General features: G+C 38.4%; 10 protein-coding genes across 20 annotated transcripts; 4 read left to right on the top strand and 6 right to left on the bottom strand.

Moving 5' to 3' along the window:
• Positions 1 to 115,568: 115,568 nt before the first annotated feature.
• Positions 115,569 to 129,231, top strand: lg09h14orf180 (linkage group 09 C14orf180 homolog). 2 transcript variants are annotated; one of them, XM_058399978.1, is made up of 10 exons: positions 115,569 to 115,975; positions 117,711 to 117,741; positions 119,769 to 119,855; positions 120,952 to 121,072; positions 125,070 to 125,100; positions 125,210 to 125,318; positions 126,345 to 126,499; positions 126,600 to 126,717; positions 127,196 to 127,222; positions 128,183 to 129,231. In XM_058399978.1, exons 1-10 carry the CDS (start codon positions 115,823 to 115,825, stop codon positions 128,386 to 128,388), a joined length of 1,038 nt encoding a protein of 345 aa, XP_058255961.1. In that variant the 5' UTR covers positions 115,569 to 115,822; the 3' UTR covers positions 128,389 to 129,231. The 2 variants fall into 2 exon arrangements, with proteins under 2 accessions (XP_058255961.1, XP_058255962.1); XM_058399979.1 differs by lacking the exon at positions 127,196 to 127,222.
• Positions 129,232 to 131,165: 1,934 nt separating this feature from the next.
• Positions 131,166 to 135,356, bottom strand: LOC131359836 (transmembrane protein 179). Its single transcript, XM_058399980.1, has 4 exons — positions 134,974 to 135,356; positions 134,078 to 134,215; positions 133,399 to 133,477; positions 131,166 to 133,311 (listed from the first exon to the last, which is right to left on the bottom strand). The coding sequence occupies exons 1-4, from the start codon at positions 135,273 to 135,275 to the stop codon at positions 133,129 to 133,131; spliced, it is 702 nt and encodes a 233-aa protein (XP_058255963.1). The 5' UTR covers positions 135,276 to 135,356; the 3' UTR covers positions 131,166 to 133,128.
• A 3,447-nt stretch (positions 135,357 to 138,803) lies between these two features.
• Positions 138,804 to 141,322, bottom strand: LOC131358823 (uncharacterized). The gene is made up of 5 exons (XM_058398155.1): positions 141,234 to 141,322; positions 140,973 to 141,139; positions 140,269 to 140,761; positions 140,088 to 140,164; positions 138,804 to 138,952 (listed from the first exon to the last, which is right to left on the bottom strand). Exons 1-5 carry the CDS (start codon positions 141,274 to 141,276, stop codon positions 138,851 to 138,853), a joined length of 882 nt encoding a protein of 293 aa, XP_058254138.1. The 5' UTR covers positions 141,277 to 141,322; the 3' UTR covers positions 138,804 to 138,850.
• Positions 141,323 to 149,640: 8,318 nt separating this feature from the next.
• On the top strand, positions 149,641 to 151,226 carry prph2la (peripherin 2-like a). Its single transcript, XM_058399735.1, has 3 exons — positions 149,641 to 150,221; positions 150,311 to 150,557; positions 150,895 to 151,226. The coding sequence occupies exons 1-3, from the start codon at positions 149,641 to 149,643 to the stop codon at positions 151,156 to 151,158; spliced, it is 1,092 nt and encodes a 363-aa protein (XP_058255718.1). The 3' UTR covers positions 151,159 to 151,226.
• A 1,277-nt stretch (positions 151,227 to 152,503) lies between these two features.
• On the bottom strand, positions 152,504 to 171,058 carry ubr1 (ubiquitin protein ligase E3 component n-recognin 1). Of its 2 annotated transcripts, none has more exons than XM_058399509.1 (47): positions 170,917 to 171,058; positions 168,782 to 169,047; positions 168,410 to 168,488; positions 168,220 to 168,321; positions 165,677 to 165,804; positions 165,385 to 165,523; positions 165,188 to 165,250; positions 164,972 to 165,095; positions 164,558 to 164,665; positions 164,048 to 164,136; positions 163,864 to 163,962; positions 163,533 to 163,690; positions 163,350 to 163,449; positions 163,128 to 163,256; positions 162,871 to 163,051; positions 162,664 to 162,725; positions 162,444 to 162,554; positions 161,643 to 161,708; positions 161,460 to 161,561; positions 160,289 to 160,352; positions 160,027 to 160,151; positions 159,839 to 159,891; positions 159,604 to 159,706; positions 159,481 to 159,529; positions 159,216 to 159,370; positions 158,943 to 159,042; positions 158,746 to 158,849; positions 158,576 to 158,656; positions 158,050 to 158,231; positions 157,517 to 157,716; positions 157,328 to 157,421; positions 157,028 to 157,180; positions 156,804 to 156,901; positions 156,632 to 156,725; positions 156,380 to 156,528; positions 156,227 to 156,282; positions 156,037 to 156,133; positions 155,855 to 155,922; positions 155,550 to 155,697; positions 155,328 to 155,418; positions 155,072 to 155,208; positions 154,874 to 154,982; positions 154,696 to 154,752; positions 154,515 to 154,592; positions 154,124 to 154,294; positions 153,655 to 153,756; positions 152,504 to 153,517 (listed from the first exon to the last, which is right to left on the bottom strand). In XM_058399509.1, the coding sequence occupies exons 1-47, from the start codon at positions 170,959 to 170,961 to the stop codon at positions 153,376 to 153,378; spliced, it is 5,211 nt and encodes a 1,736-aa protein (XP_058255492.1). In that variant the 5' UTR covers positions 170,962 to 171,058; the 3' UTR covers positions 152,504 to 153,375. The 2 variants fall into 2 exon arrangements, with proteins under 2 accessions (XP_058255492.1, XP_058255493.1); XM_058399510.1 differs by having other exon boundaries at positions 158,746 to 158,846.
• A 6,282-nt stretch (positions 171,059 to 177,340) lies between these two features.
• LOC131358955 (enhancer of rudimentary homolog) lies at positions 177,341 to 181,583 on the top strand. The gene is made up of 4 exons (XM_058398405.1): positions 177,341 to 177,475; positions 179,248 to 179,335; positions 179,478 to 179,598; positions 181,075 to 181,583. Exons 1-4 carry the CDS (start codon positions 177,356 to 177,358, stop codon positions 181,175 to 181,177), a joined length of 432 nt encoding a protein of 143 aa, XP_058254388.1. The 5' UTR covers positions 177,341 to 177,355; the 3' UTR covers positions 181,178 to 181,583.
• Positions 181,584 to 183,409: 1,826 nt separating this feature from the next.
• On the top strand, positions 183,410 to 194,761 carry si:ch211-168d23.3 (BRD4-interacting chromatin-remodeling complex-associated protein). Its single transcript, XM_058399822.1, has 14 exons — positions 183,410 to 183,656; positions 184,611 to 184,751; positions 186,102 to 186,147; positions 186,259 to 186,301; positions 186,596 to 186,661; positions 186,908 to 188,389; positions 188,501 to 188,725; positions 188,837 to 189,287; positions 189,361 to 189,473; positions 189,628 to 189,686; positions 189,851 to 189,999; positions 190,168 to 190,262; positions 191,164 to 191,266; positions 192,292 to 194,761. Exons 3-14 carry the CDS (start codon positions 186,107 to 186,109, stop codon positions 192,939 to 192,941), a joined length of 3,477 nt encoding a protein of 1,158 aa, XP_058255805.1. The 5' UTR covers positions 183,410 to 183,656; positions 184,611 to 184,751; positions 186,102 to 186,106; the 3' UTR covers positions 192,942 to 194,761.
• A 33-nt stretch (positions 194,762 to 194,794) lies between these two features.
• On the bottom strand, positions 194,795 to 202,540 carry exd2 (exonuclease 3'-5' domain containing 2). Of its 2 annotated transcripts, none has more exons than XM_058399823.1 (9): positions 202,440 to 202,540; positions 200,886 to 201,296; positions 200,549 to 200,805; positions 199,795 to 199,921; positions 199,410 to 199,702; positions 199,059 to 199,165; positions 197,994 to 198,129; positions 197,492 to 197,863; positions 194,795 to 196,093 (listed from the first exon to the last, which is right to left on the bottom strand). In XM_058399823.1, the coding sequence occupies exons 2-9, from the start codon at positions 201,270 to 201,272 to the stop codon at positions 195,877 to 195,879; spliced, it is 1,896 nt and encodes a 631-aa protein (XP_058255806.1). In that variant the 5' UTR covers positions 201,273 to 201,296; positions 202,440 to 202,540; the 3' UTR covers positions 194,795 to 195,876. The 2 variants fall into 2 exon arrangements, with proteins under 2 accessions (XP_058255806.1, XP_058255807.1); XM_058399824.1 differs by having other exon boundaries at positions 194,799 to 196,093; positions 200,901 to 201,296.
• Positions 202,541 to 204,955: 2,415 nt separating this feature from the next.
• numb (NUMB endocytic adaptor protein) lies at positions 204,956 to 252,216 on the bottom strand. 8 transcript variants are annotated; one of them, XM_058398258.1, is made up of 12 exons: positions 251,988 to 252,216; positions 248,771 to 248,984; positions 223,446 to 223,585; positions 216,132 to 216,206; positions 212,622 to 212,654; positions 211,501 to 211,575; positions 210,842 to 211,006; positions 209,490 to 209,694; positions 208,502 to 208,792; positions 208,144 to 208,287; positions 207,496 to 207,663; positions 204,956 to 207,152 (listed from the first exon to the last, which is right to left on the bottom strand). In XM_058398258.1, the coding sequence occupies exons 3-12, from the start codon at positions 223,569 to 223,571 to the stop codon at positions 206,419 to 206,421; spliced, it is 2,016 nt and encodes a 671-aa protein (XP_058254241.1). In that variant the 5' UTR covers positions 223,572 to 223,585; positions 248,771 to 248,984; positions 251,988 to 252,216; the 3' UTR covers positions 204,956 to 206,418. The 8 variants fall into 8 exon arrangements, with proteins under 8 accessions (XP_058254241.1, XP_058254240.1, XP_058254244.1 ...); XM_058398257.1 differs by lacking the exon at positions 248,771 to 248,984 and having other exon boundaries at positions 251,988 to 252,215; XM_058398261.1 differs by lacking the exon at positions 248,771 to 248,984 and having other exon boundaries at positions 210,866 to 211,006; positions 251,988 to 252,214.
• A 2,235-nt stretch (positions 252,217 to 254,451) lies between these two features.
• galnt16 (UDP-N-acetyl-alpha-D-galactosamine:polypeptide N-acetylgalactosaminyltransferase 16) lies at positions 254,452 to 284,182 on the bottom strand. The gene is made up of 15 exons (XM_058399535.1): positions 283,803 to 284,182; positions 277,739 to 277,920; positions 276,687 to 276,785; positions 276,496 to 276,563; positions 272,791 to 272,856; positions 271,869 to 271,990; positions 264,940 to 265,027; positions 264,599 to 264,683; positions 263,296 to 263,399; positions 259,981 to 260,107; positions 259,811 to 259,903; positions 259,593 to 259,676; positions 259,359 to 259,482; positions 258,819 to 258,935; positions 254,452 to 255,749 (listed from the first exon to the last, which is right to left on the bottom strand). Exons 1-15 carry the CDS (start codon positions 284,010 to 284,012, stop codon positions 255,606 to 255,608), a joined length of 1,713 nt encoding a protein of 570 aa, XP_058255518.1. The 5' UTR covers positions 284,013 to 284,182; the 3' UTR covers positions 254,452 to 255,605.
• Between the last annotated feature and the right edge of the window lie 4,176 nt (positions 284,183 to 288,358).

Genomic DNA, 288,358 nt, shown 5'->3' with positions numbered 1-288,358 from the left:
AGAGCCAATAACATCAATATAATATAGATTCTGTGAAGTCTGCATGCTTAAGCATATATATAATATATGAATAACCAAAGGAAGCCTGCATAAAACACTCACATGTTCTATCAAACATGTTTTTTTCTTCATAGTGCAGGGTAGATTGAGTGGGTCTCTCATGGTCTCTGGTTTTTGTACGGTTTTGGCAGGATGGAAGAGCATTCCAATCAAACATGGGAAATTATCCTTTGCAAGACAGATTGCTGTGCACTGGCATAGAGAAATGAGAGAGAGAGAGAGAGAGAGAGAGAGACTGGCACTGAATTACAGACAAAAGTGAATCCACTTGGGAGCAGTAAAGAAAGAGAGAGAAAAATAGAGTGTAATAGATTAGACAGAGGAAAGGGAAAATGACAGTTGTAGCGAGCACATGGTTTTCTAGGATTCTCACACCACAGACTGTATATTAAATTTATCGCCATTGTTCCAGCCATGCACCACAAAATCATGATTTAGAGTTGATGCAGAGAATTAACAAATCCAGATGGTGCATTATCTTATGGGACAGAAAAAAACAGTTTATTTAAAGGGAAAGCCTGTCATTTTTGTAAACTGTGTAGCAGCCAGGGATGTGGTGGAATATGGAAAAATGTGGTGGAAGCAGTCAGAGGAAGTAGAAGGGTAATTGGTTGATCCTGCACACCTGTTCGTTGTTTCATAATTGCCTATTTACTCACCCCTTTCCCCCAGTTGGTCGTGATGCTAAAGATGCAGTCACTGAAGGTGGCTAAATCACTGCAGGTGCTGGTGCTGGTTGAATCATTGTGGCTACCACCAATCCTGGCAGGTCAGTGATCATTACTACATGTTCTTTGCTGTAACATGTTCATTTATCTCAGCAATTACAAGGTTTACAAGGATGATATGTGTTACGGCACAACCTGTGCTGAGCTCTGGAAATTGTTTCGTTTTCACTTGCTTCTTGGTCTCTCAACAAAAAAATCCATTTTACTTCCATATCCTCATTAACCAAGACTTTTCACATATGAGAAATGAAGTGATACAAAATAACAACAATAAATTCTCACTGACTTCTTCTCACAACTGAAACACCTAGGTCAAACTACTTACCACCAATAAAGAGTAGTTTATAAAGTAGGAACATCCTCAGCCTTGGTATGCTGAAGCTATTTCCTTGTGCATTTTCACACAACACTTCTTTGGAACAGTGGACGGAATTGTACAAATGTTTGTCTTCACCTTAAAAAGAAAAGAAAGGAGTGTTTGACAGGAGAAAAATGAGAGCGATTAGAAGAAAACATTTGCTACACAAAACTAAGCTCAGTAACTAGCTAACAAAGTAAACAGAATAGAGTCAACAGTCATCATGCTAAATCCCAATAAATAAATCCCAGGCTAATGGTAGCAAATCAAATGCTAGGTCTTACAATTTTTCCAAACTAATTTATTGCTGTGGATTACACTTATAAACAGTGTTTATAACAGACTGGATAGCAGACTGAAACTTTCAGAACCAAAAAGGTCACAGAAGTGATCTAACACACTTGTGCTAGAGAGTTACATTTCTCACAGTGAGAAATAGTGAGGGCAAGTCGATGAGAGAATGTTCAAAATGCATTGAAATATAGTCAAGGTCTTACACTTTTAGCTAGACTGTTGGCTGCTAAGGGGAAATGCTCTCTTTGTTACATATCAGCTGTAACTGCTTGATGGTGGTTGTTTTGATGGTGGATGAAGTCTGCCTCTGCATCTTTGTTCTGGCCATAAACCTCACATTGCCTGAATTCCAAAGATAATGCTTACCTTGGTCCTGATAAGCCTGCTATTTATAGGCTACACCACGAAAGTGCAAAAGTACAGTTTAAAAAAAGATCAAATGACAGACTGCATCAGTTTACTCTGATGTTGTGTACTTTTTCACTCTCTCATACCACGACCTTCTCACTTGGAATATATTCGAGTTGGTAATTACTTGCCTTCTGCTGAAACGGAACAGAAATTCTGAAGGGAGGTGTGCAGCTTTCAGGCATTTTCTCACCGAGAACACCATCTGAGCTACTGTGTGTGACTGGCATGTTTTTCCCATTTACATCACTAGATTAGACACTAACACAACTCTAGCACGCACTTGGACATGATGGCTCTGCTAAATTTGTGGGAATTGGCCCATTTACTGCAGGAATGTGACAAGCTACCTGAGCCTGCATTTACTGAACATATGGCATACAGGTCTGCCACGTTCTCTACACAGAGACTTTAGCATCAGTGTGCTTTATGTCTCCAACCTTAACTGCCTTTTTCTGGGAATATAAGATCCACACTACAACACAGCAGCACAAATCACTCACTATTATCCCCTGGCAAGATTTTACACACAGTATTTCTACACTGCATTTAAGCTTGCCTTAAGGCTTGTATAAGAAATGTTTAAGTAATAAAAAATTGGCATCAGTGTTTATTATTTCATCTTGGATTGATGGAAACTTAATTTAGCTTTTAATTCTGTCTTTATGTGCACTATAGTGTAACATATTCTTTGATCAAACCTTTTAATGTGTTTCCATGATGGACATCACTCAGCCCTTGACAAATCTTAAACATCATTTTTAAAAACATTTTTCAAATGAAATCATATATTTAATAATTGCATTTTGCAAAGAATTAGGAAATACACAAAATGTGGTTTCCTAGCATCAATGCTAATAACATGGTGGCATTAAGGACATTCTTTATCAGTAATTTTATGTGATGTATTTTTATTATTAACACTATACTTTCTAGTGGGGAATTAATCGGTAAGAGAGTTGTTCTATCAGAGTGACCTTATCTGTTAATATTATAATTTCAGTTAAAATGAAGACAAAAATAATAAGAGAACTTACTTTTCTTTTTCCCATGATCTTTGGGTGATCAGCTTCCTGCTGAAACTTGCTCAAATATGCATGTAATTAGACTAGATTTGTAAAGCACTTCAATGATTATACACATGCTATCTCATATTTAAAATTTTTTAGGTGTTTTAGTAAATCAGAAAGAAAGATTTTTTCTTTCACTACTTTTCAATGAATTCCAAAATGTCTGAGAATAGTTGTACAGTATGGGATTACTTGATGTTTTATATTTAGTGTGTGGAAGACCGTCTATTCCATAATATCTCATGCTGAGAGAGTAAAAATGTCTGTGTTTTTTGGAGTTGGAAACATTGTGTAGCCTGTAACATGGAGGTGCTCCATATCCCTCAGGGCATAAGGATATTGCGAGAGTTTTGGAGACAGAACTGACAGTCACCTTTTTCTCAGCTTTGCCAAATCTGTCATCAGGGTAAAGATATGTGTCAGTTTTCTGGATAATGCAGATATAATAGATCTCTCTTACAATTTAGTTTGTTTTAGAGTTGAAAGGACTACTTGCATTTCTTTTTTTTAAAAAATAGATTTTTGTTTTCTTTTTACATCTCGATTCATTCAATGTTGGTTTCAAAAGGCACGTCTTTGGTATTGCCTCAAAACCATATTACAGTGAGAATGTAGATTTCAGAATTAAGAAGCCAGTGCTGAAATGAAGAGTATATACTTTCTGACATTTCTTTATTTAGTAGACATTAAGATAAATTAGGTAATATTAGTTTGTTCTGTAGCAAGACTCAAGCAAGTTGTCTGTAGGGAGTTTCTTATAAAGGAGTTTTCAGTACAGCAACTGCCTGTTTCTTAACAAAACACACTTATATAGATTCAGTCCTATGTGCAAAGGGCTGTCGTGGCCACAGGTTTGGTTTTCATCCCAGCCAGACACATTTAATACATGTTTGAAGACCACAATCAGCTATTTGAACAAGTGGAATCAGGCGTGACTCCTGTTTGGTTGGAATGAAAGCCTGCAGCCACACGGGTCTTTGCAGATAAGATTAAGGACCCTTGTTGTAGATTTTCTGACAACTCTAATTTTCCCCTAAGGAGCGAATAACTCTGCTCGGTGATGGAATGGAATTCTGTCTTTGCATCCCTTGTGCCAGTGGATAGACTCTTGATCCATTATGAGCCCAAACCGACTCATGACTGGGTGAAGGACAATGAACTAAATTTCTATTGGTGTGATGGGCTCTTCATCAACTTGGGCTGCTTCCATCCATATTATACTTAAAGCTGATGGTGGAGTCATCTGGAAAAACTACTACTCTATCTAACATTCCAGAACTATTATTAATTTGTCATGCCATGGTAGCGATAGCCCTTCAAAATGTCTAGCATTCACCTTAGCTAGCCTAACGTGCATTTATTAAGCTTACTCATAAAACAGAAATTCATTTTTATTTAATTCACAACTAATAGCAACCACCCATGAAAACTCGGTGTTCAGTTTAGCTGTGTTTCAACAATAATAGATCAATTAACTGGCATATATTAACTGTTGCTTTTAATTATATCAGCCCTACCAGCTAAATAATGAAGGTAAAGCGTGCGGGTTATTTAAACAAGCTGTGTTCTTAGCTTATTCATTATAATTCCATTTTATAGTTGGTTATAATGGTGCTCTTGCTTTTTTTTTTAGAGAGAAAATAAATTACCTGTCAATTGTGCTGTGTTGGCCAGTGTAGATTCATTTAAAATAAATCACTGTCTTATATTAGAGTGCTAAAAGTGAGGTGGTGTGCACAGTTTAAATAAACCTGACTAGGTGTTAGGAGTAATCTTCTTGCTTGTTACTTGTTATACACTGAGCTTGTGGGTGGCCTTTCTTATAACCAATTATGGACTTTCAACGTGTCCAACAATGTTATTCTATCAATAGTCTATAGATGGTTTCATTGTCTAAAGTGGACCATCCAAATAAACACATTACCCAGTGGTCAGCAATGTTACTGAAAATGTGCAGTATAATGACTTAAAAGTCCAGACCACACCTCTAACTCGATGCCCTCTCCTCTCCTGCTGGTGCACATTTGCATCCTGTCTGATCTCATTATGTCTCGGAGCCAGCGTGCATTGGTCAGCCACCATTGGGATGCTGAGTTGGGCAACTGTCCCTGTGCAAGTGACATAGGGACCAGGAGAGTGTGAGACTGTCAGTACATTGCACTGATTAAAAGAGCACCTGCGGCAGAGGAAGGAACAACAAGAGAAAGAAAAAAGGCTCGGGTGAGAGACATCTGCCCTTTGGAGCAGGCAAACAGATGGACGCTTGCGTGAGATCCGACAACTCAATAAAGAGGGCAAAATATAGAAGGAGGAATAAACTGATCTCTAAAAATTTAGACCATGGTTGCTCCTCAGTAAATAACTATAGAAATGCTCTTAAATGAGTGAAACCATCTAAGAATCTATGGGACACAATGTTTAAGCATTTAATTAAAGCTACTTAATCATTTTCAGGCTACAATAATCAAATTTAATTTGTGCAACTTTTCCATAAGGGTTTGTTTTCTCCTATTCATTGTTTTAAGTCTCTTCAGACCAACAGCATCCATGTGAAAAATTACATTTATTTCTGATCCTTAGCCATAAATCTTGTTGTGATCTCCCTGGTGATGCACATACTCCCTGCTGTAGGTGTATACAACTCTCCCTGGTCCAGCTGATCTGCCTACTCGCAGACAGGCTTCCGGACTAGAGCTTGGCCGTGCCGTGGTACTAAACTGAGAGAATTATGGTGATTGTGTTGCTCTGGGATGCAGCAGTTTTCATAGCTCGGCACCTCAGAGCGCCGCTTACGACCACTTGTCAGGGTGTTTTCCGGTGATGAATGGACACTGTCTACATGATGAAGTCTTCCTGGGAGGTTGTTTGCTCGCAAATATATATTCAGTCAGGGTTGTGATACTTTTAATCATAACACAACACAGAATCGAACAGAGGTCTTGAACGCTGTAAAGATTTATGGTTAATTAATCACATGGGAGACAATTAATCAAGCCCTAATATTGCTGTAATGTTTCATATCAAATTATGCTTTGCACTGGCTAAAGTGTAACTACAATCTAACATCTTCATTTCCACAGGCTGGCAGACTTAAACTGTGGATATTAATTAACAGATGAATATATTTGCCACTTGGCTGAAGCATTTGTTAGTAGCAGTGAGGTCCTCATTCAAAGCAGCTCATTTAAAGAAATGAACAAAAATGGCATAATATTTTTTTTTTTTGTAAATGAATGGCCCACAATGTGATCCATGCATATTGTCTGTGTTTTTTGTTTTTAATACAATTACAACTTGAATTCTACATTACCTAGATTTGTTTATTCTTTTTTTTTTAAACTTGGTACTTAAGTATTTTTCCGTACTAATCATTATATACAAAAAAGGAAAAGAACTTGCTAATGACAGCAATATTTTGTTTTTGTTTTTTTTACTCTTTTTGATGTAAAACATATATAGATAGATTATCTCATTTCTAATTCATAAGGTCTTTAGATGAATAATAGATGCTGTCCTTTGAGACTGCTGCCCTTGTGCTTTCTCCTCTTAATATTTGAGAGAATAGCAGATAGGATCAGCCTGTGGTTTCTGCTCTTGGCTATTGTTTGGTGCTATTTCTTCTACTAGAAACACTGAGGGAGAACCTACCATTCATGTGGTTAAGCTATTTGTGGCAGTTGGAGAGTGCTGAGCTGTGTGAAACATGCTGTCTAATGTTGCTTTTCATTTCATTTTTATCTGTTTCTGCCAAATCAAGTCAAACTCAATACACATCTTTTTTCCTCTGCCTTGGATTTGTATAAGCTACCAAAATATGTGCTTGGTCTACAAGAGCAGGCTAAAAACAAAAAAATTCTAACTCATTAACATGCATTTAAGACCGTTATATTCTTCTTCTTCTTCTCTTTCAAAGACATGTCTACATTTTATGTGTTTTAAATAGATAGGAGCTCAAGTGCAGCATATGCACAAATCATTAGAATAGGCTGAATTTAAAATAATAATTAAACATCCGCTCATTACAATTACTTCCACTTGTGGGGAGAATGAAATGCCCTGCAGCCAAAGATGAGAGGAGCTGCAAAATCCCTGCTACATAATCTATCCTGAATAATCAAGATAATTATTTCTGCCATGGTTTTTTTTTCCATTGGAATTACCATAAAAACTAATGATGGGGGAGCAGAAGGTGTGTGTGTGTGTGGGGGGGGGGTGTTGGGGGGGTGACATGCTCATGCATCCTAGCAGATAAAATAAAATGAGGCAAATGGATGAGGAGTTTAAATAAGAGAGCCTTTGTTTCAATAGGAAGTCTCTAATCAATAGTGGAGAGACTATTTTGGCACAAGCAGGAAGACTCCACCTTTGTTCAGTCCCATAACTACATTGATGTTCATTACAGTAAAAATACATTAATATTAATAGAATAACATGGGCCAATCCCCCAACACCTGACGGTAGATGTTCTTTTGGGAATAGTAACAGCTAAGCCTGTCGCTAATTGTTAAAAAATAATTGGTAAAAAATCACTCCATTGACCTTGACTTCCAGATCATTTGTGAATGGTTGGATATTGTTTTGTATATTAATTGCCTGCTAATGTGATTAGACTTGCTATTTCATGAATTTCTGATAAGATCCTTTTGTAATAGCAGGTGGTATGCATAGCAGGGTAGCACAAAAGCTATGAATTCTTCTTTTCTAATGGGAACACACACTGGTTATGCTAATGTGGGCTGGTGGAATCAATAATCAATTCAGTTTTGCCCTTTTGAAGTGGAGACGACTTCTGTTGAAAAAACGAAAAAGATGAGTGGGTGTGGGTTGCACCAACTGCATCCTTGGGTTGAAAACATGCTGATCTGGAGGTAATGCAATGTTCTACACCTCTCAGTCCATGAAGAATCATCTACCTTCACGTTTATGGACCAAGGGGGCCAAGCAATCCTAAAGCCATAAAACGCAGTAAATTGTAGGGCACAGTTACTGTATAATCCATAATGATATTAGTGAGGTCCTGTCAGATAGTAAATACCAAGGCTAGTTGCAGTGCCTTGTGATGCATTACTAGCAGGTCTTGAGCTGATAAATAAACGCTTAGTGTTGCTCCCCTGACAGAGCATGATACTCAAGGTAAACCTTTTATTTTTCTTTACAAGTTTTCATGGCAAGAAATGCAGATGCACATGCACTACGAGAATGTACAGAATTCTGTGAAATTACTTGTCCTCCTGAATGTAAATATCTTCTGTTCTCTGTTCATTTTTAATCAACATATTTGTGATGAATAGCTTTTCATTCTCTTGTTTGTTTTTTACCTATATCACATTGATTTGCATTTAGTGTATGAAATGAAGTTACTTATCACTAAGAATCTGAACTATTTCACTTCCTACACACACTACTGATTACTTCTGAATTGAAATCATACCCTGAATTGTACAGGGTTTGTAAATTCTAACAGTACAGTCCCCTCCACGTAAACACACTCGAGCAGTCTTGTCTCATTAATGTAGGGTTTGACAACACTCCATGCTCCTTTGATGTTCTCTGAGATGTTCACTATTGTGGCTGGAACAAAGCGTCACCCCCACAGAGAACAGGAAGGCAAACTTTTCCTCTGTATCCTCGGGCATTTCAAGAGCTGTTTGTTAGGAAGAATTGTTTCATTGCCTGCGCAATCATCTATCCATTCATTTGCTTATCCTGAGCTGTGTTTTGTGGGAAACTGAATAAAAATGTTGCACTGACCAGGACAGATCATAAACTAAATGCAAATTGACAGTATTAAGTGTGTGCCGTGGGAGAAAACAATGACAAAAATGAAATTCTCCCGAAGCCTGAGAGAATGAAATATGGATTGAGTTTTTTCTTTTCTTGTGATAACTTGATAGCAGACCCAGAGGATTACAGAAGCTGATAAATATCAGGATTTCTGGAGTATGTAATCAATCCCATTTAGAAATATATAGTGTTCTGTGAGAAGCTTTAGGATATTGCTGTGGCAGAATTCTGGAGAACTGCCTACAAAGATGAAAAAGTGGCCAAAACAACACCTCAACCCATGAATATCTTGATCCAAAACAACACTGATGTTTTTATTTCTCTTCAAAAGCACACTTCTTAAACATCCTGTTTAACAGATGTTATGCCTTAATTTTTTTTTAATCTTTCAGGCTTCATCAAAAATTCTGGATAGTTGTTTGCCATAATGCAACAGAACCTAATTATAAACCTAATCAATTCAGCTTGTAGAATCTAGCTGTCAAAATGTCTGTGATTCTCCTGCACCACAGTCTGAATGAAATCTCTAAATTATATAAGGCATAAAAAAGTGAATGTTAAAAAAACAAACAAAAAAACAATGGAGATGTCTGTTGTTTTTAGAAAGTCCATTATCTCTATCTCCTGCGTATATAGTTATTCAGTATATTTGCTTCCCTAAGTAACCAGCACATTTAGTTTTCCTGTGTTGGTACTTTAGATGAGGCTGAGGTTGAGATGGCAGGCGTAGGTACAATTAGGGACTGCTGTTAACGCTTGGTCAGCTAATACTGATCCTGTCCCTTTTCTTCCACACAAGCATGTAGATTCCTAATTAAAGCACAGTGCTTTGGTACTTTCCAGTCAATAAAGCATGGTTGAGGAAACTGTGATTGCTTACAAAGCTTAACAGGGCAGATCAAAAAGGACTGAAATGCAGATAGAAGCTTCTGACTGAAGATTTTAAATAACCATATGTCTCCAAATATATTTTTAATTTATTAAGACTGCTTTAGTTAGATTTTATTTGTGCAATGCAAATGAGTACCATCATTTTACTCTGATTTAATATGAATAATTGTATAAATTATTGCAAAAAAGATGAAACAATGCCAAATAGGTATCAGACCCACAGGTGTACAGGAATATAAATATGTAGGCTTTCCACCACAGAGGAAACTAGCAGCCTTTTGGTATGGAACATGTTGAGCCTAAACCTTCTGGATATCCTCCCTCTATACTATAAAATCAAATGAATTATTCCTTTTCTACAGATAGTGGACCTCACTAGCCACAATTAATGTCACCAGTATAAATTAGGAATCATTAACAAGACTGCAACATTATTTTATATATTTATTTATATATATATATATATATATATATATATATATATATATATATATATATTTATTTATATATATATATATATATATAACAGTAGAAGTTACTGAAAATGAATGCATGAATAAATATATTTTATATATATATAATATAATAATAAATATAATAATATATAATATATGTGTGTATATGTATGTGTATATATATATATATATATATATATATATATATATATATATATATATATATATATATATATATATAATATATTTATTCATGCATTCATTTTCAGTAACTTCTACTGTTCATGGTCGCACAGGATCTGGAGCCTATTCTGGGAACACTGGTTGTAAGTAGAATACGCCTTGGATACATTGCACTAACACACCTTCACAGTCATTCACACCCAGGAGTAATTTAGAGTATATGATTCATCTACTGGCATGTTTTTTGGAGGTGAGAGAAACATGGAGAACTAGGAAGAAACCAAACACTAGAAGCACAAGTGAAACACCAGACACAGTAACTCAAGCCAGACATTAAACCAGAAAACCTATATAGTTATTGGATGGCAATACTGCATGATGCATCATGGTGCCACCATGGACATGATATCCGTCCATTTTCTGTACTGCTTATCTTAAACAGGGTCGTGGTGAGCCTGGAGTCTACCACAGGGGAACTGAAGCACAAGGCAAAGGATTCCCTGGATAGTGTGCCAACCAACAACAGGGCTCATATCATTTACACACTATGGACTATTTAGTGATGCTAATCAGCCTATTATATATATTATACAAGTGAGAAAACCGGAGTACCCAATGGAAAAAGCACAGGGAGAACATGCAAACTGTATGCACACAGACTGGAGGCAAAAATCAAACCCCCAACCCTGGAGCAATGACACAAACATGCTAACCACCCTGCATATGATATGACAAAGTTAATAGTTTTGATGTTACGCCAACATCACCTATAAGAAGTGCTTTAAGCTCCTGAATGTTTTCTTACTCTGCACTCTGAGGCAGCTGATGAGACACTGAAAGAGGCAGTAAGCATTTACATGCACAGCAGAATGCAGAGTTATCGACTGTGAGGAGAGATAGAGAGCCTTGGAATGGGACTCATCTCCAAGTCTTGATTACAGCTGCTTTGTGACACTTCAGAGAGTGATGTGGTGGACAGTTAAAACCACCATAAATATTCAGGACAAGTTTACAGTGTGTGGTGAAGTGCAGGTATAAAAATCACATCTTAATTGCTTCTCACTTGTGGAAGAATTGATTTTTTCTGCCCTGGCTTATTTTGCTGCCTTTGCTTATTCACTTGACTGGAACTACTCAGTGCTCACCATTATTTCCATATTTAAATAGCTTTTTTGAATACTTTTTTCCTTTTTTTTTTTTTTTACTTCGTGATATTTTTGGTATATTTGTCTTGTCATTGTGTGCCAGCCTTGAACTCCCCCACTTCCCCAACTTGCTATTGTGATCACAGCCTCCTACTGTTTTATTGACTGTATCACTAATTGCAGCTTACATACACAAAGCTCTTGGAGTTGGCTAGGAAGATTGGGTGTTGGATGATTGGATTGAGGGAGGAGCTGAAATATTTCTTTTCTTCTCTCTCTCTCTCTCTCTCTCTCTCTGAAGTGATCTGATGTAGGACCTTATAGATAGGGCTTTACGGCAGGTATATCTTTCTCCCTCTGGCAGGTACACATTGCCTTTGATCATAGATCATTGATCCTGACCATCAATATGTCCAGTCCCACCAGCATATCAATGCTCTCTTCTTGTTCTGGATTAGGATAAATGGCTTTCTTTATTCCAAAACTGGCCATGCATTGATTGAAGATGGCAGATTGTGATGTACTGGTAATTAGACCACCAACTTCTTTCAGTATGATTGTTTTGTCTCAGAGACTTGGCACAGCTGATGCACAGACAGTTGGCAAGAGATGAAGCAAATATTTAAAGCAATATTATATTTTTAACTTGGTACTAAGGTGTTGATTTTACCACATGCTGCAATTGTGCTTGTTATAATGATAATGGCTTCTTGTGTCAAACTGGAGCAGTTCACTACTGTATATTAGTTGTCTCTGAGCAGAATGTCTCTCGTTATGCACAACTGCATTAGTACATCCCCAAATAACCCAGGCTTTTTTTTCTTTTTCTTTTTCTTTTTTAAACATTTCCCTGGCTAAAAGGCTGAATTTGTCAATTGTCAGATTCATTCAGTCACTGCGACAAAAGAGTGGTGGTTGAAATGCTTAAAAAGGACTTATAGTAAATCTTGATCTTTCAGGTGTTGCCCATACAACCAAATATTTGTGCACTAGGAAGGTATTTGCCATAGCCGAACCCTACATACATCCCTGACTGTTTCATTATGGATGTTGTTTGCTTAAAATAAAAAAAATTCTATAGAATGACAAATGTGAATAACTGATTCAGTGACAATTACTCAAGGTATATTTAAGGATACTTCATTGGGGAATGAACAATGTAAACTTTTAAATTTTAGAATAAAACTGCTCTGTAAGAATAAAACTGTAAATAAAATATACATTTATACAATGATTTCTTTCTTACTGTATTTAATCATACACTAGGAACTACACTGAAATGCTTTTATTTGATACAGTGCATTCATCAGAAGCAATCATAAATTACCTTTCAACATTGTCTACATTTTATGTGCCTTTACCTTTATTTGATTTAATATTTAATATGTTTTCCTCATTTATATGTGCATGTAATGTGCTAAATGATAAGTGTACCAATAAAACTATTCATCCAACCCCTCTGTAATCAATATAATCTAAACTGTGAGATTACTGAACTATATGAAAATAAAAATGGAATATAAATTTCCATCGACAACCACACAGCTGTGTTGACTATCCCATGGGCAAGCTAAATGAATTTCAGGAGATGAATTTTAAATGGTTGACAATTATTTTAAACACTATTTACAATATTAGACCGATTGCATGATGTAATTTAACTGCTCCAATATGTTTGACCAAATTCATGTAACATAGCCATGTCACTGTGTGGTCTCTAGTGTAATGAGATACTTATCATTTTTGTTAATTCTCCCATTTTAGTTTTCCAGCCTTTTTCCCAAAGGAGAGATGGGTTAAACAGGGTCAGCACCTCCTCATCACCTGGGTGGCATGTGCTGAGGATGTCTCAAAGAAAGCCATGTAAGGAACAATGGGGCCCAGGAGAGAAGAAGAATAAAGGGGTGGGGGATTGACCTTGTACATAGAGGGAGTGGGGAAAGTCATGCAGCCATCTGTCCATGAGGCTGAAGAGATGACCTGTCATTATTGCTGGACCAGCAGGACTCCTCACAAGAACCTTACTGGAGGAGGCATAGCGAAGAAAAGCTTCTATATTCTGAACTTTAGTTCTGCTGAGGCATTATGTAGGTCATTTTTCATTTTAGCAGCAATAATGTATGCTGCAGGGGATAGTTCAGCAATTTGTCTAAATATGCTGTTCCCCTAAAAACCACAGTAAATATCACTCTTGAAAGTGAAAGCCTCCATGAGAGCAACTACAATTCTCTAAACACTTTACGCTGATGTGAGTCAGTTTATCAGTGGGAGACAATGTATGTTTGAAGGCCAAAAATGTTGCTATTTAAAGATTTCTACAAAAGTCTGATTCCATGCTGTTTGTTGCAAGCATTCTGCTGCAGAAATCTCAGTAGTTTCTGCAGATTTTGAAATAGTCTTATCTCTAAAAGGCAAAAATAATGAGACCCTGAAAAACTCATAGCTATTGTTTGGTCATTTTGGCTAAGACTGATTTCTCATTAACATCCGTCTGGTTGCTTCACTGGATGTGTAGCATTGCTATACCTTCTCATATTTAAGAAAGAAATGCACCCCTCAAGACCCATCACTCATTAAAGACTGAGAGGGAGTAGATCTGACCTCTAACCTAAGCCACTTTTGTGTGATTATCACCTGTTAATCATGTCTGCTCATCCTATCATAACATACTCTCCCACCCAGCATGTCTAGACAAACATGCATACACGTGCACATAGTCTTGGAATTTCCTTCGTATTGGTGTAGATATTTAATGGAACATGCCATTTCAGAGGCTTGTACCAATCACTGTAGTTACATAAAGCTCAGTCTTTACAATATGAATAGGTAAAAATCTTCTGTTGTGACCTAAATCTTTATAAACTACTGTGTTGAGACAGTGTGTAGAATTCATGCACTTGTCAGCCATAAGAGTGTTTTATATTCTGACTCACATGTCAAAAGAAACTTGGTTTCTGGTTTATACTGGTTAGTGCTAGCTTATACCGGTTTGTGCTGGTTTATACCAGTTTATTTTGAAGAGCTAGCTTTTTGAAGAGATTTACTCTGTCCTGTATAACAGATGTCTTTGTGTGTTTATACCGGTTTATACCAGTTAGTGCTGGTTTATACTGGTTTATATCAGTTGATACTGGTTAGTACTGGTTTATACCAGTTTGTGCTGGTTTATACCAGTTTATACTGGTTAGTGCTGGTTTATACCAGTTTGTGCTGGTTTATACTGGTTAGTGCTGGTTTATACTGGTTTATACCGGTTTATACCAGCTAGTGCTGGTTTATACTGGTTATATACCAGCTAGTGTTGGTTTATACTAGGGATGCAACAATACAGTTAACCCACAGTTCAATACGTACCGCGGTTTTTAACCACGGTTTTCGGTTCAGATGGCTTGGCAAATTAAAGTTTTTTTTCATTATTCTTTGCTTATGACAGGAACATTAAGTATGTTAAGAAAAAGAAAAACTGGTTTTAGTTGCAATTCTCCTTATTTTACTTAAATGCAAAAATCACCTTGTACACATTCATAGTGTACAGAAAATAGTGAGATATAAAAATTAGCGCTTGTATGACTTTATTACAGGGGACGGGTTTGGAGGACGGCGCTCTTTCCCCAATCCGGTATGTAATGAACAGTCACGGTCAGATAACTCTGTTACCCGCGAGGTCCAACTATCTGTTATTAGATTTTTTTGCGCTTTTTTGCGTTTTTTCGTAGAGCTCGGGAAAAAGGACGTGTCGGTAGTGTGTAACGTGGTTTGAGCACTTTCATAAGTTGCCGAAAGCCCACATCACCGATCACAGAAAACGGCTGCAAATCTTTAGCAATTATTACATTATAATTATTTTTTGTGTCTCTCGGAACCAGTTGGGTATGAATGCCTCACTTCACCGCTGTCCATGGTTAGATTGTGAAATCTGACACCAGCCTCGCTAGGATGGTTAAGTGCCCCTAACTTTGGCACTCACTGATTGGATATTTACTCGCGGGGAGGCGTGTCTGTCTCATCGCGTAGCCATACAGTACAGGCAAACACAAACAGGCGGTTCAGAGAGTAATAAAACACATGGTTATTATTATTTTAAGGAAAAACCGAAAAAAAACGCGGTTCACATACGCATATTGAACCGTGGAGGTCGTACCGAACGGTTCGATATTATATTGAGTTTTGTGGCATCCCTAGTTTATACCACTTAGTGCTGGTTTATACTGGATTACACCGGTTAGTGCTGGTTTTTACTGGTTTATACCAGTTAGTACTAGTTTATACTGGCTTATACCAGTTTATACTGGTTAGTGCTGGTTTATACTGGTTACTGATGGTTTATACTGGTTTATACCAGTTTGTGCTGGTTTATACTGGTTAGTGCTTATTTATACCCGTTTATACCAGTTAGTGCTGGTTTAGGTATTATAAAAAAATGATGGCTGCTTTCTAGACGTGCTAAACAAGTATGTAATTTTCTGCAAACCTGTCCCTGGGTCATAAGCCCAAGAAAAAAACATGATTTTGTACAGTGACCAAAATTAGTGAGAGGCTAATCAACCCACTATAAAATAACTTTTACTGATAGGTGCTGTAAAATATACTCCAGTTGTTTGCAGCTGGTTTTTTATTATGTAGTAATAGTTGCAGTGTTCTGGGAAAATACTGGACTAAAACAGATGGATTTCAAGAGGAAATAATTTATCTGGGTCTGGGATCTTCCAGTGCACAAGTACCTTTATTTGTCTTAAATTATCCTTATCGTATTTTTTATTCCCTGCCCTTGAGCATGAAGTTATTTAATTTCTGACCTAAAATGTCAGCAAAATACAACAGGTTTAAGAAATGTATGCCAAATACAGATTTGAAGAATTCAGACTGCACAAAAGTGAAGCAAACAGATTTTTTTCAGCAGGGGGTATCTGTCTTATAAGCTGTTTAGTGAAGAGTAATTCTGCAGTATGATTAATGCTGTCACACCTGACTAATGGTGTCTGAACTCAAGTGACCCCACACTTGGAATAAATGAGGGACGCTGTGTCCACCTGTGTCCAGGGGGTGATGTTTCACACCAAGGGTCTGAATTCATCTATCTAATAATCCCACTCCTAATCAAACCCAGCCTTAGACATGATTTAAATTATGGTAGAATAACTATGTTACTCATATGGGAAATGTCTCAATCAATAATGCTTTACATTATGGTCCCCATAAATGATATTATTTAACATTAGTTTACATAAACAAACCATGTATGTCAGTATTAATATACACCATGAGCAATGCTAACAAAGACTAGTATTAGTTTGTGTGTTTTCTTTTAATGCACATTGTTAGCAAAATTCAGAACTGAGGTGGAGACCAAAGTTCAGTCATTTATCAACATTTAGCAACATGCTGTATTTAATATATCCTAATTTATGAGGACTTGTTTTAGTCGTTGAATAAAACATTAGTCACTGAAGGTGTATTTCATTAACATTTCAATAAATGTCAGTTAAATCATGTGTTAATGTACTTTGTTAAAAAATCAAGTGCAGTTTAATTATGCTGAAGCTCATGCTTTATTAATGTTAACTAATGCAGTAAATAAAGTAAGTTAACAGAGCCTTAATGTAAAGTGTTATCACAGTATGTTTATATGGTTTATTACTCACATAAATAATTGTACTGTGATAAATGTATTGATTATGTCCACTGAGAAAAAAACAGCTGATGTAGAATAAACCTAAGCTTTTAAAATTCATTTGTAGAAAACATTGTTTTCCTTCTAGGATTAAGCTCTAATTAATGCTCAATATTCTTAAATGGAGGCTTGTGCTCTAGTCATCTCTTAACTTTGGGCAAACAAAATTTGCATTAGTCCATCCTCACAGTTTTTTTTTTTTTTTTTTTATGTAACATTTCACAGGCTGAAAGGCTGAATTTGTCAAATGTCAGATTTATTCAATCACTGCAAAACAAAAGACTTGAAGAAACCAACTCGGGTAAAACAACAAATCTATGCATGGAGTCCAAAATTCTGTGACCACATTAATAATCTGGTATATAAAATAAATAAAATATTTCAACTTCAACTGCATTTTTTCCTATTTAAAATATAGAAAGTAAACAATAGTTAATTTAGGATTCTTTAGTCTATTTAAATGTAATAATGTGATTTTGTTTTCTACAAAAGGTCAGATTTTCCTCATGTCTGATCTTTTTCACTGAAGCATGTGTTCAAGTGACACACTGATGCATTTGATCTAAAATGGCTTGTAAGGTTTTGCATAATCTTGTGGTGTCCATGCAGCTCAAATGCACGCACTCATTTAAAGCAAAAAAGGCAACATGCTAAATGCTAGAAACTCAGACAGGCATCTTGCATAAATTTCAAAGATTTTACTTCAAGTTGTTGTCAAATAATATAATCTGCAAAACATATAAATGTATTAAATTTGAAAAAAAAATGCAAAAAAAAGAAGCATTTTTACTAGTGGTCTCAGACATTTGGACCCCACTATATATTTTATTATGGCCTTAGCAAGGCTATAAAGTGTCCACCTTTTTATATATTTCTTTTCTGTTTTGTACATTCCTTATTTTGAAGGCTAGTGTATTAATTTAAGTGTGTTCATTTATGACAGAAATGGCCTCAATGTGTCTTAAAATGTCCTTGTTTTGTCTGTGCAGGCAACATTTATAACTGATTCCAGGGGTTTTGACCTACTGCTGTGGCTGAAATTGATTTTTAAGAGACTAATGTACATGGAAGTTGCCGGACAAAGCTCTGATGGTGTGGTTTTAGATAATTTGTGGCATATCTTGCTTCTTGTCATAGATAAATGTGATCTGTCTGAAAATGGAAAAATCGTGTTGACAGTAGGACTAAAAGGCAACTGTAAGCAAACATTTTGATCAGTGGAGTTCAAATAAAGCTTCTCTAACAGTTAGAACAGCTGTCCTGTGTTGTACCGGATATTATGAATTAAAAACATCTGTATATGCATTGAAAACATCTGCTTACTATGGAATAGATTATTGTATATTTCTAATTAAATGTTGTACTTTGCAACTGTACTTAATAAACAATGTGTGTCAATGCTTTAGCACTTTCATATCATTTCTCGGTTGCTATATAGCACATAAGCTTATATCCAGTACATTTTCCTGGAGCAGACACTTGCAGACTATTATCAGGCCTCTAGCACTTCACTGTGTACTTGCACCCTGCTGATATAAATGGGAACATTTGTCTGGCATTCACTACCATATTTAATGGAACACATTTGAGTGTGTGCCGAGGATGTCTGTGAATTATTATTTTTTTCTTTTGTTTGGTCTGATTGTGAAGATCTATATCACAATGAAAGTTGTCCCTTTTAATTTGTGAGCTACGCATGAAAGAATTCAATATATCAGCTTTGTTCCTTGCATTATAATGATAATGAGCTTCATGTGGAGAATTGTGGTGGGTGTTATATAATATACATTTTCTGGTAATGTATGCTCTCAAAAAAAAACACATTAAAAATAGCTGCTTAGATCGTTTAGCAGTAAAGTTTCTACTTTTCTTAATGGGAACTGATCTCTGATACTGTTCAGCATACACAAACTGATGGTTATGGTACAGCACTCACTCCATGCTTGCAGGTTTCTGAGACCTGTATCTAGATACTGTACTTGGGTAAATGGCATCCTTGTATCTATGCTGATGATAAGGCTGGAGCAAGTTAAATGAGAAAAGAATTTGTCCTTTGAGTAGCTCTATGTTCCTCTAGGTCATGTATGCTTTGTTTCATTAGGAGTGAAGCTGTGTAGCTAAATGCACTAAATAGCAGATGCTTGTGCAGGTGCAAAATAAAGGAAGTCATACATTTTCATTTTCTACTTAATTCTGGGGAGACTGAAGGCCAACACCTGCCTACGCATCCACTTCACTTTTTTTTTTTTTCAGAAGTGCCAGGTGAGTCAACTTGGTGACTGAAAAAGTCATTTGACTCCGATATGAACTTTGCAGACACTAGAGCAGATATTATACACTGCATAACAAGAGAGAACAGATAGGCATCTTCTCAGAGATACAGACTTACAGCCTTGACCAGCCCAGGATAAAAACCCTGGAGTTTGACCCTAGATCTTATTTTCATAGTACTCTTCTTTGCATCATGTTTGCATATGATAAAACTGAATAAATCAATGTATTCATAGGCTACAAAGGCTTTTTTTCGATAATATAAACATTTTAGAAGTATGCATAAGTACATCAGCCTATTTGACCATGAAGATTTGTATAATTACTTCAAAATATGTTGTTTTCACTGGGCTGCCTGAAACCATGTTCTACATCAGCATATTAAGAGAGTTTTCAGTTCTATTAAATCTGGCATGTTGATTTATTTTTTTCATCAATGTAGCTCTAAGCCCCAGTTTTACTGTAACCCTCACATAATTACATGAACATATTTGATTTAATGTGTTTGTGGATTTAAAATGACTGGAGGTGCCAGCAACTTATAATTACAGCAATCAAGTTCAGTTCAGTTTAGAAAATTTATGAAAAAAGTGGTTTTGTGAAAGATAGGTCTGAAATTGATGTCAAGATATATATATATAAAAAGCTCAAATAAGAAAGCAACAAGTTTCTGCCAGCATACTAAAAGAGAAGTGTGCTATGACTTGTCCTCTCAGTCCTCAGAGTGTAGGAGTGAGTGAGTGCATTCAGTCCTTGCATATGGAGAGTGTATGTGTATTTAGGGCTTACAGATGTGGCGTGTAGGTGTGTGTGGCCCTGAGAGTGCTCATTAGAACTTTGTTGCTCATATATATCAGACTGAAGATGCATCTAGCCATTGGTGTGCTGAATGTGTCAAGGCCAGAAGGCTTGCCATATGGTGGACAATAAGACTCAGACTGCTATTACAGTGAGGATTTGAGTCTCAGTAAAAAGTCTCTGGTGAAGACAAGAGTGCTGTGTAAGCAGCAAATAACGTGTGTGTGTGAGAGAGAGAGAGTGCAAGAGCCTTGCATTCATCTTCGGGAATGTCTGTTGGTTGCAGACTTATGTGCCAGATGTGCCTGTTTCTCCTTGCATGAGAGAGACCTATAATTAAGCTAAACTGCCTCAATAACATCACCAATCGCGAGTTTTTCATCCCTTTGTTTCCGCTGATACCTTCAGAGTGAGCTGATTGGTGTCTAGTAGGCTCTCTCTGCTGAGTTCCTGCTGTGAGGCGGCATACAAATGAAGTGGAAACGGGTGGTGTTGTGGACTTGTTTTATGCTCGTTCCCTCTAGGAGATCTAAGAGAAAGGGCTTAACACCTCTTAGGCACTGCCTCAGGTTGTACCCTGTGCACTTTGCCCCCTGACACCCTTTTACGTTTTGTTACACATACTCGTACTGACAAAATTGCAGGTATAAAAAAAGAACATAAAAGTGCTTCTGTTTGGAAGAATGTTTCAGGCTACAAGTGAACTTGTAAATCTTTATATATCTGCAGTGAACCAGCAAGGTTCAGAAAGCCCCCTTCCCTTAGCCTTGTTTTGCAGAGCTCTGGGCAACAGACATGCCAGAAGCGACAGATATAGTGCCAAGTCGGATAAGCTTGTAAAACCACCAAGGAATCAAGAGCACATTTTTAGCTAAATGTTCAGAAACGCTGTCAGGATGTTTCTGTGAGTCAACCTTAGACCCTGGAACGCTAGCAAAGCCATAAAAATATAAGAGGAAGATGAAAGTGTTTTTGTAATTCAGCTAAGGATCAGGAACGATTCAGTAACGTAATAAAAAAAATGGAAAACCTGTAATTTACATTATAAATTATTTATTATCTTGTATTGGCACAGCAGTCACAATAATTCTATATTTTCATATTTAAAATATGCTTGTTGTCAAAATCACACTCCCTTTGTATTACAGAAGTATGAAAATATGTGTTAATCAAAGTGACCATCACAGTTACCATGTAACGCACCTTCAAAATTGAATCACAAAATATATAATAAATATAATAAAATATCATAAATAAATCCCACACTTTGAACATCCTTTAAAGCTCCGTAAACCCATTAATAAAAATGGAAAAAAATATTGTGCTAACATGAGTCTGCCTACTCTGCCAAGAGTCCACTAAAAGTCTGTGAACAGATAAGAGGAGCATTTCTCACAGAAGCAACTAACAGGCCAAGTGTATCAAGACAACCACTGCCTGGACAGTCCTCAAACATGGGCTTCAAGAGAGGCATGACATAGAAAATCCTGTTTGGGGAATATCCCCATAGTGAAGCACGGTGGTGGTAGCATTATATTGCCAGTTGCCCCTTGGCTGCTTGGTTATTTTTGGTGGGCAGCCTCGTCTAGACAGAGTTGAGCTTCTGTCATATTCTTTCAGTTTTTTAGAAATGGATTTAATGGGGATTTATGGGATGTTCAAGGTTTACACCATTGTTATTTACCTTTTATATAAACCTTATATTTTGCCTGATGTTCTGAATGCTGACATAATTAGTAATGATCTGACCCATTTTATATATCTTAGATTCTTTTTTGACATAGAAAGACCATTTATGATATTTGATAAGTATTATAGTAGTATAACTGATGACTGTGACTTTAGCAAAGCAAATAATTTTTGCTTAGCTTAGTGCTGATGCAAAAGAAAGAGCTAGTCTGTCACCCTGGAAGGCTTTGTAAAGCCAGAAACCTCTGGAAATGTTCTATTCTTTGTAGCCTTCAGTTTGCCAATCTTCCCATGAGAACAGGTATTTGTCATCATCTCCTTATTAACATTCTCTCGCTCTCTCACTCTGTCACCTCTCTGCCTCTGTTCTATTTCTTACTGCCTCTTTTTCATTTTCACCCTGTCTGAAAACAATAGCCAGAGGCTATGTAGTGCCCCAGGGGGTTTGACTAGAGTGGACCAGACAATTATTTGCAGCATGATGGCAGCTGCACGTGGTGACACATTTTTTTGGTAAGACATCACCTTGTCTGTCAGTGCTGGGGAGAGTAAATGAGGTAAAGCATTACCTAAGCCTTGTGTCATAAAACCATGTGTCATAGAGTCGTATGCCTTCACCAGTATGCCAACTCCATCCTGAGATGTGATGTTCAATCCCTGTTGATCAATGTCTTGTAACTGAAGTTCGGATTTATTTGGGACTTATTATTATGGGGACAGTATTGTAGTGTTCATGTAAGACTTAAAAAGGTACAGAGAGTATACTGTCATAGTCTTAAACCAAAATAATTAAACTCAACAAAAATCACATTTATTTAAATGTTTAAGTGCATAGTTTAATCATTTTACCATAGCGCAGGAGAGTGTTGGGTAACACAGGTTTATATGATTTTAGTTGAAAACTCTCCCTATTTTTCAGCCAAAAATGCAGGCAGTGTTCCACAAAACTGCCACAGTTCAGGGTGCAGAGTTGTCCACAATAATAAGATAAGAATCCATGCTTCTTGTCACTGGAACATACAGGAAAAAGTCACTGCACCAGAGACACACCACTATCATAACTTAACGCCTGGAACTGCTCCTCCGTACCAACACAACCACGTTTAGCTTGAGGACAGTTTTTGTGTGTTTTGATAATCTAAAGCTCATGCAGTTAATCTGTCAGGTTTTGATTTCTGAACTAGCATTCTAATGACATTTTGCAAATGAGAAATTTAGGAAATGAATGAAATAAGGAACTTAATCAAAGCATGTCATGTGCTGTCAGAGTGTTGCAGTGTGTAGCATTGCCAGCTCGCTCCTCCAGGCTTCCCAGTTCAATCCTGAGCTCAGGATACTGTCTCTATGTATGTTCTCCCTGTGTTCTTGTGGGTTTCTTACTGGTTCTTCAGTTTCTTAACTTTTAGCAAAACCATGCCAGTGGGTAGGTTGCCCACATTAAACAACCCCTAAGTGTGAATGTAGTATTTCATTCAGGATGTGTCTTCATTTAGCACACTGTTTTAGCACCGTTCCAAGATAGGCTCCAGATCCATTTCACTCTCAACCTTTACCAGGATTAAGCAGTTACTAAAGATGAATGAAATGAATGCATGTCTTTTGCTTCACCGACTAACTTAGTGCCTGACTGACTATCTTTATCATTTTTTCCAGCTACAGTCTTACAAATTGTGTTAAACTGTTCATCTAACGTATGAGTTAGTACGTATTCATCAGCCCTCAGATGATTAGACTGTTGAAAAGCAACATTGTTAAAACTGTAATGGTCAGAAACTTGATTTTCAGCTGTACTCCAATGACAACCTATAATTATACTTCTTTAAAAGTTAAACAGATATATTTCTGTTATAATGCATCATACTCACAAACACACCTACCTACTTTATTAAAGCAGAAAGAATTAAATTTTCATCAATCTGCTAATAGTTGCACGCTACTAATTTAGAAGGCTAATGTGATTTGGGTTTAGGCTAATGTGGATTACTTACAATGTGTACAGAACTATACATAGCCTATAATCTATAACTCTGTAAGCCTACTGTAACACAGTCTATTTCTGTAACACTCCTGATTCACATCTTAAATGGCTCAATTAACATCGATCTGATACAAGAACCAATAAGCCTTGCATTCCATTTTAAAGAACACTATTGCTTTCCTTCCTCTTTCTATCTCTAGGGGGCTTTACACTGACATATTTCATTGAATATGGCATGGTAATGTTTCAACAAGGCAGTCCTTCATGCAAGTGGGTATTATTTTTAATGAAACAGTTATGCAAAGGGAATTAAACACAATAATGACCACACTGCAAAAAATGACATCTTACTAGATATATTTGAATAGATTCTAGATACAACATGTCATAGGATGCAGTAGGATTATTAAACACGTTTGTAGGCATATTTGTTGACTCTTTCTAAGCTTTAACATGTCTTATTCTATTGGCAGATAATTTGACTCTTTTTTAGAAATGAGCTAAATAAACTGCTAATAGAACAAGAAGAATTAAAGCTTAAACATAATAAAATATGCCTAGAAATGGGCTTAATCATCTCTGATTTGATTTGTGTAATCTTTTAATAGGAAATACTAGATCATTTTAATAATGTGTAAGGTATAGTAACTTAATTACACAACTAACAAACAAACATACTTTTATTTAAGGTAGTTGTTATTCATGCATGAATTTATGGATTCTAAGACTCACATCAAAGTTAAGATTTTCTCTTAATAAGATAATTGATAAGTGACAATTACATAACACATCATTGGTTCATATTTAATCAAGTTTTTGTGAAAGATTATTCATGTAAAGTTATTGTAAAGTGTTACCATTTACACTGTTAACACTGTTCATACCTGTAACACCAGAGGCTGTAACTCCAAAATAAAACTGCTGTTAAATAGCTTGTGGGAATATGTTCTATGGTCTTATATACATGTGGTTAAAGTCACTCTCAGGTGACCACAATTTTCTCATATATGATATTCAAAAAATATATGTCACTTCACATTTTGTCTTTATTAGCTCTGACATTTATTTTATTATATGAACCCAATAAATGTTAGGAACAGTGAAGTATTAAAACATGACCCACTCTCGCCTACTTAACAGCACTTTTTGATTCATGCACATGCAGATTTATGTACAGCGGTCATAAAGACTTCAATCATCGCTCTCATTCCCCAAGCATGACCCAAAAACCTACATCTTATGGTTTCAATGAGCCAAAAACATCTTGTTGCTGATTTTTAAACAGAGAACACCATGCTGATGATTGTAGTATTATAATCTTGCATTCTACAAGCTTTACTATCATTTTTACTCATAAGTATATTTCCTTTTTTTCCGATTGGAACAACTTCTTCTCTATTGGAAAACAAACAAATATATGGCCCCATCCAGCCTTCATTACTTCTACCTGGAGAGAAAGTATCTCTTTGTTGGCTACACCATCATAATGATGTTTTGAAATGTTAGTATTTTATTCATGTTTCTCTCTCTACTGGAACAAGAAGTTGTGACACCACACAGCCCCAGAATCCTCCTGTAGAGAGCTATTTCTGTCTGACACAATGTGTTATATTGTCTCATGGTGAGTTTTGGCTTTTTACACCCAAACATAAAAGGATTACTTTCCCCATTGCCTGTGATTAGGTCTCTGTGCCACTGAATTACAAAAAGCAGAACAAGAGCTGAACATGTAGACACACACTTGTACGGATGCACATAAGTTGCTTGCATGGCTGACACATTAACCAATGATTTTTGTCCATACTTTAAGAATATTGTGCTTTGTAATTATTGTATTAAATGCAGAATTTGTACAGGTTAATCTTCTCGTTTTTCTTTTACTACCACCGATCTATAGGCTGTCCCAAAAGTCTCCATACATAGGGGACTTTTTAGCTTACTTAGCTTACTTTTTAGCAAAATGTTTCCAAAATGTTTCATACCTAGTTTATATTGTATATATCTTTTCAGATAGACTTTAACCTTTCCCTTAGCTTCTAGAAAAAGAAGAATGTATTGAAATAATCCTCATGGCTCAATTGGGAAGCTGACACAAGGTTGCTATGAACTAAAACTGGAAAAGAGAGAAACACATCACACTTTATTGGAAACATTCTGTTGCCAAACTTCATTTCAAACAGATGGAATTGTTGAAAGTGTCGTGGACATCCATGAACATCCACAGAAGAAGGTATGTAGTTGGATATATTCTATATACTAAGTACTCTGTATGTAACTGTTTGTTCTTGCAATATATCAACAGATAATATTCACATTGGCGTCATATATAACTTTATGTAATATTTAGCACATTATTCATTTTCATAGCCATACATATTAAAGGTATACTTGATTGCACTTCTTTAGCAAAACATGAGCTCATAATATAGTTATATACTGCTTCCAACAACATGCCTCCTGGGAATTTGAGCTATTTTCCCGAAAGCCAATGAAAATATTTGTAGATAATATAATTGGAGGATGTTGATAGGGAAATATTATAAACATCAATACAGAAATTAGAATTTAGACTTATTCATATTGCATGCCTAATTTTACACATTTGTTCGTGGTATCACTTGGCATCTCGGCAAAAACCCTGACTCCATTTGAGATAGTCTCATTCTCATGTGACGTCTGTCTGGAATCTAATGCATTAAACATGAAACACAGAAATCACAAAATCTCATCGTAATATGTGAAAGAATTTAGTTCTTGTCATTAACTGGCATGGCAAGTCTGGTGATATATCAAACCTAATGAAACATGGGACAATATATTGGATTAATCTGCAGGAAACTTTCTTTTAGACTGCATGAGAAATGGCAGCGCTATCCCCGGAGATGACAGCCTCCTCTGATAACCACCACAGGCAAAATATTGGATTGTCCCACAACACAGCAAGAACTGTTTTCAAAGAGGAAACATCAACAGCTGTTATAAAATAGCTTTTGTACATTTTGTGAGAGAGAAATTTTAGAATTGCATAATTGTTACATTTCAGATCCCCTTTGTAAACATAATTTAAAATGGATTGGTAATAGGCATGTACATTTAATTATAGGTAGATACAGCAATAAATATTGCAACAAGCCCAGTGTTGGAGGTATTTAAAAGTTTTTACATGTTTCTCTATATGTTGCTTTTCTCCATAATGATTTTGCATGTATGAATTGCAGTGTTTCCAAAAAAAATCAATACTCTTTCAAATTTGCAGATTTACAAACAATTTGCACAAGTCAAGCCATCTAAAATATACAAAGGTGGGGTTAGTATTAAAGGGCAGATTAGCGTTCATGCCATTTTTTTTTTTTTTTATTATTAAATTTGACCTTCTACTTTACTATTAAGTTTTGGTGCAAATACAAGGTACTTCATGGAAATACATGTACAGTAAGAGTCCCATCCTATGCTATTACCATTTACTGACATGTGTACGAAACACTGGTACTTAAAAGCAGTATAAAATATATTATTTGGACAATTGCATCAAAGTAAACAACAACATTGTGTTTAGCTTTGTTTAATGGACATGAGCTAGACAAACACCACCTGGAAAATGTCATCATTGTGTCAACTGTCAGATACCCTGTGTTCATACTGAACAAGCAACAATTGACCATAATTGAAGCCATTAGTGGGCATTAACAGAGCACTTGTGTGGCACTCCTACGGTTTATTCTCTTCTATGCCAGCCCATTACTGCTAAACACTTAAGCAAGGCAGCATGCATAGTCCATTATTCTTTTAATTGCTCGTTTATGTTCGTTAATTACAACCCCAGCTAACAACACATCATATTCAAACCATATTCCAAAATCAGACACAAGTCATTAAAGCCTGAGTGCAACAGTCGACACAAGTGTTCCTGTCATCTCGCATTTCCATTCAAGAGCCAGTCAATAAACAATCTGCATATCATTAGTCTATCAATATTTAATACCAACCTACTAAAGGTCTTTCTTCTCACACACTCAGAGTTTTGATGTTTAATGCTTTGAAATGTGCCACAAACAGCAGACAGACAGTCCCCACAGGGTGTGTGTGTGTGTGTGTGTGTGTGTGTGTGCACGTCTGCGTGCTTCTGTGTAACCAGTCTGTTCTTTTGAGCATGTTTTTGTGTATTTGTATGGAGGCTGTGTATGTTAATGTGGTGATGTTGGTTTATTGTGTGTGTGTGTGTGAGTTTATTTTACTCCCCTCCACGTTTTAAAAAAAAGCTTCTCCAAATCCACATAAGGCTAACTACACTGAGTTCCTACTGCCATTTGTGCTTTCATACTGATGCCAGTTAGTGTATCTATTTTGTGTGTCTGTGTATGTGTGAGATTGTGTGTGAGGGAGTGTGTATCTCAGGCTGAATGTTAATGACCAAAACAAATGAGCCAGCTAAGGCACAATTAGAGGAAAGTCATTGCTATATGTCGCCTGTAAATGAGCAACATGATGGCCTCTTTACCCCCTCTGGAGGAAGGCTTTAGGCAGAGAGGGGGCTCATTAGAGTGGCCTCACTTTGGGAGGCAACTGGGTTGTGGAGCCATTAAAGCTCACTAACCTTGGACGGCCCAGGTCGGGAGTTATTTTATACAACAGGGAGTTTCGGTGCCAGTCAATTTTCACCTTTGACACCTTTAAATATTTGGTGCAAAAGTTGGTTAAAATTGGTTAAATCTGATTATTTATTATTAATTTATTATTTTAATAATTAATGGTATTCAATCATATTTAATATATTATTAGGTATTATTAAATGTATTATTAATGATCACATTTATTTATTTATTTTTTAAACACTCTTTGTGTGAAACTAAAAAGTATTAGTAGACTATATTTAGTGATGTGTATAAATAGATTTTTCTATCAAAATTATACAAATTTACAAGTTCGTATGTCATATATGTAGATTGACATTGATATATGTAAATGTAGACTAAAGACTTATCTCTTCAGCCTGGCATACATCTAACACTTCCCATAACCTTGTACTCCAGTACATCTGATTAAATGCACATTCATCTAGTACTGCTAATATTATGAACAGCAGCTACGCTAATGCTGTTCCATTGTTTCCCTTCTTCTACCCATCCCGAGGCATACAGAGACTGTGCCGGCTCCAGTGGCATCTGGAGATGGACCAGCTCCAGCCGGGTTCTGCTAGGATATTCAAGCAGCGCTGTGGACAACAACCTCCTTATTGATTTACATAACACTATACACATGCTGTATCTGCATCACACAATTGTCACCCAAATGAGGATGGGTTCCCTTTTGAGTCTGGTTCCTCTCAAGGTTTCTTCCTCATACCATCTAAGGGAGTTTTTCCTTGCCACAGTCGCCTCAGTCACCTCAGGCTTGCTCATTTGGGATAACATCTAGGACTGTTTGTCTGTTTATATGTTTGTTGTTTTCTTATGTTGTTGAGACAATGCTCTTTGTTAAAAGCGCTATACAAATAAAATAAAATTGAATTGAATATATTATAGTTCGTATGTCATATATTTGTCAATACATAACTGCAGTAATGAGGCATAAGACAAAGACAAAGTCTGTTTTTTTTTTTTTGCTCAAGTCTTTCAGTGCACAAAAAAATCACTTAATATACCAAAATACAGTCCATCAATCATTAAGTAATATACTGTATCTATAACTAAATAATTATGACTGAATATGAAGGAACTTCATTTTCAATTATTATTATAATATTTCTTGCTTGAATTATGAAATATGCGAGTGCAGTTAACAGTGCTATGCGGATAAGCTTGTTGTGGATTTAACCCACGTATGATGGTTTCAGCACTCCCAGGGAGAGATACTGATAACTGTATGGCACAGGAAATCCGTCCATTAACATTTAAATGGTCTTTCTCATTATGAGATAATATTATCAAAGAAAATGAAGAATTACTGTAGCACTCAGATCTTCGCCGGTCCAGATGAGCTCTTACTTTCCTTCAGAAGGTAAGGAAAGCCTCTTAAAATGACTTTTAATGAATTCTAATGCGTTTGTACAGTTGAGAGATTCACGTGTACATATAGACATATAATCTGATGCTCACCTTGGTGTAAAATACTGTGTGAGGAGAATTTTCTAATATTCAAGCTATTACCGATTCTACTTTGATTTTCAAGTAAGCAGAGGATGTTGTGTATTATAGCTAGCTCATTAAACTATTTCAAAATAGATACTGAATGAAAACTAAATATTTTTTTCCAGTTCTTCCTACTTACACTTCTAAACCAAAATAATGATGACAATATTACCAACATTAACAATTTACTTTCAAGTATTTCACCAGTTAATACATGTTAATACACTGGTAATTGGTAATATGTTACACATATATATGGCTGTTTGAAATGGCCCAGGGTGACACTTGCCATATGCCATGTGTGTAGCACTATATCATGATGAATTTGACTGTTACTGGCAGCTGTAATGTGAGTCAGTGTTTCCTTTGTTCATCTGGCCACCAGTTTATAGAGGACTGGTGGGGACTACTGAGCTTTGATTAGACTGAATTGGAACACTGCCACCAGATGGCTGAGCTGCAAACATTGCCTATTATAATAATTTATTGTATAAATTTCTAAAGGGAAATTTATTGAACGAAAAAATAGAATGCACCGTTTTTTTCTCTCTTCAATTTAGTATAACACTAGAGACAACACATATGAAGCTAAGTCACTTTTGAGTACTGAGAGAAAGGATAATGCTGTCCTCTGTCCACACTGTTATAAGCACTTAGAAGGACTGAGAGACAGATCTGATCTAAACATGCATTTTGTTCACACGTGATGGAAAAATACTTGCCAAATTTTAAGAAACTGAATAATGTTCTGTAAAATTGCTTACACTCCAGGATAGGATCTAGTGAATTGTATTTGAAGCAGCCCTAAATAAGCTAAAAGACCTAACTGAAAGCCTTATCCATTACACAATCTCTATGCAATGAATAGCTATTTGTGGAACACTGCCTTTGAATTGTCCTCCACGCTTTACTTCACACTTGATCAAAGCACTTAAAAACACAGACAAATTTGGCTGTTTCTCCATTCTCCTGTTGAGTGAGCTCTTTCCTGATTCAATGCGATATTAGCATACTGACTATTAGCTTTGGAAAGGATCGCACTCCACAGGCATTTAAATAACCTGCTAATGAAGAAGCAAGTAAGCGTTTCTAATCTGATTAACAAAAAAGAAACAGCTTTTTTTCCCCTTACTAATTAATATTCTGTAAGTAATTCATCATCAAAACTGTGAAATATGGCATATTTTTGACCTCTCACACAATTTCATCAGTTGTGATCAGCCTTTAATGCAGAACTCTGAGAAAATATCCTAGTGTGTATACAAGTAAGATTCCATTTAGATTAAGATAAGGTTAAGTTCCTGTACACTGGGTATATATTATTTAGCAAAAAAAAAAGATTTTGTTATTCTGTTCCCAGTAGACCTCACAAATGTGTGTAGTGCATTCTTTTTTCTCTCCTCTTTAAATGGTGTGTTAAATGAGAGAGAACTGTTGCAAACCTTAGGAAGTCTGCACTTCGGAGGGACAAATGCAGTTAATATTTATGTGCTTGATTAAACCGAAGCTTTTGTATGGCTTCTTTTGTTTTATTTAATCTATTACCTAGTTCCTATAAACCTGTGAAATAACTCTCTCAGTTCAAAGCAACCACTCAGTAATGTGAACTGAAAATGTACTTTATATGTGTGTGTGTTCCTTTATGGCTCCCTGGATTGTCAGTCTGACACTGTATTTCTAGAGGTGGCATCATTTTTCAGGTTAATGGTGCATTTTGGGATGATTTGATGTCTTTAACCTGGGGGTGGTGCTGAGGTGGGATCTGTAATCGAGAGGTTGCTTTGCTCTCTCCTCTCACCATGGATGACGGATGTGCTCACTGGTCTGTCACACAAAGAAAATGCTTTCTAATATTCATATTAATTATTGATCAAATAGACTATCCCCCCACACTTTAGCCCCAGAGGCAGGTTTGTTCTGTCACCGGCAGAGACATAAAGGCCACCACATTGTATCAGGTTTCCTTGCCATAATGACAGTCTATGTTCGCTAAAACCCACACCACTTATTGATGTTAGAAAGACTGAGTCTCCAGCTCATCATCCTTCTTTGAGGAATAATGGGGGAATAGGATTTGCTGTTCTGACAGTGTGACCTACTGAACAGCCCCCAGGTGTCCCGTTCTACAGTTGAAAAAAAAAACCCTTACACTTCCTCTATAAACTCATCCATGGGAGCAGCATGTCCCCAGAGAGGATTCAATTAACCAGTCTTCACATTTAGGAGATTTTAATCCCCCAAGCTCTGTTTATCTCCGTAGCCACACTGTGCTTGGACCAGAGTCTGGAACAGTAACGCTTGGATTAGCGCTTTGCTCCTGTCACTTTGTGTACCATACCTCTCTTCTGCAGACAGATTAGGTGAATTCAAACAAATATGTAAATATGGAGCTTTAACCCTTTCATAGTTTCTGAGAGTAAAGCTACACTAATGTCCACAACCCAGAGACCATATAGCTTTGAGATTTTTATATGATGTTTGACTGACTGCATGTGAGTGTGTGTGTGTGTGTGCCGAACATACTGTCCACCTTTAACTTTAGGATTAGGGGAACCTAGTCAACATCTACCAACATTTCCAATCAAAAACATATCTGTTTTCATGCCATTTAAATATTATAAAATGTACCTCTATTAATCTGATGTATTTTATGCTTAGCACAGTTCCTGATTTTGTCTTCACACTTCACATGATAAAGTACTGATTGTGTTGTTTCTGTGTCCATTGGGTGGAACAGATAAATCCTTTCTTTAATATTTGATTTATAATATCAATGTTGAGAAAATAAGGTTTGTTCATTCAAACAGAAAATAGATTTTTGTTTTTGTTCTGGTTTAAAGCATGTTGCTTTTGTGCTGTCACAGTTGGTTGCTCATTTTGTTCACATAGCCCCAAAGACAAGAAAATATTCATTAGACACAAATCATTAAAGCAACTACATTCTTCTGCTTTGTGAATGTCTGTGCAACCTGTGCAGATTTGAAGGGCATATGCACTGAAATGAGCAACACGGGACACTTCAAGTTACCACGACCCTCAACTTACTTTTGATACAAATATAGTGTGTGTGTATATATATATATATATATATATATATATATATATATATATATATATATATATATATATATATATATATACACAGGTATAGTATAGATACATTAATACAAATTGAGTCTTTTAAATTGGTATAAATTTGTATGCAGAAGAACATGTCATTTGGATAACTCTACATGTTTATATTGATTAAATATTGCAACACACTGAACACAAACAGCACAGAATTTTAATGCAATTGGCTTTTCTCTTCATCTCTCATGTCCAATAGGCCGCTTTAAAGATAAGTGGTTTGAAGAACCATAGAATAATCTTCTGTCTCTTCACTGTCTCTCTGAAATTCCTGCCACACAAATCCAGTGTGACGTCCCCTCAGAGCTTTACATGTGAATTAGAGGATTACCAGCTCCTGTCCATCATGTACCTGGATCTATTTTATAATGGACTTATTATTGGATGGGCAGCTGAGAATAAGCAAAGCATAAAAGGAGCCTCGTTCGCTTTCAAGATGATCCTCATCAGTTCTTATGGAGGATGATGGGCTAGACCTGCACTAATGCCTTTTCCATCCTATTGTGCCTTTGTCTGAGAAGAATGGCTTCATAAGTGTGATGTTATTGATGAGACAAATCCACTTACAATCCCTGTGCAAGTGAATGTATTAAACACTGAGCAGTAAGAGGCATTATTGTCAATAATGTCCGATTATGAAATATTTATTAGCTGTTGCATGATATACACAAATCAAAAACAAGAAACAAGCATTTCGTTAGAGAGAGAGAGAGAGAGAGAGAGAAAGAGAGAGAGAGAGAGCTTTAACAAAAAGATTTAAAAAAAAAAAAATAGAAAAGAAGGATTTCCAAGAGAATAAGGGACTATAAATAGTATTCAGAATTTTATTCAGTTGCTCTACAGATGTTAATCCATAAGAAATTGAAGGCTTGAAAGAAACCTTTTTTCTGGTGTTCTTTGGTGTATCTTGAGCTTGAATTTAATGAACTCGAAATTTGTTCATATCCGCTAGGAATTCCACTATACAACCAAAAGTATGTGGATACCTGACATTCACTACCATTTGTAGGCAATCCCCAAACTGTTGCCAAAAAAATGTAAACACACTTGTTTGTATAATGGCTTAGTGATTAGCACCTCTGGGGTTTGGGGTTAGATTTTACTTGTTTTTTCCAATGCGCTAGGGGTTTCCTCTGGGTATTTTGGTTTCTCCCCAGTCCAAAGACATGAGTTTGTAGGCTTAATGTCATTTCTAAATTGTCCATAGTGTGTGTGTGTGCTCTATGATGGGTTGCCACAAGTCCCCTGGGAAAAACTAATGACTTTGTGTAGGTATAGTAAATGGTTGGCTGGAACTTACAGTAATAAAATGAAAGTAGAATTATTTGTTTAGGTTATTATTATTATTTGTAGGTTGTGTTCTCAGCTGCCTTTAGGATTCTCTTCTTTTCTTGATGTTATGCTTGGCCTGCTTGACTGAAGGTTGTACATCATGGATATAAATCCATAGTGTTTATTTGTCACTTCTGTTAATTCAGTTTATTTAGTGGTCAGGTTTTGTAGTTGTCCTCTGATCCTTAATACTGACCATAAATTCACTCTGCCTCACTTTAACTAATGATTCTGAAGATTTGTTTATTAGAAAACAGACAGACAGACAGACACAGAGTTGTGTATGCTGTATTGCAGAAGAGAAACTATAGGAGTAGTCTTAGCATGTTATGCCAATTATTTGAAAGGAAAGATAACATTCTTGGCCGATTCCCAGTATTGTGAATTGCATCCCTTACCTAAATAAGATCATTCCTCTTTAAATCCTCGCACAGCTTTACACCTCAGGCAAATGTGATTATTATCTCAACCACTGACTGCATGTTCAGTCTTATCCCTATACCACACACAGACCTCTTCTTAACCACAGGCTAAAATTATATTATATTCTGAACTTTTGCAAACGTATAATTTTCAGACACCAGTCTTCTAAACTATCACCCATTGTTTAAAAAGAGATGCTCCCATGCATCTTCACAGGAATATGATTTCACTATTCTAAATGCATGCATCTATCTCTGGACAAAGAAAAATGGCTCCTACTGAAAGAAGAACAATGAGTTTCATTTAAACAAATGGCGACAAGGTTGACACGTTCAGGATATTAATACGTCCAATAATAAAACTCCTGCATGCATCTTGTCTGGCACAAGGACTAACTAAGAACTGAAGCCTAAATCACTTTTCATGCATGTTATTACTCAATGCAGATTATTGCCTCAGCATTGTTTAAACTCAGTGTGAAGGGTATGAGGTCAACCTTAATCCTGACTATGTAAGGGTTTAGGTGTATAAAAGAAAATAAATATTTTCTGTTATGGATTATTCAAACCAAACTTGCATCCTATTGCAAAGCACATATACACCTATGACAGAGACGTCCAAAGTCCAGGGCCAGATGCAGCCTGAGGACTGATGTCAACTGGGGCTTGGTTTCTCTATTAGGATATAAGATAAATGACACAGTGGCCAGCATGTTGCAATTTATCCTTTCAATGTTAATTTTCTTTACAACATACATACAATTGACTTCATATATAGAATAATCTTTAGTAATTGCTACAGAAAAGAAGTGCAAACATAACAGTGTAAAAGGTCAATTACAAAAGAACTGGGAGACACTAAGCATAGACAATTCCTTAAAGTGCAATGAAGTATTAAAACACAGTGTATATATGTAAAAAAATATGATGAGGTCTAATCTGGCCTCTTTGGCCTATGAGACATTATTTATGCAGTCCAATAAAACAATTCCCTTATGGTAAACTAAAAAGCTTTATACATTACAACGTGGATCTACTTAAAATCGATACTGTACATTGTTCAATTATTAATGAGAATAAAACTAATTACATTCATTAAAAGGAATCCCCCAGATATCTTTTTTTTTATTATACACCATTGCCATTTAATGTTGTGTTTGGCAGTTTGCCGGGGGAATCTGTTACTATCTTGCATTTCAGTGTTTGTACAGCTTTATTGCATATGGTCCTCTATTCACAAGCTAAAAGTGCTAACCTTATCATATATACCAGTATCAGTGTTGCAGTACTGATTCTGGTAACAGATATCACTTCAACACCGTGCTCATTTACTCACACTCGTAAACAATGCTATGATAACAACACCTGATAACACATGACATTTTGTTGCATAAGCCTAATATATGTTGATGAACGAGATATATCTCATGACAAAGCAAACAAAGGAGACTGCAATCTGTGCTCTCTAAAAGCATCAAGAGAAGAGGAGGTACTAAGGCATCTTATGAATTAACACAAATTCTTAAATAGAGAATATTAGGGCTTTAAACTAGAACATGCACACAGTGAAGTAAGCGTCCGGAGAAATTATCGAACAGGAATTCAGTTCAGTTTAGTGAGCACTGAGCTATCTTCCTTTCACCAGGATCTACACTTGTGACTCTGCATGCTCAAGTTTTTGTCTTTGCACTCTCTGATATAAGCCCATAACATCTTAAACATAAAACTCAGGATGAGGAGTTCATTGTTAGTAGTACAAAGCAAGAATAACAACAAAAAAAGACAACAGCTAAGTAAAACCTTCTGATTCCCCTGATAGCTTTAAGTAAATTATTCCTTTTGGTACCTGTATTGGTTTCAGTGAAAACTAACACACAGATTTGAACTTTAATTTTAAAGTATCATGTTGATTCCAGAATCAGCGTCCATTTAACCTTCACCAGACTTTAGCTGACGTCACCTGACGCTTGTATTTTGTCATCACTTTTTGGATCATGTCTTGTTTGCTACATTAAATAAAATCATTGAGTACATGCACTTGCATCCTCATGTACATCTGACATAAATAACCCAAAGAAACTAGTTCAGTACTACATGTTAGAAACCTGGATTTATAAACAATTCTTTTCCAAAATCATAGGGAATTATAAGTTGAAAATGTTAAGCCGATAGACACATTAAACTACACACCAACCACCCACATTCGTTATTATAAGTGCCTATAAACAAACTTTTCGTATGACCTTGTTTGATGCCGTGAGATCACGTAGGTGTGAAAGTTATTAGCATTGTAATTAGTGCATAATGCATAATTCATAGACAGTGCTGCTGAGAATTATGTTTAGAACTATAAAATCTCATTTGGGTTAACACAGTGCAGGCGTTCATTGTCTTTTTCTTTTTCAAAAACCTTTTGTGCCTTTTTGTTTCAGACTTTTTAGCCTTTCCCTGCTGTGTTCCACTTTCTGCTCCAAATCGTGTTAACAGTGTTGGGATGCTGTTTGTTTAGATGAAATAGGCAATCACAGGCAGAATGTTCAAATAAGTGTCACTGCTGTTATAGGCACAGACGAGGGAAGTGTACAGAACCTCTGAACCTTGACCTTTGTGCTTCGAGTGTCATATTTTTCCCTAGCTACCTCTGACAGAACTGCCCTTATAGAAATTGAAAAGCAGGATGGAGCCCAGACTGTGTAGCCTATATGGAATAGTGGTAACAATCTTAATTTCCTCTCAGCTCATGGGCCTGATAAAATGCACATCCACACAGAGGAGCACCGGAACACTGCGGCAACATCAGTGTTTAACCCGGTACGCCAGAAAACTTTAATTCATTCTCATCCATCTCTTCACATCTTGCACATCAAACTATAATCTTCTGTATTGTAATTTATATGCATCGCTCATCCTATTTTATTCTCTGACCCTGTTATGCAGGATAAGTAAGTGAGACTCAATTTATTCTGTGCTCGGAAGGTTGAACAGTTGCCATGCTGATCTGTGACAGCCATTATCATACCCCTTGTCAGCATTATATCCATAAACGCACCACTGAAACAGCGTGGAGCAGACAGAGTGATATAGCCATCAATAATTTCATTCGGGGGCATCGGGGCCTTTCAGTAGTAGTAGAGGAAATTGGGGGAGTGTTGGGGTTTGGAGGAAAGGGCTGATCATCAGGGGTCAGACTACTATGCAGGAATACTAATGTCACCCTTCTCCCCCTTCCTGTCTGTTATCTGTCACCACACCGGAACACCAACACGTGGACACAGAAACAGACACACCATTGCATATCTCTGAGAAACCTCACAACCTCCACACACGTATACATCCATCTGTAATCGGGGCTATGTTGCATCATGCCTCATATTAGAAATATGCTGCCTTATTATTGACTATCATTTTTTTCCACTAGGATTAAATTGAAAAAGGATGTACTGGTTTAACTGTAAAGGGCCAAACAACAGCATGTTTTCTATCTCTCTTTGTCACTCTCTCATGCTTGTTATTTTTCCATTGGTTTGTATAGCAGGACATAAAGAAGAAATCTGAATAGAAAATACACCATATGTGGGATTTTGTAGATCTTGTAAGATATTAATCATGCTATTGATGCTGCATGTAAAATATACTCTGTTTTATATATTACACAAATAAACAATAAACCCAGATTAGAACGGACCAAACACAAATAAGGAATTCATAAACTCATGGTACAGGCTTTTATAGACTTAAATGAAGATAAACATAATGGTGTAATTAAGTCAATTATATTTTTGTATTCAGCATGCATTTGTTCATTAATAATTATTCTCAAAGTGTAGTTACTCATCTCCACACCCTCCATTTTCTGATCTTTGGCCTTAAATAAATGTGTGGGGAAAAGATTTAGACATGCATGAGCCTACAATGAGCCAGTGATATTAATTCCTTGTTGACCAGGAGTAATCAGAGACTGTTTTTAAGCTCTGTTTTTTATTCACATTCAAATCTGATTTCACTGCATTCACATCTTGGTGTTGGATAATCTGATTCTGTAGTACAACCTTCATATAAATGTACACAATGCCAGCTAACTCTTGCACAGTTTAAGATGCTAACTAGCTAAAACTGTTAGTGATGGTGAGCTGAAAAATCATGAGAGCTCATGCTGTATTTCAATGTAATAGCAAAGAAGAAAAAGAAACCTTTATTATTGTCACATATACATTAAAACACAGTGAGGTTCCTTCTTTGCATATTCCATTTTCGGAAGTTGGGGTCAGAGCACAGGGGCAGATGATGCAGCACCCCTGGAGCAAAGAAGGTTAAGGGCCTTGCTCAAGGGCCCAACACTGGCAGCTTGGCAGTGCTGGGGCTTGAACCCTGATCTTCCAATCAACAACCCAGAGCCCTAACCACTTGAGTGGCACTCCTGAAATCAGTGTGCATTGGTTTATAGTGTTAGACAATAAGTCACTTTGGATAGTTGAAACATAATGGGATGGCAGATAAATAAATGGACACACGCTGAGTTGATGTGTATGCTCTAGCTAGCATTGTGAAAGCAACACAGTCACTCTGAAATAAAACAGTGTACAGCCACACTTTAGTTTTGTTTTAGCTAATAAAAAGGACTACAGATGATAACTCTGCTAATGGGTTGTACATAGACTATATCAGAACTCTGCATTGTGTCACAAGGCAGACACTTGGAGGTTTGATGCAAGTGCAGGAGGTTTTATTTACAAAACATGACAGAAATAGGAATAGTCTAAAAATTAGGGAACTGATAAAAGATACTAGGATCAAACGTGAAATGAAATTAGCAAACAATCCAGTATTGTCAGAGCACACAGGCACAGGTCAATCGGGCTAGAACAGGATCAACATAGGCTACGCAAGAGCACACTGTAAAACATTTCATGATGGTTAAACTTATTATAAAAATTTCCTCTGATGCCTTAGAAATGTGAGTAAACTCATCTTGAAAACAAGCAATGGATAACTAAGTTTCAAAACTTGAGGTATATATCCAAAATTTGTCATGACAATTATATTAAAGAGAAGAAATAAGTTCACATAACTTACTCAGGCTATCATATGCAGAGTCAAGAACAGGGAACATACAAAGTCCAAAACTGGGATATCAAATAGCGATTTGCAGTGCAAGAACAGAACAGATACTTTGCTGAAACAAAGGTGCTTATAAAAAGTGCTAAACCAACCATACATACTGAGACATGGGTAAAAACAATTAAAATGATGGTGACCATGAACACTGGAGTCTGTGGTGGCCATGTTCAGAGGCCTCGATGAGTTCCTGACATATTGTGATGTGACACGACGAGGTAGGTATTTATGTCCATGTGAGGTAATGTTATTGCTGCTAACGCTGTACGAAAATGTAGTTAAGTACTTTTATAATCTAACTTTAATTGAACTCAAGCTGGCCAATGCACCTTAAACACTGTGGTGTCATAATTGTTTCATATTTTACAATAAGAATTCTATACGGTTTAATATGTTGCCTGCATGCTCCACAAAAGAGATTTCAGCTTGGTACCAGTACTGCAGAAATGTCATTAGTGAAGAAGTCTCAAATGGACCCTCAGCAGATAATTACTGCAGGAGTCTTCTTCACATGAAAACATGGATAAGAAATAACCCTAATCCCTTTAGTTCCACTCTAGCATTTCTTCTTATGAAATCCGATGCTTGAAATTCTAGCGCCTGAAATAAAATATGATGCCAAGGGAAAAAAGGGTGCAGTGGTGGGGGAGCGCTATTATGACACCTTCATGTGCCATTCAAGTGATTTTGACCTTCATGTGCATTATCCATTAAAATACACCGCAGGGAAGATAGTGCACCTGTGCCATATGTTAATAGGCTGTAAAGTACACACATTTAAATTCACACCTAAAAGGAACAGAGATAGAAGCTAAACAGTATGCCAGGGTTGATCCCATTTGCCTTCTTGTGCACATTTAGAGGGAGGAAATTTGGCTTGTAGTTTTACTTTTGTGGACCGCTATCCCTTTATGAGTTAAATCACATGTGCTGGGCAATGACCTAGAGTTGAGCTTGATTTTCCATCCATTTTCAATAGCATAGCTCTTCTTTTCTTTTCACTTCTCCTGCATATACTTGCAGAAAGTCCCTTGCAGTCAAATCATTAGATTCAATTTTGGCCTCATAAATGGCAGGCTATTCATAATCATAGATTGCTTTCAATTGTTTAATTGCTGTTAATTATGATTTGCATAAAGATTTCCAGTGAGCCTCTCTTGAAGCCCTGGCCCCATTATTACATATGTAAATGAGTGGTAATCATGATGAGGACACAGGTCTAGCCATGTGCGGGACAGTGAACGATAAAACCTAGAAGATAAAGTGCAGGGCTGACGACTATGGAAAGAAAACACTGTTCTTTTCCGTGTTATCATGGGCCATGTGGTTAATTATGCAGCTTAAATCAGTGTCACTGTATACTGCAGTGATAGTGGAATGATGAATAACTGAATATGGAGTAATTACAGTAAATATAAATGGTTTTAATGAGATATAGCAAGATTTAGAGACTTTCCATAACGAGAAGCTCAGAGGAGCTTGTAAAATGCAATGTAGTGACCATGTAACACAGTACAGACCATATACAGACCACAAATTTTTATTTGCTGTTAGATGATAAGGGTTTTGAGATGCTCTGCTGGACATGGCCTTGAATTAAAATAGGCCTCTTTCCCATAATGACCATGTGTTATTTATTTTATGTTAGGCATCATGTCATATAATATTGCGCATCAGGTTCTACTCTCTCCCTTTTTTCAGCTGAACAGCCAAGGCTGCTTTGAATTCTGTTCTTTATTTTGAGACTTTGTTTTTATATTTTGCTAAAGGCAAAAAAGAATAGGCCCCTTTATCTGCTAATACTTTCGATGTCATAAAAGCATGATTTGACAAATACTTAAATGTTTCTTTTATTGTTAGAAATCTTTTGATTTTGATTTGCTAATGCATTGCTTTGTGAAAATTTCAGATTTCAATATGCATTTTATTAGTGACTGCTTGTCAGATATTTGGATAGTTTGCCAATGCTTCCCAATATTGAACCAATTTCAGTTTATGTAATGCTTCAGTTTGCTTCAGTTCAATCCAGATTATTGATGACCAAAAAAAATGTACAAAAGTGACTGTATATTGATTAAAATAAAAAAAAATTATGTATACAGCCGAGTTCTGCAACTAAATGTATAACTAGTGGATAGGTCCTCTGTGCTTGTTTCCTTGCCAAATATCAATGGCAATATTGTCATTATGTTGGGTTGTTACTGTGGCACCACATAACTAGCTTACTATGTCATTTTCATCATATGGCCATTCTGGTCAACCCAAGTGACTATGGACTAAGGTTCAACAACATTCAGTCTGTACAATTCAATCTCCATGTCAGCGCTTCACAAATATCCAAAGTGACACCCCATCTGCAAAAGCAAATAGCTTATTAGCATGCTGCGGTTCCAAGACCTTTGGCAGGAATGTTGGGTTCAACCACACGTTTGAACTCAGTTTACTACAATAAAAAAACTATGTATTGACTATTAACGCATGCAGGCAAGTTACTACTAATTTAATTTCAATTCATATGATTAAAAACAATTTTTTAAATTAATGCAATGAATAAAAAATAGCTAAATAGCTTTTTTTTTTTAAAGTACTCTTGAATAAAAGTTTAGAGGTGCTGAGAATAAATTGCAGTCCTGAATGTAGAAAAAAGACTAAAAGGCACAGTATGTTGTTATAAGTTATAAATTAAACACAGCTACGAATGGAGCTATAGCATATTTTGCGACCTGGTTCTGCTTGTGGCTACCACAATCAATATCAAAGAATCCTCCACCCCCAATATTTATACCATGATCAACTGAAACATATGTTGAAGCAATTTATTGGTGTACTGAATCGATTGTGAGTTCAGATCAATCCCATCAAAATACTCAAATTTGCCTCACAACACAGAGTGTGATTGCTTTATTTGACTGGGAGAGCAGAGGTAGCTTTGAAGATGAAGAGAAGCACTGCCCAACAGACTATTTTCATTGGAGGTAAGCGAGAGAGTGTAAAAAAATAAATAAAATGTGCATTTTTTTTATTTAATTCATTATTTAGATTTAAGTGATTTAAAGACAAAAAAAATTTGTGTACAGACTATATGGCCTACCTCAAATTCATTCAAATACAGCAATATATTGTTTAATGTTTCTATATTATTCGTCACACAATTTTTTAAATTTACAGCTAAACCACTGAAATATTGCAATATTCAATTAGTTAATATAAACAGTTTCCAGTGGACTGAGTCTGTAAGGACATGTCTACACAGTATCGTGCGTATAGAAAAATATAAATTCTGTAACTTAAATTCGTATAGAAAAATATACTTGATGCTTATCAAACAGTACGTTCTTCATAAATTCGCATCGTCCCGCCCACATACACAGTTTTTCGGCGTGATGACTGGGAGACCACTCAAAGGGGCGGAATCTCATGAAAAATGGTCAATTATTAAAATGGTAATAAACATGACTGACATTTTCAAATTTAAACATATTAGCACCATTCAGACTCACTGAGAGATCGGAGCTGCAGTATGTTCCGCAGCCTAATTCACATTGGTTTTAATCAACTAGCATATATTGCTATTTTTGGCAACTAGTATATTATGGATATCTGTAAACATATTTGTAAACATATTCCTAAGTAAATTAGAAGTGTGCATTTTTTTGTTTATTTATAGGTCTGGAATCCTTTCTCAGTGAACTGCAGCTAAGTAGTTAGCAGCTTGGCCGCTTTTTAGCGTCTTAATGTTGTCGAGCTGATTTTTGTCTTTTGATGTTGTTATTTTATAGTTGTGTTTTCCCTGTTTTAAAAACCACCAGCTGCCTCTGCGAGAGTGATATCCTCATTTTTCTATTAGTTAAGAGCAGAATTCTGAATGAGCTTCAGATGATTTATGGCCATTTCCGATAGGTCAGTGTTTCATTAAAAGTCATGTCAAGACTTTTTTTTTCGTTCCTAGACAGTACACATATATGGCGGCTGATGCCAAGAAAGTATTTCTAACAATGATTTAGCTAAGGTCCTGTGCTTTTCTTCATGGGTTGCTATAAATAATCAAATTTACTGAATTGATTTTGCACATCTACAGTCAAGGCCATAATACTTTTGTTTGTTGACTATAATAGTACGAGTAGGTTTGGGAAGTTGAGGTAAAAAAATTTAATCTTCCAATAATTATTCAGACACAATACAGTACACAATTGCAATTACCTATGTACCACACACACACACATTAATAATATCCTACAATGTACTGTAAATGACTATTAATCATGCTTGATAGCTGACGGAGCAAAACACTGTAATCTGTATATTTAAATGGGAGAGATGTGCTGATCTGACTGGTCTTTTAATCATCACATTTCTTTCCTCACTTTATAATCATGGACAACATTTTCACGTTGATGCAAATGCTTCGCATATGCTTCTTTATCAAAAGGTTGTGAAATGATAATGACCTACTTCTAGACATTCTCAAAATCCATACGTGACATTGGTATTCAATCATTCACTTTCACACACATCCCCTAAACACACACACACACACACACACACACATAAATATGCATGCAGTTGTTTATTTATCTATGTGAGGACTATCCACTGACATTATTACTAATGTAGCCAATTAATTTAATGTCAAACCTAAACCTAACTTTAACCTAATGAGTAATGAGAAGGAATCATTGAATCATTTAGGCTTTTTCTGTTTTTATGTTGTTGATATTTTTTTGTAAATAATATTTTTTTAATCAAAATTGTGTATCAATATTTAGACATTAGAAGTCTAACACATTGCAATAACAGTTCAGTTAAATCTTGCTTCTACTATGTACATATTGTCTAAAAAACTGATATAAATCTGTAAATACTGCTCTCAGGTGACTGGGTAAAAAAATATAAAGCCAATGCAATGTGACACTGAATATATTTGGAGAGATAATGACTGATGTACCTCATTGATGCCAATTATTTCTTTAGGGCTAAACTCACTCAATCATCTTCTTCTCTTGTGGAAAAAAACAGCATCAAAACTACACCTCCATTTTTCCCAGTGTGTAAATTACCCCACCTGACCAATACATCAAGCCCATTGATGGCATCTTAGGCCATTAGTATCCGTGTGGTAAACTGAGGACAGCCTTCTTTGGTTTATATCATTGTTTGATTAGTGTTGTTAATGGAGGACTTGCTTTCTCCTGTGTCTCTTGCTGACAGCAAATAAATTGGCTTCCGCCAACCATTTCAGAAAGCCTGAGTCTAATGCAATGACAGCCATTAGCTTTGGTGGGCCAAATTGATCATGGTGTCTCCACATGACGAGCCAACCCACTTATTAACCAGCGTGAAGCATGTGGTGATTTCAACATTTTCCTTGATGACGCTTCATGATGAGATTATTTTGTGTTTATGGACCCACAAGGTGCTACTACATCAATGTCATAAGGCGTCCTGTTCAATTACATTACAAATATTATCCTTTTTCATTATTATCTTCTGGGACAAATGTGTGAGCATTTAAATAGAAACTAAAATGTAAGCATGCTTGTGAGGAAATGAACCAATGTTCACACAGGAAAAGATTATTTAGTCACTTACCAATACATAAAGTAAAATATTTAATCCTTTGTTCCCCACACTATATTTAGTTAGCCATCTAACTCAATACTAGACTACTACTTTGTTAGATATCTACTTATAGGTAGTGTGTAGTTTTCGGTTTGGAACACAACCTAAATTTCCAGCAGGAGCCACACCTCCTTCCACCTTTTTACTCCGTTGATCTTGGCTTTCAGTAAGCTCAGGTATGGCTTCTGCCTGGTTGGAATAAAAACCAGCATCAACACTGGATCTCTTTGCAGATAAGATTGGAAACCCCTGGGCTAGGCTGAATCACTTCTAGATGTGAATCTGTGAACCCTATGTGGCCAAACGTTTGTGTACACCTGACCATAACACTCATATGTGCCTTTGGAACACCATTACTGATTTAGTCCCTCTTTGTCGCTGTAATAAGCTCCACTCTTCTGGGAAGGCTTTTCATTCAATGTTGGAGTGAAGGCTGTGGGGATCTGTGTTCATTCAGCTATAAGATCATTAGTGAGGTCAGGCACTGACATTGGAGGAGGAGGTCTGGGGAGCACTAAGTGTTCAGTGGGGTTGAAGTCAGGACTCTGTGCAGAAGTTCTTCCACTCGAGTTAGCACACCATGTCTGCATGGACCTTGTTTTAGGCACAAGAACATTGACATTAAACACCTTTGAGCTGCTTAGTTCCAGTGAAGAGGAATTGTAATGCTATGGCATACAAATACATCCTATACAATTGTGTGCTTCAGTTTAGGGAAGGCCCACATGTGGATGTGATAGTCAGATGTCCACATACTTTTGGTAATATAGATGGTGCTCTTTGGCACACTAGCCTTGCACTCTGGTTATATTCCCACCTGTCAGCCAGTGTTCCAGAGATATGCTCCAGTTCTGTCACAGAATAAATCAGTTGGTGGAGATAGCATATGTTTATTCATACATCTATCATCTTCTCTAATCTCTACTATATATAGTACATAAATAACATCAAAATTGTCAAGTACATAAACCTTCATAGTGGAGAAGCTTTTTTTGAAAAAGGTTTGTCATCTAATATCAGTCTTACTTTTAATACCACTTTAAGAATGACTTCAAAATGGGTCATTTTGAACAGAAAGGTTAAGAGTTGAGACGAATTCATTCAACGTAAATGCTTCCTGTTGTGCAGAGAAAGTGCAATGCTCTTGTTTTGTCCATTTCTTTTCAACTCTGAGACCCTACAGTAGGTCGAGGATTCTACAATGGCACCACTTGTTAGAGTACAGCAGATCAGTGTCTTGTGTATTCTCCTGTGGCATTAAGCACCCACTAACAGCATGCTAACACAGCTTGTCTTTTAGTGGCCTTAGTAGGGCTCCTGTCTCCACGTCGCTTTTATCTTGCTGCCTTTGCCCTCTGCATTCAAATTCTGCATGAGGACATGGCTGACTAGCGCAGCTCCCATGAGAGCCTGCAGTCTTTAAGATTATGCTGTCGTTTCACATTGTCATGCAGTCTACCTCTTTCACTCGCTTTCTCCTGTCATTTGTTCTAACACTCTTCGTCTTGGTATCACCTAGCCCTTCACCTCATTCTCCTTTTCTACAATCATATGCATGATTGTCTTCATTTTTTCCTTGCCTCAGGGTTCACCCTGCTTGACTGTTTTAAAATCATTTAAGTTGCATTATTCTCTCTTTTTCTTTTTTTTAGGTCTATTTGCCCTTTACACCATTTTCCTCTAAGTGCCCTTTCTCCTTTTTCGCTTAATTTACTTAAGAGCTTTCACAATACTTGTCCAAATATAATAATACTCTGATTATGATTTGAAGTGTTCTCTCTCTCTCTCTCTCTGCTTCACTCATCCTCACACTCTCTTTCTTTAGCCTCTCCACAGTTTTGTTTCTCTGACGCTCCTATCAGGCTCTGTCGGATTCAGAGGAGGAGCTGGCGACCTTTGCTTAACTAATGGCTCCTTCATCATAGGCTGCTCACCGTCAGCGCAGACTTCCTTTTTATTGCTCTTTATTTCAAATTAAAGCAGCAGTAGCAGCCATCCATCATGGCCAGGCCTGACCTTTATCAGAGGAGATGGCTGGGTGCTTGCACACATAACACATGCAACACACACACACACACACACTGCATACAGACTGACTCCTTAGGTGGTGCGTAGGAACAAAAAAGATATGTGTTTACAAGAGCCACTTATAATTATACAGCTCAGTACTAGAAGACCACAGCGCTGCACAGTTTGATATTTAGCTAATGACTTATGTAATCATGACTTAAGTAATTAGTTAATGCGTCAAATCAAGTGACTGTGCATGCTCTTGATGCAAATCAGGTGACTGTGCAAGAACATGTCCACTCATTTTTTTACATGTTTACATGAGGATTTTGGGGTATTTTGGGGATATAAAGGGTAATTCTGCCTTTCATTGTTCCCTTCACTTTAGAGCCATTAAGTACTCTAAAATATTCTTACATCAAATTTCTTTTTCATTGTAAGCGCTTTTTTTAAGGCTCAGAGACTTTGCTTTAAAAAAGGCACTTTGCTTTAAGTGCTTTGTCCATTATACCTTTTATGCAGATATTTTTTGGTGTGTGTGAGAGAGAGAGAGAGAGAGAGAGAGAGAGAGAGAATTGCACTGCCTATTTGTAAGTAAAATTACAATGTTAAAAGCATAACTGAGTGACTTTGTCTGTCTGGATAATTGCAGATGTGATGATGTACAAAGGCAGAACCACAGAAATACACTTAGCATCGATTGTGTTATAATGACTACTATCATCACACAAATCTGTACAACCTAACACAAGAGAGGATAGAGGAGGTGAATACAACTTCATCGTACAGTTCATATTTGATACAGTATTTCTTCAGTGAATTTCTTAACACTGGTTGTCACAGTTGTCCTTGTGAACCATTTGTCCAGATCCAGCCTTTGCTGGGGGGCTTTGTGGCTAAGAAAGAGGTCGAGAGTCTTCAAGAAGGCTTTTGTCAAGTGTTCACCGATGTAATTCTAGTCAAACAGCAGTGACATGAGCTGAATACATATTCTGTTCAAGGTAAATATTACCCTGTCTACAGCAGGGAATCCAGTGAAGAAAACAAATGTACAAAAAAAAACCCCAACAAAATAAAACTCTTGTATATTAATGACAGTACACCTTAGATGCATCTACAAATCCGCATGTACCCACTGGCCATGTCTAATCCAATTCCCTTTTATTGTTTATTTCCTCTATTATCAAAAATGGCATGTGTTTACAAGCTCAGTGTTCAATGAACTGGTGGCTCCATATTCTAGAGAGTAGATGGCTTGTGAATAATAAAAGGAGGGCTTTTTAAGGAAGCTCAGTATTGAATTCTATCTTTACGATCCCCCAGTGTATCTTTATAATGATGAGGTTAATGAGGTGAATGCACAAATTCATTTTGCAAATTGATGTGAAGGCTTTTTATTTTCTGTTCCTCTGGTTTATTCGATGGTGTTTCTTGAAGTCTTGCATCTCAAACCAGGCTTAGGGAAGACATCATGAGAATTAAAAATTTAATGTTTGAGAAATTAATGAGGGAAATAATCGCATGTGAATAATACCTCGTGTGGGCTAATAGAAGCAAAGTAATTAGGTGGAAAGCCATTTTTCTTATTTAAACAGTATTTGCAGTATTCATAGATAATTGATAGAACTCAGTCACCTGGATTTAATGTTTTCTCACCGTGTCACTCTGCAGGATTAACTTGCAATATGATGCTTTACCAAAATACCAACATTTTGCTAAGGATGAGACAAATGATATACTAGTAAAGAGTGGATTGTTTTAGAATCTTTTAATGATGTTAGCAATTATGCTAAGTTTGCCAAACTTAGCCACTTTACCATTTTTTCAAGCAATGCTTGTTATGTTCCTTCAGTAATACAGCTTGTCTGAGAGAATAACAAATTACAGCAGTGTCATGGTAGATTAGTGGTTAGCTTGTTTGCATCATCCCTCCAGGGTTTGGGTTTGATTCCTGCCTCAACCCTTTGTGAGTGTATGTGAAATTTACATGAACTCCCTATGCTTTGGTAGGTTTTCTTGGGTTTCCCCCCTGTCCAAAGACATGTGCTGTAGACTGATTGGCATCTCTAAATTATCCATAGTGTGTGTGCGATTGTGCGTGTGCCTGTGATTAGATGGCACCCTGTTCAGTGTGTCCTCTGTCTTCTGCCCCTGGGAGACGATATGTAGGAAAAGTGCTACAGAAAATGGATGGATGGAGTAACAAATTACACATGAATCTATCTGGTGTTTCAATTTTCAGTTTCAATTTTCTCTAGTCAACTGTAGAAAAACCAAATGTTTTGGTCAAATGCAAACTTCTGCCATTTATCAATAACTCTGCCTTCATCTAGATTTATTTCCTACTCCATCGGTTCATTTATAACTAACACTTGGTCTGTCATGCATGATCAAGATAATTAGCAGGCACAGGGTCCTCCTCTTTGCAGAAACAGTCTATGATTGTTCCGTATAGCTGGATTACCTTGAAATGTTTAATTTCTGATCATTAATCCGATTGCAGCACCTTGCACAACCGCACCCTGCTGAATGTATGACAGAAACACTAAAACACCAGCTGCCTTCCTATTACTCTACAGCGCAAACAGATAAAGGACACAGGCAGATAACTATCATACTGTATCATCAAGACAGACCTGGTCTATATGGTGTGTGTGTGTGTGTGAGAGAGAGAGAGAGAGAGAGAGAGAGAGATCTTACACATGAGAGATTTCCAAGATATCTCTTCTTCCACCTCATATTTTCATGGAAGAGATATTATGATTAAAATGCATTTGTTGGACATTTAAAAGAAACTTTTATCTCAACTGGGATTTTGCATATATACATTAATTCCTTGCAACTAAACACTCCAGTTTTAAATATTTGTGAGCTCATGTAAAGGTGCAGAATCTTAGTTTTACTATAAATAACTATGCAGTGTGCAAACCGTGATCCATGGGCGCCTCTGTAACCCATCAAATTTCATCGCCTACCTCCATGGAGAAAAGGCAATCTCACATGGTCCATATAGTTTAAATCATATTTCCTCAGTTTTACAAGGGAGAAACTCATTTCTTTTACATCAGGCATCTTTGGCAAAGATTATATTTTGTGGAAGAAAGGGTTTATGCACCAGAAAAGCCCATCTGCATGTCGGATATCCGTGAGATTCACTTGAAAGCAGTCATAAGTGAGTAAGCATGCAGCCAATTAATTATCTTTTACAAACTTCATCCAGAGATTCTGTTTATCTGGACATGAATTCAAATGTCTAATTATATATGATATGCAATATATGAAAAAAATAAAATAAAACATAGCATTACAAAGACTTGTTTTGTAATGTATGGTATTGCAAGTTGCACATTTTACATATGAGAAATGTCTCTACATTGCAGCCAAGTTTATTCTGCAACAATTTTATTTTAATGTTTCAGTGAAATACCAAGGAATGTAAACTATCCTACTCACCTTAACCTTGTGCATTGGCAGTATTTCTATAGGGAAACCATTATGCACAGAAATCTATTCAGCATTATAAATGACTAGAACCAGCATATCATATACTGTATAAACCAATGAAGCATCAATTATTATCTGTGTTCTATCCCCGAGTCTTTAATAGAGACATTAGCCTCTGTCACATTCATTAATTAAGTTTTCTTTTATTTTTGCCAGAATCCTTGTTTACATGGCTGCTTGATGCCAGTCAAATCTGAGCTATTGTTCTCCTGCCCTGTGCACACCACAATGATGCAGTCATCCAAAGCCTTATTACAATTATCTCTTCTACACAGAGCACAGCCATCCAAGTCCTCCTCTATAAGTGTGGCCTTCTTTTCTCTTTGAGGATCCCCATATAATTTGTTGAGAGCATATTTGGGAGGGAACAGAAGAAGCAGAGGAGTTCAGACACACATCTGATCTGGCATGAGGCCTGAAAGCTGAGACGCCCTCAGCCAGAGTGGGAGGAAGACCAACACGGGTTCACTCAGGGTTTTATTATTTAACCCGCCTCAAGTTCCACAGTCAGGCTGTCAGACTAGAATAAAGTGTTTTTTATTCCATCCTATTTTATTACTTCCAGGTTTGTGGTGGACATGACTGCCATTAATGGTGCCTGCCCTGTGCCATAAGCTGGTATATGTTTAAATGTGAGTCTCTGCTGTGTGTGTGTGAGTGACAGCTTTATGATTCCAGTGTAAACTAATTCACTCCACGACTCTCACCCTCACTGTAACCTTGCCACTCAGAGCAGCCCTGTGTGGCACTCTCTGTAGGGGAGGTTTGAAGGAAACTGAGCACTTCCTTAGAGATTGCTTTTCAATCCTATCACATCTCAAGCTTGAACTTGCATACATATGCCAAACGTGCACTCCCACTTACTGTACACTGTAGGTGCTCACATAGAATACAATGGAGTTATAGTCAGAGGGATGAAAGTCCCAAGAATGCTCATTTGGAGACAGGAAAGTATTGAGTCACATCTGAATCTAATGTTAGTACAGAACACTGCCTTCTGAGGAACTTTCATGTGACTGATTTTTGAAGACAACATGCATATCCTTCGTTTATCTCGCATAAATCTTGAGCTTAGCTGCAGCGGTTAGTCATACAACACCGGGGAGAGGGAGCAGCTTGTGAAATAATTTGTAATTCTTTTTAAATTTATTTTCTTCTGACAAAAAATACCTTGTGTAGTTGCAGTATATTTGTTCACAATAATACTTTATTCCATCTAATTTAACACACTCTTTGGTTAAATGGCCTTCTACAATACTGACTTATGAGACGAGACAGACAGACAGAGGCATCCAAGAAGCTTTCAGACAACTATAATTCATAGAAAATTAGTTTCTCAAGGCCTTAAAAATATCTTAAATTTGTTCATATATTATAAAATGTTGCCTTTGTTTACTTACTTAATAATGTCACATTTGTGATTAGCCCCACCCCTTTTTTGATTGACATGGTCACATACCAGTTAAAGTAAAAAAAAAAACACCATGTCCAACAAAAGCAATGGCATGAAATGTTTAAATTTCATGGTCCTCAGACTTGCTAATACCTCTTCAAGATTAGCCTGTCATCTTCTTTGGTTTTCATTCAGTGTTACAATGGTCCTTCATTTTCTTTACTCTTGCAGTGTTATTGTTTTCAGCTGACATGTTTGCAGCAGAGGCATTTACGCATGCTAAGACTAAACACTGAATGAGCCCTCCCCTACCTTTTATGTAAAATGGGTTCCACAACACCCCTATGCACTATATTTTTGGGGAATCCAGAAAATATATGCACTATATTTCTGAGGACACACTTTAGTTGCTATACAGTGTCACTAAGGTAGGAATGTGGTTCGAAACAAGTCAGAATCTCAAGATAACACGTAGTCATGCCCTATTTTGTTAGGCTAAAAACTGAATAAAAGGTCTTGGATCCGTATTAATCACAGTAAAGCAAGAGACACGAAGAACAAGAGTACTAGTGCTTGTGGGCAGAACAAGAGCTTGTTTCAGGGAATTGAGCTATGTGTCTGTTTTGAAGTTGGGTACAACCTGTGTGGGTGTTAGCAGCTATCAACATGTGGCTACTCTGTTAAAAAAAAACAAAAAAAACAACCCAGTTTGTGTTGCTGTAGATTGGTTCAGATCCATCTGGTGGTGTAACACTCTTCATTCTGTCCTTGTTCCAACTCATAGAGATCCAGCATTGTAGTTCATTCTGCTCTCAGTAATTGGGCTGGGACTCCATCATCCCCACTACAGGGCACTGGATTGGTATTTATACTAATGGTTAAAGCAATTAGCCTCAGGATACAAACAACAGAATAGAGATGAAGAATACACCAGCAAGAAAAATGAGAAAACGAACCTGTTTTTCATTACTGGACCTTTTTAGTTCCTTAAATTTCATAGCATATGGTGTTTCATTTTTAACACTGATGCTCCTTCAAGTTGTTTATGCTGTTTTTATTTTGAACAGTTGTGATGTGTAGGTCAGGTTTAATTAAACACTGGTGGTAGAAGAAAATGAGGTGCAGATAATAGAAGCATCTATAAATTTTCCTGAAGTAAAATTAAGCAATCATAGTCCAGAATGAACTGAATGAAAAAGAGTAATGAGCAGTGGCTTGTGACTTGTTTACTCACAGATGATCAAGTTGACCTGAGCTAGTTATAAAAAGTAAACCAGCTTCCCATCTAACCATTTTAATTTAACAGTAATGTTTTGGATCTAGTTATTTTGTTGTTGTTGTTCTTGTTGCAAGAAAGTATGATTGGTCAACTGGTTTCTGTTTCTATATATTCTGAGAACATTTTTATTCAGCATTTATAAAGGTTCCTATAACATTTTTCTTGTATGAACATTAATACTAAAATTTCTACGATCATTTAATGAAAACAGTTGTAAATTATATATTTTTATTTAACTATGTGCATTTTGTTATTGGAAAAAAGAATCATTCTTAAAGAAAAGCTATTTTAAAAAATATATTAAAAGTTTATCCTTAGAACCTGTTGAACATTCACTGAATGTTCTGTTGCTTTTGGCTATGTGTAACTAACAATCCAGCTTGTATCTGTGGACTTATACAACATGGTTTAATTAAACAATATAAATAATATTGGTGGTCTTCAAAAAATGTTTGCTGTTCAAGACCTAACATTTAATAGATAATAACACTATTTAATTTAATTTTATTTGTATAGAGCTTTTAACAATGGACATGGTCACAAAGCAACTTTAGAGGAATATATAAAAATTCAACAGTGGCAAGGAAAAATTTCCTGAGACGATATGAGAAAGAAACATTAAGAGGAACCAGACTCAAAAGGGAAACTATCCTCATCCGTGTGATGCTGTGTAATGCAATTGTCAGTAATTTCCTTTCCATTTGCTATAACTGTACACTATATTACATCTTCGCTCAAGCTCTTTCTTTTGTGTGTGTGTGTGTGTGTGCGTGTGTGTGTATGTGTGTGTGCGAAAGATAGGCTCCAGGTTCCCCATGACCCTGTACCCAAGATACGCGCTACACAAAATGGAGTGAAAGCCTTACGTTTAATAGAAAATAACACAATTTTTTAGTTCCTTTTCTTTCTGTGTGTGTGTGTGCCTCTGTGTATGCGTGTCTCTCTGTGTGTGATTATGTGTTTGTGTATCTGCTTCTGAGTGCACCTCTGTGTGCCTGTGTGTGTGCATGTGTGTGCACGTGCATGTGTGTGTAGGTCAGTCATTCAGTCTGCCACTCTCAGAGTGTCTCTGGGGACACTGATGGCAGAGGGAGACGATTGACCGCCAAGTTCCACAGAGGAGACTTTGATGCGTTGGCCTCTTGACAATGATAATTGGAAAGTGTTTATGCACAGCTGACATTTAAATATTTGTGGAGAGACTCCAAATAATCCATGAAGGCCCTTCACAGAGGGTGTTGTGCATGTGATCGCATATGACATTTAAAGTTTGTTACAGACCATTGCACAACAAAATCACGAGCAGGACTCCTCATTAGCATCAGTGATTGCACTTAAATAGTCCATTATTTGTTGGTGTCTTATTTCATCCAAGGTGATGTCTTTTTGAGGAATGTGACCTGCATATTTTGTGAACCATTTCACTTAGTTCATGAAGCAAGAATTCAAGATGTTTCACAAAATGTATCTCACATCGCATACCGGAAAGCTAAGGGTTATATTCATCTGCATCTATATAAAGGAACAGTGGAAGCTGACATGACTTTTCTTTCATGTACTTATGACTGGTAGCATTGTTCCTGTGATGATAATAACAGTAGACAGTTATATTTTGTCCCAGGTATCCTCTCACTATTACAATTTTTAGATTAAGATAACAGGGCTCACCCAGGGCTTGTATGAGTTGTCTGAACATGTTTCTTGTCATTTTAATGATCTGTTATATTCAAACCCATCTTGCTCAATTATGCAGCTCTTATCTGGGTCAGTGAGTGAACATTTGTCTCATCCCATTCTTTCAACCTACTTATTAAGTGCCTCTGTGTCTTACTCCAAGTATTTCTAAAGGCATATTTGAGAATGTTTTCATTTCAGAGGAGTTGTAACATGATTGTTCTTTAATGGGTGCTAGAAGAGCGAACTGTGCAAATATCAGTATCCAGTACCAGCATTTACATCAATTAATGGCCCCAATTCCAGTCCAAGAAGACAGTGCTAAAATAATCAGCAGTCAATCTATGACTTGTGATTTACATTTGGTCATTTAGCAGAAAATCTGATCCAAAGTGACTAATAAAATGTGCGAATTTGCAAAAGGAGCAGGGATACAAAGTAAATCTGCAAGGATTCATACCCAAGTGATAATTTCTCACAATTTCTGAACTGCTATAGCGGTCTAAATTTAACACCATTTCAGATTGATTCATTCATTATCTCCAGTAACCGCTTTATCCCAGTAACACACACTGAATCAGACACCAGTCCATCACTGAAATGCATACATAACACAAAAGGCAATCAGTAATGAAAGAACAATTTACAACCTAAATGCATTAGTAATAGTACCATAAGTTAAAAATCAATAAGTAATAAAAAGGACAAAAGCAGAGAAAGGTGTTTTCCTAGATACTGTCTATAAAGGAAGGTCTTTAGACTGTTGAAGAAGAAATAGAGACAGGTTTGTATGAAGTAAGAGGAGAAGCTAAGTCTACCAGTGAGGAGGCAGAACACTAAATCAGTGATTTATTATGTTATGAGCTCATTTAGACCTCGCCAAGCCATGCAGCCCGAAGTTGAGGTGCAGGAGTATAGTTCTGATCCAATGTGCATAGATAATGTTGTGCAGAGCCCTTTGTTGCCTGGAATGCCAAATGATGTGAAGTTTATTATCTCAGCAAGAACAGGAAGCCAGTGATGCAAACTCAGTAGGAAGAGTGATGTGAAAGAACTTCAGGAGGTTATAAACCACCTAGACAGAAGAGAGGATACTATAGAGAAGGTATGGCACATAAAGAGAGACCAGCAAGAAGAGAGACCTTGGTTTGTATTCTAATGGCTTGTATTAGCAGTAACACAAATACTGTAATCAGAAAATGTTGTATTCTTCTGATGTTACAAAGAAGAAATCTGGTGTTTGAACGAATGCCAACGAACAAGCTGAATCCAGCATTTGAAATCACACCAAGATTAAGAGCATTAGTGGAAGGTCCAGCAGAGAGATGTTTAGAGATGTTATCATTTTAGTTTTTTTATGGTTGAGTTTCAATTAATGAGTCTTCATCCAGAAGGTAAGGCATTCCCATATCTTCAGATTAATGTGGAAAGTGGATGGAAGAAAAACAGATTAACATAGTAGTGGTGAAAGAAACTGAGAACTGAGCCCAGTGATGTACTATAAAGAATTGACCCCTGTGGGCATTTGTGGCTGTGATGTGATGAAAGTAAACCTCTCTGTGCTACGCCATGAGATCCATTCTCAGGTCAGAGCACAGTTCCCACTTGCCAAGTTGGGAAAAGTGGAATCTGGTGATTCACAGTGCCCAAGGCAGCAGAAAGGTCAAGGAGGATGATGATAGATTTAGAGTTTTCTTTGGTTTTCTGTAACTTCCAGGAGATCAAGGGAGATTTAAAAAGAGATTTAACAAAAATATTGCCTTAACCATTTATGAATTACAGCCATTTTTATATAGTCCCTCCATTTTTGACAGTCTCAAAAGTAATTGGACAAACTTAGCATAATTATAAATATGAAAGATTATTTTTGATACATGAATGAAAATCCTTTACAATCAGTGACTCCCAAAGTCTGCAACCATCGCTGAGTCTTTTATCTTGAGGTTCTTTGCCAGGACTTGAATTCAGCTGCCTTCAGTTGCTGCTTGTTTGGATCTTTCTGCCTTCAGTGTAGTCCTCAAAAACTGAAAAGCATGCTCAGTTGGGTTGAGGTCAAGTGACTCACTTGGCCATTTAAGAAGATTCCATATCTTTAGAAGCTTTACAGATCTTCTAGGCCTGTTTTTTTATTTTTTTTATTTAGCTGCACTTGCCACTAGATTCCTTCTTTTTAAGAATGTACCAAACTGTTGATTTGACCACCCCTAAAGTTCTCTTTTATAGGTCTGTTTGGTTTTTTCAGCCTAATGATGACCTGCTATACAGAAACTGCTGTTCAGTCAATTGTCCAATTACTTTTAAGCCTGTGAAAATAGAGGGACTAAGTAAAGGTTTAGTGCAACATTTTAATCCCTTAAATTAAAGCTGAAAGTCTTTGAAAGTACACTTCAATCACGTCTTGACCTCAAATCCATTGTGATGGCATACATTTCTCGTAGACCTGACTGTATGTAGTGAGTGATATTAGTCAAGCTCAAAGAAACCAGATGCATTCATCATCGTCATCTATAGTCACATACTGTATGGTGCAAGGTCACTGCATAGCATAAGTTCCTTCGTGAGTGGCTTAAATGTGTAGAAAGTTTGTCCATATGGGTTCATTACACCTCTTTTAAATGAATAATGAAGGTTACTGGATGAATGTCAGTAATGTTCTGTGCAAATTCCACAACGAATTCAACAGTGAAAGAGAATGTGTGAGTGGGAGGTTGGGGGTTAAGTAATGGTAGGAGAATGTTTATGTCAGACAGAGTTGCTTGAAAATGATTTCTGTGAATGATCCAGGTCAAAGAATCTGAAATTGTTGATGTGGGCATTGCTGCTGTGTGTTGTGTCAAGGTTTTCAAACAGGAACATCATGTTGTTGTTTTTTTTCTTTGAGCACATCTGATTGGCAGTACAAGAGGCCTCCATCAAAGAGACGCTCCACAGCTGAAGATCTGGTTGGACAGATTAGATGGATGAGGTCACGTCTGGGCATAGAGAGCTGTCTATATTAAGAATCAGTGAGGCTGGGAATCCTCCAGCAACACATGACTGACCAATTTAGAAATCAAATCAAGTTGTTAAGATGTTAAGTAGATGATAAAAAACAAACAAACTGGCAAGGTGCCATCCTTCCTGGTTGTCTTTTCTTTGAGGACTGATGCAGATAGAATCCTTGGGGTCTAAATACTTACCAAAAGCTGTGTAAGTGCTTACCAGAAATGCTGTAGATGAAAAAAATAATAGAAAGAAATAAAAATACAATTCTCAGACCTCAACCTTTGTTCCCTGGACTGTTCAACTCCTCAACTCACAACTATCCTTGTCCCTCCCTCCCCTCCCATTAACTCAGTAACCACCATTCTCCACATTATAACCCTTTTCACCCCCAACCCACACTCCTTCAAACAGACTAATGAACTCTTATAGTTACAATCTGTGAAAAACTTTTATATAGAGCTCTGGACTCTGCTATGACAATAACTCTAATGTTGCTACATACCAATGTTTAAATACTACACAACAATATTCTCACTTTAAGTTTAATTTATTAATATATGCATACATCTATTTCACCTTCTTCTACTTTCTTCTTCTTCCTCTTCTTTTGTTTCAGCTATTAACCAGCACCTATTTTTACAGTTTATATTTATTTTATACAGATGGTTACTTTTACAGATATTTTATACAGATGTTTACTCAAAACAGAATTATTCCATTCATCATCACTACAACAATTGTATTTTGCATTTTATTTATGTTATTTTAACTACTCTGCGTGCCTTAAATTGCCCCTGGGGATAAATAAGGTTTTTTTAATTCAATTGAATTGAATTGAATTGAATTGAATTGAATTGAGGGCAGCACGGTGGCTTAGTGGTTAGCACTGTTGCCTCCCAGCAAGAAGGTCCTGGGTTCGAGTTCCGAGTTCGAACAGGCAGGGGCCTTTCTGTGTGGAGTTTGCATGTTCTCCCCGTGCCTGTGTGGGTTTACTCCGGTTTCCTCCCACAGTCCAAAAACATGTACATTAGGTTGATTGGTAGTTCTAAATTGCCCATGTGTGGTTGTCTATCTATATGTGGCCCTGTGATGGACTGGTGACCTGTCCAGGGTGTACCCCTGCCTTTTGCCCAATGTGCGCTGGGATAGGCTCCAGCAGACCCCCGTGACCCTAATTAGGAATAAAGCGGGTATAGACGATGGATGGATGGATGGATGAATTGAATTGAAACACATATAGAGAAACTGAGATGTATATAGTATAGTAGAAAAATAACTTAAAGTAAATTTGTAACAGTTAAAACAAACTTGCAACTACTACTCCTTTTTTCAGCATATAGAATTTGCATCTAATCATAGATTACACACCTCATCATATAGTAAAACTAATATCAACTCTCACAATCATTCTTCTGCATATTTATTACTGCTTTAGATGCCTGCTCCTTTTGGGTATTGAGGAGATTGTGCAGCAATGTTCCAAAGCTCACACAGGCATTATTTAGTTACAGTTAGAGCAAATAAATAAATATGCAGGCCATATTGCTTGGCTCAATCTGAACCACTGATATTGGAACAGAAATGTTCCGAGTAACAGTATGTCAATCCTTTTTCCAAATTTATATCAGCAATTCCTTTAGTTAGTTTAGAATTTATGAACAATCTATACTAAATTTATTTATCCCCAAGCTGTAATCAATTGTGGGAAATCAGCTCATGAAAAGTGGCCGCAGGTGAACGACACGGTATGAAAGTACAATATGAAAGAAAAATCCAAAATTCTTGTAGACTTTAGTTACAGGGGTATGTCTGAGCAAAGACACAGCACATGAGTGGATTCTTCATGCAAAGGAAGGTCAGGAATTTATAGTTTTGTTTCGGATTTATGCATCAGCAAACATTTTTGCATATCTGGCTTTTAGCTTCTTTTCCATCTAAAGAACTTTTGAAACGAATCAGTAGTTTATGTGAATAAAATGCCAGCTGGGCCATTTTGGGCCAGATTATTCCTATGTTTCATGATTTTTTTTTCTGAAAAGCTTTTAGCATCTTCTGCACACTAATAACATGATCTAAGGCTCTTAATGTCACTCTTCGGTTTGTTGGGGACTCAGACAGAAGCTTGACGGGTCAAATTTGGACCTACTGCTGGTTTACCATGAAAAAAATTTAAGTGCAGAAATTCAATAACCTTGGATGAAATGGGTGACCCTCAGAGGTCGTAAGAAGTGTAAAAGCTCAGCAGGTGTGTGAATATTTGAGAGGGAATGAGAGCTGCAGGAATGGCCCATTACAAGGAGCATGCACCCAGAAGATAATCAGACACTGGCTAAATTACGCACAGCTGGAGGCCAAGATGCCATTTTGAAGGGGAATGGACAGTGTCTCTCTCTCTCTCTCTCTCTCTCTCTGTCACTCTCTCTGTCTCTTAAACATCATTTTAAACAGAACACAGAACAGTGTTCAGGACTTTGACCCTGACCCAGTGAGCAGGTTTGATGGTTTATGGACCACTCAACTACTTTTATTCTCTCTCTCTCCCTCCATCCCTCCCTTCCTCACACACACACACACACACACAAACATTCTGGAGTCTCATTAGAGGAGCATCTGTTGGGTCTTGCATTCCATGACCTACTGACTTTATTGTAATATAATTCACATTTATGGAGATTTTCTGGTACAAAAATAAGTAAATAATTTGATAGGCTGTTTTTGAATGCATGTAATTGATCTCACAGGATACATAACTTTCAAGCCATGTTTCAGAATCCCTAAAGCAGTGACGTAAGTTATATAATACATTCTTTTTTTGCCATCCATTTCACTGGTGTTGGAAAATGTGTCTAACCCTATGAAAGATTTTATGCTGTGAAATGAACACAGTTTCAATAAGCTAGTTTTGCCTGCAGTTCTCCCCCCACTGATGGCTGGGAAATCAGCACTGGAGAGAGGGGGAGAAAATCTGTCCATTCTCCTCTGATTTACTGATACCTGTAAACCACTCCCTAGCTGCAAGATTATAGATGCCCCCAGATTATAGGTGCGAGGTGTAGAGTGCGCTGTTTTTATTTAGAGTTATAGAGTGTGTGAGACTTATAAGCAGAGAGTGGGGTAGATGGGGGGGGTAGTTAGGGAATGTCAATTTTCCATTGACATGCATGGACAAAGCCATAGTACTTAGCATCTAGAAGAAAAGGAGATGGGAATTTAAAGTGCAGAATTACGTTTGTGTGGAAGAGAGTAGTGTGCATACTTTAGAGCTAGTGTAACCGATTGTTATAAGAAGGTGAAGGATATGCTGACAAGTTTACAAGAGCGCAGCTTTGTAATTATGGCTGCGAATTATTATTTATACGGCCAGCTGACTTCTTTTAGATTCAGGATATATCCTACAATTTGAAAGGAATTTACAGTTTGCAAGTGTGTGCATTTTCGTATATGTGGGTGTGCATATAAAGACAGTTCAGCACAAGTGACATAAAACTCACTGACCTCAGGATGTGAACTCGGCAGAAATGTATGTGCATACATGAAAGCAGGTCAAAGATTATTCAGGTAGAATTTTCCTCCCTTGTAGTGCATGAGAACCTAGCAGAGTATTGGCAGTCAGTGATATAGGGCTAGTGAGGCTGGCCATTGTTGCAGAGAGCCATATTCATCTCCAGAGTAGTCACTCTGCACCTTTGGAAATATGGGCAACTTGAGCAGAGGTGATAGTGTGCAACCGGATTATATATCTCAAACTGACCATGTAGCAAGCCTCAAATTGAAAATCGATGCAGAGCTTTCCACTGTTTAGGCTGGAAATATGATGTCTCAGGAGGGTGGCACTGCTTTGGATAGGAAATACATATCATACACGATAAACATATGCTTTTGTTCAGCATGAAATGGAAATCGCAAAAAAAAAGCAAAGAAAACCAGTGAATAATCTGATGACCTTTTCTACAACAGCAAGCAATACATTGCATAGTGAACAAGCTGCTCAATCCTGAATCCAGACTCTAGAGTCTAGTGGGCAAGTAAATGGAAATACACTCCCACAAACATGTCTCTCTTGTAAATCCATGTTAGCAGTGATTTATCTTAGCTTTAGCAGCAACACCCTACTCCAGCTAATCAAAAAAACCTACTCATTCCAAGATGCTGGACTGGCATTTTCTTCCATTTGACTTTGGATTTGTCTGGAGAACCGCTTTCTCTCTCCTTCTTCTTTGAACCTAATAATAATGGGACAATTTGTCTCTCTCCCTCTTGCTATCTGCTTCTTTTGTCTGGTGATCATATGTGTTATTTAATTAAAAATGACATATGGTTGCAAGGTTAGAAGAAATAAAAATTCCAAAAGTCACGTCTCTGTATCATTTGTGTGAATTACACAAAAAGGTCACCTTGTGTTATGTGCTAGAGATATTTTGTAAGACAAGGTCCTTTCTGAATGTAAACCCAGTGGTCTGAGGACTGGTTTGGACCCTGCATCACACTGTGTAAAGGCCGTCGAGGTAAAAAAGATCGTTGTGCTGAAGATTAGCTCATAAAACCCTTTAGACCAGTGTGGATGAGTCCATTACTCTGGCTTAGGCATTGTACTCCTGATGTGATCTCTCTTATGATGATCTTTAATGTATCCCGTGACTCCATGGCCGGGAGTTTTGCTAATATCCTGCCTTTACAGCGCTACTGCTAGAGCTGAGCTGGCCTGTGATATGTCTTCTTTATTGCCCATTTTTCTTTGAAACAGTTGTTTATTGTTTTCTCTGCCTTACTCTCACTCACTTCCTATATTCTAGTGTTTAATGTACACTGTACAGTTTTATATGATAATAGTCTTATTCGTGTTGTATTTTGCTGGTGTGTGTGCAGGTGTGACAGGTGTCTCACAGAGAAGCAGGAACACATTATATTTAAATTCTCAACTCGTGCACACACACACACACACACAAAAATACACAGCATACAGAATTTACATTTAATATACACATTTTGTGCTCCATTTCTGGTGTCTGGTGGAGCACATGAACACATCATTATACACAACAACTGTATGTATTTAAGGGTGTGTGTGAGTGTGTTAGTGTGTGTGTTGTATATTTTTAAGAGGGAGAAAGGGCAAGGCCACAGCATAACGCATGCCAAGCATAAACACACCTGTCACTCAGAATGAGTGATTACCTCTCCCCACCAGTGAGGAAAAGTCAATTTCACACCTTCACTCCACCCCCAACACACACACACACACACACAGACACACACATATGCACATTTCAAATTTGTAAAATATAAAAATGGTACAGTTGCTGGAAATCATTGCAATAGTTTTTTTCTGTTCCTTGACTGGCTACGGTTAAAAGAATGAGTGATTAACACAAAGTAAAGTGATACAGGGGTTGCCTGTATTTGTTTTGCTGTACCCATTCAATAGTCATTCAACATATTCTGACAGCAGTCATTGACTCCTTGGGCCATATTTGCTTTAAGTCAAGGCTAAATTTTGATGTGTTTGAAAAAGGACAACACCTTCTCCACATAATATTAAAGGACCAATAAGTGCCAAGGTGTTCTAACAGTGTATAGCAGGTCTATTTTAAATACTTTGTCAATATATTGCCTTATGTTAGCTAAGGAAAGTTGGATTAGTTTACTGATGGACCTTAGTCCTTTGTGTGTGAATGTTAAAGATCAGCAATAAGGTAGACGTAGTGCTGGAGCTGCAGTGTTCCTTTTAGGCAACCACACTGTTGCTGTTTGCAATTTAATTTCATACATTTTTAAAATCATTTCAGATCACTACTTGGACCCATGGTGAAACTACACCCTCCAGGGAGAAACCGCTATTATTGGCTTTTCTCACCATGCAGCTTTTTCAGAGACAAAGCTGCGGTAAGACGTGTACCTAATCAGCACTCTATAAGCCATAACAGTGGCCATTTGGTCTGTCCCTCAGACTCCCCTTTCCTCACTTTACAGAGACCCTATCCCCTTCCTGTTATGCCTAATCTGCCCCCAGGCATGACTCTTAGCAGCTTTCTATAATGGCCACCCATGGTTCCCTTCCACTCTGATTTTTGCAGTTTTCTACAAATAATGGGCACCTAAGACTTGTGCACACAAAGATTTCCAACCACTTCATTCCTGCTGAGTCCCAGAACCTGCCTCACTAATGTCCTGTGGGGTCAAAGGCCATGCTGGAGATGTCAGTGAAGCATGTCAGGAGTAACAGGGGTCCAGTGGGAATACTGCCCACTCATACAACCCTAGGTGTGTGTGCAGGGGGGGTGGACATTAATGATAACGCTGGCTGAAATGAAAACGTGTTTGTACATATTGGTCCCACATGCTGGATTCTGTGCAAGTACATGTGGCTTCCCACATCCTTCTGTTTTTATGTACACAGCAAGGCCTCCCTCGGAACAATCCAGGGCTTTACAAGGCCATGAATTGGGCCATGTTTAATTGGCCCGGTGTGAGGAGAGAGAAGCCTGCAGCTCCTATAAGCTTATCAGCTCCTTGCCTCCATCAATAATGCATGTACAGTGTATTAATGTTCCCTGTTCTGCCTGTTAGCAAGAACAGCAGAGTTCCGGCAGGCTTTATCATTCAGGAGAGAGATGGAGGGATCAGCTGCCGTTGCTCACAGATGGAGGAGTTAGGGAATAGACGCCATCTCTCCTGAATCTCAACCAACCTGAAGCTCTTCCCAGAGGTGCGCTGGATATGAGCACAGATCTACAGTGCTTCAAAGAGCATGGTTTGCAGATGAATTAACAAACAATTTGATTTTAAACTAAAAAAGTTTCAGCCTGTGAAATCCAACACCATTTTATTCTCACAACATGACAACAAATGCAGCAATCAAGCAGAGATCAGAGTTTTTTTTTCATGTCAGATGGAAAATATGATATTTAAACAAACCCCCACATAAGTAAAATATTACATTCGTAGCATACAACACACAAGTAGCAAATATTTAGAAAGAAAAACTGTATAAAGACGCATCCACATTTGGCTCAGGCAGTCAGACACACTGATACTGAGCTCAGATGCAAGAGAATGTGGCACACACTTGTACATCAAAGATATGGCAAGCGCCCAGAAACCTGATGCATGGTGGGAAAAGAACCCCCCCCATTCCCCTTATAAGGGAGGCCAATCAATTATGGTAATGCTTCTGTGCACAAGAAGCATAAGAACACAGCCTGAGGTTAGGAGGGGGATCAAAGCTCCTGGTTCTCTCTCTCTGGACCCTCTGTGACTCGTCTGAACCCCCTTCCTCTGCAGTCAAACCCTGTGGCTACAGAGCATCTGCTTAAAAGGTAACATTAGGTAACCTGCTGTACAGAATAGCAATAGTTCCTGCAAGAACAGATATGTGTGGGAATAATTTCATGTCGAAAAAAAGCACAAAGAAACTGTAATGCAAAAGGTGATATAAAGTGCTAAATATGAAAAAAAATATGAACAAAATTACAAATCTGAAATTCTTGTATGCTAGTTTTTTACACAAAGGCAAGCATTTAAAAAAAAAATTGTGTAGATTTGCGATTTTGTTTATTCATAGGGCTCCTGTTGAGCACAAGACAAAAGCAAGTGTGCTGCGCAGCAGTAATGCTGTCTGAAACAAAATGTGGCAAAACTAATCAGTCCTGTTCCATGTAAATGGCTAAGACATATGTACAGAACATCTGTGAAGCGAAGATCCTTTAAGGATAACGAAATATAAAGTTTCGCTATATCAAATTAATTATTATAAATAGCAGAAAATGAATGAAATCAATACTTTATGAGACGACCCTTTTTTGCATTAAAATTGCATCAGTTCTCTTAGGTACACTTTCATGCTGTTTTAAAAGGAAGTCATCTGCTAGGTTGCTCCAAGCGTATTAAAGAACATGATAGTGTTATTCTGCAGAGTTTGGCTCTTTTGCTTCAGCATGTGCAGGTAATTATTGCACTCATAAGTGATTCGTCGCCTAAAGCTACAGCAACAAAAATATTTTATAATACTGTATAATGTGTATGATTTGTGTTATTTGTTAATTATTTCTTAATTTGATTTGTCTTTGTTGTGAATTGTGCATTGTTAGCCAGGTGTGTGGTTGTTTTGCTAGATAATTAGATAGTTATATCTGTGTTATAAGTTGGCTAGTGACTAACAGGAGGTTTTTGTGTGTTTCACTGTGTTTTTGGGTTAAAAACTCTGACTAATTTGTGGTATGTGCTTGTCTCTGTGTGCATGTTTATTCTTCTCGGTTTTAGCTAATGTGTGATTTTGACAAACAGTATCAGTATTTGCAAACAGTATTTGGTATGAATCCAAATATCTGTGCTTAGCATTCTGTTTTTTTAAGCTGGTCTGTCAGGACACCTTTGGTGTCATTACTACATTGTGGTTTGGGACATTGCCAAACCAACACACCTTCTTCAGAGAGAACTAAAGGCTATCACTGTGCTAAAATTAATATGCACAGAGTAGAACGATGCAGCACAACCCATGTTAAAAAATATTCTTTTGAGAGTATTTAGCTATAGCATTTTATTTCTAGGTTCTTTGTTGTATCATACTTTTAAAAATGTCTTTTATTTATGAAAATTCAGTAATCTATATCAGTATATTTTATTTTTACTTACACAGTATTAAGATTAAATTTATTTAAAAAAAAAAAAAAAGTCTTCCAGCATACTATTTATGCAACAAGTATGGGGAATCCACCAAAAACTCTAGCTTTCTACAGCACAGACACTGACGTCAATCCCCAATTCAACACTCCACCTGAACATTCACAGTCTACCAAGTTCTAATCATACACGTCTGTTCCCAATTACATTCACACCCCTCATACTATGGGCATTACAGTACTTTTGTAAATGTCCAAAATACTCTGTGTGCTCATACCTGAACTTACCAAGCCTTGCAGTTTGTTACTTGATATTCTGGTTTTGGTCTTTTTCTTCTCTCTGGATTTCACAATGTTCCTTGTAGATTGTCTGACTTCTCTGCTCTCACAGTGTTGTAGATGACTTCTTGCCTGTCTCCGTTTATGATTTTTGCTCCACGTCTTGGATGTTTGCTAGTATTTTGATAAAATCTCTGAATTGCATTTGCATCTGACTTTGCTGAAGGACACAAATAAGCCTTTTGGAAATTGCTCTAACTGAGCAATGGCCAGTTTCGTGTAAGAATATAAAACTGGTTTAAATATCAATATCATTAAATATGAAGTTAATGTATAATTCATTAATTTAAAAAAAATAAATTAAGAAACTGTCCAGAAAAAAATATATTTAAAAAGAGAATAAACTACCGTGAAAGCACTAGAGCGCTAATGAAGATGCTGTACTGCTTAGTAGAAAAGCAATCATAGCCACATCCATTATCACCACAATTCTGTGCTGATTGCCCCATTGACCAATCAGTGACCTGAATTGCTCATACAGTTCAGTATTAGTTACTTATCCACTGAATTAAATTCTACTTCAAACCCCTAATTTCCTATGATCTTTCCTGAACCATCATTATCAGATCTGTTCAGAGAAATCTGTAAAATACAGACTGAACTGCATTCACAACAGTTTTTAAGCCAAAGCCATGATAGTGAATGTAAGTTTGTCTTACCAAATTGAAAAGAAACATGAAAGAAGAAAATGTCCTCTCTGTGGAGCAGGATATGTGTGGGTTTCACTCTATTACTCATGTATGACATGAATAAGCCTCTCCATGGTACCACTGGCTCCTAAAGAACTGGTCTGCTACAAAAGGCTGGAGTGTACAAGACCCCAGTGCACACACAGACCTTTTCACAACATGCGAGCCTAACAGAATGGATCAACAGTTGCTCCCTTGACTGTTAACTACATGTTGGTGTATGAGAGAAAGAGAGAGAAAAATGTGGGAAAATGAGAACACTGCCGAGTCGATAATGCTCATACGGCAATGTTAATCAGCACTACACAATTGCTGAAGCAGGCTCCACCTGCTATGTTCATGCAGGAGCAAAAATAGTGCCATCCTCCTTATCTAATCAAAGAAATACCAGTTACGCTGATGAGGACCCTGTGCTACTGACAGTGCATAATACAAGTGAGAATAAAAGTCACTTCTGTGCTTTAAAAGTAAAGCCGCATCAGCCGTGGGGCCTTATTATAATTGCAACATGTTTAGTCTGGCCTTCACATACCTTTGCATAAATACACACACACACACACACACACACAAAACATAGCCAGCTCTGGCAGGAGAAAACTCCTTGCTCTCTGACTCTCTCTGATGATTTATCTAGTGCAGCTGGGGAGCAACAGGAGTGAGAAAAAGAACGCACTTTCTTTCAATACGACTTGTTCTCCTTGTTTGCGTTCTTGTGTGTGAAAGAGCAAGGCTGATAATTCATCGCACTTGCTGATTGAGAGGATTAACTGTTGCCGTGATATAATGGTTTAGAATAGATAGTCTGTTCTTGTGTGAATAAAAGAAATGGCACAAGGCTTATTTTTGTTTCTCACCTCAGCTGTCACTCGACCATTGATGCCATCACTAAACAGCCCACAATACCTGACAGGTATTCATACATCTTGTTTCAAAAGACTAATCTGTCCTGTTTTGTCTGTATTTCACCATGACTCCATTTTGCGTCAGGAGCTTTGGCATGCCCTGTTAAGGGTTGATACATTATGGTTTCACATGCTATAAAACAACTGGTTCTTGATGGGTGCAGGCAGTATATATTTCTCTGAAACAAAGCCGCACAATGACGATAGGATTAGCAAGCTAATTAGTTGGCCTGCTGGTTTAGTCAGAGCAAATTCATCATGTTGTTCACACCAGGCAGTGAACCCTCACACATTCCCCTTATTGTGCAACACTGGCATGTAAATCATTTTACATAATCATATTTAATGGAAGTGAGAGCAGGTTTGATGTAGGAGTAGACATAATGAAGCCAATGGTTTTGCTTTAGAGCTCCTCAGAGGAGTATCACAAACTGACAATTCCTGCCTTATGAATTTGAAATGTGCTGCAGTAAATTTTCTCTGCTGTTAACAAGCGCTGCTACTTTCACAGTTGAGATGCGTCTGAAGGTGAACAAGAGCTTCTACTAAACTACAGATGTTGAACTACTTTACTTTTACACAATAAACCTTTTACTCTAGAACCCTTACATTATTTCAGAGGATAAGACGGTGCTTGCCTTGTTATGGATCCAAAAATATGCTATACTAAAAGGCCCAGGACGGATTACTGCATGCATAGGTTCAGAATTTATTAATCTGCCTCTGGCAAGAAAAGGAACAAAACAATCTTTAGGTTAGTTTCAGTATTCATGAGTGTTCGTTTCCTCACTGAACAAACAGAGACAAAGGTGTACCTGTGACCAGCTGGTGAATTAGAGTTCTAATTGTTCAGACTGTGGAACTGTGCAGACATGGTCTCCAGATTCTTATGCATAGTACTATGATTAAACAAAGCACCTGAAATCCCCCATATCCTTCTTTCATGTCTCCTTCATCCCTCTCACATAGAAGGTCACCTAAAGGAGCTTATCGGTATCTTTTCAATCCTATTTTTCCCTGAGCACTCAAGGCTCAGAAACCCTCTCTTATTCAAAGGTATTGATGAGATCTGAAATATAAATCATGAGGGAGGGCTCACTGTGTTTGTGCTTTGTGTTTTCGTTTACATAAATTTACATTTTGGTGTCTTCATATTCAGGACTTTTTTTATGTCACTATTCTGAAGATTTACAGATTTACTCTGCCCTTCTCAGTTTTATACTTTACAGCTTACATCATTATTCCATCAACAGAGAAGTAAGGAGTAAAAGATTTATATGCATTGGGATTTATTTGCATAACAGGGATAAGAATGATGCTCTGATTCTTTTTCATTTTTATGCACTATTTGGCACTATTAATGCTTCCATCATCAAAAATCTGGAAAAAGCATATGGAGTACAGATTGACGAGCCATCATTTATGTGTTCAAACAAACCAGAATCAGTCACTGTCATAGCCTGGACATTTTTAAAATTACATTATGGATATTGAGCTGCTGTAAAACTGGTATGGCACAGGGGAGCAGTTCTCTAATACAAAGTTTTAATACAAATCAAGTTCAAATTATAAAAGTGTTATGACACAGAACACTCAGGGTTTAGTTCGCTCATATAAAACAGTCACATCTAATTGATATTGAAATGACGCAATATTATTTGTTGTTGACAGGCACTAACTTCTTGACAGCAAATCCTTGCCCCAGAGTACATCATTAAACCTTAGTGTCTCTATTGTTGTTCACAGGGAATAGTATAAATGTGCTGCACAATGAATTATATTTTAATCAGGATCAATTAATTAAGCGTAATGGACTGTGGCACAGTGGGTAGCGTTGTTGCCTCAGAGCTCCAGCATCCCCCGGTTTAGTGTGAACTCTGGTTAGTTTCTCAGTTGAGATTCTATGTATGTTCATTTATGTGTTCTCCAGTTTCCTCCTACCACCCAAACAACCAGGCTCTGTGGTTGTGTGTTTGGCACCCTTTGATAGACTGGGGTCTCATCCAGGGCATATTCCTGCCTTGTGCTCAGTGTTCCCATACATGACCAGGATAAAAAAAGCTACTGAAGATGATTGAATGAATAGATTGTGATAATGATGAGCTTATCTTAAATTCCATATAGAACTGCTAAATCATTTGATTTAGACATCTATTTGCAGACTGAGGTATACATATATGATATAGCATTTTAAGGATTAGCATATAATACATTTGTACAGTCATACTTTTAACTCTTTTACCAGCAGAATGGAAATTGACTTGTGGAACATTTAGTATACAAAATGAGTTATTTTATAACTGTCTTATATAAAATCATTCAGGACACTGTTGGCTTTCAGTGTGAGACGTTTTAATAACCTTTCTAAAAATATATTGTCCCTAGTAGACTAGATAACAACTACAAATTCTTAAAGTCCTAAGTGTCTAATTTCATATGAGCCATTAAAACACCACCATGGAGTTAAATGCTGAATAAAGAAAGATCCAAAACAGATGGATATTCCATTTTTTAAGGAGTTAAGGAATAGAAAGTATGATGTGAAAAAAACAGGCAGTTTTGTGTTCATTTGAAATAGTAAAATTAATTAAGTGTATTAAAACTACTGATATCTATTAAAACTACTGACTTTTCAGTGGCTGAATGAAACTGTTAAACACTCATAGCTGCAGTAACTAAATAGCCATTATTGTGCTTCGCTAAATAGTGCAAATACATTCTCACACATAAAGGAGGTTTTGCTAAAGCCTCAGATTCTTTTGTAGATCCTTGATGCTCACTTGGCTCCTCAGCCTTGCCTCAATATTATTGATTTAGGCCTGCCAGACATGCGTCTCAGGAGAACTTGGAGAAAGCATTTGATTTTTAGCTTTTTCATCATGTGTGAGGAATTTAAGCAAGAAGATGGCCAAAGAAAATGTGGAAGAACCATCTACAGAGATTTTTAGAGCATATTTTTCAATCAGTTAAATCTCAAGTACGCTTGCACTTTGAATGCCAGGGTTGTGTACCTCCCCTCAGTAAGTAGTTCTTATGATGTGTGAAGATAAAATAGCTGCCGAGAAGAAGAGCTGAAAGAGGGTGCTTTGGGTGGTACACCTCACAACATGTTACAAACAGCATGAAGTGAAGATGTTCTGATCAAACATCAGGGCTGTCACTGTAATAGCAGTAATCTGTGCAGAGCCGTGTCTCTATTGGGAAAACACCAGGGTTCAGAGGAACCTGTCTCACTGGGAGACTGTGATCTAAGACTTCCAGTTCATTCTGGAGTTTCATAAGCTAAATCTTTCACTAACAGTTATTTACAAGATATTTGTTTGTGAAAATCTGATAAAGTCGATATCTCTGTGGGTTAGCCTACTGGAAAGTTTTATTTATATAAGTAGCATATAGCACAAGGACAATTTAAGACGCTTCTATTCAATTTTACTTGCGCATGCTCCTTTACCTGGATTTGAGTTATTCCTTTTTGCGTCCATTATGAGTCCACTGAGGGTGAGCAGAGGTGCTTGGCCAGGAAATGATGCTGCAAATTGACTTCAAAATAGATCTCCGCTCTTGTGGTCCGGTGTGTCCCAGCCAATTCCAGTCTTGACCAGCGTTCAGACTGGTAATCAGGACCTGCATGCCAATGACCTTTATTTCCATTCAGTCACAGTTCTGAATATGGCTGACGTTGCTGGAATGGCTGCTACTATGCACACAATGACCTGTATTGTGCTTTCTTATTGAGATATGGAAGATCTCATATTGCATCTGGGTGTCTTGGTGTTGAATGGTGCAGGTGATAAAATCAGTGTTATATGAAGCTTATGCCTGGTGACTCCCTGTCTTGCCTCTGTGCCCCTTTATCAGCTTTACAGTGTATTAGAGGTAAAATACTGGTCCTCAGAAAGCCATTTGGCACCTAATTGAGCAATCCTATTACTTTCTACTCCCACTAGACAGAGACGGTGGTGTGTGTGTGTGTGTGTGTAAAACACAGAGAGAGAGAGAGAGAGAGAGAGAGAGAGAGAGAGAGAGAGAGAGAGAGAGAGAAAGAAAGAAAGAAAGAAAGAAAGAAAGAAAGAGAGAGATCCAGGAAGGTGGATAAGTCCTTCTAACTGCATGTTATTTCCATTTAAAGCCAAACCATGGACGTCAGTCTGGGTCTTCTTTCTACAAATAGTATAAAGACTGCAGTGACTTATAACTGCAGACAAATCATTCAGTGAATATATTTTCTCAGCCGAGGAAGTGCTCATGCTGCTTCACCGTTGCATTACCTACGCAGTAGTAAGCCAAAATGCCTGATTTGCTGTGATTAGTGTTAAATCACTATATAGAATCCCAAGTCATGATCTCTTCAATCTGGGCTCAGAATGTTCCTGTCTTTATTACATGCTCATTCCCACCCTCAGCTTCATCATAGACCATATTTTCTATGATTATGGGAAATCTTATTTTTGGAATTGTATGACATATTTCTGACTGAGAAGTGTGGGTTTTTTTTTTATGCATTGTGCTGGGTCTGCTTTACTTTTGCATATGTTTCAGGTCAAGCAATAAAATTACTAGCTATATGACACTTCTGTTTCCAATTTGACAAATGAATTATTTGTCATGCAAAATCCATCATGTGATATCCAGTATTTTTTTTTTGTAGATTACAGAAGCAAATACAGAAACAGGTGCATTTCCCGAAAATGAAATATCTTAATGAACAGTAAACAACTATGCTATGTTAAGAAATATGTTTGTCACACAGCCTGTTTTGCAAGTGTTTCCCAAACTGGGTCAAAGCACTTCTTCGTTGGCTCCGCCCCAGTCGAATCATGTGGAGCACAGACAAAGTCAATAATCAAGCAATCGATCAACAGTTCTCAGGTATGCATCCATTCTGGACATGGATTATTGACCACAACAGTATAATTGCATGCTGATAGGCAGACTTTTTAAATGCTGAATGTTAGCGTGAGCACAATCAACAATTCACAACAGAAATTGTGTTTGCAGGACAAGAGAGAACAGGTTTTCTATTTTCTAAATATAGGGGCAGGTTTCCTCTCAAAAGGAATGATTTCCACAAAATAAAGGTGGTAATAGAAAAAAAGAGATGTTTCTACAGTGAGAGGAAAGCTATGTATAATATATATGTATTTATATATTACATTAATATTGAAAGTAATTATTTTAAAACAGTGTGCTTTCAGAGGAACAAAATGCAGGGTTTTCAATATCAGCTCCAACTATTCTGCATAATGAGTATAAAATGTTACCTGATGTCCATGAAATCAACACTGGGTTATCTATTTTGGCAAAAATGAATATACTAGGTTTTTATATTGAGATGCAAACTTATTTGGTTGGTGTGTGCCACTGTTTCCAGATATTTCCTGGCCATTGTACTGCTACAGTTAATGCAATGTCATGCATTTCTATGCATCTCATCATCCCTTATAGTACTCAGCATGTAGTACTCAGTTATTAAAGCCTGATTCTGACTCAGATACTATATGACTCCAACTATGCAATGGCCATTGTGGGTTTTTCCCATAATTAGCAGCCTGTTCCTGTTTGAGGTAGAACTGCACACAAAATGAAATAAGTTCTTAGTGAATAACCAATGGATCTGGTTATGTGTGGTACTTTATGAAGATCGTGAACAATTGTTAAGTGAACAATTTCACTTAATAGCATTTTTGTGATAAACTTTCTAAATAAAGAATATTATGCCTGGATTGTATAACTACCCTGACCTGTGATGAAGGCCACTGCTATTGTGATTTGTGTTAGTTTTCAGCTTTATATATAAACAGTTTGAATGACCATTGCTGAACATGCAACTGTCTGTTGATTCAATTCTATTACCTCTGAGCTTTGCTGATTAATCAGTAAAAGCAAAATCTTGGGGAATGTCCCATTTCTAAATTAGCATAATGACTGAAATATAGCATAATAAGTAGCTCCCAGTGATTTGGTCCCCAAAAAGTGCTGGTGCTTCTCTGCTACACTGTGCCACCATGATAGTTTTGACCAAGTGGAAAACCCAATTTCCTGTGCGCTTCAGTGGCTCAGCATGCACTGGGGACCGCATCACTCACACCATTTGCTTGCTGGGAATAATTGTGCCAGGACAAGACACAATGTTTATTCATGCAGTCATGCGTTTATGGCCTTTCACCTGCCTGAATCTGTTGAATATGAAAATGTGCTCACCCTCTGTGACTCCCTGCTGCCACACACACACATACACACATGTATATATATATATATTTGTACACTTGCACGTCTTTGGCAGATTAGTTAGAATCTTGTCTGTGGCTTTGGGTCTGCATCAGTGACATGGAAAATATTCATTTTCAGGTCAGAATGTGACAATCCTTTGCTAGAAAAAAAGAGTAGCATGACTGCATCTGATAAATGGGTTTTCCTTCAAACAGACAAAAAAAAACACACCCACACACCCGATCAATCACACTTACACAGTGCCATATGATCTGCATTTTTGCTTCTCTCCTTCAATAAGAAAGAGATTATAAGTAATTACAGTTAAAACAAGCAAATGAAATGTAAAAAAAAAAAAAAAAGAGCTTTAAATTAGTTGCGAAATTATAATTCCCTGCACTGGCGTGGATCCCAGTGGCTTCAACACTAATCACAGAATGAATGCAATCCTCCAAAAGCAGCTGCTGTTGCAGGGGTCAGGAGGAACAGCTGGCACCATGGATGAAAAGCAGAGGCTGCAGGTGGCACGGGGCAACAGGAGGGACAGACTGTGACTCCAGGTGGCACACGGTGCCACTTTCTGGTTCGAGGTCAATGGCCTTGTGTCAAAGTAAAAGCTGTTGGCTGCCCAACGACACACTCAAACCTTAGAAAGGCCAGACGGTCAAGTCTAAGTGGCCTAAAGCACTTAACACTGCTTCTCATTTGAGGTTTCATGAGGCATGATGTTTCCCCCATGTTTCATTTGGGATTTGCTGCTGGAAATAATGCTTGGAAATAGGCTTGTTTAACTTGTAAGTTCAATTAATGTTCTATAAAGCAGAAAGCAGAAAGCAATACATTTATTTTTATATATTGCTGAAGGAAACCCTAATTGTGGAAACTGACTGAATGACTCTTTGAGTCAGATGTATGAGAGTTAGGGGGAAAAGCAGTTAAGGTTTAGACCACAGTTTCACATGATCATATAAGCTATACCGAGTTACACTGAAGAACTGTTCAGTTCAGGAAAGAACATTTTAATCCAATTCAGAGTACGACTGCAATATTTAATATCCAGAGTACAAGCACAATCCTCTCATGCTTCATCAACCCACTTTAGGGAGTAGTAAATGTAATGTAGATCACATTTTCCCTTATTGTTTAAGAGCTAGCACATGCATGTGATAAAATAGAGAGAAAAGGCTGACACAGAATAAAAGGTGGAGAGTAGGACGGAGAAGCAAGAGCAAGCAGAATACCAAGTAGCTAAATTCACAGAGTAGAGAGAAAACTAAAGGATAGCCAAGAAGGGCTAAACATGGGATGGAATATGATTGGATTATGAGAGAGTGCAAAAGTTCAAAAGAGAGAGAGAGAGGGCTTGACTGGGAGAAAGAAAAGGCAGAAAAAGGAGACAGCAGAAGGGGGGTGGGATCTAGCAACAGACCAGAGAGCATTAATTACTCATGATAAACCACGGTGCTGGAGCTGTCACTGCAACCACTGCTCAGGACACTCAAGGTCAGACTGACACCTCTGTATAAGTCACATCGGTTGTATTTTATGCCTTAACTCATTAACATCCTACCTTGACAGAACATAAGTAAGCTTAAAATTAAAAAGATTTATGAGCCACATCTATAATGAGTCACTCGTGAGTGATTTGTCAGTCATAAGCAGAAGCTTCCTGGTGTCAGAGACGAGGCAAATCACTCTGACTGTACACGTTCTAGGAAGGAAATAAATGAATATCTGACACTGGTTCAATAATACTGCAATTCCAGACGGCTTGTTTTTCTAAATGAAAGGTTAAGAGGATTAGAGGTTGTTTGTTGATATATGAGACTGGCAGAGAATGATAAAGTTGGAACGCAGTATTCAGGTGTATCAGCTCAAGTCTGGCTTACTACAGTACACTGGCAATGATGCAAATATGTCCACAGGGAAAAGGACAGAATGCCACATTGGGCAACATTTTGGAAAGTGGATTTTGCTCATGGAGTTACATGAGTTGTTTCTCATCTTTCATGTATCTTTCAGAGAATTCCTAGAGATGTAGACTTTCTAATGAAGAAAGGTGTTGTATTATGTTGTGTTTCAGTGTTTCAGACATATTTAAACACATATCTAATCTAATCCCCCTGTTTTTCATGAAAATGTCAGTCAGCCTTTATAATTCTAAGTTTATATTACATTTATTCTATTAGTTGGAACTCAACTCATTTCATTTGTATCATTAGTTGTCAGATAATGCTTTGTAATCTCTGGTATGACACAAAACCTCTGATAGAACCTATTGTTTTCAGACAAAATAAGTGTCCTGAACATGATCAATGTCTCTTCTATGCAATGTATATCTATCAAGACTAAAAAAAAATCAGCATGTCTGTGTCATTTCTTGGCAGTCTTTGGCCACGCTCCAGTGCTAATCGCCATGCGGTGTGAGCACGTCCTTTGAACTAGAGCTGCCTGACTGACTGCAGTGATGGAAGCTGAGACTGGCTCCTGGTGTGTCCTTAGCAAGGAGACAAATTACCCATAATCAGGGATCGGGGAATTCCCCTTAGCACAGAACTGCCTCTTTTCCCCTCCGGCAGCAAGAAAAAATGACTGATGCATACCCCACCTGTCATATGGTCCACCACATGTGGTGTTGAAGTGTTTTTAAATATCCAACCGTGTTTTTGTCTGTGTATTTGTGTGCATGTACTGATGCAGTGTGTTTTCTGTTGGTTTTTGTGTCTGTTGTGGCTGTGTGCACTTGCATGGCTAAAATTTATGGGATTTGCCAATTGCAATCCAGTCCTCAGACTGTCACAAAAGCCTTCAGACACACTCCAATCTCTTCACCCCTCTCTGTCCATATAATACACCAGACACTTAAAGTACTCCAGATCGACTTTGGTAAGAAATGGAGGAGCCTTACAGTGCTCGGATTACTGGCCCATTCTTTGTTGTAGGATTACTGCGGAGTGAATGAAGCCTGCTATTTAACAAAGCGGCTCAGAAAGCTGTAAAGCTGTGCCTTAGACACAATAGCTGTCTCCTTGGAGGAATTACAGGGTCATGCTAAATGCACTGAATCCTCATTGCTTTGCTGAAATAACTTTCAACAAAATCAATTTATCTCAATCATGCTTCTGAATGCAAACATGTTATTCTATCAAGATTGATAGGTGTGGTTTTGGATTTTATCGATTAATTAAGCAATTGATCATTGCCTGCCGTCCAATCCATTCTTCAGTTGGCGGGTGATGTAGCTGTCTGAACTATCCACATATTCATCTATCATCCACCTAATGAATCAATCAATGGACTGTATGAACACATTCACATACACGTGCATCACTTTACCCCTCGGTCACTATAAACGTTTATACGTTTAGGGCCAGGGATTTTTGATGTAAACCCCTCTTGCAGATTTTGCATGAAATCGGAAGCAAAAAGCAGACATCATCTGTTCAATCAAGCTTCTTGCTTTCTGTGATGCTTGTGTCCAAATTGTTCTCATAATTAAAATGGCACTGGAAGAAGGGCGATCTTTTCCAGATGAGTATAGCAGAATCCATGATGGTGTTTGTGCACAATTACAGTGCCAGTAGCCAGCTGAGTCTATGTATGGGAACTACTGAGATATTTGTATTTGCATGTCTTTAAAGCCAGTGCTGAAAGAGATGAGAGTCCAGCATACTCCACTTGCTCTCTAATCACATATAAAGAATCATGCCACTTAATTATTAAAATCACCACTTATTGATCACCAATTTGGTTGATTACTGGGGGACACAGTGGCTTAGTAGTTATCATGTCTGAATTGCACCAGGGCTGGGCTTTTGCTTCCTGCCTCTGACCTGTGCATGGAGTTTACATGTTTTTCCCCCCATGCTTTGGGGTGTCCCTTAGGGTAGTCTGGCCCAAAGACATGCCTAATTGACTGATTAGCCATTTTTAATTTTTGTGATTCTGCCTGTGATATGATGGCACCATGTCCAGGATGTCACCTGCCTTATGCCCTGAGTCCTTTGAAATAGTCTTGACAGTGTATAGTATAAGCAGTACAGAATGGATGGATGGATGGATAGATAGACTGATTAGTAACAAAATGCTAAATTATGACACAAATTGTAATTACTGCCTTAGATTTACAATCAGTCTGAAGATAAACTCATTATCTGTGTTATATATGTGTGTAGTTTATTTAAACCTATAAGTCCTGACAAGCTATACGAAGTCACAATGAATTTGGATCCTGTTGCTGTACTCAAGAAATAACCAGATGCTATACCCTTGTATGAAATCCCTTTTTGTGCCTGTGTTTCTTTTTTCATGGTCTGCATAATGACAACAACCTTGAATACTGTTGTCTTGCTGATTTATCCATTCTGACTTCAAGACAAAACCCTTTATTTCCCAGAGCCAGGTGCCACTCTTTTCTTACCAACAGTGTATTCAATAAAGTTATTTGCAATATTTAAATAAAGTATGCCCCACTTTTTTACCCAGAACTGTCAGTTACATACGATCCATAGTTCCTTTTTTCATTTCTTTAGCTTGATTCATTGAAATTGTTTTGATATCTAAAATTGTATCTAAGGCTGCTTTTTATAGAGGGTTTGTGTCATCTGGTTTCCCCCCATGTATACATTATTCCTTCCAAGCTATGTACGTGGCCAACATACGAAGTCAATTCCAACCCTGTATAAGCACCAGACTCACTAGAGATTTCCACTGTCATACTTTCATTTGCTCTTTCAATGAATTGCTTTAGGGTTGTGTCGTCACTAACATTTTCAATTTCTGCCCCTTGTTGTCATGGGATGATCGAATCAGCATATGTCATATATAGATACTGCTAGGGGAAAATAAGGGGAAAGAATGTCACAAACCAAGAAAAAGTGGGATCTTTTTAAATTGAAGATTAGGGCAATATGTGCATTAAAACATTTCAGCCTATTTCCAAGTATAATCAATGTGACAATCTGCTGCCTCTGAGAACAATGTGTATTTCTTTCTGAAGCTTGGCTTTATAGTCTGCTTGTGTTTGACTAATCTTAGCAAACTGTTCATGTATTGAATTAAAAGAATGTAACCTTTCAGCTTTGACATTCTAACATCTATAATCAGTCATCAATACAAGATATATCCTGTCATATAGAGAGAGTTGTTGTCATGTACAATGTAGATCGACTCGTGTGTCAAACAAGTCCAGCTAAGATGACTGTCTCCCCCTTGTGGTCATTTGTCTCTAAAGAAACTTTTTTCCCCCTTGATATTTCCTTAATGTGTGAAAATAAAAGCTTAGAAAAATTCTTTCCATGCAAGTAAATGTAATTAAAATAAGTGCTCAAATGCTGCTGTGGGCATATAACCTTTGATTATACTATGCAGCAAACATTTTCATTTTTTAATTCTTTTTTCCCCTCTTTTTTTTTCTGTCCCTCTCCTGTCCTCCCTGCAACTCTGTCCACAACCAATGCTCTGTGCCTAATGAACAACATTCATCAATGTCATAACCGCTTTGATCGCAGCCGATACACACCACTGTGCTCGTGTTTCTTCTCTCCTCATGAACGGTGATTTAGAGTCAGGCAAACTCGACGCATATCACTTTTGTTTTTCAGCATCATTTAACAGCCCTCACTTGGCTTTTGGTTTACTGTGTTGTAAAAGTAATTGCAAAAACTGAGTGATTGTGTATCCTAAAGGAAACATATCCATCACAGGTTCTGCATCAACTTCCACACACCACTTAATGTGCCACACTGTCATGCTAGTCGTGTACAGAAATCTGTCCTCACAGCTCAGGGTTTTTTTTTCCCCCCATGCTTCTTATTCCCTGTTGCTCTAATGAGTCGTGTACTACAGCAGCTAATGTGGCATTGATGAGTCTGACTTAGGGAGTAGAAAATAACTCATCCACAGAGAGATAGGGAAGAAAAAAGAAAGATAGAAGCAAATGTGCATAGATTACTCTGGGGTCTAATTGATCTGACCTGCACAATTATGAATGGGCACTTAAGTAACTACTGAGCCATCCATTTGAATTTTTATAGTTATTTCCCAAGACATACTTAGAAGTAGTACTGCTTTAAGAGTGCTTTAGGACTGTCCTAAGACTTAAAATGCTGCTTATTCGTACAGATAGCACTTACTGTATGGATATAAAGAGAGGCATGAAGGTGTGATAATTGTACATACCAATACCGCAGATTTTGCTGTTTCAGGTTATCTGCTTACAGCTTCACATTTTCAATGAGGAGGATATTAAAATGGTATAATGCAATACTGCAAATTATTTGGTAAGGGAAGCTTCCTGCCAGCATTCTGTGTTTTATCAAACCGCTGCAGAGATGCAGTCATGGTCATCTCTACTGGGTTAGCATAACCTTAACACTATAACCATTTCAAAAAATTCCTTATCGCAGTACACCAGTACTCTGTCACACATGAAGGTGCATGATTATATCAATTTTCTTTCCTAGGGTTAAAGAAAAACCAGGTAATGTTCTTTTTTCCCCCTGTCACTCTGCTTGCCAGTGCATTGTGAAAACTGCACATTAGTGGAAAGTAGCTCATGCCCATTTCGACTCTTGCTTGTTTTCCAACCCAAGCCATCTCGTATTTCTTTTGTGAAGAGTTCTTTCTGCCATCAGTGGAGCAGTGTGGGATCGATACAAACATATCTTGCCGGCTCAGCGCACAGCATGGAGAAGACAATTCAGCAAACATACATTTTTAATAAAGTGGAATTTCGTCTCCAATCTCTGACCTTCAGCCCCGAAAACTCTTCTCAATAATTCATTATTTTTAGCCTTCCATCCTATATTGCAAGGAAGTCAAGCCCCAGGTCCTAGAACCCACAATCCTTTAGAGATTTGTGTTTTTCCATTTCTTACACTCCAATTTCAGCTTTTGAAGGTAATGGTAATTAGTTGGATTACTTATGTTAAGTGAGGTATATTATCCATGCCCAATAGGTAGAGTTCACCTCCTCTATTCACCTCCATCCCCCTCATTCCCCGACCACACACTCATACACACACATTCATACAACGTTCATGCTATCCATGTGAGGACCTTGACAAAGCTAATAAATGCTATTACTAATCCCAACCTTACCTTCTGGCTCTTTTAGATTATTAAATGAAAGCTACAGTTTTTTTGTTGTTGTTGTTGTTGTTGGTGTGTGTGTGTGTGTTTGTCTTGGGGGTGGGGGTAGGGTATGGTCAGTCATCCTTGTGGAAACCAGTCAAAAGTCTCCACAAGGTCAGAAATGTCAGATATTCATAATCTTGTGGAGACATTTGGTCCCCTCAACATATAAAGTGTGTGTAGATTAAATGGTGTGTGATATGTCTGCTGTATTTTAGTAATAGGTTTGAGAGATTTGGATTTAGGGCATATTTGTTCACTGTTGTTTATTTTCTCTATCTGCCAAAATTTAATAGATGCTACAGTTCCATCAGTAAAGGAATACAGTTCTGCTGAATGGAAAAGCACTATTTAAGTGACTCTTGTCCTCCCTTTTTCTTTCCTTTGACATGGCGTAGCATTTCTTTTAAACATTCACGACTCGTGTGGCAGTGACTAGTCCAAATGCCAGGCTGTATACAATGGCTGTATCTGAATGTTGGCCTCATATTGAATTTCACAGCTGAATGAGTTCTAACCTAAGGCAAGGAAAAGAACTCTCCTTCACCATGCTGTGTGTGTGTGTGTGTGTGTGTCCATTCTGTCCTGATATGTTGAACTCTACCTGCATATTCTAGTAGTCTTTCTGATCCTTTTTAAAAAGCTTTTTTTTTACCTTAAGCAAATAAACCATGCTCTTGTTCCAAAATATAACCCATAGAGAGTTCCCTATTGCTAATTTCATCAACAATCATGTATCACCATGAAATGTTTAGCATGCAGTATTCATCTATATAATAAAACATATTATCGTAGCCCTAGACTGATTAAATGTATTAATGCATTTATTCATCATTACATTTCTGTAACAGCAGTGTACAAGGACCTGATTCTGTTTGTCTCTGCATACAAAATGTAGCATTCGGTGTAAATTTATTTTAAAAAAATCACAACTCTCTTCCATATTTTTTGGCCTGTAGCATACCTGAGTCTTTTATTTGAGTCCATCCTCCATTCCTCCCTGAGGTAACACTGGCCATTACACAGCTCACTGGTGCTTTGCCATCACCGTAGGCTGCCTGCTGTCTTTTATTGCAGTTAGCATAAAGAGGCCATTATTGCACCTGTGGGTGCCCATGAATGCTACATTAAATTGGATACAGCATACAAAAAGGAAGTTGTACCATAGGATTTAATTTAAAGAAAGAAAGAAAGAAAGAAAGAAAGAAAGAAAGAAAGAAAGAAAGAAAGAAAGAAAGAAAGAAAGAAAGAAAGAACTCACCACAGAGTTTTTTTTTTTCTTTCTTTCTTTCTTTCTTTCTTTCTTTCTTTCTTTCTTTCTTTCATAGATATATCTTCTATCTTTTTTTATCTTCCAATCAGATATGTAGTGTTCTTTGCTCTTCCCTTATTTAGCACCAGTGTTTGAGAAGATGGTGAGCCAAAGCATAAAGAATTTAAAATATAGTATTATGCTGCCACACGTGTTGCTTTTTTGCCATATTTCATGACTATTGCAATATTCCAAAGAAGCCAACAGCATTTTATTTTATAAATTTTTTACTACTTAATCCAACCAGCAGCAACCACACTTTTTTTTGATGGAGTTTTCCCCAGAATATTCCACTGGTCTTTCTAAATTCTATTGCAGAGTAAAAGCCATCCTACTTTGTTTGTTACATCCACTGTATTTTAATAATTTACACAGTTTTCATTTCACATATTTAATTCACCGTGGTAAGGCCACAAGTGCATTCAAGGAGCATTTGAGTGCAAGAATCGCGAGTTTATTATGTGATATGATTATGGTTGCAATAAAAAATGCAATTAAATAAGGAAATGAAAGAATGAGTAGCAGATAGTTGTACACTGCAGACATTTAAACCTTTTGTTTGATGTTAATAAACATATGATGTATATTGAAACTGTTGTTCCATACTGACCTATGGTGTACAGCAGAGACAAAAAGTCAATGTCTATGTTTCTGTGATTCATAATTAGAGGGAAAAACAAATAGAAATAGTTTTAAGGGGGGAAAAAATATACAATAACCTTGTAGCATACATGTGCTAATAATTCATTAAAGCACCGTTTTGTTATGTAACTATTTTGGGCCAAATTCTACCAACTTAACACATGCTGATTCAGCATGATTTTATTTTTGGAATCTGTCAAATTATAAGGAGATCTCCTATGCATTGTGTTTTGAGTCATGATCATGCTGGAAGGTGAACATTTTCTTCATCTTCACATGTCTGCACACAACACTCAGTGTCGAGTATTCTAACGTGCCATGCTTTTATTGTACATCTGGTTTTTGATTGTTTTGATTGATTGGTTTTTTATCTCATCTTGTTACCTGGTAAACGATTTCTCCCATGATTTTGCCTTGTGTTTTTGGAATCATTTGTTGGTTAAAATAAAGTAACATTCACAGCTATGTCTGCTGCCTGATACCCTAAAGCATGATACTACCACCATCATGCTTCACCACAGGTATGGTGTTCTTTGGCTGATAAGCTCTTGTCTTTAAGTCTTGCTTTTATGCCAAAGATATCTCCTGGAATTACACCCAAAACCTTCTGAATTGGTCTCTTCAGACCAAAACACAATTTGCTGCATGGTTTGTATTGATTTAGGGTGGCTTATTTATTTTGAAATAGCCCTCTAGTCACTATATCATATATCTTAGACATGAGTAGAATATGAGATATTACTGTTTATTGCAATATATTGCAGGATTTCATCCCCCATAAACATTACATTTAAACATTTTATTTTTCCCTGAATCATTTCTGTTTATTTTCACTTTAATTTCATTGGCTGCTGGTTCAGATTAAAGGGGGAATCTGACATGATCTATCTTGGTTTCATTTATTACATCTCAAAAAGCTGCAATTTTAATAGGGGTGTCGACTTTTTATATCCACTGTATGTGATACACAACAGTTGTGTGTATGTATTTGGTGTGCACAGGCCTGGTGCCCTTACTGCATCCTCTTTTTACACAGAGAGTGAAAAAACATTTGAATGTGATAATTGCTAGAAGTATAATGTGCAGCATGTTCTATGCGATGTGTAGAACATGTCTGAAAAATCTGGACTACGGGTACCTGAGAGCTCATTCTCAAAAGGGCATTAGATAAATAAATAGATTTTCATACAACTTTCTAGAATAATCCATGCTAAGTCTAGGCTATTTGCATATCCTCAGATCTTTTTGCATTAATTAGGTATTAGAAAGGATTGCACATGCCCTTGAGCCTCTTATGTAATGAACTATTAAAAAAATTAGGCTTACTATTCGTTATAAGAACTTTGATGATGGTAGGTTGTAATTTGCACTGCTTTTACAAAATTAAAAGAATCACAGGCTTTACTCTATGGGTCCCGAAGCCCCATTTAAATTTATGCAGTCTGTAAGTTTATTTCTTTACATTACCATGTGTTAAATATTAGATATACCTAATCTATTTAGCTTCTCTAAGCACAATTCATGCAGATATTTTACATGCAGTTTCATTTCACATCTGTATTCTCTACCAACTTGTATTCTGATTACATTCTTCAAATAAATTTGCTTGAGTTTATTTGCTTGTTTGTTTTTGCTGTGTACACTTCATGAAACACTCGTTTTGCTTCAAGCACATGTATTGTATAATGATCAAAAACCCAGAGGAGGTCCGGTTCCTCGCATGATTCTCGTCTCCTGACATCTCAGGGAGTTTTTCCTTGCTCCTGACACTAGCAAAGCTCATCCAGGAACGGCGCTGACAGATTGGGTTAGGATAAATCAATCGTAGTAATACAGCAAGGAGTATACAGAGTCTGATAATACACAGCCCTGTGATGCAAGCCATGTTTACTATCAACCACCATCTCCCCTTTGGTACATTTCAACTGTTTGAGATGTCAAATGGAAGAGGCAGAGCAGTGCTAAATAATTGAAGAGAAATGTCTTTATGCACAAACATGCAGGGGATGCTGAAAAAATGGAGGGTGAGGTCATCCCTACAGAATCATCTGGCTCTTTGACGTGATGTGTGTTGATGTCTCATGGTTCATATTGTTTTTGTTGCCCTCAACAGGGTTGCCATGGCCACAGATTCCCTCTGTACTATGGCCAATACTTTTAATTTCCTGTTGTTGAAGGTTGAGGCCATATTAGATCAATTAGATGACTGACAAATAGGAACGCAATAGTTGGTGTTTGTTTTTTATCAATGCAAAAAAACATTTACATCACCTACATGCGTTATGTGGGATGTGGTTATATGTTCAGTGACGTGAATTAGCACATGTAATGGTGCATGACTACTGTAGAAATAAAACACTGTAACTACAATACATAAATATGAAAAAAAAAAGACCAGTTTGTATTGTATAAACGCACCGAGTTTACTCATTCTAAGTGTTGTTTATTTATGACATTGTGTTTAACAGACCATTAAATGAGACTATTATAGGCCCTTGTTGAAAGTACTAATCAAAATAGTGTTCACAGTTTAATGCTGTTTAGATATTCTCTGGCAATTGTAGTGATAATATTGCAGTTTTATTTAGTATTTAGAAAACTGGAGTGTTTTACTGACCTTTGAGCTAGTTTTAACTATTCCATTGGCTTGTTTTTGTCACACAGAACTGGCAACCCTGGCTCTCAGCAACATTAATGTAGACAGCTTTCTCTTACAATAATGCAGTCATTATCACCTCCTTTGACTTTCTATTCACCTCCAAATTAAATACTTCCCAGCCAAAATGAATTAACTGATATGCAGTACAATGTTATCTTAAATTAAGTATAAATAGTATAACGTGGTGAGAGAGTAGGTATTGGTGAAGCTGATAGTACCAATGTAGAGTTTATCCCCTTAGATAAATGACTAGTACTAATAAACTGTTTTTATCAGCAGCAGCCAGGAATGGCAGTGCACTGTCTCCGTCACTCTGTCCCTGTCATCAGCTCTCAATAGAAAAAGGTGATATAGCTTACACTGCTGTGGACCAGTGACTCAAAAGGATATTGTATTTTAATAAGGGACTCAGATTCACGTCTGCCTTTATCATACTGGTTTATATGGGAATAGAGCAGCTGGGATTGTAGTAATATATTGTTTATCAAAGCATTTGATTTGCTATAACAGCTATAATACTCACTTTCACTCACTCATTGCTGAGGTCAAACCCTTCTAATCCATTTACTCTCATCTCTAGAATATGATCTTGCACTGGACTTAAGCTCCATATTAGTGATGTCTCATGTCCTCAACTGGAAAAGGTTATCTCTTCTCTCACAGTGTTCATCAACAGTCTGAGAGCAGATGTGGGTTGACAGGGCAACACTTGAGGACACGAGAATATTTAGGTCAGGCAGCCATTAGGAATGGTTAGTGTGCCAAAGGGATGCCCCTTACAGTCTGCCAGACACATGAGCCAATACTTACAGTTCATGAGGGGATCAGGTACGTTTGTCTAAGGAGCAACAATAAGCATAATGCGATACAAATATATGCTAGACTACACAAAAAATATTTCTATGCCTTCATTGTGACTTATCCTGAGATATTACGGTGTCAAAGTTTTCACTTAGCAGTATCTAATTTGGAGCCACCTATTGGTCAGTGACATTGAGACACTGAGACAACACTCATTTGAAGCAAAGGCTTGAAGATGGGGCTCACTAGAAATGTCTAGCAACATGTAATTCCCCTGTGCTCTTTTTGGGGTTGCCATGTCAGTCCCCATTATTTTCACTTGAATGGTAATACCTTAGATAGCTGCTTTTCTCACTGTTTTTCTCCTTCTTTTCTCTTTCCCTCTCTATTTGACACTAACAGGATTCCTCTCTGTGGGTTCCCCTGAGTGTGTGCAATGCTGACAAGAAATACACTGAAGTGATGCTGAGTTTATATTCAGATGAAATGCTTGTTGCCACAGATGCTTCGCTTTGATTAACCGATCAAAAGGTGTCAAAAAAAAATAATCAGCCGCATTATATGGCAAAAATAAAAACATCAGACTTCAAATAGAAGTTAAAAAGTTGTTCACACTAAATATGTTTCAAGAGTCTTGCAGCTCTGCAGGGATTTTTCTAATAAAATCATGCTGTTTCAGGAGGCAATAATAATAACCTTTTATTTGTCTTTTTATTCCCCTATTTAATTTTTATTTCATCCATTATGTTTTGTTATACCTTTTGGAGTCTTTGTGCATCTACTAAACGCAACATCATTGGTGAGATCATCATACTGAGTAATAGTAATGTAGATTGCAGACTAGGGCTAAATGTCTTTTCATAACCTGCCTGCACATTGAGGTAGTACCAAACTGCCTCAGAGGTGATTTGTTATTTAATTAGAAATGGTGTAGCTAACATGATTTTTTAATGAGAGGACCAGTTTCACCAGACTCAGAAAGTCATTTAGAGTCCATGGATCACTCTGGGGAGTGCTAACACTTGTCTGTGGGGTTGAAGTGATTTGGGATAGAGTCATTTTATGGAATTTTTTGTTTATTAAAGATATTTGCGCTGAAATTAAAACTACATAGTCGGGGCTATCTGTAGCCTTTTGGGAACCCTAAGCAGAATGTGATTTGCGTGCCCCTGCCACAGCAATTTACCACCATTCTACATCTCACAGACACAGGATGAGGCACTGACATGATGTATGTGCAATACCTGTAAAAATCTAGTTAACTTAGAAACATTTGGCAGGGTACAGAGTAAATAATTAGATAAGTAGACAATTAGTGTACCAAAGTAGGAAATTTGATTATAGTTAAAGGTGCGGTAATCAGAGTAATAAATAATACATGGCTCAGTACAATCTTTATTCAAGAGAATTGTTGAAAATTAAGTTCCTAAAGAATATTAATTATCTTAGAATAAAATGCCTGCAGCATGTCTTCTGCAAGCTTATTGTACCAAGCGATAACATAATTGTATGAATACCAAGTAGCAACCTAATTATATTATAGCAATGATTGTTTATAAAGAATTAAGCAATAAATGGACCACAAATACATATAGAAATAACTTGCTGGGAGCTTCACTGTTACGCTTTATTTGCTTAACTTAAAAGTAGAATTGATTAACAAACATTTAAGAAAAGGCTAAAGCCTTGTAGGCTGTGACTTGGTGGGAACATCTGTATGCAGAACCTTTATCTTATCTGTAATATTCTATGCTCTTTCTCTCTCTGCAGTGTGCACTGTGCAGCAGAGACACCATACACATGGACTAAGTACAATAATCAGCCAGAGGAACAACAATCCTATATTTAATTTTTCTATTAGCCTATGCAAAATACAAAACTCTCTCCGCTTAACCTGGATTTGTGTGATCTCTGGTTAATAAACATCCCACTTGTTATGTAACAAGGGCAACAAATGTATGTTGTGATTTTTTTAAATACTATAAGATAAGCCCTATTCCCATGAGCTGTTTCATTAATTCATAGTGTTTGTCCAAGAATGGATAGCTGTGAAATGTGAGTGTGTGTGCGTGTGAGGTAGGGGGTGCACACACATAATTCCTGTCAGTGTCTGATTTCTAAATAAACATCACACAGAGCTTGCCTTGCCTTGTCCCAAGCCCATAATGTGACATGAATGTCTATCGCTTTTCATGTGGCAATGCTTTTTCTTGTTAACACAAAGTTCCTTTGACAGTTTGTACATTTGCTGACATTGTTTGCTGATAAAGTGCCTTGTTTACTTTGCAAATGTGTATATTCATTCATTGTTCTCATGGCTGTTGCATCTTTTGCTTCAGCATTATACCCATACATCATTGTATCTCTATGGTAGTTGCATTAGGATACATTACTGGTTGTGATTCCTCACCCAAATCTATATATTTTTTCTTTCTCCCACAATGAATTCAATGCCTTTGCTTATTCATTTTACTTAATAAGCATACAAAGGGCTTGTTGACTGCTCAAAGGTTAACATTCGATGTGTTTGCAGATGAAAAGGTTAATGTATGATCTGTGTAGATTATTTGGGGGAAAGGCACATCACCATCTGTGGCAGTCAACTGCATCAAGGAGTCCATGCATCATATCTCATCATTAAGCTCCAGCTGTATAATTTAGGCTCTCACCAACTGGAAATTTGAACGTTCCTGGTGTGTGTAATAAGTAATGCAGCTGTGAGAATTTTACTCTAAACCCACATGTGCTAAATGCCTCACACCCAGAGGGGGGAAAAATCATCTAAATATCATCTGTTATTCACTTCACAAGTTTCACAGGTCTTGTTCTCTTCGCACAGAACTTCAGACAGGCTTGCCTGCAGCCATGTGACATGAATAGAAATGTTTGAGTTCTGTTGAGTTCTTGTGAGCAAACAGGGATTATTTCTGTTCAAGCATGTGATAGAGGTCACTGACATGCTGCTAGAGTCATAACATCCACAGATCCTGCTGATATGTGGCTCTCAGATGACATCTGCATCATGGGCATAGAAAGGAGAAATGAGCAGCCTCAAAGCTGTTATCATACACATGTCCTAGAGAGAACTGGTGTTTGCTTTTAGATCGATGTCCCCCAGTGCTGCAAAATGAGATCAAGATGGAAGGATGCTTTATTGTGATTTTCAGCTACTGTGGAACATCTTTCAGTTCCTATCTGCTCTCTCCTTCCCCGCTTCACACGCTGTTATCATTTATCGCCCTTGTTCATTTGTGTATTGAGGTGTGTGTGTGTATATGTGTGTTTAAGGTGATGTCTCCATGTCCTCATTCTGGTGTGAGTTTGCCATATTGCATTAGCAAATAGAGTTTGGGAATCAATCTGAATGATTGATTTGTGCTATGAGTGACAGATCTGTTTGTCTTCATCAGTGTATGTGGTAGTGTGTACTCGCATCAAGAATAACAACATTGCTTTTGACCATTTGTCCCCAACACTGGCACAGACATATACACAAACACTCCCAGAACAACATGGCGCACACTCTGCATTTGACATGGCTAGGGTTCACAAAGATTAGATTTGAATTTATGAAGATTGGTTCACCTGGGTCGGTGGGCGTAATCTATGCTGTTGTAGTATTTCACATGTGGCCCCCTCGTCTCCAAGCAGTCCAAGGGCCTCCGTATTTCACCATGACAATGTAATCACAGCTTCGCATTAAAAAGTCATTATTGTTTAGAATGGAGGCCTCGTCCAGAAAAACACCGCCTATAAAATCTCTTAGCCTTTGTCTCTCAGAGCACTTGTTTACTCAAGAACACAAGCTCAGGTGATTTAAATGGGCAACTTACACCCCCATTGGTTTGTGAAAGGATTTTCTTTTTCTTCATATGCCTGTTCATGCTCTTCCGGTCCTTATACAAGCCTGTATGCTTCATATAGATTTTCCAGGCTACCCTAAAAGATATGATCTCAGATATCTACCTCTCATTCAGTCAACATCTCTAACAGTCAGTTTGTGATGGAGTGTTAATAAATTAATTCATTTATCTTTTGGAACTGCTTTGTCCTAGTCAGAGCTTTGGTAGGTTCATAGCTTACTTGGGAACACTGTGCACATGGAAGTAAAATACACCATGGATGGGACACTGAACCATTAGATGCTATAGTAAAATGTTTGGCAGCTAAGTGTATTAAATTCATATAGGTTGTATGACTAAATTATGTATGAGTATAAATGCTTATTAATCAACACAAATTCAAAAGTAGACTTTTGCTGGGTGTTTATTCAGTAATATACTGTATGGTGGCTTCTGAGTGGCACAATGAAAAAACATTCACGCTATCATCTGGAGATTACGATTTTGAATCATGGGAGCTCAGTGAGAATAATTGGCCTTGTTCTCTGGGTGCAAGAGAGGGCATAATTCCTCTCCCCTGTCAATCACAACAACACCAGCCAACTGTAGGCATCTGTAAGCTCATGTATGCAGAAATGATGTCGCTATCCTCTGAGGGTGTTATGCTGCCATGTGATGCAGCTGGAGCACCAGTGTCTTAGAGGGAGCATGTGTAAGCCTTCACCCTCCCCAGCTGGTAGCTGGCATATGATAAGGTAGAGCTGGCGGGTGGGTGAGAATTGTTACCAAATTGTAAAGATCATAAGCAGAAAAAAATAAAATACTGCATACAAAATTAAAATCTTTTCTGATTAAGTAGTTTAGCTGGGATTATGGTAATTGACCTGCTTACCAGCAATTCTATATTTTGATACTTTGAGACATTACTTATTTACTCACCTCACCGCAAAGCTCCACCATGTATCGTCGCAGATTTAGAATCCTCACCATTCGTTAAATAAGCCCTAACCCACAGATTGCACCAACTCTCCAGACATAAGGGGTTAAAGCAACAATTCTATTGCTTTTTATTGCTTTGCAATATGAAGGTGAAGCATTCGTGAAGACTGAGATCAAAGGGTCACTGTCCTTGACTCTCCAGCTCTGTTGTGTCTCAAAGTATCTCAGTGGAGCCCAGATAACAGTGGACACTGACGATCCTGTAGTGAATAAAAGTTGATTTATTGGCTGTTTCTGAGGGAATAGCACATGGGGTGTAATTATGTATTAAGGAATGGCTGCTGAGCAAGATTAGGGCTGAGGTGGTTAGGCTGGAGTCTGACAGAGAAAGGACACTGTATTGAATTATTCTCTAGATATAGATCTCCACGTGTTGATCCCTTTCCCTCATGCCTTTTCCTTTTCCAGGCAAATAAATATAGATTTTATATACCTGAATCTCATATGAAGTTAGTTTTTTTTCTAACATCAATAAACTCCCAAATGGTTACATCATTGCCTCCTCAGTCTAATCATGCCCTGAAAACACTAGAACTCCCAAGCCAAGAGGATATTAGTCTCACGTACATTATTGATTGTACACTGTTTGTCTTATTAGTCTTGTCAGTGTTCTGTCAGTGCAGACTGGAAGGGGGGTTATCATATGAGACTTATAGTAAATATATTGCAGTGACAGTGCCAGAGTGACATCTAAAGACCTTTGTTAAGTATCATTGAACGTGACATGTTCATGTTCTTTTTTGTTTCTTTGTTTTTTGAAGAATTGTTAAAATGAGCTCATAGAATAAATGAGTAGTAGTTTTGAATGGGACTATAAAATGCAGACCGAGGAGTAATTTTTTAAACATGCAATTAATTAGCATGTAGTAAGAATCAGATCAGATGAACCCTAACAACATGTTTAGGATTCACTTACTCTTTGTATTACTACCTCTTGTTATTTCCACTTGCTTGGGTTTTGTTGTGCTCAGACTCCATTTCATTTGTAGATTTATTGCTGTTCAGGGTGAACAGAGGAATAAGAACCCAAGCCTGTTTGATCACTTGTTACATGCTGATTTACAATCCACTATTTAATTATGTTACAGCATGATGTGGTGTTAGGAGGTTGGGGGTGGACTTTCATGGTAACCAAACCTTCACACCTCTCCCTCGGGAAGGTTCAGGCCAAACAGAGCCCTCTCTGAACATTACCCAAGCAGGCTGGACTGATGCATGTTTATAATGGTATAATTACTGAAGCAGTGGTGTATATATATATATATATATATATATATATATATATATATATATATATATATATATATATATATATATATATATATATCTATTATTCTATTATATATTTATATATATATATATATATATATATATATATATATATATATATATATATATATATGAATATAGCAAAAGAACAGAAGAACAGCAAAGATTCTTCAAAAAAAAAAACACCTTTTGCAGCAATTACAGCCTGGGCATTCTAGCTGTCAATTATTCAAGATAATCTGATGAGATTTCACCCCATGCTTCCTGGAGCATCTCCCACAAGATGGATTGGCTGGCTGATGGAGTCTTCCTCCGTATCTGAAATCAAGCTGAAATATGCAAGTAATCCCAAACTTTGAGCGGTAGTGTGTAAATATATATGTGTGTGTGTGTGTGTGTGTGTTATAAGAGAGATATTTTAATGTAGTACAAATGTCATAAATCGTCATGGAAGATGAATAATTTCCAGGTCAAGGCTATTAACATTCAACTGTTGATTTTGATGGACAGTTCCTCCAGGTCTGGAAAATTGACTTTAATCAAGAATAAATTTTTCAAACATTGTTTTGTGTCCTTGAATCTTAAGAGAGAATAACCCAGTGACCCAGTGGGAATGAATGTAGCCATGACTATAATGTTTGTTTATATCTATTTACACCATATGTACAGCATTTGGCTGAAGATGTACATAGTGAAATGCGAAACATGTTGAAGGATGTGTGAGTGTTTATTCAGATTTGCTTCTGTTTACAGAGCAGTGAGAAAAACTCTTGTGTTAGATATAATGTCAAGTCACACATATACAGACTGCAAAGATGTGAAAAGTACAATGTGCTTTTGTTTACTAGGTCTCCTTTAAATTAAATTCTTGATTTATGGCATAATTACAGTGCTATGCACATTTATAGGGTAGTTTATGACCACAGAGATCAATCACGACTATTAAATCTTCATAATGAGATTTGCATTATGAAATAAAGGGGGAAAGTTTTTTGAAGGAAGGACCTTTTTCCTTTGCATCTTTTATTTCTTTCTCTTTTTAATGTTCATAATTTGTATATACTTTGTATGTATTTTGTATTATATATTGATATAGAGATTATTGCACAGCCAGCCCATCTTCAGGACTGGACCCCTGCCATATCCTACCCCAGTTAGCAGGATCTTTTTTATCAGTGTAAATTCAGTAATGAATTCTGGGAGTGATCTCACAGCTAGGGCCAATCTTATCCAGATTGTCTTCATGTTCCTGCTTCTGTCTCGTTCTTTAAATCAATATTAGGCCAGAATTTCCTATGCTTCATCCTTTTCTCTAATTATTGGACTCCTGTAGTGCAGACAGAATAAAATGGGCTTATTTATATCCCAAAGACTTCACTGAATCTGATAACTGCATTATACTTTCCCGCTAGTTTGGGGACAAATTGTAAAAATAAATAAATAAATAAAAATAAAAAATTTGCTGAATTGTAAGCATGAATGTTTTGGAGAACTTTTGGGATTCTAGTGTTTTGGATTGTGTAGTGCTACTATTTACGATGAAAAATATATTTGAAAAATTAATATCTAAAGTCTTCCTTAGATATAATATGTGGAAGTACTGAGACACTGAATTAACCAGAATCTTAACTCAGACCTTTAGTTTTCCTTTATTTTATTCTAATATTCTCTAAAGCTTGTCCTCAAATTCTACTGAAATATTTATTTGAAGGGTACCTATAGTATATAGAACCTTCAGAACAAATTCATAAGCATTGTCTAAACCTTTAATAAAGATCATGTCTAAACTGGTGAGATGATATTACAGGTCACTTTTGCCTTAACATAAAAGAGAAAAAAGGTATCAATATGAATTGTCTACTCTAGATTGTTTTACGGTATTAATATCTTCATCTTAAGAGTTACGGGATGAATACAGAGGGGTTTAAAACAAAGTTATAAATGAAGATATGAGGTTTATTTTTAGGGAATTAAAATAATTTATTTGTGCAATAAATGAATTTTGCTGTTAATCAATAAATTAATTAATTAATAAGCAGTTAATAAAAAAAAAGCATAAATATTAAAAATAATTGTATGGGAATAAGTTTATTGCAGTAGTGCTTCATAATAGCTTTGATGCAAATGAAGCATCAGTACTTGTTGAAGTGTACAGCATTCAACGTCATCTCTCTAAAGAGGTAGATTCAGTAAATACACCTTCTAAAAGCTAGAAAGGGAGATACTTTGTGCTGTTAGTAAAGACAAAACAAATCACGTAGTCCATACTGATCATCCTCTCTCATCCCACTGGTTTGACATGAAACTTTGTTTAGTATTGCTTTAACATAAAAGATGTGTGATTCCTATTAATCTGTTATGACAGCTCTTAAAATATGACACCTTTTTTTTATAAATCCAAATGAATAATAAATAAAATTCTCGCCAATATGTCACACTCAGTTAGCCAAGCTGACAGTCCTACTCAGGCCATCACGTCACCACGTTCAGTTAGTGGACCCATGCTGCTTGCTGATTATTATTTTAATATGCATAATTGAAGACTGCAGGGTCCCATGGAGAAAATGGCCAGCTAACGATTCATTTATTCAGGGGACTGCGTATGTCTTTCATAATAATTTTTAACGTCACACATTACAACGTCCCTACAGGGGAGCACTTTTGTCATTCTTTTTGGTGTGCTTGGACATGGTATCATACTCCCCTGCATTCTAATTAACCTTTCATCTGTTCCTTAATCAGCTCTATCTGCCAGCCTAGCAGCTGCTGGATTAGCGAAGAGTGACTTGGCATTAATGGACTAGGATGCTGAGAAATAGGAAGGGGGAAAAGGAGTGTGATGGAGAGACACAGTGATGGGTGAGCAAGACTTACACCAAACATGGCTCCATCTTAGGAGCCTTATCATTTCTGAAACAGGCAACTACGTTGCGCTGTCGATGTCCAGACAGTGGCATGAGATCAGTTTAGAAATTCTTCAGAGTGCTTTCTAAGGAGAATTTAAGATAATCTATTTCTCCCCCTACTGGTGTGTTTTATTCAGAAATGCAAAGTGACAAATACGAACTCTTTTTTAATATCAACAGTTCCACTAATGCCTATATATATAAATTAGAACTTCAAAACAGTATTTACAAAAACAATTTCCTTTTTAGTGTAGTTTTGGTATTATCAAGAACAACAAAGTGTCAACAAAGGACACAAGTTGGCTTTAAAGCAGCCTTATAATGAATTTCACAATATTGTCAGGCAACAAGCCTGATGCTCATCACTCCAATCTACCAATCTTATTCATTATGACTACAAACACATCCACACTTAAAGTAGTTCCCCAACATGTATACTGAATACCATAGTGATTCATCAGTGCCAGCAAACGCACAGATGGTCTATTACTTTACAAAAGTATTTCATAAAATTAAAAAAAAATCTGAATAATAAAAAAATATTATTCATTTGTAAATTATAATACAAAATGTTGTGCATGATTTGCTTAAGCCACTATTGGATAAAAAAAAAGCTCAAAGTGTCTAAGCAAGTAAAAATATAAAAATAAAGGAAACTATAAAGTTAATGCTCTTTACTGAGCTTTAGTTCAGTAGATTTTTTTTTCCAAATAATGAAGTCTTTGGGGATAAACTACAGAAATCCATTTATACATGGATGTGTAAATGCTTCTCCTTTTAGTTTTAATGTCTTCTCACTTCTATACGGGCTGCCAATAAACTCTATTAGGTTTATTAACATGAAGTGGGTCTTAACTTTACTTTAATTATGTAATAATTCGGCAGCGAAGAAGAAAGGAACCTTGGCTCATTTTTGCCACAGAATATGTAAGGTAGGAAAAGGGAAAAGAGGGAGTGAGGAGTGCACGTCATGCACGGAGCCTGAGGTGGAATAACTGTCCCTATAGAGCGATGAAATCATTGGTTTTTGAAAAGTTTGCCTAGTCTCCTTTTCCTAATCTGATCAGCATGGCTGTTGTTCATGGTGCAGCACACAGCTGTAATCACATTACAGTCTCATGCTATCACCCTGCTGTCCATCAGCCTGCTGCCTGCTGTTCACCACACCGCCCCACGCACATTTTCTTTTATTTCTTTTCCTCTCACACACAGGTCAACAGGTTCATGTGGCACTGATTTCCAGATTTTCCTTATAATAGCTCTGAATGCAATGCGAGTGGACACAAAGCAAGCGAAAAAGACAGACCGGTTTGCTGTGTACTCCCTTCCTCATCACCCACACAGATATACTTTTCTATACATCCTCTACCAGAAAATATCTAATATGAATTAATCATGATATAGCCATGTAAGTCACACTTCAATAATCTGAAAATCTGCTGCAAATCTCTTTGTTATTGCACACGGCCTGTGGAATGATGGTAGCAATGTGGCAACATAATGCCTGCAAATGAAGGCCCACATCAGGAGCACAGCTGTGTGCTGAGACAATAAGCGTCCAGTCAGCACAACAGGGATGCAGCATTTATAAAGTCCAGCCTATCACGACTGTACCCCCCTCCTCTCCTGCCATCCCAAAATGGTCCTCTGCCCCCTCCGTTTTATAATGGAGCATTTCTCCTTTCTTTCAACCTCATTTGTTTTGTGGTAGGTTTTAGGGCTGTTAAACTGAAAGATGGCTTTGGGAGGAATTGGAGCTTTTTTATGTTATAGGTTATTATCTGCCTGTCACAGTGTGTGTGAAAAGGCGAGTGATAACAATGACGTCTCCGTTGCTTCAGCGCCTGTGTCCTGCAGTGCAGTCTATCAGGATGATGGGAGAGAGGAGGTGAAACAAAAGACAGCGCATTTGTGACACAGCCATAACATTCACTTCTCAAAGACAATGAGATATCGTGGCACATTAGCTGCTCAGAGGTAATTGTGTGGATGTGTGTGGGCTATTATAAAGCCTGAGACGTAATCCCTCTCAAACCACTTCAACATGTATAAGAATGACATCCCTCAGCGCTTCTTCTATCTCTCCTTCATTAAACTACATGGTACAGTAATATTCCTTGCATTCCAGTGTGTGTGTGTGTGTGTGCACAAGTGCAAGTGTTTGGGAAAATTGCATCACATATCTCCTCTGAAGACGATGGTGAGCACTCATTCCACTAAGGAGTCAAAATGGAGCGATTATGTGAGTTATACCACGATTTTATTTCACTTTATTTCTACACTAACATGAACATTTCAAAGAAACTGCCTTTTCTGTGATAGAGCACATCTATCACAGTCCTATCTGTGCTTCACAGTGAACATTTTGGATAAATGTATGCATTTTCATCGTCTACAGTGTGACACTCAAGCAGGGTTCAAAACTTCAAGCTTTCAAACTACTTTCCTTTAAATTCAGTGTATATATAAACCTTGAACATAAATTGCATTATTTGTATTCATGGCATACTCCCCAATAGTGTCTAAGTGTCCTGTTCACTGGTCAGTATGAAATGTCTATACAGTGAATATGAAGAAGATGAAAGAGGTGTATAATCAATACCCCAGGCTACTCACATAGAGATATATTTTAAAAATGAGACTGTGGGATAATGAGGTTATCCTGATGGGGTTTCTTTCTAAATAGTATCCAGTTGATAATATTATTACTTTACCTTTCATAACCTTCAATTAGTGCAAAAGCGTCATTGAAGTGTCAATTAAAGTAAATCCATTCCCACCAATTGAGCCAAGCGCGGCCTGAATTTCTTTATGATCGATCTCACTTGGACTGCAAGGCAGCACTGTGTGATATGATAACTCAGATAAAAACTCATTTAAATGCTCAACTAATTTACTTTCGTGCTTTAATAAATAAATAAATACTGTTGAGAAAGAATTAACAATCCTGTGGGTAAAACACTGAGGTTACTTATGTACAATGGTTCATAATATAACTTTGTACCATGGGGTCATAAAAATAAGCAAACTTTTGCTGGACCTATACAACTAGGCGATATATGGAAACCTGTGGAGGTGGAAACCTTTTAAGCTATGTGCCATTATGATATACAATGGCATTTCTGTGCTGCCTGCTGAGCGTTCTTATTAAACCATTGTCACAGCTTAACCAGTGACATAAATCTCACAGGAAGCAATGAGGCTTCCAGCGATGTAAATAACTTACTCATCAGATGTAGTAAATAGCTTAGACATGCAATACTTCACAGTGATGGTTGGAGTCCCTGGTATTCTGATATTCTCTTTTTGCTCACTGCCTTGCCATGATAGGATCAGTACCCATTGTAAAAGTTGCAATGAATGAATGAATGAATGAATGAATGAATGAATGAATGATATTATTCCTAACTTAAGTTGTAGCACAAAACAAACTTATTCTTTTAAGATTCCAGTAAAAGGTATATCAAAAGCATAAACTGTAATTTAGCTTTATTTTCAGCTTTATTTAATGACCTGTAATAAAGAGACACTGTATTAAAGTATCGTTTATACAATTAAATTGTTATACACTTAAAAGGCTTCAGGCAGGATCCTAATGCTGTGATTTCGAATGAGAAGTTTTCTACCCTTTTTATTTCCAGCTGAAAGAAACTAAGGAAGCATTTATTTATTCATTCATTTGCAGTAAACACTTTATGGTAGTCAGGGATGCAGTGGATCCGGGCATTTAAACTGCATTACCCAACTAATTACAACTAATGTTGTTTTTGCCAAGCATCTGAAAAAGGTACAGTATATCATTGCAGCCCTAATGTGCATCCTGCTACCATCTCCACATCTCTTGCTTACTTTCGTTCAGTTTGACAATGATCACTTACTTTCTCTCGTGAATAAGACAGTTGTAGCCTATTGTTGTGACAGAATCCTGTCCTATCTGCCGCTTCTTTTCACCACAACAGAGCTGCACACTTTATTTCCACATATGATAAATTCAGTTCACATGGGGCCTGAGGCAAAGTACAAATTTCTCACTGCACTATTACAAGCTCCCTAGCTGAGCAAGAGCTACATTTTCACATTTCACTATTTCATGGTGATGGTAGATAGGAAACTCACAGCATGGTTTCCAGTGTTCATACACAGCTACAGTGGAAAGTTCATTCTGTCTAGCTGCAGTAATAGCATTTGAGATTCCTCCTGTAATGCCCATTCAGCCCTGAGCCTTATGGCATCAGGTGACCTCAGAAGGAGGAATACAATCATAGGGAAAGGTATTTTCCTGATGGAGGGAGGCCTAGATGCTCACATTTTATTTCTGTCTCTCTCTTTCCCTCAGAATCATGATATAGTATAGTATAGTATAGTGTTTTTGTATGTTTCAAAAGTGAATCTGAGTGTCTTAAAAAATCAATATATGGAGCAAAAAACTAGACCAAAGTATGGTACATGTGCAAAAAATTAGATTATAGCCATATATTCTCAAATTGGAAAACCCAAATAACTTGAACCTCCAGTGACAAAATTAATATTGCGTGATAATTATCATGGATTTTTACAATATGCTGAGTACATTTTTTTCCTGAAGGGAAATCCGTCAGCGTTTCTGCTGATGGAATTGGCCTTTTTATGAGCTCTCTGTAAAATTGTCCTTTATAACAGTTAGCTATATAAAATGAAGTGGCATTGGTGTTAATTGGTTTTATTTGAAATGGCCCTATAGAAAGAGTGGACTTTAAGGAAACAGCAGCTTTTACAGCAGGACAGAAAATTTCAATTCAGATTTCAATAAATAACATACTTGAGATAGATACTGATATGTATTGACACCGAGGTGTCTGCATTTGTCTCATAAGAGACTAGACATTTTGAACAGATGTACAGATGGTAATTAAGGAAAGCTAATGGATGATCAAACCCATCTTTTAACTCGATCACACACACCAATAATTTAATTAAACAAATTCATAGGAGCAGCTGTGTAAAAAATAACAGATGCCATATAGGGAGGTGCTTTGTGCTTTTTTTTGTTAAATTGGCAATCATTTCTCTGATTCTATCATCTCTAAATTCATTTCTACATTTTAGCTGCATTTGAAATCAAAATAGCTTTCAAATGGTCACAGTGTGACCATGATGCAAAGAATAGACAGGGGAAATGAAGTGCACTTTGCAACACTTCTCCACCCAGATGTTTTTCCCATCTGTGAAACACTCTTTGAATTATAATGAGTATTGGCAACACAGGTTTCCTACAAATGAGGACTGTGTGGAAAGCTGTGACCCAAACCCACCCATAGCACTAAGTGTAGCACATTTGATACATGAGATCATTGCCTGTTGGTGATTCTTTTAATTTACGGGCAAAACTCCACTTGGTTATTCCTCCCGAGCTTGGTGACAGAGACACCAAGAGGAGCATCATGCTCAACTTGAAGATACATTTCACAGGAAGAGTTGCATTCAGCCTTTCTTTGTTCCCCACCACACAAATCACAAGATTTCCCGAAGGAGCTCACTGCTGTCCTCATCTATATTTTAGTGCTGTCTGTAGCCTACAAAAACTAGACAAAATGCGATATTCTAGCTGTAGTCTTTCTTGTAAGTATAAATATGTTGTTTCTATAGGGCAATGCCAAAAACAATACTATTTAAATCAATAAAGAGCAATTCAGAGTGTTTTTAATTTAGTGCAACATGATGTACATATAAAGTAGAGAATGAGTTAGTGACATTTGGTGATGTTTTGATCTATATCGCCTGACTGCATATTTCCTAAGGGTCAAAACAGCTTCAGTATCTTGGCTTTTTGCCTTAGAGAAGTATTTTGTATTCAGGTTTTGGATGATATTTTTGTCATGGTCCTAGATTACTGCTCGACAGCTAAACATGTTCAGTAATATCCCACGCTTAGAAAATTTGCATTTGGCATTCAGAGCAGTTTTCCCTGTAGCACTATTAATATTGACTGGAACAGGAGGCTGTATCTCCAGATGTCAAAAATGAGCACTCATTTTTTGGATTCCTTTATAGGTTAATGAAAAACTAACATTTCCTACATCTCATTTAACAAACTGTGTATTATATTTGTAGTCTTATAGCAGGAAGATATGCTTACAGATAATTTGCCAAGGTTTCAATTCTAGCTATTTTGATTCCTACATGGAAGTCTGAATGTGATAACGTGTAAAAGGTACATTGAAAAACCTAATCCTATTTCCACTTTCATCATGAACAACAGAAAAGGAAAGAGAGACAGCGACAGATACCGACAAGACAAGAATGGATGGCAGATTCCATTTTTATGGTGCCAGGAAATCTAGACACTACAGCAGAAAAAGTATACACTCAATTATAGGACTACAACACTGTTTCCTATTTGCAATGTTTTATTCCTGCTCTATCCCATCCATCAATAGAAAGAGACTATAATAGGACTACCACTGGCCAGATGTTTTTTTGTGAGGTAAGCAGCAGGGACACTGACACTGGAGTGGTGATGGTAGGAGACAGTAGAGTTGCTCGAGTTTTTATTGGATTATATTCGACACACTTGATGTGTTAGTCTACATTAGAGGTGTACATTAAGAGACTATAACTTGTGTATGGTGTGAATTGTTTTAAATCTCCAGCAGTCTCTGCTTCTGATTTCAGGACTGCTGCTGGCTGGGGAGTTTTGTTGGATAGGCTCACTAGATAAGATAACATATCAGTACAATACACACTAGCATGGCACTTTGATGTCAGCATCACTGCAGCACTGAAGATAGTCTATTACCCAAATAATAGCTGGTCAGTGTTGGTCCTCTTGTGGCCCCTTTCAAGTGATGGGTAGGGTAAATGGGGTAGACAATGATCTGTAGCAAGATATGAGATACAGTCAGTGGGTCATATTCAGAATGGGGTTACAGTCTCAAATCACTACAGAGCATGCCTTTCACTGCACAGCATGCACAACCCATGCTCTTACTGTGACATGTTTTTGTTACTTTCTGGTCTTGTTTCTATTCCCAATGCAGACAACAACTGGGTCACCTACTTGTGCCCATCTGTTTAGTCTTTGATTAGTGTTCCAAGTCCCTACTTTTCTTTGTGTTTCTGTTGACGCAAAGTTTCACCACTCAATATGTAATGTGTATTTCTGAGCATGTGTTTCCTTGCTTATGATATTTTTACAATGCTTGAGTTTTCCTTTTTTTGTTTATCTTTCGTTGATGCTTAGATGCCTGTGCTTGAACTAATGAACTGAATAGGTGCCATGCCGTTAAAACCGAAACTGAAAAAAACAAATGCAAGGTAATAAAAGTTGCTGGATCAAGTGCTACTTTATAAGCTTCTGTATAATGTGTGTGGATATAGAAGAGATTGACATTAAAACCAAAAAAACCTTCTGTGTGTGTGTCTGAGAGAGAGAGAGTGTGTGTATCACATAGTATCACATGGTATTGTATATTGGTGAAATAATTTATATGGTATCAAGTCCATATGATATAGCAGTATCAGTGTTTATACATCCTCTCATACATTACTACTTAAGAGTGTGTTACTCACAAAAATTCTGCATTCACTGAACTGTATTCAAATATTCTAGCCCAGAGTGATCTCATCAGTCAACCCTCCATTTTAAGAAGATTCAAACAGATTATCGTCAGTGCATACTAAAAAATTTTCTTGTGCATGATTCAAAACTATACCGGCACACAACATAGTATACTGCACAGCAGTCACTGAAGCACACCCGACCAAGTATGCTACAGGAAATTATGTGGGTAGCAAGTGAATAATCAAGGGAAAATGATACCTCATTCGCAAATTGGGATAATCAAATCAGGGAAATAAACACATTTCAAATATAATTTACATTAACACACAGTTTAATTGTATTATGCTTCTGTGTATGGATCCTATACAGCGCACAGCCATAGGCCTGGCTCATTCATAAAACTTGATTAATGTGCTTACCAATTTGCAAATGCAGACCTCAATTAAATGAACAAAATTATTGTGTAACCGCAAAAATGAGTAGAACTCACTTGAGATAGTGATTCATTTATTGCGCTTGATGAGCTGCCCTAGTGAAGAAATTGAGATGAGTCTTCTGCTTTGTGCTAGATGTCCAGGCCTAACTATTAACATCTCTTACGGAAGACTTGATAGGGAAAGTGGTAAGTGTTGAACCTTCATCACTAGTTAAGATGTAATTGATCTAGGGTGGAGCTTCAATTGTGGTATTTCAAGCAAACTTCAGTCACTTAATGATATACTCTCACTCCACTTTATTAGGAACACCCGTACACATGCTCAGTCATGCAGTTTTTTAATCAGTCAATCGTGTGATTCAGTGCAATTCATAAAATCATGCAGGTGCGGGTCAAGAGCTTCAGTTAATATTCGTATCAAATGTCAGAATGAAGAAGTGTGATCTCTGTGACTTTAATCGTGGCATGGTTGTTTGCACCAGATGGGATGGTTTGAGTATATCAGAAACTGTTGATCTCCTGGGATTTTCACACATGACTCTGTGAGCAAAAGGATGAAATGCAGTATCCTGTTGATAGGTGAGCTCATAGGAGAATTACCATACTCATCTGAGCTGACAGAAATTCTATAGTAACACAAAATAAGCACTTCAAGGTTTCACATTTTGTGCCTGAGCCTGCTGTTTATGAAAATCCCAGCAGATCAGCAGTTTCTGAAACATTCAAACCAACCCCATTGTGAGCAACAACCCTGTCGGGATCAAAGTCACAGAGATCACACTTTTTGCCCATTCTGATGTTTGATGTGAATATTAACATAATCTGCATGATTTTATGCATTGTGACTGATTAGACAGGTGTTTGCCTTGTAATCCTAAATTCCTGGAGCAAATAGCTTGAAAAATTCCATGAAATTAATGTACGGTATTTAAGATCGTCAAAGTGGATATATTTTCCTTTTTTTTTTTACTTCTCACTAAGCGAACTAAAGGTCTGTCATATCCTTGACAATGATTTTAATTAAAAGTACTGCGACAGGTACCCACTAGCACTCTAGATCCAATAGTCTAAGGCTGAACAGGAAACAAAATGAGACTTTTAGCAAATTCCTGTAGAGTAACATGTAACGCTGGAAATCAATCATTTTCATGGGTTATATTGACACTGTGTTAGAAGGTGTGGACAATTTATCGACATATCTCTTCAAAAACATAAAGCTGACATATTTGTATTCCCTTGTCTGTTTCCATTTCCATAAAAGCAGATCTATATGTCTGTGTCTCACAAGTGTTAAATCATAAAAGTCGGTGTAATGGAAAATGAAATTAAATAGCAGAAACAACAGGATCGATAAACATATTTTCATTGCGCAGGCTAATGTCACATCCTGATACATCAGCTGTATTACTGAACAAGCCTCCAGGAAAAACAATTTAAATGTGAAATTTACTGTATGTTTTGGGCCTGATAAATCCTTCGAGTGCCTCAGTGTCCTGGGAAAACATTGACAAAATTCTCTGCTTGATTAAATTTAATAGCTGAACCATTCCCACTCGGGGAAACTGGAACAATAGTGAGGGCAATGAGTAGGAGGAGAGTTGATGATGAGAACACAAACATTTGCAGCGTTTATAGTGTTGCGTGAACAGATGGTGCTGCCAAGCCTTCACCTTTAACCTTCTCCTTATTGACTTACTACCACACTGTACCACCTTTTGGAACACAAACACACACACACACACTGTTTGATGGAGCGTGAAGTTGGATGCTGGCCATAAGGGTGTCCAAGAATCAAGTGAGACAGTTAACCTTTTGTGCTTACTGAGAAGAGACCTCTATAAGTTTAACCACAGGGCATTTTGTTCATAGCACAAGACTTTAATCATATGCCAGATTAAAATAAACCGTATTTCAATACCCTCTGTCCTCCAACCTTGATATTTTATGCAGCCTATCAACATTTTTCAGAAAGATAATTATGCTCCAGATCTAACACTTATGGATTTAGTTTTAGCTTCATTAAAAAAGGCATACGTCACGCATCACACATTATTTTAGGGATTTTTGATTATGGAAATTGAATATCAGAATCATTGGAGAAATATGTGGAAATGTATTTGGATTAAAAGGTTAAAATCAATGAGATGAAAACACACCTAGCTCAGCAAACAAATCTTTAGGAAAAATAATCTAAAAACATATTTGTTAAATTAAATAAATTCAGCATTTCTAAAGAGACATATTGCCTCAGGTTTATCCCATAACCAGAAAAATAAGCACCATTATATCAGAATATAATGTAGATAAATAAATGTATCGTTCCTATTCTATTTTATATTTATACATCAACCATTTCAAGGATTAGATTACTAGTCATCAAATCTAGGTTTAATCATAATTCTTTATTTAATTCTAATTAGATTTCTGTTCATTTGTTCTTCAGTGATCACTTTATTCTGGTTACTGTGTTTATTATTGTTGGATTTTTGGGGGTTGTCTTTGTTTGTTTGTTTGTTTGTTTGTTTGTTTGTTTGTTTGTTTGTATATTTTTGCCATGCAGCCAGAACACACATAGATATGATTTATTGTCACTAATGAAAGATTATGTTTATCATTAATTAAATACATTTACATTGTGACTGCCTCTCAGATACAATCTGCTCGGGTTTCATCAAGATGGCCCAAGGAGATAGGTGTGGGCCAGGTAATGGCCCATACAGGAGATGGGTGTGGGCCAGACAACACACACAAAGGACATTCAGTTTTGTGTATTGAGGACCCTCCACAGGAGGTCCTTACAGTTCTGTATTCTTGTATAAAGATCTGTCTCACAGACAGGATCTTTGGGTTAAGATACTTTGAAGACCGACCAGCTAACATCGCTGTTGAAGACCCGCTACACTGCTACCTTCAATAAATTCTTCTCCCCACAAGAACTCTGGTCAAGCTTACTTATTTTATATATTAGAGAAATCTAATACATTGGCGAGCCACCCAAACCACTGTTCAGCCAAATACAGCAAAATCTAACACTAATCTACCAGCATGTTTTTGGACAGTGGGAGGAAACCCACACAGACATAAACCTGAGCTTAGGATCAAACCAGGAATCCTGAAACTGTGAGGATGCGACACTACTTGCTGCACCAGCAATCAAATAGTGCTGAACTTCATTTTAAATGTTCCTTAACAAATTAACAATTAAATCCAGCTACTACAGCTTCCAATACATATTGCAGTCACTGAATAGATTCCGTAGATACCTAGCTGCACACTGTGCACTTTACGTGGCTAAGACAAACTTCTGTCCTAGCTCTGTGGTGGTGTTTTTTTATGTTGAACTCTTTGGTGTTGTATGTTTATGTAGCACCAGGTCCTGGAGAAACGTTGTTTCATTTCACTATGTACTGCGTCAGCTATATGTGGTTGAAATGACAATAAAGCTTCTTGAATCTTGTAAGGCTCCTCAAGACAAACGCATTTTTTGAAAATAATTCTATTCAGATAGGCTCGTTATTCAAACATTATATAATGTACAAGTATGATTAAAAATAACATACTGTAAGAAAAAAACTAATATAATTATACTATATAAACTAATTGAGTGTCACAACTATATTTGGCAGTGTGAGTAATATGCAAACATGGACACACACACACACTCTCACTCTACTGTCAGTGTAAAAATGAATCAAGTACTATTGTGTGTGTGTGTGTGTGTGTGTGTATCCATTGTCACAATGCATTATCTATTTTTTCTCTAAAACAAAATACATGACTGTAGCAGTGTTTGAACACTTTGAACAGTGCTGTTGTCTCACACTGCTTCCAAACATCTTGAGTCAGAGCCGAGAAATTTACCCCAAGCTACAGAACCATTATTGGAGTCCAATTGCAGTGTGAGTTAATTCCCTTAGCAATCGAACTGCTCTCATATGCAAGAGGCAAGAACAGTTTGAGAGGGTTAGCTCTTGATGGCTTCTATCTAGAACTCATTTATCAAAGCAAATGCATTGGAATAGGATGGGCTGGGGTAATTCACTGAAATGGGCTGAAGCGCTTACACAGGAGAATCTATGCAGTTAAGTGATGCACAATTTAAAGCTGCTAAATGTACAATTTTCTCATGGCTGTGAGTGCCAAGTAATACACATTCAATGAGAAATCAGGGCTGCATCCAAAACTGCATGGTACACACTAAATAGGATGCCTCTAGCACCATTTTTAACGAACACACTACTTACTAGGGTAGAATGTGGTTTGGGATACATCCCAAGTATTCACGAGGAGGATATAATTATCTGCTGCTATCATTTCCCCTCAGATTTACAGAAGTGTTACGAGAATAAAAACTCATAGTTATTATTGCTTGATTAACTCCCCTAATATAACCTATTTTTGAATGCATAAAGAAATGAGAAGCATGAAGTACAGCACGCAAACGCAAATCTAAAACAGACACAGATCCATAAATAAAAAAAAACCACACACACTTAATGAGAGCCTTAATCTTCTTATACCCAGCCAAAATGGATTTTAAATAAATATACTACAAAAAACACACCAAAACAGTAGATAAAGATAAAAAACAAAGATGCATAGATGCATAAACAAAATACACACTTCTTTTACTGTATCATTTAAAATCCTATGAAAACACACCAAAGGTACTCATTAGCCACTAGCAAGTCTATGATAGTGCACCAAATATAAAAAAAACAAATAAACATAACTCATCAAACACATGAAATTAGCCATCGTTTCCTAGCTATGAACCAGGATAAATTGCATCCTCATTGGTAAACTGATCATTCTCTAGATTCCCACCAGATTAGAAAACAAATGAATGCCAGAGTTTTTCATTCTCTTACTCCCATTTCATTTGATATTCACTCCCATGCTTTCTTTTTCTGGTGCTCTTGTCAGTCATTGTGTAGTCAGATGTTTTCTATGCTGAATGATGTTTGGCACATCTGAACTGGTTTATATGTGTGCATATGTTTATATGTTTTACCATTTCATATCCTTAAACAGAGATGAATTATACTAGATAAGTCATCTCTCTCTCTCTCTCTCTCTCTCTCTCTCTCTCTCTCACTCCCCCCCCCACTCCTACAACATGATCACTCAGTCAGATTCTCAAGAGATATTATACCTGTCTGTTGGCTCTGGGCAACACTGGGCAAGTATCAATAGACAATGTGTTCAAATGAGCTAGATATGAAACTTCATGCAGTTTAAAGTCTTTCAACATGGGGGAAACATACACACCCTTCCTGATGAGCACTGAAATGCTGATGTCATATGTGATTTAAATATTAAATCACATAGGTGAATTGAGAGTCGTCTCTAAAACATAATAATATTGAATGATACAGTGAATGTGATATCAATATGATTTCTACTAGGTTTGATAAGCACCACTAACTAGAAGCCAGACAGTGAGGTGATGGCTTATTCCATTTTATGTGGCCTCTTTAAACGATGATCTAATTTTTTATGACAGACACTAATAATTAATTTAATGATTTTTCCTGTGACAGTAAAGGGAACATTCACAGGGCTGAACATGCAGTCAGAAATGGGGCTTTAAATAATAGCTCAAACAAGCTGCTGAGCTTCAGTGTGATCCATTCTGCATTCATTTGAGCATTCCATGCCTTCACAGATTTCAGACACCTGTCAGCCCTGGCAAGCTCTTGCTCGGCACTTTTCAGCTCCGGCTCCAACTGGAGACACACAATCCGCTCCAAACACTCAGCCTTTCATATGACCATCATTATTTTTCCACTCAGTCAGTCTAACAGGCCAAAAGCAGCCAGAGTGAGACCTCCCAACTGCACAGTAATGCAAAGGCTGGGTGAAAAAGACAGGACGAAAGCAGGGACAGAGCTGCAGGTGCTGCTTGTTATCACTCAGCAGTGATGAAGCTGGGTCTTACAAATAGGGTCCTTACAAATATGAGGAATGTCATTTTCAGTGAAGCATTACTGGACACTTGACATTCATTAGTAATTTGCCATTTCTTCTTTTTCTCTGAGCTGTGTTAGAAATGTGGTACTTGAGATTATGAAGAGGCATGAACATCATGTTAATAAGATTATTTTACTCATTTATCCATGTGTTCTGGTTCACTTTATGATTCTCTGTGATCTGAATCTCCTTAGGATGTAAGAAAAATTAAAAAGAGGCGCAGGTGTTTAATGATAATGTTGCTGTGTCTGATGTTGCCAAGCTCATTGAGGGGGAAACTGGACAATGCCCTTTGACCCTTGGTGCTTTAATGAGGTGGTATGAATGGATTGGTATTGCCAGACACCTGTGTCTCTCTTTGTCCAGTGTGAGGACAAACAGGCCGTCATCAGCACATGTTGTATTGCTCCAAAAGCAAGTGGAGATGAGACTGTGCTAATTAGTGTTGACAGAAGGATTGTGGATGGGGAATGAGGAGGTAGAGAAATTGGGAGAGAACAAACTAGACATTACTCTACTGTTGTCTATTATATTGATTTTGAAATGAAAATACTGCAAGTATTTTAAGAAAAACAGTCTGAGATAAATTAACCATGATGATCAAATCTACAGTTCATTTGAAAACGTGATAACGTTCTACAAATAGAATAGAGAAATAAACAAGCAATATATTGAGATATTATATAATATTTTGAGCAAAGTATGTCAAAATCCTTTACCTATAAATATTTTCATTTTCAATGACTCTGTATGTGCTGTGTTAAATGTCCACTAGATGAGGCTAGAGTGTAGAGAATGGCGATGAACAGTTTCTCTCACTGTGCCAGTGAAAACAAATTAGGATTTCAGCATTTTTAGCAAGATCATGGCACATTTTTAGTTATTCCTATATTACATAATATAAATACTCAGGATAAGTTGGAAGAAAATAAGATTTTAGGAGAAGTGATAATAGTCAGGGGAGTAACAGTAACACATGTAAGTATAGAAGATATAGTAGAAGGAGTAGGAATAATAAGAAATATGAAGTGGAATAAATAAGAGTAGTATGATGCTTCCAGACACTTCCTGTTTATAGCAAGAAATAGATCATTTTCATTATAGCAAGAAGTACATTCATTTACAACCACATCTTTTTTATTTGTTATAGTAGACCACCAGCAGTTCAGTGGACCAGCATTAAATTTCCTGCTCCTATCAGAAGTAGACAGTAGTAGTAAATACACTTTCCTAATAACAGACATTATAGAACAAGTGTCAATAATAAATGTGCTGATAGTAAATATGAAAGGCAATACTGATACTGGCCCCAGAGACAGCAAATCTAGTCCATAATTTGAATACATGCTCAAGCAGAAAACTGACTTAGACTGACTGACTGACCGACTAAACAAAGACTGACCAGACAGGGGATGAGGTGAGGTATCCCAGGTCATTATTCCACAAATTCCTCATCAAACAAAAAACACTTAAAAGCAGTCAGTTTGTACCCAAACCTCTAAACCGGGCCTTCCTGACACAATGCCATATGCTCTGCTAAAGCCACTTGAGGGTGGCACAGCTAAAGGCTAATAACAAGGGATGTTAGGTTGGGCCTTGGAGCTTCAAAGAGCATGTCCGGCACATAGAAGCTACACATCAATGCTTGCCTTGTTTTCCTCTTACGGCATCATTGATGAAGACTCAAAGCCTTGTTTAGGAATTGCTTTGAACAGGGGTTCAGTTATATATATATATAGGCAAGTATTATATATATTATATATAATATATATATATATATATATATATAGGCACGTATATATAAAAATAAAATAAAATAAAATAAAAAAACAATATGTGGTTTGTTATTATTGATAGTGTAATATAAGATGAATCTATTATGAATTTACTGAATTCTTTTCTTTTTATTTTGCCCAGGTACACAGATAAGAAACAGAGAAACACAGTCACTACACTATCCTTCCATAGATGTTAATCTTGATTATATAATCTATATCCTAGAAACACAGCACTAATCTTACATACACAGTGCTATCATTTATGTCAGGTTTACATAATTCACGGGCCAATATGTTTCAACCACTAGAGGCCTCTAGTGAGCACTTAAAGTCTCGAGAAATAAACAATATTTCAACACAGTTGGCTGGATAGCCTCTCCCTGTTACTGCTTATAACCTGTCTGGAAATAGGAAGTCTGACATCTTCTACCAAATAAATTTGTATACTATGCACTATCACAAATAATTCATCATGACGAAGCAAGAAGTAAGAAAAGAAATATCGCCTTGGATGATGTTTATCCATCGAACTCTGATGTACATATCCCTCTTGCCAACATGCCAAGACTCAACAAGCATATAAAAACTGATGCAGTACTAAGTTATGAGGTGAAGGAGAAACCAATGCTGTAGAATGATCCCAAAGAGCCTGCATGGTAAAGGAGCATGCACAAAATCGTTACAAAAATACCAGAATTATTTATTCCATCTTCCACATATTTTCTTCTGTGTCCCAGTGCTGTAAGCTTATGTCTTGTTTTCGCATTTGTATTATGAATAGGAAAATATGGCCCAAAGTATTGTATCTGAAGATGCCAAAAAGCACAATCATTTTTCTGTAATATATATGGATAACTTTAAAGACCTCACAAATGTCCGAATACTCAGTGTAATCATTGTAGGCCAGCATGAAAATGGAGTTTAAATGACCAAAAAGTAAACAAAAACTTGGAGATCAATGATTCATTCAGGTACCTGGATATGGAAGAAAGAGAGATTCATAAAATACTCAATATTCAAAATATTCAATACTCAATTATACCAGGTGAAGGACATGGCTTCTAACAGTGGATTGATTACTATAAACTGCAGCCCAAAACATCCTCATAACTGAAAGTATCCATCACATTATGGTTGACATTGAAAGGTGCATTATATGCTACACTTTTGAAAAAAAACAAAAAAAAAAACAAGCTGGTTTTCAGATATTTAAGGTTTCATGCATTAAAGCAATCCAGAAAGTAACCCCTTGTGATAGGGACATGCTATAACTGCTATATGGTTTTTAGGAATGTGTATACTATTTATATATCATTACACTTGCAAAGAGCACGAGACTTATCATGGAGGAGTACAGACTAGTAACAGAGAGGTGTGCATGATTACACCATCCCGCTATAAACATATAAATAAAGTGACATAGAGCCTGTTTATGTCATCCCCAGATTATGCAAGGTATCATCAGCAATATAAACCAAACAGCATATATATCATGTTATGCACAGTAAGGCTGGATATATAATTTGTTCTGGATTGGAGAACAAAAGGCTTACTTATTTTTTAATTCATAAAAATATGAAAAATATATATAATTATTAGGACATTCAACCTTCCAGTGGTCATTCAAACAACTTTAGCTAATTGCCACTAAAATATACAGCATTTTTAGTACATTACCTTATCAAATGGGCATCTGACTTATGACTTATTCATTTTGTCATCATCACCAACTAGTCACCATCAGTTACGTCACTGGGCTGAGGCAGGAACACACCCTGGTTGGACCTGGTATCTTTGTATATTCATTATTTCAAGATAGCTGGCTAACTTGCTAACTCTATGGTAATGCATTTTGTTTATTATTATTGTTGTTGTTGTTGTTGTTGTTGATGATGATGATGACAATTAGATTAGGTGCAGATACTTGAACAAAAAATAGCTGTTATTGCTGAATCATCCAGAATCATACTAGTATAAAATATTTATAGTCCTGAGTAAGTAATAATGAGTGACTGATTGCCGTCACATCTTGTTATGTAAAATCTTGCAGTGGAAAAGCAAAATAGCATGGATTTTTGGCAAACACAAGAAAACTTTGATTCTGAAATAATGTTTACGAGTGCAGTGATGCATAACAAAAAGATGAAATGGTAGAAAATATAAGTCAGACTTGTTTAGACATTGGCCTTAACATTGTAGGATGCCTGGTATTTGTTTTGTGTATTTGTTCTCTGTGGACTTTCCATTTTGTTTCACTTTGTTAACAAAGTGTTTTGTAACTGGTTGCTGACTGTACCTAAAAGCTCTCATGTTCATGTTCACAATGGCACTGCTGTATTCTGTGTGCACTGTACTGCTGAGGCTGCGTATTTCTTCTTCCTTCTCTTCTTCTCATTCATGTCGCTCCCAAGGAACACACTGAAAGAGAAAAGCAGTGTGGTGTTACTCTACAAAACGTCTGTGTGTGTGTGTGTGCATGTGTGTGTTTCACAGGTATTGGGTGTGTTCAATAGGAGTGTACAGCTGGTAGATGCCCTTTATATCTGAAGCTGTATCTGGAGCTACATTTCAACACATTTCTAAGAAATGCTTTTATGCATTATTTCCTCATTAATGAGCAAAGAAAAAGTCTCTACAGGACAGAAAAAATGTAATTTAAGTCAATATTATTATGAGTAAAGCAGCTTTAACTTCTGTTATCAAAATGTAATTTATAAAGCTTGATGAATGTATAAAATGTATATTTAAAGTATTTTGTAAATTTAAATAAAATCTGCTAACATAAAGCAATAAATAACTATAATAATAATAATAATAATAATAATAATAATAATAATAATAATAATAATAATAATAATAATAATAATAAACTGTGGAGCTAATAACTGAAGGCCAAGATCAGCCAGAGCTCATATCAGTATTTGTCTTTGACTAAAAGCCCTGTTATGAATCCAGGCGCTGGTAGTGTGTAAGTGTGGGTGGAGACAGAACAGAGCTCCCCCTCTCTCCCTCTACCTCCCTTCCTTCCTCCCTCCCTCTTCCTCAACATCCATTCCCCCTCCCTCCCTCCTTTTCTCTCTTTCTGTCTCCCTCTCTCCCTCCCTTCTTCTCTCTCTACCTCCCTCCCTCGCTGTCGTCCGCCCACACTACCTAACCTTGAGTCTTACAGAATAGCTGTTAGAAGAGGCAGTAGAACAGCTGTGATCTCTCCACCCACTCTTTTCATTCTTCGATCTTTTTTTTTTCAGTCTTTTCATCCCCTGTCCTCTCCACATGCCTGCAGTGCTATATCTTCATACATGGGACTGAGAGCTTGTGCAGCTCAGATGGGAGGTGCAACTGCTGTGTGCTACATGAACGCGCGTGGTCGTGCACGGAGGTGGGTAGTGCCAAGCAAGGGATGCTGAACGGAGGCCGTGAGGGCCTGTTCGAGCAGGGCAGGCGCTTCCAGCAGGAGGGTGACTCCAGGGCGGCTCTGCAGTGTTTCCTTAGCTGTCTGCTGGGGCTGACCCATGTGCAGAGCTTTCACTCGCTGCCAAACTGTTTGCATCAGGTGAGCCTCAGCCTGCAGGACAGAGCTCCACACCAGAATGCACCAGGATGTACAGACTGCATTCATCACTCACTCTAGACTTTTACACTAGGAGGCAAATATGTAGTACAGAATTAATCATAAGCTGAGTTATTGGAATTGGTACTCTTAAATGCTACAGTTATGTAAATGGTATGCGCACCTCAAAGACGTCATATGTGACCTAGATTCATCTCTGCATGTATGGCATGATGGCTCAGCCTGCATGCACAGGGATAGGCATGAGAATGTGCGCAGAATATAGACACATTCAGTGAACAGAGATCCATTAGCAATCAGGACCCATACAGTCATGGCTGGTATGCGGCATGTGTTGATTTAATAGCACACATACTTTAATCAAGTTAGATCACATGGTAGCATTGCTAATGAAAACATTCACCTTTAATGACAGACATGCCCCATAGGTGTGCATACAGATACTGGCGTTTCAAAACAGACTATATGTATGTGATTGTCAATATAAGTAACTGCTGACATGTAGAAAAAAATGTGCTTCTGAATCAGGGGTGGACAAAGTACTGAGAAATGATACTTCTGAATAGACAAATAATGTGTCAAGATTTTACAGAATTCAAATGGGAAGCATGTAGTAAAATATATTCAGGTAAAAGAGTTGATTACTTGAATCATTATGTTGGCTACTGGATTTGATGCTAATCTAAACTGGCATTAGCAAAGAAAACATGTCAAATGAAAAAAATGTAGTTAGATATAGTTAGCCTGTTATGATTAGCAAAATTTACCTTTGCATGCATTTTCAAATTAGCTGGATTTTAGACCTTCTAGAGAGACAGAGAAGATGCCTCAGTTTAAATGAACCTTTACGAACGCCAGTATATTGAAACGTTTTACAAAGGTGGTGTCAGGGCCGTTCATCCTCAAGTTCCACAACTTAGTTTGGTGGCTTGTCCATCACAAGAAGGTCACTGCTGATGAATCAGGATGAACCTGATTGGATGTCAAACTGAAATTCGATTGATGCATAAGATAAGCTCATAGTTTAAAAAGAAGAGTACTTTAAAGGTCTTAATATAAATGTTAGAAGTAAAATGTTTTTTTTTCTTAGTACAAGTATTAAATTTTAATAATACACAAGGCCACAGGATCCACTGATGGAGACTTCAAAGCACTTTTGTACATCACTCTGGATAAAGTAGTCTGCCAAATGCCGTAAATGTAAAATGATCCAGCATCATCCACTAGCACTTTCTCACTTAACTCGAAGACAAATTCAAAACAGTTCATGTTATTGTTTGTGTTTACATGAATATGTCCTTGTCTTATCTAGACGTTAAAGTGATCGTCTGATGTCACTCATTCACATAATAGCTCTATTCTCTGATAATATTTAATCAGCATAGCCTGTGTGGAAGTTTCCAAGTGTCCCAGGAAAAAGGCAGTACATAAACAGTAACTTAAGCATAAAGGAATGTGTGGCATGACACAGAGTCTGCTAACATAAACAAGCTCTTAAATGTTCCTCACTCTTCTGAATTCACCAGTGCTGCAGTGTTGAATATTAGTGTAGACATATTTAGAGTTCCTACAATTACTCGATATTTTTCTTGGAAGAGTAATGTTGCTAAAATAATTTTTGAATCATAGATTTATTATAAATCTATGAGCTCATCATACGTTTTGATTAGTATATGATGGTAGATAAAGTTGTTTGTGTTTTTGTTCTCTCTGTTAGATTGCTGAGCTCTTCATCGATGAGAAAAATTGTATCCTTTCCTGGAAAGGTCAAGAAATGTTGAGCATGTAGCATTCCTCTGGGTATCTTCTCATCCACTATGATGACATGAAGGCCTAGAGCATTTTAGCCTTCACAGACAACTCTGCAAACATCTTTGTGTACTACAGCACTCCAATATATTCTTGGCTGTTTATTTGTCACATAGAAGATTGTCAAAGTTTGCATTAAATCAGTAAAGCTCAAAAAATATAACGCTTTTTGGAGGAAATAAAACACTTCCTGTAGTCTAGTGTATACACACCCAAGCTGTCACTTCTTTATACTTATGCTTTGACTAGAATCTTGTATGCAAAAAAATCATATAAGATCTGCAGCTAAACTTCTTTTGTGTCTGTGGATGCAAATAGAACTAAAAGAATCCAGCATTCAAAGGAGAACATTTCACTTTCCATGACATTAACTTGCAAACAAAAATGATCAAACATTTGCTCTGCCCTCATTTCCCATAGCATGTCTTTATGTCCAGTGCAGTCTTGGACTGCAGTCCTCCACTGTCTGGGTTATTTCTTGGACATTTTTAAGGAAGACTTAATCTCACAAAGACTAATTAAAATCTGATTTGGCTCAGATAAACTCTGACAATCAATGTTTGGCAAAGTTCGTAAGAGTAAGCCCTTATTATCACCACACATACATTACAGCACAGTGGAATTCTTTATGTTGCGAATCCCAGCTGAGGAAGTTGGGGTCAGAGCGCTGGGGCAGCTATGATATAGTGCCCCTGGAGCAGGAAGGGTTAAGGGCCTTGCTCAATTGCCCAGCAGTGGAGCTTGGTGATGCTGGGGCTTGAACCTCAATTAACTCAGAGCTTTAATTACTTGAACCTCCTCCAATTAATTAGGTCATTAATATACTGGACACAACCAACCATGAGCAAACTTCACATTGACTGTGTTAGGAAGGTTTATTTTTTTGTTTGTGTGTGTAGGTTTTATTCAGATTGGCTAAATGTTCATATGATTATTATAACACCTCTGCCACAGGCCAAATATCTAGATCAGAGCTAAGGTCATTTGAAGCACAATATTTAGTGTACAGTTTGATTCAGTATTCACACGAGATCGATTCATTGTACTAACAGGAACTCAACGAAAAATACAATCTGTCATAATTCAGAATTAAAACCATTTTATATTAGCTCTTTGACAAGAGCAACACAACCGATCTCTGATGACGAGTCCCATATTAGATTAAACACAGGGTAATCAAAATTCCCAATTTTAGGACAGCCGGCATCTGCCAGCATGCCATGACATCAGTGCTGGTCGTTGTTTAGCTCTAAGTGTTTGCCTGTGAGTCAGATATCTGAATGATCAGTGGTGCTACCTTGGCATCAGCTGCTGTAATTATCCTGCTGCCACATTTTTCCAGTCTGATAGACTGTTAAGCTGCCAGGAATAATTTTACTTGGCACTGTAAATCAACCTCAATAAATAGCACAGGTATGAAATGGTGCACATTACAATGCCAGATATTAATCTTTATTTTATTAATCCTGTGCTATCAGAGTTATGTTCATAACGTGCTATACCAAAATAGAAACATTTCTAGTAATAGTAACCTACTGTGGCTAATTCATATCTATTTTAAGTATATTTTCCTTGTCATGCACAAACACTATCCTCTTACGAAGAGATTTGTTTTTGTCCCTTCTGCATGCCTTTGTCTGTGTAAATACACTTTTAAATAATCTCTATTAATACTGTCTATTAATAGTTCCAGCACATGCTTCATGTCTTTCTATGGAGAGAGAGTGAGTGGTGCAGACAACACTGCCCAATCACAACTCTCACTGAGGTGTAGAAAAGCTTAAGATGGAAAATCAGCTCCATTGCTTCATCTGGGAAAGAATTGTATTGCATTGGAACAATACAAGTCACATGTAGTAGTTTCATTATTATTTATTAAAATTGATTATAAGAGCCTGGATGTGTGTCCTAACAACTCAGCACTTTTCATGATAAGCAAGTCTGCTCCTTCACTCATATAAAACAGATGAGAAAGCGCTGCAGTTCATTCAGGCAGAGAAGATGTTCTATGAGGTGGCATTGATCGAACTCACAGCTCTTCACGGAAGCACAGGCAAGTCTGTTTATTGATTCATCCAACACTTGCTTACTTCTCTAGACTTATTATTATGGTTTTAGCTTGCTTAGAAAGTCTTGTTATCTTTGGGAACACCAATATATGACTTAAAGAGAACCTGTTAAATATGAACCATAAAGATGGTTATGGGGTTGATGGGCATGCATTTGCTAGAATGGCTTTGTGAATTATTCCATTCTTGCTCACTAGACTTGACAAAAGCAAAGTTTTAACTCCCTGTAGACTGCAACAGTACATTTAGCCGACGCTCATCATAATTTACTGAAGAAGAGAAGCCATTTGTCTCCTCGCCTGATGCATGTCAGCGTGGTGTTATCCTAGTTGTCTGACACTGCTGAAGCGGCACACAGCTGGCGTGTGCACTCAGAATGGAAGTGCATCACCACAGACAGATAAATGGCTAGTCTACTTGTCATTTCATTCAAGAGCCTGGGATATACTGGAGCTTGACTCAGCACTTACGAATTGCACTGCTGTGACTGCCTCCCTGTAGAGAGGACTGCTGTTTTACTCAATGAGACTCCAGTGAGTACTGTCAGGATAAAGATCTGCTGCCTCTTGAGTCTCATATTTACAGAAGCCTGCTGTTTGGAGCTCTCTAGTTTGGCAACTCAATCTCCAGTTTCACAAATTTTACTTTGATGTTAATTTTTTATAGTTAACAGTATTACTTTCTCCTTTCAGGCCATATTGAACTACTGTGCATAGAGATAACATATTTATATATACATCTCAAAAGTTCATTTTAAAGTACTTAGGGTTTTTTTTTTTTAATGAACCAGACATGTTTGTAAAAATGTATGCCATTGGTTTTTAGCAGTATTCTGTTGTTACTTTCCCTTATGCTATTGTTTGAAGTAGTGTTTGCTAAGTGTGTGACTGTGTGTGCTTAAGAACATTTGAATATCTGGGTGTGGCAAAATCAAGTGTCCTGTCCTTCTTTTCTCTCTCGTTCTACGTAGTCCAGTTCCCCCTTGCGCTTGTGTGGTGTGCCCTCGGATCGCTGTAGAGTTCCTGCTTTCGTGGCATAGCGTCTTGGGTTTTCTAACTTCGGTATATGTTTGTGCGCTAGGCTCTCAGGAGGACAGCACATTGGGTTCTCCAGGATGGATCTCCCAAGAGGAGTTATCAGAGCAGGCCTCGCAGGCCCAGGATCTTGAGAGACTGGCCCAACTTTGCATCATGAGTAAAAGGTACAAATTTTTCTAACCATGCTATTGTAGTTTCCATCGTTCAAATGGATGGGTATAATGTGACTTATTGTGCGAAAGGCACAATGTTAAACCATTTTGCTCCATTATAGATTATTTCATTATATTGTGTATTGTGCCATCAAATAACGTCATGTTTGAGTGTACATCTGTAAACAGAAAATGCTACCCTGCTAACAATGGTTTAATGGAGCCTGGTTCAAAAGGATATGTGGTGATTAATTTGTAAAAGTCAGAATTTTGTTACTCTTATGTGTACTAGTGTAGAGTACTAGAGTCTTATTATGTGCTACACTGTATGGGACTCGACAAATATTTTTTTCAAATATTAAAATGTAAAACATATATATATATATAATATTGCTATGTTTATTCCTTCAGTTTTTCTAAAATATTTTGGCATACACTTACAGCCAAACATTTTTGACTACCCCATATATTAACATTTTCATGTAATTTAACCCATTTTAAATACTGTTCAATTTGAATTTAGACCCAACCTCAGGAATATATTTATACATGAGCTGAGAAATGTTTATTAAATGTTTAGTGAATTGAGAAATTTGATTTATTTTATTTGAACAGTTATAATCTAATTAGAAATGGACAAAATATTTATCCCTTTAATTATGCATTTAGAGCACCACATATTTATGTTTCACTGTCTTTATCTATTAGCTAAACCGGTTTCACCCTCTACATGTTCCTGCTTTTAATAAAGTCACTGCACTATTTTAGAGTACATTAAGGACTTAAGAACAACCAGTAAAAATATTTTCTACAAAGATTTTAGGTTTCCTTATTCAATTATTGTTGTGTATCATGTGGTCTGATCTGTGGTAGCAATTGTGGTTAAACTATAATGAAACATAAGGAACTCCAGGTATTTAATAACCTTCGACCTGCAGTGTATATAATAATTGAAAAAATTGTTAAACTCTGAAGTGTTTACTTAAAGCTATGAGTATTTATAATGCTCTATTAATTCTATATTACTACATTATAATTATGTTGTATATTACTGTGGAACTAACCAGATTGCTTCACATTCATGGTGTGAATTAGAGCTTTGTGGCAAGTGTTTGTAGCTCTTAGGATTACTTGAACTTATTCCATCCTTCGTGTTTAGATATATCTGTCCGTCTTTTTGTTGGTGTAAGCTTCATTTCATAGCACTTTTATCGCAGATGCTTTGTTTAACAGTTATGTTAAAGAAAATGGATGATTAAAAGGTACCACGAATGCACTGACTATTAAAAAGGCAGGAAAGTGATGAGTGTTATGTGACTTCCCAGGCTTCAGGTGTTACTAGGCCACCCTCACATAGGTATCCTGTTTCCTCAGAGGGATTAACATGACCACGAAGAGCTTTTATGGTCACCATGTACTTTACACATGGACACAGGGATTCTTGCTTATGCACACCTCTGTTGCCACTAACTACAGACTTTAATCTTACTGTAACATATAACATTATTTTGCAGAGGATGCTAGATCGGTGATGAAATAATTCAACTGCCAGTGAAGTTGTAAAATTGTGATTTATAAATTGTGATTTATATATATTTATAATTGAGCTAGAGATTGAGATAAATCATTGTCTTTGTTAGATTATGTGAACAAGGACACCAGGATACATGCTGGTATTTGCATTGTAATCTTTTAATCTCACCCTGGGTACAGTGGGTCAGGTAACAGTGGAAAACACAAAGGGCAGTGATTCAGGTTGTACAAGCCCACTGAAAAAGCAGATCCATTTATTTTCAGTGTGTCACGCTCCAGACATAAGCACTCCAGCTCAGCGGAATTTGTTTATGAAATATTAAGGATGCTGTTTCTCTAGTCAGAAGAGCCATGTGGGGTGTTCATAAAAAATTCACAAAAACAGAAGTTCTTAGCATTTTTACTACTGCTGCTGTAGGTTGATTCCAGGAACTCAGGCAGTGTTAAAATGAGAGTTTTAGTGTTGGCTCAACCTGCACCTGCAGTTTTATGTCAATTTGCATCTGAATTTGAATGGTTGTGATAAAAATAGATTAGGTAGTCTGACATCGTCAGCATTTGGCTAAGGTGTAGCTCATTGCAAACATCTGTAGGAAAGCTAAAGCCATCCTTGAAAATATGCACACACTTTTAATAGCTCTGACCCCCACAGGGTGAACAAGCCTCTTGAATCTTTCAGTGCAGCGATGGCAAGCGGTGCTGCCCTTACTGGAAGCATGCTGTGTAACTGTCCCACATGAACAGTCCAAAACCAAGCAAACTGACACCGATCCATTACTAAGTGAAACTGAACAAGGGTTAAGGTATAACTACTTCTGCCTTGCAGAAAAAGAGAATTCTCTATAATCCGTGTATGCAGATGTACAGGTGACCTGCAGATTTGGTCGGCCAAAACCGTGCATTTTACAGTATGATATACAGTACTTCATAGGCAGCAATAAGAGAGGAATGTATGCATACCATGTATACCTGAAGTTTTATTGTATTCTAACCCTAACCCTAAGTATGCATGCTGTTGCTTATGCTAAAAAAAAAAATTCCATGGAGGAGACACAAACCTAAAGTGGTAGAAATTAGAATATCAAATAACCGGGGCATCTAATATATCACCCTACCTTCACAAGGACAGAACAGCTTCAAGTTTGCTGGCAAAGGTCACACATCTTACTGCCTCTAAATTTACAGTTACATTTTAGTCATTTAGCAGACTCTTATATCCAAACTGACTTACAAAACACACAAACACTTGAAGGCACAACAATGTAAGCTAGTCTGCATGGCCTCTATAAGACCCCTCAGCTGGAATCACAGTGCACATGTGGTAGGATTCGTTCTGAAATAGAACCACATACCTGACACTGCATAGCCTTGTTGTTCTTTGAAAGAAGGTATTTGTAGGTATGTAAGGGTGCCAGATCAGAGAGCCGAGTTTCCACCATGGATTAGATGTAGTCTTTTTAAATGAACGACTGCATTGCTATTTTTAGTCTAAAGTTATTTTTGTCTGTTACAGACCATGACTCTCTTTTGGTGCTTATTAATATAAAAATAAATGTAAATACAAATATCTAAATACACTACATACACAGTATATTATTTACTATCAATATATAGTATAAAGTTAATGTTAATGGTATGTTGTAATATGAAATGCTTCTCTTAAATCTCTCTTATTTGTATTAGCACTATTGGACAGTCTTCATCACCAGTACAGTGTTGTTAAATCTTGGTGCTGTTCTGTACAATGTTATATTAATTACAAGAACAAGCAGAAAAAAGTGATTGCCCAGTTTATCTTTAAAGACACATAACACATAAGAGAAATTAGGCACTAGCTGACAATGATGAGTTTTCTTGCTAAAACAGCTAAACAACTGAATAAATACCTTACCAGAACTCCATCATGCCAGAATCCATTTTTCTTTCACCAACACTTGTTTTTTTTTTTACACTCTCATGCTCTCTCTCTCTCTCTCTCTCTCTACTGTTTGGCTGAAGTCTTTAGTTTGTTACCCTGTAATCATACTTGCCTAATGCACACACATTTCCTAGCAAATCAAACCTGACCTCCCTGACACAGCACAGCCAGTGAATTACTATTTCAGATCTGTCAGGGTAACTCACAGCAGCTCAGAAACCTCATATTATAGACTTTTGTTTCCTTCTGGCTGTGTAGTCATTGTAATGGTTGTCATTCTAACTAAAAATCTTATGCACTGTAGCTTCAGTATAAAGGAAATATGACTACACCGTTCTAGTATACACCACTGCATGTGTCCATTTTGATTGTTTTATGACAGTGAAGATATTACCATTTGTCTGTTTTACTTACACAATCACATTATGAACCCCAGACAATGATACCTTAGTAGTCTTCAGGGTGTATATGCACAGCACTATGTAATGTACACTGACAATTCTATAAGAATGTTTGATAGTCCTTATTTCTTTTAACAAAATGTTGTTTTCTTTTCAGACCCCATCTTGCTTTAGAGTACAGCGGCAAGGTATGTATGTATGTCGCGGTTCCAGCAAGAAGTACTGATAAAGAAACTATGAGGTAATAGTATTATTATTATTATAGGTTTTTATATATATTGTCTCTGCTTGTTTTAGGCCACAAAAATACACCAACGAGCATTTGGTAATGATCACCCCATCACAGCCAGGAGCCTGGAGCTACTGGGCACTGTCTATGCTGAGATCGGCAAAAATGAATATACAGGTACATTAAGCTGCTAGAGGAAGTTCAAAAGTAGTCTCACTAAATTAACTTTTCAGTTAAAAGTAAAGTTACACTTTATTAAATGCCAGTTTATTTTCATTTCAGTATATAAATCTAATTTCTTTTTTTCCATTTTTAAAAATACATATAATGTCCTCATTGTATTGTGGACTTTAATTATCCACAAATCTGAAAATAAATTCAGTTTATTTTAAATGTATTTAGAGATAAATTACTGTTAACATGATTCATCCATCTATTCCAATAACTATTTTTGATATATTCATTAAAACAGAAAATTTGTTACATTATTTTAATATTATGACGACAGGTATTCCTTTTATTTCTTAATTTTAATTTAAGTTCTTTTTATGTAGGTCATATTGTCTTTCTGGAGATTTACGGGGAGAGATGCAATGCCTCTTATTTCTGTTAAGCTGGGAGGCATGCCAGATGCTGTTCCACATGGTTGTAAAAATATATACCTGATGTTCATCAGAGCTACTGAGTCAAGCTTTTTTTTAAGAAAACACTTTCAGTACAGCATGTCTTCTGTGTGGCTCAGCATCTTGGTACAGGTGCAGAATATAGCCTGCTGAAAAATGAGTGTATATTAAACACATACTCTGCTGATTACAAAGATCACTTTGTAAGAACTTTCCACAAGAGCAAGACAAAAATAGCCGTCCTCTGGTGGACTTGCTGAGATTTGCACAGCTTTAGTTTACAAAAGATTTGTAAACTTCTGGTCACGTTAATCCAATGCGATGCTTGCTCTACCATTGTATGAGGATTTAAGTGCTGTAAAGTACTTTTGGAAAACATAGTCCAGGCTTTCGCACATAATTTGAATGCAGCTGAACACCAACCTTCTTTCAAAGGCATTACACGATGCCCTTTCGGCTTAAAATGTTAAATTTATATAAGAAATCTCTTTTAAAAGAAAGCTTTTGCTCATCAAATTGTTTCTGTATGCATTGAGCTATAATCATGAACTAAAAGTGCTTCAATGCTACCTGCTCACAGATTCATTGGGTCAGTGTGTGTCAGCTCTGTCAAAAACATCCTCTGCCGCTGAGTCTTACAACAATACACTCAACGGTTTCACTCTCAGTGATAAAGATACTGAGCTCTGGCACAGAAAAGACCCACATCTTCCATCAGACACTTCAAAACCAAAGGTATTGATATTTGTTAGTTGCATTGTTGGTTATTAAGGAGTGAATAATAGATAATAGCTTATGCACCAAGAAAGAATCATTTTCATACCCCTTTCTATAGGTCATCAACAGTAAGATCCCCATCTCCATCCTAAAGAGGACCAACGAGCCATTCTCAACTCAGCGGCGGAAAACAGAGAGGCGCGTTCGTTTCAGCGAGCCAGAGATCACTGTTCATGGTAAGAGACTAAACTGGAGACCTACAAGTCACACTGAAGTGAGAAGTGTATTATTAAGAACTAGTACTTGAAGAAAATGAGTAAAGTAATTTAAAGAGTTGTGGCAGATCTTTGCCTGTGGGACTGAATTTAACGAATCGACCAGGTTCAACGGCACATTTACATGCCCAAGTGATTTACTCACATAATTAATTGTACATGCAAATGAGGTACTGTGTAGTCTGTGCTATTATTTTTACGACAGGAAGACAATATATAGTCAATATAATATATAATTATATTACAATATATAATATATAGTTTATTTTTTAATATTTTACCAGGGCATTCAATTTAAATGGCAACATTTGACTGTGACTGATGAATATTGTTTTGTAAGCTGCTATTGTCTTTAGGCGTGTTTTTTCTAAGTCTAGAGAATCTAATAGTTCAAAGTAATAGAAACCTAAAGTGCTCTTTCGTTATTTTGGATTCACAGACATTCCGTACTATGACTGTTTGGGAGGTGAGTGTATTGTGTATTGTGTATTGTGTATTGAACAGTGATGTTAATGTAATGTGCATGATGCATGAACTCATCTTGCATGAGTTTGACACATTGTCAAAAATAAGGGCATAATATAGTTTTATTAGGAACTCTACTTCTTTAGGTGTGAAACTCCAAAGAGCATTCAGGAAATTAATATTCCTCATTTTAAGTAATTGAGGAATTCCGTGCATAGCATGCACCTTTAATATTCATGTAGTTTAGTTTACAGATCTAAGCATAGCATGCTTCATTCTTTTGAGTATGGCTTTACTCAATGCTGTAAAGGAACACTTTACTAATACTGGCTAGGTCCACACTTTGCTTTCAAAATTGTTCATGGCATGGATACCACAAGATTTGCAAAACATTCCTTTAAGATTCTGGTCCTTGTTGACTTGACTGCATCACACAATTCCTATAGATTTTCTGCCGTTCTACTAAGGTGTTCTACTGGATTCATTGTCATGTTCATGACACCATATTTGAGATGACTTTTGCTTTGTTACATGGTGCGCTATCATGCTGGAAGTAGCCATTAGAAGATGATAACTTGTGGTCATTAAGGGACGCACATGATCAGCAACAATACTCAAAAAGGCTGTGGTATTCAAGTGATGATTGATTGATATTAACGGACTAATGTGTGCTAAGAAAGTATTCCCCACAATATCACACCACTTCCACCAGTCTGGACTGTTGACACAAGGCCGATTGGGTTCATGCTTTTGGCACCAAATTTGTCATCTATCTTCTTTGTGTCTAGAGAGAGTGATAATGAGGTAACATCTGTAAACCCCACCTCGCATTAAATGTCTTGTTGTTTCCATCATTTTAGAGCTAGGGTGTGCAAACCTTGGCACTGAACGTCAGTTTGTTTTCCAGTTAAAAAGCATTTTATTGGCTGCTCCTTACCTCTGTGATCTCTTGCATCTGCAGGATATGACTCATCTCAGAGCCGACCCCACCTGGCCCTGCTTACATGTCTGTTCCTGCTGCTTTCAGCATTGGGTTTAGCTCTCTACTGCACACACCGCCGACGGCCCCATCGCGCCTGTGAGGAATTACAGGCGGCTCTCGCTGTCTATCTGCTGCGGTTCAAACAAATCCTGTGGGGCTGCTGGATCTGGCTGACCATGCAGTGATTAGATCAGACTACCAGTAGCATCAATGTTCTCCAACCATGCTCCCATGAATACAGAAAGCCAGGCAGTGGCACAGAAAAGACCACAAAGCTGAGACTCATGGCTTCATGGAAGAACATTGGAATAATGGGCACTTAAATTACGACCCTTTATTTGGTACCTACTGGAACTGAAAATGCCTTCAAAATCCATTTAATGAAAAACAGCTAACTTTTGCACGCCATCCACAGATGGCATTTTTATGCCCTTTATGATTCAAATGCCATATTCTCATTTTTACTGTGATGCAGATATATTTCCAATTATATATAAGATATATATACAGATATATCTGTCCTTGTAGCACTTGTGGTTAAACCATATTTCTGTTTTTTAATGACATCTGTTACCAATTATTCAAAGAATACTCATAGGAACCATCAAAAAAATTTTTACTGCAGTAAAATTAGATTCAGAATGAAGAAAATCGAAAATTAGGTTTTAGATTTTGATTATTCTTTAAATCAGTATACAAAGTTGAATGTCTGATGCACAGCTGCATGTCGTACAGCTGTGCTTCTCCATAAATTACATATATCTCACATGTTTTCTTTTGGTATTTACTAGGTCTGCAACTGTCTATATAGAATGGAAAACACTATTATTGATTTCACTATTAATCCAATATGCTTTGAATAGTTACCCATGTAAATAGAATGTATTAATGAGTAATCCATTTTATTGTGCACAGTGTATTAGAATGTACATAGAATCACTCAATACCCAGAATAACTCAGTTTCAGATGACTTTAGCATAAAGTTAAGCACAAATATTTCCTTTTTTTTTTTTTTTTTTTTAACTTTTACTAAAAAAGTGAAACAAGACCGTTTCACAGTGTAGCCAGCCATATTTTCTGCCAAGTCAGATTTCCTTCATTATTCAAAGGGCATGGAAATTTTTATTTTACAAAAATCCAGATTACTTTTAAATTATTTCTATGTTCCTGTTGAGTTCATTTTTGCAAGAACCAGCTGGTGTGTGTGTGTATGTATATATATACTACTTCTATTTATTTGTCTATTTTTGTATTTTTTTTCTATGTAATATTTTTATAGTGAATATAATTTTTCTTTTTTCTTTTTTGGTAATGTTTAATTGACCTCATTCTGTGTGATTTTAATTAGATCATATTTTTCTTTATGTTAAAGATGATTTTTAACCCTTTAAAAGCCAGTGGTAAACAGAGATAAATAGGCATTCAGTACCGACTATGATAAAAAATGTTCAAGCAATAAAATGTTCTTTCTGTGATTGTTATATACACCAATAATACTAATGAAAAGCGCTGTATTTTGAAAAGAATGGAAGTTTAAACCGGTTTGTGTTTTTTTTTTTTTTTTAACAAAACAGGCAAACAAATCTGGTGAGAAGTGCAACATTGATAATAATGCATGAATGGTTTCAGTACTTCCTTCGCTGGTACCAGCTTTCATATTATTTGGCTTAATGCTTATTTTACAAAAAGATTAATGCCCTCATGATAAGGGATTATACCAAATACACACCCAATATTCTTAATGTATGTTATCTACGTATGTATCAGATATAATCCCTTTTAATGAGTGTTTTCATTTAAGATTTTAAAGATTTATGTAAACAGTCTATAATAATTTGGTACCAACACCAACTGAACCTCAACATCACTCATTAATGATCAGTCCTTTAGCATTTTTGGTCATAAGAGTCCCTGCTACAGATTAATGCTGGACATTAGATGTGTCTCCACTCTTATTCATGTGGCTAATTATACTGTATCATGCTGCTTGGTGGGTGGAGCTCTGGGTCTGTACACTCTGAGTACCTGTACAGCACGAGCAGGGATGGTTAGGACAAAATGTTTAACAAATTCATTAGGTACTGTGATATGCGGCAAATAAAACCACTGTGAGATCATTTGTGAAGAAATGAATCACTGTCTCGGTCACATACAACATCTGAAAATCTTTTTGAAGAATAATTACACCCATTTGTACATAATTATGCATAAACAAGTTATACAGCGCATGATTGTCCATTGTATAGCACAGCATAATACTGTACGTGTAATGTTGTTTGAAGAAAATTCTTACCAACTGGTTTGTACTTGAACTTCAACTCTTCAAGGCAATATAAGGCAATGTTCACGTAAAAGGGAACTGAATGGAAATGATTTGATTCTTTATTTGCTCTAAAGCAATAAAGTCTCATCAAACAGAGCACATGCTCTCTTTATGTTCCAGGATTTCCGGGTTGAGTGTGTTTCCTCTCCACTTATCATTAGTGACACTGTATGAGACTGCTTTAATAGAAGTGCCTTTTTAAGGTTCTCTCCTTTCTCTCAGTTTAAATCACATTGTAACAGGTCATCAATAAAAGCCATTAAATAAACAATATTGCAAACCAGAGAGATGATGTATGCTACCGCTTTTCATTTGCTTCATGTTTTATTTACTCACTCACTTTCAGTTACCATTTTATGATCCAAAGGCTATCCCAGGAATACTGTGTGGGAGGCAGGAAAACACCCTGGACAAGATTCGATTTCATTACAGGGCACCATACACACACACACACACACACATACACACCTTCAGAAAATTTAGCTTCATTAACTTTATCCATTACCTGGCATGATTTGGGCAGTGTGGAGGAAACCCATGCAGTTCAGAGTGAACCAGGGATCCTGGAGCAGTGAGGTGCAAATACTACCCATTACACCACCATGCATGTTTCATGAATAGATCCAAAATGAATGCTGTTAATGTTAAAATTGCATTTATTGTTTTAAATAAACTGTTGTACAACATTTGAACACCGTATATGTATCATTGTCATTCATCTTATGTTTAAAGTAACCATATACTGTCTTTATAAACATGTTTTTTTATTATTCAAAATTTGTAATTGCCTGCTTATCTATTTGTATCTTACTTTGGATGAACGGACAAATTTCTTGTCCATTTATAGACTCCTATACACTTTACTACCTGGCTGTGAGCGGTGGTGCCTATATAATATGTTACATGAACACCTGCAACAAATTTTAGCCATAGCTGTCACAAACACCATCGTCAAAATGGACAAATGATTTTCAAACCTCTAGTATAGTTCTGGAGACTTTATACCAATGCAAATTATAGCTGCTCTGGTGGCTTTTGACAGGTTAACACTGTCAACATAACCTAAACACTTTCTTTTGGTCTTTTGTATATTAGAGATTAATAATCAGTTCCATTAGTTATCAAGAACACGAAACGAAAATCTATATGAAGTAGATGTACTCATAATTCCTATCCCATTTTATTATTTTAAATGATGCATTTCGCCATCTGGCTACATAAACAACCGATAAAATCAGCACTGAGGTCATATTTTCCTGATGTCTGGCAATAAGCAATACCGAATACAAACAGCTGAAAAGGAAGAGATGTTAGGAATACCTATAATGAGGAGATTAATTCAACCAAAACTGAATACACAGAAAGAATAAAAGAACACAGTTAAATATGGTATGGGTTTTATATGGGAGATGGAGAACAAAGGTTTAATATGTTATAAAGATAAGCTCAAATCATTATTCATGCATTTTCAAAATGAATAAACACACAATATAAATATGCCATTGAGGCAACAAAATAATTATTTGGCTATTTTTAAACTGATTATATTGAAAATGCACATACACATTTATTGCAGCATGCAGCAGGTGGCAAATACTTATACGGTGCAAGAAAAAATTAATGCTGAAAGACTACACACTGTGCAACTGTATGCCCTTTTTTGCTTCAGTACCCATTTTGTTTCATTTGAAATGATTAATAAGTCCACTATGGTCTTTTGTTAGAAGCTGTAAGTAATGCAGAACACATTTTTATATTGAACTGCCTATATGGTTGTACGCATCTTCACATACATCACACTCGCTGTATATGCATACACATATTGATAATAGTGAAATGATAAGAACAGAACCTGAGAAAATAAATACCTACTGTAAACTAATAGCCAGAAATCACTAACTGAAAATTGAATTCATTTTGAGACTCATATTACAGAAATCAAGCCTTATAACAGATACAGTATAATAATCTGTAACCGAAATCTGAGGCTGTGGTTAGTAAAGTAAAAGTACAATTAGATATAATGATAATTGAAAGAGTTTGTTGAATATGTGCAATATTTAGACTAATTGTAGCGTAAACAGGTTTCACAATAATTTAATAGCACTATAGGTTATTAGTCAGTCACATTTTAGCCCCTGTATGACTGTAAAGACTGCAGTAATCTCTATGTTCGCGGACCAAAAATGAGCCAAGGTTCTCTTTGCCACAAAAGTGTTGCAGACCTTTTCAATCTTAGGAATAAAATTAATTTCATTTGGTCAATGTCTACCCTGGGAAGAGCTAAGCAACAAAGGGATAAAATTTAATATTTATTATTTAGCAATGAATAATAAATGAATTCATTTAGATTAATAATGAAGTCTTTGGGGTAAGCTTGCAGACAGCCTTTTACACATGTACATGTCGATGTCTGATTCAGTTTTACTGGCCTCCCACAGATGACAGACAGGCTGTCAGGAGTCAGGTGCAATAACAGTATGGGTCCAATAAGTCTGTGGCAAAAAGAACCTTGAAATACTAATCATTTCAGAGCCTGTCACCTTTGTGTCTCATCTCAAATCATCACATTCAGACCATATACTGTGCTTCCCAAGAGAATCAGATCATGGGACTTTTCTTATCCAGTATGTCTGAGCAGCGGCGTGAGGAACGGCCCAGCAGGAACTCCTTCTCGTGGATCAGGCTGTCCAGCAGGTCTTCCTGACGGTAGTTATAGTAGACCTTCAGGAAGGCCATGAATGTGATACCCAACCAGGTCAACCAAGCAGCCCACAGTCCAAACTATAGGGGAAGATAATGGTATGCATTATGCATTCAAAATGCATTCAATGCTGCTGATTACATATAATATATTCAGATCACACCTACTTGTGCAATGGCAAACTGGTCATAGAATGCAGAGTTGTCTAACCCCAGCTCCAAATCAGTGTCCTGTAAATCCTCACAGCTACAATGTGAAAAGAAGTAAACTATTACTGACAAACACATTAGAATTCATTCACTTACAGACACTAGATTAGATCTGAAAGATTAAAATTCATATTTATGCAGTGCTTTTATGTGAAATATGATCAATCTTCAAGACTCTGGAGTTGAATTGCACCAGTTTTGCTTCTGATGACGCACCAGAGCAGAGTTATTATGCAATGCTGCAGTGTCTTGTCAAGCAAGCTTTAGGTTTCTGTACATGAAATGAGTCCGTTTCTTGTGTTCATTAAAATGAAATTGAAAACATTAAACACCTTACCAGTGTTTAAATGATACATATCCTTATATTCATCATAGCTGAACTGACTGAAAGCACAATTGAACAACAGAAGCAGTGCCTCTGCTGGCTTCAGTATTGTACCACATTCAGTCCAGATATAGAGGTTTAGATATAGAGGTTTATGCTCACTTACATTGTAAATAAGATCTGAAGTTGGTTATGCTTTGTCATGCTTTGACAATACTTTGTCAATTAATTTTTTTAATCTAGTTTAGTTGATTATGTTGACTGATCACTGCAGCTATAAATTCTTAAAATACACTTGATATAGCATTTTACCTGCCGGGCATGCTGCCCCCCTCTGTAATAGCATCACACCACAGGTTGAAGCCCACAGTCACAATGGTGCTCGACAGGAACACAGCACACACCACAAACAAGCTGATCAGCAGGTTCAAGAAGGCATTAAATATGGAGCTGTGGAAAGTCAAGCAAAAGTTCAGAAAGGTTCTAAACCTGCATTTGAAAGAAGACAATTTAGGATACTTCTAGACATGTTTTATGACCTGTCCAAAAACAGAAAACACACTTACTCCCAATGATGTATCAGTCTGGTGTTGTTGTGCTGCCATCACATACTCACACATACCATTAACAATACTGAACAGCTGCATATCGATTAGGTGCATGGACGCTAGATTAAGGCACTTCATCTCTTTGTGGAATAAATGATGCCATAAATAACAAAATGTATTTAAACACCTACTTACTCTCTTACAACCTTTTTATGAACAGGGATAACCATCAGTTATTAAAAAATAATAATAATAATAATGCAATGACTTGACATATGAGCATTATTGCACATATGGATTTTGCAATAATTATTTTACTACAATATGTATATAATCTTAGTAACAAAATGGTTTATTGGGTAACAAAATGTTTTATTGTGTGCTGTGAGCATCCTAAATAACCACAGATGCTCCAGATGTTCCTGTGGGTGTTTTGATGAATCATGGTATACATGGTTTCCTGCAAACACAAATAATTGGAAGCAATGTTGCAAAATCTTTAATCACCCTGTTCATCTGAGTCTTTTACTATATTGTAAAGCGTACTACAGTTGTAATGTGCTGGTGTTTTGTCCACACATATAGTGCGTCCCAGACACCCTCAATGCATCAATCCCTGTCATATTTGAGCTGATGTAGGTGAAATGTAAAGACACTCACTCATCATGGCCTTTGCAGATGAGGAAGAGCAGTCTCCAGGCCTGAACAGCGGACAGCACGAGAGAGGCTACGCCGACGAAGGTGATGAAGCTGCAGGAGGACTGCGGTCCCCATTCCTCCACGATGAAGCGCTGCTTGGACACCGTGATGTTCTCGTTCTGCCACATACCCCGCGTGAAGAGCAAGCATTTCCCTCCGAAGTCCTCCGCATTTTCAGAGAGAGGCACTACCGCGATAAACCCAAAGACGAAAGCCAAAAAATATAAGACGCACTGCGTGAATATAAAATTGTTTTTTGCCATTTTCACCCGGCTCGCGCTAGAGCAGCTGAGCACCGCTGCTGCGCATGCGCAGTTCCACTCTGCTGGCGCGAGACGAGAGGGCAGCATCAGAATACTAAAAAAAAAGAAAAGAAAAACATTTTTACTGTAATAAAGAGAGCGTTTGAGGAAGAAATAACACTTTAAAGCACAAGATACTGTTTTCCAATAGTTGCTGCAATATATGATGCTGATTTTGTTGTTCCAGTATATGATGTGTTTGTAGAACATCAGGGTCCAGATTTAGTGCCTCTTTGCTGTTATAATAACCTCCACTCATCTGGGAAGGCTTTCCACTAGATTTTAGAGTGTGGCTGTGGGTATTTGCCCAATTAGCAACAAGAGCATTAGGGAGATCAGACTGCATTGTGGGAGCTCTGAGGTGCAGTAGGCACTCCAGTTCATCCCAAAAGTGTTCAGTGGGGTTGAGGTCAGTCACTCAAGTTCTTCCTCTCCAGCTTTGGTAAAGCATACCTTCATGGAGCTTGCTACTGCTACAGCATGAGAAGGCATTATAGACAATTGTCTGCTTTTAACTTTACGGCAATGGTCCTGTTTCCACAAACCTTTGCCTGTATAGTATATATATTCTTCAGATTCTATTAATGAAATAACGCTCTATTTAGATAAATCACCACATTAGAACATACTTCAATAACATTACATTCTACAAACCAATAAATAGGCACAAGCAACAGATATGTTTGATTAAAAGTAACTAAAAGCCATGTTACTGGTAGAAAATATTTGCTGTTATATTCCAGCTTTGATCAGTTCATTCTGAGATTCTCTACTTGCCTTATTATTATAATTATTATTTTCTTACAAATAATGTAACTACAACAGAGGATTAGAAGGGGTAATTCAGAAAACACTTCTAGTAATAACCAGCTGGCAAAGATGGTTTACCAGGCTTTTTGGAAGCTGGTACAGTAGCTGTTCAGTCTATACTGGATTTTCAGCAGGATCGTGAGGTGGGACCGAGGGTGCCATAAGGGGAAGGAATGGGTGATGGATTCATATCTCCAATCAAAGGCATAGCTGTGAGAAAAGGCAAGGCAGAATCCTGTAGTGTTCACTATGTCTTTTCCAACACCCCTTATGTCAGAGAAATGTTCCATCTTGTTAGTGACTTAGTGAGTTTATATAAAAAAACGTGTAAAATGAAGAGGACTTACTAATCAGGAAGTGAAAAGAGAAAAGTACAAAACAAGAAATATGAAAAGAGAAAGAAGTAGCAGATGTATTTCCATGTTCTGACATTTCATCAGTATCACAAACTGCATAATTTTTTTACAGCTCATTTTAGCACCATAATAGAGTGGATTAGATCGGTCTGAGTCATATGTGGCAGACCAATTTGTGTGCACAGCATGCTAAATTAGGTTCTGGTCAGAATTTGTTTAAAGAGCCCACTCATGCTATTGCAATTTTACACGCATGTTGCTTAAGTCTGAACATCTGCAGACAGCCATACAATGCAGTTGTCTCTCTCTCTGTCCTGTGTGTTAGTATTATGCAGCACCAGGCCTGAAAAAGAGACATTTCAGTTTAATTCTTTTCATATAGTCATGTATGAGGCAACACAGAGCAGCTGCACTGGAGGCTGCTGCAGCATCAGGGAGTTCATCCATTTTTAATGGGAACGATTAGCACCATCTCAACCAAGCAAACAAGCCCATTTATACTACCAGGCCAAAAAGACAGATTACAGAGGAGACATGCTTTGCATCTATAAAGGTACTGTCCAGGACTACACTGTGTATTGTTTCTTGTCAGCAAAATAAAAACAATATACCATCATATTCCACCTAAATCAATTCATCCATGTCTATAGCATCACCCATATTATAATTTATTTACCCATATTTACTCAATTGCTGCTGTTGGCATTTTAGCAAACATTTCAAACTGCCACCAACTGCTGCTATACATAAGTGTAAATGTTTACAAGAATACTGTATAGCATAATATACAGAATGTATACTAGTCAGCACTATTTTGTGTATTTTGTGTATCTGTTCTGTACTGTTTTGTTTTATATTGTCTGTTAAACTGTCTTTTTGTCTTGTACTGTTTGTCTGTTAGGTTGCACACGTTGCACTTTATGTGGCTAGGACAACTTACTTTCAGTCCTTAGCTCTGTGTTGTTATGTAGCTCTGTGTTGTTTTATGTAGCACCAGGGTCCTGGAGAAAGGTTGTTTCATTTCACTGTGTACTGCATTAGGTATATATGGTTGAAATGACAATAAAAGCTTCTTGACTTGACATGAATTCTTAAATCATTTGTGAAAATGGTATACTATATGTTAACACTTTCAGGACTTTCAGGTCTCCTTATGGCTGAAAGGAGAGAGCAATAGGGGCCTATTTGTGTGTTGCAGTTTCAGCAGTGCTTCTAGAGAATCAATGCTTTTTCGTGAACAGTTACTTGGATATGCTCCTTTACCCTTTAACGCAGTAACACACTGTAGCCTGAAATGCACTTGCAAAAAAATGTAGTTTGAGGTGTAAGGTTCTGTCAGTTTTTATGCCATAGGCTCAAATTAAAGCCAATTATATATTACCAGAGGTGGGTCATGAAAACAGTTCAGATGTTGTTTAAGGTGAGTGCTGTACTAAAAAAAAGAATGGCTCATAGCTTCTCAACAAGTCCGAGTATATTGTGGGGGTAAATGAATACTTTGAATACTTTGCGCAATCCCAAATTTTACATTTTTTATTTGCAAATAATTTTGTGCCTTATTCTAATCTGGGCTATATTGTGGAAAGACATGACATACTGAATAATCTCAATTAAGTCCAATTCTGTTCTAGGGTTTGAATACTTATGCAAACCAATGTACATTTTTACAAATGCTAATATCAGTGTAATATCTATCGGGAAATGCATATCTAAGTCTGTCAGAAGTCTCTATACCTAAGAGTCTGTATTCATAGAAGAATACTTTAAAAAACTGGGGACAGTGGAGCAAAGAGTGAGCAGTGGACCAATGGATCTTGCTCTACATTTTATTGTTGTAGAACCAGATTTAAGAAGCAGAAAGTGCAGAATCACAAAGAGCAGCCCAGATCAAGATAGAGATTTCAAGTTATTCATTCAAGTTATTCATGTTGTGAAGCAATTTGGCAGGCTTTCTAAAAAAGGGGGGGGGGGGTTGTACAGTGTACAGTAATTGCTGTATAGTGCACAAAAGGATGTATTTGTCTTTGTTGAATCTGCTGGATTTGTCTGAGGAGAAAAAAAAACAGGACACTATGTAAATCAGGACTGTGAATTCAATAACAGCAAACATGTTAAATCTCTTTGACACCGATTTAATCCAAACCTGTGCCATGATTAAGCTTCAGCAATAATAAAATTTGATTTATATTAATTTGTCAAGAAAGATTAAAAGATAAACAATGCAAACCAAAGGCAGATTTTAATATTTGCTCTTTATTAAAAAGCAATTTTCAAATGTTTAGTCTACATATAGATATGTGAATAAAATCTAACATCTCAGAAATATGGCAAGCTAATCAGAACTGGAAAGCTTTTTTTAACATCACTTAACTACGATGTTGAGGCCTCTCTCCCTCTCGCTCTCTCTCCGAATTGTTTGACCTGTTTGCGCCTTTTGCCTTTAGCTTTTCTGCTTGACTCATCCGTTGTAGCCTAAAAACATCATTTAAATTTTGCATTACTTTTCAAGGGCATGGGTTTCAGTTCCATTTTTCGAATCAGAAGATGTACATGTCAGACATTTACATGTCTGTTACAGGTTATATCATTCAGAATTTTACGTAAGAATGAACAGTTAGTTATGTGTATGTGAAGGTTTTGTCATGGCTTTTCTAAGAGCTTCATCATTTACAGGCATCTATAATAATGTAAGCTTATGCTGCTGCATACATTGTGCTGCATTTCATTTCCTCTGTGTATATGTGGGTGGAGTCAGAGCCAAAATATCCTGATCCCATTAATCTATGCCTGAGGTTATGGGACAATCAAAAAGCAAATGTTGTTCATGATGAAAGGCTCTAACATCAGCTTTTCCCTTCAAAATCGCATAGACATATCACACCAGCAAGTGGCCCTTTAAAGCAAGGTGAGGGAAATTAAGTTGTATTAAATAGGTTTATATTTAAATGGTTCTAAATGGTTTTATATTTTTCATGAACAAAGTAATGCCTTGGCACTATAGTATGATGTATTATAAATAAAGAGAAGAAATCTTAATACAAATGAACTGTGTGTGTGTGTGATAATTATTAGCACATAATTAAAAAAAATTCATAATACAATAAATGACCATATGTTGCTGAAAGGTAATGAAACATACCTCCCTCTCCACATCCACAGTGGTTCAATCTCAAGAGGAGTGGTTCAAGAGGAACATCTCATGCTCTAAATATTTCATTCTACATGCCTCAGGACCAAGTCTAAGTCTTTAATGGGTTTATATTAGTAGAGCAGTATAATTCTTCCTATTAGAATATGCAGTACAGCATGTATTATTCTGTATTACACTGCAGCTGAGACTATCTGGATCATAAAAATATTAGTGGGCCATCAAACATCTAAGTCACATTAAATTGTTATTAAGCAGTTGCATAGATGCCACATCATTAGATATGGATTTGAAGATGTTATAATTTATATGTACATGAAATTCATATATGATATGTACAAAACATTAATCCAACACTGCCACTGTGTGGACAATGTATATTCCCTCATTGTCTACATGTACATCAACTGTGAGAGATACATTGTCATTTCAAATATCACTTATTTATGACACTCTTACCTGGTCAGCCTCTTGTTTGAGTCCTCTGATAAGCCCATGAGACTGAGGCCATCCTAGAAAAAGAGAGTGTCTTTTCTCTAAGAAGGAAAGAAGAAGCCTTAATAGAGCATACCTAAAAAAAAACCTTAACAATGCAATTAGTCTTTCAGGCATTGCTTGGATTTGTGCAACAAAGTATAACCTTTTGTAACAGCAGGGACCTGCTCAATAGCAGGCAGCAATCCTGTGGAGGCTCTTCTGGTCTCCAGAGCCTGCTTCCACCAGCTGCCCAGTTTATAGTCACCCACTCGGTCTGATGTGGTCCTAAAACACACTACCTCTTTAATTCCTGCATTTCTGCCCTCACTGGTTGCTTTATCTTTGGTCTTCTCAACAGGGCTGAGGGGTAATAGTGAAGCTCCAAGAGAAATCTGAGGCTGATGAGGACGAGAGCCACGCCGCACAGGGTTAAAATCCATTACCAGATTGGAGCTCCTGACAGACTCTAAAAATGATGGTTGGTTGGGTTTCCCAGCCTTCAGTATAAGGGTCTGATCGTGGATCTGCTCCAGGAGGTCCTGCATAGTCTCAGTACGTGCACAGGAAGTGAGGATCTCTGGCTGGTCTGTGGCATTCTGGGGATCATAACAGTAGGACCTGAGGCCCTTGTTAACTGGAGGGTAAGGCAGTGCTCTCTGAACACAGAAAGGACAAAGACTAGTGATCAAACTCAAGCACTCAAAGAAGGAAGTTGTACAGTTTTTCATAAGTGCTGCCGTCTATACTAAAGAATATATTATTCAATGAATTAAATTCAAAGTAACTGACTGGCAAACAGAGACAGCAGCACTAAAGAAAGACTTTGTAATGTTATTAAGCAGAAAACAAAGAACAGATATCACTCACTCTTAAAGGCTTCAGGTCCAAAAAGCTGCTTGATCCAGACGCTTCATCACAAATGGAGTCTTGGCAATAAACTCTCTCAGAAGATAAAGCACAGAACTGTTCTCTCTTATATTCTGCCCTAGTGCTCTCAGAATGTGGCTCCGGGACCTTATCATCAATCACCTTCTCTGTAAAAACAACATGAGATTATGATGTACACCCAACAAGCAATTTAATACTTTTACTGGATATATTATTAGAAAAGCAAATATAAATGCTCACCAAAATAAGGAATGAAAAAATGATCATCATCGGCAGAGACCATAGCAGCACTATATGGCACTGTTTTATTGTCTTTACTGCTGTAGATGTTTTATATATAAAGGCAAAACATAAAACAGATCAAATCTCTAATATTTGCCCATAGTATATACAAACTATTAAACCAATTTTTGTTAAATTGGCACTCAATGCATTTACTCTTAAAGGATAGTCCATCAAATGGTCCATTAAACTAACACCGCTTAGTGCAATTGCATCATGTGGCAGAAGCAGGGTGCATAAAGACATGCAGATACAGATCTGAATAGAAACTCAAGAGAAACTGCTGATCTCTTGGGTTTATCACACACAACAACATCTAAAGTTTGGACACAATGGTGTCAAAAACAAAACCAAGCACCTTATGAAAGGTCAGAAGTGAATGGACAGACAGATTCATGCTGACAAGAAGGCTATGATAACTCAAACAACCACTCTTTACAATCTTGGCGAGCAGAATAGCATCTCAGAATGCATAACATATCAAATGTCGAGGCAAATGATCTACAACAGCAGAACATTACATCAGGTTCCACTCCTGTTAGCAAAGGACTGGAATCTAAGGTTACAATGGGTTCAATGGGCTCATCGAAATTGTATAAGATATTTAAAGTGTGTAAACTCTAGAGAGAATTGCTCATCTCTACAGATTCAACAGAAAACAGCCCATCAACAGAAAACCCCAATCATGCCTCAAGTCACAGACATCACACTTTTTCCCAGTTTGATGTGTTGATGCAAGTGTTAAATAAAGCTTCTCACCAGCATCTGCATGTTTTCATCCACTGTCCTGCTAACACACGATTGGCCGATTGAATAATTGCATAACTATATGAGACAATAATGTGATTTATTACTAATAAATAAATATTAAACCTAGAGTTTAAGGGGTTAAACGTCTAAGCTTAAATATCTAAGCAGCCCATCAAAAGCCCTTAAACAGCATTTAAATACCAATCCTCTATTTGTGTGACTTTCATCAAGTGACTCTCAGCTGCATCTACAAGATTTCCTGGTAATGCACAGGTCAAAACACCTTCAACACCATCTAAATTAGAAACATTAGACATAAAAACAATGAATGACATATTTAATAAAAACAAGCACTCAGACTACACAAGCAGCAAGACTCACTCTCAGAGGTGACCAGCTCATCTACACTTTCTTTCCTCAAGCTTTTGATGAGCATTGCCTTTGAGTTGCCCCCTACAGTCAGAGTGAAATGGGAACAGCACTGGGTAACATCTCTAGATGGCAGATGATTGTCACTCAGCGAGTCACAGACATCATCCCTGGACTCCTCTTGTCCTGTCTCAGCAGGTGCTGGAGAAGGGGAAGAAATGAAGAAGCATGCAGAATCCATGCTGTCTGGGGATGTGGAACCAGAGGAGACATCTGCTGGAGATTCAAGAACCTACCGAAAAGAAATAAAGAAGAGAGAATGCATGAATCAAAGACTGGGAAAATCCCTGAAAAAGAACGATCATCTTTGTTTGAATCCTCATACTATTTTAATTTCAGTAAATTTGTAAATTTCAGTATTTCCAACAGAGCACTAATATACAAAAGGCTACCAGAGTTGCTATATATATATATGGTATGTTACTTTGACATACTATTTAGTATAGTATTATGTTATATTTCATAGGCATAGTGTACCATTCTCTCATTCTGTAACAACTCCATTTGTTCTTTCTGGAGCTCTGCAGGGTTAGGGGGAAAGGGTAAATGACAAAAGGTTTCAGGTGACTGAGAAGTATTCCTGTTATCTTCAGTGCTCTCTATATATGTTGGCCAGACCACCATCATCCTAAATGCACAGAAACAACATCAATACTAATTAGTTATTCTTACAATATTGTGTTACCATCATAACTATTCATGCATGATTATATTCTATAGTACCTTGTATGTTGTTTTGATGAGTTAAGCTCTGTCACAGTTTCTCGAAATAGTTTGAGGAAATCTCCAGGAGTTAGAGAGCCATTAAACAGACACTGGTAGAGCAGTGCAGAAAATGGATGAGGAACATGTCCTGAAAATATCAGATAATATCACTTTAATATATTTACTTTGCTTAGTAATCCATGGTCAGAAGATTTCTTGATTGTTACAGTTTGTCTCATAATAATGTAGTCTCTATCACTGAATAAAATGAGTTCACCTTTTCCAACAAACTTATGTCCTGCACCCGTATCACCAAGATTTCTTTGGTTTATTTTTTCAGGTTTAGTAGAATACGGTCTCTCTGATAATGTGAGATATGGAATATTCTGCAATAAAAGGAAATAGTTGAAATATCTTCAATTTATAACACTCATGTCAGTTACATTCATGGACACTTTTATGGAAATTGTCCTTTTAAAGTAACTAGTTTACATATTGTATTGTGTCCTTATTGAGCCCTGAATAATCAGTGTGGAAAAGCACAGCTTACTGTATCACGTTACATACATTGGCCAGTACTTCCCCACAGAGATTGGGATTTTCACAGCCACATATGAAATTGTCTAGTAGATATTCCTTTCCTGGTTGGCACCGTTTAAGCAAGATCTGAGCTTCACCAACACGGCTAAAAAAAAATACGATGGCCAAATGACACATAATAAAAAAAACTTGACCAATCTAGCTCAATCTTAATATGACACAATTATTTCCTGAAATGAGGTTTCCACATGGTTTAAATCCTACTTTTAATGACGTCTACTTATATGGCAGTCGATACTATTTGTTTTCTTATACCTGTTCTGTAAGAGCACATCCACATACAGTCTGGCATCCTGAGTATTCTCTATAGCAGGCTTGGTGTAGTAGAGGTATTTCAGTGCTGCTTGCCTCTGCCCCTGTCTCAGCAAGGTCCTCAACACAGCATAACTGTGACATGATAACCATGCTGAACTAGTCCCTGGGCTCAAAAGCTTTCCAAGCGAATTCTATGGGGAAAAATGAATTGTGTTCCACTACTCGGAACTACATCATCACTACAACACTACTTGTAACAAGATAACTGGGATCTTTCCCAGACAAACTTCAAATTATAGCTTCAGTATTTTATGAGCATGATGGTCAAAGCTGTCATACTGATACAAAGCCATGGTCCAGGAGCCAAAACCCATAGATCTGTTGGAAGAAGCTGGATGGAATGCTAAAGGTATGGCAGAAAGACTCCAGGAGGTCAGCTTTACACTGCATGTTAGACACATCCAAAACAAAATACATTATCTGAAGATAAAGAGTTAATGTCAAAATAATGTATTTCATAGGTTAAAGAAGAGAACCCAAGACAAGCCACAGCCATTTATTTATTAAGTGTTCTTCAACAACTGCTTTATCAGGTTTTCAGTGGAGCTGGAGCTTATTCAAAGGCAAGAACACACCCTGGATGGGACTCCAGTTAATTACACACATTCATACACCAAGTGACAATTTAGTATAACCCTACAGGCACACTTACAAAAGTAGAGGAGACATATTAAGAGAACATGTGAAACCCCACACAGAGAGTAACCCAAGCTCAGGATAAAACCAGGAACCATGGGGCAGTGATGTGTCACCTTGTCTCCTAACCTGCTTCTATCAACTTAACAAGAAAATAAATCAATATATTGTAATTCCACCTATTCAGGAGCTGATGCTCTGGCTTAACCTGTGCAACAGATTAATCTAATTGTATTATTATTTTATACTATGTAGAGCACTAGAAAAAGGATACAATGGCTAGGGCAGATGTGGTGTCTATATAAGGGGCCAGTACTAGCTTTAGGAGAGAGTGTAGTGAAGGTGGTGGGTATGTCTGGTAGGTACACTCTTCTGAAACCCATAGTGGCCCATATTGTTTGTGCATATGAGCCACCATACCCTGTATAATGGAGTTCCCTCTATATTTATCCTCAGTATCACATCTAAGAAAAGAAAGCATATAGAGAGGGTTTATTTTTTAAGAAACACTTAAGGCTTTTCTGGTGAATGTTTAAAATTTCAAAAGAGTTATATAAAAGAGGAAAATAGGAGGGGCTGAAGAAACATACTGTGACATTGCACTGGACAGTTTGTCATTGTAAATTACCGCAGGTCCAGACAAGTGGTTTTGTGCTGCTGGTTCAACTCGTGCCACATCTGAGAGATCTGCTTCAACTCATTGGCATCTAAAAAGAAAAACAATATGAAGAAATAAAAGTATAAACACTGATGACTCTATTCATTATGTATCTTCTTATGTCATAAAAATCTTGATTTCCTATAAAGACTTATGTGTTAGTGATTATAAGGTATGAGATAAAATGCCAGCACTGACAAGCTGCTGCTGTTGGGCCTTGGAGCTTGTTTCTTAACCACAGCTGACCCTATGCTCTGTCCACTGCTCTTAACAAGCTGGGATATGTGAAGAGTGACATCACCTGGGTACTGCGGCAGAAGTCCACTGAAACTCCACCACTGTACCAGTCTTCCCAACAGGAGGTGTTGTCTGAGTGTGTGCAAACACAGATTCTGGCATCCACATCGTGCCATAGCTTTGGCATTAATTTGACCCATCACACATTTGTCTCCCAAGAGACAAAAAATAGGCGGAAGCAAAGCAAAAAATAAAAAATATTAAAAAAATAAGAAAATACAGTCTTTTAGGTCCTTTGTACTTGTTCACATTTTTGAGATTTCAAAGACAAAATAAAATTACCTGAATTGTAATGACCAGTATGTGTCTTACCCCAGCAAGCCAATAAGAGCAGGTTCTTAAGTTTCTGTATCAGCAGACATAATTTAGTGAAGGATGTCTGATCTAGAAACATCCACAGGCCATGACACTGACCAAAGCCTAGGGCCAAAGAGACAAGCAACATCTCCATTACATTTTATACTGTATATCACTTACATAGAGCTACCATAAGAGAAATCAAAGCATGATTTTATGGAGTTCTACTTACAGACATTTAGCAATTCTTTCTTGGTCAGTTCTATGGAACACTGAAGCCAAAAGTTAAACATAGCAAGACTCTTGTCTGCATCATGTCGACCTTCAAATTCATGGTATCAGATATGTAGTTAAGCCAGAGTATACAGACACTGGCACAGACTGTGTGATGTGAAAGCATGATTATCTAACAGGAATAGTTTTACAAGGCCTGTTCTTGCCTTCAGTGGTGAGACTCTGGAGCCAGTGAGTGATTCCTCTCACATTGTTGCTTGTTAAAGCTTTGTTCCAGAGGACTTCTGTATTGAGCATTATCCCAGAAATGCAAAATGTCCAACTATATATGGTGTAAAACTGAAGAAGCAAGGATTTTTGTTTAAATATGCCAGTCTGTTCACTATGATATATGAACTATCAATTTTAATACCAGAGAAGTAATCATATTTTCAGTTCAATCAAATTGTCTTGGATTATTTTTTTTACCAAAAATAAATCACATTATTGCAGCATCATTTCATTAATAAAATTTAAAATTTTGTTAAGTTATTCGTATACATCGATTAAATTAAACTCTCAGTGGTGTTATCTCAGGGGTGTTAAGTCACTGACAGCTGATCATTTATAGTGTTGAAAAATCCAGTACTCACCAGTAAGAGAATGTCTGTTCCAGCACAGGGATGAGAAAGGTGTATAAATCCGCTGACTGGGCCTCTGCATGCATTTTCTCCCACTCAATCCTGTCTACGTCAGAATAATCCAATAATCTAGACCTGTACATAATTCTGTTGGCTGTATGAGGGGGGTATTAAATGAAATATGCATGTAACATGAAAGAGCGTAATACATGTGTGAAACTTTACATGGATGAACAAATGTCACACAGGTGATACAAAGATTAAGGATCTGAAGCAACCTTCTAATATATCAGTGTATTGTGAGCCTCACAACTGGCAAATCAATGAGCCTAGTGAACGCATTTCAGAGAAACATCATATAACTTATTACAAATTACTAAGCTGGAATGGCTGGGATGATCATTTTATTATTTGGTCATGGTAAAAAGTGCACCCTTCTTCAAATTCTGTTTTTATTTATTTGGGACTAGATAACAATTGTGTAATCCTTACCAACTTCTGTATACAAACAAAAAGGGAAAAAACTGACATTTTTCTCCAAAACAGTACACCAACGCTCAGTAATAAGATGTGAAAAAATAAGTACACCCTTCCTACTTCCACAACCATAAAGAGAGAAATGAGCAGCCAGGTGTTATTGAAATGCACATGATAAAAGAATCATCAAAAAAGTGTGTCTGCATCATGCCATGAAGAAAGGACATATGCCATGACAACAGAAAAGCAACTGTTGTTGCTCATCAATTTTGGAAGCATTATAAGGCCATCTCCAAACAAATTGAATTTCACAATTCTACAGTGAGAAGGATTGTTTACAAATGGAGAGCTGTCAAAAGAGCTACCAGTCTTCCCAAGAGTGGGAATCCCAGCAAATTCAGTCCAAGTTCAGACTGTTTAATGCCACGAGATATAAGAGGTGTAAGAGCTTTTATGTTCATTACAATAAAATCAGAAAAAAAGGCTTTCCATTCAAGCTTTGGCTTTCATGGAAGGGTAGGAAAAGACTATTCTCCCCAAAAAGACTATGGCAGTACAACATCTTAACAAACCACAAATGTTCTGGAACAACATCCTTTGGACTGATGAGACCAAAGTGGTGACATTTGGTTAAAAATCACCACAAACACCTCATACCAACTGTGATAATTTGGGCTTGTGTTTCAGATTCACAACATAAGAAACTTTCAGATAATGATGAAGTCCACTACCAGAATATTCATTAGACAAATGTAAGGCCATCTGTCCAGCAGCTTATACTGGATCAAAATTGAGTCATGGAACAGGACAATGATATTAATTACACCTGCAAATCAGCATTTGAAGGACTAAAGAAAAAAAGATGTTGGAATGGACACATCAAGGTCCAGACATTTAACCCTATTTAGCTAATGTAACCCTATTGAGAGCTGTGTATAAATGGAAAAATAAAATAAAATAAAATTATATATATATATATATATATATATATATATATATATATATATATATATATATATGCCAACATATGCCATACATGTCTCCAAATGATGTAAAAAGATTGATACTCCTACATAAAACATTTACATTAAGTTGCTACTGTTTGTTAAAGGTGGTTAAACTGAATTAAAATGGCACACAAGAGCCCTCATTTATCCGTATTCATTTTTGTAGTACTGTAAAAAAACATTTTAAAAAAATATGCCTTTATAAGCCAGTACAGTTTATTTTCAATTTAATATTTATTTTCAATTCAAACTTTATAAAAAACCATTCTGCTAAAATGAGCTGAGAAATAATTACATGCCCCATACAATAAATAACTATTTTATATCTGAAAGCTATAAACAGTGCATCCTGAAACCCAGATCGTTTCCTGTACTCTTACTGACACTACTCTTATCACACTCATATACTGCAGTACATCAGTGAGATTTGTGTTGGTGACAGAAGGTTCTCTGCCAAATCCAACTGGGCTGATTAGTGATTACAGGAGATTATACAGCCTGGGCCTGTAACAATATCTCACAGACACATCAGTTTCTCTGAACAATCAACATGCAACATGCTTAGAAAGAAACAGGGAATATCTGATTATGAGTAGAGAATCAACCTGACATGTAAAGTTTGATGAAAAATGAAGCAAGAGGAAAGCAGACATGTCTGGGTGAGTATCAAAGTGTTTACTGCTACTGCTAATTCTATAAGGATCATTTTCAAGCATGTCTGGCCAAACGCCTGGAAGTGTGAGTGAAAGTGAGATCTGTTTGAGCTACTCTGCTGAAGCTTTGTGGATTTGTCGAGAATTTGTCCAGAATTTGTCAGTTCTTAGTAGTGCACAATTTATGAAGCTGAAAAATATTTCGTTTTTAAGCTTAATATGCTGTCATAGTGATAAATGATTGAAAAATACATGACAAATTGTCAATACAAAATCAAAACAAACTCTATTGAAGAAAACTGGCATGTGAACTAACTTGCATTTTCTGTTGCTTGTGTGTGTGTGTGTGTGTGTGTAAGCATGTGAACATCTTTCAGATTACTTGAAGAAAAACAGAACAAACCAGGCCTACATCTGCTTCCCAAATAGACAAACCTATGTATTCCCAAAATCACCATATAAAATCTTGCATATGGACAGACTATTATTCTGTTTGTATCTAGCCTTCCTTGATTTATTTAAGCAAGCAAATGCCTCGCTTTTGAAAATGCTGCTTTGATGGCAACATATATTTCTTCTTAATGCCCTCTTCAACATTTCCTGGTATCTCATCAAAATCAACTGGTTTCCCCACTCGTATTATTTTTAAATAGTCTACAAAACTGAAGCCTGAGGAAGCTATCCAAAATGGCTGTTCTACGAGTAAGATTCACTAAAACCCAGAGAGACAGGCTTGCCCAAGTGCTGTGGTTGCTGAACTGGATCTCGGTGGTGACGGGCCTCATCCTGTTTAGTCTGGGCCTTTTCCTAAAAGTGGAGATTAACAAGAGAAGAGAGCTACTGGCTAAGCAGGAAGTTCATTCTGTACCAGATATGCTAATTGCAGTGGGGCTGATAGCCTGTGTGATAAATTTTGTTGGAGGAAAGATCTGCTACGACTGCGTAGACACCAACAAGTTCTTGCGCTGGAAGCTTTTGATGCTTCCTTATATAATTTGCACATTCTTCTTCACCCTATGTGTGCTGGTCGGGGCACTGATGTGCTACACCATGCATGGGGAACTGAAGGAATCCCTAGCACTGGGCCTACAAGATGCTATACGCTTCTATAAAGATACAGACACACCAGGCCGTTGCTTCCTTAAAAGCACTGTTGACCTGCTGCAGATCCAGTTCCAGTGTTGCGGTAATGCAGGCCACAGGGATTGGTTCCAGATTCAATGGATTAGCACTCGTTACCTGGACATGTCCAAGCGGGAAGTGGTGGAGTATGTAAGATTTTTTAAAAACTTGAAATGAGAGATAAGCATGATTTACTTGACGTTGATCAGTCACTTGACCTCCATTTTCTTTGCAGCCGTTTACGTAGCAACGTGGAAGGAAAGTACTTGGTTGATGGGGTACCTTTCAGTTGCTGTAACGTCAACTCTCCTCGACCATGCATTCAGTATCAAATCACCAACAACTCCGCTCACTTTAGCTACGATTACCAGACAGATGAGCTCAACTTGTGGAGTAAAGGCTGTCACCAGGCTTTGGTGGAATACTTCACCTATATAATGCGCTCAGTCGGCCTTATAGTGCTTCTCATTTGGCTCTTTGAGGTTGGTATTTGCTTATTTTTTTAATCATTTCTCAGTTTTTTGGTTGTATTAATGTCTATTTTACAATAGACCTTTTCTCTAAAAACCAAGGAAGGTGTGTCATGGGCTTTCCTTAAATGTTCCCTCTTATAATCACAATATAATCTTTACTAAGCCATCAACATCCAGTGGCCTTGTGTCTCACGTAAATACTCCATTTATATGAGACTACTAGCATAGAAAGCTATTATACAAGTAACATATACATATATAGTATCCCTCACCTGTTTATTTTCCACTATCAAACTAACCTACCTAAAGCAGCTTCCTTCTCCACATTCTCTCTCTATAACAATAGCTCTCTGTGCTGACCGGTGTCCGGTACTTGCAAACAGCCCTAGAGAACGTCCTGCTTCAAGGAGACCCCGAATCTGAATCAGAAGGATGGCTGTTGGAGAACAGCTTCGCAGAGACTGCACGCTCTAGCTTCAACATCATAAAAAACCTGGGCAAGGGAAATAAGATTGAGGCTGAAAATGGGGACCCCAATGTAAACAGGCCATCTACAGCATACTATGGTCCTGATAACGTACCTCCAAAGCAGATTCCTCTGGTCAGTTAACCTTATCCCTGTGCAGTCCTGTGCATGTTATCTAAAACATTACTATCAGACAAAAGAGCTTTATTAAAGACGACTCATTTTTCAAATCTTATGTGAAACAGAGTAAGCATAAAGCAACTTAAAACATAAAACATGAGATTTGATGCTACATAAAGAATCAATTCACTCTGATTACACTTCAGTCTGAATGATTTTGAGAATGCCTCCACTACAATATATTTCTCATTTTACATACTGCTTTCATAGCCTTATAATCCACCAGCAATGTAGATGCACCATGAATCAGTGTGAAATCAACATGATTGATTATTTAGAACAGAATTAACTGTATTTGATCTCAAATGTGTGCCTTCACCTCAGTGGTGAAATAGGAATGCTGGTAAGAAACTACCTCCAAAGCCTCTTGTTTATACCCAAGTATGAACACAACACTACTGAACGAAACATACTGCAATACTTGAATGGTTTCAATTAACACTTTTTATGCTTTAATCTTAGAGGCACTTACCTTAATTGGTTTTATTGCAGAAATTAGAAATATCATTGGGAATTTTAATTCACAGGCTTTCCTTTTTTTTTAAAGTAATGCCACTTTGGTTAAAAAAAAATATATACATCATTAAAATATATATATAGAACTTTTATGATGATGAAATCCAGAAGAAAGTCCAGGAGAGACCTAGAAGAACGAAAATGCAGCATCATGTGAGATAAGGAGACATTTGGAAGATGTCGTTTGTCACACATATTGAAGATAATGTATGGCTGGAATGGCTTTACGTTGTAAATTGTTATCCTGCTGAAAACATTTAAAGCGTAAAACACCATAAGCCTGTGAAGGTTACTTTTTTTTTTGTTTTTTTTTTACAGTAACTTTACAGTTTCATTGAAATACTAATCAGACTTGCTAAACCCTGTTGTTTAGACATCTGATGTAAGCCAAGGCACGCCATTTTGCAATTCTTACGTGACTCAATATGCAAGATGGCAGGGTTCACAAAAAAACAGAATAACTAAGCATGAATAATATAGTAGTTCCCTTTGAGATAGTGTTGTTCAGAAACACAGTATTGTATTTATATATTTACTCATCTTATTCTGGAAAGAAATGTTAAATGCCTCTGTAGTATGTACTTTTTATGTACTATTTTTAGTTTGTTTTTAGTAACTAAAAACTGTTTTAGTTTTTAGTATGTACTATTTCATATAGTATGTAATAGGGTGACTATAACATAGCATAATGTAATGGCCCTATCATTAAGTACATAAGAAAATTTTCATAGCATTTTATTTTTTTATAGCCAGAAAATAACAAGCAATGCACACAAGCAACTTCGGAATTAGACCATTTATAATTTCAGCTTTAATTCATCTGATGTAAATGATGTGAAAAGATGCAGTAAGTAATGAGAGGTTAATACAACCATGAATCTGACCATCTGACCACTTTATAAAACAGTACATAATTAAATACATATATACTGTATGAAACATGTACCTGTATTTGCTGTATTTTTTGGGATCATTATCAACTTGGAACTGTTTGTGTAGAACTGATTTCCCTTGTTTGATTGTTGTATTTTATAGTAAAATATACATTTTTATCTTTTTATTATATACTTGTTTCTGTATTATATCATATGTGGAAAAACATAGCTTACACTGTGCTGGAAGTAAACAATTAAATTGGCAAAATAACTTGCCAAATGGACATACATTAAGTATACTATATTCTCAGTGATGCCGTTTTTCACACAGTACAGAGAAAACGTGACAAGTCCATAGGTAAAGATGATGAGAACTAGGTGAGCAATTACACAAAAGAACCGGAAGCATTTTCTGCAAAAAAAAAAAAAAAGTGCATACACGAGTAAGACAATAGAAAGCTGTCTCACTTTTTCTTTTTTTTTTTCCGACTCTTGACACTCGTAAACAACAGAAACAACTCAATCCCCTAAACGGGGAAACAGCCAGAGCTGTAGAAGAATGAGCATGTATTGTTTCTTTAATTCACAGTAATAAGCATCAGGATGCAAAGCTGAAATAAACCGAAAACAAGATTAAAAAGCAAACAGCCCTTCTGATTATCCCGTGCTGCTGCCATTGCCATTTTCCAGACACTTCTATTTTAAATGCTGAAAGAAAAAAAAAACATTACTTGGCAAAAGCACCCAAAGGACATTTGAAAGATAATGAGGGAGTGTCCTCCTCCTGAGATCAGAGAATCTGCCACTCAATACCGAACATGGTACTGAGCATCTCCACACTGCGGGCAATCTCCTCAAGGATGCAGTGTTGATGCCACAGCTGGTGCAGCTTCCTGTAGCGCTCTGGGCACAGATGCAGTGGATTTCCACGTCTAGCGTGACAGATAACAAAACTACATCAGCAATATCTCTCTTATAAAAAATAACTAATTAATAACAGATTTGTTGCATATGTCCTAAATGCTAAATTAAAAAAAAGTTATATCTGATCTTTCATATTTGGACTTGCCTTAGCTGAGGATCTGTTTCCCCATACTCATCAAGGTAAGGAGCTGGATATGTGCTTCCACGTGTCCTGTTAGCCATCAGAACAATCTCACACTCTCTCACCCTGTTCATTAAGACATGAGGTCAGCATAGTTTATTTGTCCTTTACTTTTTATACCCACTAGATAGGTATAATCTATAATACTTTAATTATTGATAAGTAAATTATGCTTTAGATTGAAACCACATTGTATTTTCTCATTTCAGCAAAATTTATCATTTGTGATTTATAAATATTGCTGAATTTTTGGAAGCTAAATAAGAGACCATCCTCTTAAAATCATAATAATAATAATAATAATAATAATAAATCATTAGTGAAGTAACATTTCCAACATGTTATTTAGAGGAATTTACGATGCTCAGTTATGGAAAGGACTCGCCGATTTTTCAGAGAAACTCCTCAAAAACTATTGATGATGTGTCCTCACCTGAGGAACATGCCAATTCCAGCTCCACATGAGGCAGCGTGGGCTGTGCAAGCTCCAACCTCCTCACCATCCAGCGGCACGTGACAGCATGTGTTCTGAGAGCACAGCATGACCCCACAGAAGAGACACAGTGTCGGGTGCTTCCGCTCATCGTCCGAGGAGTTTGGACATCTGAAGAGAAAGTGAATTGCTTGACCAAAACAATAACAAATACAAGTACTGTTATTAGCAGGACTACATTCATAATTCTATGTAATAAATTATTTATTCAATTAATCATGCAATCAAGGATGGTAATGGTAATTTACCTATGGCCGCCAGTATGCATACATATGTATGGCATGTTTGTGGTCTTCTAACATATAATTATGTTATCAGGCAATTCACTTACCTAAAATGACTGGCCTGGTTAAGCAGCACAATGTAGTCCTCAGGAAGATCTATTAACCTGTTTCTCTTCCGTGGATACCTGTGTTAGTTTAGTTAAAAAAAAAATTATACAAAGTTCCAGGGTGTAAGAGAAAAAGCAAAAAAAAAAAAAAAGAGAGAGAGAAGTGTGAGTGTGCACTAACCTGGTGATTTGCATTTCTCCCTTCAGGGCATTTGATATAGCTTTATTCCCACACCACCTGAAATACAGACAGAAAGAAAAGTATGGAGATCATGCTGTTGTCTACACTTTCCATGATAATAGTTAAAAACCTTCAAAAGAAAAAAGGTAATATAATGGGATTTACTGGAAAGTCATACCTCTGTATTAGGGTTGCTGCAGTGTCCTGGTGGTCCTGGAAGAGCTGAAACAGGTTGCAGGGCAGAGCGAGGTAACTACACAGGAAGGGCAACTGACTCTCACAGGACACTGTGCAATAAGAGAAAGAGGAAATGGATTCTGGGAACTGCCAATGTTTCATCAAGAGTTCATGTGTGTTGAATGACTGTGTGTTTCACCTGTAGTACTCGATAACTCTTCTGGAGCGGGCACTCCTGTAAGGCAATGAAAGAAAAGTGCAGCACAGCGAAGGAAAGGTACAACACCTCTCTTCACTGTGTCTACAGTCGTGGAAGCAGATGCACCAGACTTCAGGCTGAGAGAAATGAGAGGAGAAAGGGAGGTAGAAGAGGAGAAAAAACATAAGTAATTAAACGTGTGAAAATATTTACCACGAATTCACTGCCTGCTAAATTGATTACTTGGCAGCCTCACCAGTCTACATGCTGTGATACAGTAGAATAAAGGGCTGCTGCTGCTCTGACCTCCTCTGCATCTCCTCCTCCTACTGCTCCTGCATTCAAGTCTGTTCAAATTTACACAGAAAAGATAAAAACACAGTAATAGTAATATTTTAATACTGATTTCAGAAAGTCCACATGGATTAGTCATCTGAAAAGTAATCAATCATATGAGTATGTGAATGGATTTTTTTACCCTGTGATGACAGAAGGACCTGCACTATGTGGGCCATGGTGACCAGATGCACTAGGTGGAGATGATTATAAGCAGTACTGATTGCTGAAGGCTGCAGTTCAACACTCTCCTCTTGGTACAACACAGGTATAGACAGGACTAACCCCACCTGTGGAAGTACAACATTTTCTAACGGACTACTTCATGAAGTAAGAATCAATCAGCTTCCTTAGGTCAACATAAAATGCAATATAAATCTGTTTAAAATATGCTGCAGATTTAATTATAATTATCAATTCCAAACACACATTCTGTTCAACACTTACCAAGAGATTAAAGAAATCTACTTCTAATATTGTGGGTGTGCTTTCTGCATTAGGCACGGGTAACAATACTAGGGAGACACAGACCGAGAAAATTCCAATAAATAATACCACTCAGAAATGAAACCTTTATTCTCTTGCACGTAAACACTCTCTCACACACACACACACACAGACAGTGTTACCTGCTAGCATGTCTGTAAAATATTTCTGTATGACACTTTGAGAACACTTCATTCGTTGAATAGCAGAGAATTGTACCAGTGCTTTGAGACCAGCCAACTGTAATACACACATCACATCCATCACACCTCATAATCGTGCAAAAAAAACCCAGAAACTACACACAAGTGATCAGAAATGTCAGAACCCAACCTGTCTGTTCTGCAGAGATCCAAACAGAGCCTTTCCCTCTTCCTGTAGCATGTTTTCTACAGAGAACAACAAAGCCATTGATTACACGAAATAACAAAGTACTGCCTACAGAGGACAAAGACAGTAATGAAGTGAGTGGGAAAAGCCTCTCACCTGTAGCCTGGATGGTGTAGGCACAAGTGTTCCAAGTCATGATAGGCATGTAAGGGCACAGTTCATTGGGTGCTGTTTGAAGACCCACCCTGTGCACAGTAGTGGCACACACTGCCAGCATTTCCATTATACTGCTTGAGTATTTTGGCCTAATAAAGACAGAAAAACACTTACCTTCTGATAGTTGTGCTGCCTATGGCATACACTGCATAAATAAACTGCCAGTTCATAAAAGAGTAAAGTGGGACTCACAGTGGCTGAACTCCAAAGCTGAGTATTGACCGGAAGTCAGTCTGTGTGTCCTCAAACAACCCACTTTCCTCATTTCCTGTCTGAGTTGCATTTTCTAAACACACACACACTCACAATGTTCAAAAAGAAATGCATTGTGAGTTATTACTTTAAAACATGAGAAGATTCTCACCAGCTCCCTGAAGAACGCTGAGCCCCTTGGTCCGAGCAAGCACTATTTGTATCCAACGAGGAAGAGTAAGGAGCTGGCCAATCATCTCAGCACTCTCACTAAATAGGAGGAAGAGAATTCATCTCAAAAAGAATTCAGGTTTTTTGTGATAGCCTTCACTCTTGCTGCAAAAACACTTGGCAAAGAAAGTGTAAAAATTTGTGTGGTACACAGAGCGGTCATACTAGTTAAGTTTGCAGGGCTCCATGGGAACAAGGGGGACCACGGTGTTACAAAGACAGTTGCAGAGAGGGCACATGTACTCTCCATTTTGCAGGTCTACAATCAACTCAGTATGCAGCCGGTTCCTAGTGCTGTTCTGTACCGCCTCAAAATATCTGTGCAAAGAGATGATGTAGAAACATTAACGCTAAGGATCAATATTTTTTGTGTATCTAGATGAAAATCTAGATCTCATGTGGCTTTAACTTGCTTAACAAGCAAACATAATGCAAATATAAGATGACCTTTTAGCATGCACTTACTTCTGCCAACAGGTGGCATGCATGACATGCCCACAGCTACCAGTGTGTACACCCACAGCTAGATCAGGGGGCATGAACAAGGGGTAGAAGCTTTCTGTCAAAAGAAACACAAGACGTAATATTTAATATTCAGAATGCAACCTAAGACTGAAGGTTCAGCATGAAGCATGTTTTAATGGTATCTCATACCTTCTTGTGAAAGGGTTTTGCCCCTGCATTGGGTGAGAACTGTAGATCTCTGAACACAGGCAGTAAGCACCATAGCTGGAGCCTGAGGCTGTACTTCCTGTTCCTCTTGACACAGGATGCAGGTAAGAGTTTCCCAGTCAGTTGGATACACTCCCTGCTTAGGCCCCACAGCCACACGACTTTCCATCTCCATTACACTGCTGGGCAAAATGCACACCTTTAACTAAACTGTTTTTTTTTACTGGCATTCTATCATTCTGCCAGGCTATAGCCTTTGGAAGTCTCTGTGACAAATGATACAATCCCTGTTGGTTAGTACTGCAGATTTTTTTTAGGTGTCTAGAACAACCAAGTTTCTTGGCTGAAAAAAACCAGGGTGCAAACATTTGAGTGTTTTCACTGCTTCCGTTTAGCACAAATTTGGCCCCCACAATAAAAATTACTTTGTCCATGTCTGAAATCAACAACAGACCTGAAATTGTGCCCAGTATCAGGGCTTTATTCCTAGGTTTTTTGAGCAGACTTTTCCTTACCTCTCTGTTGAGGACACTGGCTCACCCAAACTCCCACTCTCAGTCACATTGTCATACAGCATCTTGTGACTTTCAATAAAGTTCTTCTGCATGTCAGATATCTGAGCCATGATCTTCTGTCTGTGAAGCTTAGCAGCCTCGGCCTTCTTTTTCCGCTCTGCTTTTTCTTTGTCATGAATACTCTGCACACATCAAGGCACACTACTGCAACAATGCATGCTTTCAAGGGCCAAATTATAGGCTACAACCAAGCTAGTCTGCATTTCTCTGATTTTACAGGAGCAGAGGCTGCTCCATTTGAAAGTATCCAATACACAGAGACTGAGAAATGCAAAACACCTTGAAATCACATTTCTGCAAACCAAATGGGGTCTTTGTATATTTCAACCTAGAGTGCAAATCTTTAACTAGATTAAATCACTAACTGATCATTAAATATCTGAAAAAAAATAAAAATAATTCTAATTATATTATGCCACATAATCAAAAATAATATATTTTAATAAATGCACTGAAATCCCTCTACCTTCTCTGCCTTGGTCTGATCTTCTGCACATGAAGCAGATGGGCTGGATTTCTCACGAAGACACTTCACAATCTCAAACATCTGAAAAGAAAATAGAAAAAATAAACACCATATTTACATGACTACCAAACATTCAGGTTATAAGTGAGACTGTAAACAAGCAGTTATACCTGTAGTGTCCAATTTATCATGTCATTGTGAGCTTCAAGAGAAGGGAGCAACTTCATTTTGGACAGGAAATGGAACAATGACTTCCCATGATCAGCGCCAACTTCTAGAAGGAAATGCAGAGAGCTAAAAGTATGTAGTGCATGAACTGAACATGCTGTTGACCCACCATTTCCCCTTCAGTGACCGGTATACATACTTCGAGCTTTGATACTGAAGTCAAATGTCACTTCTTCAACACTACATGCCTCCAACAGATGTTTCTCCTCTAGCAAGGCCTGTCCTAAAAGATGCAATGCCTGGAGAAAATAAATAATCAATAAATAAATACATACACAAATTTGATCTTGTCTGATAATCATGCATGATTGTATGCAAATAACATGCATCACAACTGGATCAGATATACAAAACATAAATATATATTGTGCAAAATAGGAGAATAAGATAAAAGCAATGAGCATCAACATACCCTTTGGATCATAGCTTCGGTCCACAGAGCAGAATGCTCCTCAACTGCCCTCTGCAGCACTCTCCTCAGCACATGGATGAACACATCGCAGCAGAGCAATCGCACTATGCTGGAGAAAGCCTGGGAGAAGGGAGGAGGCACTGGTGGCCTAAGAGCTGGAAGGAGGGAATAAAGTAAGCTTAATGTGTGAACTATTTATATTTCCACCTAAAAAAAAAAAAAATCACACTTCAAATGTCTATTTAACTCTACAGTGTGCACTGACCTTTGTCACTCCCTTCTTGGGCCCTTCTTTTCTTCTGTGCATCTTCAGCCTAAGATAAAGGTGCAGAGTTATACAAAAAAAACTTCACAACAGTTAATAGAAAACACTAAGTACACACTATACCTTGCTTTGCTGTGATTTGGTGTAGTGGTAAAATAAGGGGTTAAACTCCTTAAGCCACTCCTTCTTCAGTTCATATAAACCATGACCAGAAACTCCTGGTTTCCTGTACAAGGTAGTTAAATAAATGAAAAAAATAAATAAATAAATAAATAATAAATAAATAAATAGAAAGATTTTTTTGTTTTTAAATAAATAAAATAAATGCATGAATGCATTTAATGGGAGATTGGCTCACTTGAATGTGGCAACTTTTGAGATAACAGTTTCAAGCCCAGTTTCCTTATTTTCCTACAATAAAAAAAACAATTACATAATTTTAGATGATCTATTAAGTCATATAATTTTAACCATAAACCCAGCTTTAATTTTTTTGTATACTATCACTTAACAAAATATAAAAGTCACCATGACAGGTTTGCTTACATTTTCGGGCAAGCCTTTAACCAAGCTACTGTGAGCCATAGGTTCTATACACAAGAGATGAATCACTTCCCTCATTGTTACTTCCTCTTTAGTCACATTACTGATTCCAGGAACATACCGCTCACCTGTGCAAACCAAAAAACCCATTATTCATAACTGCCCCTAACAATATATTGAGCAATACAATCAAGATGAAAATTACTGGGAAATACCACAGCAATGTTGTCCTTTACAAAAGCATGTTAATGCTGCATGGACTTGCCTGTGATGATAATCAACAGGTAGAGCATTTCTTCTGTCAATCTGTTCCACTGTTTCTGGAGGTCCTACAGGTAAAGGGGCATAACCAACAGTAGAAGTACTATAGGAACTCACGTTTAAACAATTTATAAATGCAATATAGCAACCTATTAGCACTATTCATTTCACAATTGAAAATGTTGTCTGTGAAGATTCTTGGTTCATCCAGGCGGTTATCTGGAAGTTGAGTCATGAATGGCTCTCTTACTCCTAACACCTCCTCCCATTGTTCCCTTAAAAGAGAAGTTCACTTCCAAAACAAAAATCAGATTTTTCTCCATATAGTGGACTTCCATAGTGCCCGCAAGTTTGAACAAAGTTGTTGCGTTCGGAATGACACAAAGTTATACAAAGTTAAATAAAAAAACTTGACATACAACTTTGTGTCATTGCACACGCAACAACTCCGGTCCTCCTTCTCCACACTAGTAAACACTGGGTCTGTAGTTCTGCCCATGCCCATGTCTGACATGATTACGCAGTATGTAGCGTCGCAGACGTGCATACCAGAGCTACTGCTAGATGAGCTTTTGTGGTTAAAAAAGTATAAAAAAATTTTATTTTTCTAAGAAAATGACCGGTTTGGCTAGATAAGACCCTTCTTCCACAGCTGAGATCATTTAGAGCCCTTTGAAGCTGCACTTAAACTGCACCATTGAAGTCAACTATATGGAGAAAAATCCTGAAATGTTTTCCTCCAAAAACATTGTTTCTTTACAACTGAAGAAAGAAAGACATCTTGGATGACAAGGGGGTGAGTAAATTTTTTGTAAATTTTTGTTATGGAAATGAATTATCCTTTAACAAGGCCACCCAAGGAGGATCCATGACCCTGGAGGACACAAATTCGTGGAATCCTGCCAACTTCCCTCAGACTGAAGATGTTTTTCAGATGAGTAGTGAAACGTCCCGATCTAACTAGAAAGAAGACCAGTTGACCTGACACAACTTCCAGTTGACAATGTTTCTTGAAGAAGTGACAATTTCTGTACACTTATGACATGGAGATAATGTCTAAATGTGTGTTTTACTTCTGCTTTGTGTGCAATTACCTCCATATTTTTCAAACAAATTTCACATAGCATGCCAGGTCTTAAGGAAGCAGTTTCAATGTAAACATTTTAAAAACAAACCTGATCTTTACTTGAGCGATTTCCATTAAACACCTCAAAGAGCTCAAATCTCAGTAGAATTAGCATGACAAAGTGGTTGGGGTCCATTTTGGAAGCAGCAATCTACAGGCAAAAATAACCATTTTTATATGTGTAATATTTATTTTTAGCCATGACGAAAAACAAGAAAAGCCTGGTACATACCTGAAGCATGATGACGTCTTTGTCAAACATCTCATCTCTCCATTTCACATCCTGATAGTAGTACACCTAAACCAAAAGCAAAAGATTAAAAAATGTCAAAAAAATATGGGAATTTGTTTAATATACGCTGACTAATGAGGTACTGCTGGGTTTACTGTAAGTGGTGAGTTTCACACTGTGAGTGTGACACTGTGGCATTAGTTTCCATGTTAGAAAATGCCATCTGTTCAAAACATGCTGACTTCAGTCAGATAAAAGAGTGTAGACATTGCAGTGGATAGGCTAAATATTTCCATATATCTTAACAATAAAAAAGGCAAAGCTGGTTGGTTTCTCCCTATGTAGATCTGAGCTGGCAGAATACTGTATACGTATATAAAAACAGCCCTCAAAATTGTGCCTGACCTTTGAAGGAATATTAGCTCTGGGTATATCACTGTTCTACTAGCATGTTTTAGTGTTCAAAATTAGAGAGTACTAGCCAGTGTAGCACAAAAGCACAAAAGTTTTGAAGGTTATAACTGTCACTAATTAGTAGGAAGTGTAGACCGCTTTGTTTGAATAACTTCAGCACACGTATCTCACATATATACTGCATTTTTCAGCAGAAATGTTCACTGTCGATGTTGCATATTTGCTTTCAATTGTGAAAGCAGCAGTACAAAAAAAAAAAACACATTACACACAATGTGTCTTTCAATTCTGCAACTGAAAAGCTCATGTTATGAGCTCCCCTATTGCATGTTTACTAAATTTCACAAGAAGGGCAAGAGGATAAACTAGTATTTGGTATCAGCTGACCTGACTGACGAGGGAGAGGCCATTTCGTCGCCACATTTCCGCAGACACCTGTGCTGCTAGTACCACACAACGCAGAGGGAAGTCGGCATAAAAAGGCAAGTCCATCTGCCCCTGAAACATAAACACAGCTCTATACTAAAAGCATAACAATGACACGTCACATTTATAGGGAGACACAGACACATTTTACAAGTTCCCAGATCTCTCAAGATCTACTCACAGGATCCACAAAGTCAGCAAGGTATTTTACAGCTCCTGTCTGACACGAGAGGACATACAAACCTGCAACCACACAGATCATTTAACTGAACATGCTGAACTAACCGTTCCAATGTTTTTTTTCTTTGTAACGTTTTATGACATTGAAAAAACAATAATGTTACACTACAATAACATATCAAATCAAGTTTGATTTTCAGAAGCTCACCAGCCAGGAGTCTGGTGATGGGAAGGTGGATGGAGACAGGTTCTTCAGAGACTTTGTACGAACGAGTGTGAAGGATGTGCTTGCACATGTAGTGGTCTGTTGGGTCACTGTGGAAAGGCTGGTTGGTGCAGCGCTGAAGCACACAGTGGCACTCCTGAAAGGCTTGCAGCAAAACTCTTTCCTGTAAAACATACATGGTTTTATACACAGCTGTGATGATAATAAGAGTCACATTATCGCATTATCACAACGCTTACATCAGAGGAGCACCAGTCCTGAAACATGGACAGAATGTGGTGGAGCTGGATCTGAATGTTGAAACCTGGCTCCCATTCTGGCTCCACTTCAATGTGCTGCCCAACCTGCCTTTTGACTTCCTCCATTCCCTACGACATGGAAAAAAAAAATAAAGTCAGTCACAAAAGTCACACAACTACCCAAGTTCATTATTAGGCAAATCTTTATCTGATAGCTAGTACCTGCATGCACTGAAGAAATCCAAGAAAAACAGTGAAACCTTCTAGGAACTTTCTCCTTAACTGTTCAGTCCACACAGTGGGTTTACTGATTAAAATGTACCTGAAAAAGAAAACACGCAAAGTTACTAAATTATGTGCCAATGTCTTTCATACAATGTACAGTACACAAACCAAAAGGCTTACTTGAGGTCAATGAATATCACTTGGACCCTGAAGAATTTGTCAGAATTATAGCCCTGAAAATGAAAGCGATTGTTGCTGTCCAGATGTTCCCTCAGCAACTCCATGACTGTGTCGATAATCACCTTAATTACATTGCCCTCTTCAATCAGCTGTCTGGCCTTATAAGACAAACAGGAAAAATATTCATTATTCAAGAGTATTTTAATATAGTTTTTATTTTCTTTTTTAATTCTGTCCTATGAGAAAAGGTGTTTTACAATGAGGAGTGTTTGTACATGCACGATGACCTGAAGCAAAAATGTTATTATATACTTTGTATTTTATTTATTACCAGAGTGGGTACAGTGAAGATCTGTACAGACAAGGCTGTAACAGAGATGTTCCGCTCATGGTCATCTCTAATGAAATCCTCTTGTAATTGCTTGTAATGCTGAGGAAAATAATGGCAGGATTCACACGACTGTATTACATTGTATTTTGCTATTATTCATATCCATGTAGGAATTACAATTAACCTCTGTGAATTTCATGGCAAACTGCCTCTTGTATTCCGTGTCCATCAGCAGGCTACAAAAAATAAGCTCGTGGATAACCTTGCGAGCTCCTGATAAAAGCAAGAGACATGCAAAAAAATTAATATAAAATGTTTAACGTAAAAAGAAATCATTACAAGAGAAACACTTTGTTTGTTCTAACAAAAACGTTCACTTAAGAACAAGTTTAAACATAATAATTTCGCTCAAAACATTGATGCCCCCCTTAATGAATATTTTAATTAAATGCAAGCAAATATATTTTAGTATTATTGTGATTGACAGGGGACAGAGAGTATGCCGTCCCTCCTCAAAAGCATGACCAATTTTACCCCCTTGGCTTATGGGCAAAGATGTCTGTGACAATCAGGGCACCATATATATATATATAATGTTATTATTTTAAAAAGTTTCAAAACATCAAACTTTAAACAAAGCTAGTATAACTACCAAGGCAAAAACAAGCATAAAAAGCACAATTTATGAACTTGCCTTTGTAAAGTCTGGCATCATGCAACATGAGTCTGCTGATTAAACAGCCTTTACTGCTGTCAGCACTGGGCTCCAGAGCCACCTGGCAAAACACATGCCTAAAACCCACTGAGTGATTGAGAGAGTGAGTGTACACGTGAGTGTTGGAGAGACAGAGGGAGGGGGAGGGAGAGGAAGAGAAGAGAGAAAACATCGTTCACAAAAATCTCACCATATTTCACCACATTTTTTAAGCATTTCGCTGATGTGGTACTATTGGTGTAGAAAGGCTGAAAATGTTGTATATTAAAAAACACACACCAGTTACTATATAGAAACACTGGTACCAATAATTTCAGCAAATTTCTTACAACTGTTTACAAATCAGAGCATTTTTAGTTTTGCTTCCACAACAAGTGTACAATAATGTTGTACCTGAGTAGCCAATGATCTGCTGGAACCAGTTACCCAGCCTAAGAGCAAAGGTTTGATGAGCCATGACGGTTGAAGGCAGGAGCTCCACTCGCAAGGACTGCTGGGTAATATGCTCTGAGCTGGACTGCAGGTGCAACATACAGAGAAGAGTTAAAGTAAGGGAGGGGGGGGGGGTAAAGAAAGGATTCCGGGAGTCCAGATGCTAAACCTGTTTACCCTTATAAGATTTATGGCTTGTTGACAAGATCTCAGGCTTCCTCTTTTGACAGCTCTGCGACCCTGAATCAGAGATAAGACAAACACAAGTACTCCTCTATGAGAAACCTTTTTATTTTTGGTTGTATTTTGGACATTTTACTGCTATTAAAAAGCTTTACATTGGGATGTACACACACGTGTGTAGAATATATTACCTCTTTATCAATGAGAGAAGTGTGTGTATGAGCTTCAGTGCGGTTACAGTTGATGGCCCTCTGAAGAGTGTAGATCACATGTTCATACGAGTGGTGTTCATCATTGTACAGCACACAGTAGTACGTGTTCTCCTTTGATCTAATGACAACAATAAACACAAGTAAAATTCATATTACATTTTTAAAACATCTGTGAACTGACACTTTATTTCCTGATACTTCTGTAACTGGAAAAATAAAAGAAAAAGGAATTCCTGAGAGTGAATTGTTCAAAGAATCCAGTTTGGCTGACCTGGGTTTCAGCTCCTCTGGGAGCTCATCCCCTTCCTCCCACACCATCAGGTCAGTGACATACTGCAGCAGAACCTGGAAGAGCACCTGTGCACGTTCTTGCAGAGCTGCCTCCAACACACACTCATCCTGAAACAAACATACACATGACACAGCAGTGTCTAAAAACAGCTTCCAGAAACCATATTGTACTATAGGTGTACTACAGAATCTGATCAAACGATTTATCAACGATGCACTACATGACAAAAGTAGAAGCGGGGCTGTGGGGCTTCGCCCGTTCAGCCACAAGAGCAATAGGGAGGTCAGGGACTGATGTTGGGTGAGGAGGTCTGAGGTGCAGTCAGTGTTCCAGTTCCACCCGAAGGTGTTTAGTGAGGCTGAGGTCAGGGGTCTGTGCAAGCCACTCAAGTTCTTCCACTCCAAACTGGTTAAACAATGGCTAGGCATAAATTTCAACTGGGGCTCAGGCCCAGTGTAAAAATATATGTAGTACATATGTAGTAAAACAGTAAACAAAAAGTAAACAAAGTATTCTCCTGTAAGCTAAGTGCTTCTCAAGTCCTGAATTAGCTGGCTCATTTCTGGAGCATTAAAACTGTACCTTCTATTTTTCATTTCAGTTTCATTCTCCTCCTACAATATTCAGCTCCTCATTCTATGTACCAACACCAGCTCCTGCATTCAACTGTCATGCCTCATCAACCAACAGCTAAATCTGAGCACCTACACGCTCATACTGTCAAAAATCTTAACACCAGTAATAAACACCATCAGTCACGAAACAGTTTTGCCTAATTCCCATCATGTCACATCAGACTGCCTGAGGCTTTAGACAGTTTAAACAACAACTTTCAATTATTAAGACAAACATTGGTTGCAGCCTCTGTGTGTATGCATATTTCACTGAGCAAGCTTATAACAGTTCCATCAATTAGTTTTAATAATTGTCACTGAAAATACATTTACCTTCAGTGCAGTAAGGAAATCATTCAACCCCCATATCTGTTTTTTTTCAAGTAAGGAATGACCTCATAGGTATCCAAGTTAAGGGGAAAACCTGGGCACATTTTGCATCCAGGCACAGACCTAAACAATGGTGAATGAACCTATGGTCGCTTGATAGCTTGTTTTATTACTAGTAACCTGACATTTCACCTTGGTAAAAAAAAAAAGAACTTTCGGATATCCATCTACAGGAGTCAATAATAATATAGGAGTCAAAATAGTTTGTCTTATTATTTTACAACTTTCTTCAGTTTCAGAAGTAGCCTATTATCATCCCTCATCTTTCCTAACACACACTGATTTGTTATAACATGCACAGTTCACTTGCGTGTTCGCTATGGAATTTTCACCACAATGAGCTTGGTTTCAAGAGATAGTGGAGGTGAAGGTAGTGTTTTTTGATGAATTTTGGAACTTAATGAAGCTTAAAAGATTATATAACATTTTAGTATTATAAGATTTTTAGATCAGTACTGGGGCATTACTGGGTCTAGTGACACTCCTGGTTAGAGCTGAAGATTTGAAGCAAAAGAAAACTAGTCTAAAGTTACAGATGACACCAACATGCTCGAAATGCTAGACAGACAGACAGACAGACAGACAGACAGAGTTAGTTTTAAGGGTCTGTGCAAAAACTGAGTGTTTTCAACGAGTCCTGTGCAAACCGGAGTGTAAGGTGCATAGTGTACAGTTTGTAGTACAGTTCAGGACAGTGAGTAATGTTGTAACTTCAACACAGAAACAATAACTTGCTCATGTTAATGAGAAACCACATCAGCAGCTCACACGTGTATGTTAGACTCTTCATATGTAACACAAAACCTAAAAGTTTTAAAATCAGGGAGGAGAGACTCAAAAATTCAATTATGAAAGGCTTCTGAACAGCTTGCCATGTCTGTTGTTTGGGTCGGAGAATGCTTGTTATGGTTTATATTATGCTTGTTCTGGTTTTAGGATGGTGACAGAAACCAGACCATGAAGCAAAGCAGACATCTGCTCTTTTCCAGGCAGACGTGACAACTTCCTGACCATAATCTTATCACTGAGATTCGCTGAGTGACATGCACACAGACCTACACCCAAGTAGAGGTCACTAGGGAAATGCTCTTAAACATGTCTATCAGCAAGATTCAGCTCAGCCTAGCTTTTGCCAAAAGTGAATGCTGTCTTTACAAAGTGTACAATAAAAGGTTTTCCTCCTTAAAACCTTAATACATGCCAAATAATGATTACAATATTTATGTAATAAATGTCTTACCAAAAATGGTCATTTGAATAACAACCATATAATATTCATTTTTTTGCTAGCATAATCTACCATACATCAGATCTGATAAAGTTTGTTAGTGGCACAGGCCTGTCCATGTGTCACACGGCCTGCTGTTTTCCCCAGCCAGCAAAGGACAGTGTGTTCTGCAATCATCCTCTGACCTCAGGGGAGGAAGTATTTTATACTAAGCAATGGATGGGAAAAATCACTGTCCTAAGAAAAGCCTCAAAATGAGTTTGAGCAGAAAAAAAAAAAAGAGGCCTTACTGTTTCCATGGCTATGGAGTCGTGTTGGGAGCAACAGGGGCCGGTCTTCCAGGCCTCCAAATCACCACAGTCACAAAAGCCACCTCCTGATGATGCATGCATCTAAGAAAAAAACAGATTGTTAGTAATAAATGAGCAATAAGCATTATGAACATGTAACAGAGTATTCTACGGAGTTTTAGTAACTGACCTTATAGCGGTGGCTTTTGTGTACACTGTTCTGAAAGCAGTCCATACAGAACACACAGGTGGGGTCTATTGCACAGTCCCTGAAAACACATAAAAGCAACATAACACACATTTTAACATATTTTGCATAAATGACGTGTTACCGTCTTTGAGATAACCTCTCCAGTTCAAGGTCTGAGGGTTTTAATAACAAAACAAATCCTACAGGAAGTCACTTTGAATGAAGTTTATTAACCATAGTGGTACTTGACTCATCACTACTTCCATTTTAAAAATATTAACAGTCAATCAAGAAATTATCTCATGTTTTTCCATCACATGGTCTCTTTTAAAATGTAAATTCTATGCAAATGTGAATGCTGCCAACTCCAACCTGCAGGAATAGACCGTCTCGCCCTCCTTAAAAACACGACCACACAGCTGAGAGGAAGAGCCACCGTTTCCTTGTTGAAGCTTCTCTAGGCCAACAGTAGGGTCCTCCCCAAACAGGAAGTACTCCAGAGGCTTTAGGATGCATTCCTGTACTCGTTGCTCCTCTTCCTCCAGATTGGGGTTAGCCTGCAAGCAATAGATTTGGGGGACTTCCTCCGCCACACACAGGAGTATTGCAGTCTGCCGATCTGAAGCCTCCCACCATTTCTGCAGAGAGATATTTGTGTATGTGAATTATCTTACATGTTTTTTCAGCTGCTTAACAATGTTGGTCAATGTTTCCCACACTTAGGTGGTACTGCTGACAATTGCCCAAGTATATATCATCCTATACATACATTCATTGTATTAAATGAAATAATTTAAGTTACAAACATACAATGCGACTTTAGTCGTGAAAGCTGATACTTAGAGGTAGCAGACCCCACAGTACAACTGATGCAAGTGTTGAGAGGCAATGAGAGACCAGAGTCTCTCATCACCTACAAAACCAAATAGTAGTGGAAAAGTGGTGCCCAGTCATGTGGCTGCTTCATAGTAGACACCATGCACCTACTTCAGATGCTCAGCCCTGCCCTGTCAAGGCATGAACTCCACTAGATCCCTGAAGGTGTGCTGTGGTATCTGGCACCAAGATGTTAGCTGCAGATCTTTCAAGTCCTGTAAAGTGCAAGGTGAGGCCCCCATGGGCTCCACCTCGCAACTTACAGAACTTAAAGGATACTTACAGGACCTAAAGGACTTACAGGGCTTAAAGGACACATTTGATAGATACTGACCACAGCAGACCGGGAACACCCCACAAACTCACACAAATCCTTATGCTTGCCCATTTTTCCTGCTTCTAACACTTAAACTCGGAGGACAAATTGTTCACTTGCTGCCTAATATATCCCATCCACTAACAGGTGCCATGATGAGGAGATAATCAGTGTTAATCACTTTACCCGTCACTGCTCATAATGTTATGCCTGATCAGGTTATATCTCATATAAGCACAAAACTGGAAACTAAAGTCGAAGGAAATACTTTTACTTGTCTACACAGTCCACATGCTTTACCTTAATCTCATGTTTAACCACATCTTTACTGCGATCTTAAAATGATATCAGACTGCAATACTATGCTTAGTTCTGGATCGTAGCTAGAAACCTATCAGAAATCCGAGTTCATATAATGCAAATTACTACACATCAGTACTGCATGCCAATGTGAAAATCATTATGGTCTTAATGATCTAGACTAGTCTCCATTTATATCTCTATTGTGGTAGTAACACACCATTCCCCTTAAAAAAAAGTTCAAAGTTTAAGTTGGCATAGTGAAAGCAAACACCAAGGAGATTTTTTTTTTTTTTTGCTGCACTTTGCACTTTGCATATCAATTAGTCTAATAACTCTAATACCTCAATAATCAATAAAAAACTACTCATAACAATGATAATAATGAGGTGTGGTTGCCAGCACCTTAACAATAACACACTGGGAGATTATTTCTATACAATTGTTAATCACATATTTAGTAAACATGACAATATGTCTATATATATATATATATATATATATATATATATATATATATATATATATATATATATTATATTTATATACCCAAAACAAACAATGCCAACAGATAAAAATAACAGGCTCGTGCTGAGTGACAAATTGTTCAAAATCTGAAACGAAATCCTCAGAGCAAGGTTTACAAATACTGTCCAGTTCGTGCGTCCGATTAAAGCATGGCTAATCTGCTAGCCTGCTAATATTACAGATGTTGCAAAGCTAGAGTCACAATAATGAATAACAACAAACGCCAGCTCAATGTACAATTAAATGCAAAGTGTTTGTATATAAACAAAGCTAGCTACAGAGGTTAGCTGTCTAGCTATACGTTACTGCACTATTGACGTTAGCTGCCTAGACATGTAAGCTAGTCGCTAACAGAAAGCAAAAACAAAAAAAGCCTACGAAGAGACGTTTATGTCGCACAAATCACCCTAATAACACAAACAAACAAAAAGGCAACAATTCACAATTAGCGAGACATGCAGGAATTGTCACAAGCCTAGATAATTACCTTGCTTAACTGGAGCGCGTCTACCGATTTTTCCCGTTCCGCCATGTTGAGTCTGTTCTCCGCACCACGGCAACCGGCGCAGCCGCACCACGGCAACCAGCGCAAGTTTGCGACAGCAGGATGTATTTTATCAAAGCTTCGTAAGCATTTGGTATTGGAAGTAGGCGAATCTCTTCTAATACATAGTATTTAAATGATCAACAACTAATAGACATCACCATCAAAAAGCTTAAATGTTCTTTTTAATTTTTTGTACGCAAACGAGGTGCCTTCTAATGTAATATACACTACATTGCCAAAGGTTTTGGGACACCCCGCCAGATCATTGAATTCAGGTGTTGTATTTCAGGAGGTGGGCTTGGACCTTTAGTTCCAGTGAAAGGAACTCTTAATGCTTCAACATATCAAGACATTTTGAACAATTTCATGATCCAAACTTTGTGGGAACAGTTTGGGGATGACCCCCTTCCTGTTCCGACATGACTGCACACCAGAGGTGGACAGTAAAGAAGTACATTTACTTGAGTACTGTACTTAAGTACACTTTTTGAGTATCTGTACTTTACTTGAGTATTATTTTTTCTGGATACTTTTTACTTTAACTTCACTACATTTGAAAGACAAATACTCTACTTTTTACTCCACTACATTTCTGTCATGGTCATTGAGTAGAAAGTAGTTACATTAATCATAGGATGATTTTTTTCACTCTTGTAGCGTCACGTGTTGTAAAGTTCAGTGGTTTTCCATAATTGTTTTAACTCAATTGCTCAATTGATCAATTTCTGACAAAATGGACGAAGATATGCTTTGTATATTATACACCACCAACACATTGGTAATGATGTCAGTTAACACACAAAAAGGTATGCTGTGTCCAAATTCTCATACTATGTGTCCTAAATAGTATTCAAAAATAGAATTAGTATGCCCCAAATCGTAGTATACTGAAAAGAGTATTCCAAAAATTCCTGGATGGTCTACTACTTCCGGTAGAAATTCAAAGTGCAGAACAATGCACACTCTAACGGGTAATATTGCCCACAACGCATTGCACACAGGAGGAAGGATCCTGGACAATGGTGTAAATGCATATTAAAACGGTGTAAATGAATTGTGGAAATATATATAACTCTTTGTTAAAGCAGTGTTGCTGTTGGGTGGTTGTACAGCTACAGTTGTGTAGCTGGGTTTTAAAGCAGGTTAGATTTTTTTTTTTCTGACCAGTCTTCATTTACAGACCATTTGATTGAAATGTGCATGAGTGGATACACATAGATGTGTACAGGTACATCTCAAAATTTAGAATATAATGAAAAAGGTCAATATTTTTTGTCACTCAGTTCAGAAAGTGAAACCCATATATTATATAGATTCATTACACATAGAGTGAAATATTTCAAGCCTTTATTTCTTGAAATTGTGATGATTATGGCTTACAGATAAGGAAAACACAAAATTCTGTGTCTCAGAGAATTAGAATATTGTGAAAAGTTAAATATTGGAAAGTCGTGGTGTCACACCCTAATCAGCTAATTACCTCCAAACACCTGCAAAGGTTTCCTGAGCTTTTAAATGGCCTCTCAGTCTGGGTCAGTAGGCTACACAATCATGGGGAAGACTGCTGACTTGACAGTTGTCCAGAAGACAGTCAATGACACCCTTCACAAGGAGGGTAAGCCACAAAAGGTAATTGCTAAAGAAGCTGGTTGTTCACAGAGTGCTGTATCCACGCATATTCATAGAAAGTTGAGTGGAAGGAAAAAGTGTGGTAGGAGAAGGTGCACCAGCAAAAGGGATAACCGCAGCCTTGAGAGGATTGTCGGGCAAAATCCATTCAAGAATTTGGGGGAGCTTCAGATGAATCCTAGACATGGCCTACAAATGTCGCATTCCTCGTGTCAAGCCACTCCTGAACCAGAGACAACATCAGAAGCGTCTTACCTGGGCTGTGGAGAAAAAGAACTGGACTGTTGCTCAGTGGTCCAAAGTCCTCTTTTCAGATGAAAGTAAGTTTTGCATTTCATTTGGAAATCAAGGTCCCAGAGTCTGGAGTAAGAGTGGAGAGGCACAGAATCCATGTTGCTTGAAGTCCAGTGTGAAGTTTCCACAGTCAGTGATGATTTGAGCTGCCATGTCACCTGCTGGTGTTGGTCCACTGTGTTTTCTGAAGACCACAGTCAACGCAGCCATCTACCAGGAGATCTTAGAGCACTTCATGCTTCCTTCTGTTGACAAGCTTTATGGAGATGCTGATTTCATTTTCCAGCAGGACTTGGCACCTGCCCACACTGCTAAAGGTAACATAAGCTGGTTCAATGACCATGGTGTTACTGTGCTTGATTGGCCAGCAAACTCGCCTGACCTGAACCCCATAGAGAGTCTATGGGGTATTGTCAAGAGGATGATGAGAGACACCAGACCCAACAATGCAGATGACCTGAAGGCCGCTATCAAAGTAACCTGGGCTTCCATTACACCTGAGCAGTGCCACAGGCTGATTGCCTCCATGCCATGCCGCACTGATGCAAAAGGAGGCCCAACCAAGTATTGAGTGCATAGAAATGAACATACTTTTCAGAAGTCTGACATTTCTCTTTGAAATATCCTTTTTTATTGATCTTATGTAATATTCTAATTTTCTGAGACACAGAATTTTGGGTTTTCCTTATCTGTAAGCCATAATCACAATTTCAAGAAATAAGGTTGCTAGGTTGCTACAAAAGGTACTGTAAGTATTGCATACAACAATGCAATAATAAATGCGTTGACATTTATTTTTGATACTTAAGTACTTTTAAAAACAAGTACTTCTGTACTTTTACTTAAGTAAAAATCTGTCTTTACAACTTTTACTTGTAATGGAGTAATGTTTGACCAGTAGTATCTGTACTTTCACTCAAGTAAGGAAGTTATGTACTTCGTCCACCTCTGCTGCACACCAGTGCACAAAGCTAGGTCCATAAAGACATGGATGAGCGAGTTTGGTGTGGAGGAACTTCACTGGACTGCACAGAGTGCTGACCTCAACCTGATAGTACACCTTTGGGATGAATTAGAGCGGAGACTGCGAGCCAGGTCAAAACTGGGACATCTGGAACAACTCGCTCACACTCGTTTGGTGTGGAGGAACTTGACTGGCCTGCACAGAGTCCTGACCTCAACCCCACAGAACACCTTTGGGATGAATTAGAGCGGAGACTGCGAGCCAGGCCTTCTCGTCCAGTATCAATGCCAAATGTGCTTCTAGAAGACTGGTAAAAAATTCCCATAAACACACTCCTAAACCTTCTGGAAAGCCTTCCCAGAAGAGCTGAATCTGTTATAACTGCTAAGGGCGGGCCAACTCCATATTGAATTCATGTGCATGTAAAGGCAGTTTTGGCCTGGCTCGCAATCTCCACTCTAATTCATCCCAAAGGTGTTCTGTGGGGTTGCGGTCAGGACTCTGTCAAGTTCCTCCACACCAAACTCGCTCATCCATGTCTTTATGGACCTTGCTTTGTGCACTGGTCTGCAGTCATGCTGGAACAGGAAGGGGTCATCCCCAAACTGGGAGCATGAAATTGTCCAAAATGTCTTGATATGCTGAAGCATTTCATTTGAAGAGTTTCTTTCACTTGAGCTGAAGGGCCAAGCCCAACCACTAAAAAAAAACACCTGAATTCAATGATTTGGAGGGGTGTCCCAAAACATTTGGCAATATAGTGTATGTGAATTTAGTCTTTAAATGATGTGAAAAGGTTCAAATGACTGTGAACAAATTTCAGATAAAGATTTTTACACAGCAGTTTGTTGTAATGTCCTTTATTACCATTTAATAATAAAGAAATTCTGCTGAATATCTTTCCAAAATGGGATTATGGGGATAGGGATAGAAATGGAAATGCACATGTAATTCATTTTGTTAATACATGTCATCTTATAACTGAGCTTTTTGGCTCTGAACAAAAAAAATGTGGAAATTACTATGTGGGAAAGGCTGCCATGGTTTGTTGGTTAGGGTAGAGGAATTACTGAGTCATTTGTATACAGCAAATAAATGCCTTTTGTATGAATTGGCCTAAAATGGCACATTTTATCAGCCAGGTGACTGGAGAAAGTGTTAAACTGGGCTTCAGTTAGGAATTTGATGTAGTTTACTGTATAAGAGGAGTGCATAATATATTGTTATCTGAGTGTATAATGTTCATTAGTTGGCAGTTCTCTTTACAGTGGCATAGCCAAGGTATCTATGATTTGTATTATTTTGTTACAGGGGTAGAAATCCAAATCCATTATCAAAATTGTAGTAACTGTTTGACTATTCAGTTGAATTAAATGATTTTGATCCAAAATCCTGATGTCTGAAAAACAGATAGGGGCATAGTTATTTCACTGGAAATGTCAGAAATAAAAACTTCCTGGTCAATAACTAAAATATAATTGTACACCTCCTATTTTTGGGTGGGGAGGGAGACAGTGTTTTGTTTTTTGTTTTTTTTTAATTATTTTAACGTTTGTCACTGCCAACATACCATCATAAATACACTGCAGTATCCATTGGCCATATTTCTAGAAATTTATATCTGTCCTTTAAAGCCATGTATAAAGTCATTACCTTTTAATTCTGTTCCAGCTCCAAAAACACTCTCTTCAGGCATTCAACACATTTTACTACTCTATTTATCTCTCGTTATCTATGTTTGATGGATCATAAAGCTCAATGCATTTGGTTCTGTAGTCAAGCAATGTTTTTCTCAAATAGGAATAAACGTCCACTAGATGGCGTCCAGTCACAGTAAGGAGCATATGAAACATATGCAGGAAAAATAACAATAAATGAATATCACCAGTCAATAGCAGAAGTGAAATACCCATTCTTTGCCTTAATGAAGCTAAATACTTTAGTGTAGCTTAGCAGAGACAGCGATAAACAAAAATAAAGTATGAAAAATAAGCTAATAAATATCAGTGGGCATTGGTAGCTCAAGTGGTTAAGGCTCTAGGTCATTTACCAGAAGATTGGGGTTCAAGCCCTAGCACCCGCCACTGCCACCATGGGGCCATTAAGCAAGGCCCCCAACCCACCCTGCTCCAGGGGTGCTGCATCATGGCTGACCCTGTGCTCTGACCCCAACCCCCAAGGATGGGATATGCAAAGAAAGAATTTCACTGTCCAGTAATGTATATGTGACAAATAAAGACAACTCAGCTTAAAAAAGATGTAATGTATAGAATGAAGTACATATAGTTTTAAGTGCTGAATTTGGTATCTGTCCATGGGAACTCTCAATATGCAGTCCAAAGAGGTGTCAATGCACGTGAACAAGGCCATCACCATCAGGCTGAGAAAAGCTTTTAGAGAGATAGCAAACACTTCAGGAGTTTCCAGATCACTGTTTTGGTAAGTTCTTAAAAAGAATGAACCCACTGGTGAGCCAATCATGGTTATAGCAGGGTTAAGGCATGGACAACTTGTGTTTATTGATGTGACTATTGATAGAAAAAAAAAAAAATATATATATATATATATATATATATACTACTCACAAAAAGTTAAGGATGTAACAATATGAATATGAAATTTCAGGATGCACCTAAAATGCACTATAACCTTTACAGGTGAACTTAATTTGACCTTCTCTACACTTTTGAATGCACATGTCCAACTGTTCAGTGTTTCAGGACTTTTTGCATAACTTGCTGAGTAGTGTATATTATACTGCAAGAGCAACCCATGAGCTTCTTAAAGCAAAGAAATGGAATGATCTTTATTGGCCAAATCAGTCAACTAACCTGAACCCAACTGAGCATGCTTTTCATTTACTGATGACTAAAACTACAGGCAGAAAGACCCACAAAACACACAGGTGACTGAATTAAAGGTCTGACTTTAGAAATCATTTAAAGTGAGAAAACGTATCATTTGGTGATGTCTGTGTCTTTATGGACCTTGCTTTGTGCGCTGGTGTGCAGTCATATTGGAACAGGAAGCGGCCATCCCCAAATTGTCCAAAATGTCTTGGTATGAAGCTGAAGCATTAATAGTTCCTTTCACTGGAACTAAGGGGCCAAGCCCAACCCCTAAAAAAACAATACCTGAATTCAATGATATGAAGGGGTGTCCCAAAACTTTTGGCAATAGAGTGTTCTTTATAAATTCTTTTTATTGCCTGTGCAATATTTTTAAGCCTACCGAATTAAAGCTGAAATTCTACATCCAATCACGTCCTGATTGCTTCATTCAAAGCCATTGGGGTGTGGTACAGAGACAAAATGACTTGTGTTACTGTCCAAATAATTAAGGATCCGTCTGAATTTTAGACAAAATCATACATCAGACAAAATGTAGAAATGTAGCGAATTAAATAACGAGGGTCATAGTGTAATCTGAGTTTGCTGTGTAAATGAAATGGTAATGAGGTTATTATATAGTATATGATCATTGTGGTAGTAAATGCAGTGTGGAAGAGTGACTCTACTTTTGACACGTGGGTTAACCGGAAGTTTAGTAGCGCTGTGTCCTAACGGAAGACGGGTTGTAATTGTGGATCTCGGACCAGCTCTGTCCAATATGGTGAGTTATTCAGCTGTTTCCTTTTTTTTTTTTTTGCAAACACGTCGCCTAATATTATACAGTTCTCCTGCACGGCATTACTAGGGGAAGTAAACCTCCAGAAGCAAATGAATAAATGGCTGAATGATGTAATATTTAGCACAGCTAGCCTGATCTAATAATGTTATACTAATGATATTATCGCTCCAGGAGACGCGCTTTTACTAAAATATCTTTACTACCACTTATTATTATTCAATAGCCTTAATTAAAAATAAAACTTGATAACACCATGGTAATAAAAAGTACAAAACATTTATTTTTATTTATCTATTTATTTATTTATTTATTTATTTACTTACTTACTTACATGACATAAATCAGCCACACTACGCCGTAAATTCTCTATATTGCCAAAAGTTTTGGGACACCCCTCCAGATCATTGAACTCAGGTGTTGTTTTTCAGGGGTTGGGCTCGGCCCCTTAGTTCCAGTGAAAGGAACTCTTAATGCTTCAACATACCAAAACATTTTGGACAATTTCATGCTCCCAACTTTGTGGGAACAGTTTGGGGATGACCCCCTTCCTGTTCCAACATGACTGCACACCAATGCACAAAGCAAGGTCCATAAAGACATAGATGAGTGAATTTGGTGTGGAGGAACTTCAGAGTCCTGACCTCAACCCTATAGAACACCTTTGGGATGAATTAGAGCAGAGACTGAGCCAGGCCAAAACTGGGACGTCTGCCTTTACATGCACATGAATGTAATATGGAGTTGGCCCGCCCTTTGCAGCTATAACAGCTTCAAGTCTTCTGGGAAGGCTTTCCACAAGGTTTAGGAGTGTGTTTATGGGAATTTTTGACCATTCCACTAGAAGCGCATTTGTGAGGTCAGGCACTGATGTTGGACGAGAAGGCCTGGCTCACAGTCTCTGCTCTAATTCATCCCAAAGGTGTTCTATCAGGTCCAAAATGTCTTGGTATGCTGAAGCATTAAGAGTTCCTTTGACTGGAACCAAGAGGCCAAGCCCAAGCGCTGAAAAACAACACCTGAATTCAATGACTTGGAGGGGTGTCCCAAAACTTTTGGCAATATAGTGTATAAAGGTTATTTAACCTACTACTTAACAACACAATTGAAGGAAACATCCACATCTATTAAGTATGTTACTGTCAGTGTTGATTAAAAAAGTAAATCAATAAATTGAAAAAAAAAAAGTAAAGTATTAATACAAACCCATAGTAAGGTTGTGAAGTGATATTTACTGTTGACGGTGTGAGCAGCCATGTTGATACATCATTACTTCTGAGCATGAAGTCTTAAAAATGTTTATTTTTTTCCCCAGTTGGTGATAAAAAAAAAAGAGTTATGAGTTTTAGTCGAAAGTAATGTATAAATAATTATTTAATTATTTAAAAATAAGTAATAAACTGATAACCAAACTGAATTTATGTCAATGAAAGAAGTTAAACGATTACATGTTAATTGCAAATATTCTTAAATATTAGTATTTTTTCCCAGTTTTCCTTAAATTTTTACCTAGGTTGGTAATTTAAAAAAAAGAGTTATGAGTTTTGGTCTAAAGTAATGTAGGTAATGTAATAAACTGATAACCAAACTGGAATTATGTTAATGAAAGAAGTTAAATGATTATATATTAATTGCAAATATTAACATGTAAGTCATTCAGTGAGTTTAATTCTCTTAAATATTAATATTATATGTTAATGTTGTTGTTGTGGTGTTGGTGTTTGGAATGTTCTAACATCTGTATAAATGGCTTGCAGTCCCATACTATTCTGCTTGTTCAGCCCACAAAGAGACCAGAAGGACGGACATATGCTGATTATGAATCTGTTAATGAGTGTATGGAAGGTAAGATCATATTTAGGCCAGTGTTCTACCTTAGCATTATTTTCACTGATGATGTACCTGGTCTGTAGAGAATAGATGTAAGAAAAGAACAACATTGTAAACACTGCTTCTGTACTTATCTGTTCTGTTTTCTTTTGGGCAGGAGTGTGTAAAATGTATGAAGAGCACTTGAAGAGAATGAATCCTAACAGTCCATCAATCACATATGACATTAGTCAGCTGTTTGATTTCATCGATGACCTGGCAGACCTCAGCTGCTTGGTGTAAGTAGGCTTGCTGTGCAATCCTTCCCACTGTTAGAAATTCAGAAGTCAGCATCAACAAGGGCAAAATGCAGTGGGTGTGAATGTCAGCTCTACACAGTCTACAGATAACCGAACAGTATGTGGCAGCAGCCTTCACTGATTTAAGCAGTAAGACAGCTGTAAATCTATATGTACTGGTGCTTTTTTTCTTAGACATAGTCAGACAGAGAGAGGCAGACACCAGAAGAAAAATCTCAGGAAGATTTTCAAGGACACAAAAAGGAAAGACAGCTGATAGTGGTCACATTCTAAATAGGATTTAGCAGAAGTACTTGATGTTTAAAGTGTCTGCTAAAACATGGTGCTGTATGTCTGTCAAGTCAACCGTGTCAATTGTAAGACATTTAGTGTTTGGAGATGAATTTAATGGGCCATAGGTATTGTGTGTTGTACAATTTTCTGGCCATGAGCTTCAGAGTGTCACAGGTTGCCGTCTAGTCTAAGGCTATGTATATAAAAAAGCAAACTCTTAAACAAGTCAATCTCAGTGGCAATTAAACAGTGGTAAGAGTAAAAAATCATTTTAAAAAAGTGGCTTTATTTCTGGCTAGTCATGTTTAGGAATGAAATTTCAATAAGGGTTTAATGTCTGTTATTAAATAATGACTATGGTGTCTCCCTGCTCTGACATTTTCTTTTGTATCCTCAAAGGTACACTTAACTTTTTTATTGGAGTATTCTCTATTAGTTGCCACTTGGATTAATGTCGATCATCTTGGCTGCTCTTATATCAGCATTTAGAAAGGTTAACATACACATTGTTCAATTGTCTGCTTTATAAGGTGACAAGAAATGCAGTTTTTAACTTGCCAAATATCGCAAACTTTAGATCTAGTTAGTGTTTCTGTCGTTGGCACTAAGATGGTGATGGTGATTAGTTTCATTTAAAGATAGATTGCTCATTAGGTCTAATTCATATTTTTACCAAAAATGCAATCAAACCCTAATTTTTATGACAGCTTTCGATATGCTTTAGCAAAACTCATTTTACCTCCACAATGTACACAGTGCAAATGGGACAATATAATATAGTGTAAACTGCATGAATAAAACAAACCATGTGTATTTTGCTGTATTTAGTTTGATTTATTTTGCAGTATTCAGAGTAGATATGACATTAAGGCCGGCTCAGAGATCAGTTTAGCTGCTTTTGTCTGCTGCCTTGTCAGTGATGTTTAGCAGGGTGTTACAACATCATGTATCTCCTATCATTCCCTTGGCTTTGCCATGGATTGAGTGAATCCTCCAGATTAGTTTCTCACTCTGAACTAGAATTTCGTTCCACACATGAACAGTTACTCAGCTTTGATTTGCAAACACCCTCTTATGGGGAAAACATTACTGCGTACCCTGCACACAAAATATTATTTCACAGAAATGTCACTGCAAAATAGATTACTCACAATCACTTTCTTTGTGACTTTCATTCCTTAGGTACCGAGCTGACACACAGACGTACCAACCCAACAACAAAGACTGGATCAAAGAGAAAATTTATATATTGCTGCGCCGCCAAGCTCAGCAAGCTGGGAAATAAAATGTCCCTAAAGTGAGATTAGATGGTTTTACTTTTCAGGAATATGGCAGGGAAGTTGGTCACTTTTTAAAGGGGAAATCATTTCTAAAGACTTATGGGATGATGGCTAGATAATTCGATAAATAATTTTCATTTCCAGGCCTGGGTGACCACTATGAGTTCATTGAGGTAATTGGAAGAAAGTTTCTTCTGGAGTTTAGTGCCTACCCTAAACTAACACATTTATTTCAAATGCAGGTGATGCTAAAGACCATTACAAGCTGAACCAGGCAGAGTAAAGTGTTCAGATTAAGCTCGTCAGGCCAGTAGATGTATAGACTGAATTGTGTGTTTTTGTGTGTACTATTTTGTTTCCTGCTTGTCTCTACAGATTTTCCTCTTCCATAATAAAATGGCCTTATTTAAACTGTTTGAGTACTTCATATGTATAGTTATAACCAGCTGTTGCAGTATAATCATGTTTTTCCTTGTATAAATTGACTAGAGTTGGCAGCGATCCAACACCCAGGATCAGTATCATGAGGATACCAGCAAAAAAAGTATAGGATGAGAATTAAAAAAGGAGGAATCCAATCCTGTAATAAATGGAAAGACTGGAACTGGATTTGAATAAGGTTTTTTTTTTTTTTAACTGAGAATGTTTACATATAAGAGATGCTAGTATTTTTTGTTAGGATTAATTCTGTTACAGTTATATGCCCTACTTTATTATTTATTATTATTGCTAGGTAAATTACTAAAATTATTAAAAAAAACATTCCTGAAGCTTCGTAGATTAGGGTAAAAACCTCAAATGTGTATGCAAGGCTTTAGACAGACAGCAAAATGTCACATCATGCTATCTATCAAATTGACCCTAAATATTTGCCTCCAACATGTTTTGTGGTAAGCAGAAAAGTATTTTCTTGCATAGATTTCCCCATATAGGCAAGAAAGATAAACTTAAGTCCTCTAAGTTGTGAGGTTGGGCCTCCATGGATTGGGCTGTTTGTCCAGCACATCCCACAGAGGCTTGATTGGATTGAGATCTGGGGAGATTTGGAGACCAAGTCAACACCTCAAACTCATTGTTGTGCTCATCAAACCATTCCTGAACCATTTTTGCTTTGTGGCACAGTGCATTATCCTCCTGAAAGAGGACACAGTCATCAGGGAATACCGTTTCCATGAAAGCGTGATATGTGTCAAAGTAACATCCAACTGGATGGCAGGACCCAAGGATTCCCAGCAGAACATTCCCTAAAGCATGATACTGCCTTCACAGGCTTGCCTTCTTCCCATAGTGCATCCTAGTGCCATGTGTTCCCCAAGTGATGCACACGCACCGGCCGTCAGACCAGGCCACCTTCCTCCATTACCCCATGGTCCAGTTCTAATGCTCATGTACTCATTGTTGCAGCTTTTGGCGGTGGACAGGGGTCCGCATGGGCACCCTAACTGGTCTGTGGCTATGCAGCCCCATACACAACAAACTGTCATGCACTGTGTATTCTGACAACTTTCTATCAGAACCAGCATTAACTTGTTCAGCAATTTGAGCAACAGTAGCTCGTCTGTTGGATCAGATCACACAGGCCAGCCTTCACTCCTCACGTGCATCAATGATCCTTGGCCGCCCATGACCCTGTCACCGGTTCACCACTGTTCCTTTCCTGGACCACTTTTGATAGATACTGACCACTGCAGACCGGGAACACCCCACAAGAGCTGCAGTTTTGGAGATGCTCTGATCCAGTCGTCTAGCCATCACAATTTGGCCCTTGGTCAAACTCGCTCAAATCCTCATGCTTGCCCATTTTTCCTGCTTCTAACACATCAACCTTGAGGACAAAATGTTCACTTGCTGCCTAATATATCCCACCCACTAACAGGTGCCATGATGAGGAGATAATCAGTATTATTCACTTCACCTGTCACTGTGCATAATGTTATGCCTGATCGGTGTAAATATATACATATACACACACAATAATGCCGTGGATTGTAAAATGTTTTAATCATGTCTGTATGTATGCATGCAAGGCTGTGGTGATGTGTGAACTTAAGGTGTGAAAATAAATATACATTTATATCTAATAACATACATATATCTAGCCGCGCGTGCATGGTGGTGTTATATGTGCCTGTGTGCTCTCGTGCCTTATTCGCGTTGTGTCACTGCACAGTCACTGTATTTTACACAGGCGGTATTTTTGAAGAGTTTCTGTGTTTTTTTCCCCTCTTCCCTCTTTCTCTTCGGCCCGCCGTTCTGAGCCGATGAGGATACACCAATCGGTCTCCGCTCCGTGTGTGTGTGTGTGTGTGTGTTTTTACCTTTGTGTTCAGATCGCCTCACACTCGTGTTTCTCACCCAGCCCAGTCTCCCCCATCTCCCCCCCTCACACTCCTCCCTCAGCCTCAGCATCTCAAAAGGCTACTGAGTGAGAATCGATGGCGCAGAGGCCCGCCTGACAGGACAATAAAAACCCACAAAGAAGCGGTGAGTTTTTTTTTTTCCTTCGCCTTTCAAGTTATATCACGAAATGACAGGCAGTGAGGAGAGATGGGCTCGGCGTGCGGGCGTAAAAAACCCAACGCGTGTTATTCCAGCTGCCTTTTTGTTGCTACGAGGCAGCAGCCAGCCTCCCTAATACCCTTCCTCAAGAAACATCAGCGGCATCCCCTCATTAAGCTCAGGCGCTCTCTGGCTCCATTTTAACCCATATTTGCGATGCATAATTTTGTGTTGATGTTATTTTTTGGGGGGGGGGACAACAGAAATGAGAGCAGGTCACTGTTAATATAGATGTGATGGTTTTAAGCGTCTCATGACAGCGGATTGCCGGAGTGAGAGCTCATTGTGCGCTGCGCCACGCCGTAACGAGTCTCAAATGCGGATTGCGGTGCGTAAATAAAAATGCGATGTAGTGCTGTTTGGAGGAGGTCTGCCTGTTTGAAAGGACCTCCCCTGCAAAATGAAGAGAGACGACGTGCAGCAGCCAGCGTTGGACGAACTGCTCGTTTTAATTGAAGGCGATCGTCCTGTACTGGCGTGTCCCCGTTTCCGCCAAAGCCAGATGCCCACACTGTTTACATACCACCCCGAAGGCAGGATGTCATTATTAACCCACTGAGAATCTACAACGCATCCTCGAGCTCTCCTCACACATTATAACAAGCCTAGGTTACATTATTAAGCTATCATCGGTTTTATTTTCTCAGCAATAGGCCAACCACATCTTAAGGTGGTTGATATTATTAAAAAAAAAAAAAGAAGAAGAAGAAAGGTGTGGATATCATCACAGTGTAATTCCAATCACAGTGTGTTGCCTGTAATTGTGTAGTAGATTAATAGAGCCTTTGTGCATAATAAAGTGTAGACGGTATCCTCTTGAGTTTGTATTTTAATGAAATTAACGATCTGATGCTAGTTGTTCAATGTCTTTAAGTGCAGAAGACAGTTATGTTCCTGTTATGGGAGATAAACCCAGGGTGCCTGGCCTCCCAGGCCCGGTTTCAGTCCCTGATGTGTGGCCTTTGAGACGTCCACCATCCCTCGATCCCTCTGCTCTTAATGGAGCCCTCATCTTCTGAGGTGAGTGTGTGCTGGTGCTTAAGCTCTTAAGTTGTAGTAGAATGTTAAAAGAAATAATGAAGCCTTTCAGATGACGAGTGTCTTTAAGCTTCCACAAGACCAGCCCTATCTCTACCATTTGAAGTTTTAAATGACCTTGATGATTGAAAGCCTTCATGGTATGAGACTGGGCCCTGGAAAGATGCTTTGGATTGGTTAGCAAATGAAAAAGCTCAGATTTACATCAGAATACGTGTTATTAGTTAACCTCAAAGTTTACCGTTTAACTGTTGAGGCCAGTTTATATACACCTGAGATTCCGCCTTTTTCATGACACATTTCATTTTACCATATATTTCTTTTGGCAAGTCAATTACATCGTAGATGTGTTAAAAATGGATTAGAGACTAATTTATTTCAGCTATAATTCACTATGTCAAAATTATACTGGCTCACAATTTACATACACAAAGCTGACAGTCTCTTAAACAGCCTGGAAGATTCTTGAAACTGATATAATGAATTTTATTAGACAATTTTATTGGCTTTTGCTTGGCCATTTGTCATAACTGAGTCCTACATCATCGTGGCTTAAAAGGTTGTCAAAATTGCAAGAAAGAAGCCTTTATTTTAACACAGGCATAAAAATGGATAGATGTTTGCAGGTTATCGCCAACCTTTTGTATTATTTGGTCAGATAAAACAAACAAAAAAAAAGAATTATCCTAAGCGTACCTCCGAAGATGCACCAAAATAGCTTAAAAACAGCAAAGTACCAGTGTACTTTTTTTTCAGAAAAGATTTGATGACTGAACTGAAAAATTGTGTCTGTTCAAGGAGGCACACAAACTTAATCAACTGACACTAGTCTTGTCAAAAGGAATCAACAAAATATCCATTAGTGTTGTAAGAAGCTTGTGGAAGGCTACCCCAAGTCTCTGAACTCAAGTTCAAGCAATTAAAAGCTAATGACACTAAATACTAACACAATATACAAGTGTATGTAAAATTATCACCCACTAAAAATCTGATACAGTAAATAAAATGTCTCTTAGCTATTGTTTTGAAATGACCTGTTTTGGAAATGAAGTAGATACGCTAATCCACACAGGAAATGGTAACATGGACGATTTGAGTTTGAATGTTTTTGAACTGTAGCTAGCTTGTTGTAAATATTAATACTCTAACAAAGATGTGCAGTGATTATTGATTATGCTGGAGCATATAAACAGAATATGGGTTTCCAACGACTGGACTTAAATTTGGATGTTACTCCATATGTATTCTACATCAGAAAATTTGTCAGATTATGATGTATCCAAGAGATTTTTTTAATGCTACTCACTTTTACGCTACTTTCACATGCCTCAGTTGAAATGGAGGATGAAGATGGCACATGTTTACTTGATGTGTTGTGGTAAGTTCTACCAGAATGTCTTCGCTCAGAAATTATTAGAACTGTGATTAAAAAAAAAGATATTTGCTCTTTGTCTTGTATGATACATGGATTTGCTTTTGTTTTTACTAGTGACCCACAAGCCCTGAATGACTTCCTTCATGGGACAAAAGAGGTTCACTGTATATTCTGTATCCTCATGCGACACAAACTATAACTTAAGTATACATAAAATAAAGTACTGCTATTCTGTGTTACACCATTTAGAATCAAATCATTAATAATGTAGAAATCATGAACATAGTTCACTAGACTATTAAGCATTAATAGTGTTTATTATTATTCAGTTTTTATTCATTTATATGCAATCAGCAGTTCCAAAGTATGTTTGTATATGGGAGAGAAATTTTAGAGATGCATGAAAGCCCTCCCTACAATTAGTCATCTTCTCTCCTATCTGTTGAAACAGCTGCTAAGTGGAGACCTGCTCATTAATTCTTCCTCTGGGGAGCCGTCCCTGTTCACAGACACGCCGGTAAGTCTGGGCCACTGTCCCCATTGACAAAATAGTAGATGGATATTACCTCTATTTTAGATCACCATAACCTGCATCTTTTCCTATTTTTTTCCCCAAGTTCACTAGTTGTAAATTCTTGTCTTTACTGTTAATGACAGTGGTCTAGTGGTTTCAGGGGATGGGATCTATTTTTTTTCACCGATAACATATGATAATTCCACATTTTCTTAACCCACTAATTGTCCTTTCCTTTTTTCTCTCTAGAGCCCTGTCTCTTTGTTGGCAGATGATGCTGGCTCTCATGACACACCTATATCAGGGTGTGTGGATCTCTCCTTCCTGGATGAGGCCTTGCTGGCCTCACCAGCAGGAGGAGAGGATTCTGAAGAGGTATGTGAACCTCCACAAGTTGAGGCAGAAGTGCCACAGCAACAGGAAGAGGAGGAGGAGACATGTGATATTCTACAGCAGAGTCTCCAGGAGGCTGACATCACTGAGCACACACTGGCTTTAGAGGCAGGTCTTGCCCAGTCTAGTGAAGCGCTCTCTCTCTACCCATCTGGTATACCCCCACCTTCACCTCCATATATGTCTAAACCACTGAGTATCTCTGGGGTCACACCATTGCCAAGGGACACACAAGTTGCAGTGGAGCCTCCTCAACCGTCCCTGTTAGCCGTTGGACCAGGTTGCCCTTCACTCAAGCCTGTACCACCCCAATTAATGGGGCTGCTGCCTGGGAACGTGTTCCCTGCACCTCCCACCTCTGACACATCCTTCTGCCTGAGTCGTGCACAGGGTTCCAACATGATCATCCACAAAACCCTACCAGGCCTTACACTGAGCCCTGCTGTTAGGGCAACAGCACCTCCAGAGATTATATTGCAAAGGACCCCTCTGCCTATCCAACCCAAGCTGCCAGTCAACATCCAGCCTAGACTGGTACAGATAAGCCCAAAATCGTCAGAGCAGAAATCATCTCCAGGACTTACTTTCATTCCTCCAGCTGCATCGCAAAATATCCTGTTGTCCTCTCCTGTGGGCCCCAGGCAGCCTTTGCCATCACAGTCTACAACCACACTCAACAAGCCTGTGAGTTTGCAGCTAGTCAACCAGGGAGGCTCAATTGTCATTCAGCCCCAGAGTCTATTTCAGGGCCAGAGCCACTTTATATTGCCTAGTCAAGGCTCTGTAAACCAGTCTGCAACTGTCTCTAGGCCACTGCTCAGCACGACAAACAATCAAATGCCAAGCGCAGCCCCTCTGGCAGGACAGCTTGTTGATGGCTCACAGATTGTAACAGTACGCCCCAGGCAACTGAATTTTAGCCCTGTGTTTACCACTCCGACTGGGCAGCTCACACTCAGACAGGGAGCTCTCCTGTCTGGACCCCTGCAGCTTCAGTCAGCGCCTCCTACCGTCTTCCAGATGCCGGCGCAGCTAGCAGGGGCCTACTCTGCTCATGCACATGGGCAGCAAGGTGGTGTTGTCCACACTCCTGCCTTAGGGAAGCAAATCACCCTGATCAACACTCCTGGTGTGCTTGCCCCTGATATGACTGCCATATCAATAGTGAATGGGCCATCCTTGGTGCAAAGCTTGCCCTTTGTGTCCCAGGCACAGAGGCCTATGGCAGGGGGCCCTGAGGAGCAGCTTAGTCTTCCACAGACCCCAGTGCTTCTTTTGCCTGAGAGAACAACAGCAGATAAAAATGCAACAAATGAACAACTACAGAGTATCTTACAAGTAAGCTCCCTATTGTTTCTCTTCCTTTTAGAAGATTTTTGGTTGTGATACCAATAGCAAGCCTGAGTATAACTGTGTAATATTTATCTATTCTTTGTGTACCTGTTCTAGCAAGGCACACTGTCTCCCCCAGCTTCAGTGCAAGCTGCTGTAGCTAAAATGCGCACACAGCCTTCCCCAGTCATTACTCTATTGCAGGCACCACCAGAGAGCACCAATTCCCCTGAGCCTGTCACATTATTGTCCAAACACCTAATTACACACCCAGAGAAGCAGCAAGCTGTTGAAGGAGGCCAAACACCACCAAATCAAGCATTCATGCACCATCCCCTTCAGGTAAATCAAACTGTTTGGTCATTGAGGTTATATAATGTTTAGATGTTGTCATACTTTGGATATACAAGGATTTAAACCAGGTCTAATTATTTTCAATGCATGTCCTTACAGGAAGCACTTATTCCTGCAGCTTCTGCTGAGTCTCTAGACAGTAACATCTCTCCTGCAGCTAGTGAGACAGAGTCTTCAAACATGGTACTGGCTGTGTGTGCCTCATCTGACGTTCTCTCTGTGCTGTCTGAGTGTGGAGGAATCCCCACTCCAGTGCATTCTGGGTCAGAGCATGGCGACATGTTAGTCTCACCGTCCATAACCCAGTGTTCTGGAAGTACTCCCTCGACAATGTTTCCTACACCCCCACTTTCAGACAGACAACCCTCCTCAGCGTTTGTGGTTCTCGGTGGTAAAATGCAGGGGCAAGAGGAATCCATGCTGTGCATGAGTCCATCTTCAACACCAGAAAAGATGTGTGTTTCTGAGCAACCCATCCCTGTATCTACTGGCCCCAGTGGAGTCCTGGAGTCTGGCCTTAATGAAGCCCGACAGCACATGCAACAAAACAGTAAGAATTTGTACATCAAAACTCACAACCATAAGATGTACGTTATAACAGCTTTTCTTTTGGTTCTTATCAGAACTGAAACTGGAACTTTCTGGTGTAGTGGATGATGAAGTTGCTTCACTGGACCTGCAGGAGAGTTTCGAAGGCTTGTTATCCCAAGACACCCAGGGCCACACTGCACTTCAGGTGAAAATGCATGATTTTCACGTGGCTTGATAATTACTGAGGACATATGAGATATTTAAAATGAAAGCACATTATGTACTATATTTATAAATGTATTAAAAAATAATAAATTATTAAGCAGTCCTAGTGATTCACACACATTCTGCTGCTTTAGGTGCCCTGTGTCAGCGTGAAGGCAAGAGAAAGACTCACTCCAGCAGTGCGCCAGCAGAGGTCAACAGATGTTCTTAGTATTCTTAGTATTGTGAACATGAAACCGTCTGAAAACGTCTGGCATTTTATATGAGAATCTGTTTTTCATGAACGTTCGTTACATCAGTGTTGCAGAGCAACCAGTTGCTTGCTTAACCTATTGCATGTGTGTGTGCAATTCACAGGCTCAAGCAGCAGCTTTGTTCAGACTATGACTCGGTTCTTAATCCAAATACGTGCTCACGGTTCACTTCGCTAGAGGATGCTGCGAGACACCTGTTGCCATATCATACCTGCTCCAGAGCCTTACCCAGCCAAGCTGATCTGCTAACAGGTTAGGCTAAAGCCAGGGATACAATCATAAACATGCAGTGTATAATTATCTAACCTGTCTGAACTGGGCTGTGCAGGAGTTGCCATTTTATCTGCATAGCAGGCAAAATATATTGAAATGGATTTGAACTGAATATCACATGACACTTTCGTATCTGTCTGTGTGTAGTGGATAAGCAGTTTGAGAATGTATCAGAGCTGCTGCTGAAATGTACTACAGACATGCTAAACAAATACAGGCAGCTCTTACTGGCAGAGTCTCAGGTGAGTCCGAGTATACCACATTTAACAATCCTTTATGTAACGTGACTACCAGCCCATGTGTGGTATTTTTTTCCGCATGTTCATTCAATCTAAGGATATACTGCACCAACAAAAACTCAAAGCAGGATTTTCTAGAATTACTGAGGATCACATTGTTCATAGGTTGTTCAAAGCCATGTAAAAAGACACAGTACAGAGAGACAGAGTCGATCCTTTGGCAGTCAGATCCACAGATTTGTGTATAGACTATACGGCCAAAAATATGTGGCTCTTACCCAAAGCCGGTGTGGAAGAACCTGCACAGATCCCTGACCTCAACCCCACTGAACACCTTTAAAATGAATTAAAACACTCCCTTCAGTAATGATCTTGTGAATTCCCAAAACCACATTCCAAAATCTAGTGGAAATCCTTCCCAGAATAGTGGAGGCTGGTATATCAGCAAAAAGCTGAACCAACTTCAGAATGGGATGTTTACCAAAGACATATGGGTATGACGGCAAGGTGTGAACAGAATTTGGCCATATAGTGTATACACATTTGGACACAGACAAAATGGTTATTAAAGATATCTATTGTATATTGGAATTTAAATTAAATTTGAGAATATTTACAGGTACTTATAAGTAAGCAATCTAGAAATTACTGCACTTTCCTGTGTGCCGAAACTTTTTTTAAAAGCAAAGTAGTGGATTGTTCTGCAATGGCCAAGCCAGTCAACTTGCATTTCAATGGCTTTTCTACTGCTGACATGCATTTCAATCGCGGTAGGCAAAACACTTAATGAACAAGCAGGAACTCTCGACAGCGGCATTAAAGAGACCTGACTGTATATAGGAAATGGAGGGAATTACTATAAGTGATTAAGGCATTTTGTCATTGATGCCATTAATCTGTGCAGCAAGAAAGTCCTTCAGCAGAGATGGTGATGCTGGAACGCTTATTCCTGCAGTCTGAGCGACTCTTACTCGGGGAAGAGAGACGCAGAGCAAGAGGCGACCCAGGTGAGGTCTTTTATTTGTTTGAGGAGCGTGGTTACCTCTAATGATTAATTAACCAAGGCGTTTTGGTGGCCAGGATTATGTAGTTTATCACTGTATAAGGAGAGTGCAAAATGATTTGGTTCCAAGATGTAAATAGAAGAGTTAGAATCAGCTAGATGTTGTTTCAATCCTAAAACATGAACAGTAAACACTTACTATGAGCAGGATATTCCTGATGTATTAATAATATTGTGTTGCAAATGCATTTTACATTCAGTATATTATGTCAGGTTATTAATACTTATTCATAAGAACATTATAGACACAGGCCATGGTATAGTGTCTGTACTTCGAGGTAGAAGTAAGGATAAAATGATGGTGTGCTGCTGGAAATGAATCAACAACAGGGTGGTGTGATGACTTAGTACCTGATATTTGCATAACAGCACATCCTAAAGTTTATCCTTTTTTAAAGGTACTGCATATAGACCAGGAACATATAATGGGAAACTTCCACAAAATAAGTTACTTCCTGTCTTCATCCACATTCCTTAATATGATATCTAACTTAATATGAGAACGCACAGCTTGGCATGTTACTGAGAAACAATATAGTAGAAGACTGTTCTGTCCAGAAGACTTCACTGTGGTAAAAAACAAAAATAAAAAAATAAATAAATCTGCTACAATGTGCTAACAGCCAAGCCCTTTATTTAATCTTATTTATTAAATGATTTTTTTTATTTAATTTATTTTTAGTAACAGCCTTTTCCACTCATTCATCATACGTCCCTTGTGAGCGGTCATGAAAGAAACGATGTTTCTTTATTTCTTAATTATTTAGTAATTTAATTAAAATCACGATTATACTGTCTAATTTATATATAATGAATGAAATGTGCATTTAACGGTTTATAGTAAAGATGTTGAATCTTTTATAGAATACAATCATGCCTGGATTCGTAGAAAGTCTGAATCGTGACCTTTAAGACAAACTGGAGTTTGGTGAAATGTAACTAGGTGTCCGTGTGTGACTCATTTTACAGAGTCCTTTCTGATGTCATTGCGTAAAGCATCTTGGCACCGCGGCATGCTGCCTTCACGCCACTCTGACGCCTCAGCCAGTCCCCCGTCACCCCCTGCATGGGCTCTACATTCAGACAGACCCCCGGGTCTTAAAACATATTGCTCCAGGAGCAGGGGGGCGCTGCGCCTTACCATCAAGCACGAGTCCGGATCACGCAAAGTCATCCATAACTCCGCCTGTGACGAGCCACATGCCCCCGCCGGACATAAACGCACCTTAGACGGGCAGCTAACTAACAGAGGAAGGAACGAACAAGAGAGGCAGGACAAACCGCCGAGTCCTACAGAGACGGGTTCGGAGCGGAAACAAGAAGAGGCTGAAGTGGACATGAACAGGACAGCCTGCAATTCTATCACAAAGTCAGAGCACAAATCTGAAAGAGCAGAGGGATCGTTTCCAGATGTGCAAACCCCAGAGGTTAAGAGAAGCAAGCTGGATGTTGCAGATGGGATGGGGGATGAAGGCGGTCTGAGCGAGCACCTGCAGAGTGCTATAGACAGCATCCTGGAGCTTCAGCGGCTTCAGGGACCAGCAGCTTGTCTCAAGCCCAAACTCCAGCCCTGCACGCTGGAGCAAAGCATCAGCTGCGTGCTGGAGGGAGAAATGTAATCCACACAACGAGGAGAAAAAAAAAAACAAAGTGCTGCTTACATCCTACAGCTGAGTATAACTAACACTGTCTGACATCCACGACAGATGCTAAATTCTTAATTTGTTCATTCCCGCTCTAGGGGCTCCATATTGGCATACAAAAGGACCTGATGTAAAGCTGATCTAAACCAGTAGACTGGGAGACCTGATGTGAATAAATTGAGTGGAGCACCTGTTTTTTCTAATATGCGCCACAGTAATTTCTTTCTTTCTTTTTTTTTTTTTAAATGTTGGATTTAGTGTTAAGTAAGGAAGCTTCCAATGTGCTTGATTTGTGCCAACATTGACAATGTTGTCAGTTGCATTTGCCGAGTGCCTGTGTGTATCGTTGTCTTTTTCTGAATGTATGTCTGTGCGTTTGTGTGATAAGTACGATAATTCATGTGTGAAGGGGGAAGAGATTGCTTGGTTATATAGATATACTTACAGTTTAAGAAAGTTTGTACACTACAAGTGTATAGTATATGGATACTGATGTCCGTTTCAGCTTGTTTATCCCCAAAGAACACACACACGCTTCATTCTGAAAATCACCAGCAAAACCTATTACTGCATTCAAGAGATTCTTTTCTTAAAAAGACAAATCGTCTCCACTTCATATTTAGCATCAGCGATTATTGAAAGTAAGATGTTCTACTCCAGTTACGAAATGAGCAGGTCTTCTTTTTGTCTGCAGTAAACTGTGATGCATCTTACCGTCCATCAAGGAGACAACAACAAAAAAAAAATGCTCGAAGAGATATTCTAAAAACACAAGCAATAATGAGCAGTTGGTCTTGAATATGTGGTTGTGCCTCGGTCCAACTTCTAGTCACTTTTGCTTTCTGTATCGTGATTCCTAGCCGTTCATCGCCTGTATTCTGGCATTAGAAAACAAATATGTTAAAAAAAATAACGACAGCAATATCAATGGATCATTGGGAAACTGATGCAAATTCTCATCAGGATACAAAAAAGGAATTTTATTTCACGTTGTAAAAATTAGCCCGCATCCATGAATCACTTAGCGCTAACGCCGCATCCAGAAGTACAAATCAATGTTGATTTCTTGACAATCTTAAAATTTTGTTAGTGCTGTATGTCACAAGGTGAAAAGATGAAGCAGTAGGTCCTTGTAAGCAAAGATTCAGGATATATAGATTATATGGATGTGGAATTAACTACTACAGTAACTAATAGGGCTCGAGCAGGATAGAGCTATAATTAAACGATCGTGTCATTAGGTTAAATATCCGCATCGCAACAGAATTTAATATCCACGTTTGACGCAGTCTCACATTTGAGTGGTAATTTAGACGTACTCCCCAACATGCTATGCACTGGTAAACGTTTCAGAGTACTCAAGTCACAAAAACCTAAGGTGACGGTATAATGCACTTAACCCTACGAACTGTGACAAGCCCTAAATGTGACAAGGTGCCATTTTTCGATGGATGATGTCATTCTTCTCCAGTCATTCGCCTGTTTCAGTTTATTAAATACTGTGAATATGGTAGCATGTGTTGGACACCACTTCAGACGACGACACATTTTACTGACAGATCGTTCTGATGCCAAAATCAAAGAGGCCTTAATTCTGCAGTACCAGATTGTAAAGAAAAAAAAAAGGGGGTAATTAAAAAAAAATGTTAAATCCCAACTGATGACTCTTTTGACCCACCGTCATGTTAAGTCATTCATTTGAAACATATAAAGAGAAAATCTTTTGTATACATTTTTACAAACTATTTATTTAACTGTGATTTTGTAAATAATAAAAAGTAAAATTGTGAATGGAATGCTTGTGTAGCGTGTGTGTTTAAACAGTGTGGGATTGCTTCTGCAGCACCCCCGAGACAATTTACCATTAAATATATATTTTAATAACAATTTAAGGAAACATAACAGCTTTTAATGAGGTTACATCTGGACAAATGTAAATAAAAGAAGGAAGGAAAAAAAAGCTGTAGTTTCATTAACGGAATTCTGCATGCTCAAAAGTGGAAATCTCATTTGCAATGGCGATAATGAGAATTACAATTCCTCATTACTGCTAATGGAGCTGTGTCTCTGGCCGTTAAAGACTGAACTTTAGATGGTATTTAGCGTTATGGTCATGAGCTATACGCCAAATCATGGCAGTCAGGGGGAGGGGGGGCGGACGAAATGTGCATTTTGAGGTGTCCTGACTGATGTTTAGGATTTTGGGAAGCATATGAAAGCAAGGTGTGGCCACGTCCTCTCCGAACATATGCTGAATAAATAAATGCTCATGAATCAGAAAGGCTAAAAAGTTCTAAGAAACAGGAACGAATTGTTCATTTTCAGGTGAAAGGTTTTCAATTATGTCAAGTCTATCATAAAAGACCAACATACACTGAAGAGCATAATCTCAGTTATAGAAATATGAGGAGTGAAAACATGTAAAAAATAATCACTGTCTACAGCCCCATATTGCAAAACCCTAGATTTACCACACAATTATTCAAAATATTTAATAGGACCACAAACCTGCAACAATTTTAACCTACACCATATAGATCTCTATATATTTTTTTTAATTTTAAGAAAATCAAGAGCAGGTTTGGGCTGATAAAAATATACAAGTTTCATTTCATGGAAAGTTGAGAACTGTTCTCCCACTTCATGTCGTACATACAGTGTGTTTCATCATTTCAGTTTTTTCACTCCTCCCATCATCCCTTTAGTAATCACAGTGAGCCCACAATCAAGAGCCTGTGGTTGCTCTCTCCCAGTTCATCGACAATCTCAGAACTCACATCATGTAGGAGTCAATATCAGATCAAGTCCATCTCTTAGAAATACACTAAAACACATCACAGGTTTGGGACGAGACCGTCCTGTCCTCGGGCCAAACCACCTCTGCCTACCTCTACGGAGAGAGAGTATGGGCTCAGGTCAGAGTAATCAATAGGTTCTCTCCATACTTGCGCAGGTATTTCTCGTGGTTATGGTCGACAGACCAAAGTGGAGGTAGGAACTTGGGCTGCATGCTGGACAGGAAGTGCTGACGCCAGCGCCGCTCCAACTCGATCAGACCGGGAAGTCCACTGTCAGCATACGCCTGTACCACCTTCAGTCCATGTGGCACGTAGCTCTCATTAAAGATCCTACACACAAACACACAGCTTTAAAAATGCAAACACACACCAGTGCTGCTAACAAATTTTCCACATCCCAAAGTCCCAAAAACAAAACAAACCCCCACAGTTTTAGATTTAAGGACTTCAGGTCATTTGCACACTAACAAAAGGCAAAAATCACTGAACTACTGTGGAACGTCTACACGGTTTGGCTCTGCTTGTATCTAAGTATAGGATCTTTGCATAGGAGTCGATAATTGTTCTGTAATATGCCAAAAAATGCAAACATACAACACATTTGAGCAGCACAAAGGCACAAACTTCTATCACTCTAGACTATCACTAATCAGCAATATCAAATGATTGTCAAACGGTTCTAACCACTGCTCAAATAAAATAACAGCAAGTGATTTGTATTGGATTAAAATCAGATAGCAAAGATTTGAAGCCACAGAATCTAAGCTTAGTCTAGACTTTCAACTGTATTTAACAAATAAAAAGATTCCTGCTCCGTTCACGGATCCATGAATACCTGAACAATGACAAATTTATTCTTATTTTAGCTGCCTACAACAATACACCGGAATCAGACTTTCAGCTTGAATTTGACAGTATTTATATCAAAATCGGTGAATGGTGCAGAAATTCCAGTATTGTGTGATCCCACATTTTTTAAAGAAACCAGAAGATAATTTGACACTAGGCTACGCAGCTATGCCATGGCAAGGTGTGTGTTATTTCCTCATTATTTCACTAAAATTAACTGGAGAAAATGTCTACAGCTGATTTCAAGTGCAGCATTTGCATACGTTTTATCCATGGCTGAAGTCCAAACAGCAGACACAGCCAGATGAATGTAAAGGTGTGGCCAAATCAAAAAGCACAATCGGGAACATAAGGACTACAGAAAACTGTGGTAGATGACAAGAATCTTTTTCCCTGGTGGAGAAAAACTGCTTCACGAGAGCAGGCAAAACAGATCAAGAACATCCTCTAGCAGGAAGGTGCATCTGAGTCAAAGTCAACACAGTAAATACTAATGGTAAACCAGCGGTGAGCCTAACAGCAGAACCAGATTAGAGACTGCCAGGCAGATCACCACCAGGAAAGAAACCCTGGGTCTGGTGAAATTAATTGATTCCAGACAACGACAGTTTAATTTAATGATTATATTAGTTAGCTCAATTACATTTGACCTCTTAAAAAGGAGGGGCCAAATATAAAAGAAATGCTGTAACACCATTCAACCAGTTTGGATGTACATACCCTCAAATCAAAACTGCATGTGATTCATTCTTTTATTGTAACTCTATTACACTGTGGTAGAGTCCTGAAATAACAATAACCTTGTCAGTGTCCAGCTATTTATGGACTTGACTGTACCATGCAAAAGTCCATGTAGCTGATGTGGCAGCGCTCCCTCACCTTGTCTCCAGGTCCGCGGCTGTGTACAGCATTCCCTCTGTGACGTCCTTCTCCTCACCTTCCTTGCAGAAGTATGCCTGAACCACGGAGAGGAGCTCTTCTCGCCTGGAAGCGGGCATGCTGTTTTTGGCACTTAGAAGGGCACGAGCAGCTGATCGCACCCGCCGCCGATCCGAGTCCTCCAGCATCTTTACACCCTCCTCACAGCCCAGTGGGGCAGAGAACTTGTCTGCTAGTTGCTGCTTTAGGAAGCCGTCGTACACGTTAGACGCCGCGTGGCAGGAAGTGCACAGCAGCAAGATGTCATGGGAGTTGTGGTCCTTCATCTCAGTGGGGAAATGGCGCCTGTACTCATGTGGAACGATGTTCTTTCTAACAGAGAGGGGGAAAAAGATCTACTGAGAAGAACGGAATTGCTGTTGGTAGCATGTGTATGTACATAGTATTGATATTCAGTCAAATGTAAGCATGCACAAAAAGCACACTATGCTCAAATACAAACCTGATGTAGGAATCAGCTTTTCCACATACCACACAGAGATTTTCTTTGGCTTTGAGGTAATAGTCTTCCTGAGAGTCAGGGCGACCCGAGGGCTCAAACAGCAAGCGCACGATGAAGGGCTCCTCACTGACCAGCTCTGAGGAACGGGACAGAGGCACCACTGAGCAGGTCTTTTCAGAGAGTTATTGTTAGCCATGAGAACAAAATGGCATTACCTAAAGCCTTGGTGCAAGAATGTAACAAAACCAGTGAAAGAGTGAAATCTGGAACAGCATGCAGTGCAAAACTAAATGCACTATAACAAATGTTTCCAGTACCATCGTATCCAGGAATTAAAATAATTGTGTTCAATAATACGTTGTTCAATGCATTGAATGTAACTGTTCCATGTATTATAACAACCCAAGGAAAACTGCCTAGATCTAGATTTAAAAGAGATGGGTGAATATGAATATCTCTGCACATTCAAGCTAGAAACACCTCAGTGATCCTCTGCCATCACTAACAGCTTGTCAATCAACTTACCTGCTAGGAAATCAACTGACAGCTAGACATAGCCTGTACTAGGGCTACATTATATAAGCTCAAGATCATAATAAATTTATATTGTTACATACTATGATTAAAACAATGGTATCAGGAGCCTCAGAGAACAATAAATAAAGTGTGATTTGTCTGAGAGCTCATATACATATTGCAAGATATGCAAATGAAACCAGTATTTCAAAGAGGAGTAACACATTCATGACCAATACACACATTGTGCATCCTTAACCTGCTTCATCATAGATCATAATACAAGATTTGATTTATGAATGTGAACAAGGCCAGAGAACTAGCAGACTCTGCTGCAAAACTACTTTTCTTCTGCCCAAAAGAAACAATTTGGTTTCATTTTAGATGGAAATATGTACCTTCAACAACGTCAACACCAATCAGTATAACAGTACAGCAGATGAAGCAAACCATGCACTTATTTGCAAATTAATTTTAGTATGTTTTTGCGAAAGATATCCACAGTATGAATGAATCGGTCGATATGATGTCATGGTTTTTGTGCTGTACCTCCTATTCCTTTGTCAAGGTACCATTTTGCCTTTTTCTTGTCGCATGTGCAGAGTGGCTGGCCATCGGGCGCGTGAAGGAAGCAGTTGTCGTATAACGGGGATTTCCTGAAATAAGTACACAGTGGACTTCATTTATCAAATACAAAACGATTTATTCATAAATCTTTTATAGGACCAAGACATGTCTTGTGCATGAAAATCGATGTATATTTCTAAACATTCAATTTAGAAACACCTCCATGATCTCCAACAGCTTTCTGTCTAATACATTTGTCAACCGATTTGCATCACGGATACATTATAGAGATTATACATATATGCTTTCAGCTCTCTCTGAGCAGTACTCCACCTGGCTGAATATCCAACTCCAAGAGGTTTCCGCTTGTTTCTGCGTGGGTCTGGTACTTGCTGATCACCAGACTCAGGACTATCTACAGTAGATCTGCGGCACCGGCGCCTACGTTCCCCTTCGTCCCCTTCACTGCGCCACCTGAAGGGCACATCCACCAGGCCCTGGCAGCGGCCAGCCAGCTTCGAGAAGGAAGTTTCATCCTCGCTCAGCAAGCACGGCTCAGAGTAGAGTCCCAGCAGGTAGAGAAACAGAGAGATCGAGACCTGGGCATCACGTGCTGCGTACGACATCTAAAGTACGACATGTAAGGAAAATGTAGTAAGTAAAAAGTAGTAAATAAACAATTTATCGTTAAAGTTGCAGAACAACAGATGTACTCCACCTGCTCCTGACTCAGGTCTGCAGCTTCCCAGTTACTACAGCGCAGCTCCAGAGATTTATCCAAGGTGACATTGAGCAGGTCTGCAGCCAGGGACTTTAAACTCAGCCCATTATTCAGCACCGCCTGCCTTTGGCATTCAGAATACACAAATTATTATAAAAGAAACTTGATAAAAAGGGCTTCATATAAAAGTGTCAAGAATAAGTGAAATAAATAGAGTTGTGTGGTGACTTTAAGGCTCACTGACGATCAGGAGTTTCTAATTGTTAAAATTATCAGAGGTGTTCAGTCTCATCCTCAAAGCACTAGTGTTATTACTTCTTGGAATGAATAAAAAAATATTGATGATGAAAACCTGTTGTTTATTCAAAGGCATTAAATAAACTGTTTACATGCACCATAAACTATCACTAGCTGCCTTCGGGTAGCATAGAATCTGAACATACTAATACATCAAAATGACATTTAGGCTAACTTTTTAAAGTTAAAGTTAAAACATGTACCAAACTTTTTGACAGTTTAAGGCACTCGGCACCCGTCAGGTCACCTGAGCTTAGGACAGAATTCTGAATTGATTCAGTAGCAGAAGTTTATATGGTGGCTATTTTTTCTAATAGATTCAGTGCACAGATTCATTGAACCCACTCAGTGCAACTGGGTAAGAATTCCATCTTGAGTTGATTTTTTTTAGGCGGAATTCATAAGTTGTTGTAATTTGTTAATGACTAGTATTGAGTGTGTTTGCAATAATTACCTTTGTCTCAGTGCCAAATAGCGCAAGTCCAGTGTGCACACGAGGGCCAGGCCGTGGTCACTGGCAAGACGCTTGCTGTCTTCATAGCAGCCAACACCCACCTTCAGCACATGAGTGTCTCTCAGCACCTGTACCAAGTCGTTGGGAAGAGGCAGCTGTGCATCACGAAACGGCAGCAGTCTGACCAGCATACAGCGGCCTGAGTACGTAGCCATCTGGAGCAAAGACACGGCACATGCTTTCCCTTTGATGGAAACCTGAAGACAAGAACACACCTTGTGAAGAAGGACGGTCTCTAACACCACGGGTTGTCAATTTTTGTCTATGTCCCTCTTACACGCATGCTCTTTACCCATTCACAGTCTAAACCCAGGACAGGGAAGACTGCCAGCTCCTTCTGGAACAAGGGCCAGTGTTCTTCAAACTCGTCTGTTGAGCTCACCACCACCGCTGGCACCTCCAGTAACTTCTCAATGGATGGCACTGAAACACATTTGGGAGTCTGTGCTAGCGATGGTGGTGCGAGTTCCTGTTGTGGATGCTGTACAGAGGTGCTGCTCAATTCCAGAGGTCCGAGTCGCTCCACAGGCAATTGACGTGTGTCCTTTTGGACTTTGAGAGCTTTTCTCTTCTGTGCATATATACTACGCCACAGGAACAGTCCTCCAAGAGTGGCTCCTAACAAGGTTGCCACTGCTGCAGTGAGAGTGCTCTGTCTGGACATCTCGTAATGTGCAGCAGCTCCTTGCTAGGACACAAAAATGTTTACAACACCAAGTTAAAAATAAAACGCGGAAGAATCACAAAAAATCAATGCTCATTAGTTAAAATGTTAAAAAATAAATGACAAAGGTTTATAAACCTCTGGGAACTTATCTACATCATACAGTTTCTGTAGTGAAGTTGCAATAAACTATACATAAAAATAATAATAATAATAATAATAATAATAATAATAATAATAATAATGATGATGTTAAGATATTTGCATGCCCCCCCTCCATTTCTTTTCTATATCAGAAATTTCTGAAATACTCAAACCAGCACCAAGAATCATGCCATAGTTAATCACAACACTCACACTTTCCCCCAATTCTGATATTTAAGTAATCACTGGGTGTACAGGAATGAGAGGGAGTGTATATAATAATTATTGTAGCCCTTATACCTGCCCTACACTGCCACAGTTACACACTTCTGTCCATTTACTTATTCTTTTTTTCTCTATTCTTTTCTATAGTGCAATCATAGCAAAAGTACTCAGAAACTGAAAACTGAGAGAGCTGAATAAGAAAGTTGAGGGATCTGTGATTGATTGACTCAGAGAGAGAGAGAGAGACAGAGACAGGTGAGTGAGAGTGAGAGAGAGAGAGAGAGAGAGAGAGAGAGTGTGAGTGAGTGTGTGTGTGAGAGAGAGTGAGAGAGAGAGAGAATGAGTGAGTGTGTGTGAGAGCGAGAGAGAGACACAGACAGACAGACAGACAGACACAGAGAGAGAGAGAGAGAGAGAGAGAGAGAGAGAGAGAGAGAGAGAGAGAGAGGGGTGAGAGAGTGAGTGTGTGTGTGAGAGAGAGAATGAGTGAGTGAGTGAGTGAGTGAGTGAGTGTGTGTGTGTGTGTGTGTGTGTGTGTGAGAGAGACAGACAGACAGACAGACAGACAGACAGACAGATCTAATTCAGCCTGGACTGCTGTAATGTCCAGCACACTGTAGCATGTTTGCTAGCATCCAGACCGCTCTGGTCTGTGTAGCCGCTAGTAGGACACTTAGCTAGCTCGCTAATTCTGTCACGTATGCAGGAGTACAGTGTGTTACTGCTATAACATGGACATCAGTGAAGTTCTTCATGTTCTATTAATTGTACAATAACAAACATCATGTTCTCACTTACCTCGAGCTGTGAGTATCCAATTCACACACATACACACATACACACTGTTTGTAATAATAAACAGCTGCAAAGCGTCTTCTTCTGCCCCTATATCACACACACCACAGCGCCGCCACAGGAGGCGGCCGGTCATAACACAGCGGTTCACTTCTCCAGTGATGGGACTCGAAACTTCTGATACACAGAGTCGACTCTAAGCAGTAGTTTTCATCCTGTGTGCAAGATCAGTTCACAGACTGTCGGTTTAAGTCTGAATGAAATGCTTCCAAAGCTACATTTAACAACTTAATTGGCAGGGGTAATGCTAGCTAAATTTACTTGTCTGGACAAATGCCACACTTGCATACCCAGGCCTCGTTAATACATCTCCATTAACATGAATTTGCATATATAATTTACAACACAGTGTGGGGGTTTGGGGTCAATCAACCATTGTTTAATTGTGTCCACGAATTCCATGAGGCCTCTTTCTCTTTTCACAGAGGATACTCATGAACACTTTTTTGTGCACCCTTTGGTGAAGCCAACATCAAAACGTTCTTATGCAGTGATCTCATCTGCCTCCATTCCTATATATAATGCTGATGCAGTGACACTACTTTTTTGCTTATTGCTGTTATATTGGACTCTATAATGTCTAAAGCAGACTTTTAAAAACTTTTAAAATCTTTGAATAAATGCAAGAGCTATCATTTCCCTTTGTAACTTTGTTAGGTCTTTGCTTGGTTTAGAAACAAAAAAGATAAATAGGAGAAAAACATTAAGTAAATATTGGTTGAAAGTGTTGTGGGCAGCCAGGCTCATCTGGTATAATTGAAAATACATTATATTGGCAAAAGTTTTTGGACACCCCTCCAGATCATTGAATTCAGGTGTTGTTTTTCAGGGGTTGGGCTTGGCCCCTTAGTTCCAGTGAAAGGAACTCTTAATGCTTCAGCATACCAAGACATTTTGGACAATTTCATGCTTCCAACTTTGTAGGAACAGTTTGGGGATGACCCCCTTCCTGTTCCAACATGACTGCACACCAGTGCACAAAGCAAGGTCCATAAAGACATGGATGAGTGAGTTTGGTGTGGAGGAACTTGACTGGCCTGCACAGAGTCCTGACCTCAACCTGATAGAACACCTTTGGGATGAATTAGAGCAGAGACTGTGAGCCAGGCCAAAACTGGAATGTCCGTCTTTACATGCACATGAATTTAATATGGAGTTGCCCCGCCCTTTTCAGCTAGAACAGCTTCAACTCTTCTGGGAAGGCTTTCCACAAGGTTCAGGAGTGTGTTTATGGGAATTTTTGACCAGTCTTCTTGAAGTGCATTTATGAGGTCTGGCTCGTAGTCTCTGCTTTACCCCTGAAAAACAACATCTGAATTCAATGATTTGGAGGGGTGTCCCAAAACTTTTGGCAATATAGTGTAGCTTTAGCTTGATGTTTCACATCAAGTCCCAATATTACCCTAACTCATTGGCTGGGAAATCAGTGCTAAAAATCATGTGTTGTGCAGTGCCCCAAATCCCTAATCCTTTGTGATTATTTGTAAAGAGCAATCACAATTGTTTACAGCAAGGAATGATGTATTAGTGTTCAGCTAGACCTCAGCTTGCCTGACAGAGCAGATTCTTTCAGCTCACAATTTTCTTATTGCCATTTTATCGTCTCAAAACCTGACACGCACAAAACTCAGTAGAACTCTGATGGGGACGCCTCAACAAGTCCTTCTTATTACTAATTTGTAATACCCTTAAAATACACTGTTACCATATTTGGATAAATGTCAGCATTTAATCAGTTCATTTTCCACAGTAACCCCATATTAATCCTTTATTTAACCACCTTTTTTTCAGATATAGCACTAACAAGAATGTCCTACTGACTAACAGACAGAGACAGACTGATGGGGGAAAAAAAAACCCTTAGATAACCAGAAAATGGGCCTCGAGTTCCTTAACATGAAGGTGTAAGAAACATCCCTGTCTGACAAACATGAAAGATGATACTAAATAAAAATCTCTCTCTTCTTGCTCCTGATATCCTGCTAGAGATCATTTCAGATGGATGCAGAGGGACATACAGACAACCTGAGAAAGAGAAAAAAACAGCTCATATATCTAGTTCAGTGAGATGACCTATCTGATCAACCAACCACCCAGCATCATCAAGATGGATGGTTATTGGCATCAGTGAAAGAAGAAAGAACCACGCTGAGCACATCAGGAAGTTATGAAGAGCCTCATCTATAAATGTGGCTTGTTTCTCACAGTCGTGTTACTGTAAAAAGGTCATTTGTATTGATTTTTTTATTATGCATTTTAGAGGAAGGAATGAACACATTCACTATATGCAATTATATCCAAATCTTCCGTGTTAAGAGAACAATCTCTTTTTTGATTATTGTTAAAGATTAATCCCTAAACACATCTTTTATGATTGTAACAAAGACACTTCTGACATTCATGTGACATTTATAGCCGAGCCGTAAAGAAATTAGCAGCCACACCAAGACAATCACAAGCCTCCTCTACCACCATCATTTTATTCAATCTTTTAGATCTAATTCTTCAGACAGAAGTGGAATAAAATAATGAAATACTTACAAAATGAGGAAAAAAACAAACAAACTGTTTTTCACAGGTTTGATAAAAACAGAGCTGGGCAAAAATAACAGACACTTCAGGAAAAACCAAAAACAATCTGTGACTACCTCACTGCAAGCGATATTTATAATCACAGGTCAATTGAGGAAGAGTATTACTAAAACTCAGGTTTTCTGCAATGTAGCTAGCTGACCCATCTCACCTGAATATCCCAACCACCAAATATAGTGCTTGTGCAATATAAAAGAAACGTCTTTGTTAAAAAATAAAATAAAATAAACAAGTGGCTGACAATGACGGTCAATAGTGTTAGAATTCATCTTAAAAGTCCCCCAAAGCCCTAAAACATTCATTAAGATATAAGAAGTGTGGGGGAAAAAAGAAAATAAAAAGTACAGTACTGTAGTACAAAATAAAAAGACAGAGCAAGAGTGAAAGCAATGGTAAATCCCCCGTCCCATCACTGAGAGCAAAATGATTGTAGCTGCAATGATTCATTATTTACAGAGGAATAGACATCCAAAACAGGATGCTATACATCGCAATAATAAAAAATAAAAAATAAAATCAGATATCCATCCCTTCTCTCTGTCTTCATAGAATATGTAAAAGTTATGGTTTGAGCTCAGTGTATAATTAATATATATATATATTTTCAATTTCTATAGATATATCTATATAATAAATGCCCATTTGCTTAATACATACACAAAATCATTTCCATTGTATCTAGCCTGCACCTTTGGCAAGATTTTAGACAACTTCTCTGTTATATTTCAAAACTATTTAAAATATACTTAATGCATAAAAATAAAGATTTTGGCATTCTCTCGTTTCTTCATCTTCTGATTGGGAAGTTTCGGGAAAACTTCTCAAATCTGGAAGCATAGTCCTTCTGTGGTTGCGATGGGAGGAGCAGTCGTTCATCCCCGTGGTTAGAGGAGGCTGAGAGTGGGACTGTTGGGCACAGAGGCAGGACTGAGATAATAATGATGTATACTTGTACGGTGAGGATCGAAATGTTAGTCTGTTTTATTAAGGCCCAGAGGCAGAGTTGCCTCTTTACCCAAATCCATCTGAAATATGGATGCAACTTCACAAGAAACAGAATGAAAACAGTCGCTGAGCATCACCAAACTGCCTCCAAACCGCACTGAAGTCACTTCATCTCACACTCCTGTGTCTTCTGCCCAGCTCACAGTTAACACTACAGACATTCGGACACACAGCAAGGGGAACAAGACAGAGAGATAGATATGGGGCTAATGTGGTGTGCATGTCAAAAGGGCACCCTCACGTTTCATGTCCTCACCACCCTTCACGCACCTCCTTCATGTGTTCATGCTAGTTTTGGTCTCTCTCCAACCCTGTGAGTATATGTTTACAGTTGGATCTCGAAGGTCTTGTGTAGCTCACTGGAAAATGGGTTTGTAGGTGAGGGGTTGGTGCGCTGGCGTGAGCGGTTCTCTAGCGCAGCCCACTGAGCTTCAAAAGCATCGGCTTGGTGCTCCGCTGGCAGAGGAGGCACAGACCAGCTATCAGTGCCGTTTAACGTAGCGTTTCCGTTAGGCGGCTGAAATGCTGAGGGATTTGCCGGTGGGAGTGCAGGAGGTTTGCCAAAGGGTCCGCTAACTCCTCGGGGATCCAACTGTGGTAAAGGTGGAGTAGAAAACGGCGAGGACTGCATTTGTGTTTGGGGAATGGGCACAGGAACCGGTACCGGCTGGGTCTGCGTAGCAGAACCAAAGACGTTGGCCACCATCTGAGAAGGTGTAATTCCCACCACTGGTACACTTGGCTGGACGTAGGGGAGCCCGTTGGACATTGGGTAAGAGGCTGGTGCCTGAGCGTGGAAAGAAGGTTGGTGTGGAGGTAGGGTGGGCACTGCAGAGGGCATGGCAGGCATGAAGGCCACTGGGGCCACAGGGACGGGCATGGGCGTGGGGAAGGGCTGCTGAACAGGAGGGGTAGCTGTTCTGGCTACAGGTGGTTGCACTCCTACAGACTTGGACACCTCTTCCAACCAGCGGTCTGCCTCGGACGGTGTGCGCTTATGGGAGGCACTGACCGCTGCAAGTGGAGCCATTGTTGGAGGGGTAGGACTGGGCCAGTCACCTGGACAAAGAAGAAACATTTTAGTGGACTTGAATAAACTAAAAAATGATAAAGGAAAACAAGGAATGGAAACACATAACAGTATAAAAACTACAGTTGATGTTTGACTTGACTCTTTTTAGTCCAGAAGAAGAAGGCAGATAAATACACAGCCATCAGGATGTTGGATAGAATAACTTTTACTGTTCTTCTGTTTATAGATAGAGAGGTAGCAAGCTTAATAACAACTTACTGCAGGATGGTGAGCAAGTTAGATTACAAATTCCCAAAACATAAAACTACAAAACCCATGTAGATATGACTCTGATGATGATTTTGGAGCAAAGGCTATGAGCACTCTTACCAGGATGTGCTGGAGCTGGTGGTGCAGTGGGGACCTTGGCCCAGGGGTTAGTCTCTCTGGCAGGCAGAGGTGGTGGCAGCGTGGGAGGGTTAATGACAGCGGTGGCGGAGGCGGCAGCAGCAGCAGCGCTGACAGGAGGAGCCGGGAAGGTGGGAGCAGAACCGTTCACTACAGCAGCAGACACAGGAGTTAAATCCCATAAATCCCATATATATATATATATATATATATATATATATATATATATATATATATATATATATATATATATACATACATATATACATAATTACTATATATATACACACACATATATATATATATATATATATATATATATATATATATATATATATATATATATATATATATATATATATATATATATACACATACATACACACACACACACAATTACTATATATATACACATATACACATATACACACACATATATATATATATATATATATATATATATATATATATATATATATATATATATATATATAGTAATTGTGTGTGTGTGTGTGTGTGTGTGTGTGTGTGTGTGTGTGTGTGTGTATGTATATATATATATATATATACACACACACACACACACACACACACACATTGTTAGTGAATAGGAATACATGTGGGGCTGACCTTGTGCAGCAGGGGATTGTGGGGAGGAGGCAGGTCTGGGCATGGGAACCAAAGAAAAGGGGTCCTCTGTGGGGCCACTGAATGCTGATGTGATCTGAGTGCACAGAGAGCTGATGCTATCTCCTTCACCTTCTACCTCTGCCACTATCAACACAAAACAACACAAACCTTAACACCTCCTAACAAATCCTGAGAGAATGGAGCTTAGTGTGTTTGCATTTTGCAAATCAGAGCTGAAAACACTGCGTTGTGTGCTCCACTTCAACTGGAATCATTAGTACTGAGGTCAATACAGGAATTCTATGTACTCATGCACACCGGGTTATTGTATGGCTGCTTGAAGCCTAGTAATGCCAACCTGTGTTTTTGATCGGGAAGTCGGATTTGCGCTGCATGGTGGAGGGCAAGTCATTCATGCGCAGAGACATCTGCCGTTTGAAAGGCGACGTCTTCTGGCTGAGAGCTGGGAAGCCGCGGAACGAGCCTTGGCGTGCTAGCACATCCACAGGGGCGTGCCGGCGAGGGATTGCATGAGGATTGGCTTCCTGAGGTGCCAGTGTGGCCATGGGCTGAGGAGGAGAGGACGAGGGAGACGAAGCGGCAGCCGAGTTGGCTGTGCTACCTGCTGTTCCCCCGACAGCCTCTGAGTCTGCAGGCAGAGAGAGACATGGCTTAAACTTATGGAAATATGGGAGAAGATTGCTGCACAGCATTTAATACTAAATATATCAACCGTAGTGCAGTGGTTTAGTTACATCTTCCATTATAGCACAAAAATTCATCCTGAAAAATTCTCTGTTCATAAATAACATGCTGTTCAACGGCATCCTAGACTCCTGTTTTAATAATGAGAAGAAAGTGTTTGCTTTGTGTTTCTTTCAACATCCTGGTTTATTTATACTCTGCTTAACCGGTTCCTGCATTACCCACAATGCCATGTAACTACTCATGCATAATACCACAACGCAGAATGTGGTTTTAGCCAATTACAATAATAAGCAACATAAGCTGATGTTTAGGGACACTTTTTAAATGTAATGTCACAGTTTTTGATTTGCAAAACAGCGTATCATAACAATTAGTTTTTAAGAGAAACAGAGCTGACAGATTTATAAAATAAATGCATTTTAAATCTTTTAGAGACACGCTGCCCAGAGTGTGACCAATGCCGCTTAGCTGAATGAGCCGAGTACAAACCAGGATCCTCTGCTTTACTATTGGCCACATCATGTCACGAAACATTCCTTTGACTTCATTCTAATATGAATAGACATCCTAGATCAGGAAAACCCCTGGTTTAATTTCGCTTCGATTAGAAACCATTCTATTTTTGTCTCTTTATCTACCTTTCTTGGCATCTTGTAATTGCCGCATGACTTCCTCTCGCTCAGCCTGTTCTGTTGCTGTGGTAACGCGGAAGGAGCCTTCCCGCGTAAACGTGGTGCGGTTGGCGTCGAAAGTGGCCGTGACCCCGCATTCCTTCTCTCGCTTCTGTTTCCGCTCCAAGCATGCCGCGAATGCACAGCCCACTGCGTGGCTCAGACGCTCACCCTGAAACACAGATGACACTCGGGTCAGGACAGAGTTCCTGTTTTCAGCTTTACCTGGGTTTGAGATTCTCTTTCCTTTTAATGAAACACGAATGTTATCATTTTTCTTTTACATACAGACCTGAGATCCTCAGTGTTAGTTGTCTTACTGGTGCAAGGCAAGTGTGACATGTAAGAGCAATCTGATAGAAGAAGGTCACTAAAATAGATTAGAATGATAAAGCAATGTTCTAAATTGTTAAAGTGCTGAGAGGTAAGTTCCTGCTATAATGTCCTTGCACTTTTATTCAGATAAAGACTGTATTCGTCAAACAATGACATTTTGAGTAAGCTTGTATCTAATGCAATTCAATGTAGCTGTACTCTGTGTAACCTATTTTAATACGAAGCTCATTTTTATAGGTCAGGTCTGATATAGGTCAGCATATTGCAGAGATCAGTCTATTAGAATCTGTTTTCTAGAGCTATCCATTACAACAGCAAGACACGTATGTAATCTCTTAAGCAGAAATGCGTTTCTTCGATTACTTCCTTCCTACATTTTAATCAGACCTTAACTGTATAGTGTTTTTAACATTAGATTAATGCCACAATCCAGATGTAGATTTAGATTCATAATGAACAAGCCACAGACCCAAGAGGAAAGTGAAACCTCCAGGTGGACCAAAGGTGCTGACCTAGTGCCCTCACACACAGGGAAGAAAAACATTTGCACTGCGATTTCTGTTATCTTGTAAAGTCTGCACTCAAACATCTCAGTATTTTCAATAAAGATTAAAAGTACTAGCATTGACTCTTTATTTAGGTGTGTGGGGAGCCATTATAGATGGCTAAAGATTCAGTCTCACTATTAAAAACAAACTTACTGTGTCACTCGAGAGGGAAATGCAGCAACTTCAAATGAGATATTTTGCTTACTAGTGCCTATTAAGTAACCAAACACTAACTATAAAGGTTCTATAGAGGTTATGTGACACACAAGCTAAGCAATAATATAATAGTCCTAGGTTCGGGTTTGTTAAGGAGCTTATCAGAGGAACTGGATAAGAGCAGAAAGGAACAGGACCGTGCCACCAGCTGCTGGATAATGCTCAAGACAAGAAAACATAAGCTGAAAATCAATAGTTTGTGTGATTTTCTTTATTTACCTCAGGGAAAATGAGACTACTCACTGAATCCTTGATGGCCATGAAGCAGTGGCAGATCCAGCGGCGAGTAGTGCCATCTCTACAGATGTAGGAAAAGGCCCTTTCAAAGTTTCGGTCAGGAGCACAAAATGAAACCTTCTCTATTGTCTGATCGAGGATAAGATCCTGGAAGGAGGATGCAGAAGATGCAGATACACCACTGTCAAAACAACTTACATTATTGTATTTAATTTCTGTAATGCTTCACTATTGGCTCAGTCATTGGTGAACGACACTAAATGACACCAGCAGGGGGCAGAATATAACCACATCACACAGCTGGGCTTCTAAATGCTGCCTTATAGCATGTACACTGTTTAAAATGAGTGTCAGCTTAAACTAAATGCAGCTTAGAGTGTTTATATTAGGAAGAGACCAGGAGAGGTTTTTTAATTTAAGTCAGTGTTTATGTTGCAGGAAAGCATATATTCAGAAAACCAAGATTACAAGCAGGCTTACAAAAACGTTTTTTATCCTCCATAACGGTGTCTTAACTGGAGTATACATGAAGCCTGAAATAGCTGTGTGTGTGTCTGTGTCTTCTGGCACGAGTACACAGGTCTGTTCAGAGTGTGGTGGATGTGAATATATATGGATTTGACTTTTCAGTGCATAATTACCTTTGTCTTGTCATCAACGACCCTCAGGCCATCAGCAGATACCCACAGCACAGCCCTGACCGCTTTCTTCCCTGCCTACAAGCAGTGAGAGGAAGAGAGGAGGTGCACACAGTACAAAATGAGAAAGATGCTAGAACAGAGGAGTTTAAAAAAAAAAAAAAGTAGCCGTCCCTGAAACCTCACACCAACCCCCCCTCGCTGTGTCCCTTCACATTTTTGTTCTTTAACATGGAAACCGCTTCATCCATTAAAAAAAAAAAATCCTGCGATTGAGAAACATCAGAGCTGAGGGTTTAGGATGAAAAAGAAGGTTGTGAGTCAGAGTGTGTTCTGTGAAGGAAGTCGTGTGTGAGAGAGGACAGGAAATCGGTAAAGAGACAGCAACACTGCAAACTCAATCACACAACACAAGTCATTACACACTGGACAGACCCAGGTGTTCTCTGGAGTGAGGACAAAAGTGCCCTTAACCAATGCTCTGTGAGCACACACACACACACACACAATCTAAATATTGTGCCTTTCACATAATTATTTATGTAGCTATGTTGTACTTTCCTAACCTTTAACTTTAATAATTAAAACAAAATATTTTGGTAAGTTTTTTAATGATTTTGTAAAAATAAATTATTTTTATAAAAAAAAAAAAAAGTACTTCTATTCTTATGGGAACATTTGGTCTCCAGAAAGACCTTAAAAAATTAATCACTCTCTCTCTCTCTCTCTCACTCTCTCACTCACTCTCTCACTCACTCTCTCACTCACTCTCTCACTCACTCTCTCACTCACTCTCTCACTCACTCACTCTCTCACTCACTCTCTCACTCACTCTCTCACTCACTCTCTCACTCACTCTCTCACTCTCTCACTCACTCTCTCACTCACTCTCTCACTCACTCACTCACTCACTCACTCACTCACTCACTCACTCACTCACTCACTCACACACTCACTCACACACTCCTTCACAGGGAAGGAGGACAGGTTCCACTTTTTCCTTTGGTTCCAGCAGTGATTAAAGAATGAAAGAGTGGGGGGAAAAAAAAGAAGAAGAGAATAGCAAACACATTTTTTAAGATAAATAGCATTTACACACTCGCTCCCAACACATCAGAACTTACTTTGGTAAAGAAGCCCTTGAAGAACTTTCTGTCCTGGAATTGAAGATTTGGTAAAGGGAGGTTGGGGGATGGGGAGGACAAGGACAGTGTTACAGAAAGCCCTGTGTGTGTCCAGGTAACACAAGACTGTGCATATTGGGAGACAGCGGGATGGGGAGGAATCAGAACGGTTAAGAAGAGGAAGAGAGGCTGAAAGAAAGCGAGGGACAATCACAAACCTCTAAACTAGTGAGCAAGGCCACAATCACAATACCTACATCATTCGGTGTCGTACTTTAGGTGGATTCTGTTCAAGGTATCACCGAGGTATTAGCGTTGTTAATACTGTTATTATTACATTAGTGACTGAACAGTGAAAACCATCACCAACAGGGATGAGTACAATAATGGCTTCTTGAATGCATCACGATGTTGCCTTTGATCCTGGGCAGGCCATGAAAAAAAGAACCGAGCTTATAAATGTGTAATAGCTGTTCATTCATGGTCTGTGATTTTGATAATTTCTGTAATTATCTAGAGAGAATGTGCACAAAGAGTGCTTTGCTAGCTTCTTAGAGCAGTGTGCTTATCGGCTGTTATTCCCAATCAATATATAAGAAGTGGATGAAATAATATTCCTATAAATTCCAAAATGGAGTTTATGCATTAAGAAGTAAAACTTGTGTATATATAAGCTATAGATATCGGTTCAAGATGCATCGTATCATGTCACAGTGAATCAGTATTGAATTGTGAGTCAAAGCTCCACTGCGCAGGGCTAGCAGACAGGAACGGAAAAGAGACCAAGGACGCCGGAATTTCTACTGCTCTTGAGTTTATGATGTAAATCGGCTGAGCGGTTGCTGGACTACAGACTCCGTGTTTGTAAAAACTTACATGCTTTTAACCACTGGCTGTTCATGTCAATCGGTATGACCTAACCTGGTAAACGCTGACATCAGGCCTGTGGTTAAGAGCATGGTATGTCTAATGGAGAGAGGGGATTAAGGTTAGGTTAAGAAACCATTAGCCATACACACCGAGAGTGTGAGTGTGTGAGTCATGCAGGGAGTCAAGTCTCTCGCACAACTACGGGAGAAAAGCTCGTTGTTTTCATTGGGTTAAGGACATGAGGGATGTTAGAGACCGAGAGGGTTCTTTGGGGGTCATTATGAACATAACCTGCTAAAAAAAATATAAGATGTTTATAATACATTCATCAAAACACATATGCAAGGGGGGAAACAGGGACATGACTATGAATGCTAATAAAAGCCATGGAAATGCCTCTGAGAAGCTGACTGCTGAGTCAGAGGGAGGAAGCTAGGGAAAGGTAGGACAGAATATAAAAAGGCTGGGAGAAAATAGAAGAGTGGAGGGATTACTAATATTAAACTGAAGGATGTGTAGATGTGCAATCACACAATGAGGTCCAGGCAAAAAAAACGCACGAATCCACTGAATAAAGAGCCTTGAGCTCCACTGAAAATGAAACAAGTCCACATTATTCTCTATACTGGCTCCAGTTGGGCGCTGGCAAGCTGCCAGGTAAAGGAAGCGATGGTGTAGTTTGGGGTAGGAAGTGCAATGACAATCAGCAGGACAGGGCAGGGCAGGACTCGTCAGCTGGCAGACTGCATGCCTGTGACGTTACTCTCCTTCTTAAGTGTTGAGTCAGAGGGCAAAGTACACTTACTCACTCACTCATTCAGGCAAGTCTTACACACACTTCACTTATCTAAACACAAGCTATATTTTTTCGATGGTCACTAACCATGCAAGTGAAAAACCAGGAAGTTCGGCCAGGGAACGAGAATGGGAAATTCTTGTCTTGATTTGAATAGATGCAATACATAAAACAGGACAACAATGAGCATTTATCCTAGGACTGATTTCAAACAACAATGAAGCAAACACAGAAGGAATGTCCATGAATATAATGAGAACTAGAAAAACTAGCACAAATGCTGTTGTGTCCATTTGCTGAAATTTGTTATACATCACATTCTGTGTTAAGAGATCTGTATGCGATCACACACCTCAATAAAATTACAGTAAACATACAGCTAAAAAAATATCTTCAGTTTCATTCCTCCCACTAGATTTTGCACCAATCTTCCAAACAGACACAAACTTCACCACAACCCCCCCACCCACATAAACATGTATGACTGTCAGATCTTTATCTCTGGTTAAAGGTGAGAGCTTGTACAAGCTTCGTTCCTGACACCAGCTCATGAGCCACGTTTCTTGGCCAAGGTTCATCAGAGAGGTATGAAAAAAAACAAACGGTGTGACATCAATAAAGACGATTCTGTGTGTGGACTGAAAGATTTCCAGGAACCGAGCAACTCCGCTCCAGTAAGAGGAAATGTCATTATAGTGCACAGGGGTCAGACATTCCATTTCCTCGCCTGGTCTTAGCCGTTATAGCTATTCTACTAACACAAAACTATGTCACAGAGCAAAGGCAGATTGCATCATTACTTATACTAGAGAATATAATGAGTAGACGCTTAGAGCTGTCTAACTAAACACAAAGAGACGATATGTACGGGTTAAGGGGACAATACACACACCGTGCCCTTTAACGTTTAGCTCCTGCGCGGCAGCTAAATCAATTAAATCAAATAACTGAGACGGTTTAGTAGTATTCATTGTTGTGTACAAAAATAATCAAAGAAAATCTTTTTGGGCTGTTGCTCAAGAAAAGACTGGAAAAGAAGAAAGAAGACTAGACTAAGATAAACTTTAGAAGGCTAAAATAAGAAAAACTTCATAAAAACGATAACGTGATATCACAGGTGAGGGTTTAAGTAAAGATGGCTGAGGCCAGTTGAGGCTTATGAAGGCTGCAGGCTTAAAGAGAGAGGCAGAGACACAGCAGTGAGATAAAGGGGGCAGGGTGCACGTTTTCCTTTGGTGCCCAAAATATCAACATAAAAAAGAGATTTTCTTTGATTGAATCATACAAAAATCTCACTTCTGTTCATGTTCAAGGGAGTGAAAAAGGAGCAAGCTGTGATCCTACTCGGAGAAGGGTCAATATCCTCCTTCCTTCCTTCCTAACCAGCTTCTAAGCTATGGGTGGTGGTGTGCGAATTCTTGTTAACAAAAAAATGGACAGCACAGTGAGATATGGCACGTCTTCCTCTTTACGTAGCCCTGGTGGTCTAGGGAAAAACAGGAAAAGCGAGTCGATATGTCGTGAGAGGCTACGCTGCAGGAGGGCTGGGTGACTGGCTGGACAGAGACGGATATCTCGGAGCAAGGCGGACGCTCGGCCGGGGGAGTAGGTGGTGCAGGTGACCAGGTGCTGCGCAGTGTGACTGTATGCTCTAAGGACCTGGATAGATTTAGGTCAAGTGAAACGACACTGAGGTGCCTGATGGGAGGAAAGGAAAGGCGTGGGGACGCAGGAAGGGGAAAAACACAGCGCCGAGCAGCCGGATGTAGAGGATTGAAATGGTGCACGTCCTGGCTTCTGAGAAACAGGAAATAGAAAGCAGGAGTTCTGTAGTAGACACCTACCGTCTTCAGCCTCTTCACTGCATCTTCACAGATATGCATGCCACGAGACTCCTCCACCTCCACATGGCCTAGATACTGCAAAGAGACAGGAAAAAGAAATCATTAGCTACATTTAAAGCCTCAGCTCTTCCTGCTTCTCTTAATAAATCTTCACAAATAGACACTGTGCAGGAGGAAGCCATACCACAGCACCCTCTACGCTGCTAAAGATCTACCTCATGAGTCACCATTCCTCACCCTGAAGTCTCTCGGGGCAACAAAGATCACGCAGGGAGGCAAATGGCCATTGTGTGTGCAGTACTAAGAGGAAGTCCTAACCCTTTCCTTGATGAACACAGAAAGCCATGACCTAGGGCTCTCCACCCAGCTCGACACGTCTTACAGCTATTCTCAGACTGTGACGTATGCAGACGTATAGATGACATAAAGCTGGAATCTCTGAGCATGTTATAATCCAGTTTGGTTTCATTTAGTTAACTGATTCTTTGTGGATACAAAATTTTTGCCATTACAAAAACCACTAGAATTTATGTATCTCTCGTATAACTTGCACAGCACATCTGATTCTTCAGACTGAATTTACATTACAATTACTTTTGACCAAAATTACATTTTACTGTATACTGCAACGTCTACGTTCAGAAATCAGTGAAGTAAGAGCGAGGAAACGGTTGTGTAGAGAGTGAAAATAAGGCACTGATGTCTCTGAGACTGATGTGGATGTTTACGATCACTGATAACTCGGAGAGGAAGGTGGGCGAGGTGTTTACTTGTCATCTCAGGATAAAAATAACCATGGTTTAATGAATTCTTTACTGAATCTACACAGGTCATTTACTATTTAAGAAATATAAACATTGAATGGTATAAAGTTAGTTGGTTTACGGCATATTAAATCTCAGCTGAGCATTTTATTAAGATTAAATGGCATTCATTTTATTTTATTTTATTTTATTAAATGCTAAATAAATCAAATTAATTACAGGCAATTTACTTATGGGCAATCTGCTTCTGTGGAATTTAATTTAATAATTAATTAACTTAATTGAAAAATCATTAAATGTGACTTTCACTTAGCCAGACTTAGTAAGATGACTTCGGCTGTGGCGTTAAGATTTCCTGGTTCCATCATGACAACGCCCCTGGTCACAAAACTGATGTTGGAGTGGAAGAACTTGAGTGACCAGAACACCTTTGGGATGATTTTGGAACCCTGACTGCACCCCTGGCCTCCTCTGGCTCTTGTTATTGTATGAAAACAAATCCCCATAGCCACAAAATCTAATGACAAGCCTTCCCAGAAAAGGTTATTATAAAAGCAAAGGATTAGATACACAGAAATGTTAAGAAATGAAAATATTTCAATAAATAAAGAAAGAAATAACCGCAACTAAGAATTGCTTATTTTCCCCCCATCCATAATACATCCAAACCATTACGCCTGCTGAAGATGCTACTCATGTCATCTCTGGCTCACACCTTAACCTTCTTTAAAGTGACTTCTTGTAGTAAAAAGCAGCAAAATTAGTCTTTAAGTTTAGCCTCGTTTTAAACAGAAGCCACCCATCTGCCATTGCTATTTATACATGGCTCTGAACCAGTTATTGAGCATGAGCAATAAAACCAGCTGTCCATAGCCACATAAGCAGCCATTTTCCACAGACTCTAAACGGGGCAGAATTATGAGCTACCACACAGAAAAAGAGAGAGACCGACTTTCCAGTCCTTCCGTTAAAGCAGGCACTCGTTCTTCTTCAACAGTATTTTAACATAATAGTCTATTGGGAACAATAAAAAAAAAAAGCAAGCAGGACATGCGAGAGGTCACATAATTCATTCTGTCCACTCTCACTGGCCCAGTTTCATTAAATAAGATAAGGATGAAAAAAATTTAAACACACGAGAATTTGTTCTCACACGCCAGTCTGAATGACTTGTGAAGAGATAAACTGCAGCCCAGAGGGAGCACTGGACTAGACCGGTGTAATAAGCTCGGAATTAGGCTTTTCCTCTTGGCTTGCTCTGCAATGAAAATGTCCAGGACGTCCTACAAAAGGCTGCGCCGTGTCATTACATCATCTAATTTCCCACTTCCAATTTCTTTCCCTCATTCTGCTCTCAATGGTTGCTACTCTGAACCCAGTGTTGAAAGGTGTAATCACTAATCCTACTGCAGCTATTTAAACCCACACAGTTCCTCAGAAAAAGGAGGGAGAAACGCAAATAGGTAGAGAGAAAGAGAAAGAAGGAGGAGAATGAGAGGGGAGGGGAGACTAAAGCACAAGACTAGCAAGTTAGGCTGCATTGGAAGGGAGAGAGAGAGGGGGGGGGGAGGTAGAGGGAGAGGGAGAGGGACATTGACAGGAGGAAGAGGAAGAGGCCGAAGTGCTTTGCTGTTCCAGAAACCGCCTTTATTAGACAGGAAAAGTCAAATGCTGAGAATCCTCCAGGCTGGCCAACACACTTCCACCTTACTTGACAAAGTAATAGCTTACAGACAATGGAATATTATGCAAGTAGTATTACACGAGTAGTGTGGAGATAATTTATGATTAGCAGCTGAGGAGGAGAAGATAGAGACAGAGAGAGATTTCACAACACCACAGACACCACAGGAATCTAGGCCATGGCAAAAACATACACACACAAATATCACTCATGTTAATATAATCTCTACACTAGTCAGTACACTACTGGTCAATCACTACTGGAGATCACTTCAAACATTGGTCTTCTATGATTTCACTATAAATACTAACTACAACTCGGTAGCACACCTAGGTGTGACGTAAGAGCTCACACAGAAATTTAGCAATGGGGTGGGCAGCATGCCAGAACCATTACAGTCGGCTCCTGAGTGGCGCAATAGAAAAGTGTTCAGCTTATAATGCCATAGCCATTCATGGCTGGAAGTCAAGAGAGTAATAAAAAAATAAAATAAAAAAAAAAAAAGTCAGAGAGTAAAGGACAGCATGCTCTTGCTCTCAATCCCTGGTCTCCTTTAGCTTGTGTATGCAGAACAGAGCAGATAGCACTTCCTCTGAATGTGTTAATCTGCCCTGTGATGCAGCATGAGCAGTTCACAGGTCTCAGAAGAAGCATGTGCTTACTCGGCTGTTCCTAGTTGGTAGTGTGATGGGGAAGGAGAGTTGACCGAAGCAAATATGAAAGAAAATGACAAGCCTATCACTACATCTTTGCTTTCAGAATCCCATGGTTGCTGACTTATTTATATACAGTTCCTTAATTTGTTAAAATGATATATATATATTAAATAAAACATTTTACACACTGACCACTTTACAAGAAATATCTCTTTCACACAAATAGAGTGGTGTGAAAAAAAAAACGCACTAAGCAACACCTTATTGATGACAAAGGCTCGAGTTAACAGATTGGTTTGAGATAACAGGAAAGCTAAAAAAGCCACTATTTACAACCGTAATGAGCAGAAAAACACCTCATGAAAGCAGAGCACCTTGTTGCAGATGAGCTACAACAGCAGAACATCGGAGAGGTTTCCACTTTTTCCATTGTTCACGTCGTTCTTTAGCACCACTCTACACACTTCTGTGAGTGAAAATCCCAGGAGATCTGAAATAACAGTTTCTGAAGCAGTGTTTCTAATAAAGTGGTCAGTGAGTAAAATGTTTCAGCTAATATAACAAATTAAGGATCTGTGTGTAAATACGTGCGCAACCATTGGATTAAAAGGCAGACACCTGAGACGAAAAATAGGAAAAGCACTTATAATGAATAAAGCACTTATAATAATGAAACCACCATCCAACATATTGCACTTTCTCTGAATATAACTACATTCACCAAGGATGCATTTGTCCATTTTAATATCCAAATAGCCCGTCTCATCTTAGTGCTCATTTACTTTACTTTCTCAGGATAGTAATATACAACTATTTCTGTTCTGTCCAAGTCGTTACGATTTTTTTTTAACAGAGTGTAGGATGTAGAACCACGCATCATGACACAGGCAGATGATATCATACCAGATGCTGAGCCATAAATAAAAATACAAAAAATTCTATTTAGACCTGCTAATTTTATCCCAGGCAAGTTGTTTTTCTTCAATGCAGCAGTGGTTGTATTAGTTACTCGTTACCTCTTAACATCCTCAAAACCCTAACCTGCTAGAATTGTACATGGCTAATATTTTGTATTTCAGCTTACATCCTGGAGCCAGTCGTCACCTTTGAGACTGGTATTGTTATACACTGATCAGGCATAACATCATGACCACCTGCCTAATATTGTGTTGGTCCCCAAAACAGCCCTGATCCATCGAGGCAAGGACTCCACTAGATCCCCTGAAGATGTTCTGTGGTATCTGGCACCAAGATGTCAGCAGCAGATCCATTAGGTCCTGTAAGTTGCAATGTGGGGCCTCCAAGAGCCACACCTGACAACATACAGGACTTATAGGATACTTACAGGACTTAAAGGATACTTTTGATAGATACTGGCCACTGCAGACCAGGTACACCCCACAAGAGCTGCAGTTTTGGAGATGCTCTGATCTAGTCGTCTAGCCATCACAATTTGGCCCTTGTCAGACTCGCTCAAATCCTTACGCTTGTCCATTTTTCCTGCTTCTAACACATCAACTTTGAGGACAAAATATTCTAATATATCCCCATATTATATACACTACTCACAAAAAGTTAAGGATATTTGGCTTTTGGGTGAAATTTATGGAAAATGTAAAAAGTTCACACTACAGTGATATTATATCATGAAAGTAAGGCATTTAAGTAGAAGCATGCTGCAGGTGATTTCCTCATCTCAAACAATTTATTGAAACAAAAGCCAACAGTGGTGGGTATACCACAACAAAACATGTCAATGTCTCAATAATTTGTCATGTGCCCTTGACCATCAATTACAGCTTGACAGGGACGTCTCATGCTGTTCACGAGTCGACTTATTGTCTGCTGAGGCATGGCATTCCACTCTTCTTGAAGGGCGGGCCTCAGGTCATTGAGGTTCTGGGGTGCAGAGTTACGACCCTCTACACAGCGACTCAGCTGATCCCATAGGTTTTCTATGGGATTCAGGTCTGGAGAAAGTGCAGGCCACTCCATTTGAGGTACCACAGCCTCCAGCAGCCGTTCCCTAATGATGCGACCTCGATGAGCTGGAGCATTGTCGTCCATGAAGATGAAATTAGGCCTGTGTTGTTCAGGCAGGGGCACAATGACTGGATTAATGATGTTATTCAGGTAGTATTGGCTTGTCACTGTACCATTCAAAAGATGTAGGGCAGTTCTGTATTGAGTAGACACACCTGCCCAGACTGCACCACCACCACAACAGTGGCTGATGCATAGCACTCTCCTAGGCGTCTCCAACATCGTTGGCGGCCATCATTTCTGCTCAACGTGAATCGACTTTCATCGGAGAACAGCACTGAGGCCCACTGGTCCCTCGTCCAGCGTAAATGCTCCTGTGCCTGGTGGTGTGGTCAGGTACCCTTGCAGGTCGTCTAGCACGCAGACCACGCTGACCGTTTCGAATGGTCTGACGTGACACTTGGGTGCCTCTCACCTCCCTTAAATGTGCCTGGAGTTGAGTGGCATTCATCATCCGGTTCCACAGGGCACTGTTCACAATGAAGAGGTCATCAACGTGGGATTTGGCCAAAGGACGTCCACTTCTATGCCTTTCTGTGACTCTTCCAGTCTCTCTGTATCTCTGTCGCAACCTGCTGATGACACTCTGTGACACTCTAAGCTCAGTGGCCACTTCCCTCTGAGAACATCCTGTTTGAAGCCTCGCAATGGCGAGGGTACTGTTGATCAATTGTTAGGTGTGGTCTTGGTCTCATGATGTCAAAATGTGAACAGCATGATGAAGAGGACTGTTTAAATACCAATTCTAATTGAACAAGAAAATTTATTGGTCGATTCATGGATCAAACACCAGTTGTGAATTTTGCCGTTAAGCACCTTGTTAGAGAACGGCAAGTTATGCAAAAAGTACTGAAACACTGAACAGTTGGACATGTGCATTCAAAAGTGTAGAGAAGGTCAAATTAAGTTCACCTGTAAAGGTTATAGTGCATTTTAGGTGCATCCTGAAATTTCACCCGAAAGTCGAATATCCTTAACTTTTTGTGAGCAGTGTATATACAGGTCACTCTGAGAGAAGTCCACTGCAGTTATGGCTGCACTAAAATAAGTGACAAGCTTCTACATTTTTTATAACCTATTCTCTTGCTAACACAGAGTTATTGGCACCGTTTGTAATGATGGGTAAAAATGCTCATGAAAAAAGTAAGGATTGTTTTATGACTCCTAAACACAGAATCTGTCAAGATTCCCCATGAACCAAAGTGCTCTATTGTGAACTCTCCTCTTCAGCTCCGCTCAGCGGGGTTAAGCATGTGACTAGGATGGTCAGGTCAAAGCTTAATTTTGGTCAGTGAATTATTTTTGGGTCAATTTGGAATGCAAGATTTGTATATTTGTCTTGCTAGAAGATCCCACCATGATCCAGCAGTAACTTTCATCTAAAATCTCCTGCTCCTCCACCAAACAACTATTTTTCTTCACTGACTAAAGCCACTTTACCACAAAGCTTTATTTATGTCTCATCTGACCACAGAAATCACCAAATAAAGACACGACAAATGTTTTGTTGGCATGGAGATGACACCTAATTGTAGATTTTGACACGGCGACCCCAGAACACCGTCCTCTTCCAGACAGGTTAATGGAACTCTGGGTGTTTTACAATTCTGAATTATTGACTTAACAATGGATTTTCAGAGGTGGTGCTATTTTTATTACCAATATCTGATTTATGAAGGTCACCAAGCGTTTGTCTCATGATGACGAATGGCTGAAGGAATTTGAGCCCTGTATCACCTCTTACTAATACCTCAGTGAAACAGGAAGTCATGAATGAATGAATTAAAAGTTCCTGAAAACTAAAGTGGACTTTTAAAAATATAATACTGTATACAAACAATTTTGTTCATTCTTCTTCACATCAATACTGCATGTAAAAGATAAAAAAAAGCTTCAGTGGGGGTTTTAGGGTGATTAACCACACGAAAATCTATAGTTTTATATGTATTTTATATATATTTATGGTTTTATGTGTATTTTTCCATACCTTTAACACATATTGTTATCTGGTGTGTCAATAATTCTTGAGCCAAGTGTATTTGAATATTGTTGATATATTTCAGCAGCAAAACTGTTTAACATGAACAAGCAGTACTTGTGTTGGTTGCATTCTTATAAGTTTTTTTTTTTTTTTTTTTTTTTTTTTTAAAGTTATTTCTGAATTCACCTTGACTGGGAAGCTGCACTTGCCGCTGCGCACTGCCTCCTCGTCGGTCTGCCACTGGTGTGGTCTGCTGGACTCGGGTACATATACGTCTTTCTTGCGGCGGAAGCTCTGCCGTAGCTTATTCATGACTCAGCCTCCTCCTGCATTGGACAAAAGAGAAGAGGAAGTGAGCTGGGTGGGTGGAGAGGTTTGGCGGATACTGGACATGCTGCTGGGACATGCAGCTTTTCACTTCCACCTGGTCCACTGCATGTGACAGCAACACGGTCACACCTACAGATTGTGCTGGACCATATCCTTTTGATTTCCCTGCAAAATGCCTGGGTGTGAATTTGATTCGAGTTACCGACGATTCATTCAGGAGCTGCGTGGACTTCAATGAAATTACACGTGCTTTATCTCAGCATGTCTACCCACAAGCAATTTGTACAGCAAGACAGAAACACACAGAGCCAAGCACATGCAGCAGCAAGACAGAGGTGTTATAAAGACAAGTGAAGTAGAGGCAGTCGCTCTAAAACACACACACACACACACGCGCTGACTCACTGATAACCACCAGCTCCACTCCAGCAGCTCAGACAGGGGGAAAAGGAAATATCTACTACCATTACTACCAGTAACCTATCCACTCAAGAAGCATTTTCACTCCAACAACCATGAAAACACTAGGGCTCACATGTCACCATCACACCTTGCTGTGTACTATTTATTCATCGTAAAATTCGCCACTTTCTTGATGCTGCCCCTCCCCTTTTAAAAACAGAATTCAAACTTTTGAAAGAAAAACTCTTACAAAACCTTTGACATTTCTGAGGCCATGACTCTGTCTGGCTACATTTTCAAATCAGTCGATTACACTGATAATACTACAGAAATCCGTAGTGTTTACGTTATCACACTAACCAGAATGTTAGATCACAGGCTAAAGTGGTATCTAGCCAGAAAATGGTCTTGAATTCCTGAACATGAACACACAAGTCATATTTCTGTATCACCAACAAGAAGGAAGCTGAAAAAAAAAACTAAAAATAAAAAAACTAAAACAATTTACCTTGATGCTATTCGGATCTCATCAGTTCTTCGGCTGGTTACAAATTACTTCTGTAATTTATGCAACTGTTCAACAACTCGTTCTTGGGCGCTCACTCTAATGAGATTCTCAAGCAGAAGGACGGACAGACCACCAGATATCACAACATATACTGATCAGTCATAACATTATGAGCAGTGAGAGGTGAAGTGAATAACACTGATTATCTCCTCATCATGGCACCTGTTAGTGGGTGGGATATATTAGGCAGCAAGTGAACATTTTCTCCACAAAGTTGCCCAGGATGCACTATGGGAAGAAGGCAAGCCAGCGGAGACAGTGTCATGCTTTAGGGAATGTTCTGGTGGAAATCCTTTGGTCCTGCCATCCATGTGGATGTTACTTTGACACGCATCACTTCTACCTAAGCAATGTTGCAGACCATGTACACTCTTTCATGGAAACGGTATTCCCTGATGGCTGTGTCCTCTTTCAGGAGGATAATGCACCGTGCCACAAAGCAAAAATTCTCTCTTATTCTCCAAATTTCCCAGATCTCAATCCAATCAAGCCTCTGTGGGATGTGCTGGACAAATAAGCCAGATCCATGGAGACCCCACCTCGCAACTTGAAGGTCTTTAAGGATCTACTGCTTAAAATGTTGGTGCCAGAAACCACAGCACACCTTCAGGGATCTAGTGGAGTCCATGCCTCAATGGGTCAGGGCTGTTTTGGTAGCAAAAGGGGGACCAACACAATATTAGGCAGGTGATCATAATGTTATGCCTGATTTGGTGAACGCTCTCTGTTCAGAAATACATTTTTGATCTGTTTTTGCTTTGCAATTAAATAATGATATGCTTTTCCTGTCTATTTAAATTTTTATTAATTATTTAACGAGTGTCGATTTGTTCCACACAACACTCCTTCAACCGCTGTGCAAGTCACTGCATAAACCCTGCTATAAAAAGCTGCCTTGCTGACAATTTCACAGCACAGAGGGAGAAAAGCAGGAGTCTATCACTCCAGATAAACTGCAGAACAAACAGTATTCAGATGCAGGTAGGACGTATAACTACATTTTTATTTTTTATTTTTTTTTGCAAACGTGAGTACGTTCATGATCATAATTTACATGTGCATTTGCTTATTCGACTTCAGAGACGTAGAGTCGCTTGGACTCCTGCTGCTATAATCAGCTCTGGAAAGCTGGTTTCATTTTCAACACACTTCCAATGCCAACATCATTCAAATTGAGCCTCTGAAAAGGTTTTTAAATACTTAGAACCTTATTATCAGGTACTTGTGCTCTGCCTAATAGCTTCATTAACCACCAACAATACAGTGATGAATTTTTAATATTGCTGATAATCAAAATGGATCTATGATATAAAGAATGCTACGAGTAGCTTTGCTACATTTATTCAGTCTAGAACATCTCAGAACAAACTGCGTGAAACTTAGAAACCTAATAATTTGCCACTTGGCTATTAGCCGCTAGTTTGATTTCAGACTTCATACCAATGACTGTTAGGAGCAGAATGATTGCTTTGGCACGTGCATTTAAGATCAGTTCGCTACTTAACCTATTCACCAACAGGAATATAAGGATAAAATGCCGAGTATCAATTTCGCGTTGGATCAGATGCGACACGTTTCCCAATCCGAGCCACTGATTACATTTTAAACATGATGCACATGCTTCATTGTTGCGCCTCCTCTAACCTCTGCCATGTAACAGAAGTGTTCCTGCATCAACACGTTTGGCTAAAATTAAACATCTACGAAACTATAGATCTCAAGCACAGCACTTTAAAGTGAAATTGTTCAGCGTTAGACGACTACTGGGTAAGCGCATGATACTTAGAGCTCTTATATCCCTAGATCAGTTTACAAATACAGCTAATGTATTATCTGGTTACTTCTTGTTGGGTGCCACTTTATTTGTGGCATGCAAGTGTTCAGGTTTGCAAGCATCTGCTTCCTATCTCAAACCACAAATACACAATGCAAGCTCTCAACAGCCCAATTTCAGCCTGCAGACCATGTTGCTGATTTCCTCAGAGACCTGAAACGTGGTTTGAAAACACTGCTCGAAGAGAGCCGTGTGCCTAGTTACAACCAAGAACCTTGTGTGTGATCTGTGCAGCCATGAAAGAATGAGAAGCGCATCCCATTAAGAATTCCTTCCTTATCTCCAGCTCACAGACCTAACCTCTAGATGCTCTGCTCTCACACAACTGGCCCAGTGAAACACCAGAGAAATTAGGTTTTCTTACACACACACACACATCTGACCATACATGTTCAGCCAATTTTTTGCAAGCAAAGTCAGATCCACCTGGCAAAAAATGTCATATCACTTCAACTGTTTGTAATATTTTTTTAATACGAATTACAACCAATCAAATGCAGGGAAAGCTGCAATATCAAAGATCATCACTTTTACAGCCCTTAATAACACTCTCAGACTTTGTGTTTATTACTTATTTCACTGAAGAAATTCTTATCATTAATAAAGCAGAAGGAACATTGAAACTTTAAAACCAAGTAAATATTTGAGGAGACATTAATAAAACAATAAAAGAAAAACAGGTGTGTGTGTGTGTGTGGTGTTCCAGTTAGCAGAATAAAGAGTTACCTGTTAAATCCTAGTATGAGAAGAGAACTGAGAGAGCGGACAGAGACGAGCTACATCTCTCTCCGCTGATCCAGGACAACAAGGCGACTATTAATGTCAGGCCATGTTCTCCCTCTCCCTTTTATTTAGGTCATATCATATCTGTGCTGAGTGCAGACTCCAGGCGAGTGCCTCTCACTTTGTTTCCACAGCAATGCTGAGAAGTGTGCATGCATGCATGTGTGTGTGTGTGTGTGTGTGTGTGTATACTCCCTCTTTCCTTCTTCGCTCCACCTCTCTGCCACCACTAATTCACTTTATTTGCCCCTCTGCTCCCATAAGTCTATCTGCCTTACCCTCTTCTTTCTTCCATGACCCTTTTAAGTTTTTTTTTTTCTTCTTTAACTCTTTGGTCTCTGTTGTCCTCTTTCTTGCACTCTCCATGCCAGACTCATCCAGACCTCTGTGGGTTTCTGTCTTTCTCATTTGCTCTCTGTTAAGGTTCAAAAATGTGTGAGGGGGGAGTATAAAGGGAGCAGTCAGCACAAGCAGTAAAGGAGGGGGGAAAAAGGAAAAGAAAGAGGGGGAAAAAAATAAAGTAGGAATAGGAGGGAAAAGAGAGAGAGAGAGAGAGAGAGAGAGAGAGAAACAAAGAGAGAGAGACAGGGTCGAAGAGTGTGTGTGTGTGTGTGTCAGTGAGGGAGAGAGAGAGAGACAGACAGACAGACAGACAGACAGACAGACAGACAGAGCCTGGGTAACACGGAGAGAAAGACAGAGAGAGAAACAGAGAGCGAGAGACAGGGTGGAAGAGAGTGTGTGTGTGTGTGTGTGTGTCAGAAAGAGAGAGAGAGAGAGAGAGAGAGAGGCTGGGAACAGGTCAAGTCATGTGAAGGGGTTTTGCAGAGAGCTGAAGGGTGTGAGAGGGGTCAGGGCTGCAGGAGTGACTGGGACACAGTAGTACCATGGGATTAGTCAGGAATCAGTCCAGGAATATGAACTGGTCAAATTAATATTACCAACAAAATAATAATAATAATAATAATAATAATAATAATAATAATAATAATAATAATAATATTATATATAATAATAATAATAAAAAATAATAATAAAATAATAATAATAATAAAATAATATAATAATAATAATTGCAGAACTACCATACACAACTTTCACCTATTTATTCAATTCCATTCCGGTGTATCTGCACAATCAAACCCATACCTGCTCTCAGTGCAGCGTGAGAAGTTGAGGTACAGAGTTAACTGAACAATGCTTCATTTGCAATTAAAAAATCCAACTCAACGTCAATATCTTTGAATAGAATACGTAAAAGTAGTTATAATAAAAACAACAATAGCAAGTAACCAGGGCAAACTATCAGACTTCTCAAATAATGAACCAGGTAATGGGTTTCATTGTGAATCAGAGTGTGTAGACACGAATCGTTATCAGCTCATTAGTCTTTCTTCAGTAATTGCTGCATTTCATTTCCAGACACACCACAAAGCGCTGACATGGAACCTGTCTATACTGACGTTATTATAGAAATTCTCATTAAAACACAGCAGACGTGACTATATTCATTGTGCTGGTCTGCTTTTCAGTGCTTGTTTAATTGTGTGGCAGTCAGAGAAAAGCTGACGGACCCTATACGCTGACCACTTCACTTCTGGAAAGCCTGATCTCTATGGAATAAAATCACTGTCAAAAATAATCGTACGTAATTCGTGTGAAAAAACAGCCAGACAAAACAACAACAAATTCACAAACACAACAGCCAGACAAAACAACAACAAATTCACAAACACAACAGCCAGACAAAACAACAACAAATTCACAAACACAACAACAAATTCACAAACACAACAGCCAGACAAAACAACAACAAATTCACAAACACAACAGCCAGACAAAACAACAAATTCACAAACACAACAACAAATTCACAAACACAACAGCCAGACAAAACAACAACAAATTCACAAACACAACAGCCAGACAAAACAACAAATTCACAAACACAACAACAAATTCACAAACACAACAGCCAGACAAAACAACAACAAATTCACAAACACAACAGCCAGACAAAACAACAACAAATTCACAAACACAACAGCCAGACAAAACAACAAATTCACAAACACAACAACAAATTCACAAACACAACAACAAATTCACAAACACAACAGCCAGACAAAACAACAAATTCACAAACACAACAGCCAGACAAAACAACAACAAATTCACAAACACAACAGCCTCATTTGTGTGTAATTTTAATTTATTTGTGCGTAATTTAAAAGTACTGTATGTAATTCTGTGTTTTGTCCGAGTTGGATTCCAAAATCTATGACCACGACAGTTTACAGACACAGCAATAGTTTTCACAACATCTGTGTTACACACACGGCATGAGAAATGATGCCCACGTCACAATGTAGTGTGTTCAACCACTGTCAAAAATACGTCATCAAGGCCACATGCACAGGCATTACTATACGATGGAAGATGAATCGATTTTTCATTGCAAAAAACACAAATACAATAAGGCAATACAAGATCATAAGAAGATCCTTAACAACAGAGCAGCAACCAAAATGAAAATAAACTAAGAAAAAAAAAGAAAAAAAAAAGAAAAAAGAATGACAAACTAGGGTCTTCTAAAAGTTTACATTTCTGCAATAAACGAAACAGTATTCTTCCAGTTTTACATTTTAACAGTCTTACAGATTTACAGTACATCCAAAATTCCTTTTGAAAAACAGAAAACATTGGCTTTGTTTTAAGGCACTTACATTTATGAATATAAAATTTGCCCAAAATGAAAATAATATTTAGTACAAATGAAGTATGTACATCTTCCATTAATGTATATCTTCCATTAATAAACCAAAAATGATATCATGTTTAGAAAATGGAGAAGACAGCTTGATTGAAACCTTAAGCCACTCGAATGTCTCAGACCTGAAGGCTATGAATGAACAGTCAAAGAATAAATGTACAGTCGTTTCAATATCAACATCACAAAAGGTACAATTATTGTGATCTATATTAAATATATATCTAAGAAACTCTAAAGATATAGATATCATTACAAATTTTAAAGTGTTGGCTTGGGGGGGGGGTATGGGAAAGGAGAGATACATGGTTCTTCATTTAAAAATAGAGCTCTTGGGAAAAATGTGAGTCACATGATTTGGAAATTTATCTTGGGTCAATAAAGTTCTGATAAATTTATTTGTCAGGCTACACCTAATAAAATCTTGCCTGTTTATTATAAAAGAAGGTAAATGAAGAGCTTCAATTACATTGCTGTGTTACTGACCAACAGTACAAAGGACTTTAGAATACAGTTCAATACCCTGTTATATTGCTTGTAATCACAATGAATATTAGATTTTCTACAAAAAGTACTGTGATCCCTGAGAGCTATTCTTACCTACTATAGTTAAACTATATTTGTAATAAAGGCGCCAGTGGTTTGCGAGCTTCATGGAATCGATTCATCATCCTTTCGGATAGTAATGCCTGTGCATGTGGCCTTGATGACGTATTTTTGACAGTGGTTTAACACACTGCATTCGTGGGTGTAATTTCTCATGTCGTGTGTGTAACAGGTGTTATGAAAACTAGCGTTGTGTCTGTAAACTGTCATGGTCGTAGATTTTGGAGTTGTACTCTAACAAACACAAAATTTCGTATCTGTAAACTGTCGTGGTCGTAGATTTTGGAATCCAACTCTGACAAAACACAGAATTACATATAATACTTTTAAATGGTGCACGAGTAAATTAAAATTACACACAAATGTTCTGAATTACGTACGATTATTTTTGAGAGTGATTTTATTCCATAGATCTCCCGTAAAATAGAATTCATGGAATTTTAGTCTAGAACAACTTGCATGAAAAATGTGTAGTGTGAATGCGGTCAAGTGAACCCGTGTGTACGGTCGCACCGGAACTGTGCCGCAACTTCCGTGATTGTGAACGCAACTTGTTTTTAGCGAATCGCAAAAACAAGGAATTGCCTTTGCCATTCCAATACTTTTGGAACTCTGAATTCAGCTAAATCTGACCTCCCAAGTGCCACATCATTACTTATTCAAAACTCTGTTTCCTCCACCCTATTAAACGTCGCTGAAGCATAAAATGTGTTATGATATTAAAGCAGTTTTCAAATTACTACCATGTGCAAAATCAATATCTGCTGCAACCAAAGTGGACTGAAGCCCAACTTGCTTTCTCTCGCTTCCTCACTCTCCTCTATCTCTCAGCTACATGAAGATCATTAGCACAAGTCTTGTGGGATTTGCTTTACCCAACAACTCACCCACCCACCTTGCACTCTCACACACTCTTCATCTATCCACCACTCAGTAAAAACCTATGCTACTGACAGCATGCATGTTAACCATGAAGAAAGTAAAAGAAACTGATGGGCTTCAAAAGAGAAAGGTGGTGAAGAGCGGGACAGTGAGCGAGCAGCACTGTTTGGCAGATATGGGAGAGCTGTGATAATCTCTTCAGGAATGGAAAAGTGTTTAATCGCTGCAGAAGGATCCTGGGGAAGAGCACAAAAAGCCTTTGACAAAAGGGGAGGGGTTTAAAGGAAGTGGATGGTGAGAACTCTTCGGTTTTTCCCCTTTGCTCAAAATACAAGAATACAGGACTCTCTACAGTCTTCTTCTCACACACACACACACACGAAGTTAATGACAGCTCCTTTCCATGTCACACACTACTTAAATGAATGAAAAATCTGAGGGGGGAAAAAGGCTGTTAGTGTAATAATCCAATTTGAATGCCAAGGCAAGCTTACATAAAAATGGAAAAAGTGGAATGCAGGTCATGTTACATAAAACATGGCTCTGCCTGCAGTAACACCGAAGCAGCAATCACAGAGCCAGAGCATGCAAGTCCAATTAACATGGAGAATACGCCTCATCAGCAGATGACAGATTCCATTACAACTCTAATATCCTGTGTCATTACTTTGGCTACTGGCAGATTCAGATGCAGGCTGTGAGTACTGAATGCATTTAGGAGAAAAGTTATGCAGTGTACATCAACACGATATTTGTATCTGCAACAACTACATGACAGAAGACTGCAAAGCAGCTCTAATTATCCACAGTTTCTTATCCTGAGGAGAGAATCGCTCGAGTTGTAGTTGAGGTGTTCAAACAGCCACTTGAACAATAGCTTCCTTCCTTCCTTCTTGTCTTTTTGCCTTCCTTCCCGTCTTTCTTTCCTTCCTTCCTACCTTCCTTTCTTTATTTCCTTCCTTTCTTCCCTTTTCCTTCCTTCCTTCCTTCCGGTCTTTCTTTACTTCCTTCTTTCTTTCCTTCCTACTTTCCTCTCTTTATTTCCTTCCTTCCTACTTTCCTGTCTTTATTTCATTCCTTCCTTCTTTACTTTCTTCCTTCCTTCCCTCCTTCTTTACTTCTTCACCCTCCCTCCCTCCCTCCCTCTGTCCTTCCATGTCTGCTTCTATGGCTATATTCATGGTGAGAGCTATTAAAAATCTCTTTAAAAATATTATGTAGCTGTTGCCGGCTTGAATGATCCAAGACATCAACCATGAAAGATGTTGAAATAAGCATTGTATTAACTCATGTATAAGCGTCACACCACAGAGGCTCAGACGGATACGACTGCAATTTATTAATAAGGCAGACAGTTCCAAAACACGAGACAGGATCAAAGTCAAAAGAAAGCAGTCGGATGATCGGCACACAGTACAATGTAGCTGAGACGAGAACAGAAAAACCGGGACCTTTCTTCCAAAACTTCTTGGTAAGTTCACGGTTAGGGTTTAGTTACGGCACGCTGATCTTCACTTCACACTGCCTGAGAGTTTTTAAAAGTGAGAAGAGTCAGGAGATGATGAACACACCGGTTAAGTGTCATGCTGGGGATCGGAGTCAGTAGCCGCCATGTTTGTATGCCGCAGTGTGCTCTGGATAGTAGTGCACTATACTGTAGTATCTGTTTAATCGAATATACCAGCCACACTAATGTGGGTCAAAATGGCAGGTTTATTCTCCACTATCATATTTAATAAGTTTCCTATTTACCCTGTCCACCCACACTGTGCTTCACTGTCCTTCACTGTGCCTACTGTCCTGTTTTACTAATCATTGTCCTGTTTACACACATTTGCAGTATGTATTTCTGTGCAGCACCACGGTGCTGGAGGAGCTGAAATGACAGTAAACCCACTTGACTTGACTTTTTTCTTTTGTATTTTTTTTTTAAATAAAACTTTGAGCCAACCACTCTAACACTACCAGCGTCAGTACAGTTCGGTACACCTTAGTGTTGTAGGGAAGGTTTATAAATAAGAGGGTCATCAGTGAAGCACCACATGCTGAGCAGATCGATGGAGGGAAGGAAAGAAAAGGAGGAGGTGGGAACACACGACAAACAACATACAGCGTTGGCAAAAGCTGATTCAATCACAGTGTATTTGTATTTAGAAGACACTGTTTAGAAATAACAACAATGAAGAGAGACATATTAGCCCACTTGGTATTAATGTGTATATTTTACAAACCGCGAGCAACACATTAAAAACACGTGTTCATTCTCGACAGAGAGAAAGCCATGCTGAACCAGAGCTGAGATATTAACAGGCTTCTCCCTGCTGTTTTAACTGAGAGGATAGTCAGCGGGGGCCGTCAGCCTCAGAACGCCTTGCCTTAATTGTAGTTAATTGCATCGAATGTCCCAAAGACTAAATTCAGTCTGCAGTTAGGAAAGAAGCAAACCTGAAGCTGTGTCGAAACCACGAAGCTAATGTTAATCGGCGCACGTTGGCTACGGGCGGGAATGCCTCCGAGAATAGCGAGGTTAAATCAAATGAGGGAATCGGTTCTGTCAAAGTAACAGCCGCAATCATTCCACATCAGATTTCCCGCTTTCCTATTCAGTATCCACTGCAAGTCGAAGACACTACTTAAAATGCATAAGTCGTGGAAATGCAATTTATTAGTGAAACAATGCATAAGGCATTTATTTCATATGTCTGTGATTTGTGGTGTTCCACAGCTGCTATGATAAGGACAAGCCCAAAGGACATGGTTCTCCCAAACAAGTCAATTTGAAAGCGCAAGGTTGTCTCCATCTCTCCACATCTCATTCCCTTCCATCCTCCCTCATTATGGCAGACACTGAGAGGCATTCATTTCTCCCTAACCCAACTGGAAGATTTGTATGGGTGAAGGATCCTAGCAGCAGAATTTTACAATGATATCAGTGTGTGCCACAGACCTCTACCATGCCTGTATGTTCTGTGCTGCTGAGTGAAGATGCCCTTGAAAGCATGCCTCCATGACGGCCTTCAGAATATTATTTATTTTACCGAGTACAGAAGCATCATTATCTTAGAATGAAGGATCATGATGAAGGAACGGAGTTTGAACCACAGGATGCACCTGGTCCAGTAAAACGGCCTCATGGTCCTATAAAATGAGCACAGACAGAAATCACTGCATCTAATGACTCCTGTGAGATGGCTGCCCGTGCCATTATGGATCTACCACCATGTTGGCAACAGGCATGAGTGAAAGCTTTCTTCAGTCTGTCTCCACACCTAAGTATGTCCAGATGTAAGGAAAATACAACTCATGAGAGCATTACTTTTTCCTCCGTTGCACAGGAGCACAGTTTGGACTCCTTACACTATTAGACTTGATGAAAGCACTTTCTGAACTGTGGTCATATTGTAATGCTCAAACACCAAGGTGTCTACAGCAGCACTGGGGATGCAGCTTTGTGAAGTTTCCATTAACAGAGACAAAAAAAAAAAAAAAAATCTAGTGATGTCTGTGCTTTACAGACCTGTCATCAATGGGTGTCTTTCTCACTTCTAATTTTTGGCTGCAAGAACTTTCACCACAGGGTAGCTATCCTTCTGCTCAAAGTCTAAAAGCATTTGCAGCTTAGTGTTACAATCTGAAACTAAATCTGACCTACCTCAGCTCTGATAGCTTTCCTGTGGATGAAGAGCGGTGGAACCTATGGGTTAGAGCAATCAGGATGGAGAAATACAATTATAAATTTTGTAATGTGCAGAGGAAGTATATTTGTGTGTAAGCAGCATTTCATTGCCTCAATCTACGCAGAGGGAACCTCATGGTTCGAGATTGGAGCATGAAAACTTCGACCTGGAACTTTCCACAGTTTTATTATTTAGTAGCAGGATTAATGTGATAGAACTGATGTCTGTTAAATCTGAAATAATCCACTGATCACCAGGAACACCCGCACATTCGTGCTGTTATCTAATCAGCCCATCATGTGTCAACAGAGGAATGCTAAGAAAAACATGCAGGTACAGGTCAAGGGCTTCAATTAATGTTCACACCAACATCAGCATGAAGAAGTGTGAGCTCTGTGACCAACTGTGGCATGTTGTTTGATTCAGTTTGGTTGGTATGAGTATTTCAGAAACTGCTGATCGCCTTCGAGCTTCACACACAAGAGAGTTTCTAAATTTTACACAGCATGTTCAGTGGGTCCAGCTTGGTTTGAGCTTACAGGATGGATATAGCAACTCATATAATCACTCTTTACAACCATGCTGAGCAGAAAAGCATCTCAGCATGCATGGACCATTGAGATGGATGCACTATAACAGCAGAAGACCACACCAGGTTCCACTGCTCTCAGCCAGTAATGAGAATCTGCTGCTGTAGTAACCCATCCATCTCAAGATTTAATGAGATGTGCATTCATTTTTTTTTAGAAGAATAAAAAGGTTAGTATAACCGTTATCTCTTCAGGTCTCCTGTGCTTGCTGTAAATTATCATTCAAGCCTTAGGCTAAAATGTCCATCCTCCATCGAGTCTTACTAAAAACACAGCAGTGTTACAGTGCAAGAAACTACCCATTATAATGTCTTGACATTTAGTTGGGAATTCAGAAGTTCTGTATAATAAAATAGCAGGGTTGATCCGTACAGATCAGAGTGTATAATATATTGGTATGTTACGGCTGTAAGCATTTACAGGTGACGTAATGTGAAAAAGAATTAAAAGCATTATATAGGCAACCCATTGCAGGCACCAATAACCAGACATGCCCTGTTAATATGTGATTCATTAACGCTCTACAACAAGGTCACTTACAGTGTGGCTAAAGTCTATGATCACGTAAGAACCCTCTAACGTGGCAGTAACACGTATTTCACTTAGAATAAACCATCCACTGTGTCACTGATGGAATATGACAGCCTTGTACTACGTTACTCCTGTGATACGACTTTGCACTTGAACTGGATCACTGGCCTTTGATGTGTACTCATTGTACTCTTTACGGTCCATTTACATTTTTCAACCCATTCATTCTCCATCTGCACAAAGGATTGTGGGAGCGAGAGTGGTGCAAGAAAAGCCAGAAGAGCAGAGAATAGTTTAGTATGTAAACGACCAGCATTATGTGTACTGTTGGGCAACAGCCAGTGAGATGCAACACAACGAGTCCCGCCCCGGGACCCTGAAATCAGTGCAGGGCAAGATGGTAGAGACAGACGGCAGTTTAGTGGGAGGTCTACTGGTATTAAGCCTTTTCACCAGTACACAGGTGTTCCAGTCTGTCGGGGAAAAGGAAAATATTTTAATCGGTATAAATAAATGCATTATTTTATCACTGCACAATAAGTCAGGCTTTCAGTGTGAGATATTTTAGCTCTTTTTGGATAACTTTGTACAGATAAACGCTTATGAACAAGCATCTCACAGAGACTATACTCATATAAACATTTGTGTGGAAAAGCATGCTTTTTTTTTTTATTGTCCTGGGGTAAAAACAGAAATACTTATGAAAAACAGTCCATGGGCTGATACTGATTCCCGTCCAACATTTTTTTCTTTAAAAACAGCCAAGTTTTAAAATGTTTATAACTGGAATAAAAGTACATTAAAAAATACTTGGCTAAAACAACAACAGTTCAATTTCAAGGAATTTCCAATAAAACTGACAAAAACCAGTTGGATACAGCTACATGGCTTTAACCTTTCATTTAAGAGAGACAAAACTACATCTGAAATTTAATTACGCTTAAGCATCACAACCAAACTGGTCCAAAAGCATCATATCTTCACGTCTATTCGTCTGCACTGTAGATTGAACCTACAATATGGATGAACGGCCCCTGAGCTCATATTTACTAAAACACACTGGATTTCTTCGGCGTCGCATTTCCATAGAAAGCTGCACAACGATCAGCACCTTCTACGTCAGCTCACATACCAAACCAATTTAGTCATGCTGCCTCAATAAAAAGCTGACATATATCCAGAACAAACCCAGTCAGTAAGTCAGCTGTGTGTGTGTGTGTGTGTGTGTGTGTGTGTGAGAGAGAGAGAGTGTGTGTGTGTGAGAGAGAGAGAGTGTGTGTGTGTGTGAGAGAGAGAGAGAGATAGAGAGAGAAATATGTCAAACTACCTTGTGCAGCTCTACTGTAGCCTTATATCAATCCTCTTATAGCAGTATACTGTGAGTAGCAGTACAAGTTAATGCCATAAATAAATAAATATTTAAAAATTTAGCCAGAGACGGTAAACAGCAAATACGGTAAACAGCAAATACAATTAAAACCTAATTACAATCTAAAAAACTGAAATATATAGATATTCCTTCTGTACAAAAATATAATTTTCTGTAGTGCTTAGCCTATAGAGGGTTGCAGGAAGTCTATCCCAGGGGGACTCGGGGTACAAGGTAGTAATAATCATCTTTGCCTATTTCTGGAATAGGGAGGAAACCAGAGAACCCAGAGGAAACCCCCAAAGCACAGGGAGACCAAATGAACTAATCACAGCCAGGGTGGAAGTGAGAGTCAAACCCTCAACCCCAAGCCTGAGGTATGGATTAATCTCTTTCAGTTCAAGTGACCAGTCTGACAGGTCTGCAACTACAACAACTCTGATAATAATGAAATCCAACATACCCTGGCTATAGACTCCCCGCGTGTCCCCATGCCTCAGCACTTAAGAGTCAGTCTTACATGATTGAAGGTGGAAAGACCAGTTCATCTACATGTCAGAAATGACCACACGTCACACTCCAGGTGCTAGACTAGTTAGTCATCAAATACTCACGCTGCATTAAACCACGAGGAGATGTGAAATAACGATATTCTGAAAAGTCAAATTCATTCAAACAAATCTAGTTTGTTTAGAGAGCCTACTGATACTGTCTCTAAACTCTAGCATGTGATGTGTATGTAGCATGAGAAGCACACACAAATAATTAGGTTGTCACTGCAGGGGATCAGTACATTGCCAGCACACACACACACTTCTTAGAATTCCTTAACCAGTTTATCACCTAGACAGCACCTAATAACGAAAAAAAAATAAAAAGCCACACATCAGAAACAGACAGAGAAGGCTACAGATGATTAGCCAAACTTGCGATTTCAGTTCAGAAACATGTATGATAACATCACTGTAAGAGCACTAGAGCACTAGGCTGCAGCGTTTGCAAGGACTGGGTCAGTGTAGTCGTGAAACCGGAGCCTGCTGGGAAGTCTCAGCTCATGCTTTATTCAGGGATTGTCGGTCATTTCCTTCAACAGCACAAACAGATCCAGAGGCGAAAATTCGTGCTGAGTTATGGCAATGTTGTGGAAAGAAAATGTCTGTAAACAGCAAGCTTGTGTCAACCCTTACTGTAATGTGCACTATAGCATCTATGCAGCACAACACACAGTAATATGCACAAATTATATCCCTTTCATAATAAATTACTCAGTAATATCACTATCATTACTAACATGTCAGTCAAAATAAAACATCTTAAAAGGTGTCCTTCACAACGACCTACATGCACATGTCGAACAAATAACATGCCAGATCACTACAATTAGATACAATCGTTATAAATGACATATAATATAAAAAGTGTATGAAATCATATCTTTGCATTAAAGCTCATGCTTGAATCATCCTTTTTCATGAGTCACCCAGAATATGGTATGAAAACATTTACGTTGTAATTGTGGCCCATTACACACACACACACACACACACTCCCCTGTTATCTGAACACACACACCACTAATATATGGAGTATTCTACAAGTCACATGTTCAACTGAGTCATTCATGTTTCCTGATTATAATGAAATAAATCAGGAAAGAAGAAGAAGAAGAAGAAGAAGTAAGCATTCATATTTTTCTTTTATTGAAAAGATAGTGATATTCACTGACAAGGTCACTTTGCAGCCTATTGTGCAAACTACAGTCCAAAAGTAAAATATTTAAATAATAAATAAATAACTTAATTAATTAAAAAGTTAGATCACTAAATCCTAAATATTGCTTCAGCAATCAGTTAGTAATAAGTTAGATAATCAATCAATCAAATAAATAAATAAATAAATAAACAAACAAACAAACAAACTCTACTAGGTTGGGTAACAATTAAAAATGAACAGATATTGGTACAAATCAGATCCATTCAGACAAAATACAATGGCTATGTATTATTCAAAAAATATGGCCAATGGAATTTTTTTTTCCATAAACAAATGAGAGATAGTGATAAAGTACTTCAATTAAAGGTAGAAGACAATGGCTCTCTTACTTTGTCTGCTAAATATTTCAATACGATTGGTTTTTCCCCGTTCACTTCATTTACTGATCTTGCTTTTTCCCCTCATAATAGGGTTATTCTCATGACTGATAAAATGTGGCTAAACCCTGCTGAAAATGTAAGAGAAAAAACCCTCAACACAGTCACTGAAGAGCAAACCGCAGCCACTGGTCAGCAAACAAACCTTAAAAAAATAAATAAATAAATAAATAAATAAATAAATGAAATAAAAATAAAAAAACATTGAATATTGAGATATTGCCGGAGATGAGTTAACATTTTTTTAAAATATTTAAATGCACACTTTATTAGATTTAATATTAATTGGTAAGAATGAAATCACTAATTTGTTTTAATCATTTGAATGTTTCTGAAATGAGTTATAAAAGCAGAACAATGCCTCGATCTCTGTATTAGCCCGTTATTACGGATATCTGACTTGCATTTTAAGGAAACTGTTCTACGAAGATGAGGAAACTATCCATGAGTCTAGAAAGAAAGAGACTAGAGCTGATGTGGTGGTGTGGGGGATTACACAGCTCTCACATCAGGCTTAATCATGTTATCATGAATACCTGGCTTCCTCACATGAAGGTGCAGAGTAAATGTAAAGAAAGGGCAGGTCTAAAGACAGATTTGGCTCATGGAGCTTTGTGCAGTGTTTTTAGTAATGACAGTGATGAGTATGATTGGCTGATCAGTCGATGATGTTTGCCTAGTGCGAGTTTAGATCTCTGCCAGCAACTCGCAAAACTTTCGGAGAGAACAACAAAGCGAATAGCTCACGAAGCAAAACATTACGTTTTCCAAACATGGCAGTGGCAAGGCAACATCACAAATAACAAGGGATTTTCATGCCATAACAGTTTTTCCTGAGGCAACTAGGTGCAGACATACCCATAAAATTAAAAAGCCAGTTTGGAGGAATGTTAAGACTACCGAGTTATGCTACATTCACACATACATTGACTCACAGCAACAAAGCCACAGGAGGCTATTCATTGTCTCAAAGAGAGCTGGCCATGTCCGGCAACGTGAGTGACAGCAAGAACTGGCGACTAGATGCGAGGATGCATGAGAAAAGTTTATTCAAATATGGAGTGAACTGGTGCAGTGACCATCAATGGAAGCGAAGACATAATTCGAGGCAAAGAGCACAAACTGCTTCTCTTTAATCTTGTACATGATATGATGCAAATATTCTCTTTATATACAAACGTGAAAAATCCATCCAGAATGCCCCCCCCATCATTGGTGCAAAATGTGTCTCTCTCTCTCTTGCAGAAATATGTGCCAAGCAGGAAAGTGTTTACCATATATGGCAATTTAGGGGCGTATCTTTATTTCATGAGCGTGGCTGTGCAACGCAAACCAGAGTAATTTAGTATGTGTGGGATTTATAAACCTCTGTTGCATACAGCTGTGTATAAGCATGTGTGATAAATCAAAACGTGTTCCACAGCTACTTTGAAAATTGAAACCCCTGCTACTAATAATATGTGTACAAAGAAAAAAGGAAAATTAGTTTCCCCAAGTGAAGCCTTAGGTTCCCAGGATGAACAGTTAACACCTGCAGGAATCACTTCCTTTGTGAAAGAGGACACCGAGTGAACAGGTAATAAGAATCCATGTGACTTAAGCCAACAGTAGAGATTTCATCACACCCTATCAGGCCAGTCTTACCGCTCCGCTCCAAGAGGCCCAACAAGGCATGTAGCGATTAACGCTTTCCTCTCAGGTGACGCTGCGTTTGACTTGCATTCAAACGAGCAATCTTGTCCATCTTTGTGTCACATTTCCTCACACCCTCCCTCACTGAAATAAACAGAACACGCATAGTGTTTGTGTGTGTGTCAAGGGCAAGAAATCTGGCTGTTGTCGCAAGACATTGCTCAAAAGCACAGCACAGAGATTTAGAAATCCAAACAGAAACGGTTCCAAAGAAACGAGACGGGGGGGGGGGGGATAATGAAAGGCTACCCAAGTGTGGTAGCTCAGAGGCTGGTGGAGATTTCCTAGATTTTGGGCTGAATAGAGCTCTAATCAGCAGGTCTGAAACCAAGGCTAGATCCAGCACTAAACGCTCAGTGCAGGCAGGCAGCGATGGCGGGATCAGCACAGCGAGAGCATTGTTCCCTACAGCCAACTCAGTGCAGCATCGACTTCACAAGGCATGTGCCAGGCTGAGGTTGTGGAAATGGGCACAGACACACACGCTCGCTTCACTGACTGTCACTCTGAATGGCCGTGAGCAGCCCTGACAAGTCTCTGACGCAAAGCAGCCGAAGAGCGCTCATTACCACACTACTGCTTCCTCCTTGAGAAAAGGAAAACGTGCTCACATTTTACACATATAACTCGCAGTGGCCATGTCTGAAAGTGAACACACCGAGTACGCTAGCCTGGTTAGGATCAAGTCAGGGAACATCTGGACAGTGTATGAACCGTCTCGACTGTGGATTATGCGCTTAGAAAAAGAAAGGAGCTGGGTCTTTGAATAATAATAAGAGTGAATAAAATTGAAAGGGGAAGGGGAAGCATGTTTAATTGTGTGTAATCAAGAGTCATTTTCTACTGTGATTAGAAATGCTCCTGCTGTCAGACATGTTTGTGTTTGACAGATGCAATACAGAGCACAAATGTTAAAAACACACACACACAGAGCAAAAGCTTTATTAACCTTTAACATCAGCTCAATATTCAGTCTGGACTCTGTAAACTGCCACTAACAGGATACAACCACTTGGATATTTGTGGGTAAGAAGGATGCTGGAAAACCTCACTGGTTTAACAAGCTTTACATGATCACCATGGCATCGTGTGTTTATAATGATTTTAACATCAGTGCATGTTATATTTACTAAACCAGTGAATGAAAACAGAATAAATGCTCCATGCCCACAGCATGGCTTCTGGTGTGAAATGTACCCAACTTTTTTTCTCCCCCCATATCTGCCCACATGAAAGCACTCCAGAGAGCCATTTTTCTTTTTAGGATTTTGACACACGCCGTGACAGCGCTGCTCTTCGCATCAAAACAGACGCAGCTTCTCCGTTTCATATTTTCTCACTGACTTCATGGAGACGCGGTGGATAACGAATAGCAGAGGAGTGACTGCGGTATTCCGACATCGGCACCTCAAACAATTAAGCTGGTATTCAGTGTAGCAGCGCAGAGCCCGAGGAGCCTGGCATGTGATTCACAGAAACTCCTTTAAAGAGTTTTTATTTTTAAAATAACCTTGCCATAAAGTAGCTTTCGGTAACTTTCAGCTTTCAGTAATATTCTGCCTAGAGAAGCTGAATGCACATTGTGAAAAGGAAATGTAGGTTTGTCTTCAACATCAAACATTCTTCACTGATTCACATGAAGGTTAAGTTTTAAATCAAGTAAATAGGAAAAAAAAAAAATCACCTGCATTTCTATATGACAAAAAAAAAAAATAACAAAAGGGGGGGGGGCAGTGGTAGCTCAAGTGGTTAAGACTCTACGTCTGGTAGCTCAAGTGGTTAAGACTCTACGTCGCTGACCGGAAGACTGGGGTTCAAGCCCCAGCACCGCCAAGCTGCCACCATTGCAAGGCCCCCCAACCCACCCTGCTCCAGGGGAGATGTATCATGGCTGACCCTGCGCTCTGACCCCAAACCCCAAAGATGGGACATGCGAAGAAGAATTTCACTGTGCAGTAATGTATATGTGACAAATAAAGACAACTTAAGATATCAGAGACTGGCAACCTATATAATCACAGTCACCTTGAGTGTCTAAGAACGTGATAAGGCAAGTATATACTCTTTGTAGCTGATGCTGAACTACTGCAAACTCAGGTCCTGCTTCCCTACAATACAGTACAACCATACAACAAAGTATTCTAATCCCAATTACAGTGGAATTTAATTCGTTCTAGAGGTGAAAATTTGTATTGCAAAACTAATTTTCCTATAAGAAATAATGTAAATGCAGATAATCCATTTGAACCACCCAAAAATATTAGCATTACCAATATGAAGCGTATGTAAACTGTATGGCTGCTTACAAAGAACTGACTTAGGCCAAGCATTCTATGTCAAGGCTCCTCACAGGACGTCGTACCACCAAGCTTGGGCTAAAAATAGAACAGACGTGCGAAAAATGACGTTGCTTTTGAGTGCATGCTAAAGGCAACGTTGCTATCGTGGGTTGACTCGAAACAGCGTTCTCTGACTGAAAAAAACTTCGTAAAACTTGGTTCGGTTGGTTTCGCTTGGTCTTTCCACTGACGCAAACAAGTTCTGAATGGCTCTCACCATGACGTACATGCAACTTAGCCGGCGTTCATTTTGGTTCGGGTTTGTTTGTATGCCGAAAACGCTTCACATGCAAAATTTCAATTGTTAAGGTGAAAATTCATAAAGGAGGGCATTCGTATGCCGAGGTTCTGTTGGAGATGCTTCAAATCACAAGAATGCTAGACAGCTCAGGAGTATAAGTTTGAGTTGTTATACTCCGCCTCTATATCCTACCTTCTGCTTACACTAACAAGTAACTAATTAAGATACCTCTCATTCATTTTCTATATACTGACACCACACAGAGCTGCCATTTCAGCAACAAATGAGATTTGAATTGAGATTTCTTAAATCTAAGCAAATTACAAACACCACAGCACACAAACAACTACCAAACGATCCCACAGACCGACCTAGCTTCAGTTCCTACTTGCAAATAGTTCCCACTTACTCTCATGCTGATGAGGGGAAAATGATCCCTCTTAATAAGCAACGTATTCATCGATGCCTTCAGTCTTGAAATACTACCATTTTACAACTAGCAACATAAAAAAGCAAATAAAAACGCTTGCAGTTTGAGAGTTTAATGGCAGATGGCGTGTAGCTGTTTCATGTATACCACACTGCTGCATACCATCAGCTCTGAGAAACTCTTTCTCCTAACATTTATGAATGAATTGATTTTTTTTAATGGAAAGTCGCTCAGTGAGGGAAAAAAAACAAACAAAAAAACAACAACCCTGGCAGCAATTGCACAGCCTGCTGCTTTAATTTCCACAAATGAACCGGTTGTGGAGCTCTAAAAATAACAGTGGAAATATACAAACAACCATCATACTGCGGAATTCTGACATGGGGGGGGCACAAAAATCAGCAGATCTTTCTGGGAGGCAATCAGGCGTGACTAAACAAATATTAAGAAACAGGAAATGTTATGAAGTACACCTGAAATCAAAACACTTGCTGCAGAATCTCACACTTCCCATCCCATGTATGTGAGAGTTTTCTGAAGTTTGAAAATGTCCTCGCTGATAGTTCAGGAAGTGCAGACAGCAGGGATGTGAACTGGACACTTCACAGCAGTGAGAGAGGGAAAGAGTTTCCCAGAGAAAGATGAAGTGACTGTGCTAGTTTCTTAGCCAGGGTCAAGGGGATGAACAGACTTACACACACATGGCTTTCATAAAGCATGACTTCCAACATTTCAGGAGCTATTGCAATTTATTGGAAATATTAAATATCACAGAAGTATAATATCCTTATCATTTACACCATATATTTGAGGTAGATCACAAAAAAACACTGTTCTGTTAGACAGAACTACATCCAGACCTACAAAAGTCCAGATCTGATGATCTAAGTGAGCAATGACTCAGCAAACTGGACAGATGACAAGACAGCGAGGGGTCGAGGACAGCGCCTTCTGTTGGCTTATTTACTTGTCCCCAAACAACCCCGTGTTTACAGGGTCAGAATAATCAGCTCCATAATTAGCCAATGACACAACCAGCTAGTGGATTTTCCCACCAATTTAGTCACCTGCCAATTCCCATCAGCCAGCGCTCCTCCATCATACACCAGCTACCAATCACACAGTCTGAAATACACAAACCACATCATATCACACTGCTGCTCCTGCTGCGTCACAGGGCGGAGTAACACACTTGGAGGATCTATCTTCTGCTCGCACTTGCCTGTGATTGGCTAGTGTCACTGTGATTGACAAGAGAGAGAGAGGGGGAGAGAGAGAGAGAGAGAGAGAAATACAATTAATTTTTATATCAACACCACTGAACATAATGGTGTCTCTAATGTTCATATAATTTCAAGCAGTTGGTCCATGTTTTCAGTTGGATGTGGCAAAATATAACAACTGAGTGCTCCAGAGCTGACAAGATTTTCTTTTATTCTATAGATAGATAGATAGATAGATAGATAGATAGATAGATAGATAGATAGATAGATAGATAGATAGATGAGATATTTCAGGGTGGGGACGCTGGTATTAAAGGACCAGTTGGTATCGGTGATGTTTTTTGGCACGAGACAATTTCTTTTCTTTTTTTTTTTTGTTGATGACTCATCCCGTGTGTGTTAGATATTCAAGGCTGTGTGCTGAGTCCACACATCCCTAAGCAATGTGTCAGACTGTGGGGTGGATACTCTCCCAAGTAAGCTTAATGATACGGTGCTTCGCAGAGCTTCCTCTAGACAGATTAGTCGACTAGTCATCAAGACAACAGGCTGGTCAGTCGCGTTTATAAAATATGCCTCGCTCATGTTTACACATCAGAAAGATGTTCCCCTGGACACGCCGCCGGAGCAGACGGCTCTGATCCCTACAGCTTGCCCAGCAACTGCCACTGTTACCAGGGAACTAAATCCAAAGTAGTACACACCCTCATGTGACACCAGCAAAGCTGTACAACTGCGGCTGCACACAAGATTTATCTGCGGAAATCACACCATGTGTCTAGATGTTGATTAGGTTCCACTTTGAAGTGAGAATTGTGCACCAACCCGCCCCCCCCTTCCCCCCAACCCAAATTTACATTGAATAATTTCTCTGACCCCACATGTTATCAATCTGCCAAGATGGCACCTGGAGGGTTATGTGAAATTATTTAATAGCATACGCTTTATGGAAAATGAGTGAAACCTTGATCCGTTTGGGGGGGGGGAAATCATATCTGCAGCAAACAGGAAGGAATAAAAAAAAAAAAAAAAAAAAACCACACAACAAAACTTCACATTAGGCAAATGAAATCAAAGTAAAAACCACAACCATTACACTTCCCAGTCAGCAAAAAGCTCCAGAATGATGAGCTCTGCGTCTTGGATTACTGTCATACCCAGGAATCCCAAACGTATTTTTCCCACGCAAAAAGTTTGAAATAAAATTTATATAAGCTTTAATGCCTTAAAAGGAAGCATGTCAATACCCACGACAACTTTACGGCTGTGACTGATCCTTATACAGTGACATACAATGTCTTTCAAAAACATTTAACAAGAGGATGGAAAAAAAAAAGCGTTTTACTTGCTACAAAAAAATAAATCGGGTTATATTTTGCCCACATGTTGAATGCTGGACATTTTCACTTAATTTCAGAGTCCTGAAAGAGAACTCCAAGCTCAGATCTAATTTATTTATTTTGACATTTTCATGCAATACGAGTGAATAAAAGCAATAACAACTTCACAAGCCTACTAGTTCATAAACCAGCATTGGCGCACAGTATTTAAAAATTCTCAATACAGTGGAACCTCAGCATATGAATTTTAATTCGTTCTGGAGGTGAGGCAAAAATCTGTCATCCGTTCCAGCCACCCAAAAATATTACCAATACGAAGCGTATGTAAACTGTATGGCTGCTTACAAAGAACTGACCCAAGCCAAGCATTCCATGTCAAGGCTCCTCACAGGAAGTCGTGCCACTAAGCTTGGGCTGAAAATAGAACAGACCAGCCACGCCACTAATCCGTCAACAACAAAAAAAACGCCCGAAAAATCATGTAGAATTGAACGTATGCCAAAGGCAACACTGGTATCATGGGTTGACTCTTTCAAAACAGCTTTTTCTGACAAAACAATCTCGTAAATTCATAAACTTGCTCCGGTTGGCTTTCCACTGACGCAAACAAGTTTTGAACAGCTCCCGGATGTATGAGCAAATTAGTCCGGTTCGTTTGTTCCTTCGTTCATAGGCCGACGCAAATTTTTAGCAAGATTTTAACTCTTAAGGCGAAAATTCGTAAGGGAGGGAATTCGTATGCAGAGGTTCCACTGTACATTAAAACACATCTAATAACAGAATTACGACATTTGTTGCTTTTATATTTGAATGTGAACTGTTTCATACACACAAAAAAAGAGGCAGGAACCTGGACAAAAGACACAGACGGATTGCTCTCATCTCAACTGTGCTCCATTAGCGATCATTAAGATGACAAGATAGCAGTATTTCCTTCCTTAATATGCTAAATAGAATAAACATCTATGATTTGAGCATGATCATAACTCAATTACTGTCTGTTTTCTAATCCAACTCACCCAGTCTAATGTGAATAAAGGGCAGTGAAGAAGACAAGGCAGTTACCACATGCAAATACTGTTAACTTTATATATTACAATAAAACTGTATTGTGGAAGAACATTTTTCAGAGCACACTGGCATCTACAAATATGAAGAAAGACCTCACTGATGTCAGAGTCTTGCTATATTTCTGCTTCGGTGTCTGTGAGAAAAACAGATAGAATCTTCTTCTGGTGCTTCAGGGTCATTAGTCATTCAATCATCCTGCCAGTTCCTTCATGTTCAAAACCATATAGTACATTGCAATCATACAGTACATGCCCCAACCCTCCTTCACACCGTGTCTACGGCCCATCCTTTGTGTCGTAACGTAATCTCTTTATGGCATTTAAGCATGTGGTTTATTTTTTTGTTGTCTTTCTATCTATATTTAACTGGGCGAGTCTGAACACTCCTCTGGTGCTGCCTTCCCGTCATTTATGACACCGAAAAGCTGAAATAGAATTTTTGCGCATACACATGTCTATTTGTTTAAGCTCTACTGATCCCAAGAACATGTTTATGAACTTAATTTTGCAGGCTGACGAGACATTTTCTGAGCAAATCCTTGCTTATGAGACCTAACGCTAATGCAAAGTAGAAGCAAACCACTGATGCCACCGAGGAGGGTAAAACAACCAAGCAATGCCTCATTTGCTTTACTTCAATGTTAGCTGGCTGATGCGAGTCATGTTAAGATCGAATCAAAGTACCATCTTAGAAGCCTGCTCCAGGACTGCGCCATAATTGTGCAGCGGAGTGTGAGGGTGTGACGCCTGCGATCTGTCAGCGTGTTGAAGACTGGCTCAGTGGGCAGCAGGAAGGTCTCAGTATGTCTCTCGGTGCTCCACACAGCTTCGTCTCTTGTCACTATTCGCTAAGCTGCTGCTAGGCACAAGTAGAGGCTCTAACACCCTGAATGCTCACCTGCAAAATAAGAAATAATGAGGCATGTTCCTGATTCAATATTCAGAATCCTCCAATCCTCAGTCTGTTTCTATGACACCATGCTGACAAAAAAAAACCCTAATAAATCTGTTAATAATCCTATTTGATTATTAGCACAATTAAAATTTATGAGAATGAAAAATTTGATCGGAATACCGAACAAAATGTTTATTTGCTTGAATGAGATGGGAAACTTTTTTGATAATTAATGAAACAGAAGAATAACAATCACGTTAATCCGTGTGTGAAATATTTCATTATCTAAAAATCATCCTATTGAATTAAACCATAAAACCAGCAGGTCTTTCTGGGAGGTAAGCAGGCATGACTAAACAAGTATTAAGAAACAGGAAATGTTACAACGCACACCTGAAATCAAGACACCAAAAAAAGCAGCCGAATCTCGCACTTCCCATCCCATGTATGTGAGAGTTTTCTGAAAATGTCCTCGCTGATAGTTCAGGAAGTGCAGACAGCAGGGATGTGAACTGGACACTTCACAGCAGTGAGAGAGGGAAAGAGTTTCCCAGAGAAAGATGAAGTGACTGTGCTAGTTTCTTAGCCAGGGTCAAGGGGATGAACAGACTTACACACACATGGCTTTCATAAAGCATGACTTCCAACATTTCAGGAGCTATTGCAATTTATTGGAAATATTAAATATCACAGAAGTATAATATCCTTATCATTTACACCATATATTTGAGGTAGATCACAAAAAAAAAACACTGTTCTGTTAGACAGAACTACATCCAGACCTACAAAAGTCCAGATCTGATGATCTAAGTGAGCAATGACTCAGCAAACTGGACAGATTACAAGACAGCGAGGGGTTGAGGACAGCACCTTCTGTTGGCTTATTTACTTGTCCCCAAACAACCCCGTGTTTACAGGGTCAGAATAATCAGCTCCATAATTAGCCAATGACACAACCAGCTAGTGGATTTTCCCACCAATTTAGTCACCTGCCAATTCCCATCAGCCAGCGCTCCTCCATCATACACCAGCTACCAATCACACAGTCTGAAATACACAAACCACATCATATCACACTGCTGCGTCACAGGGCGGAGTAACACACTTGGAGGAAAGATCTATCTTCTGCTCGCACTTGCCTGTGATTGGCTAGTGTCACTGTGATTGACAGGATAGAGAGAGAGATTCCTCTACCTCCTAATAAATATTTATTTTAATAATCCCATCTGATAACTAACAATCTCAATCGGAATTTATGAGACGTTGAATTTATCTCTCTTGATAAATCATTACGCTTTAGACTAACAGTCATGTTAACCCTTGTGTGAATATTTTCACAATCTAACACGTGTATCCAGATCACAAGGTGTTCTGGGTGTAATAAAACGTGTGTAAGTACATGTTACACATACCTTTGGGCTGGACTGCAAGTAACAGTAATTAATAACAAGTAATTACAGATCATTAATGATGTCGGTCTGCAGACGGTCCGGTTTAGGATACACATACAGAGTCGGTGAGAAACCCACACTCTGAATTGAAAACCTTTGCACGTATACATAGCCACTGATAAACAAAGTTTGGGCAGAGTGCAGATTTCTACCATTATAATCATTAACTGTTGAGCGTAGCATTGGACTGCTACTAAAGCAAGCAGATAAGAGTCTCTTTATTTCAGTCCATTAATATGACATGTCTGGATTTTAGATGATCTCTTGTATTTGGGCCTAAAAGACTGATGAGGTCAAGTTGCATTATTTTTCTTCCACTGTTGAAACACTACACCTGCAGGTTTGCTCCACACACCAGCAGACTTTTGGCTATTAAAAACAGCCACTGTTTGTGAAAAGCACCTTTACCTTGGAAAACATTGCCTAGTTAACAGAACCAGAGCTATTGCAGTGTCGTTTCCAAACAAATGAGGAGGAGGAGGAAGGAGGACTTCAGTGACAGACTCACTTCACATAAAGCACCACATTGCTGCTGCTGTCTGGTTGTTGGGTTCAAACGGAGCTACATCACTTACGACCTTTGTAGCAATCTTGTAATCTTATCTGGAGCTTGCATGGACTTCAGTCCACCATGAATTGGATTTCAAAGCTCTCACAAAGTCAAGAATTAATTCATTTAACGGGGGAAAAAAATCCCATCAAACCACTAGGTGAAACAGCATGTGAGAGAAGAGCTAGTCAGGGAAAGTGTCTGTGAGGCAAAGTGACATTTTTCCTGTGATTCAAATACAGTATATATATATATATATATATATATATATATATATATATATATATATATATATATATATACACTCTACATTTAAAGTTGCACCATGTAGAGTGAAGTTATGCAGGAAAAAGATTTGTGCTGCGCCAGGTGAGGGAAGCTAGTCCACTTAGCTAGCATTTAAAAGCAGATTATAGTTTGTCATTGCAAACTTTCCTTTACGTCAAATACAGACAACTAAATAACCAGTTAGTTATAAAACAACTAATAAAACATTAGCAAATTTAATAGTTCTGCAGTCTTCAGGCCATCAGCAGGACCTTACCGCTCAATATATCTGGCTGGCTAGCTAACTTAGCTAATATATGGCAGTTTATTATTGCGTAGTTTGAGTGTAGGTTACAGATTGCTAGCTTGTTTACTGAACATCCGCGAGTAAACACTTGGTGGGAACCAGAAAATTAGCTGTCACTGGCAGCCGTAACTCGCCAAAGAAATGAAACGCTACGGCTAGCTTAATGTAACCAGCTGTATTACACGGACAAGTTAGCTTCCAAAAAAAAAGATAGCCACACACTCGCATGTGTTTTAGCCAAACCAAGTCCTCTACACGGGCATTAGCTGCCGAGAGGCCAGGACTCAGCGTGCCCGCGGTCAACAAGTCGGACCTGTGTAATTAGCTACCAGTTCCGTTGGCTAAACAGTATCGCTAGTTGGCTAATCATATCATCATCGTTGTTTCCATGCAGGCGGTGAGTTTGACCTGTCCGGTCCAAGTTCACTTACCTGTTCAGCAAAATCAGCAGAGTTCGGCCTATCCGTGTTCAGGTATCAGAGGGGGCGAAATCACACCGGATGTAAATATATGTTCCAGAGATTCGCGTCGATTTCTAAGACGTTCCGTCCCTCAGAAGAAAGTAATCCTACACCGCCCGTTTCACCTGCTTGTCTGGGTACACTGCCTGCCGCTGGTAGCCCGGTTCAACCAAACCTCGCCCTTCCTTAGCAACGCCCCGCCCTCATCTACATACCGGACACAGAATAACGCCACACGCTACTATTCTAGTCCCGCCCCTAAACTATAGCCTGGACAGTGTCGGCCACGCCTCCATCCAGATAACCGCCAGATTCAGCCCCGCCCTCATATAAAAACAGACCACGTTATTAACGCCCCGCTCGCTCCTTCATCGAAACCACGGCTCATAGCAACCCCCCGCCCCTTCATCTACATCCTGGTCAGGGTTAAAAAAATAAAAAATTAGATGACCAAAGAAAATATGTTACAATTTTTCAAAATTGCAAAAGAAACTGTTAAATCAGACATAACATTATGACCACTTGCCTAATATTGTGTTGGTCCCCCTTTTGCTGCAGAAAGAGCCTTGACCCATCATGCACTGTGTATTCTGGAACCTTTCTATCAGAACCAGCATTAACTTCTTCAGCAGTTTGAGCAACAGTAGCTCGTCTGTTGGATCGGATCACACGGGCCAGCCTTCACTCCCCACGAGCATCATTGAGCCTTGGCTGCCCATGACCCTGTCGCTGGTTCACCACTGTTCCTTCCTTGGACCACTTTTGATAGATACTGACCACTGCAGACCGGGAACACCCCACAAGAGCAGCAGTTTTGGAGATGCTCTGATCCAGTCGTCTAGCCATCACAATTTAGCCCTTGTCAAACTCTTTCAAATCCTTACGCTTGCCCATTTTTCCTGCTTCTAACATCAACTCTGAGGACAAAATGTTCATCTATCTATCTATCTATCTATCTATCTATCTATCTATCTATCTATCTATCTATCTATCTATCTATCTATCTATATTTGGCTACTCTTGATGTTCATTTTTAAATGAACCATAGGCCTACTCAGTCCTGTTTAAGTAGACACTAAAGGGTGCTATTTCCAAATGTCCTTGTGGTCTCTGTTCTCTTTCTGAAAATATTAGCATTGATGACATCGCCGAGAGCAGATCCTTTACCATAATTTAATAATAAGTATGTGTGCCACTGAATAGTGTCATTCATAATGCTTGCTTTACATGATGCTTTGAATTTGGCTAAAATCCTATGATTTGGATTAAAAAAATAGCAGTGACATACCTTAAGCAATTTCGATCCTGAATCATTAAAACTGTCGTGGGGCCACACAACTCCATAAAAAGTCATTTTAAGTTACTTTTTTCTGATAGGTGACAAAAAACTCTAGCAATGTTTGTACAGCAAAACTCTCATGTTTTTTTTTTCTGTTTAGTGTCCACACAAATCAACTGGACCACAAAATGACTTTCTCCCCGTGGCTGTAAAGCTGTGATTAAGCAGACTGCGTTCATTTTTAAGCTCCCCATCTGAATACACCTTCATATTGCTTTTGAGAGAGACAGTAGTATTCCAAATTTAGCATCATGTCTTTCATTTGAGATTCAGACGTTCACCCTGAGGGCCATTTGATCCATAGGTCACAACGACCTCTGAGGTGACCTTTAAATACCAATGTGTCAACAGCCAGCTGTGAGAAAGTGCCAGGATCATGGGACAACAGAAGCAGATGTTTACTGGCCATATTGTAAAATTCTGGGGAAGAAGATGGACTATGGAGATTGAGAAGTAGATATAAACGGTATATATAAATAAAGTAGATATAGTATAAATGGTAAAGTTTAAGACAGACAGAGTTATGAAGTCATTTGAAAGCAGACATACCATCAGGCATATTTGGAAAATATAACGCAATGTGAATAGCAGAGCATTGTACGACACCGCTGATGTTTACGAATCTATTCGTTTATCGAATATGGGAATGCCATTTCAACACCATGCACAAGTTTTTCTTATATATTTTAAAGATTTTGCAGCATGGAATCTGAATCTGTTGATTTGACTTTGATTCTGGAGAGCAGACCGAATAAAATCTTCTATTTTTGATGAGAGCTTTCCACCTAGCGGCCAAATACAGAACTACACTAAAATAAATCAACTGAAGAGCAAATTCAGGCAAAATGCAAACTAAATAATTATAATTCATGCCAATATCTGTATAATAAATTAAACAGTTATTTCTGGCTATATCCAGGGTAACTTAATTATTAAAATAAAAAAGTAAAGTTCAATCTAAGTCATCTTGTGGTTGAAGATAATACAATTATAATCTTATGCACACTACTACTACTACTACTAATAATAAAAATAATAATAATAATAATCATCATCATCATCGTCTTTTCTAAACCATTACAGTATAAGGAAAGATCAGTTTTCTGGGCTATAGACTTTATTTTTCAACTTACAAGAGTTCTCACTTTGTTCATGATTGCAAAGAAATAGGTTTAAGTATTTACAAAATGATGGCAAACAAATGTAAACAAAAACAAGGTCTTTGGATGTGACATTACAAATGTCTTCTTTTTTTGTGGTGCTTCACAGTACCATGCAGAATCGTAAATCATTATAAGCACTTGCAAGTGATCTAAAATTAAACCTAAATGAAGTTGTTAGCCCAGATTTATATACAGCTTCATAATACTTTCAAATTCTGCTACATTCTCATGTTCATTCTTTGATAAAGTTTCAGCTCTAAATTTTCAGAGGTTTCATTTCTTGCTACTTTCTGCAATTCAGAGATCGGGTATCCAAACTCGGTGTCCAAGGTATCCAGGGATCATGGATGAAAGATCACAAGGCTACAACCTGCTGGCTACAACCAGGCAAGCTCAGTGAAGCCTGTTTTTCGAACCTGCTGTAAGCACAAAGCTCATATTAAAACCTGTCTGTTGTCTAAAAAGAAAAATCCAAAGACGACTTTTAAAGCACGTACACATGATGCATTGTATTTTATCCATTTATCTAAGGCTTCGATGATCAGAATGGATAAATATTTAATAATGCTGCTTTAAGAGAAACACTGACTTCAATAATAAGTGTTAGGAAATCATCTACATGAGGGAATGATATTATACAGGTGGAGGCTCAGTGGCTGTTCTCAAAGGCAGTAAAAGGCATAAATATACATAACTAGTCTTTCCCTTTGAGTCCATAAGCAACACAACAGGAAAAAAAACAAAACAACAAAATGTTACAACCTTCTTCTGTAAGCCAGGGACAATCCCATTTATGTTGTAAACCTCGACCAGGTCTAAACATGACTGAACAGAAGCAGCCTGCAAATATGAGAAATATGAGGTTTTTTTTGGCCTCTTATTTAAGATCAGAGGTAAAATGACAAAAGAGGATGTAAAGGTGCTAAAGTGGTTTTTGGACATGGCCGTGGTTTACTTGTCTCAAAGCAGCACCATCAAACTAAAACAGCGTGCAGACATGTTCCTCTTGGCCCTAAAGCACAGCAAGCTTCTGCGACCCTTCGAAACTCCTTCCCTCTCGCTCTCCTTCACCCCGCCGTCTCAAAGTCAGGTGACCAGCTGAGGCTCCCAGGATTGGCTGGCCATCTGGGGGCGGCACTGTGCGATAACCGGCGGGCCTGCTGGGGGCTGGCTGTCCAAACACAAACCGCTGACCAAGTGCTGCAGTGCCGGTCCTCTGGGCTTCCATCTCTGTTAGACAGAAATATAATAAATCTCCCCAGTTATAATGTACAACTCAAACTGGTTAGACAGTCATGAAATAAAACAGAGCCTAATGCCATTGCATAAAGCTGGAAAATGTTGCCGTCTACATAATATAAAATGAAATCATCCATTTGAAGCAGTTTACAATTTTTATAACCATGCAATAAATTGTGAGAGTAGGCATGGAAGCCAGTAAGTGTTTAGTGTGTTGTTTCACCCAAGCAGAATCTATAAATGCTGTAATATCCTGTGCATACAACACTGCGTGAGACTGTATGTGTGTGTTTCTTGGCAGCCGCATGAAGCAGCAGGTTTTGGTTAAGCTGAGTAATGAACTCTGTAGAGACAGAAAAACCAGAGCACGGCAATCAGAGGACTGATTGCGCCGAGGATTCTGTGTAAAACGTTTGCCTAAAATGGTAAGACCACACTTTTAATTACCAATGGCAATGATTTTCAATCCCTCTTTTGCTCAGTTACCCAGTGCATCTTAATTGTGAGAGACGCAAGAAAAACAGAGAACTGTTCTAGCATTTCTGTCTATACAAAGTAAGTAAGAGGGTGATGAGGAATTAATGAAACCAAAGCATAACATAACAAAGGCTTTGCTTTAAGTCTTTAACACTTTAAGCTGAAAAATCTGGCAGGTTCCTTTTCCACAGATATCCTGCTTTATGGTTTGGTTTTCAAAGTTTGAACATCCTTTTCCTCCCTTTTTAACTGCAGGAAGCGGAAAATAAACACGTATTAAGTGTGTCTAAGACGTTTGCACTATATAGTAGACCTTTGCATATATACAAATAAAGAACAGTGAATGTTTTAAATTAATTCATATTTGCATGGTGCAAGGTGCTAAGCACAAGCTACTCCACCGTTTTAAGGAATACAACTGTTTAATAATTTACAAATATATTAATTGAGGAACTTTATTATTAGGATACAGTCACATTGTTTGGAACCCTTCGTGGAAAAATTTACCAGTACTGTACATTTTGGCAATCTACATTTCATTTCAGAGCAAATTACTGAGGTGTCCTTTAAATGTGAAACTTTTGTCTTTTTTTCCCTCACACACTTTAACAATCCTGCTAAAACAAAGTACAAGTAAGACTCCAGTTTGCAGTTTTCTCAACTTTTGTCTCTGTAAATGTTCTAGTGTTAAGTAATAACTCTCAGATCCACAGTAAAGGAATGCATTAGGTCCGAAAAAGAGAGTGAGAGAAAGAGAGAGAGAGAGAGATGTCTCAGACCTGTGCAATGAACTGAGGAGTGATGGATGAGGTTCCATTAGATAAGCTGAGAATTATTAGCTTGGAGAAAGATAGCGTCTAATGATGTGAAACTGAGTGATGATCCATGCACAAAGTGGAGTTCGCTCCTTTTTCCTTAGCAAGGGACCTTATATGCTGAAGCATACAGGAGGACATATACTGTCTGCCCTCTGCGCTGTACTCCCATGTCAATACAAATGAAAGGGGTATTATTTATCTGTGAGGCTAGACTGTAAGTGTTATTGATAATGTGTTTTCAAACTTGAATGCTTTTATGCTTTAAAAGCTTTAATGAAAATAATTTAATTTTGTTTATGCAATATTTATATATAGCAGGGTTTTTTTTTTTTTTTTAAAAGCAAATATTCTTGTTCGGAACAGTTTGTGCATGTCCAGTCTTTACTTCATGGGGTATTGCAATTTTTCTGGTTAGGTTACTGTATTTGGGGCAGGATGTCTGGCGTCACTACACATCATGCTGATAACTGCAGGTGAAAGATGGAAACTGCTGCTCTCCTGGGATTTTCACACACAATATTCTTTAGAAATGACCAAGAATGACATAAAAAAAAAAAAACAAGAACAACTCTGCAGGTAAAAACGCCTTGTTGATGAAAGAGGTGAGAAGGGATAGGCCAGACTGGTTTGAGCTGACAGGAAGGCTGTGGGTACTCAAATAACCTCTCTTTACTAATGTTGTGCTTAGAAAAGCATCTTAGAATGTCTAATATTGAGGCAGAAAGGAGAACACTTCATCGGGTTCCACGCACGTCAGCCAAGATGAGGAATCTGATGCTAGAATGAGCTTAGGTTTACTGAAACTGGACAGTTTAAAGATAAAATAAAACATTGACTGTATTGTATGGTGATGCTACTATATTGTATCATAACCATACACTATCTTGCACCCTGTTTTATAAGAGTCCTTTTATCCATACACCATGATCTGTGATAGACTCTGAGCACAAGATTAACTGAAATTAAAGGCTACAGATAGCAACACACACACACACACACACACACACAGTGTATGATTAGCTCCAAATTTAATGACATAAATCAGGCTTGGATCAACTCCAGGAGCTAAACTCCAGCTGAGTTGGAAGGAGAACATAACACAATATGATGGATTCTGAACAAGTTTAAGAAAAGGTCTAAAATTCTTTGTTGCTGATTTGCAACACGAGACGTTAAGTTCCACAATAACATGACATCAACACGTAGACCCATTTTACATCCTTCAGGTTTTCAGCTGAATACAAACAACAGTTAGGTTACAAAACTGCACAGTTTTTCAGGCTTTAAAAATGTACGCCAAACACTCAGGAACCTGGAGTGAAAATGTCCCCAGATGGGAAATGTAATGACAATACTAACTATTATTCCTTTGAAGGATGCCTGGTTGCTTAGCAACACAGACCACCTTTGTGTGTTGATTCAGGTTCTACTTTTTTTTTTTTTTTTTTGCTCAAGCTTCTACTGCTGATGTGTTTATAGCAAAACTAACTAAGTGATCGAAGCATAAACTAGACTGATATATCTGGGATGTGTTTTTATAGAATAGTGGAACAGCTGGCCACAATAAAATAATCATGGAAAAACTCACACTCCAACCATTCTCTAGTGCTCTATAAAAATGAATAAATAAACCACTTTACAGTAAGAGCTGCTCAGTTAGTGATATACTGTATGTATGCATGCGTATGCATTTTAGACTGTATTAGGTTAGTTTTGCCGTCGCTGATTATGGCAGTGCCCCTGATGCTCATTGTCATGTGCTTACCTGTCTGGACTCTTTAGGGCTGCAGTGCTCCAGTCTGACCTTTGACCCTGATGAGTATGCTGTGATAGTCAAGCACAGGTCATGTTGACGAATCTGAGGTTCAACCAGCATCCATTTCTGAACAAAAACAAGACAAGACAAAGAATAGGTGACAACATACCTTATATGAAGAAGAAAAAACTGGCTGGTAGTCATTGAATGACCAACAGTTTAACAATAAAACACTTGGACCATAGTCACAAATTTAGAACTACACAATTAACTAGAGTAAAAAATAAATGATACATTAAAGAATAGATCTATGCCTGTATTTCTCCCATAGAGACAATGGGGTGCAAACTTTTGCACTGAACTGTATATAAATGTGACAAAAACATATAGACATAAATGAACATATAAAGACTGTCTTACTATTAAATCTAAATGAAAATATATACATGTTCTATAAATGCAGGTCATTCTATGATATGACTTAAGACATGCACCTTTTGTCTAAAAAAAGGTTCCCTTCCACACACACACACACACACATACACACACCTGTGTCGCAGGTATACTCGAGCCGCTCTTACACTCTGCCAGACCCAGACTGTCTCTGTTGTAGCTCTCTAGACAGAGTCCTCCCTGTTTCAGCAGACTGTATGTACCCTTCTGCTCTGGAATCCTAACAAACACAACATGACCAAATCTTAAGAGAACCGCACACGTATCTTCTAAGTTAACTATAATATCAGCCTTTAGTAGGCTTCACATGGACAGGTATTTGAGACTGACTTGAGCTCGGGATACACATTCTCCAGATACCAGCGGAAAGAGTTACAGTTCAGCTTCCTTCTCAGATCCAGTCGATCAGCGATACTACAAAGAAATGTGGAAAATGTCTAAGGATATATCAGACTATTTCAATTCACACTGTGCACTGTAAACAGCTGTTACTAACTATATCTTGTTTAAAAAAAACAACAAAACAAAACAAAACAAAGATGACTGACCTCCCAAAGGCCTTTCCCTGAGCAGAAGGTCTTGCTGCATAATAGTACTGTTTATAGTCATCCATCCACACTTCTGCAGCTCGTCGTGTGTTCCTAACACACATAAACACTGAAAAGCAAGCTCACTCTACATAGTATTACAGTAAATACGATTAAAAGACTGAACTCACTTGATATAGGTGAGAGCATTGCCTTCTGGGAAGTCGTAAGGGTGGCGTTTCCTGAAAACGTGGCCCACGCGACTACAGGGCAAAATTTCCAGACTGCCTCCACACATCCATACCCGGAACGACAGCTCTGTATTAGAGAGAGGAACAGTGTGGAAATGAGCAGAGAAAAAGGTAAAAATTTGGGGAAATCCTATATACACCGATCAGGCATAACATTATGAGCACTGACAGGTGAAGTGAATAACACTGATTATCTCCTCATCATGGCACCTGTTAGTGGGTGGGATATATTAGGCAGCAAGTGAACATTTTGTCCTCAACGTTGATGTGTTAGAAGCAGGAAAAATGGTCAAGTGTAAGGATCTGAGCGAGTTTGACAAGGACCAAATTGTGATGGCTAGACGACTGGCCATCACATCTCCAAAACTGCAGCTCTTGTGGGGTGTTCCCGGTCTGCAGCGTTCAGTATTTATCAAATGTATCCTTTGAGTCCTGTAAGCCCTTTTAAGTCCTGTAAATTGCGAGGTGGGGCCCATGAAGGGCCCAAGGATCTACTGCTAACACCTTGGTGCCAGATACCACAGCACACCTTCAGGGATCTAGTGGAGTTCATGCCTAGACGGGTCAAGGCTGTTTTGGCAGCAAACGGGGGACCAACACAATATTAGGCGGGTGGTCATAATGTTATGCCTGATCAGTGTATGTATTGTGCTGTGACTATGATAGAATGAATGGGAAGAAACATGAATTAAAGTATGTTTTTATCCTCATAACAACATACACTTCCTGTTTTGCTGATCATACACAGAGTGGCATAGAACCCGGAGTCTATCTCAGGGAATGTGGGGCACAATGTAGGGGAAACCCTGGATAGGGTGCCAACATATTGCATGGCACAATTACACACACTCACACTGGGGGCAATTTGGAGATGCCAATCAACCTACAATGCATGTCTTTGGACTGGGGCGGTGCCTGAAAGAAGCCCCTGAAGCACAGGAATTGAACCCCTAACTCTGTAGGTGTGAGGCAAATGTGAGAAGCACTAAGCCACAGGGCCCCAATTAACAGCTACAATATCATTACATGAATACACCATAAGTAATATTCATACATGGCAGTTAATCAGTGACAAAGCAGTCATTTTTTTAGTAAGAGAAGATGATTTACAGTAATAGGGAGTAAAGTGATTTTTTTGGGAATGCACAGTGGTTGGGGTTGGGCATAAATGTGATAAACTTCAAAAGAGTATAATTTTAGGCAAAATTCAAGAATGGGAATGTGGCAGCTGTTACTGTATTACTGTTACAGTAAAAATAGAAATAGAGGAAAGTGGCTGTGGGAAGAACAAACAGAGAACAGAGAGTAGTCACATATCAGAGATAGCAGTGATGGCAAGAACAGAAAATCTACCGATGAAAAAGCAACATAAAAATGAACAAGACATAGTATAGATTTATAGAGATCACAGAACTTAACATTACATTTGCTTTGCACAAAAGCCCAAACTAGAGCCTATACTAATTCCTCTCTCTTAGCCAGAAGTGCAAAATGCTTTCTGCAACTGATTTCGATTTAATTTCTTTATCTCTCTAAAGTCCCAGATCACTCTGATAAACCAACCAATACCAAAATCCTGACCATATAGTGTAGAATAGCCACATGTTTGTATTAAGTGCAAAAAGATTATATTGAAAACAGAAGCAGGCCAGTACTAGCTTACAATACACAAAATGAACATTTACGATATTGCCACTGGACCCTGACTCTGTAGCTGTGTCTTCAAATTACTCAGTAATTACAATGTAATTAACAATGGTATGTAGTTACAAGAGATACAATGAGTTAAAATCTAGATCTATCATGTAAGAGGTTACGATCATTAGAGGTGACTGAAATAAGGTAATTAGTCCTTTGATTATAATGCTAATGCACAGGGGTTAATGCATTGCACCATTTCTGGGGGAACATTAATCAAAATATATTTTGAGATTCAGCCAGCAGAGGTCTCTAAATGCACACACACACACACACACGCACGCACACACACACACATGCGCACACACACACATGCACGCACACACACACACGCACGCACACACACACGCACGCACACACACACGCACGCACACACACACACATGCACGCAAACACACACACACACGCACACACACGCACGCACACACACACACATGCACGCAAACACACACACGCACGCACACACACACGCACACACACACGCACACACACACACACACACAGATCTCCTATTGTCTTTATCCCGTCCTGGCACAAAGGAACAGTTGCATATTTTATGACTTCTGAAGCACCAATAAATTTCACATTGGCTTGATAGTAGGATGATTAATTGAGCACTGAAATACCCCTGAGACATATCATCAAGCTACACAGAATAGACACACCTCTTCCAGATGTACTTCTGATGCCGAAAGACACTTTATATGCTCATATGTAGAGAACATTTATATAGGATAAAAAGGCCACATTCACCTGTTAGACATAAGTCTGAACTGGAGCTTTAGGAGCATTTGTTCTGTTTCAACCCATGTGATATTTCCAGGGTCATTAGATTTTTTTGAACTCACTTTGGACCTAAATTGCACTACAGATCATGGAAAACCCTTTTTAGCAAATACAAATCCAGAATAGTATTTTCCTGACTTCTATTACAGTCATAAATATCCTGTCCTAATTCAGACAACTACACCAAGGTCTTATACCTTATTTCTATATGCCACAAATTTCCCCTCTCAGTGACAGGCACAGCTCAGAGTATGATGATTGGTGATTTCATGTGCGTTTTTATTATCATGTGATGTTGTGTGTTGTTTGTTGCTTTGCCATAGCCTTGTTCATAGTCTGTATATTTTGCTGTATTTTTGGTTTATACTGCACTTATATCCACCACCTACATATCTGCAAATCCATGACACTGTTCTAGTTCTGTCTCTGCTTCTGTCCTGTCATTGGTTTGTTTCCTGATTGTTTCCAGATGTTCAGTGCTTCTCTAATGTGTTGTATATTTGTCTCATGGTGAAGTCTTATCATGCCTTTGTTTTCCGTTGTCACTGTTTCCTAGTTTTGACCCTTGCCTGTTTTCCTGATCTGTGAATATGGATTATCCCTGTTACAGGTCATTGACTATTATCACTGCTCCAGATATTGACTATTATTACAAATTTGACCCTATTAAATAAAGTTCAGTTTACCATCACTCTCATATCCTGCCTTTGATTGCTACACAGAGTGTTTTGGTTCACCTTATCCAGAAGACACAGCACTCAGTGAACTCACCAAAGTTTTCACCACCCCAGATGTCCATGTGAGTGTCATACTGGCCCAGGTGATTAAACCAACTCTTGTCCATAACAAAGATCCCACCTGCAATCACTGGAGTCCTAAAGACGTGAAGACAATTGCATATGAAGAAAGACAACAAGCGAATGACTTACTTTTCTTATTATTCAGTGTGTTTTGTTTACTGAAATCTTTACTGAGGGTACTCAGGAGTTTATGAAGAGAAAAGGGAAAGACAAAAATTGTGTTCAAAATGGCTTACTATGCATCATATTTATATACCCAAGATCTCTAAAAGTACTACTTGCACCCTTTTCTGTATGTAATTAAACAGCCAAAGCTATCTCAGTGGTGTACTGCATCCTATAATGAAACACAGGCATATCATTTTTAATATATAAGCCATTAACCTGAAAACTGAACAGGACGTTAGGTAATATTTAGCCTTTATAAACAAGCTACTGCTAACCAACTTCTAGATAAGACAATGAGTTGATGCTAACAAGCTAGTACATTTAATATCAATATTTTCAAATTTGATTATTATTTGATTCTTACATGGCTGTTGGCATACTTAATATAGAAGAAAATGAGAGATTTATGATAGCCAGTCCAGTCTTTAAATCTTTAAAACCTTTCTTCACTACATTGTTTGTGGCTTGACTCACTAAAAGTCAGTGTTGTGGGTCACAGCAAATCAGAAACCTCTGTTTAAAACAGGATGATGTAACCCGGAGGAAACTGTGTTCAAAAGTGAATCTGACTGACAGCTAGAGGTCACGTGTAGTATACCAGATTATAATTATCACCATCCTGCATACTAATTTGAGAAACAGGATAACGATAACACACACCGATCAGGCATAACATTATGACCACCTGCCTAATATTGTGTTGGTCCCCCTTTTGCTGCCAAAACAGCCCTGACCCATCATGCACTATGTATTCTGACACCTTTCTATCAGAACCAGCATTAACTTCTTCAGCAATTTGAGCAACAGTAGCTCGTCTGTTGGATCGGATCACACGGGCCAGCCTTTGCTCCCCACATGCATCGATTAGCCTTGGCCACCCATGACCCTGTCGCCGATTCACCATTGTTCCTTCCTTGGACCACTTTTGATAGATACTGACCACTGCAGACCGGGAACACCCCACTAGCTGCCTAATACATCCCACCCACTAACGGGTGCCATGATGAGGAGATAATCAGTGTTATTCACTTTACCTGTCAGTGCTCATAATGTTACGCCTGATCGGTGTATATATATTAGGAACATTCCGAACTTGTGAGATTCACCTGATTGGTTGAGTTGTATCAGTCCGGGCCATTTTCTGCTCAATAGGAATCTGCTCCCATTTAAAATGTAAACTCCAGTCAAACCCTGTAGTCAGAGAGGGAGAAAACAAGCTGGAGTTACTTTAGGCTTTAACCTTTCATGCTTACCTATTAATTATTAACTAACTTACTAACCTGTTAACTAACCCTAACCTAAGATCATTTGTCATAAATTAGACTAAGAACATTAATTAGTAGCAAACATGTAAGTGTTTAGATCATTCATTTATGTTGAACAGGTCTGTTTGTGCTCTGCTGCTTGGAGAGATTATGTGTACTGAGATTAAGGATCTCGTCCTCACCTCCTCTGAGGTCAGCGGAAGCTGCCAGGTAAGCAAAGTTGTCCAGGCTGATCACATCAATGATGGGGCTGACAACCCGAGTGTGATCCTGAGAGGATGCAGAAACAGTCAGTAATCCACAACCAATTAGTAAAATGTCTGAGTGGCAAACAGTCAAGGCTTTTCACCAGTGTACATGAGGTGACATACCAAGTAGTTAACCGTTGAACAAAAGGGTTAGTCATTAGCTAGCTACTGACATATAAGGGCAACGTGAGCTGTAATTTGTTCCTTTCTAATCTCTTTGGGTGGGTGTAACTTTACTGAGCTCACTGACAGCATCTGTTGTAAGGCATTTCCTGTATATGTGAATAAGATCTTAAGATGCTTCAGCTTTATTGCCCTCCATTACAAACTGTCTTTCACTTTTTATATTCAGACTGACAGGTAGTTATTGCTTATGCCTTCTGGGATTGATGATATCTATTATAGCCACCATCCCAAGAAAGACTGCTCATTCATAATCTGGCTAGAATGAGTATCTGTGTGGCAAGATCAAGGCATGATCTCAAACCAATATGTAATGACTATGGAAGCCTCATTAAAGTTCAGCAGTTAGGCAACTGGTCAGAATGGATTTTGTATCTAAATTTCCTGCCTTTTTTAAATGAAATATTAATTAACCACATTCATGCAATGGTTTTAGTAACTGTTTCAGTATCATACACACATTGCTAAGGAAAATGTGCTCACAATGTCCCAAATAATCTTTATTACTTATGTGTCAGTGAGATGGATCTCCTAACCTAGAGCTCACTTCCACAACCAAGAAAGGAGAATGCGTACATAAGCAATGCAGCAGTCATAAATCTTGACACTTGAGATACTGCTCAGGGGGTGGTTGTACTGACTCACCCATGACCACACATTGTTCAAACATTTCATCTAGAACATCACATTCATCACACTAGTGAGAGGTAAACAAAAAGTAAGTTTGCAGCCATTACTGCCTTTTTGAGCTCTAGGGTTTGATCTGTAATACTTCACCATTAACACTCTTGTTGGTAGGATGCTAAGAAGAGTGTAGGTGATGCTAAAAGCTTATCTGTCATCCCTTTCAACTAGGCACAGCCTTAATGATATGTCACCAAGTGGACTTCTGTTTGAAGGTTTAAAGCTTGATTAATGCCAACCACCATCTTTGGGCTTCAAGGACATTCATCTTGATCTGTCCATGGTCCTGAATGTTTTGCATAATCTATCTGAACCTGTAGAGAGGAGAAGAATCTACAGGTTCTAACAGCTTAAAGGAAAATCTACATAAAGCATAATTAAAGTGATAAATTGGCACTTAAACACATTTGTTGTCAATGGTTCTACAAGTCTTTGGAAATGTACTAGAGAGTTATTCCAAAAAAATGTTCCCTTAGTATTTTAATGCTGATAGTGGAGAGTACTGCCTAACATGCTGGTGCAAAATAACAAGAAAAATGCAAGTCTTTATTCCATTAGTGCCTTTGAGAGGAATTTACAAAAACCTAAGACTGAATTCATGCTAAAAATGATTAGCTTAACTCTTCTTCCATTAGACTTCCGGTATTATTTCTTTTTCTCAGTACATGTAAACGTTTGGTATTCCTACAGATGTACAATGGTCATTAAATCTTATTTTATTGTAAGCATGCTGTCTATTGCTCTGTATCGGTCAGTACAGCATAATTATACATTTTTAAAAGGATGCTCTTCTGTAATATCTCTCTCTCTCTCTCTCTCTCTCTCTCTGTCTGTCTGTCTCCTTCAGTATGTATTTGTGCTGAGATCTTCCCATCAGACTAGATGTTAACAGTTCTGCTAACAGACTCTGTGTGTGTGTGTGTGTGTGTTGGTAGGAGAGCATGTCTTTCTGTATGGATCATTAACTTTCTCGTGGTTCAAAGCCACATGAATTCCTCCCAGGGCCTGGCCTGCAGCTGATTTACAATGATCTGATTAATTAACCACAATATGTGCATTTAGGTGGAGATCTGGTGACTGTGAAAGGCACAGCATAAGATTTCATCAAACCATTCAGCTTGCCTTTGCACCCTGTGGAATGCAGCATCGTTGTCCTGGGTAAAGACCACTCTTTTTAGGATAGAAATGTTTCATCAGAGGATAAACATGAACAGTCAGGATAACTTTATATTGATTTGCAGTGACCTTAATGGACTCAAACAATGCATTCATGCACTGATGCATTCATGCAAAGCAATTAGACTCTAAGAATTCAACATTCTCTTGATGCATGCCACATGAATTTGCACACTTGTCGCGACTGTAGTGTAGAATGTCTATAGACCAGATTCTTTGCCCCATTGAACTTCTGAATTTACATTTGTCTTTGTAATGAAAATATTATGCAATGCAGTTATTATATAATATCTTTCTATGTAGTGGGTTCACTGATCCAGTTGCTTTTTCTTTACATATCACATTAAAACATGCGCATCATGGTGACTGAATGTATGCTTTCGATGACAATTTACAACTCAATTTAATGATGAAAAATCCAAAATCGAAGTCAAGTGGGCCTGCTCCGTATTTTTAAACATATCCACAGATCCACAGAGCACAGTGGGTTGTTATCTACAACATGGGCCTGACTGGAAGCCTCTGTGCTCATTATATTTCTCTATTTCAGGATTCATATTTTTCCTTTAATTTGTCACTTTTCTATATGTGTTTAAACAGTCTCGAATTAAGTTACTTGAGACTTCATGGAATTTGGGTTGATCTCTAGTTACACTATATTGCCAAAAGTATTCGCTCACCCATCCAAATAATCAGAATCATTCCAATCACTTCCATGGCCACAGGTGTATAAAATCTACCTAGGCATGCAGACTGTTTTTACAAACATTTGTGAAAGAATGGGTCGCTCTCAGGAGCTCAGTGAATTCCAGCGTGGAACTGTGATAGAATGCCACCTGTGCAACAAATCCAGCTGTGAAATTTCCTTGCTCCTAAATATTCCACAGTCAACTGTCAGCTGTATTATAAGAACGTGGAAGTGTTTGGGAACGACAGCAACTCAGCCACGAAGTGGTAGGCCACGTAAACTGACGGAGCGGGGTCAGCGGATGCTGAGGCGCATAGTGCGAAGAGGTCGCCAACTTTCTGCAGAGTCAATCGCTACAGACCTCCAAACTTCATGTGGCCTTCAGATTAGCTCAAGAACAGTGCGCAGAGAGCTTCATGGAATGGGTTTCCATGGCCGAGCAGCTGCATCCAAGCCATACATCACCAAGTGCAATGCAAAGCGTCGGATGCAGTGGTGTAAAGCACGCCGCCACTGGACTCTAGAGCAGTGGAGACGCGTTCTCTGGAGTGACGAATCGCGCTTCTCCATCTGGCAATCTGATGGACGAGTCTGGGTTTGGCGGTTGCCAGGAGAACGGTACTTGTCTGACTGCATTGTGCCAAGTGTAAAGTTTGGTGGAGGGGGGATTATGGTGTGGGGTTGTTTTTCAGGAGCTGGGCTTGGCCCCTTAGTTCCAGTGAAAGGAACTCTGAATGCTTCAGCATACCAAGACATTTTGGACAATTCCATGCTCCCAACTTTGTGGGAACAGTTTGGAGCTGGCCCCTTCCTCTTCCAACATGACTGTGCACCAGTGCACAAAGCAAGGTCCATAAAGACATGGATGACAGAGTCTGGTGTGGATGAACTTGACTGGCCTGCACAGAGTCCTGACCTCAACCCGATAGAACACCTTTGGGATGAATTAGAGCGGAGACTGAGAGCCAGGCCTTCTCGTCCAACATCAGTGTGTGACCTCACATATGCGCTTCTGGAAGAATGGTCAAATATTCCCATAAACACACTCCTAAACCTTGTGGACAGCCTTCCCAGAAGAGTTGAAGCTGTTATAGCTGCAAAGGGTGGACCGACGTCATATTGAACCCTATGGATTAGGAATGGGATGTCACTTAAGTTCATATGCGAGTCAAGGCAGGTGAGCGAATACTTTTGGCAATATAGTGTAGCTGAACTCAGTGTTGAGCATCAGTGAGTCTCAGGAACCCAGTAGCTGGTAATTTGTAATTTGTATTACTAAATGTTAGATTATCAATACAGGACAGTCAATTAAAAATGTTGCAGCTGCGGTAATTCTTAATCATTATCCAAACAAAAAATGTTAATCAGTTGAGCCCAGCAATTAACTGGCATCTCATCAAGAATGCATTCCTTGAATATATCCACCATTTCCAGGATAAAGCGGTTACTGAGGATGAATGAATGACAATGTACAGTAATGTACTTACCTTTAGTAAAATTGAAATGCTTATTCAGTATTATGCTTCATTGCATGTGCTCAAGAGAATATGTAGAAAGTCTAAATAATATTATATATAAAATAGGACTCATGAATAAGATTACTGTGCATAGCCATGTTAATATACTGTTTATACACAGAGTACATGATGATGGCAACAAGTGTTTTCAATTAAAGCTGTCGTTCTTAGTAAGCTGTCTGAACTTGCTGAACTCTGAGCTCAGTGTATAACTATGAGGGGTTTTGAGACAGCACAGGGACGAGGCTGCACCATAGCAGCAGGCAATATTGATTTACCTTCAATTAATGAAGCTCTTTGAACAAAAGAAAAAAAAAAGGATCTCGGTTGTTTGTCTCCCCAATCATTTCTCTCTCACGTTCATCAGTTATATTCTAGTATAAAGGAATACTTCTGTATTTTCAAGCGATTCTCTGTCTACAAAATTTGTATTGCATGTGCAATTACAAAAAGAACAGAAAATCTGGTTTCCTCTAAACTTAATTACAACCGATGTTATATGAAAGGTTTTCAGATATAATAGACATGAGAGAAGAAGCTTAGCGAAACCTCGCTGCTTCCTTGTGCTGTTCCTGCAAAGATGCAAGATGCAAACTAAACCAGTTTCATTGACATCATGTGCAAAGAAATCAGAAAACAATATGCAAATGAATGTAGATGTAAATGTAGATTTTTGCATGTGTTCTTTGTTTTTAATCACTGCACTGATTTCAGCAATGCTCAGCGACCACAAAAAAACAGTGCAACAGTATAACAATGATTAAAGGTGCTGAGGCTCCCTGACGAACTGTTCAAGGCAAATACACATAAAACAAACACCTGGAGACACTGTTAGTGTTCATTATGCAAATGAGATACACATAAAATCAACTCTACTGAAGCAAAATCACCGTTCTGAAAAAATTCTGATTATTATGCTTTATGGCTTAGTAAATATCGATATAATTATTATTGACAAGCTATATTAATAGAGAAAAGGAATAATTTGAACTTACTAAGTGCTATCCTTTTGTCTTCCACAAATCTAATGCATGCGTTTTGATTAAAACTAATTTGATAAGATAATGAATCGACTCACAGACAGCAGCTTGTGTTTTATTCATTAAAATTGGGCATAATGTGCTATTTTGCCGGTGTGTATGTGCTTTTAAAAATGCAAGTCTTTATTCCATTAGTGCCTTTGAGAGGAATTTACAAAAACCTAAGACTGAATTCATGCTAAAAATGATGAGCTTAACTCTTCTTCCATTGGACTTCCGGTATTATTTCTTTTTCTTTTTATTACCTGCTGTATTCCTTTCTCAGTACATGCAAATGTTTTGTCTGGTATTCCTACAGATGTACAATGGTCATAAAATCTTATTTTATTGTAAGCATGCTGTCTATTGCTCTGTATCGGTCAGTACAGCATAATTATACATTTCCAAATGGATGCTCTTCTGTAATCTCTCTCTCTCTCTCTCTCTCTCTGTCTCTGTCCTTCAGTATGTATTTGTGCTGAGATCTTCCCATCAGACTAGATGTTAACAGTTCTGCTGACAGACTCTGTGTGTGTGTGTGTGTGTTGGTTGGAGAGCATGTCTTTCTGTATGGATCATTAACTTTCTCATGGTTCAAAGCCACATGAATTCTTCCCAGGGCCTGGCCTGCAGCTGATATACAATGATCTGATTAATCAGGACAAGCAGAGCAGAGCTCCAGCACCTCAACATATGTGTGACAACACCATTCACATGGGTTTAATACTCATAATTCCTCCAACAGACCTGCACATGGTCATCACATTTGCAAGGTATACTATACACACGCTCAGAGTTACACAAGAGTAAAGCTCAGTGCAGTTGTGTGTGCTGATTTCTACACTACATGTATTTCTACACTATGTCTGATGTTGTGAAATGAAGAAATGAAGTGCAGTGACATAAGATATGGGAGGAGTCTTCTCCCCTGTGCATGTTTATTAAAGAGGCAGTCTAACTGCAGGGTGGAGGAAATGAGATGATTTGTCAAAAGAATGAAATTACTATTGAGATGTGCTGAAAAAAGGAGAAAGGGTATCTTGAATGTCTTGCATTAGAGCTTTTCTCTCAGAGAACAAGATTGCAGAGGATAATGGTCTCCTGGTGATTTAGTTAACTTTCACAAAGGAGGGGAATGCCAGAGGCTGTCTGAAGCAGCTGAGAGACCCACCTCTCTCTCTCTCTTTTCCTCTTGCTCTTTCTCACACTCTCTGTCCTCTCTCTCTCTCTCTCTCTCTCTTTCTCACACACACACACACACACACTTTTTCTCTTGTTCTCTCTCACACTCTCAATCATTTCTCTCTCTCTCTCTCACTCTCTCTCACACTCTCAATCATTTCTCTCTCTCTCTCTCTCTCTCTCTCTCTCTCACACTCTGTCTCAGGAAGTATTGCTTCTGGACTGAGGCCATTTGTGAATTATAAATGACTCTTAACACACAAAAAGTTAAAGTGCTATCATCTGTCACAGTTACACAACAGTGTGTGAGCACATATCTGTGTGTGTGTGTGTGTTAGTTACCAAATTTTCCATCCCACACACACAACATGGACTACACAAACTGAATATCTTTAAGTCGTTATATGCACTCACCTCTTTGACTCTCTGGATCATTGGCTGGAGCCAGTCAGTGTTCACCTCACAGTGGCTGTCCAGGAAGGTGAGGATAGAAGCCGAAGCAGCACCGGCTCCCCTCACCCGAGACCTGATCAAACCTGCCCAATGCACAAAACAACATTTCTTTTAAAGGGCATGTATTAGAACACTCACAAAACATCTACCACCTACTGCTCTAGCACTTGCAATGCAGTGAAAGTGTCCTTCTGTAAATATTTCCATTGATGTTTAACAAAAACTTAAAAATGTCTTATTTTTAAGTCATTCATTCTAAAGCATATAGCTAAATTCCTTCTGTAAATTATTTACAAATAAGAGTAAAAGCTATTAGAAAGGTGTGTAATTACAGTATGTGAGAGAGGAATGTAGATCTGAATGCACCAACAAGGTCGATGAGTGTAGGGGGTTAAAGTCAGGACAAAGATTCCAGTTCCAGATTCCATCACTTCCAGGCTGATGGAGCTCAGTACATTCTTGCTAACTTTACCAAACTGCCAAGGTTTTAGCTTAGAACACCAAATGCCAGCTGAGTGAAAGGCCAAATACACAGATCCAGTTTCGGCCTTCTACATTTCTACTGACAATCAAGAAATGAAAGCAGCAAAGTCTAATGGCGAGACACCTTACATGCAGAGCTGCAGGCAGAATTTCAGATTTACTGATTAACACTTTGAATTATTTAGTTTCAGAGTTACATTACCGGTGCAAACGCTAGTGTAGAAAACTGGATGTTATTACCTTGCCTGTTTTTGAAAACGCTTAAATAAATCTCATTAGGTTTAAGGTACAAAAAAAAAACCTGGCACAATTGATATTTTTCTATTATTATACTGGGTAGAAGGTCTTGGATATGATCTTCAGGTTAGAGGTAGAACGTGCTGAAGGTCTGAACACTCACCCTCTCGCCGTTCATTTCTCAGGCAGCGCACTTTGGGGATCTGAGAGAGCAGCTGGCAGTCCTCAGCTAATGAAAGAAGGACATCAGATTACAGAGAAAACACACATGCACACACACACCCACACACAGATAATACCCTTACACTCATCCCCCACAGCTGTTATGCAGCACACATATGCATTCTACCCCTAAATATATTTGGGTATAGATGCGTTTATGTAGTGAAATGTATAAACCTTTTTTTTTGTGGCATGAATACCACATATTTAAATAAATAAGCAATAAAACAAACACAATATGAGATGTGCAGCTTCAGATGGCTGTAACAGATTCCACTCCCATTTTCATATCCAATTTAATGAATGTGAAATCAGTCTTAATAAACATGCATTACGCTTCGAAACTCATTAAATCACAGCAACTGTTTCTAAATGCTTGACTGGCATTAAAAAAAAAACAAAACAACAACAATAAAAACACATCTCACATTAACATAATGCTACCAAAATAGCAGAGCATAATGCCACCATACAGACCTGGTCTAGACTATGAGATCAATGTTTCTAGTTTTTTTTCATATGATAAAGAAGCTGAATAACTTGAAATAACCAAGCGCTAGGAAAGTAATTAAACTACAGATAAGTATGATTAAAAAAAATGTGATTGGATAATAAACAATGTACCAGAGCAAAAATGTAAATAAATAAGGTAATATTCTGGGATAATCTTGTCATCTACAACATTATCAGGCTTGGATACAACTGGGCAAGGGGTGTGAATGTTTAAATTGCACACTGGTTTATTAAAGATGTTAAAGAGGCAAATAATAGAAAATAGGCAAACATATAAAGACCATAAATGAAAACAGACCAAATGATGACGCAAAAAGTGGAAAACAAAGTGCAAGAAAACCCTGATGTTGAACTAGAATCAGGTCTAATAAGAATCCTGGTGAACTGGAAGTTTTATTTGGATGAGACTGCTGTTTGTTGTTATAAGCTGAGTATACTGAAATTCACGCTTTACAGAGCATGGATAAGATAGAGCTTATAGCACTGCAATAAATATAATCATTATAAATGGTGTCATAACTGAGTTCTGTGACTAAATGTACACTTTACATTATAAGCATGCTAAAAATTGCAATGCTTCAGTGATTTATTTATTGAGAATATTTCTTATAGTTATGATATACATACGATTTATTACAATAACCTTAAATTCTCTTTTATTCGTTTATTCATTCATTCATCTTTCCTGGTCAAGGTGGCAGTGGATCCAGAGCCTTTCCCAGGATACAGGCTATGAGGTGTGAATACACCCTGGATGGTCTGCCAGTTCAACTCAGAGCACCATGTACACACATGGTGCAGTTTAAGTAGATTATCCACCTACTGTCATGTTTTTAGTGCAGTGGGAGGAAAATAGAAAGTCTGTAGACACTTAGCACAAATTTGGGTTTCTCCAGACTCCAAACCTCAGCAAAAACACACAACGACAACTTCATCCACAATTTTACAAGCTCACACAATCATCTCAGGGAGTTTATCCTTGCCTCTGGTTTGCTAATTATTAACAGATATAAATTTCAATTGATATCATTTGTTTTGTGACCTTGTCCATTGTTAAAAATGCTATACATATAAAACTGAATTGAACTGAACTTGAACCAGGGATCCTAAGGTTGTGAAGAGGTACCACTATGTCCGTCAAATAATCTTCATCATTTTAAATCATTTAAATGAAGTGATTGTGTAAAGATTATAATGGCTGCTCTCTGATTGTGGCCTTTGAGAGCTGAATAGCGGTAAATAGAAATTGCCCTCAGGCTCCTTATTAGGCAAAGCTGCTCTCAGGACACAGAGCTTTCTACACTTGTCCTCTGCAGTAATATGTGGGTGTATGTGTTTTGCATGTGAGACCGAGAGCAAGCAACGGGGACGTTAAGTGTTTAATGTCACTCCTAACATAGTGAGGACAACAGACAGATGGTGAGGGGGAGGAGTAAACTCTGGATCACCATGAAGGCAAAAGTCAAGCATTCACTCTCACACACTGACAGATGCTGCATAATGCCCGACAGCTACACTTTATACCCCGCACCACTGTTTGAATAGATGTGCATCTTTTCTACAGTCTTCATTTTTATAAATATGTGTTACAGATGGAATAAGAGACATCCAGACATAGATGGCAGGCTGGAAAAAGGATAAACTATAAACACAGAGACAGTGATATCACATCCATTAAGTAGACTGACATAAAACAGAGCGACTGAGTCAGAAATGGAAAAAGGAGGGTGCATGTAAAAGCATGAATGTGTCAACATTCCTAAAGTCTAAGCCCATCGAGTTGCCTGGAGAACTGAGTGCAACTCATATGTACAGTACTGTATGTTTATGCAGCAGGAGATCAGGCTGCTGGATTAGGACTAGACTTAACCGGAATTAAATGTGGGTTACATTCCTGACATCCTACAAATGCCCTTAGAATTCACTACAACTCAAGCTACACGTGCATCTCTACGAGGGTTTAATATTTAATTATTCACTGTGTGAGTTTGACATAAGCAAGAATCCAGATTTATAAAAGCTTGTATTTAAAGAAAGAAAGCATATAAGTTTTTTATACAGACAATGTCTTTTAATTTATTGGTCTGCAATACGATGAAGGAGACGGTAAACAAAGCATGTGTAGTAATCCCAGTATAAACAAGTGTCTATATGCAGTTTATTCCCTCATTTTGTATCTCGCATTTAGTTTTAACAGTTCACATGTTCAGTCATGTGCACGCTGCAATCAAATCGCTCCCTTGCATCATCTTTGATTGGATATTTAATCCAGCCTTATGTGCATGTGCTGTGTTTAAACCTGCCCAAGGGTGTAAACTCACACTGAATAAATACTGCAAATGTAAATGCACCCTTACAAGCACAAGACCTGGCAGATAAGATTTTACTATCCACCCTGGCTGTTTATCTGAGCAGTGAACACAGCCAAATTAGCTATAACAGCTTTGTGGATCATTCGTAAGCATAACTGAATATGAATAAACAAACACCCACTCAATCAGACGCACATAAAAAAAATCTACATACAGTATGTACCAACTTTGCTGCAATAAAGACCTCTTCCTATACCCGAGTGTGTTTGAGTGTGTGAGGTGTGTAAGCAGTGGAGAAAGTGACACACAGTGAAATCCTCTGGCTTGTTTATTCCCTGTAAAACAGAAAAATGTTGACTGCCAGCCTAATAACAACACTTTTATACCATGTGAAAACAATTAGGCTGGTAATTTCAGCTCAGCTCAGATGATTGAGCTTATTTTATTCTCCATGGCTAACAGGAGAACTGTTATATTCTTGTTTTCCCATAGCTGCCCTGAAACGTCCTGGTTAATTCATTGCAGCACTTATCTGTGAATGTTGGTCTGTGTAAATATACTCTGCAGGGTCTTATGCACACTGTCTTTGATGAAGATTCTTTATTTGTTCCATGACTTCAGGAGAGATGGATGTGATTTATATTCTGTCTGGTATTGTGACATTCATTCCTCCATTTAGGAATCCATTAAATAAAAGTATTACACCGTAAGCGAAGCTAGGAAATGTAATCACTTTAGAATATCCATCTGAGTATGTGCTTGTGCGTGTGTGTGTCTGTGTGTGCATATGTGTATGTGAGCAAGAGCATAAAAGAACTTACGGTCCGAGCTGAAGTCATCCACGAGAATAATTTCTTGTATCAGATGGGGTGGACTTCTGATAAGTACACTAAAGCAGACAGGGAGTGAGAGACAGTGTGTGTTACAAATATATATGAAGGTAACACCGCTAACATGCTCTACTGGTACAGGATCTTATTCAGTGTGGGCCGTGTGAATTTATCATTATTACCTTTTAATGGTGCGCAAGAGGGTGGAGCGAGCTTCATTGTGGAAGGTGATGATGATGCTGGTGGAGGGCAGGTCAGGGTCAAATGTCACTGAGGCACACCTGAAAGAGAGCAGACACGTGACAGCACACTGTCCTGCATGGAAGGACTGTACCTGAAATGTCTACTGTTTGCTTCCTATTTTTCTCAGATACTGCTCTCATCTGTTTTTTTTTTGTTTGTTTTTACAGATATTTCTAGTTCCTAATCATGCATTTTCAAATATTTTCCATTCAACACAACCTGCTTGTTTGCTCTAAGTATGAATGAGCCATGTCCATTATTTTAAATAGCCTAAATAAAGAGGGCTCTGTACAAACATTCAACCATCGCCAGCCCTCATGGATTACAGAATCAAACCTTGTCAGAGGTATCGAGATGTGAAATATGCATGTATAAAATAGATAGATAGATAGATAGATAGATAGATAGATAGATAGATAGATAGATAGATAGATAGATAGATAGATAGATAGATAGATAGATAGATAGATAGATAGATAGATAGATGCAATATCAGTCAGTTGCAATATTCAGCACAGGTAGGTTATAACATCTATCTATCTATCTATCTATCTATCTATCTATCTATCTATCTATCTATCTATCTATCTATCTATCTATCTATCTATCTATCTATCCATCCATCCATCCATCCATCCATCCATCCATCCATCCATCCATCCATGTCTGGTTCAGAGACATTCATGGGCAAAAGATTCTATTAAAAATTGTTTTTTTTCACACCTATCTGGGTCTGGTGTCTTCTTGTAGAACAGAGCCATAAACATTAGCCATTTAGATTTGTAATTAATGTTTTGGTAGACCAGTTTGTTTCCTCCTTTTTCCACGTCCTTCTTGACCTTAACAGTAATTAACAGTATATTTATAAGTTAATGACATTTTCCCTCTTTGTTCGCACGTGTTTTGCGCATATATGTTGTTGTATGTGTTATGATTGTATGATCAAGGTCTTGCCATTTGATGTGAAAGTGTGTGAGTGCATGTAGGGTACCTGTAGTGTCGTGTGTCTCTGATGGCCCTTTCACTTCCCAGTCTGTCGCTCTCCTGCAGGTTGAAAGCATGCTCTTTGTACGGATCCTCTCCTGCTTTCAGCTGTTTACTGGCTAAATAGGCTTTCTCATCAAAGCTGCCTAACAACTGAGCCTGCTGCTCAGCTCGTGGAGGATGGGTCACCTAAAATACAGAGAGAGAAAGAAAGAAAGAGAGGTGGATAAAGTGACAGAGGAAAGAAGAGGGAAATATGAGAGAGGAAAACATAGACAGGGAAAACAAGAGCTATAGACAGAGGACCAGAGAGCAATACTTCTATTCATCACTCATCATAAAGTGAAGATGTCTACAATCCAGTAGTGTATGAATACTCCCTGGTCAAGCTCTTCCCATTACTGATCCTCATGGACATTCCAAAGGTCATTCCAAAACCTTATTAACTCAATTATAGTTTGTTAGATGACAGGTTTGAGGTTAAAGAAATCGAGCTGAAACTGTACCTGAAACTCAGGAGGCGCTGAAATATAGCACATTTTCTTTTCATTTAAAGAATGGGAATCTGTTTCTAAATATAAATTTTCAAATTTGTTTACATCACGCACATAACAACTGAGATAATACGTATTCCAGTTTTTCTCCTTGTCCTGCAAGCGACCATTCATGTGGTATAGTCACTACTACATCACTAACATGAGTAAACAATGTTAGGTTAAAGGCAACCCTGGAACCCGTCTATATTTCGGATAAGTTTTAACCTTCACTGAAACCCAAATATGTGCATCATTAGTAGGCAGAAGGCAGCAGCTGCAGTAGGCGCTCATTAACACAAACTGTACGTGTAACCTATGTGTGAGTAATCTCTGTCTCAGAGTCTCTGGCATAAAAAAAAACGAGCTTAAATTTAAAACTTCACATTTTCATGCTAGCGTCTCATTAAGCTGAAGAAGACCTCACGTATTGAAACACTTCGTTCATCATGCTGATGATGGCACTGCTTTTGCATTTGAAGGACGAGAACTTAACTTAAATGCGAATTATAATTCCGTGTGTGTTTGACATTGTTTGACAGTGTTCATGCGCTCCGCTGCTTCAGCAATAGTAATTATATCAGTTTATATTACAGTTCTGATTAGCTCATGGCGCAAGATGTCGATGGCAATAAGCGAATGGGCAGGAATGACCGATACGCTGCCAGATGAAAGGGCGTAAAAGCAGCATAAATAAAAGGGTGTGTACAAACGGCGAGAAAGAGTGATGGAGAAAAACAGAGAGGCTGGATTCTTCAGTTTGCTGTTATTAACGATGTCAGGGAAAGCTTAGCATCCATGCGAGTTTCCAAACTCTATGACCTCACTTTCCATTACTGAGGGGGAAAAAACAAGAATTTGATACTTTTTATACATGATTCCTCAGATTATAAACGAACAGACATTCACAAAGGGCTGGCAGCATCCGTGCATCTGATCTGTGCATCGCTGGAACACAAACATGGTCTTTCTGTCTTCTTCCCTGATCCACATATGGTGTCTTATCCTACTGATGTATCTTGGAATGTCAGTTCCAGAAAGAACACATCTGCACAGAGTTAAATGCGCTGTATCTCAAATGTGTGGACAAACTGCTAAACAGAATGGCAAGTGCTGTAATGTTCTAAATGCAGTTTTTGGTTTTTCTTTTTTTTGTCTCAATGTTCATGCAAATGTGTAATGCTGTGAGTGTACAAAAATAGCTATAATGAGATGCATCTGCCCATACTCCTGTGCCATCTGCACTGTCAGATAATAGATGCACATTCAGACTGCAAGCATTCACTGTCCTGACGACTTTCACTTACTGTAGATTAATTCAGGTAAAGAACACCTGGTCCCTTGAAATTCGGAGATGTGTGAGATTTGAGATTTACAGTATGAGAGCTTTAAATGATAGTAGATGAGCCCGGTCCTGTGAGAACAGAGGCCACTACAGAGACTAGACTGATTTAAGGAGAGTAGGAGGTTAAATTTTGAACCTGAATTTATAATGCCTCACAGAAAAAAAAAAAAAAAATCTCAGCGGTGAAACCTCGGGAGAAAATGATTTTACTGCATAAAGACTCCATGTGTGAATCACTTTTGCAATTAAGGCATATTCTCGGATGAAATATTTCCAGACAACCCTTACGTATGCCTGCACATCTGTAGATCGCTAGGCTCTTAAATGTACTTAAACGGATTGTTCGATGCAATAAAAACGCCTGAGCCTCAACACGTAGGAAAGATAACAAGCTTACGGCGAAATCAAGTAGAGCGGGAGCGTTCTCAATTCTCGACTCCTTAAATGTATTCCATCATTCAACCTAAAATACATATCATGACCCATGAGCAAATTCCAAACCTTAGTCAAAAGTCGTATTGGAGGAAATGAATTCATATTAGGGCTGCAATGCGGCGCTATTAAATGCAAATAATGCATCGAAATGAGCAGTGCCAAGAGCATAGAGCTAATTTGAAATAACAAGTACAAGTTATTTATGTTTAATATGAGCAAATGAACAGATATATGAAAACCAACATCTACTCCAAACATGTGAAACATTAAGAGGATAAAGAGACACAGCAGTAACCGGGTTGATGCATGGTTTCTCCAACAGGATGCACGAGAATCCATCCGAAATCCAAAGTCAACACTCAGCAAAGAGTCACAAATCTAATAAAACATCTTACCAGATTAGTTTGCACTGAAATTGAAAATCAAATTAAATACAGTGGGGGATGTGTGTGTGTGTGTGTGTGTGTGTGTTGGGGGGGTGGGGGGGGGGGGTGGTAGGTAGGTATTAAGAAGCTCCTGCACAAGGACAAAATCTCATTCTGCTGGCAATCAACCAACACAGTCCTGTAAACCAGAGGCCATAAACCAGACAGCTTCTAAGAGTGTCCTTTAGAATAGAACAGCTGGTAAAGAATGGTAAGTAAAAGCCATTTCATCTCATTTTAAGGGCAGTGCATGCAGTGCCAATTCTAAAAAGGCAGATCAGATATCAAAGCAGCAGGCTAAAGAGGGAGGAGGACGGCGTGCTACAAGTGCTGTTTTGGCTCGTGTGAACACGTATCTTATTAAACGAGATGACATGCTGATCTGGATCACAGCTCCGAATGAAGTCACATGGCAAGACCGGGTGATGCACAGCATGGACACTAACCTCATCCTAAGTCAAAGCTACACAACAACAATCCACCCTCATAATCTGAACCAGGACATATCAAGCACTACTGAAGCAGGCGTGAGTTATTAACATCTGTATCATCATTGTATGGTAATACTTTGGGATGATACTTGTATTCATCATCAGAGATTTGTAATATTGCAGCATTTGTAATGTTCGGTTCCATCACTGGTTTGATAAACTGCTTGAGGCTTAGAGTGAAAATCTGATTAGAAAAATATTCCAGGACATTTACCACTGCACTGTTATGTGTTACTTCATATGAAATATTATTAGTTTATCAGATTTATATATATATATATATATACATATATATACATATATATAAAGTGAGCTGACCTGACAGGTAGACAACCTCAAATAAGCATGCTTTATATCCATAGTGAGCAGAAAAGCATCTTAAACCACAACACATCAAACCAAAACTAGTCAGAGGAAGACGGAAAAAGTAAACGGTAAGGTTTGTACCCATGATAGCCTGAGATTCCTGTTCATGTTTCATAGAAGTGGAAATTGATGTGGTCTTCTGCTGTTATAGTGCATCCATCTGAAGGTCTGATGTTTTGTGCATGCTGAGATGCTTTTCTGCTCACCATGATTGCACAGCGTAATCATGATTTATGATATCTTTCCTGCCAGCTCAAACCAATCTGGCCATATTCCTCTTATCAACAAGGTTTTTCCACCCACAGAACTGTTGCTCACTCAGTGTTTTCAATGTAACACACAATCCGGTGTAAACTCTAGAGACTGCTGTGTGTGAAAATCCCAGCCAGTAAATCAGCAGTATCTGAAGTACTTAAACCAGCCCATGTCACAGAGAACAGACTTTTTTCTTCATTCTGATGTCTGATGTGAACAATAACTGAAGCTTTTGACCTGCATGACTTTATGCACTATGCTGCTGCCACATGATTGGCTGATTAGATAACTGCATAAATGAACAGGTGCACAGGTGTTCCTATTAAAGTATTTCAGTATAGATGACACACATCCAAGGTAAACACACCCAAACATATGCTTGACTATCAGATATTCGTTGTCGTGTCAAGCTGTGGACATTAAGTCTCAATGGCGTGCAGCTTACGGTGTGGCGAGAGAGCTGCTCTGTTGCTATGGAGCTCAAGGATGTGGCAGTGAGACAGGATTCAGTACAAATTTCTCTCTCTCCCTCTGTTTCCCTTTCACACATAGACATAGCAACCATCTCCATTTAAACTATTGATTTCTTTTGGCAGGGATTAAAACAAATTCAGATGATTTCCTGAATGACATATTCCAGTCCAAGCCTGGTCTACCCATGCGTGTGTCCTTTCATTATATAAGATTTCCTGACATAGTTTACTAAAACAAATAGTTTTTTTTCAATATGAGGAATTTTAGCACTATATTTAACAATATAAAAATATATATAGATATAGATATAGATTACGTAACTATATATTTACATATAAAAATGGATATCCTGAAAAAAAATTATCCTGTAGTCATTTTGTCACTTTAATGAAAAAAAAAACCTACCAGCTCACTGGTCATCTGGGTTTAAGATAAGGTCAGTAAATAGACTGTGTAAACATTTTCTCTGTTTCTTTTTCCCAACCTGATGAATCTGGCATCCAACTGTCAAGCACTGACTAAACAACAGTTGTGTTTCTGTAGCTCACACACAACTTTAATCCAATGTGAGACCACACAGTGTGTAAAACTTTAGCTTCATCCAAAACTCTATACAACTGCTGTAACAGTAGATTATATCTAGTTATTTGCAAACCAAACATCAATAAGGTTGGCCTGTGTAAAAAACTGTACAGCGAACTAGTAGGCTACGTCTAAACTGGGTTGGTCAGATGGAGTGTTGTTTTAAAAGTTAAGCTGAGTTTCGGTTGTAGTTTTACATTTGTGGCTACTAAATGTACCGCTGCTCGAGTTAAACTGAAACTGATATTGTCTTACTGGCAAATGAGTTTAGGGCTGCCTAAAACCTCACTCTTATGCATTTTCAGTACACACAGATACCAGGTACTGATCCACTACTGACATCCTCACACCACTCTATAATCATCATGTTATGCAAAATATGAGAAGAGCAGCAGGAGCAGGCTGTAAGACAAGTTGTGTTGTATGTTTAATGCAAGATCTGTGTTGTCAGTCAATATCACACACAAATACATCACATGAATATTTTATATTAGTCAAACCTGATCCAATAGATCCAGTCAATATTACCCCTGATATAGATCCCCAGTATAAGAGGTATGTATATCCCCAGCTATTTTCAATTGTTTATTAAAAACTGTTGAGCATTAGAGATGAGCATATTCTGTGAAAGTGGTCTGGATGCCTGCAGGATGGTGATTCCTCGCCTCTATCACGTCTAAAATAACTATGACAAGCTTCAGTGCTGGGAAATCAACATACACATGAGCAGAGCCCAGAGGAACATTTCTAGGAGCAAGACCGTAGTTATGCAGCCTTGATCTATCTTCACAACAACAATGAAGAATTAGATTTGGGGCAATGAACAATTGCCCCACATTTATATGTCTGGATAGGATGGAGATCAGGAGAGCACAGGTCTGCACTTGAACCTGCAGCCTTAGACAATCCTGACATCATTTAACTCTGAATAGGGTTTTATACATTTCCAGTCTATACAGCGCTCTAATATGAACAACATCTATCCAGGGTGACTGAAGCTGGTGCGATGCAACGACACATCTCGATCTGTGTATTGTCACTAACATTGTGATCAAGATGCAACACACACACACACACACACACACACACACACACACTGCAGCTCGCGGCTTAATTAAAGCAATGCGGTAAAGTTAAGCCCTGTCGCTTTCCACTTGTCCCTTACTATAAGCGGAAGAGTCCTGTCCTCTCGCCGGATGTCCACTCTCCCCGAGGCAGCGGGTTTTGGCCCGCGGCTTTTAGCGCCCACGGCGCGCGCTTGAGACGCTGAAGAAGGGCTCGCGCGCGGCTTGTTGTCCTGCCACAGGTAATAAAAGGTGCCCAGGATCCAAGCGACGGTCAGGATGGCGATGGCGTTGGCCCTAATCCTGCGCATGATGAGTGTCCATAAGGAGCAATGCTTTCGGAGCTTCAGCACGTTATGGTGCGTGTCGGCTCCAATCCTGATAAAGCGCTTCTAATTATTATGAGGGCTGAAGTGCGGAGATGCCTCGCGCAGCACAGAGGTTCCCAGCCTCCGCGCTCACTGCTATTCTGATTGAGAGGAGTGCTCTGTGGAAACTGCAGCGCGGTCCTAGCGCCGAATCTCCGATGCGCTTGTGTTCGCCGTAGTACTCTCGCCTATTTATTCCACACAAAGCGATTAGTAGCTAAATACACAATGGCTACAAACCAGGCTAGCAAGGTGGTCTGTCTGTAACTCTGTACAATATTTCACTGCTGTACTGAAACTCTAAATGTCCAAATGTTTGTGGACCATTGGCCATTGCATCCCAATCTGTCAATACAATACATGATCAATTTTATACACATCCCCCTTCCAAAACCTGGGTTTGGACCCTGTGCTGCTGTTACAGTCTACAATCCTTTGGGAAGGAGCCTATCCCAGGAACACTGGGTGCCAATCCATCACAGGGAATCAAGTATATACACATCTATAGAATGATTCACACCTAGGGACAGTGGACACTTAATCCACCTTGTTACTGGACAGTTGGAAGATACTAAAGAACCCAGAAGAAACCCCAGTGAACAGCCCACGCTCCTCATATACAGTAACTCAAGCTCAGGACCAGGATTTTTTATATTTCAGTGTAGTTTTTGATTTGTTCACGAGTAAGTTATGAGGGTGCAAAATGGTAGATAAAGTGTTTAATACTAAATTATTTGTGTTACTATAGCGTTTGTATTTTAATTATTATTTTTTTTGTATAACATCAGCAGCTGTAGTCGTGCTTTCACCTGCTGAGGTTCGAACAGCACTCATTTGGGTTTTTTTTTGAACTATAAACTAGCTTTGTTCGTCTAGCAAGTGAAATAACTCAGCTGAACACAAGGGCTTTCTTTTTGGACTTGAATTTGTTCAGATGAGATCATTCTTCTGACAAAACCTTTAATACCACATAGATGTTTCATCATCTCCAGCAAGTTTTCCAATGAAAGTTAAACATTGACAGCATGGTATAAATGGCAGGTTGAATCAGAATAAATTCTGTTTAATCCAAGATGTTTTAGATATCAGATAATTAGATTCGGTCCTTTGCCTAGGCTGCCTGTTTCCACTGTCTCTAAAAGCAAATGCACTTATATAAGAGTGGCCTAAGGGACAACTCTGTCACCTTTGTATCATGAGTGGCACTTGCCTGTTGTATTTGGACAGTAAACATCCTTCCATTTAAGCCTACAGGTTGCATCACCAGCCACAGTACAGCACATCTTGAACAGATGAAGGTAAATGGCCTTGACTAAGAGCTGAACAGCAGCGGCCTGGCAGGACTGGGAAGTGACCTTTCAAATCTTTAACCATTGAAACACCAGTGCTTCACATATATATTTCACATCATATTTATAGCTAGAGTGTAATACTAGTAGCACATAAATATATATAATATATAATATATAATAATATATAAATATTCAATGTATTGAGGTAAAAGTTCATTTGACTTAAGTTGAGATATATTCATAAATATACCATGTAGTTATATAAAACATATATTTTAGACTTTCATCTCTGTTCCACAGAAACTGCGACTGTGTCTTATAATATGCGGCATGATTTCACAATTAATGAGCCATTTTACAATCACTATATTAAATTATACAGTCCTAATTATTTCAGTTTCTTTTAGCATGCTCATTACATTAGATTTGCTAAATGCTTAAACAAGAAGGTCAAGCTCTTATTGTAAGCTATATAATTATAATTATATATAAAGAAGTTTGAGTGCCTAGACTTTACATTTCTTCACACCCACACTGCACTATTCATGTTGACATTTCTCTTAGACCAAGGCCTTCCCTGAGCCTCAAACATGCCCTGTGCCATACCACACCAGCCCCCTAATCTCTCAGTGAAGCACTTCTGACATTTCAGTCTCTGTTTTAATAAAAAAGCAGAGACAAACTGCTTGAGAAACACTGTAGGCAGTTCTTGCTTTTTTCTTTTTTGGCTTTTACAGATCAACCCCACCCTTCTATAATTCTATCCAGTGTGATAACACCCAGTCCCTGTACAGTCAACAGTGAACATCTGTACTCTTGCATGAGGAAAAGTCCAAAGTCTTACTACTGAAAACTTTTATTATTTGATTTCAAAATAGCACTATTGTTAGGGGTTTGGTTTTTCATTTCTACATGATACAACCTCACTTGAAAATGATGGCAAATTTCAGAATGACTCACCATCAGATGGCGCTACTTTTAGGGCATCTAGGGCATTTAGGGCATTGTCATAGTGGCTTGTACAGGAACAGCAGACTTTGTGGTGTGAAAAGGAAACTGAAGTGAAGGATGGCTGGGCCAGTACAAAAAGGTCATTGTGAGTCTCTGCAGTCTTGTACGACCCTCTTGGGGGTTTTGGGTAGCCAGAGAAGGAGTGAAGCCTGGCTGAATTTACACCATCTATAAATGACAATGAAGGCTGTACTTAATGTACTAACATCCTCTGCAGTCTGCAATTAATGAACAGTAGATCTGATCAAATATACTGTGGCATGTGTTGCTGTAAAGCATCTGAGTGTATGTTCTGAGGATGACATCGAGTCACTGATGGTTAGCTGAGATATTAGAACTGAGGGCTAGAAACATCTCTATCAGGAAACTATTTGAGCGATGCATTATGTCACAAGGTCTCACTAAGGATGTACAAGGTCTACAGTAAGAATGATGTAATGGAAATGATCACACACACAAACACACACAAAATCAAGTCTAGGGGTATTTGACTCAGGGCTACTTTTTCATACTATTCTGTGTATTTTTTTAGAGTTTCCACAAAAATCCATTATTATAGGAGTTATATTTATGGGCAAGTCTAGCCGTGGTAGCCAATTTATACCAACCTCACATGAACTCCTACAATGATATTAATATAATGTTCTATTCAGAGAGTTTAAATATTTCTTAGAACAGATAATCCAAAAATCAGCATTATAGTATCACTCACTTTTTACTACAGTATTTATAAAGGCTGCTTTGTGCAAGAAGCTCTGTGATGGGAATTTTACAGTGTAACGCTGGCTTTAGATTTAACACCAGATAGACAAACCCAATGAAATGATTATCTCTACTTTGTATAAAAATACATAAAATTCTGCAGAGCATGAAAGGGTGGAGAAACAAGAACATGCATAAAGGACAAGCAAAATAAATCCAGAGTAAATGTTTTATGCAGTAAGGAGGATGCCCACACCACAGGAGTATTTTAAGAGTTTTGACCCCTTTTACGCCTGGTTGTGTAGGAGAGCAAACACCATAGCGTGTTTCCTCATGAAACAGGATATTAAATGCATGAAATAATGTGTACGCTGCAGAAATATCTGACAAGGGAAAAATCCTGAATATAGTCAAATTGATGTAGTATACTGTATATTATACGACTTCTACTACTACTACTACTACTACTTATTATTATTATTATTATTATTATTATTATTACTGTTGTATGCAATAATTTATACAATAAACTGAATATATGGATATACATTTTTAATTATTTAAGCTTTATGATTTTCTTATTTTCTTACTCTATTGGCAGATCATATCGTTTCCTTCTAAAAATAAATGCTTAAAGTAAGCAGCCAATAGAACAAGACTCTTTCAAACTTGAAGTTAGTAAAACAAAAAATTTCTTAATCCAAAAAAGGTTTAAGAATCTTATAATAGGAAATACTAGTTAACTGTATTCCAGGTACGATCACTTGCTAAGATGTGTTCTGTCTTTGGGTTGATTTAAACATTAGGATTTGCTCCGATCATTAAAACAAACATTAGTAAAGATTATTTCCCCTGCACCCCCACTCTGCTTCTTCTTCCATTCATGTGAGTGGTGACGTAGTCCAAGATTAGAAGCGGTGAAAAAAGGCATTTTTTAAAGGGAGAGGGTAGAAAAACAAACATTTTGTCTGATGGATGTCGTTGATACTGATGAATGCTGCCCTCTATGACAAGGCACATGGACAATGCAGCATTTACAGTCCATTTCTCTCCACCCAGCAACTTTCCACTGGAGGACTGGAAATAAAGTACAATCCGTCCAACTGCTGCCCTGCTTAACAGACACTTCTAGACCAAGAAGGCTCCAAGGACAATATACAACACAAGGGAGGTGCATCACATCTCATGAGTGATGACAACCCAAATCCATATTTTATAGACTGCTTGTATGACGTTAACCACAGCTGACCAAGAAGATGCTGACAAAGCCAACAAACATCTGAG

Source organism: Hemibagrus wyckioides, linkage group LG09 (genome assembly GCF_019097595.1).
Source record: "Hemibagrus wyckioides isolate EC202008001 linkage group LG09, SWU_Hwy_1.0, whole genome shotgun sequence".
Classification (NCBI taxonomy): Eukaryota; Metazoa; Chordata; class Actinopteri; order Siluriformes; family Bagridae; genus Hemibagrus; species Hemibagrus wyckioides.
The sequence above is the reverse complement of the archived record's forward strand: the minus strand, read 5'-3'. Positions and strand labels throughout refer to the sequence as shown.

Excerpts from the sequence above, each read along its gene's own strand:
- exd2 (XM_058399823.1), bottom strand. The coding sequence starts at position 201,272 with ATGTCCAGACAGAGCACTCTCACTGCAGCAGTGGCAACCTTGTTAGGA. Across the intron at positions 199,922-200,548 it reads TATTTGGCACTGAGACAAAG|GCAGGCGGTGCTGAATAATG; the intron begins GTAATTATTGCA and ends TGAATGCCAAAG. Across the intron at positions 199,703-199,794 it reads CAGACCTGAGTCAGGAGCAG|ATGTCGTACGCAGCACGTGA; the intron begins GTGGAGTACATC and ends GTCGTACTTTAG.
- ubr1 (XM_058399509.1), bottom strand. The coding sequence starts at position 170,961 with ATGGCGGAACGGGAAAAATCGGTAGACGCGCTCCAGTTAAGCAAG. Across the intron at positions 164,137-164,557 it reads TGATGCCAGACTTTACAAAG|GAGCTCGCAAGGTTATCCAC; the intron begins GCAAGTTCATAA and ends TGCTTTTATCAG. Across the intron at positions 159,043-159,215 it reads CCGAAGCTATGATCCAAAGG|GCATTGCATCTTTTAGGACA; the intron begins GTATGTTGATGC and ends TATTTTCTCCAG.
- LOC131359836 (XM_058399980.1), bottom strand. The coding sequence starts at position 135,275 with ATGGCAAAAAACAATTTTATATTCACGCAGTGCGTCTTATATTTTTTG. Across the intron at positions 134,216-134,973 it reads ATCTGCAAAGGCCATGATGA|CTCCATATTTAATGCCTTCT; the intron begins GTGAGTGTCTTT and ends GACTTTCCACAG. Across the intron at positions 133,312-133,398 it reads ACCAGTTTGCCATTGCACAA|TTTGGACTGTGGGCTGCTTG; the intron begins GTAGGTGTGATC and ends CTTCCCCTATAG.
- galnt16 (XM_058399535.1), bottom strand. The coding sequence starts at position 284,012 with ATGCGCAGGATTAGGGCCAACGCCATCGCCATCCTGACCGTCGCTTGG. Across the intron at positions 276,786-277,738 it reads AGAGACACACGACACTACAG|GTGTGCCTCAGTGACATTTG; the intron begins GTACCCTACATG and ends GCTCTCTTTCAG. Across the intron at positions 276,564-276,686 it reads CTCTTGCGCACCATTAAAAG|TGTACTTATCAGAAGTCCAC; the intron begins GTAATAATGATA and ends TGTCTGCTTTAG.
- LOC131358823 (XM_058398155.1), bottom strand. The coding sequence starts at position 141,276 with ATGGTCTCTGCCGATGATGATCATTTTTTCATTCCTTATTTTG. Across the intron at positions 141,140-141,233 it reads TTTTTTCATTCCTTATTTTG|AGAAGGTGATTGATGATAAG; the intron begins GTGAGCATTTAT and ends TTGTTTTTACAG. Across the intron at positions 138,953-140,087 it reads TCAAACAAGAGGCTGACCAG|GCTACAACGGATGAGTCAAG; the intron begins GTAAGAGTGTCA and ends TGATGTTTTTAG.
- numb (XM_058398258.1), bottom strand. The coding sequence starts at position 223,571 with ATGAATAAGCTACGGCAGAGCTTCCGCCGCAAGAAAGACGTATATGTA. Across the intron at positions 211,007-211,500 it reads TCGTTGATGACAAGACAAAG|GATCTTATCCTCGATCAGAC; the intron begins GTAATTATGCAC and ends TCCTCCTTCCAG. Across the intron at positions 208,793-209,489 it reads ATTACAAGATGCCAAGAAAG|ACTCAGAGGCTGTCGGGGGA; the intron begins GTAGATAAAGAG and ends CTCTGCCTGCAG.
- lg09h14orf180 (XM_058399978.1), top strand. The coding sequence starts at position 115,823 with ATGCTGAACGGAGGCCGTGAGGGCCTGTTCGAGCAGGGCAGGCGCTTC. Across the intron at positions 115,976-117,710 it reads TGCCAAACTGTTTGCATCAG|ATTGCTGAGCTCTTCATCGA; the intron begins GTGAGCCTCAGC and ends TCTCTCTGTTAG. Across the intron at positions 117,742-119,768 it reads CTTCATCGATGAGAAAAATT|ATGAGAAAGCGCTGCAGTTC; the intron begins GTATCCTTTCCT and ends CATATAAAACAG.
- LOC131358955 (XM_058398405.1), top strand. The coding sequence starts at position 177,356 with ATGCAGTGTGGAAGAGTGACTCTACTTTTGACACGTGGGTTAACCGGA. Across the intron at positions 179,336-179,477 it reads TGTTAATGAGTGTATGGAAG|GAGTGTGTAAAATGTATGAA; the intron begins GTAAGATCATAT and ends TCTTTTGGGCAG. Across the intron at positions 179,599-181,074 it reads GCAGACCTCAGCTGCTTGGT|GTACCGAGCTGACACACAGA; the intron begins GTAAGTAGGCTT and ends TTCATTCCTTAG.
- si:ch211-168d23.3 (XM_058399822.1), top strand. The coding sequence starts at position 186,107 with ATGGAGGATGAAGATGGCACATGTTTACTTGATGTGTTGTG. Across the intron at positions 186,662-186,907 it reads CCCTGTTCACAGACACGCCG|AGCCCTGTCTCTTTGTTGGC; the intron begins GTAAGTCTGGGC and ends TTTTCTCTCTAG. Across the intron at positions 191,267-192,291 it reads CAGAGCAAGAGGCGACCCAG|AGTCCTTTCTGATGTCATTG; the intron begins GTGAGGTCTTTT and ends CTCATTTTACAG.
- prph2la (XM_058399735.1), top strand. The coding sequence starts at position 149,641 with ATGGCTGTTCTACGAGTAAGATTCACTAAAACCCAGAGAGACAGGCTT. Across the intron at positions 150,222-150,310 it reads TCCAAGCGGGAAGTGGTGGA|CCGTTTACGTAGCAACGTGG; the intron begins GTATGTAAGATT and ends TTTTCTTTGCAG. Across the intron at positions 150,558-150,894 it reads TTCTCATTTGGCTCTTTGAG|CTCTCTGTGCTGACCGGTGT; the intron begins GTTGGTATTTGC and ends CTATAACAATAG.